General features: G+C 44.3%; 15 protein-coding genes and 5 long non-coding RNA genes across 32 annotated transcripts; 11 read left to right on the forward strand and 9 right to left on the reverse strand.

Moving 5' to 3' along the window:
• Positions 1–289: 289 nt before the first annotated feature.
• On the reverse strand, positions 290–869 carry LOC127338633 (uncharacterized). The gene has a single exon (XM_051364675.1). The coding sequence runs from the start codon at positions 797–799 to the stop codon at positions 488–490; it is 312 nt and encodes a 103-aa protein (XP_051220635.1). The 5' UTR covers positions 800–869; the 3' UTR covers positions 290–487.
• A 3670-nt stretch (positions 870–4539) lies between these two features.
• Positions 4540–5093, reverse strand: LOC127338632 (uncharacterized). The gene has a single exon (XM_051364674.1). It carries the CDS (start codon positions 5040–5042, stop codon positions 4731–4733), a length of 312 nt encoding a protein of 103 aa, XP_051220634.1. The 5' UTR covers positions 5043–5093; the 3' UTR covers positions 4540–4730.
• Positions 5094–33669: 28576 nt separating this feature from the next.
• On the forward strand, positions 33670–35034 carry LOC139837655 (uncharacterized). The gene is made up of 4 exons (XR_011754247.1): positions 33670–34026; positions 34142–34234; positions 34322–34487; positions 34918–35034. It is a non-coding gene; the product is annotated as an uncharacterized lncRNA (long non-coding RNA).
• A 46-nt stretch (positions 35035–35080) lies between these two features.
• On the forward strand, positions 35081–43304 carry LOC127344053 (uncharacterized). Of its 3 annotated transcripts, none has more exons than XR_007877706.2 (7): positions 35081–35152; positions 35929–36517; positions 37038–37297; positions 38892–39129; positions 39905–40133; positions 42256–42362; positions 42883–43304. It is a non-coding gene; the product is annotated as an uncharacterized lncRNA (long non-coding RNA). The 3 variants fall into 3 exon arrangements; XR_007877708.2 differs by having other exon boundaries at positions 38922–39129; positions 39889–40133; XR_007877705.2 differs by having other exon boundaries at positions 38922–39129.
• A 621-nt stretch (positions 43305–43925) lies between these two features.
• LOC127338631 (uncharacterized) lies at positions 43926–45517 on the reverse strand. The gene is made up of 4 exons (XM_051364673.2): positions 45332–45517; positions 45011–45246; positions 44772–44853; positions 43926–44671 (listed from the first exon to the last, which is right to left on the reverse strand). Exons 1-4 carry the CDS (start codon positions 45447–45449, stop codon positions 44004–44006), a joined length of 1104 nt encoding a protein of 367 aa, XP_051220633.2. The 5' UTR covers positions 45450–45517; the 3' UTR covers positions 43926–44003.
• A 48032-nt stretch (positions 45518–93549) lies between these two features.
• On the reverse strand, positions 93550–94761 carry LOC139838592 (uncharacterized). 2 transcript variants are annotated; one of them, XR_011756015.1, is made up of 5 exons: positions 94694–94761; positions 94505–94565; positions 94260–94335; positions 94088–94178; positions 93550–93878 (listed from the first exon to the last, which is right to left on the reverse strand). It is a non-coding gene; the product is annotated as an uncharacterized lncRNA (long non-coding RNA). The 2 variants fall into 2 exon arrangements; XR_011756014.1 differs by having other exon boundaries at positions 93550–94178.
• A 1980-nt stretch (positions 94762–96741) lies between these two features.
• On the reverse strand, positions 96742–99563 carry LOC127344051 (uncharacterized). The gene is made up of 2 exons (XM_051370274.2): positions 99457–99563; positions 96742–99294 (listed from the first exon to the last, which is right to left on the reverse strand). The coding sequence occupies exon 2, from the start codon at positions 97747–97749 to the stop codon at positions 97162–97164; it is 588 nt and encodes a 195-aa protein (XP_051226234.1). The 5' UTR covers positions 97750–99294; positions 99457–99563; the 3' UTR covers positions 96742–97161.
• A 176-nt stretch (positions 99564–99739) lies between these two features.
• Positions 99740–105010, reverse strand: LOC127344052 (G-type lectin S-receptor-like serine/threonine-protein kinase B120). The gene is made up of 9 exons (XM_051370275.2): positions 104807–105010; positions 104031–104699; positions 102619–103961; positions 102386–102484; positions 102106–102284; positions 100831–101041; positions 100500–100737; positions 100258–100408; positions 99740–100166 (listed from the first exon to the last, which is right to left on the reverse strand). The coding sequence occupies exons 3-9, from the start codon at positions 103931–103933 to the stop codon at positions 99867–99869; spliced, it is 2493 nt and encodes an 830-aa protein (XP_051226235.1). The 5' UTR covers positions 103934–103961; positions 104031–104699; positions 104807–105010; the 3' UTR covers positions 99740–99866.
• Positions 105011–105734: 724 nt separating this feature from the next.
• On the forward strand, positions 105735–106227 carry LOC127344050 (calcium-binding protein PBP1-like). The gene has a single exon (XM_071828473.1). The coding sequence runs from the start codon at positions 105811–105813 to the stop codon at positions 106141–106143; it is 333 nt and encodes a 110-aa protein (XP_071684574.1). The 5' UTR covers positions 105735–105810; the 3' UTR covers positions 106144–106227.
• A 79-nt stretch (positions 106228–106306) lies between these two features.
• LOC127344049 (frataxin, mitochondrial) lies at positions 106307–108310 on the reverse strand. The gene is made up of 5 exons (XM_051370273.2): positions 107968–108310; positions 107446–107518; positions 107281–107328; positions 107082–107176; positions 106307–106664 (listed from the first exon to the last, which is right to left on the reverse strand). Exons 1-5 carry the CDS (start codon positions 108225–108227, stop codon positions 106535–106537), a joined length of 606 nt encoding a protein of 201 aa, XP_051226233.1. The 5' UTR covers positions 108228–108310; the 3' UTR covers positions 106307–106534.
• A 29049-nt stretch (positions 108311–137359) lies between these two features.
• On the forward strand, positions 137360–141173 carry LOC127344048 (uncharacterized). 8 transcript variants are annotated; one of them, XR_007877700.2, is made up of 8 exons: positions 137380–137965; positions 138067–138463; positions 139175–139274; positions 139381–139445; positions 139838–139877; positions 139989–140061; positions 140489–140551; positions 140769–141173. It is a non-coding gene; the product is annotated as an uncharacterized lncRNA (long non-coding RNA). The 8 variants fall into 8 exon arrangements; XR_007877697.2 differs by having other exon boundaries at positions 137384–137965; positions 139989–140065; XR_011756016.1 differs by adding an exon at positions 138959–139091 and having other exon boundaries at positions 137360–137965; positions 139989–141173.
• Positions 141174–143101: 1928 nt separating this feature from the next.
• On the forward strand, positions 143102–147694 carry LOC127344047 (universal stress protein PHOS32). The gene is made up of 2 exons (XM_051370272.2): positions 143102–144044; positions 147268–147694. The coding sequence occupies exons 1-2, from the start codon at positions 143243–143245 to the stop codon at positions 147273–147275; spliced, it is 810 nt and encodes a 269-aa protein (XP_051226232.1). The 5' UTR covers positions 143102–143242; the 3' UTR covers positions 147276–147694.
• A 690-nt stretch (positions 147695–148384) lies between these two features.
• Positions 148385–155288, forward strand: LOC127344046 (uncharacterized). The gene is made up of 4 exons (XM_051370271.2): positions 148385–148840; positions 148916–149124; positions 153601–153708; positions 153846–155288. The coding sequence occupies exons 1-4, from the start codon at positions 148543–148545 to the stop codon at positions 154530–154532; spliced, it is 1302 nt and encodes a 433-aa protein (XP_051226231.1). The 5' UTR covers positions 148385–148542; the 3' UTR covers positions 154533–155288.
• Positions 155289–191214: 35926 nt separating this feature from the next.
• LOC127344045 (diacylglycerol kinase 1) lies at positions 191215–197493 on the forward strand. Of its 3 annotated transcripts, none has more exons than XM_051370268.2 (13): positions 191215–191528; positions 193308–193518; positions 193634–193756; positions 193874–194002; positions 194445–194530; positions 194620–194743; positions 195194–195242; positions 195395–195477; positions 195608–195675; positions 195842–195916; positions 196489–196576; positions 196665–196784; positions 197052–197493. In XM_051370268.2, the coding sequence occupies exons 2-13, from the start codon at positions 193321–193323 to the stop codon at positions 197379–197381; spliced, it is 1473 nt and encodes a 490-aa protein (XP_051226228.1). In that variant the 5' UTR covers positions 191215–191528; positions 193308–193320; the 3' UTR covers positions 197382–197493. The 3 variants fall into 3 exon arrangements, with proteins under 3 accessions (XP_051226228.1, XP_051226230.1, XP_051226229.1); XM_051370270.1 differs by lacking the exon at positions 191215–191528 and adding an exon at positions 192710–192813; XM_051370269.2 differs by lacking the exon at positions 191215–191528 and adding an exon at positions 192727–192837.
• Positions 197494–199436: 1943 nt separating this feature from the next.
• LOC127344044 (uncharacterized) lies at positions 199437–202340 on the reverse strand. The gene is made up of 2 exons (XM_051370267.2): positions 200049–202340; positions 199437–199663 (listed from the first exon to the last, which is right to left on the reverse strand). The coding sequence occupies exon 1, from the start codon at positions 202269–202271 to the stop codon at positions 200262–200264; it is 2010 nt and encodes a 669-aa protein (XP_051226227.1). The 5' UTR covers positions 202272–202340; the 3' UTR covers positions 199437–199663; positions 200049–200261.
• Positions 202341–207592: 5252 nt separating this feature from the next.
• On the forward strand, positions 207593–208040 carry LOC127338630 (lysM domain-containing protein ARB_03438-like). Its single transcript, XM_051364672.2, has 2 exons — positions 207593–207753; positions 207850–208040. Exons 1-2 carry the CDS (start codon positions 207648–207650, stop codon positions 208038–208040), a joined length of 297 nt encoding a protein of 98 aa, XP_051220632.1. The 5' UTR covers positions 207593–207647.
• A 29404-nt stretch (positions 208041–237444) lies between these two features.
• LOC127339941 (uncharacterized) lies at positions 237445–243282 on the forward strand. The gene is made up of 7 exons (XM_071827534.1): positions 237445–237897; positions 237977–238287; positions 238362–238917; positions 239127–239262; positions 239334–239618; positions 239709–240160; positions 243268–243282. The coding sequence occupies exons 1-7, from the start codon at positions 237445–237447 to the stop codon at positions 243280–243282; spliced, it is 2208 nt and encodes a 735-aa protein (XP_071683635.1).
• Positions 243283–249523: 6241 nt separating this feature from the next.
• LOC127338629 (lysM domain-containing protein ARB_03438-like) lies at positions 249524–249926 on the forward strand. The gene is made up of 2 exons (XM_051364671.1): positions 249524–249638; positions 249736–249926. The coding sequence occupies exons 1-2, from the start codon at positions 249533–249535 to the stop codon at positions 249924–249926; spliced, it is 297 nt and encodes a 98-aa protein (XP_051220631.1). The 5' UTR covers positions 249524–249532.
• Positions 249927–251871: 1945 nt separating this feature from the next.
• Positions 251872–253627, forward strand: LOC127344043 (uncharacterized). The gene is made up of 2 exons (XR_007877694.2): positions 251872–252558; positions 252756–253627. It is a non-coding gene; the product is annotated as an uncharacterized lncRNA (long non-coding RNA).
• A 13019-nt stretch (positions 253628–266646) lies between these two features.
• LOC127344042 (uncharacterized) lies at positions 266647–269287 on the reverse strand. The gene is made up of 4 exons (XM_051370265.2): positions 269140–269287; positions 268953–269036; positions 267589–268767; positions 266647–266824 (listed from the first exon to the last, which is right to left on the reverse strand). The coding sequence occupies exons 2-4, from the start codon at positions 268979–268981 to the stop codon at positions 266806–266808; spliced, it is 1227 nt and encodes a 408-aa protein (XP_051226225.1). The 5' UTR covers positions 268982–269036; positions 269140–269287; the 3' UTR covers positions 266647–266805.
• Between the last annotated feature and the right edge of the window lie 3902 nt (positions 269288–273189).

Here is a 273189-nt window from a genome sequence, read left to right on the forward strand (position 1 = left end):
AGGATCAAAGAAGTGCCAGCTCGAGTTGAATGTAGGATAAAAACACATTACATTATTGGTGCGCTTCATCTAGCACCTGGCTTTGGGATGGCCTAACTAAATTTCCCTAAGGGTAAGTTGGTCAGACGGTGCTCGGTGGCTTGATCCAGCAGCTGTTCGCGTGTTCGGCCGTCCAATCAGATGCTCCTAAAACAAACTTAGGTGAAACAATAGTAGTTTGGAGATCTCCACATTATCGCAGACGAACAAAGTAAGAAAAAACGGCAGAGAAGAACACTGGGTCAAGCAAACTAACTGAAACAACTTTCCAGCTAAAGGTAAAAGACAGACTCGATCGGATCGGACTACTCCAGACAGCACCTCTTTTGGCGAGGGAATTACAAATATATAGCGGAGGCATAATGAAAGAGATCGCCTCCTTATTTATAGCCGTATTCAGCAACGATCGATGCAGGCAGGTCAGGCTGCCTAGGTGCATCCTGTATGGTTAGGCAGAGGAAGCGTCGAGGCAGACCCACTGCCCGATGAAGACCTTGGCGCAGTTGATGTTTGGGTTGAAGCTGAGGAACTGGTCCTGGGTCAAGCCGGAGCCCTGTGCGATGTCGAAGCAGGTGTCGCCTTCCTGGAACCCGAGCACCTTGTTGCACGTCAGCGCCGGCACCGACTTCACGAACGTCCTCACCGCGTTACCTTCCATCATGTTGCCGCCCTGCACCTGCAAGGTGATCCTGGCGTCGGCGAGGGTCACCGCCACGAGAAGTGACGCGATCAGGAGAGCGGCGGCTGCGTGGTTGGCCATTGCAGATGCGATGCCGAGGCGAAAAGGAAAGATATGCAGCAGATAGGTGCAGTAGAAGCTTATGCTTAGGTGAGTGCGATGCTGATGAGAGCTACCGCTTAGCTCTCGCCTTTTTATAGCGTGGTGAAGACTGAAGAGTGTAAAATTCAGTCGATGAGATGGATGTGACGAAAAGAATCCGGCCAAGGCCTTGGAAACGGCGTGAGCTATGTACGGCGATATTGCTTATGTTGAGGATAGTAGTTACTATGGACATGGCGTTCAGAACATTTACTCCCAGGTAATCTGATCTGTGATTCCTATGAGACTAGTTTGGAATATTCTTTGTTGTGTTTTTTTTTCGGTTTGGCTCTACACCTATTTTGACTGAACAAAGGTTTTTACATTTCGCTTTCCTCCATACTTTCCGATTGTGCCACTATGACAGGACAGAAACATAAATTGCTCCCCAAAAAGTATGTCCTAGGAGGAAAAGAGAAGGCCTGTTACTGTATTTTGGATCTGATGGAAGCGTTTGAGCTGGGAATATGACGGCATATGACGCATGGATAAATGGGATCTAATTACTGTATCCAGTAGGTGCAGTTAAGTCCCCAGGCTGGTTAGGCTGGATATGCTTTGGATCCTGCAGTTTCAACACCATGAATTATGCATGAGCAAGAATCTCGCAGATTTAACATTTCACTAGGCCAAAGGTTTGCTCGGGGTCTCTCTCTCGGTAGCCTATGTCACTTCATATTTTATTGGCACTAAAAAGGGAAGAAGCGATGGCCACGCGAACGACAAGATATGTAGTCTTTGAAAACACCCCTCTCTGGAAAGATTGAGGGGGTCTTTGGAATAAATTTCCAATAAGGCGGCAACCAGGAAATGTACTACTTTTTTCTTCATTTGCAAATTTTAAATTTTAGACTTCTTTCATTGGGATATTATGTATTAAGAGCTGTGTCCATCTCATGATGTATTTGGTGACATGGTGCATTGTGCATGTATGGTGTATATTATGAACGAAGTTCATGTTGTCGATATATTGCTTGTGATGTGTAAATGTGCCGGAATGTGTAAATATGTCATAAAATATATAAATGTGTTGTGAAAAATGAAAATGTGATAAGTACAAGAAAAATGCACATTGCAAATGGTAACAACCACAAATATGTTACTGACGAAATAGCAACAGAAATGTTGTTTTACAGTTGCTCGCTAACCGCATGTCCATTTGAGTTGAGTTGCCTCAATGGAAAAAGTCCACGCATTTATTGTCGGTCCGCCTTTCTCAGCCAGCGATGAGATCCCTTCTCCGTTGAAGAAGAGGGGTTTTACCCATTTCCGTAGGGTCCTCTGGAATGAGTGGAATGATGCTTAGTAATATATACTTTGTGTAATTTTCCTTTAATTTAAGTATTAGGCCTAAACAGTTAATGCCACCACGTCTACATGATTCTAAGCTCATGCGGCCAAAATCTCCAGCCCCTTATTTGACCCTAATCCTAGAATTTAGATATTAAGGTAATATATGTATATATGTGTCCTTTGGGATTAATGTGTTGAATCAAACAACATCGGCCGAGTCTAGGTCATGTTACAGATCACACCCATTGATCGAAGTTATGGGCCATCGGTCTATGGAATTAGAGAACATGGTCCCGGAAAATTACCTGGGAGAACATAGGAAGGATGTCGGCACATATCTTTAAATTCACACTAAATTGGATAGTTGGTATTAGATGTGGATCGGTAGTTCAAGTAGTTGCAAATGCACTAATACATGAGGCTAGCATGATTCACAATATATATAGGACGCCAATGTAAAGAAAAAGCTGGTTTTTTTTTAATTCCGGATCCTAATTTCTAAATGATAAGGATGGAGATACTCTTAGTGTTGGAACTTGGAATTGATCTCGGCTAACAAACCAAGTGAAACAGAAAGGGATATGGTCTAACTGTGTCCCTCTCACAAAAGTGCTTTGATCGGAGGCTCCTAACACCCTTTTTTTTTTTTTGAAATCTTCCTAACACCCTTTTTCGTTCCAGTCTCTATCCCTAACACTTGGTATAAAGGAATAGATAGACCGTCAAGGGACTAAATAAGATGGCACCTATCCACCAAAACTACCATTCTTAATTTGTGATAAGGGGCTGGAACATCGGTGGCCATCTCACAGGGGCGGTGCCGGGGGTGTTCAGTGTTGTTCGTCTTCTTGGATACTATCCGACCATTAAATATCCCGTAGTCATTATCATGGTTTATCACCTAATGGTTTCTTCAAGCAACTATAAGTGCCCAATTCTATAGAGTTTACATGAGTTCTATGTCATAGCTAGATGATGTTTATGTTGATCCTAAAGAGAATGTTCCAACACTTCGGAGTGATAGACTAAGGCCACGTGTGTAATGGCAATCTTATTTTTATTATCCATAATATGATATAGACACAAAATAGGTACTAGTTAGTTAGCAAAACGAAAATACAATGCACAAAGCTAGTTTGAATGACTCCATTGGCGGTTCTCTATGGTTATATTTTTTTGTAAGGCACAACAAATTATGATGAAATTTACATGCAAATGGGGATTTTTTTGGTGGATTCTCTGTTCTGGGCATTAGAATAAAGTAATATGGAAAATGAAGGGGTCTATGAAAATTAAAATCTCCAATTGGTACATTCGAATAGGTGCAGTCATAACTAAGAATAATCTTGCAAATTGCAACTGTTCTGAAAGGAAAAAAGTTTTGGTGTTTCCTTCATGATCATACAATCGCAAGTTTGCTATTAATATATGGTTAAAGATCCAGTTGGCTTCTCATAATATGTACCATCTCACGTACTATCTAAAAAAATATTTCTCAGATCCCTACGAGGCAATCCTTGCTTGGGCAGGAGTCGTAGCCTTGATTTGGTCGCTATGGCAATGTAGCAATGACATGGTGTTTCGTACCAAAAGTGATTTCCCTTGCAGTATCGGCTGGTGTGTGGCTCCATTCATAGTCTATTTTTCATCAAGTAGAACATCACGAGATGATTATGGTGGTGTATACATATTTTGAGCAGGTTTACCCGACATGGATGGTGGTGTACTGGTGTAGTCTTTGCATTGGCCCTCCACCCCTTCTGCTTTAAATTATTAGTTGTTTGAGGCTATCCATTTGGTTGTGTGTGTGGGTGTGTGTGAGTGATTTTCACATTTCTTTTTTGTGGTGATGTGCAATTTAGTTTATTCAAAAAGTTTAGAACAAGTTGAGATGCTCACTTTCTTTGTGTTACAGTGTATTGTCATATGCAACTTAATATGTTGCACCTAAGTTTGTTCCATATTGCAGTGCTTGATTTTTTTGTTGCGTTGTGCAATTTCTTGTGTTTTGGCGAAGTTGTGAAGTTAACAAGGAGCAGGTGTTAGAGGACTCTTGTTATGTTTTTCTTGACAATTTTCATTCGTCTGTAAAGAGCACTTCATATTACATAGGATAAAATACGTTGCAATCTTGGTGGCTTCATATAGCATGTGGCTTTGGATGGTCTAACACAGTTTCGCCAAGGGTAAGTTGATCCGATGGTGCTCGGTGGCTTGATCCAATGGATGTTTGGCCGTTTGGTCATCAGGCGCTCCTGAATGCAAACTTACCTGTTGCAATGGTAATTTGGAGATAGCCACATTTTCCACAATAGTCAAACAAGTTTCAAGAAAAAAAAATGGCAGAGAAGAACACTGAATCAAGCACAACCAACTGAAACAACTTTCAAGCCAAAGCTGCTACAAAGACAGAGACGATCGGACTACTCCAGACAACACGCAAGCACCTCATTTTGCGAGGGAAGCACAAATAGGTAGTAGTGGAGGTATACGGCTGACCGTCTCCTTATTTATAATGTTATAAGTATTTAGCAAGGATCGATGCAGGCAGGCTGCAGCTAGCCCCACTGCATGGCTATCAGGCAGAGGAGGCGTGGAGGCAGACCCACTGGCCAACGAAAACCTTGAGGCAGTTGAGGTTTGGGTTGAAGCTGAGGAACTGAGCCTGGGTCAAGCCGGCACCCACCGCGACGTCGAAGCAGGTATCGCCCGCCTGGAACCCGCGCACCTTGTTGCACGTCAACGCCGGCACGGTCTTCACGAACGTCATAGCCGCGTCACCTTCCTTCATGCTGCCACCCTGCACCTGCAAGGTGATCCTGGCATCGGCGAGGGTCACCGCTAGGAGAAGTGACGCCATCAGGAGAGCGGCAGCTCCGTGGTTGGCCATTGCAGATACTACGACGACGCTAGATAGATGCAGTAGAAGCTTATGCTTAGGTGAGTGTGATGCTGATGAGAGTTACCACTTTAGTTCTCGCCTTTTTATAGCATCATGAAGAGTGTAAAATTCAGTCGATGAGATGGATGTGACGAAGAGAATCCTGCCATGGCCTTGGAAACGGCGTGCGCTATGTACGGGCGATATTACTTATGTTGGCGTTCAGAACATTTACATCCCCAGTAATCTATGATTCCTATGGGACTAGTTTGGAATATTCTTTGCTGTGTAATCTTTTGGTTTGGCTCTGCACCGGTTTTGACTGAACAAGGCTTTTACATTTCGCTTTCTCCATATTTTTCATATCGGTTGTGCCACCGTGACAGGACGGAAACAATAAATTGCTCGCCAAAGCCTGATATTTTGGATCAGATGGAGGCGTTTGAGATCAGCTTGGAATATGACGGCATGAATCTTCACACCCATGTGCCTTGGATCCTGCAGTTCGGATATCCTGAATTAAGCAAGAGAAAGAATCTAGCAAATTGACATTTATCTGGCAGAAGTGGTGTACTTCAATACAACCCCCTTTTCAAAGTTCACGATATTCGATGCAAATCAAATGTGAGAATTAGAAATATCCCAGCATACACAAGCAAAGGGCCAATTCCTAAAAAGATGGATGAAAGTTTCTAGCTGATCACACTCCAAGGTGTAACAAGTCTCTTGTATTCAGTTTGTCATTTTTGGATACTACTCAAAAATAATTAAGCATTACACCTAGCACACAGCCGTTTCGAGTATCAAGTCTGAAACAAAAATCACTTATAAAGAAAGACAAAAAGAGCCAACTAGACTAAGCTTTATTGGCTTCAATCCGTCTATTATGCAGTCACCCATGTTGGGAAATAAACTCGTTGACCGCATTCTCCAACCGTGTAGATGTTGGATAATTAGGTACAATTTTCATGATTAATTCCAGAATATAAAACATGATGACAGCAACTACTAACATGTGAAACTCGAACATACTAGATGCATTAATCAACATGAGTAGCAGCAGCACAAACGGTAAAGCATCCATCGCTAAACAGATCGAGATATGTCGCACGTACCGATCTGGTGGAGGTGGCGTTGAAGGTGTAGCAGATGATGTTGCAGCAGTAACGTTGTTGATGACAACGTTGTTGATGACGGGAACGACGGGTCGAAGTAGACGGCGTTGAAGACGAAGGAAGGCGACCGTGATGAAGAGCTTGAGCAGTAGCGCAGAGCGCTTCCCAAAAACCTAATTCGCCCTCTCACGTACAGAATCGCAAGGAGGAGCGGTTCCGGAGACCTTCTCTCCCATTCGCCGATGCACGTCGGCGCGCGGGATGGAGTGGGCTACGATGGCGGCGCAAGCAGAGAGAGGTAGCAAAACCCTAACTCGTGTATTAGATGTGTTTCTGCGGTAGCCGGGCAAGAGATTATATAGGCTCAGGAAACCCTAGGCAACGTGGGGCACGCCCACGTAGCGCGCACGTTTCGAGTCGGTTACAGATAGCCCATGGTCCGGGAGCGACCCGAACCGACTAACTGCGACGCGTCCGTCTAGGAATCTATTCGTTTTCCTGAACTGCAAAAAGAAAGGAAAGTCTCGGCTCGAGGCTCAATCCACACTCACCACGAGCGCGGCGCGCGTCGTGACGTGTCGAGTCGAGACGAGCGAGCGGGGAGGAGGAGGAGCGCGCGTGAACCACTCATATTCTTAATCACTTACTAGTGGTGGAACAACCCACCTTATAAGGTGGTCTAACTTCCTCCCAACTTTTCATGTGGGACTAAACTTCCCACCTCTTGCCACTCCCTAGTGGCCAATGTGAATGGGCCAAATATTTCAACAATCCCCCACCAGATCTCAAATCCCCATTTAGAGATTTACCAATACTCGTTGCTTGTTTATATACTAGTGTTTCGGCGGAGACTGTTAAGTTGAACTTCCGTCTAGAACCTTAAGCTACATCCATTCACACTTGAACAATGGACTAAGCCTTGAATTGCAAGTTTTGCGTGAACAGGGTTTCACTCAAAGTCATGACCAGTACATGGCTGCCAGTAGCCTACCCCGCGGGTGAAGCATATGCGTCATACTTCATGGTCTCTTCATGAGTTTACTAGAGATCACCCAAATCTCATAGATTGCGACGTTTAACAATCGAACTCATATAGGTGTGTTATTTCAAGAATGCTCTGTAGGACAGCATCTTTTCTAAAATAGCCAACATAAACACATTAAGGCTTGTTGCCAACCTGCCTTACAGCAATTGAGAGTTGTGCATCTTCACATAGAGAGGGTTACATAATACTCTCCTTAATTAAACCACTAGTTTGTTCTTCCCAGGTCCTAATTCACGGGATCTCCGATCATGATACGTCTCCAACGTATCGATAATTTCTTATGTTCCATGCCACATTATTGATGATATCTACATGTTTTATGCACACTTTATGTCATATTTGTGCATTTTCTGGAACAAACCTATTAACAAGATGCTGAAGTGCCAGTTGTTGTTTTCTGCTGTTTTTGGTTTCAGAAATCCTAGTAAGGGAATATTCTCGGAATTGGACGAAATCAACGCACAGGGTCCTATTTTGCCACGAAGCTTCCAGAAGACCGAAGAGGAGACGAAGTGGGGCCACGAGGTGGCCAAACCACAGGGCGGCGCGGCCCAAGCCCTGGCCGCGCCGAGCTATGGTGTGGGCCCCTCGTGACGCCCCTTGACCTGCCCTTCCGCCTACAAATAGCCTTCGTCGTGAAACCCCCAGTACCGAGAGCCACGATACGGAAAACCTTCCAGAGACGCCGCCGCCGCCAATCCCATCTCGGGGGATTCAGGAGATCGCCTCCGGCACCCTGCCGGAGAGGGGAATCATCTCCCGGAGGACTCTACGCCGCCATGGTCGCCTCCGGAGTGATGTGTGAGTGGTCATGCCCTCTTTATTTGTCAATTGCCCAACTGTAATTTGTTCACCCAACATGCTGTTTATCTTGTGGGAGAGACACCTCTAGTGAACTATGGACCCCGGTCCAATTCTCTTTACTGAAATACAATCTACTGCAATATTGTTCTACTGTTTTCTGCAAACAATCATCATCCACACTATACATCTAATCCTTTGTTACAGCAAGCCGGTGAGATTGACAACCTCGCTGTTTCGTTGGGGCAAAGTACTTGGTTTGTGTTGTGCAGGTTCCACGTTGGTACCGGAATCCCTGGTGTTGCGCCGCACTACATCTCGCCGCCATCAACCTTCAACGTGCTTCTTGGCTCCTACTGGTTCGATAAACCTTGGTTTCATACTGAGGGAAAACTTGCCGCTGTACGCATCACACCTTCCTCTTGGGGTTCCCAACGGACGCGTGCTGTACGCGTATCAGATCACAAAGGTTGGGTTACCACTATGGTGTAATATCAACGGGTCTTAAACCCATCTCCCTCGATGCACTTTCTATCACATTACGTGATAGTCCCTTTGTAAAGGGATCTGCCAGGTTTTTGTCTGTTTGAATATATGTAACAGTTATTACTCCGGAGTTTCGCAATTTCCTGACAGACTTCAAACGTATCTTGACGTGTCTTGATGACTTCGCATTATCCTTAGAATTGTTCACATTGACAATTACAGTTTGATTGTCACAATTCAAAAGGATTGCCGGTACAGGTTTTTCAACCACAGGCAAATCCATCAAGAGCTCACGCAACCATTCTGATTCAACAGTGGTTGTGTCCAAAGCAGTAAGTTCTGCTTCCATAGTTGACCTTGTCAATATGGTTTGCTTACAAGATCTCCATGACACTGCGCCACCTCCAAAGGTAAATACATACCCGCTAGTGGCGTAGAGATCAGCTACATCAGAGATCCAATTTGAATCACTATATCCTTCAAGCACAGCTGGGTGCACTGAATAGTGAATCCCATAACTCATTGTACCACATAGGTAGTGCATGACCCTATCAAGTGCATGCCAATGATCAGTACCCGGGTTTTACATGAACCTACTCAACTTGCTAACAGCAAAAGAGATGTCAGTCGCGCTCGCTAAGTACATGAGTGAGCCAACGATTTGAGAATATCTCAATTGATCTACGACAATCCTTCGGTTCTTGCGTAATGTCACACTAGGATCATAAGGTGTTGGACAAGACTTGCTATCAATATAGCCGAACCGGCTCAAGATCTTCTCAACATAATGGGATTGCGTTAGAGTAATCTCACTCTCGTTCTTAATAAGCTTGATGTTCAGAATCACATCAGCTTATCCCAGATCTTTCATATCAAAACACTTTGACAAGAAAGACTTGACCTCGTGTATTACTTTCATGTTTGTACCAAATATCAGAATATCATCTACATACAAACACAATATAACACCTTTGCCCCCACCATGGCGATAGTAAACGCACTTGTCAGCCTCATTGACAACAAAGCCTACAGAAGTTAAAGTTCTGTCAAACTTCTCATGCCATTGCTTAGGTGCTTGTTTTAGGCCATATAAAGATTTCAGCAGCTTGCACACCTTTCTTTCTTCACCTTTTACTACGAACCCATCAGTCTGATCCATATAGATTTCCTCTTCCAACTCTCCATTAAGAAAAGCTGTCTTTACGTCCATTTGATGAACGGTAAGACCATAAGAGGCAGCCATGGACAGTAGTACTCGAATGGTGGTAACTCTAGCGACATGTGAATAGGTGTCGAAGTAATCTTTGCTTTCTCTCTGATTGTAGCCTTTAGCTACAAGCCGTGCCTTGTACTTCTCAATAGTACCATCAGGTCTTAGCTTCTTCTTGAACACCCATTTGCAGCCCACAGGCTTGCATCCATGGGGTCGTTCTGATAGCTCCCAAGTTCCATTAGAAAGAATCGAGTCCATCTCATTATGGACAGCTTCTTTCCAGTCATCTGCATCTGGAGATGTATATGCCTCTGCAATGGACGTGGAAGTATCATCCACAAGGTACACAATGAGATCATCACCAAAGGATTTTTCAATCCTCCGTCTCTTGCTCCGTTTAGGAGCTTCATTGTCATCTTTTTCAGTAACATTCTCATGTGATTGTTCAAAATACTCATTAGATGAGCTAGACTCGGGAATTATCTCAGTAGAAAATATAGCAATACTATGCATATCTTTCATAGGAAACATATTCTCAAAAAATGTTGCATCACGAGATTCCATAATAGTATCCACATGCATATCAGGTACCTCAGATTGAACTACTAAAAATCTATAGCCTACACTCCGCGGAGCATAACCTAGAAAGATACAATCCACTATCTTTGGTCCGAGTTTGCGCTTCTAAGTGATTGGAATGTTGACTTTCGCCAAACATCCCCATGTGCGCAAATACGAAAGTGATGGTTTTCTTCCAGCCCACTCCTCGTAAGGGGTTTTATCTTTATTCTTGTTAGGAACTCTATTCAGGACATGACATGAAGTCAATAAAGCCTCCCCCCACCATGCCTTTGATAAACCAGCAGTGGCTAACATGGAATTCACCAAGTCAGTCAGCGTGCGATTTTTCCTCTCGGCAACCCCGTTTGATTGGGGCGAATAGGGAGGAGTCCTCTCATGAATAATGCCTTGTTCCTCACAGAATTCATCAAAGATTTTAGGAAAATATATACCACCACGATCCGACCTAAGACGCTTGATCTTTCTCTCTAGTTGATTTTCAACTTCGGCCTTATAAATTTTAAAGTAGTCTAAAGCTTCATCTTTAGTTCGCAACAAATAAACATAGCAAAATCTAGTAGCATCATCAATCAATGTCATGAAATACCTCTTTCCAGCTTTTGTCAACACACCATTCATCTCGCATAGATCAGAATGTATGAGTTCTAGAGGTGCCAAGTTTCTCTTCTCGGCCGCCTTGTGAGGCTTCCGAGGTTGCTTTGAGTGCACACAACTATGACACTTAGAACCTTTGGCAATGGTGAAATTTGGAATTAAACTCAAACTGGATAGCCGAGACATTAAATCAAAATTAATGTGACATAAACGAGAATGCCAAACACTGGTATCATCACTAACATTGCCACAAATATGGTTCACAGACTTATTACTGAAATCAGAAAGCGAAAAGCGAAACAAGCCTCCGCACTCATAGCCTTTACCAATAAATTGTCCAAACTTGGAAACAACTACTTTATTCGACTCTAAAACAACCTTAAACCCATCTCTGCATAGAAGGGAGACGCTAACGAGATTCTTGTTCATAGTAGGGACATGTTGCACGTTCCTCAGCTGCACGATCTTCCCCGAAGTGAACTTCAGATCTACCGTGCCAACACCACGAACAGAAGCATGTGACCCATTCCCCATCAAGACGGAGGAATCCCGGGCGACCTGGTAAGAAGTGAACATGGATATGTCAGCACACACATGAACATTAGCACATGTATCAATCGACCAACATGGAGATTGAAATACCGAAAGAACTGTAAAGAGATTACCGTACCAATCTGCATTGCTAGCGGTCACCGTGTTGACTTGCCTTGCCTTTTTTCTTGCGGTCTGCCCTCTCTGGACAGTCCTTAGAAAAGTGGCCAGCCTCTCCACAGATAAAGCAGCTCAGATCTGCTTTGTTTATCATCTTCTTCTTCTTGAAGGTTGTAGTCTTCAAAGGCTTATTGAAGGAGGGCTTGTTATTCCCTTTATTCTTGTTGTAGGGTTTCTTCTGCACCATGTTGGCGCTAGACTGACCCTCTCCTTTCTCAGTATTATCCTTAGCCCGAGCTTTCTCCTCGACATCAAGAGACACTACCAGATTTTCAACTGATATCTCATGTCCCTTGTGTTTAAGAGTTGTGGCAAAGTTCCTCCATGAAGGGGCAACTTAGCGATGATGCATCCAGCCACAAACTTGTCAGGTAAGGCACACTTAAGAAGTTCAAGCTCTTTCGCACTGCACTGTATCTCATGAGCTTGTTCGACTACAGAACGGTTGTTTACAATCCTGATGTCATGGAAGCTCTCCATGATGTACAGTTCACTACCTGCATCGGTTGCACCGTATTTAGCATTCAGTGCATCCCAGAGCTCTTTACCATCTGTTATGTGCATGTACACATCACATAGACGATCAGCAAGAATACTCAGAACGCATCCGACGAAGAGAGTATTGTTTTCCTTGAACTTGTTCTGATCTTGGTCAGATATAGTTCCTTCAGGTAAACCATTACTAACTTCGAACACTTTCAGATGAGTAAGCCAGAGCATGGCCTTAACCTGCCACCTCTTAAAGTGCACACCGATAAACTTATCCGGCCTCAGTGCATCAGCAAAACCAGCCATTGTGAACTCAGGAAATTGCCTACAATTAGCTTTTTGGATTGTTGGATAATTAGGCACAATTTCCATGATTAATTCCAGAATATAAAACATGATGACAGCAACTACTAACATGTGAAACTCTAACATACTAGATGCATTAATCAATGATACGTCCAAAACGTATCTACTTTCCCGAACACTTTTGCTATTGTTTTGCCTCTAATTTGTGTATTTTGGATGCAACTAACACGGACTAACGCTGTTTTCAGCAGAACTGTTCTGGTGTCTCGTTTTTGTGCAGAAATCCAACTTTCGGGAAAATCCTCGGAATTTATGCAGAAGGCCCTATTTTCCCAGAATACTGACGGAGCCAGAAGGACAATTAAGGTGGAGGCCCGAGGGCCCCACACCATAGGGCGGCGCGGCCCAGGGGGGGCCCGCGCGGCCCTGTGGTGTGGCCCCCTCGGCCGGCCTCCGACGCCCTCCTTCGGACTATTTATCGGCCTCGACCTAAAAACGCACGGGGAGAAGTCGAAGTCGCCAGAAACCCTCCAGAACGCCGCCACATCGCGAAACTCCGTCGCGGGAGCCAGAAGTCTCCGTTCTGGCACTCCGCCGGGACGGGGAATTGGAGGAGATCATCACCGCCATCACCGCCAACGCCTCTACATCAACCAGCCATGTTTCCCCCATCCATGTGTGAGTAATTCCCCCACTGTAGGCCGAAGGGGATGGTAGGGATTGGATGAGATTGGTCATGTAATAGCATAAGATTGTTAGGGCATAGTGCCTAGTGTCCGTAGTTGGTACTTTGATGATATTGTTGCAACTTGTTATGCTTAATGCTTGTCACTAGGGCCCGAGTGCCATGATCTCAGATCTGAACATGTTATTGTTTCATCATGATATTCATTGTTTATGGTCTTACCTATAAGTTGTATACACATGTCGCTGTCCGGAACCAATGGCCCCGAAGTGACAAGAATTGGGACAACCGGAGGGGATGGTAGCGATGTGAGGATCACATGTGTTCACGGAGTGTTAATGCTTTGCTCCGGTACTCTATTAAAAGGAGTACCTTAATATCCAGTAGTTTCCCTTGAGGCCCGGCTGCCACCGGCTGGTAGGACAAAAGATGTTGTGCAAGTTTCTCATTGCGAGCACGCACGACTATATATGGAACACATGCCGATGGATTGCTTTGTACTTGGACACCGTTTTATTATTATCTCGCAAATGCCCTGCTATGATTGTTACATGAGTTTCTCTCATCCATGCAACGCCCGTCATCCGTCCCCGTGCCTACGTATTTTAATCCTGCCGTTTACTAAAATCACTATCGCTGTCTTTGTTACTCGTCGCTGTTATTTCACTATCATCGCTTATAAAACTGTTACTCTTGATAAACTCTTGCGAGCAAGTCTGTTTCCAGTGCAGCTGAATTGACAACTCCGCCGTTAAGGCTTCCAAGTGTTCTTTGTCTCCCCTTGTGTCGAATCAATAAATTGGGTTTTACTTCCCTCGAAGACCGTTGCGATCCCCTATACTTGTGGGTCATCAAGACTATTTTCTCGGCGCCGTTGCCGGGAGCATAGCTTTATTTGGAAGTTCACTTGGATTAATATTGTTCGCTGCAAATTCTCCATCATGGGTAAACCTCGCGATACTAAGATCGCCATATTACCATCCACTACAAGAAAAGGTACAATTCTGAATACCTCTGCTGCTCTTGATTCACCATCTGTGATTGATAAACTTGTTTCACCGCCGCATGTTTCACATGCGGGTACTTCGTCGAATCTGAAAACTCTCATAATATTGATAATATTTCTGCTGTGCTTGATGATAGTGGTTCTTTGGGATCTTTTCTAGATGCTACAATTGCTAGGTCTAGACAAATTGAAAATACTGAAACTCCTAATGCTACTACACCTGTTGATTCACCTGAACTTGATTATTTTAGTGATGATCCTGATGAAGATTATGTGGAGCTTAATGATGATTTTATTGAAAAATGCAATGCTACTACTGATGCAAGAAAAATTAAAAAGTTGCTTGCAGAACATGCTGTTAGATATAAACTGTCTCCTGATCCTAAGTTTGCTACATCTCCTATAAACATTAAGGATAAAGATTATGATTTTTCTCTTGATCTATCTCATATAGCTATTGTTGAGAAAACACCCTTTTGTGGTACTGAAAAAGAAAGTGCTGTTGAACACATGACTGAGTTATCTACTCTAAGTAGCTTGTTTTCTGATGATGTCAAGATGCGTACTTACTTTGTTGCTAAAATCTTTCCATTCTCATTAAAGGATGACGCTAAAACTTGGTTTAATAATTTGGCACCTAATTCTATTAAAAGTCCAAAAGAATTGCTTGATATTTTCTTCCGCAAATACTTTCCTGCTAGTGCTCAACATATTGCTTTGCAGAGAATTTATAATTTTAACCAGGAAGATGGAGAGAAATTGCCTGAGGCTTGGGCGAGATTTTGCTCTCTTATTAGAGCTCGGCCTGATCATGATTTGGAAAAGCATGATTTACTTGATATATTTTATAGTGGACTAACCATTGAGTCTAGGGCATACCTGGATAGTTGTGCTGGTTGTGTTTTCAGAAAAAGAACTCCAGACGACGCTGAAGAATTATTGGCTAAAATAAGCCGGAATCATGATGATTGAACTACGCCTGAACCAACTCCAACGCCAATATTGAAGAAGAGGGGTTTAATTAAATTGAATGATGAAGATATGAGGGAAGCTGATACGTCCAAAACGTATCTACTTTCCCGAACACTTTTGCTATTGTTTTGCCTCTAATTTGTGTATTTTGGATACAACTAACACGGACTAACGATGTTTTCAGCAGAACTGCTCTGGTGTCTCGTTTTTGTGCAGAAATCCAACTTTCGGGAAAATCCTCGGAATTTATGCAGAAGGCCCTATTTTCTCAGGAAACTAACGGAGCCAGAAGGAGAAGTCAGGTGGAGGCCCGAGGGCCCCACACCATAGGGCGGCGCGGCCCAGGGGGGGCCCGCGCGGCCCTGTGGTGTGGCCCCCTCGGCCGGCCTCCGACGCCCTCCTTCGGACTACTTATCGGCCTCGACCTAAAAACACACAGAGAGAAGTCGAAGTCGCCAAAAAACCCTCCAGAACGCCGCCACATCGCGAAACTCCGTCGCGGGAGCCAGAAGTCTCCGTTCTGGCACTCCGCCGGGACGGGGAATTGGAGGAGATCATCGCCGCCATCACCGCCAACACCTCTACATCAACCAGCCATGTTTCCCCCATCCATGTGTGAGTAATTCCCCCGCTGTAGGCCAAAGGGGATGGTAGGGATTGGATGAGATTGGTCATGTAATAGCATAAGATTGTTAGGGCATAGTGCCTAGTGTCCGTAATTGGTACTTTGATGATATTGTTGCAACTTGTTATGCTTAATGCTTGTCACTAGGGCCCGAGTGCCATGATCTCAGATCTGAACATGTTATTGTTTCATCAAGATAATCATTGTTATGGTCTTACCTATAAGTTGTATACACATGTCGCTGTCCGGAACCGATGGCCCCGAAGTGACAGAAATCGGGACAACCGAAGGGAATGGTAGTGATGTGAGGATCACATGTGTTCACGGAGTGTTAATGCTTTGCTCCGGTACTCTATTAAAAGGAGTACCTTAATATCCAGTAGTTTCCCTTGAGGCCCGGCTGCCACCGGCTGGTAGGACAAAAGATGTTGTGCAAGTTTCTCATTGCGAGCACGCACGACTATATATGGAACACATGCCTATTGATTGCTTTGTACTTGGACACCGTTTTATTATTATCTGCAAATGCCCTGCTATGATTGTTACATGAGTTTCTCTCATCCATGCAACGCCCGTCATCCGTCCCCGTGCCTACAGTATTTTAATCCTGCTGTTTACTAAAATCACTACCGCTGTCTCTCGTTACTCGTTATTTCACTATCTGCATCGCTATAAAACTCACATTATCGATAAACTCTTGCGAGCAAGTTCTGTTTCCAGGTGCAGCTGAATTGACAACTCCGCTGTTAAGGCTTCCAAGTGTTCTTTGTCTCCCCTTGTGTCGAATCAATAAATTGGGTTTTACTTCCCTCGAAGACTGTTGCGATCCCCTATACTTGTGGGTCATCAAGACTATTTTCTGGCGCCGTTGCCGGGGAGCATAGCTTTATTTGGAAGTTCACTTGGATTAATATTGTTCGCTGCAAATTCTCCATCATGGGTAAACCTCGCGATACTAAGATCGCCATATTACCATCCACTACAAGAAAAGGTACAATTCTGAATACCTCTGCTGCTCTTGATTCACCATCTGTGATTGATAAACTTGTTTCACCGCCACATGCTTCGCATGCGGGTACGTCTGCTGAATCTGAAAACTCTCATAATATTGATAATGTTTCTGCTGTGCTTGATGATAGTGGTTCATTGGGATCCTTTCTAGATGCTACAATTGCTAGGTCTAGACAAATTGAAAATACTGAAACTCCTAATGCTACTACACCTGTTAATTCACCTGAACTTGATTATTTTAGTGATGATCCTGATGAAGATTATGTGGAGCTTAATGATGATTTTATTGAAAAATGCAATGCTACTACTGATGCAAGAAAAATTAAAAAGTTGCTTGCAGAACATGCTGTTAGATATAAAGCTGTCTCTCGATCCTAAATTTGCCACATCTCCTATAAACATTAGGGATAAAGATTATGATTTTTCTCTTGATCTATCTCATATAGCTATTGTTGAGAAAACACCCTTTTGTGGTACTGAAAAAGAAAGTGCTGTTGAACACATGACTGAGTTATCTACTCTAAGTAGCTTGTTTTCTGATGATGTCAAGATGCGTACTTACTTTGTTGCTAAAATCTTTCCATTTTCATTAAAGGATGACGCTAAAACTTGGTATAATAATTTGCCACCTAATTCTATTAAAAGTCCAAAAGAATTGCTTGATGTTTTCTTCCGCAAATACTTTCCTGCTAGTGCTCAACATATTGCTTTGCAGAGAATTTATAATTTTAACCAGGAAGATGGAGAGAAATTGCCTGAGGCTTGGGCGAGATTTTGCTCTCTTATTAGAGCTCGGCCTGAGCATGATCTGGAAAAGCATGATTTACTTGATATATTTTATAGCGGACTAACCATTGAGTCTAGGGCATACCTGGATAGTTGTGCTAGTTGTGTTTTCAGGAAAAGAACTCCAGACGATGCTGAAGAATTATTGGCTAAAATAAGCCGGAATCATGATGATTGGACTACGCCTGAACCAACTCCAACGCCAATATTGAAGAAGAGGGGTTTAATTAAATTGAATGATGAAGATATGAGGGAAGCCGAGAAGTCTCTCAAGGAGAAAGGTATTAAATCTGAAGATGTGAAGAATCTACCTCCTATAGAAGATATATGTGAGATAATTCCCCCTTCATCCATGATTGAGGTAAACTCCCTTCAACGCTTTACTAGGGAAGATATTCCGTATTCAAAACCTCCTGCACAATGCTTAGATGAGTTTGATAATTATATTATTAAGCAAGAAAATTTTAATATGAGAGTAGAGAATCATTTAATGGAAAATTCTCGAGCTATTAGTGAATTGCATGATATTGTGGAGAGAACCTCCAATGATGTTAAGATGCTTGTTAAACATTTCCATATGATTCAAACTCAAATTGATCAACTCACTAAAGTGCAAAATGACTTGTTAGGGAGTAATTCTAAAGAGAAACATGCTTATGAAGTAACAACTAGAGGTGGTGTCTCTACCCAGGATCCTCTATATCCTGAAGGGCATCCCAAAAGAATTGAACAAGATTCTCAACGCATTGAACCTAGTGCTCATTCTAAGAAGAAAAAGAAGAAGAAACATAAAAATGTTGTAGAATCCTCTGAACCTGCTAATGATCCTAATAGTATTTCTATTTCTGATGCTGAAACTGAAAGTGGTAATGAACATGATAATGATAATGATAATGATAAGAATGATACTCCTGATAAAGAAGAGGTTGAAGAAGAACCTGAAAAGCATGCTAAAAATAAAAAGTACACGAAAGAAGACTTTATTGCTGAGAAACATGGTAATGAAAGAGAACCTTGGGTGCAAAAGCAAATGCCTTTTCCTGCTAAGAAACTAAAATCAAAGGAAGAAGAACACTATAATAAATTTTGCGATTGGATGAAACCTTTATTCTTGCAAATCCCTTTGACTGATGCTATTAAATTGCCTCCTTATTCAAAGTATATGAAAGATATTGTTACTAACAAAAGGAAAATCCCCAATGAGGAAATTTCCACTATGCTTGCTAATTACTCTTTCAATGGAAAAATTCCAAAGAAGTTGGGCGACCCAGGTATACCTACTATTCTTTGTTCTATTAAGAATAATTATGTTAAAACTGCTCTATGTGACTTGGGAGCCGGTGTTAGTGTTATGCCTTTTTCTCTTTATAAGAGACTTTACTTAGATAAGTTGATACCTACTGATATATCTTTGCAAATGGCTGATAAATCTACTGCTATTCCTGTTGGTATATGTGAGAATGTTCCTGTTCAAATTACTACTAACTGCTTGATATTAACTGATTTTGTTGTGTTGGAAATGCCTGAAGATGATAATATGTCTATTATTCTTGGGAGACCCTTTCTTAACACCGCAGGGGCTGTTATTGATTGCAATAAAGGGAAGGTTACTTTCAATGTTGATGATAGGGAACATACCGTTTATTTCCCCAAGAGGATTGAGAAAGCGTGTGGAGTTAATACTATTTCTAATGTGAGAACTATCAAAGTGGGAACTATTGATTGTCCTATATATGAGCCTAAAGAAGAATATCAAACTCTTGTGATTGGATCCATATCAATACAATTCAAGGTAACATGATTGATTTGAGGTTTATTTCTTCTTATGCTTTGTAAAATTTATTTGGTGACAAGACTTGATCAACCTTGTTAACAAATACCTTTTACATGCATAGAGAGGGTAAACAACATCTCTTTCTTCCTCCACTTGCTCTAGTTGCTGTAGCATTTTTAATTTGCAAAGTTCCTTAGTTATTTGAAGATTTCAAAAATTTTCCTGGCCAGTAATAATAAAGTAAATATCCAGAAATATGCATTTTTCAAAGTTTTCAAAAATTCACAAAAATTATACCGTTGGTCCTATTTTTCGACGAGGCACCTGGGAGCACCAGAGGATGACATGTGGGGCACCAGAGGGCGCCAAACCACAGGCCGGCGCGGCCAAGGAGGTGGCCGCGCCACCATGTGGTGTGGGCCCCCCTTTGCCCCACTTTGTCATCTCTTTCTCCCAGCACCTTCTCTCTCCCAAAAAAACTCGTACCAAGTTCCTCTCTCTCGCATTTTTGCTCCAGAGCTCCAGATTTCTCGATCTCTTTGCTCAGCCCAGATTTCCTGCTGAAATTTGGCACATTTGCTCCTTGGTATGTGACTCCTCCACCCATCCAAGTAGAATTTTGTTTGGTTGAGTATATCTTGAATATTTTGCTGCTGTAGGTAACATGTTTAGTGAGCTTGCATGCTTGTTCTAAGTGGTAGAAACTAGTTTTGATGCATGATTAGTACTCTAGCAAGTTCCTATGGTAGTTTCCCTTAATTATATGTCACCAAATCAAATTTTTATATTGTTTGTTGAAATTTCAGAAAATGGAGTGGAATAGATATCACTTGAACTAGCAAGAATTGGAAGTCCAACAGGTTATGAGAGTCAATCGTGAAGAGGGAGTATACCCCTCTTACTACCCGTGCGCAGATTTCATGAGAAGCGCGGGAATACTTGAAGATGTTCAAAGTCTAATTTCTCGTGCAGGGCTGAGTGACTTTGTTGAAGGAGAGCCAAGACAATATGTTAAATTAACTATGTCTTTTGTGCAGGACTTCAAGTTCAATTGGTCGCGATCTAACCCCACGGTCCAGTATAAAATTTACAATAAAGCTGTTAACTTGCCATTTAGTGCTTTTTGTGCAGCAATTAGAGTACCGCAATGGGGGTCATGCGAGAAGATAAGGGGATCGCCGCAAGAACTCTTGGACCTCTTCAAGATGATTAGCGATGGAAGGAGTTTCTTAGGGGATAATGGTAAAATCACTAGTATTCAGTTCCCGGCTATCCGCTACTTTGCCTATTTTATTACCAAATGCGTCCTTGCTAAAAAGATTGGTGGTAAACTTTCTATCCCGGATTTGGCTTTTCTAGCTGCGGCACTGCAAAATAGTAAGACTTATAATTTGGGGGCATTGATAGCCTATAGACTTGCTACTAACCGTGAGAAAGGTGGAGTTTGTGGAGGTCTCATCGCCTCTCGTTTACTGGCTTTTCATAATGTAGAACCTCATCATTTTGATATTCCATTCTCCATAGAAAGACTTGACATAGCCTCTATGATTAAACATGAATTTGTTTCTGATTCCTCCAACTTGGGTAACCTGTATTACAAGATGGTATTTTATAAGAAAGTCTGGAGAATAACTAAGAAAACTGAGAAACTAGTAAGATTGCCTGCGCCTGTTTTGTCTAACCTTTATTCCAGGGGAGATTGGTCGGTCACAGAAGGTGCACTGGATGCACATATAGAGAGAGGAGGTCAACATGCAAGAGACGACACGGAGGTCGAGGAGCACCTCGACTCATTATCCGATGCAGCAAGTTCCTCGCATCAACATGGTGGATATGCGGAGCCTCCACGCTTTTCTTCTGCACAGGAGCTTTACTATGACTACTCCATGGACTACCCACCGGCGAGGAACAACGACCCTCGATGGGATTGAACTCCACTTAGGCCAAAAGCCTAAGCTTGGGGGGGGGGTATACCGGCATCACTCATTCTTTGCATATTATGGTTGCTGGATACTTGTACATACTTGTTTTGTTCGTTTGAGTGGTTTTCTAATGAGAAGAAGATAATATTTGGGGAAGTGCTGCCTGAAAACAGATTCTGGAACGTTACCGTAAAAATTCTCAAAAATAGCCAGAGCGTCATTTTGAGCTGCCAATTTTTGTGCAGGTTCCCCAGGTTGTTATCTAACTTTCATTAGTTGAACACTTTTCGATCTGAGCAACTTAAGATTTTTGTAAAAATCGATTTCTGTACTGCTGTCAGGTTTTGGCAGATTTCTGCCATCTCGCTTTTCTGTGTTTCTTTTAATTTGCTATTTCTTGTTCTTGCTTTGTTTCCTTCCCAAAACACAAAAAGACCAAAAATATTACTGTTGTTTCTCTTCACCATTTGTTTGCTTTGGTTTCTTGCATTTGTTTCGCTTTATTTGCTATTACTAGTTTGCTATAAGAAAACCCAAAAAGATTTTGCTTTGTTTGTTTGTTTCCTCTTGTTCTTATTTGCAATTTGAAAACACCAAAAATATTTGCTGTTCTTCTTTGGTTTGTAAAGTTATTTATGAGTTCAATGGTCTTCGGTGGCTGGAGCGTGGTTTTCATTTCATATTATCCAAGCTACACAAGTGAAAAGGCAATAATGACGATCTACGACAATCTGATTGTGGTGAGAGGCTGGTATGAACTCTATTTGTTTTCATTTTTGTACATATACTCATCCATATGAGCATGCTTAGTTGGTTCATGTGAAGTATATGTTATTTGAGAAAGTCTAGTAGTTTATGATCTCTCATGTTTAGCTCCAATCTATTAATATGAGTAGCATGTCATGGATGTTTGTTTGCATTGTTTTATTCATAAGTAAGTATGGCATTGTGGTATCCTCCTCTGAATAATTCATTTATATCGACTTGGCACATGCTCACGCATGCATATGACTGAACAAAAGTCAATTAAGCCTCGATGATCTATATTGCTTCAGAGTTCTTGTATCACTTTTATGCCTCCGTTAATTTATTTTGCCGCAAGCATGATTATGACGATTCGCTCTCTTGATTTGTCGCTCCTTAGTCTATTGCTAGCCTTCACTTGTACTGAGCGGGAACGCTGCTCGTGCTTCCAAACACCTGAAAACCAAGTTGTTCCAAAAGTGTCCACCATAAATACCTATGCATGGCATTTCAAACCATTCCAAGTAAATTCTCATGCGCTACCTTTAAAACCTTCAAAATGTTTCTCAATTTGTGTTTATGTTTCATAGCTCATGAGGAAGTATGTGGTGTTTAGCTTTCAACCTTGTCATTTACTTTTGACGTACTCTCATATGGACTAGTGGCACATCCGCTTATCCAATAATTTTGCAAAAAGAGCTGGCAATGGGATTCCCAGTCCCAAATTAATTAACTTAAATAGACACTCCTCCATGGTTTGTGATTGTTGGACGGCACCCGAAGGATTCGGTTAGCCATGGCTTGTGTAAGCAAAGGTTGGGGGGGTGTCATCATCATAATAAAACTAAAATAAAAAGGCACTCCTTCATGGTATGAGATTGTTGGCAGGCACCCGAGGATTCGGTTAGCCATGGTTTGTGTAAGAAAGGTTGGAAGGAGTGCCAAATAAATATGCAATAATTCATGGGAGCCGCTCTTGAAAGTCCGGTTGGCGAGGTAGTTAGTGTACCCATTACCATTCGTTGACAACAACAAACACCTCTCAAAATAATTTTGCTCCTGTCTTTATAAAAATGAAAAGCTCTAGCGCATGTTAATCCCTGCTTCCCTCTGCAAAGGGTCAATCTTTTACTTTTATGTTGTGTCTCCATTATTTCTTTGAGCACTATCTTGAGAGCACAACTGTCATTCTTAGTATAATATGCTTGTCTCAAAATATGATTGATTGTGGTATAACTTTGATGCATTTATCTTTTGACAATCACTACTTCTAGTCTTTCTATGAACTCCAGAGGTGCCCGGGCATTTATGTTTTGCCAATCAAATACAGGCAAGCGAGATACCACTTTATCATACTCCCTTATGAACATTGCAATCCTGCTCATATACATGATTCATGATGCTTATTATTAATTGTTGGTACCTCTCCATGATTGACATAGCTGTTAGATGATCTTATTTGCATGTATCTCATTATGAACTGCTTAAGTATTAGCCATAGCATGAGAATATATACATCATATGAGCAAATGTGTTCATGAAAGTTCTTTTATCGCTCAGTTGTTAACTGAATTGCTTGAGGACAAGCAATAAGCTAAGCTTGGGGGGAGTTGATACGTCCAAAACGTATCTACTTTCCCGAACACTTTTGCTATTGTTTTGCCTCTAATTTGTGTATTTTGGATACAACTAACACGGACTAACGCTGTTTTCAGCAGAATCGCTCTCGGTGTCTCGTTTTTGTGCAGAAATCCAACTTTCGGGAAAATCCTCGGAATTTATGCAGAAGGCCCTATTTTCTCAGGAAACTAACGGAGCCAGAAGGAGAAGTCAGGTGGAGGCCCGAGGGCCCCACACCATAGGGCGGCGCGGCCCAGGGGGGCCCGCACGGCCCTGTGGTGTGGCCCCCTCGGCCGGCCTCCGACGCCCTCCTTCGGACTACTTATCGGCCTCGACCTAAAAACGCACAGAGAGAAGTCGAAGTCGCCAAAAAACCCTCCAGAACGCCGCCACATCGCGAAACTCCGTCGCGGGAGCCAGAAGTCTCCGTTCTGGCACTCCGCCGGGACGGGGAATTGGAGGAGATCATCGCCGCCATCACCGCCAACACCTCTACATCAACCAGCCATGTTTCCCCCATCCATGTGTGAGTAATTCCCCCGCTGTAGGCCAAAGGGGATGGTAGGGATTGGATGAGATTGGTCATGTAATAGCATAAGATTGTTAGGGCATAGTGCCTAGTGTCCGTAATTGGTACTTTGATGATATTGTTGCAACTTGTTATGCTTAATGCTTGTCACTAGGGCCCGAGTGCCATGATCTCAGATCTGAACATGTTATTGTTTCATCAAGATAATCATTGTTATGGTCTTACCTATAAGTTGTATACACATGTCGCTGTCCGGAACCGATGGCCCCGAAGTGACAGAAATCGGGACAACCGGAGGGAATGGTAGTGATGTGAGGATCACATGTGTTCACTGAGTGTTAATGCTTTGCTCCGGTACTCTATTAAAAGGAGTACCTTAATATCCAGTAGTTTCCCTTGAGGCCCGGCTGCCACCGGCTGGTAGGACAAAAGATGTTGTGCAAGTTTCTCATTGCGAGCACGCACGACTATATATGGAACACATGCCTATTGATTGCTTTGTACTTGGACACCTTTTTATTATTATCTGCAAATGCCCTGCTATGATTGTTACATGAGTTTCTCTCATCCATGCAACGCCCGTCATCCGTCCCCGTGCCTACAGTATTTTAATCCTGCTGTTTACTAAAATCACTACTGCTGTCTCTGTTACTCTGCTGTTATTTCACCATCGCATCTGCTATAAAATCATTACCGATAAACTCTTGCGAGCAAGTCTGTTTCCAGGTGCAGCTGAATTGACAACTCCGCTGTTAAGGCTTCCAAGTGTTCTTTGTCTCCCCTTGTGTCGAATCAATAAATTGGGTTTTACTTCCCTCGAAGACTGTTGCGATCCCCTATACTTGTGGGTCATCAGAAGCCAAGAAGTCTCTCAAGGAGAAAGGTATTAAATCTGAAGATGTGAAGAATCTACCTCGTATAGAAGATATATGTGAGATAATTCCCCCTTCATCCATGATTGAGGTAAACTCCCTTCAACGCTTTACTAGGGAAGATATTCTGTATTCGAAACCTCCTGCACAATGCTTAGATGAGTTTGATAATTATATTGTTAAGCAAGAAAATTTTAATATGAGAGTAGAGAATCATCTAATGGAAAATTCTCAAGCTATTAGTGAATTGCATGATATTGTGGAGAGAACCTCCAATGATGTTAAGATGCTTGTTAAACATTTCCATATGATTCAAACTCAAATTGATCAACTCACTAAAGTGCAAAATGACTTGTTAGGGAATAATTCTAAAGAGAAACATGCTTATGAAGTAACAACTAGAGGTGGTGTCTCTACCCAGGATCCTCTATATCTTGAAGGGCATCCCAAAAGAATTGAACAAGATTCTCAACGCATTGAACCTAGTGCTCATTCTAGGAAGAAAAAGAAGAAGAAACATAAAAATGTTGTAGAATCCTCTGAACCTGTTAATGATCCTAATAGTATTTCTATTTCTGATGCTGAAACTGAAAGTGGTAATGAACATGATAACGATAAAGATAATGATAAGAATAATACTCCTGATAAAGAAGAGGTTGAAGAAGAACCTGAAAAGCATGCTAAAAATAAAAAGTACACTAAAGAAGACTTTATTGCTGAGAAACATGGTAATGAAAGAGAACCTTGGGTGCAAAAGCAAATGCCTTTTCCTGCTAAGAAACTAAAATCAAAGGAAGAAGAACACTATAATAAATTTTGCGATTGGATGAAACCTTTATTCTTGCAAATCCCTTTGACTGATGCTATTAAATTGCCTCCTTATTCAAAGTATATGAAAGATATTGTTACTAACAAAAGGAAAATCCCCAATGAGGAAATTTCCACTATGCTTGCTAATTACTCTTTCAATGGCAAAATTCCAAAGAAGTTGGGCGACCCAGGTATACCTACTATTCCTTGTTCTATTAAGAATAATTATGTTAAAACTGCTCTATGTGACTTGGGAGCCGGTGTTAGTGTTATGCCTTTTTCTCTTTATAAGAGACTTTACTTAGATAAGTTGATACCTACTGATATATCTTTGCAAATGGCTGATAAATCTACTGCTATTCTTGTTGGTATATGTGAGAATGTTCCTGTTCAAGTTACTACTAACTGCTTGATATTAACTGATTTTGTTGTGTTGGAAATGCCTGAAGATGATAATATGTCTATTATTCTTGGGAGACCCTTTCTTAACACCGCAGGGGCTGTTATTGATTGCAATAAAGGAAAGGTTACTTTCAATGTTGATGATAGGGAGCATACCGTTTATTTCCCCAAGAGGATTGAGAAAGCGTGTGGAGTTAATACTATTTCTAATGTGAGAACTATCAAAGTGGGAACTATTGATTATCCTATATATGAGCCTAAAGAAGAATATCAAACTCTCGTGATTAGATCCATATCAATACAATTCAAGGTAACATGATTGATTTGAGGTTTATTTCTTCTTATGCTATGTAAAATTTATTTGGTGGCAAGACTTGATCAACCTTGTTAACAAATACCTTTTACATGCATAGAGAGGGTAAACAACATCTCTTTCTTCCTCCACTTGTTCTAGTTGCTGTAGCATTTTTAATTCGCAAAGTTCCTTAGTTAATCGAAGATTTCAAAAAAATTTCCTGGCCAGTAATAATAAACTAAATACCCAGAAATGTGCGTTTTTCAAAGTTTTCAAAAATTCGCAAAAATTATACCATTGGTCCTATTTTTCGACGAGGCACCTGGGAGCACCAGAGGATGACCTGTGGGGCACCAGAGGGCGCCAAACCACAGGCCGGCGCGGCCAAGGAGGTGGCCGCGCCACCATGTGGTGTGGGCCCCCCTTTGCCCCACTTTGTCATCTCTTTCTCCCAGCACCTTCTCTCTCCCGAAAAAACTCGTACCAGGTTCCTCTCTCTCGCATTTTTGCTCCAGAGCTCCAGATTTCTCGATCTCTTTGCTCAGCCCAGATTTCTTGCTGAAATTTGGCACATTTGCTCCTCGAAAATGGAGTGGAATAGATATCATTTGAACCAGCAAGAATTGGAAGTCCAACAAGTTATGAGAGTCAATCGTGAAGAGGGAGTATACCCCTCTTACTACCCGTGCACGGATTTCATGAGAAGCGCGGGAATACTTGAAGATGTTCAAAGTCTAATTTCTCGTGCAGGGCTGAGTGACTTTGTTGAAGGAGAGCCAAGACAATATGTAAAATTAACTATGTCTTTTGTGCAGGACTTCAAGTTCAATTGGTCGCGATCTAACCCCTTACGGTCCAAAGATAAAATTTACAATAAAGCTGTCAACTTGCCATTTAGTGCTTTTTGTGCAGCAATTAGAGTACCGCAATGGGGGTCATGCGAGAAGATAAGGGGATCGCCACAAGAACTCTTGGACCTCTTCACGATGATTTGCGATGGAAGGAGTTTCTCAGGTGATAGTGGTAAAATCACTAGTATTCAGCTCCCGGCTATCCGCTACTTTGCCTATTTTATTACCAAATGCGTTCTTGCTAAAAAGATTGGTGGTAAACTTTCTATCCCGGATTTGGCTTTTCTAGCTGCGGCACTGCAAAATAGTAGGACTTATAATTTGGGGGCATTGATAGCTTATAGACTTGCTACTAACCGTGAGAAAGGTGGAATTTGTGGAGGTCTCATCGCCTCTCGTTTACTAGCTTTTCATAATGTAGAACCTCATCATTTTGATATTCCATTCCCCATAGAAAAACTTGACATAGCCTCTATGATTAAACATGAATTTGTTTCAGATTTCTCCAACTTGGGTAACCTGTTTTACAAGATGACATTTTATAAGAAAGTCTGGAGAATAACTAAGAAAACTGAGAAACTAGTAAGATTGCTCATACTGCTTTTGTCTAACCTTGATTCCAGGGGAGATTGGTCGGTCACGGAAGGTGCACTGGATGCACACATAGAGAGAGGAGGTCAACATGCAAGAGACGATACGGAGGTCGAGGAGCACCTCGACTCATCATCCGATGCAGCAAGTTCCTCGCATCAACATGGTGGATATGCGGAGCCTCCACGCTTTTCTTCTGCACAGGAACTTTACTATGACTACTCCATGAATTACCCACCGGCGAGTAACAACGATCCTCGTTGGGGTTGAACTCCACTTAGGCCAAAAGCCTAAGCTTGGGGGGAGGTATACTGGCATCACTCATTCTTTGCATATTATGGTTGCTGGATACTTGTACATACTTGCTTTGTTCGTTTGAGTGGTTTTCTAATGAGAGGAAGATGATATTTGGGGAAGTGCGGCCTGAAAACAGATTCTTGAACGTTACCGTAAAAATTCTCAAAAATAGCCAGAGCGTCATTTTGAGCTGCCAATTTTTGTGCAGGTTCCCCAGGTTGTTATCTAACTTTCATTAGCTGAACACTTTTCGATCTGAGCAACGTAAGATTTTTGTAAAAATCAATTTCTGTACTGCTGTCAGGTTTTGACAGATTTCTGCCATCTCGCTTTTCTGTGTTTCTTTTAGTTTGTTATTTCTTGTTTTCGCTTTGTTTCTTTCCCAAAACACAAAAAGACCAAAAATATTTCTGTTGTTTCTCTTCACCATTTGTTTGCTTTGGTTTCTTGCATTTGTTTCACTTTATTTGCTATTGCTAGTTTTCTATAAGAAAACCCAAAAAGATTTTGCTTTGTTTGTTTGTTTCCTCTTGTTCTTGTTTCTAATTCGAAAACACCAAAAAAATATTTTCTGTTCTTCTTTAGTTTGTAAAGTTCTTTATGAGTTCAATGGTCTTTGGTGGCTGGAGCGTGGTTTTCATTTCATATTATCCAAGCTGCACAAGTGAAAAGGCAATAATGACGATCTACGACAATCTGATTGTGGTGAGAGGCTGGTATGAACTCTATTTGTTTTCATTTTTGTACATATACTCATCCATGTGAGCATGCTTAGTTGGTTCATGTGAGGTATATGTTATTTGAGAAAGTCTAGTAGTTCATGATCTCTCATGTTTAGCTCCAATTTATTAATATGAGTAGCATGTCATGAATGTTTGCTTGCATTGTTTTATTCATAAGTAAGTATGGCATTGTGGTATCCTCCTCTGAATAATTCATTTATATCGACTTGGCACATGCTCACGCATGCATATGACTGAACAAAAAGTCAATTAAGCCTCGATGATCTATATTGCTTCAGAGTTCTTGTATCACTTTTATGCCTCCGTTAATTTATTTTGCCGCAAGCATGATTATGACAAGCATCGCTCTCTTGATTTGTCGCTCCCTAGTCTATTGCTAGCCTTCACTTGTACTGAGCGGGAACGCTGCTCGTGCTTCCAAACACCTGAAAACCAAGTTGTTCCAAAAGTGTCCACTATAAATACCTATGCATGGCATTTCAAACCATTCCAAGTAAATTCTCATGCGCTACCTTTAAAAACCTTCAAAATGCTTCTCAATTTGTGTTTATGTTTCATAGCTCATGAGGAAGTATGTGGTGTTTAGCTTTCAACCTTGTCATTTACTTTTGACGGACTCTCATATGGACTAGTGGCACATCCGCTTATCCAATAATTTTGCAAAAAGAGCTGGCAATGGGATTCCCAGTCCCGAATTAATTAACTTAAATAGACACTCCTCCATGGTTTGTGATTGTTGGACGGCACCCGAAGGATTCGGTTAGCCATGGCTTGTGTAAGCAAAGGTTGGGGGGAGTGTCATCATCATAATGAAAATAAAATAAAAAGGCACTCCTTCATGGTATGAGATTGTTGGCAGGCACCCGAGGATTCGGTTAGCCATGGTTTGTGAAAGAAAGGTTGGAAGGAGTGCCAAATAAATATGCAATAATTCATGGGAGCCGCTCTTGAAAGTCCGGTTGGCGAGGTAGTTGGTGTACCCATTACCATTCGTTGACAACAACAAACACCTCTCAAAATAATTTTACTCCTGTCTTTATAAAAATGAAAAGCTCTAGCGCATGTTAATCCCTGCTTCCCTCTGCAAAGGGTCAATCTTTTACTTTTATGTTGTGTCTCCATTATTTCTTTGAGCACTATCTTGAGAGCACAACTGTCATTCTTAGTATAATATGCTTGTCTCAAAATATGATTGATTGTGGTATAACTTTGATGCATTTATCTTTTGACAATCACTACTTCTAGTCTTTCTATGAACTCCAGAGGTGCCCGGGCATTTATGTTTTGCCAATCAAATACAAAAAGCGAGATACCACTTTATCATACTCTCTTATGAACATTGCAATCCTGCTTATATACATGATTCATGATGCTTATTATTAATTGTTGGTACCTCTCCATGATTGACATAGCTGTTAGATGATCTTATTTGCATGTATCTCATTATGAATTGCTTAAGTATTGGCCGTAGCATGAGAATATATACATCATATGAGCAAATGTGTTCGTGAAAGTTCTTTTATCGCTCAGTTGTTCACTGAAGTGCGTGAGGACAAGCAATAAGCTAAGCTTGGGGGAGTTGATACGTCCAAAACGTATCTACTTTCCCGAACACTTTTGCTATTGTTTTGCCTCTAATTTGTGTATTTTGGATGCAACTAACACGGACTAACGCTGTTTTCAGCAGAATCGTTACGGTGTCTCGTTTTTGTGCAGAAATCCAACTTTCGGGAAAATCCTCGGAATTTATGCGAAGGCCCTATTTTCCCAGAATAATGACGGAGCCGGAAGGACAATTAAGGTGGAGGCCCGAGGGCCCCACACCATAGGGCGGCGCGGCCCGGGGCCCGCGCGGCCCCGTGGTGTGGCCCCTCGGCCGGCCTCCGACGCCCTCCTTCGGACTATTTATCGGCCTCGACCTAAAAACGCACGGGGAGAAGTCGAAGTCGCCGTAAACCCTCCGTAACGCCGCCACATCGCGAAACTCCGTCGCGGGAGCCGAAGTCTCCGTTCGGCACTCCGCCGGGACGGGGAATTGGAGGAGATCATCACCGCCATCACCGCCAACGCCTCTACATCAACCAGCCATGTTTCCCCCATCCATGTGTGAGTAATTCCCCCGCTGTAGGCCGAAGGGGATGGTAGGGATTGGATGAGATTGGTCATGTAATAGCATAAGATTGTTAGGGCATAGTGCCTAGTGTCCGTAGTTGGTACTTTGATGATATTGTTGCAACTTGTTATGCTTAATGCTTGTCACTAGGGCCCGAGTGCCATGATCTCAGATCTGAACATGTTATTGTTTCATCATGATATTCATTGTTTATGGTCTTACCTATAAGTTGTATACACATGTCGCTGTCCGGAACCAATGGCCCCGAAGTGACAAGAATTGGGACAACCGGAGGGGATGGTAGCGATGTGAGGATCACATGTGTTCACGGAGTGTTAATGCTTTGCTCCGGTACTCTATTAAAAGGAGTACCTTAATATCCAGTAGTTTCCCTTGAGGCCCGGCTGCCACCGGCTGGTAGGACAAAAGATGTTGTGCAAGTTTCTCATTGCGAGCACGCACGACTATATATGGAACACATGCCTATTGATTGCTTTGTACTTGGACACCGTTTTATTATTATCTGCAAATGCCCTGCTATGATTGTTACATGAGTTTCTCTCATCCATGCAACGCCCGTCATCCGTCCCCGTGCCTACAGTATTTTAATCCTGCTGTTTACTAAAATCACTACTGCTGTCTTTGTTACTCAGCTGCTGTTATTTCACTACTGCTACTGCTATAAAACTGTTACTACTGATAAACTCTTGCGAGCAAGTCTGTTTCCAGGTGCAGCTGAATTGACAACTCCGCTATTAAGGCTTCCAAGTGTTCTTTGTCTCCCCTTGTGTCGAATCAATAAATTGGGTTTTACTTCCCTCGAAGACTGTTGCGATCCCCTATACTTGTGGGTCATCAATCAACATGAGTAGCAGCAGCACAAACGGTAAAGCATTCATCGCTAAACAGATTGAGATATGTCGCACGTACCAATCTGGTGGAGGTGGCGTTGGAGGTGTAGCAGATGATGTTGCAGCAGTAACGTTGTTGATGACAACGTTGTTGATGACGGGAACGACGGGTCGAAGTAGATGGCGTTGAAGACGACGGAAGGCGACCCGTGATGAAGAGCTTGAGCAGCCGCGCAGAGCGCTTACCAAAAACCTAATCCGCCCTCTCCCGTACAGGATCGCAAGGACGAGCGGTTCCGGAGACCTGCTCTCCTGTTCGCCGATGCACGTCGGCGCGCGGGATGGAGTGGGCTACGAAGGCTGCGCAAGCAGAGAGAGGTAGCAAAACCCTAACTCGTGTATTAGATGTGTTTCTGCGGTAGCCGAGCAAGAGATTATATAGGCCCAAGAAACCCTAGGCAACGTGGGGCACGCCCACGTAGCGCGCACGTTTCGAGTCGGTTACAGATAGCCCATGGTCCGGGAGCGACCCGAACCGACTAACTGCGACGCGTCCGTCTAGGACTCTATTCGTTTTAGAACTGCAAAAAGAAAGGAAAGTCTCGGCTCGAGGCTCAATCCACTCACCACGAGCGCAGCGCGCATCGTGACGTGTCGAGTCGAGTCGAGACGAGCGAGGAGGAGGAGGAGGAGGAGAGCGCGTGAACCAATCCTATTCTTACTCACTTACTAGTGGTGGAACAACCCACCTTATAAGGTGGTCTAACTTCCTCTCAACTTTTCATATGGGACTAAACTTCCCACCTCTTGCCACTCCCTAGTGGCCAATGTGAATGGGCCCAATATTTCAACAGTAGACACCTCCTTAAAGAGGTCTCGATCCTCCAATAGTTGAAGTGGCGACCATAAACGGAGCAAAGCCGTACATCGGTAGATAACCTGCACAAGAGAAGAATTCTTATCATTAAAAATATTATCATTTCTACATAGCCAAAGCGACCATATGTCAGCATGCAATCACGCCCACTCTGATTAGCGTTTTATACCTAGGATCCACCCTATTTAGCCAATTGCTAAAAATATTTGCAATGCTACAAGGTGGGTATAAGGTAGAACCCATCTGAATGATTGACCATATAGATCTATCAAACCAACAGTTGAAGAAACGATTTTTTTATTGTCTCATCTTCATGACAAAAAAAAAAACACATTTCTTACAGCCGTACCAGTTGCATTTTACAAGGTTGTCTTTAGTTAGAATCACACCCATCTGAATTCAGTTTGTCATGGAGTAACGAATATAAAAAGAACTTATGTTTTTGCTGATTACCGTTATTTTTTCCATATCCACCTAAAGTGAGGATGTGCAGTATCTATGCCAGCCCATATTGACTCGATGAATCCTTATTTGATCCTAAACGTAGAGTTTAGAACTTGAGGTAATATGTATGTGTACTTTAGGAATATGTTGAATCAAAACAACATAAATCACCGTCAATGCCGTGTTAAGGTCTCGTTACAGATCACACTAGTCGATTGGAATAGTGGGCGATCGGTCTATGGAATTTGAGTAACATGGTCATTTGGCAAATTACCTAGGCAAACATATATATATACTATATATAAAAGTTGAACCCATCTCCTGAAATCTCAGCGTTTTGGAGTTTTAGACACTGTTCACAGTTCCTTTTTATCCAATTAAACATTGACGCGTGGATCCTCGAAGCTGGGTTCAGTTAAAACTGCTAGCTAAACTGCCAAAGCGGTGCACGAGTTGCCCACGATCCTCTTTCTTTCCTCTGTCCTATCCTTTCCTTATTTCTCTCATCCTATCCCCCACGCCGGCTGCCTCTGGTCAATTTTCTCCTCCGGCCCACCCCATGGCCCGCTTCGGAGACACCGCTTCGGCGATTGGTTTCCACGGAGGTACTCTAGAAGAGACCGCCTGCTGTATGCTTCGTGCAGAGGAGCTGCAGGCGCCCGAGAATCTATGGAGCTGGCCGCCGGCCGCCGGGGTCAGAGGTAGGCGGCGGCAGGTCGGGTTGTGGGAGAGGGGCATAGCCTAGAAGACGCCCCGCCGCCAACCAGATGGACGAGCAGCAAACGGCGGCGAGGGACTGCACGCCGGCGAGCAGCAGAAGGCTAGCTTGCGGTTCGTTCTCCCATCCTTCCCATCCATCTCCTCTCTTCCTCCTGTACCACCGGTCATGTTCACCTCCTCTTCCCAGTATAATGAGGACGACCTGAATCCCAGCTGTTTTTTTTAGGTAAAGACGACCTGAATCCCACCTTGGTTTAGATGTGGTTAGCTTTGATCCCACGATTTGCAAACACTCGAAAGAGAGATCTGGATATAGCAGGTGAGATTATGATGCAATATGTATCCAATATTTGTTGTTGGATCTAGATGCGTGTATCTTCCTTGATACTTCTCCTATGAATTGCAGATTCGTTTTTCTTCAATTTACCTTTTATCCCGTGTCACCTCCTGCCTCCTACCAACAGCTAGAGACGTCCACCCTATAAAGAATTGAACCAGAATTGGACCATATAGAGCTATCACGAAAATTGGACTCAGATGCTCATGTAGTTTGGGGAATAAATGTTCTTGGAGTAAGACAATCTTCTGAACTCTGTTATTTGTTTGGCAAAACGTTGGTTCCAGATTTCAGTTGAAATGCTATTGCAAGGCAATCTTCTGGCTGCTAGCATACATATTTACCTTGTGCGGTGCACCACTTTATTATATCAGCTGATTACATAACGTAGCATTTGCAGATATTTGAGTTTCTGCTTTTGTAGTTGAGTTTAATCGGCTGGTTATTCTAGGTGTTCTCCATTATAGCCTAAGGTAACATCCAGTTGTGTGTAATATTTGATAGCTGAACATCTAGGGATTCTCACATATAGTATATTCACTTCCAAATAAAAAGATTTTACAAAAAATAACCTTTGGGAATGGTTCTTGCGATAATACCATACTGAATATGGAAAGGCCTGTATTTTAAAAGGCAATAGTTGTTTCTTGACTTTTTTGTTATAGGGTGATGATGGTGCGTGCTACTTTGTTCAGGGATGCTTGCAGAATGAAAGGACATGAGTGGGAGCATGATGAACATCAAGGAGAAAATATGAAGGATTCGAGGTGGGACTAGAGCCAAGAGATTCTTACACAACTTAAGCAAGCTGGAGCATATCCATTCCAAAGTATGGCTAAAGGCAGCCCACCTCACTCAAGACACCCCTTCATTGCCAAGAAACAAAGGGGGTCTCAATAGGTGTGAAACTCTTAGCATGTAATTCAGTTTTGTGTGTGCTTCTTAGCCTTATCAGGTGCAATTTAATCTGCTCGCTTTCAACCGAACGCATCTGAGATATGGATGATGTATGAGTGCCTATGCTATGCATCTACTTTTTAGATTTTATACAATTTGGTCATGAATAGCTTCCCTTTTGGGGTTTTGGAATAGTTTTTAAGACAAGGATGCTTTTGCGCATCTTTGTTAAGAAAAGAAAAGATTAATATGGATTTAGATTTCCACAATTGTTAGGTGCAGGTTCAACAATTGCAGCATGAAATGCCGAGGTGCAGAAGAAGATGCTTTTAGTATGATAGTTCCCCCATGTTTCTATACCAATATCTTCCAAATGCTCTGATCATGTTCCTTTTAGCGTTCATGTCACTTGCTTTTGTTAGACATATTTATTGGCGATCTGCATTGTCATGTAGTAAACTGATGGTGAATACTGCGTGTTCATTTTAAGCTTGGAGCCAACATTTAAGATAAATTTGCTTAGTATGATCAGAGTATTCGCTTTGGATTGACCTAACTTAATTGATTGTATGGTGTGACATTAGCTATTCGCATCACAGTTTGATAGTTTCTAATCACTATTTCATATGCAGTGTATGTTTTTAGATTTGGGTCCAGTTGAAAACGTTATCAGTGTTGTGCGGTCTGTTTTACATCAGTTACGTTACTTCTACATATTGAATCCATGTGAGCATTGGAGTTCTGGGTTATAATGATATTTTAGGTTTTTTTTATATCAGGCGAACTTTATAATTCAGGGGATGTTTGGATGGTGGCATGGTGCCCGCTTTTGCCTCTGTCAGCTCGCCCAGCAGATGGTGACGAAAGTGAACGGCTGACCAAAATTTTGGCGTGGATCCGGAAATTTGGTGTCAATCCAAACGCACGCCCATGCCCGCAGTCAACACCAATTTTTTGGCTTGGCTGTAGCCGGCTGCAACCCAAAAAGACTCTCAATCACAGGAGCTGGTTTGAATTCCTAATATACTTTGGCTTGTTGATATTGAACCGGAACTGCTGCAGCATGTCTATTACAAAGCAGATTTATGTTTCTTATACTTCAGTTTTTGTTTTTATTCCTTACTACCCCTGCCGCATATAATTCAAAATGTTTATGTTTATAAGTGCATCAGAAAATCCACCAAATTATCCAAATCCATACTGATTCATTTCTCTATCTTCTCCGTACTAGCAAATTAACTAAGTGTAATATGTTGTTCAGGTATAAATCAACACTGCATTTGGAGGGTTCAGTTTTAGTTTATAGTGTACCAAGTACTTGATCACCTCTAACAATGCTCAGCTATCACTATCCAAGCTTGGTTGCAGGTATGTTTACGCACTTGGTCGTAGTATTAACTATATGTGCATCCTAGATTCACCTGATTTAGAAAATAGCTTTCTAACACTTACCTATTTCTTTTTGCAGTACTTACTCTCAATGTTATGCCTATCAGTTATTAATGCATTTTAGTCAGCTAATTGACAAACTAGCCCTACATACACTTGAATTTTCTTTTTTGCAATATCTTCTCCACATCAAATAGGGAAAATGTCCTTCTTTTCAGCCCTTACCCTGTACCAAACATACCAATTGTTCTGCCTGTTTCTTTCATTATACATCTTGGATGCAGGCAACTCTATCAGTTTCATGTCATCTATTTTGCTTACTGATCTTATGTTATCTCATATGTGCTATTTGTGTTTTTTGATCCTCATAGCACCAAGCAATGCCATGCTTTATGTATGAACAACCAGTTATGTTACACCGTAACATTCTAGCATCTTCTTGGTCGATTGAAAGTCAGTGTTTTCTTGGTCGAGTTAAGGTATGGATAGTGTTGTCCAGGTTGAACAGTTATGTACTACATCACATCCCGCCCCGACAATGGAAGCCCTCATTGCCGACATCTCTGTCATATCATGTCCCCTTGAGATGGCTTGCGAGCTTTGACGTCCGGATTGGGACATGTGGATGCAGGGACGCTGCAAGTGGTTCACACGGCAGGGCAAGCGGCCAGGAGAGACGAAGATCGTCAGACCCAGTTCAGCTCAGCTGTGGAGTGAGACAGCGACGTCACCAAGCAGATGCGAGCCAAACTTAGAACGGTACTGTTAGCATGGTACACCATGTGTATAAATATATGTGTTATCTACCTTATATTGACAATACTATTTCACATCTAACAAATATAAGTCCGTTTTAACATCAACGCTAACTGTATGCATCAAAAAGGAACCACCACGGGCGCGGCGTGTCGCCGCGCCGCAAGCTTCCTAGTACTATATATAAAAGTTGAACCCATCTGCTGAAATCTCAGCGTTTTGGAGTTTTAGACACTGTCCACAGTTCCTTTTTATACAATTAAACATTGACGCATGGATCCTCGAAGCTGGGTTCAGTTAAAACTGCTAGCTAAACTGCCAAAGCGGTGCACGAGTTGCCCATGATCCTCTTTCTTTCCTCTGTCCTATCCTTTCCTTATTTCTCTCATCCTATCCCCCACGCCGGCTGCCTCTGGTCAATTTTCTCCTCCGGCCCACCCCATGGCCCGCTTCGGAGACACCGCTTCAGCGATTGGTTTCCACGGAGGTACTCTAGAAGAGACCGCCTGCTGTATGCTTCGTGCAGAGGAGCTGCAGGCGCCCGAGAATCTATGGAGCTGGCCGCCGGGGTCAGAGGTAGGCGGCGGCAGGTCGGGTTGTGGGAGAGGGGCATAGGCTAGAAGACGCCCCGCCGCCAACCAGATGGACGAGCAGCAAACGGCAGCGAGGGACTGCACGCCGGCGAGCAGCAGAAGGCTAGCTTGCGGTTCGTTCTCCCATCCTTCCCATCCATCTCCTCTCTTCCTCCTGTACCACCGGTCATGTTCACCTCCTCTTCCCAGTATAATGAGGACGACCTGAATCCCAGCTGTTTTTTTTAGGTAAAGACGACCTGAATCCCGCCTTGGTTTAGATGTGGTTAGCTTTGATCCCACGATTTGCAAACACTCGAAAGAGAGATCTGGATATAGCAGGTGAGATTATGATGCAATATGTATCCAATATTTGTTGTTGGATCTAGATGCGTGTATCTTCCTTGATACTTCTCCTATGAATTGCAGATTCGTTTTTCTTCAATTTACCTTTTATCCCGTGTCACCTCCTGCCTCCTACCAACAGCTAGAGACGTCCACCCTATAAAGAATTGAACCAGAATTGGACCATATAGAGCTATCACGAAAATTGGACTCAGATGCTCATGTAGTTTGGGGAATAAATGTTCTTGGAGTAAGACAATCTTCTGAACTCTGTTATTTGTTTGGCAAAACGTTGGTTCCAGATTTCAGTTGAAATGCTATTGCAAGGCAATCTTCTGGCTGCTAGCATACATATTTACCTTGTGCGGTGCACCACTTTATTATATCAGCTGATTACATAACGTAGCATTTGCAGATATTTGAGTTTCTGCTTTTGTAGTTGAGTTTAATCGGCTGGTTATTCTAGGTGTTCTCCATTATAGCCTAAGATAACATCCAGTTGTGTGTAATATTTGATAGCTGAACATCTAGGGATTCTCACATATAGTATATTCACTTCCAAATAAAAAGATTTTACAAAAAATAACCTTTGGGAATGGTTCTTGCGATAATACCATACTGAATATGGAAAGGCCTGTATTTTAAAAGGCAATAGTTGTTTCTTGACTTTTTTGTTATAGGGTGATGATGGTGCGTGCTACTTTGTTCAGGGGATGCTTGCAGAATGAAAGGACATGAGTGGGAGCATGATGAACATCAAGGAGAAAATATGAAGGATTCGAGGTGGGACTAGAGCCAAGAGATTCTTACACAACTTGCAGAAGCAAGCTGGAGCATATCCATTCCAGTATGGCTAAAGGCAGCCCACCTCACTCAAGACACCCCTTCATTGCCAAGAAACAAAGGGGGTCTCAATAGGTGTGAAACTCTTAGCATGTAATTCAGTTTTGTGTGTGCTTCTTAGCCTTACTGTGCAATTTAATCTGCTCTGCTTTCAACCGAACGCATCTGAGATATGGATGATGTATGAGTGCCTATGCTATGCATCTACTTTTTAGATTTTATACAATTTGGTCATGAATAGCTTCCCTTTTGGGGTTTTGGAATAGTTTTTAAGACAAGGATGCTTTTGCGCATCTTTGTTAAGAAAAGAAAAGATTAATATGGATTTAGATTTCCACAATCGTTAGGTGCAGGTTCAACAATTGCAGCATGAAATGCCGAGGTGCAGAAGAAGATGCTTTTAGTATGATAGTTCCCCCATGTTTCTATACCAATATCTTCCAAATGCTCTGATCATGTTCCTTTTAGCGTTCATGTCACTTGCTTTTGTTAGACATATTTATTGGCGATCTGCATTGTCATGTAGTAAACTGATGGTGAATACTGCGTGTTCATTTTAAGCTTGGAGCCAACATTTAAGATAAATTTGCTTAGTATGATCAGAGTATTCGCTTTGGATTGACCTAACTTAATTGATTGTATGGTGTGACATTAGCTATTCGCATCACAGTTTGATAGTTTCTAATCACTATTTCATATGCAGTGTATGTTTTTAGATTTGGGTCCAGTTGAAAACGTTATCAGTGTTGTGCGGTCTGTTTTACATCAGTTACGTTACTTCTACATATTGAATCCATGTGAGCATTGGAGTTCTGGGTTATAATGATATTTTAGGTTTTTTTTATATCAGGCGAACTTTATAATTCAGGGGATGTTTGGATGGTGGCATGGTGCCCGCTTTTGCCTCTGTCAGCTCGCCCAGCAGATGGTGACGAAAGTGAACGGCTGACCAAAATTTTGGCGTGGATCCGGAAATTTGGTGTCAATCCAAACGCACGCCCATGCCCGCAGTCAACACCAATTTTTTGGCTTGGCTGTAGCCGGCTGCAACCCAAAAAGACTCTCATTCACAGGAGCTGGTTTGAATTCCTAATATACTTTGGCTTGTTGATATTGAACCGGAACTGCTGCAGCATGTCTATTACAAAGCAGATTTATGTTTCTTATACTTCAGTTTTTGTTTTTATTCCTTACTACCCCTGCCGCATATAATTCAAAATGTTTATGTTTAAGGAAAAACGTTTGTACACGCACGGACGGGTACACGAGCTATCTCAAGCTCCAATTACTTTTTTGAAAACTCAAGCTCCAATTACTTGGTGATTCGCACAAGTAGCACACGTGGGTTGAAATTTTTTGTATCAGACCAAATATGATGTTTTGGAAGAGAATCTCTGAGAAGATAGCAGATAGGACGTGTCCTGCAATGTCTCTGTAGCTTAATGTCCTCTCTCCCCAAGCACTCTCGTGGTGGCCATGGCAAGCTCCGACCTGGGAGCGGCAGGTCCATTGCTTCGGCCATGACGCCGTGCAGCCCGCATGCCGTGTCTCCCGCCCCGGCCGTGCTTGCCTCCCCGCCTCGGCCACGCCCGTGACTCCTCGCCCCGGCCCCCCCATCGCCTCCCCGGCCGCGCCCGTGCCTCCCCGCGCTGGGTGCGCTAGTCGCCGCTTCGGCCTGGTCGCTCCTGTCCCGAGTTCGCGGGAGCCGCAGCGCAAGGCCGACGGCTTGCTGAGTTCGCGGGAGCTGGAGGCCGAGCGAGCGACGCGAGTTCTTCCATGCGGCTCACTAGCGGGCAGAGGAGGCCGTGACGAGGATGGCGGATAACGCGGTGGGACGGGAGGGCGCTGAGCGGCTGGAGCGGTCTGAATTCTTTGACGGAGGCGGGCATACGCGCCTAAGCTGTCGAGCTCGAGCTCGCCTTATGGAAGGGCAGGGACGAGCTCATCCCCAAGTTCACGAGCAGGTGGGAAATCGCGGGAGTTCGCGCGCGTGTCCAGCTCGGCCCCTCCTGCCGTCGTGGCCCTGGTCAACGAGATTGGCTCCGCACCCGCCATCTCCGACTCCCGGAACCTAAGGTCTCCGTCGACATGTCCGTCGCCTTCCCCGACCTCTCGCAGGCACGCTCAGGGGATAACCTAAGTATCCTGGCGAGCGCGCTGGGCCACAAGGACGCCTACCCCGGCACGCGCGTCCTGCTCACCGCCGCTGACACCGGCAATGTCGTCTCCAACTCTCCAAGGGCAGGCACTCCGTTTGTAGCAACATGAAGAAATCACCGCCCAAGCCGTCCCCAGCTCACAAGATCAAAATGTGATTTGCTACTAGTCCTACTGCTACCACTTATCTACTAGCATTGGCAGAAATAAAACCAAAGGGGTCCCAAAAGCAAACGAGTAACGATCTGCTGAATTCATCCCATGGATACTCTGTTGGTACGATGTATGTATTGCCAGTTCAGGTAACTGAGCATCTGAGCTCTGCTGCCATTGTCCGACAGAAGAAATTGTGTAGTGCAATCGCTGTTGGGTACTAGCTAGCTACCAGAGGAGAGGAAGGGGCATCCGCGAGCTGTCGAAGGGTTCCAGCGGTGGGGCGGAGCAATGCGTCGGAGGTTGGCCGAGGGAACAGCCGGAGGTGAGCGGAGGTCGCCGTCTCAGCCTTTTTCTCCAGGGCATCGTCGCGACCAGAGGAGAGCCGAGGGAGCTGGTGTATATCACCTCCACGGCTCTGTCTCCGCCAGAGGTGGGCGCAGCATCGGCGGCCAAACCAGACAGGCAAAGCTCGGCCCGAGAATATCTCGTTCAGCCGGACATCCATGCTGTTCATATGTGTCACACAGATATGGGAGAAGGACGAGCCCACTGAAAATTTGAAGAAGAGGACGCAACAGCTAAGGATGAAGATGATGGACGTAGCGCGTCGATTAAAAAAAAGGCCCATGCCAGGAAAGGACATAATGGATTTAAGTATAACGATGGGACATAACGTGAATGAGGGGCCAACCTGTGTGATTTTTGCACGAATCTCAAAAAGGTACATGTGGACAGGATAGCTTCCTTACCCATACGTGGGTGTACAAAATCCATTCTCTTATGTTTATAAGTGCATCAGAAAATCCACCAAATTATCCAAATCCATACTGATTCATTTCTCTATCTTCTCCGTACTAGCAAATTAACTAAGTGTAATATGTTGTTCAGGTATAAATCAACACTGCATTTGGAGGGTTCAGTTTTAGTTTATAGTGTACCAAGTACTTGATCACCTCTAACAATGCTCAGCTATCACTATCCAAGCTTGGTTGCAGGTATGTTTACGCACTTGGTCGTAGTATTAACTATATGTGCATCCTAGATTCACCTGATTTAGAAAATAGCTTTCTAACACTTACCTATTTCTTTTTGCAGTACTTACTCTCAATGTTATGCCTATCAGTTATTAATGCATTTTAGTCAGCTAATTGACAAACTAGCCCTACATACACTTGAATTTTCTTTTTTGCAATATCTTCTCCACATCAAATAGGGAAAATGTCCTTCTTTTCAGCCCTTACCCTGTACCAAACATACCAATTGTTCTGCCTGTTTCTTTCATTATACATCTTGGATGCAGGCAACTCTATCAGTTTCATGTCATCTATTTTGCTTACTGATCTTATGTTATCTCATATGTGCTATTTGTGTTTTTTGATCCTCATAGCACCAAGCAATGCCATGCTTTATGTATGAACAACCAGTTATGTTACACCGTAACATTCTAGCATCTTCTTGGTCGATTGAAAGTCAGTGTTTTCTTGGTCGAGTTAAGGTATGGATAGTGTTGTCCAGGTTGAACAGTTATGTACTACATCACATCCCGCCCCGACAATGGAAGCCCTCATTGCCGACATCTCTGTCATATCATGTCCCCTTGAGATGGCTTGCGAGCTTTGACGTCCGGATTGGGACATGTGGATGCAGGGACGCTGCAAGTGGTTCACACGGCAGGGCAAGCGGCCAGGAGAGACGAAGATCGTCAGACCCAGTTCAGCTCAGCTGTGGAGTGAGACAGCGACGTCACCAAGCAGATGCGAGCCAAACTTAGAACGGTACTGTTAGCATGGTACACCATGTGTATAAATATATGTGTTACCTACCTTATATTGACAATACTATTTCACATCTAACAAATATAAGTCCGTTTTAACATCAACGCTAACTGTATGCATCAAAAAGGAACCACCACGGGCGCGGCGTGTCGCCGCGCCGCAAGCTTCCTAGTAGGTATACTGCAAGCACATGTCTGTAATTTCACCCTACTTCGGATCATTGGCATTAAATGTGGATCAGCTGGTCAAGTAGTTGTCTATGCGCTGATACACGAAGCTAACGGGATTCAGAGGATATAACGCCAATGTAAAGAAAAGATGCTTATTAATCATAGATCCTAATTCTAAATGGTAGGGATGGAGATAATCTTAGTGTTGGAATTATTCTAGTCTAACTAACCTAGAGAAATGGAAGGGGATGTGGTATACCACATTCCCCTCATGAGGGAGCCTTGATCACAAACCCCTAATCAACCTTCTTTTGGACCCACTCCCCAGCCCTAGCACCATATATATAAAAGGATTGGATAGCCCGTTTGAACTATTTGATGCCGCGAGAGTAGTCATGATGTATTTGCTTTTTTTGTAAACACTTTCTTAATTAAAGGAATGGAATAGGGCAAGGCTTTTGCCCTCTTTTCAATAAAACATATAATGTCAAATTTCATTCAAACCAAAAATCTAAACTAATAACAAAAAAGCAGGTAGTCCACATATACTGTAATAGTATATACACCATTAATATATAGAATATTTGATTACTTATACAGTGCAGCGGCCGGATGTTTTATTTCACGTATTACTATTTTTACCGTCCCATGTATTACTATCATTTATAACATGGAAGCTACGGGCAGTTCATTACATGATGGTGCATGCTTCTGGGTTCTCATCGCTGAGTGTCTGCGGTGCCGGTGGGTAGTGCGGATACGGACGATACATTGCCGCTGGATGGCCAGCATATGGGTACTGATACTGCTGATACGCATAGTGCGGGTATGCGTAAGCATAGGGTGGGTGGTAGTAGTATTCGTAGAGGTCAGCCTCGGGCGCTACCGCAACAACCGCATCCTGCACAGGCAGTTTGAACTGGTGATCCTTCGTTTGGTTCTTCTCCTCTACAACTCCATCGATCGCGTCATTTGGCATATGCACTTGGGTTTTCTCCTTCTCAACTCCATCTCCATCCCCTTTATCTTGTATCTCAGTTTTGGTCTTCTCGTCGACATTTTGCACCTCCCCTCCACCTCCTCCCCCTGTTTTCGCCTCTTGTTTGGTCTCCTCTTTTACACCTTCATTTTTCTCCTTCAGATTGTCAGATGGTTCTTGTTGCTTTGCATTGGCATCCGCTGGTGTTTGGCCGCCCATCATCGCCGCTGCTGCTGGCGGCGGATCCAGGGGCTCTGCCCTGATGATGGCAGCTTTCTTTCCCGTGCACTTGTGGATGAATCCTACCAGGGTTGCTGGCTCAACTGCCCCTTTCACCATCAGCTCTGAAGATTTCATGTGTGGCACCGCTTCCTCCACTCCTGATTATCAGTTTGCAACCATATATATACGGAGTTCAAAAAACAAATGAGTGGTTTATCCACAATTCCACATACATTTATTAACATGCAGAGATAGTACCTTTTATGTTGAGGATCCTCCTTTTCATCTCCTCGCTGCAAGCTTCACAATGCATTTCTATCTTCATCACTACACCCATTTTCTGGTCCACAATCATATATAGTTCGTATAAAAAAGATGTTGCTTTAAACAAATATCAACATAGGTAGGTAGTAAGGTAAGAACAAAACGGTAATGAACTAATTAAGAATGATCTTAATATGAAATAGCAACAAGTACTAATGATTTAGTAAAAATACCATATCCAGCTCCGTTACATCGTTTTTCATGTCTGCCTTTGCGGCCTCTTTCTTCGTATCCTTATTTTTCACCGCTGATGGTGGCGGCAATTTGGCCGGCGATGGGCTGAGAAGCAGCGCCTTCTTCCTCGTCCTCCTCTCGACCCTGTCGACCACCATCATCGGGTCCTCCAGTGCCTTCTGGCCAGTCACGACGACCGTGTTGGTCGAGTTACTGACGATCACCTCCTCAAACCCTTTATTTCACGAACTAATTAGTTGAAAGATTTCGTAGCAGTTATACAGAGCTATTCGGATGCATATCCACTCCATAGCACGTACCCTCGGTGCGCAGCAGAGACCGTCGCATCTTCCTGGCGCAGCCCTCGCAGTGCACCGGCATGCTTACCACCACCTCGTTTGCCAGGTCACCGCCACCGCCACCCTTCACCGGCGCCATGCCGTCTACCTTCTCCACGACACCTTCCTTGCTCCTCCCATCGCCGGCCGCCGCCGTCTTCTTCGCCGTCCCCTGCCACGACGCAATAATAGCATAAGATTGACGACGGAACTCAAGAAATTCAGGACGGAAGAGAAGATAGAATTAGGACGAATTCTACAAGCTCTATACCTTGGCCATATGTGCTTGGTTCCTCGAGATAGAACTGGGCGTGGAGCGTCCGTGTGTGTGCGTGCACATTCAGCCGACGTCTTATGGAGCGTGCGCGTGTGTGCGTGGAGAAAGCGCGGGGCGCCACGTTGGGGCAGTGCACCTGCACCGAGCTATGGGATGCGCGGTGCGGTCGTTTGCATGCGGAAGTACTATGTGCTTCGCTGGAAACCAACACTCGATCGATGCAAGGTGGATATGCCTCCATGCAGATGCTGATGCACGAAAAACAATTATGGAGCAACACATTTAATGGAACCTGTGTCTATATACTATACGTATTCGGTGCCGCCCAACGCCCCCATGTCGAGCCTTTAGCTGGAATGGCGATAGATGTATAGTATCATTTTCATATACGAAGTAGCGTGACGCTCGTCGGTGGTTTTTTTTTTTTATGATCTATCTGGCCTCCTTGGGAGAAACTAATGGTATCTGCCCTCGTAGAAACTATTTCCAAATCTAGCGTTGAGTTTAGCCCTAGCGTCATGAAACCAAAATAGTGCATGCCGATGTTAAGGATGGTCGGCGCCAAAGCAGACAGCACCGAATCTAGGTTTGCACTAAACCCATTGGTGTCAAACCCATTGACCAATTTTCTGCCGGAATTCGCCGAAACGCACAACGTCGCTCCATCCTCGTTGGTGCCATGGCCAAATTTCAAAATGGTTTCACCCGCGGAGCTAATGAGTTAAATAATTTGGCCCAAGGGCCAGATTTGGACCCAAAAAAATACTCCATCGGTCATTGCTTAACATGAATCATCCTCTCTTCATTGTTCTCACCAATTTTAATCAATGCTAATCCCACGCAGATACCGAAACCTAACTGTTAGGACTATCAGGTGCACTTGTCTTATGATACACTGCCCATGTAATCTACAATAAGATAGTGAAATCTCAAATGCTTATATGATTTTCATAGCAGGTACGATGAGTTTAACTGCATATAGTGACACCAAAGGATGAGTAGCACCAAGGTGAGTTGTTCTACTCATTCTTATAGCATGATGAAAGATAGCAACAAGAAGGCCCTCTCCTTGGTTGACGGCTGCCCTCTCTTTCTTGCCAACTATAGTGGACCAAGAAGGTTCAAAACCTTCCAGTTTGAAACTGGATAAAAATATCAGCCTCTATTGGAAGTGGTCAACCAAGATTGGAATGGGATGGATACGTTGTGCCTTGTCAACTTCTCTTCCGCTAGCTAAAAAGGGCCGGTCAAACCTTCCATCGTTGCAGCAAATATCTATTTTCAAAGGCCAAAGTGGAGCTCCACATGGCTTTAGAGTTCATTCTACAGTTGTTAGATCTGGCTTAAGAAAATAGAGATCTTAGCAACGAGGAGACTAACAGGAGGATCGTCGGTATGGCGTCTTTTGAAATATCGAGGAAATGTCTTGCTTCGAGGTTTATGAGCTTAAAGGAGGGAAATGTAAATAGTATATACTTTTATGTACGTGTCAACGGGCAGAGAACAAAGACTCACATAGAGCGTCTCAAGCATAACAACGGATGGGTCATGGAGCATGATCAAAAGACAGCCATCATACATGATCACTTCAAGACACAAACTTCAATTGGGCGTCTATCCCAACTCCCCAATGCAACCTTTGCAAGCTCGATGCAAAAAAAAACATTCATGGAAGAGGAGGTTAATGCCGCGGTGGGAAAAAACCCTAAGTGACGAGGCATCAATGCCAGATGGGTACTCTGGGGATTTCCTAAAAGCTTGTTGGGGTACCATCAAGGTGAATATCATGGCGCTCATAAACCAATTTTTAAATCTCCACGCCGACAATTTTCATTTGTCTCCAAACATTGCTCTCATCCCAGAAAAAAGGCGACGAGGTTGTAACCACCTATTAGCCCCATCCATGCGATTGCAAAGCTCATCTACAAGATGATTGCCATGAACCTTGCCCCATATATGGACAAGCTTATCTCCAATGCTCAACGTGCATCGATCAAGAAATAGGAGCATACATGCTGAAATGCACTTTTGATCCCAACTGCATATGCTCCTTTTACCAAAAAAAATCAAAATTTATAGGGATTTTTTTGGCCGGTATATCTCCATGTTCTAGGTACTTGCTTAGAGCATCTCCAGCCGTTGGAGGCTCCCGGGGCACAATCCGGATGAAAATTCGTCCGGATTGGACCTATTTTTGGTATGGGGAGCAACAATTTTCCAACCGTCCAGAGGAATTTGCGCGGGCCAGAGCGCGGAATCTTCACTGACACGCGGGCTAGAGCGCGGAGTTTGCTCCATCCGGAGTCCCCGGCAGCACCCCGGGAAACCGAGGATGGCATGGGGAGTCCGGACGGATTTAGGCCTAAATCCGGATGAAAATGAGGAACTGGAGGCATGACTGGGTCGTTTTTCGCCGTCCGGATGAAAAAAAGGGGTCGTGAGGGGCTTCTCGGGGAGATGGCTGGGGATGCTCTTAATGTTTCGTAATTTTTTTTTATAATTTCCGTGTCGTGTGAAAAAAAAAAGATCATAAAATGTCTCACAAAAAACCTTACTTTAGTACCAAATTTTGTAATTTTCGCACAGGCCATATAAAAACTCGGTTTTTCCTATGACACTTTGTGAACACGTAGGATGTGGAGATGTACACGCAACATTTTTTCGCAATATTTTGATATTTTTTAATATGTTTAAAATGCATTTTTAAGAAAGGAAGCAATATGCACCTGAGAGCAACAATGCCATGTCTGCATACATGACAACTTATTGTATGTTTGAAACTTAGCAAGAAAGCTCCACAAATTGAAAACGCCATCTATTCAAGCTCCACATCAAGAAAGCTTTTGACTCCGTCCATTGGGGCTACTTGTTGAATGTTCTTCTACATGTGGGCTTCCCTAGCAAATTTCGGGATTGGATTTCAGCGCCTTTATCTTCGTCCCCGCCAGGAGTTCTTCTCAATGTTTTTGCCGTTGACCCCGTTAAACATGGGTGGGGGCTTTGCAAGGTGATCCCCTACTGCCGCTCTTATTCATTTTGGCCATTGGCCCTCTCCACCACATCCTTCGCAAAGCCACCGATCAAGGCCATCTTCATAGACTCCAGGGAAGAGCACCCACCATTTGCATTTCCTTCTATGCCGACGATGTCGCCATTTTCTTCACCCCCAACAAGGATGATATTAACACCTTGGCCACCACCTTGGAAGAAATTGGAGATGTCACCAGCCTCGTTGCCAATTGTGCAAAAAGTCAAGTGGCTCCTATCCGATGTGAGGATATAAATCTCAATGATATTTCCTGAAGCCTTGCAGTCTATCCTCACTAATCGGACTATACTACCCCGATATGGACTAATCGGGTTGCTCAACCCTGATTCCTTTCAATCGGGTTCTTTTTTCCCGACGGTGTATTATTTCTGCAAATTAGCGAAAATGAGTATTATTTCTAGAAATAAAGAAAAAAAATGTATTATTAAAAAAAATCGCTAAACTTTCAACTGAAATAATGTGTATTATGGGCTACACAAAAATACCAAATATGTGAATCTGAGTATAGCGATTCAAATCTCCAAAAAGAAATCATACTTTGTTATTTTTGTGTAGCTCAGAAAATAAAACATTTGTAGTTGACATTTTTACATCATCAACTCCTTTTAAAATTTTGTGACATCATTTTTTAGAACATATAAATATAATTTTCAATTTTTTTAATACAATGAGAGCACTAGTGCATAGGATCTAAAATGACTTTTCTAGACATAACTCTCTATTTCTCGCTATGATCAATTTCCAATTTTGAGGTGCGTTGCGGGAATAAATTATCCTATCTACCTAGGGTCCCACTCATGTCCTATGTGGCAGGTTGACAAATTCGAAGCAAATAAACAATATTCTAAGCAAGAATATTATGGTCAACAAGTTAATAAATAGAAGATAAAAAAAAATCAAGATATGAAGATCCAAGCAGAGAATCTCATCACGGTCCAGATAAAGATGCCCATCTAATAGAAAGCAATGTAGGTTAGTCCATCATAGATAACACATGATTACATATCCCAATCTATCATAGATTGCCTCAACTACCCTTCCACCTCCACCTTTACAAGGATAGCATTGGTTTGTAGGACCACTAGGATAAGAAAGGCCCACCATGGGGTGTATAAGACCATCTCCAGTTGCGTCCCCCAAAGCATCCTCAAACGGCGTCGGATCGAGTGTTTTGGGGGCGTGTTTTGTTCGTGACGCGTTTGGGAGACGTCGTTCCCCAACTGCGTCCCTCAAACGCCGCCCCCAAACTTTTTTAAACATTAAAATACTCTTTTTGCATTTTTATTTCAATAGAGAGAAGAAATATTCCACAAACTAATACATAATTCAGAACATGGTTTACACAAACTAAGATATAGTTTGGAACATGGTTTTCACAAACTAATACATAATTTGAATCATGGTTGACACAAATTTAAAACATTGCAAAATAACGAAACCTAACTAGTATTGGCATTGCAGATTTCGTATGTTCGCTGCCAAGAAAGAACACTCGCACGAACTCCCAGTCACCCAAACTAGAAAATCCAGCTAGTGACGAGGAAGAACAACCAGAAACCTTCGTGCCTATTTTCACTTCGAAGAAACAATACTCAGTCATCTTCCTCCTCGGCGTTGACGTCGTGGTAGTGCCGGCGACAACGCGTCTTGTCGAACACTTTGACGCTCATGTCGGCCTCGCCAAGGAAGGAGAACGTGAGCACGAAACCGGCTTCGAGGTGGTGGCAGCGCGCGAACTTCTCCCAGCCGGTGTGGAGGTACATCTTGCCGCGCGCGTTGAAGATCACGTCCACAATCCACCGGCAACAGGTGCAGCGAGGACGGCTCGTCGCCAGTGACGAAGTCGGTGAACTTGTCGGTGACGAAGAGTGGGTCACCCTTGAGGACGACGACGAACTCGAACAGCACTTGCCACTCCTCCTCCTGTAGGTCCGACGATGAAGACGACGGCGTCGCAGGCAACGGTGAGCGTGCAGCTCTGTCGCGGCCACGACCACGGTCGCGACCTCGGCCTCCGCCTCTACCAGACATGGCGTCGACTCTTGAGACGGTGGTGGCTAGGGTTTGAGAGAGAGGCGCTAGGGTTTGTGTGTGAGGGACGATGAGAGAGCGGCCCTTTTTATAGGCTGGGGAGGCGGGGGAGCGGTGGCGCTCATTAACACCGGCAAGCAGAGCTAAGCACGATGAGACGCTTCGTTGCGCCTCTGCGGGAACTGCACCGTCGGTTCACGTCAATAACTTCCATCGCGAGGTAGGCGACGGTTAGGTTAAAGTTGAATGTGCCGCTGACTGATACGTCTCCGACGTATCGATAATTTCTTATGTTCCATGCTTGTTTTATGACAATACCTACATGTTTTGTTCACACTTTATGATGATATTATGCATTTTCTAGAACTAACCTATTGACGAGATGCCGAAGTACCAGTTCCTGTTTTCTGCTGTTTTTGGTTTCAGAAATCCTAGTGAGGAAATATTCTCGAAATTGGACGAAATCAACGCCCAGCATCTTATAATTGCACGAAGCTTCCAGAACACCCGAGAGCCGCCAGAGGAGGGCCCTGTGGGCCCAAGACGACAGCCCGGCGCGGCCAGAGGGTGGGCCGCGCCCCCCTACTGTGTCGCCGCCTCGTCAACCTTCCGACTCCGCCTCTTCGCCTATTTAAAGGTCCCTGACCTAAATCTTTGATACGAAAAAGCCACGGTACGAGAAACCTTCCAGAGCCGCCGCCATCGCGAAGCCAAGATCTGGGGGACAGGACTCTCTGTTCCGGCACGCCGCCGGGATGGGGAAGTGCCCCCGGAAGGCTCCTCCATCGACACCACCGCCATCTTCATCAACGCTGCTGTCTCCCATGAGGAGGGAGTAGTTCTCCATCGAGGCTAAGGGCTCCGCTGTAGCTATGTGGTTCATCTCTCTCTTTATGTGATCTAGTTGAATATCATCTATGTGCTACTCTAGTGATGTTATTAAAGTACTCTATTCCTCCTCCATGGTGTAATGGTGACAGTGTGTGCATCGTGTAGTACTTGGCGTAGGTTATGATTGTAATCTCTTGTAGATTATGAAGTTAATTATTGCTATGATAGTATTGATGTGATCTATGCCTCCTTCATAGTGTGATGGTGACAGTGTGCATGCTATGTTAGTACTTGGTGTAGTTGTGTTGATCTATCATGCACTCTAAGGTTATTTAAACATGAATATCGAATATTGTGGAGCTTGTTAACTCCGGCATTGAGGGTTCGTGTAATCCTACACAATTAGTGGTGTTCATCATCCAACAAGAGAGTGTAGAGTATAGCATTTATCTATTCTGTTATGTGATCAATGTTGAGAGTGTCCACTAGTGAAAGTATAATCCCTAGGCCTTGTTTCCAAATACTGCTATCACTGCTTGTTTACTATTTTACTGCATCTCTACTGCCTGCAATATTCCCACCATCAACCACACGTCAGTTGTAGCATCAAGTATTTTCTGGTGCCGTTACTACTGCTCATATACATTCATACCACATGTATTTCACTATCTCTTCGCCGAACTAGTGAACCTATACATCTGACAAGTGTATTAGGTGTGTTGGGGACACAAGAGACTTCTTGTATCGTGATTGCAGGGTTGCATGAGAGGGATATCTTTGACCTCTTCCTCCCTGAGTTCGATAAACCTTGGGTGATCCACTTAAGGGAAACTTGCTGCTGTTCTACAAACCTCTGCTCTTGGAGGCCCAACACTGTCTACAAGAATAGAAGCACCCGTAGACATCAAGCACTTTTCTGGCGCCGTTGCCGGGGAGGAAAGGTAAAAGGTACTCACACTCCGGATCTCGGCTACTAAGCTATTTTCCGGCGCCGTTGTAAGTACTCGAAGCTATTTCCTTTAGATCCTTCAATTGCATCTTTTTGTTTCTTGTTTTACACTAGTTTGGCATAATGGAAAGCAACATGGAGCTTTTTATTCTTTTTCCTGAGTTAAGACATGGATGGTTTGATCCGAAAATTAAAAAACCCATGGAACATATTAGTATGAACACTTTGAATACCATTGTTGCTAATGATATGGAAAATTCTAAGCTTGGGGAAGCTGGTTTTGACGAGCATGATCTTTTTAGTCCCCCAAGCATTGAGGAAAAAAATTTCTTTGATGATACTTTGCCTCCTATTTATGATGATTATAATGATAGTAATCTTTTGGTGCCGCCTGTTATGGAGGATAAACTTGATTATGATTACAATATGCCTCCTATATTTGATGATGAGAATAATAATGATAGCTACTTTGTTGAATTCGCTCCCACTATTACTAATAAAATTGATTATGCTTATGTTGGGAGTAGTAATAATTTTATGCATGAGACTCATGATAAGAATGCTTTATGTGATAGTTATATTGTTGAATTTGCTCATGATACTACTGAAAGTTATTATGAGAGAGGGAAACATGGTTATATGCATCTTTACAATATTAAGTTTCCCCTCTTTATGTTGAGAATATTGAAGCTACACTTGTTCTATCTTCCTATGCTTGTTACTTTGCTCTTCATGAACTTGTTTATTTACAAGATTCCTATGCATAGGAAGCATGTTAGGCTTAAATGTGTTTTGAATTTGCCTCTTGATGCTCTCTTTTGCTTCAACTCTTATTTCTTGGGAGTGCATCATTAAAACTGCTGAGCCCATCTTAATGGCTATAAAGAAAGCACTTCTTGGGAGATAACCCATGTGTTTATTTTACTACAGTACTTTATTTTATATTTGAGTCTTGGGAGTTGTTACTACTGTAGCAACCTCTCCTTATCTTAGTTTTGTTGCATTGTTGTGCCAAGTAAAGTCTTTGATAGTAAGGTTGATACTAGATTTGGATTACTGCGCAGAAACAGATTTCTGTCTGTCACGAATTTGGGCAGGGTTCTCTGTAGGTAACTCAGAAAAATCTGCCAATTTACGTGCGTGATCCTCAGATATGTACGCAACTTTCATTCAATTTGAGCATTTTCATTTGAGCAAGTCTGGTGCCTCTTAAAAATTCGTCTTTACGGACTGTTCTGTTTTGACAGATTCTGCCTTTTCTTTCGCATTGCTTCGTTTGCTATGTTGGACGGATTTCTTTGTTCCATTAACTTCCAGTAGCTTTGGGCAATGTCCAGAAGTGTTAAGAATGATTGTGTCACCTCTGAACATGTGAATTTTGATTATGCACTAACCCTCTAATGAGTTGTTTTGAGTTTGGTGTGGAGGAAGTTTTCAAGGGTCAAGAGAGGAGGATGATACAATATGATCAAGGAGAGTGAAAGCTCTAAGCTTGGGGATGCCCCGGTGGTTCACCCCTGCATATTTCAAGAAGACTCAAGCATCTAAGCTTGGGGATGCCCAAGGCATCCCCTTCTTCATCGACAAATTATCAGGTTCCTCCCTTGAAACTATATTTTTATTCGGTCACATCTTATGTGCTTTACTTGGAGCATCTGTATGTTTCTGTTTTTGTTTTTGTTTGAATAAATGCTTGTGTGGGAGAGAGACACGCTCCGCTGGTTCATATGCACACATGTGTTCTTAGCTTTTAATTTTCATGGCGAAGGTTGAAACTGCTTCGTTAATTGTTATATGGTTGGAAACGGGAAATGCTACATGTAGTAATTGGTATGATGTCTTGAATAACTTGATGCTTGGCAATTGTTGTGCTCATATGGATCATGTTTAAGCTCTTGCATCATATACTTTGCACCTATTAGTGAAGAAATACATAGAGCTTGCTAAAATTTGGTTTGCATGATTGGTCTCTCTAAAGTCTAGATATTTTCTGGTAAAGGTGTTTGAACAACAAGAAAGACAGTGTAGAGTCTTATAATGCTTGCAATATGTTCTTATGTGATTTTTGCTGTACCGGTTCATACTTGTGTTTGCTTCAAATAACCTTGCTAGCCAAAGCCTTGTACTGAGAGGGAATGCTTCTCGTGCATCCAAAATCCTTGAGCCAAAAACTATGCCATTTGTGTCCACCATACCTACCTACTACATGGTATTTCTCTGCCATTCCAAGTAAATACTTCATGTGCTACCTGTAGGGATTCGTTGCATAGAAAACAAAAAATTTCCTACCGCGAACACGCAATCCAAGCCAAGATGCATTCTAGAAGACGGTAGCAACGAGGGGATTATCGAGTCTCACCCTTGAAGAGATTCAAAAGCCTACAAGATGAGGCTCTTGTTGCTGCGGTAGACGTTCACTTGCCGCTTGCAAAAGCGCGTAGAAGATCTTGATCACGGCGCCACGAACGGGCAGCACCTCCGTACTCGGTCACACGTTCGGTTGTTGATGAAGACGTCCTTCTCCCCGTTCCAGCGGGCAGCGGAAGTAGTAGATCCTCCTCGGAATCCCGGCAGCACGACGGCGTGGTGGCGGTGGTGGTGGAGAACTCCGGCAGGGCTTCGCCTATGCGCTGCGGGAGTTTGTATGTGGAGGAGGGGAGGCTAGGGTTTGGGGAGAGGGGGCTATGGGCGCCGGCTTCAAGGGGGCAGGGGTGGTGCGGCCCCTGCCCCCTCCCTCTCCTCCTCATTATATAGGTGGAACCCCAAGGGTTTGCCCAAAGTCTTCGAATAAGACCCCAACAGAAAAAACTGCCTTATGGACGAAACCTAGAGGGACAGGGACTCTCCTCTTCCCCCTTTTCTTGGCCGTCCAAGGAGGTGGAGTCTACCATGGACTCCACCCTCCCACTTGGTTGGCTGGTTAGGGTTTGTGGAGTCCCTCCGGGACTCCTCCTTCCATAGTGATTTATTCCGGATAATTCTAGAAACCACCTTCCATAAATTCACCGGATCATTTCCAAACTTGTAAATTGACTTCCTATATATGAATCTTATTCTCCGGACCATTCCGGAACTCCTCGTGATGTCCTGGATCCCATCCGAGACTCTGAACAAAACTTCGAACTCCATTCCATATTCCATATCTACTTAAACGACATCAAACCTTAAGTGTGTCTCCCTACGGTTCGCGAACTATGTAGACATGGTTGAGACTTCTCTCCGACCAATAACCAATAGCGGGATCTGGAGATCCATAATGGCTCCCACATATTCAACGATGACTTTAGTGATCGAATGAACCATTCACATACGATACCAATTCTCTTTGTCACGCGATATTTTACTTGTCCGAGGTTTGATCACCGGTATCTCTATACCTCGTTCAACCTCGTCTCATGACAAGTACTCTTTACTCGTACCGTGGTATGTGGTCTCTTATGAACCATTCATATGCTTGCAAGCTATTAGACAACATTCCACCGAGAGGGCCCAGAGTATATCTATCCGTCATCGGGATGGACAAATCCCACTGTTGATCCATATGCCTCAACTCATACTTTCCGGATACTTAATCCCACCTTTATAACCACCCATTTACGCAGTGGCATTTGATGTAATCAAAGTACCTTTCCGGTATAAGTGATTTACATGATCTCATGGTCATAAGGACTAGGTAACTATGTATCGAAAGCTTATAGCAAATAACTTAATGACGTGATCTTATGCTACGCTTAATTGGGTGTGTCCATTATATCATTCACATAATGACATAACCTTGTTATTAATAACATCCAATGTTCATGATCATGAAACGATGATCATCTATTAATCAACAAGCTAGTTATACAAGAGGCTTACTAGGGACTCCTTGTTGTTCACATAACACACATGTATCAATGTTTCGGTTAATACAATTATAGCATGGTATGTAAACATTATCATAAACTCAAAGATATTATAATAACCATTTTATTATTGCCTCTTGGGCATATCTCCAACAGTCTCCCACTTGCACTAGAGTCAATAATCTAGTTTACATTTGTAAAGATATAACACCTTGGCCTTCTGGTGTTTTACCATGTTTTGCTCACAGGAGAGGTTTTAGTCAACGGATCTGATATGCTCAGAAACGTATGTATTTTGTAATTCATTTGCGTCTCAACGCATCACTCATTTCCAAATGAGTCGGCATTAAATATGTTTAGTCTTCTGGTGGAACCTTAATTCCGCGGTCTGAAATATGTCACTAATATTGTTACACACAATATAGCTTCAAAGTTCTGACTCTGTCGGAACTACACCAAGTTCTCAAAGAACCTCTTGACTATAACATCCTTTGTCATTGTCAAAACAATGACATACTCTGCCTTCTTTTGTAGAATCCGTCATAATATTTAGAACTCTTCTAAATCTAGCATAGACAACTTCTAGCTCATTGTGCTACCTTTTAAACAACACTTAGTCTAATTTGAGATTGAAATTTTATTTTCATATGTGACAAAACAAATATCGGTGTAACACCTTACAGTGATTTGTTTGTCATTTCTCCATACAAAAAATATATATATATATCCTTGGTTCTTCTTAAGTACTCAAGAATTTTCTTACTGTTTTTCAATGATCATCACATGAATCATTCTGGTATATGCTCATAACATTTTTAAGAGCACATGACATCTGATTGTGTACATATTATTTTTGATCTATAATCACTCATGTGTTTTTACTCATTGAGTGTCAGATATACTCAAGTCTTGTTAAAACTTCACATGACAAGAACATTTTCTTAATATTTCTATATTGAACTATTTCAATATCCATTCTATGTACTTTGACTTAAACTTATTTTGTGTTTCAATCTATCTTCATAGATCTTGACACTAGATATGTTTCAGTCCATATCCTTTCATTGAAATTAATTTCTCAATGAAACCTTTTAATCAAGTATATAATTACATCATTTATAACCAACTATATGTCATCTACATAAAGTATTATAAATATGTCTTAGCGCTCCGACTTAATTTCTTGCAAATGCAAGCCTCTTCATCATCTCTGATGAAATCAAAAACTCTTTGACTATTTCATCTGGTGAAGATTCCAACTCCGTGATACTTACTTCATCCAATTGAAGTTCGTATACCTATCTAGTATTCCACGAACTAGCAAAACAATTGGTTGTATCTTGTATACACCTTTAATACACACTTCTGTTAAGTAATGTATTTTGCCATCCTACTAGCATATCTCATAAAAGAAATATGTAGCGATTACTAGAATAATCCACATAGACTATAAGCATTGCTACGGAAGATCTAATCTTATCGTAGTCAACTCTTTGAACTTTGTCGTAAACAACTTTTCGACAAGTCAATCTTCTTCAAGGATATTCCATCCAAGTCCATCAATTTTATAGATCCATTTACTTTCAAAAAGTATTCATCTATCTTGGATTTCATGGCGTATAGCCATTTTAACGGAGTCAGGGCTCATCATAACTTCTTTGTTTGTAGTTGGTTTATCATTGTTCAAAATCAATCCTTTGTCCACAAATCATTTATTTGATCACAAAGTAAACCATACCTACAAGGTTCAATATTTACTTCGATCTCCATGGCTAAAACACTTTGTAGTCATGGGAGCCATGATCGTCGTGGCCGCTTCCGAAACCAATTCCGATGCTGCGCTACTCTGATCATTATGCTCAGGTTCATAAACCTTATCAAATTATATTGTCCTCCCACTCAAATACTTCACTAGAAACAATTTCTCGGAAATAAGAAACATTGACAAACACTTTTGTCTTTGTCTCGTGGGAAGAATTCCCAATTAAATCTCTGGGATAACTGATACGTCTCCGACGTATCGATAATTTCTTATGTTCCATGCCACATTATTGATGTTATCTACATGTTTTATGCACACTTTATGTCATATTCGTGCATTTTCTGGAACTAACCTATTAACAAGATGCCGAAGTGCCAGTTGCTGTTTTCTGCTGTTTTTGGTTTCAGAAATCCTAGTAACGAAATATTCTCGGAATTGGATGAAATCAACGCCCAGGGTCCTATTTTGCCACGAAGCTTCCAGAAGTCCGAAGAAGAGACGAAGAGGGGCCACGAGGGGGCCACACCCTAGGGCAGCGCGGCCCCCCCCTTGGTCGCGCGGCCCTGTGGTGTGGGGCCCTCGTGCCGCCTCTTGACCTGCCCTTCCACCTACTTAAAGCCTCCGTGACGAAACCCCCAGTACCGAGAGCCACGATACGGAAAACCTTCCAGAGACGCCGCCGCCGCCGATCCCATCTCGGGGGATCCAGGAGATCGCCTCCGGCACCCTGCCGGAGAGGGGAATCATCTCCCGGAGGACTCTACGCCGCCATGGTCGCCTCCGGAGTGATGTGTGAGTAGTCTACCCCTGGACTATGGGTCCATAGCAGTAGCTAGATGGTTGTCTTCTCCCCATTGTGCTATCATTGTCGGATCTTGTGAGCTGCCTAACATGATCAAGATCATCTATCTGTAATTCTATATGTTGCGTTTGTTGGGATCCGATGAATAGAGAATACTTGTTATGTTGATTATCAAAGTTATGTCTATGTGTTGTTTATGATCTTGCATGCTCTCCGTTATTAGTAGATGCTCTGGCCAAGTTGATGCTAGTAACTCCAAGAGGGAGTATTTATGCTCGATAGTGGGTTCATGTCTCCGTGAATCTGGAGGGGTGACAAGAACCTCTAAGGTTATGGATGTGATGTTGCCACTAGGGATAAAACATTGGTGCTATGTTCAAGGATGTAGTCACTAGTTACATTACGCGCAATACTTAATGCAATTGTCTGTTGTTAGCAACTTAATACTGGAGGGGGTTCGGATGATAACCTGAAGGTGGACTTTTTAGGCATAGATGCAGTTGGATGGCGGTCTATGTACTTTGTCGTAATGCCCAATTAAATCTCACTATACTCATCATAATATGTATGTGCATGGTCATGTCCTCTTTATTTGTCAATTGCCCAACTGTAATTTGTTCACCCAACATGCTGTTTATCTTATGGGAGAGACACCTCTAGTGAACTGTGGACCCCGGTCCAATTCTCTTTACTGAAATACAATCTACTGCAATACTTGTTCTACTGTTTTCTGCAAACAATCATCTTCCACACAATACGGTTAATCCTTTGTTACAGCAAGCCGGTGAGATTGACAACCTCACTGTTTCGTTGGGGCAAAGTACTTTGGTTGTGTTGTGCAGGTTCCACGTTGGCGCCGGAATCCCCGGTGTTGCGCCGCACTACATCCCGCCGCCATCAACCTTCAACGTGCTTCTTGGCTCCTCCTGGTTCGATAAACCTTGGTTTCTTTCGAGGAAAACTTGCTGCTGTGCGCATCATACCTTCCTCTTGGGGTTCCCAACGAACGTGTGAGTTACACACCATCAAGCTCTTTTCTCGGGCGCTCGTTGTCGGGAGATCTAGACACGCTGCAAGGGGAGTCTCCACTTCTCAATCTCTTTACTTTGTTTTTGTCTTGCTTAGTTTTATTTACTACTTTGTTTGCTGCACTAAATCAAAATACAAAAAAATTAGTTGCTAGGTTTACTTTATTTGTTATCTTGTTTGCTATATCAAAAACACAAAAAAATTAGTTACTTGCATTTACTTTATCTAGTTTGCTTTATTTACTGTTGCTAAAATGGCCAACCCTGAAAATACTAAGTTGTGTGACTTCACAACCACAAATAATAACGATTTCTTATGCACACCTATTGCTCCACCTGCTACTACAGCAGAATTCTTTGAAATTAAACCTGCTTTACTGAATCTTGTTATGCGAGAGCAATTTTCTGGTGTTAGTTCTGATGATGCTGCTGCCCATCTTAATAATTTTGTTGAACTATGTGAAATGCAAAAATATAAAGATGTAGATGGTGACATTATAAAATTAAAATTGTTCCCTTTCTCATTAAGAGGAAGAGCTAAAGATTGGTTGCTATCTCTGCCTAAGAATAGTATTGATTCATGGACTAAATGCAAGGATGCTTTTATTTGTAGATACTATCCCCCTGCTAAAATTATATCTTTGAGGAGTAGCATAATGAATTTTAAACAATTAGATACTGAACATGTTGCTCAAGCTTGGGAAAGAATGAAATCTCTGGTTAAAAATTGCCCAACCCATGGACTGACTACTTGGATGATCATCCAAACCTTCTATGCAGGACTAAATTTTTCTTCACGGAATTTATTGGATTCAGCTGCTGGAGGTACCTTTATGTCCATCACTCTTGGTGAAGCAACAAAGCTTCTTGATAATATGATGATCAACTACTCTGAATGGCACACGGAAAGAGCTCCACAAGGTAAGAAGATAAATTCTGTTGAAGAAACCTCTTCCTTGAGTGATAAGATTGATGCTATTATGTCTATGCTTGTGAATGGTAGGCCTAATGTTAATTCTAATAATGTTCCGTTAGCGTCATTGGTTGCTCAAAAAGAATATGTTGATGTGAATTTCATTAAAAATAACAATCACAATGATTCTAGGCCATACCCTGCTAATGGTAACTCTTATGGTAGATATGTTTCACCTAATGAAGAAAAGATGCTAGAAATTGAAAGATCCACCAAGAGCTTTATGCAATCACAATATGAGCAAAATAAATTGTTTACTAAAACTATGAATGAGCAATCTACCTTGTTGAAGAATATAGGGAATCAACTTGAAAATCTGAATAACGAGATCTCGGGGTTGCAAACTAAACTTGCTAATGCTGAAAACCGAATCTCATATATGTCTGCATCACAATCTTCTTTAATTAATAAAATGGCTGCTAAACCTGAGGATTTAGATGACAAAATTACTACTACAGCAAATGCCATCCAAGTTAGAATTAATGAGAATATAAGATTAATGGCTGAACTGCGTGCTAGGTGGGATAGAGAAGAAAATGAAAAACTAGCTAAAGAGAAGAATGTAGCTAAAGTTTGGACTATTACCACCACTAGTAATGCTAATGCTACACATGTTGCTGCACCTCCTACTATTAATAATAAAAGAATTGGTGTTAGCAATGTTTCCACTTCTAATGCAAAGCGAGAAACCGCTCAAATCGCTAAAACTGCTGAAACTGCCTGTGATAAAGCTGCTGAAATTTTTTCCAACATTGGGGATGATGATTCCATTGCTTTAGATTATAATGGTTTGAATTTTGATGATTGCCACATCTCTGAAGTTATAAAGTTCTTACAAAAACTTGCTAAAAGTCCTAATGCTAGTGCTATAAATTTGGCTTTCACGCAACATATTACAAATGCTCTCATAAAAGCTAGAGAAGAGAAACTAGAGCGTGAAGCCTCTATTCCTAAAAAGCTAGAGGATGGTTGGGAGCCCATCATTAAGATGAAGGTTAAAGATTTTGATTGTAATGCTTTATGTGATCTTGGTGCAAGTATGTCTGTTATGTCTAAGAAAATTTATGATATGCTTGACTTGCCACCGCTGAAAAATTGTTATTTGGATGTTAATCTTGCTGATCATTCTACAAAGAAACCTTTGGGAAAAGTTGATAATGTTCGCATTACCGTTAACAATAACCTTGTCCCCGTTGATTTTGTTGTCTTGGATATTGAATGCAATGCATCTTGTCCCATTATATTGGGAAGACCTTTTCTTCGAACTGTTGGTGCTATCATTGATATGAAGGAAGGTAATATAAAATATCAATTTCCTCTCAAGAAAGGTATGGAACACTTCCCTAGAAAGAGAATGAAGTTACCTTTTGATTCTATTATGAGAACAAATTATGATGTTGACACTTCGTCTCTTGATAATACTTGATACACACTTTCTGCGCCTAGCTGAAAGGCGTTAAAGAAAAGCGCTTATGGGAGACAACCCATGTTTTTACCTACAGTACTTTGTTTTTATTTTGTGTCTTGGAAGTTGTTTACTACTGTAGCAACATCTCCTTATCTTAGTTTAGTGTTTTATTGTGCCAAGTAAAGCCGTTGATAGAAAAGTTCATACTAGATTTGGATTACTGCGCAGAAACAGATTTCTTTGCTGTCACGAATCTGGGCTGTTTTCCCCTGTAGGTAACTCAAAAAATTATGCCAATTTACGTGAGTGATCCTCAGATATGTACGCAACTTTCATTCAATTTGAGCATTTTCATTTGGGCATGTCTGGTGCCATTTTAAAATTCGTCAATACGAACTGTTCTGTTTTGACAGATTCTGCCTTTTATTTCGCATTGCCTCTTTTGCTATGTTGGATGAATTTCTTTGATCCATTAATGTCCAGTAGCATTATGCAATGTCCAGAAGTGTTAAGAATGATTGTGTCACCTCTGAATATGTTAATTTTTATTGTCGCTAACCCTCTAATGAGTTGTTCTAAGTTTGGTGTGGAGGAAGTTTTCAAGGATCAAGAGAGGAGTATGATGCAATATGATCAAGGAGAGTGAAAGCTCTAAGCTTGGGGATGCCCCGGTGGTTCACCCCTGCATATATCAAGAAGACTCAAGCGTCTAAGCTTGGGGATGCCCAAGGCATCCCCTTCTTCATCGACAACATTATCAGGTTCCTCCCCGGAAACTATATTTTTATTCCATCACATCTTATGTGCTTTTCTTGGAGCGTCGGTTTGTTTTTGTTTTTTGTTTTGTTTGAATAAAATGGATCCTAGCATTCACTTTATGGGAGAGAGACACGCTCCGCTGTAGCATATGGACAAGTATGTCCTTAGTTTCTACTCATAGTATTCATGGCGAAGTTTCTCCTTCGTTAAATTGTTATATGGTTGGAATTGGAAAATGATACATGTAGTAATTGCTATTAATGTCTTGGGTAATGTGATACTTGGCAATTGTTGTGCTCATGTTTAAGCTCTTGCATCATATGCTTTGCACCCATTAATGAAGAAATACATAGAGCATGCTAAAATTTGGTTTGCATATTTTGTTTCTCTAAGGTCTAGATAATTTCTAGTATTGAGTTTGAACAACAAGGAAGACGGTGTAGAGTCTTATAATGTTTTCAATATGTCTTTTATGTGAGTTTTGCTGCACCGGTTCATCCTTGTGTTTGTTTCAAATAAGCCTTGCTAGCCTAAACCTTGTATCGAGAGGGAATACTTCTCATGCATCCAAAATACTTGAGCCAACCACTATGCCATTTGTGTCCACCATACCTACCTACTACATGGTATTTTCCGCCATTCCAAAGTAAATTGCTTGAGTGCTACCTTTAAAATTCCATCATCACCTTTGCAATATATAGCTCATGGGACAAATAGCTTAAAAACTATTGTGGTATTGAATATGTAATTATGCACTTTATCTCTTATTAAGTTGCTTGTTGTGCGATAACCATGTTTACTGGGGACGCCATCAACTACTCTTTGTTGAATTTCATGTGAGTTGCTATGCATGTCCGTCTTGTCTGAAGTAAGAGAGATCTACCACCTTATGGTTAAGCATGCATATTGTTAGAGAAGAACATTGGGCCGCTAACTAAAGACATGATCCATGGTGGAAGTTTCAGTTTTGGACATATATCCTCAATCTCATATGAGAAAATTATTAATTGTTGTTACATGCTTATGCATAAAAGAGGAGTCCATTATCTGTTGTCTATGTTGTCCCGGTATGGATGTCTAAGTTGAGAATAATCAATAGCGAGAAATCCAATGCGAGCTTTCTCCTTAGACCTTTGTACAGGCGGCATAGAGGTACCCCTTTGTGACACTTGGTTAAAACATGTGCATTGTGATGATCCGGTAGTCCAAGCTAATTAGGACAAGGTGCGGGCACTATTAGTACACTATGCATGAGGCTTGCAACTTGTAAGATATAATTTACATGATACATATGCTTTATTACTACCGTTGACAAAATTGTTTCATGTTTTCAAAATCAAAGCTCTAGCACAAATATAGCAATCGATGCTTTTCCTCTATGGAGGACAATTCTTTTACTTTCAATGTTGAGTCAGTTCACCTATTTCTCTCCACCTCAAGAAGCAAACACTTGTGTGATCTGTGCATTGATTCCTACATACTTGCTTATTGCACTTATTATATTACTCTATGTTGACAGTATCCATGAGATATACATGTTATAAGTTGAAAGCAACCGCTGAAACTTAATCTTCCTTTGTGTTGCTTCAATGCTTTTACTTTGAATTATTGCTTTATGAGTTAACTCTTATGCAAGACTTATTGATGCTTGTCTTGAAGTGCTATTCATGAAAAGTCTTTGCTTTATGATTCACTTGTTTACTCATGTCATATACATTGTTTTGATCGCTGCATTCACTACATATGCTTTACAAATAGTATGATCAAGGTTATGATGGCATGTCACTCCAGAAATTATCTGTGTTATCGTTTTACCTGCTCGGGACGAGCAGAACTAAGCTTGGGGATGCTGATACGTCTCCGACGTATCGATAATTTCTTATGTTCCATGCCATATTATTGATGTTATCTACATGTTTTATGCATACTTTATGTCATATTCGTGCATTTTCTGGAACTAACCTATTAACAAGATGCCGAAGTGCCAGTTGCTGTTTTCTGCTGTTTTTGGTTTCAGAAATCCTAGTAACGAAATATTCTCGGAATTGGACGAAATCAACGCCCAGGGTCCTATTTTGCCACGAAGCTTCCAGAAGTCTGAAGAAGAGACGAAGAGGGGCCACGAGGGGGCCACACCCTAGGGCGGCGCGGCCCCCCCCCCTTGGCCGCGCGGCCCTGTGGTGTGGGGCCCTCGTGCCGCCTCTTGACCTGCCCTTCCGCCTACTTAAAGCCTCCGTGACGAAACCCCCAGTACCGAGAGCCACGATACGGAAAACCTTCCAGAGACGCCGCCGCCGCCGATCCCATCTCGGGGGATCCAGGAGATCGCCTCCGGCACCCTGCCGGAGAGGGGAATCATCTCCCGGAGGACTCTACGCCGCCATGGTCGCCTCCGGAGTGATGTGTGAGTAGTCTACCCCTGGACTATGGGTCCATAGCAGTAGCTAGATGGTTGTCTTCTCCCCATTGTGCTATCATTGTCGGATCTTGTGAGCTGCCTAACATGATCAAGATCATCTATCTGTAATTCTATATGTTGCGTTTGTTGGGATCCGATGAATAGAGAATACTTGTTATGTTGATTATCAAAGTTATGTCTATGTGTTGTTTATGATCTTGCATGCTCTCCGTTATTAGTAGATGCTCTGGCCAAGTTGATGCTAGTAACTCCAAGAGGGAGTATTTATGCTCGATAGTGGGTTCATGTATCCGTGAATCTGGAGGGGTGACAAGAACCTCTAAGGTTATGGATGTGCTGTTGCCACTAGGGATAAAACATTGGTGCTATGTTCAAGGATGTAGTCACTAGTTACATTACGTGCAATACTTAATGCAATTGTCTGTTGTTAGCAACTTAATACTGGAGGGGGTTCGGATGATAACCTGAAGGTGGACTTTTTAGGCATAGATGCAGTTGGATGGCGGTCTATGTACTTTGTCGTAATGCCCAATTAAATCTCACTATACTCATCATAATATGTATGTGCATGGTCATGCCCTCTTTATTTGTCAATTGCCCAACTGTAATTTGTTCACCCAACATGCTGTTTATCTTATGGGAGAGACACCTCTAGTGAACTGTGGACCCCGGTCCAATTCTCTTTACTGAAATACAATCTACTGCAATACTTGTTCTACTGTTTTCTGCAAACAATCATCTTCCACACAATATGGTTAATCCTTTGTTACAGCAAGCCGGTGAGATTGACAACCTCACTGTTTCGTTGGGGCAAAGTACTTTGGTTGTGTTGTGCAGGTTCCACGTTGGCGCCGGAATCCCTGGTGTTGCGCCGCACTACATCCCGCCGCCATCAACCTTCAACGTGCTTCTTGGCTCCTCCTGGTTCGATAAACCTTGGTTTCTTTCTGAGGGAAAACTTGCTGCTGTGCGCATCATACCTTCCTCTTGGGGTTCCCAACGAACGTGTGAGTTACACGCCATCAATAACCAACAAATACATTCATCCGATTTTGGTTGTAAACTCTTAGACCAAAAGTTAAAGAAAAGACTATTAGGGTTTATACCCATACCATAACTTGTATGGTGTCATTTCAACGGATCATGATGATGCTCTATTCAGTGTAAAAGCGGTAGTCACTAAAGCATAATCCACAAAAATATAATGGCGTCATAATATTTTATCTCATCGTTAATCCAACAAGGTTTGGATACATCTCTCGGATACTATATCATCATTATGATACTCCAAGAAATGTGAGTTGTAGAACAATTTCATGACTCTTTTAGATGTTCGCTAAAACTCGTAATTCAAATATTTTCACCATGATCCAATCATAGATATTTGACTTTTCTATTACGATGATTTCCGCTTCATGCTGAAATTTATTTGAATCCATTCAAATGTTTCAAACTTCTTCCTTATTGAATATATCCACATATATACTCAATTCATTGTTGAAAGTTTTTCACGAAGTAGAAGAATCTCCCGCACACAACTATGCCCAGTGAACCACATATATCATTATGTATGTTTTCACTAAGTTAGTTGCCCGTTCAACTCTCGGCCTATGAACGGTATTTCAGTCATTACTTTTTAGAAAAGATTTTTCAAGCGCCAAACGATTCAACAAATCAAATGACTCCAAAAATCCATTTGCATGGAGTTCCTTCATGCATTCCTTTCTAACATGACGACCTAAATGGCGGTTCCACAAATACGTGGAATTAAAATCATTTGCCTTATGGCATTTTAGCGTCAGTGTTATGTATGTGTGTTTCACCATTAAGATTTATAATAACTTATCCATCGTACATGGAGTAATATCATAATTTGAACAACTCATTGTTTTCATTTGACCAGAGCAAAATAACAATTATTAAGTTCTTTATTATAAATTCTAAGGGCTAGATAGAATGCTAACGACGAACATAATAACACTTTATTTTGTTCTAGACGTGCATTCCTATCATATTCCTTGTCAGTCACTTAGGCCATTGTATTCTTGTATTGCGTTGTTTTGTATGACACTTCATACCAACCAATATAGTACTAATACCCAAGAATTTTATTGTGTGACCTAACTAGGAATACAACCATAACATGTATATCATTTATATACACCTGAGCTAGACATTCTAGTCTTTTCTTTCTTTCTGCCAATAATCTTTTGTAGTTTCTCTTTTAGCTTTCCTCTTTATTCAGAAAAACACATCAACTTCAATAACTTCTCGGTTTGTTGGTCAAATACCAATAACCTTGAGGTTCTTACTTTGAAGTTGATCATCACATGTCAAGTGTTCCGGATTTCACTATTAGTAACCTTGTAATATGATGAACAATTTCACTCATAATTTTATCCATTGTATCATGATGACTTTCTGAGACCATGTCTGTACATGCTAGGCTCGTAAAGTTTTAACCTTAGTATTCGCATATGCAAATCTGGCTTGCACCCGTTGTATGCACACGTAGAATCTATAACACCCGATCATCACGTGATGCTTCGATACGACGAGTCTTAGCAACGGTGCATACTAAGGATGATAACTTCATGGATATGCGAATATTGTTAGTGTCCCAATAGTTGGAGGATTGGGACGCCTTGCGTCTTCAACCTTCGTACATTCCCATAAAACTTATGAGTTTATGTAGTCTCACCAAATTATATTCTATCATCTTGCAATAAGGTCTTAGATATCTCATATATCTCATACCTTGATTATTTCTGAAAACTAAATTTTCAGCTCCTTACTTTTCAAACAGATTTGAACTTCAAGTTTCACGGAGACAAGATAACTTTAGGTACTAATTGAAACCATAGCTCTTTGAATCAACAATGTGAGATTTACTAAAAGTTTGCAATAGGACTTAAACAATTCTTGATTCTTTAACAATACGGTACCAATCCGTAAAGTTTCTTGTCAGATTTTAACAGTATTTCTATCTCAATAACAAGACTAGCGCACGGTAGAAAACGGATGCCAATACTACAAAATTAATTCAAAATACTACTCAGACTATGTTTATGATAATTAGTTCATGTTTTAATCTAATTACTAATGAACTTCCACTTAATACAACATCCCTCATAGTTGTTAAGTGGTACACGATCCAAATCCACTACACCAAAACCGATCATCACGTGAGATGATGTAGCTTCAATGGTGAACATCAACATGTTGATCATATCATCCATATGACTCGTGTTCAACCTTTCGGTTTCCGTTGTTCCGAGGCCATGTCTGTACATGCTAGGCTCGTCAAGCAAACCCAAGTATACCGCGTGTGCAACATGGCTTACACCCGTTGTATGTGAACGTTGAGTCTATCACATCCGATCATCATGAGATGCTTCGAAACGATTTAATCGCATACAACGGTGCATACGAGGGGAGAACACTTTATTATCTTGATATTAATGTGAGGGATCATCTTATAATGCTACCGTCGCATTCTAAGCAAAATAAGATGCATAAAGGATTAACATCACATGCAATTCATATGTGATATGATATGGCCCTTTTGTCTTTGCACCTTTGATCTTCATCTCCAAAGCACGAACATGATCTCCATCATCAACGGGCATGATATCCATCATCGTCGGCGTAGTGTCAAGATCCATGGCGCCGTCTTCATGGTTGTTCACCTCATGTAGCAACTATTACAACTACTTTGAAATACTACTCAACATGAAATTTAAAGACAACCATAAGGCTCCTGCCGGTTGCCACAATACAATAATGATCATCTCATACATATTCATCATCACATTATGGCCATATCACATCACCAAACCCTGCAAAAACAAGTTAGACGTCTCTAATTTGGTTTGCATATTTTACGTGGTTTAGGGTTTTCGAGTAAGATCTAATCTACCTACGAACATGAACCACAACGGTGATACTAGTGTTGTCAATAGAAGAGTAAATTGAATCTTCACTATAGTAGGAGAGACAGACACCCGCAAAGCCTCTTATGCAATACAAGTTGCATGTCGAACGAGGAACAAGTCTCATGAACGCGGTCATGTAAAGTTAGTCCGAGCCGCTTCATCCCACTATGCCACAAAGATGCAAAGTACTCAAACTAAAGACAACAAGAGCATCAACGCCCACAAAACCATTGTGTTCTACTCGTGCAACCATCTATGCATAGACACGGCTCTGATACCACTGTAGGGATTCGTTGCATAGAAAACAAAAAATTTCCTACCACGAACACGCAATCCAAGCCAAGATGCAATCTAGAATACGGTAGCAACGAGGGGATTATCGAGTCTCACCCTTGAAGAGATTCCAAAGCCTACAAGATGAGGCTCTTGTTGCTGCAGTAGACGTTCACTTGCCGCTTGCAAAAGCGCGTAGAAGATCTTGATCACGGCGCCACGAACGGGCAGCACCTCCGTACTCGGTCACACGTTCGGTTGTTGATGAAGACGTCCTTCTCCCTGTTCCAGCGGGCAGCGGAAGTAGTAGATCCTCCCCGGAATCCCGGCAGCACGACGGCGTGGTGGCGGTGGTGGTGGAGAACTCCGGCAGGGCTTCGCCTATGCGCTGCGGGAGTTTGTATGTGGAGGAGGGGAGGCTAGGGTTTGGGGAGAGGGGGCTATGGGCGCCGGCCTCAAGGGGGCAGGGGTGGTGCGGCCAAGCCATGGGCTGCCCCCTCCCTCTCCTCCTCATTATATAGGTAGAACCCCAAGGGTTTGCCCAAAGTCTTCGAATAAGACCCCAACAGAAAAACCTGCCTTATGGACGAAACCTGGAGGGACAGGGACTCTCCCCTTCCCCCTTTTCTTGGCCGGCCAAGGAGGTGGAGTCTACCATGGACTCCACCCTCCCACTTGGTTGGCTGGTTAGGGTTTGTGGAGTCCCTCCGGGACTCCTCCTTCCATAGTGATTTATTCCGGATAATTCTAGAAACCACCTTCCATAAATTCACCGGATCATTTCCAAACTTGGAAATTGACTTCCTATATATGAATCTTATTCTCCGGACCATTCCGGAACTCCTCGTGATGTCCTGGATCCCATCCGAGATTCCGAACAAAACTTCGAACTCCATTCCATATTCCATATCTACTTAAACGACATCAAACCTTAAGTGTGTCACCCTACGGTTCGCGAACTATGTAGACATGGTTGAGACTTCTCTCTGACCAATAACCAATAGCGGGATCTGGAGATCCATAATGGCTCCCACATATTCAATGATGACTTTAGTGATCGAATGAACCATTCACATACGATACCAATTCCCTTTGTCACGCGATATTTTACTTGTCCGAGGTTTGATCATCGGTATCTCTATACCTCGTTCAACCTCGTCTCATGACAAGTACTCTTTACTCGTACCGTGGTATGTGGTCTCTTATGAACCATTCATATGCTTGCAAGCTATTAGACGACATTCCATCGAGAGGGCCCAGAGTATATCTATCCGTCATCGGGATGGACAAATCCCACTGTTGATCCATATGCCTCAACTCATACTTTCCGGATACTTAATCCCACCTTTATAACCACCCATTTACGCAGTGGTGTTTGATGTAATCAAAGTACCTTTCCGGTATAAGTGATTTACGTGATCTCATGGTCATAAGGACTAGGTAACTATGTATCGAAAGCTTATAGCAAATAACTTAATGACGTGATCTTATGCTACGCTTAATTGGGTGTGTCCATTATATCATTCACATAATGACATAACCTTGTTATTAATAACATCCAATGTTCATGATCATGAAATGATGATCATCTATTAATCAACAAGCTAGTTATACAAGAGGCTTACTAGGGACTCCTTGTTGTTCACATAACACACATGTATCAATGTTTCGGTTAATACAATTATAGCATGGTATGTAAACATTATCATAAACTCAAAGATATTATAATAACCATTTTATTATTGCCTCTTGGGCATATCTCCAACACTACCTTTAAACCTTCAAAATGCTTCTCAATTTGTGTCAATGTTTTATAGCTCATGAGGAAGTATGTGGTGTTTATCTTTCAACCTTGTCATTTACTCTTGACAGACTTTCATAATGGACTAGTGGCACATCCGCTTATCCAATAATTTTGCAAAAAGAGCTGGCAACGGGGTTCCCAGCCCCGATTAATCAAACTTCATTAATAATTCTCTTCACATGTTTTGCTCTGATTCATCAGTAAGCAACTGAATTTTGCAAAAAGACACTCCTCCATGGTATGAGATTGATGGAAGGCACCCGAGGATTCGGTTAGCCATGGCTTGTGTAAGCAAAGGTTGGGGGGAGTGTCACTCATGATAAAAACTAAAGTACATGTGTAAACAAAAGAGAAGAGGGATGATCTACCTTGCTGGTAGAGATAATGTCCTTCATGGGAGCCGCTCTTGAAAGTCTGGTTGGCGAGGTAGTTAGAGTGCCCACTACCATTCGTTGACAACAACAAACACCTCTCAAAACTTTACTTTTATGCTCTATATGATTTCAAAACTTAAAAAGCTCTAGCACATGATTTAATCTCTGCTTCCCTCTGCGAAGGGCCTTTCTTCTACTTTTATGTTGAGTCAGTTTACCCATTTCCTTCTATCTTAGAAGCAAACACTTGTGTTAACTGTGCATTGATTCTTACATGCTTGCTTATTGCACTTGTTATATTGCTTTGCATTGACAACTATCCATGAGATATACATGTTACAAGTTGAAAGCAACCGCTGAAACTTAATCTTCCTTTGTGTTGCTTCAATGCTTTTACTATGAATTTACTGCTTTTTGAGTTAACTCTTATGCAAGACTTATTGATGCTTGTCTTGAAAGTACTATTCATGAAAAGTATTTGCTATATGATTCAATTGTTTAAATCATTGTCTTTACCATTGTTTCGAATCGCTGCATTCATTACATGTGCTTACAATAGTATTGATCAAGATTATGATGGCATGTCACTTCAGAAATTATCTTTGTTATCGTTTACCTACTCGAGGACGAGTAGGAACTAAGCTTGGGGATGCTGATACGTCTCCGACGTATCGATAATTTCTTATGTTCCATGCTTGTTTTATGACAATACCTACATGTTTTGTTCACACTTTATGATGATATTATGCATTTTCTAGAACTAACCTATTGACGAGATGCCGAAGTACCAGTTCCTGTTTTCTGCTATTTTTGGTTTCAGAAATCCTAGTAAGGAAATATTCTCGGAATTGGACGAAATCAACGCCCAGCATCTTATAATTGCACGAAGCTTCCAGAACACCCGAGAGCCGCCAGAGGAGGGCCCTGTGGGCCCCAGACGATAGCCCGGCGCGGCCAGAGGGTGGGCCGTGCCCCCTACTGGGTCGCCACCTCGTCGACCTTCCGACTCCGCCTCTTCGCCTATTTAAAGGTCCCTGACCTAAATCTTCGATACGAAAAAGCCACGGTACGAGAAACCTTCCAGAGCCGCCGCCATAGCGAAGCCAAGATCTGGGGGACAGGACTCTCTGTTCCGGCACGCCACCGGGACGGGGAAGTGCCCCCGGAAGGCTCCTCCATCGACACCACCGCCATCTTCATCAACGTTGCTGTCTCCCATGAGGAGGGAGTAGTTCTCCATCGAGGCTAAGGGCTCCGCTGTAGTGATACGTCTCCGACGTATCGATAATTTCTTATGTTCCATGCCACATTATTGATGATATCTACATGTTTTATGCACACTTTATGTCATATTCGTGCATTTTCTGGAACTAACCTATTAACAAGATGCCGAAGTGCCGCTTGTCGTCATTGTTTTTGGTTTCAGAAATCCTAGTAACGAAATATTCTCGGAATTGGACGAAATCAACGCCCAGGGTCCTATTTTGCCACGAAGCTTCCAGAAGACCGAAGAGGAGACGAAGTGGGGCCACGAGGCGCCCAAACCCTAGGGCGGCGCGGCCTGCCCCTTGGCCGCACCGACCTGTGGTGTGGGGCCCTCGTGTGGCCCCCTGACCTGCCCTTCCGCCTACTTAAAGCCTCCGTCGCAAAACCCCCAGTACCGAGAGCCACGATACGGAAAACCTTCCAGAGACGCCGCCGCCACCAATCCCATCTCGGGGGATTCAGGAGATCGCCTCCGGCACCCTGCCGGAGAGGGGATTCATCTCCCGGAGGACTCTACGCCGCCATGGTCGCCTCCGGAGTGATGTGTGAGTAGTCTACCCCTGGACTATGGGTCCATAGCAGTAGCTAGATGGTTGTCTTCTCCCGATTGTGCTTCATTGTCGGATCTTGTGAGCTGCCTAACATGATCAAGATCATCTATCTATAATTCTATATGTTGCGTTTGTTGGGATCCGATGAATAGAGAATACTTGTTATGTTGATTATCAAAGTTATGTCTATGTGTTGTTTATGATCTTGCATGCTCTCCGTTACTAGTAGATGCTCTGGCCAAGTAGATGCTTGTAACTCCAAGAGGGAGTATTTATGCTCGATAGTGGGTTCATGTCTCCGTGAATCTGGGGAAGTGACAGAAATCTCTAAGATTATGGATGTGCTGTTGCCACTAGGGATAAAACATTGGTGCTATGTTCGAGGACGTAGTTACTGATTACATTACGCGCAATACTTAATGCAATTGTCTGTTGTTAGCAACTTAATACTGGAGGGGGTTCGGATGATAACCTGAAGGTGGACTTTTTAGGCATAGATGCATGCTGGATAGCGGTCTATGTACTTTATCGTAATGCCCAATTAAATCTCACAATACTCATCATAATATGTATGTGCATGGTCATGCCCTCTTTATTTGTCAATTGCCCAACTGTAATTTGTTCACCCAACATGCTGTTTATCTTATGGGAGAGACACCTCTAGTGAACTGTGGACCCCGGTCCAATTCTCTATACTGAAATACAATCTACTGCAATACTGTTCTACTGTTTTTCTGCAAACAATCATCATCCACACTATACATCTAATCCTTTGTTACAGCAAGCCGGTGAGATTGACAACCTCGTTGTTTCGTTGGGGCAAAGTACTTTGGTTGTGTTGTGCAGGTTCCACGTTGGCGCCGGAATCTCTGGTGTTGCGCCGCACTACATCCCGCCGCCATCAACCTTCAACGTGCTTCTTGGCTCCTACTGGTTCGATAAACCTTGGTTTAATACTGAGGGAAAACTTGCCGCTGTACGCATCACACCTTCCTCTTGGGGTTCCCAACGGACGCGTGCTGTACGCGTATCAAGCTCTTTTTCTGGCGCCGTTGCCGGGGAGATCAAGACACGCTGCAAGGGGAGTCTCCACTTCCCAATCTCTTTACTTTGTTTTTGTCTTGCTTAGTTTTATTTACTACTTTGTTTGCTGCACTAAATCAAAACACAAAAAAACTTAGTTGCTAGTTTTACTTTATTTGCTATCTTGTTTGCTATATCAAAAACACAAAAAAATTAGTTACTTGCATTTACTTTATCTAGTTTGCTTTATTTACTGTTGCTAAAATGGCCACTCCTGAAAATACTAAGTTGTGTGACTTCACAACCACAAATAATAATGATTTCTTATGCACACCTATTGCTCCACCTGCTACTACAGCAGAATTCTTTGAAATTAAACCTGCTTTACTAAATCTTGTTATGCGAGAGCAATTTTCTGGTGTTAGTTCTGATAATGCTGCTGCCCATCTTAATAATTTTGTTGAACTATGTGAAATGCAAAAATATAAAGATGTAGATGGTGACATTATAAAATTAAAATTATTCCCTTTCTCATTAAGAGGAAGAGCTAAAGATTGGTTGCTATCTCTGCCTAAGAATAGTATTGATTCATGGACTAAATGCAAGGATGCTTTTATTGGTAGATATTATCCCCCTGCTAAAATTATATCTTTGAGGAGTAGCATAATGAATTTTAAACAATTAGATACTGAACATGTTGCACAAGCATGGGAAAGAATGAAATCTCTGGTTAAAAATTGCCCAACCCATGGACTGACTACTTGGATGATCATCCAAACCTTCTATGCAGGACTAAATTTTTCTTCGCGGAATTTATTGGATTCAGCTGCTGGAGGTACCTTTATGTCCATCACTCTTGGTGAAGCAACAAAGCTTCTTGATAATATGATGATCAATTACTCTGAATGGCACACGGAAAGAGCTCCACAAGGTAAGAAGGTAAATTCTGTCGAAGAAACCTCTTCCTTGAGTGATAAGATTGATGCTATTATGTCTATGCTTGTGAATGATAGGATTAATGTTGATCCTAATAATGTTCCGTTAGCCTCATTGGTTGCTCAAAATTTTAGGCCATATCCTGCTAATGGTAACTCTTATGGTAGATATGTTTCACCTAATGAGGAAAAGATGTTAGAAATTGAAAGATCCACCAAGAGCTTTATGCAATCACAATATGAGCAAAATAAATTGTTTACTAAAACTATGAATGAACAATCTACCTTGTTGAAGAATATAGGAAATCAACTTGAAAATCTGAATATGGAGATTTCTGGGTTGCAAACTAAACTTGCAAATGCTGAAAACCGAATCTCATACATGTCTGCGTCACAATCTTCTTTAATTAATAAAATGGCTGCTAAACCTGAGGATATTGAAAATAAAATTGTTACTACAGCAAATGCCATCCAAGTTAGAATTAATGAGAATATAAGATTAATGGCCGAATTGCGTGCTAGGTGGGATAGAGAAGAAAATGAAAAACTAGCTAAAGAGAAAAATGTAGCTAAAGTTTGGACTATTACCACGACTAGTAATGCTAATGCTACACATGTTGCTGCACCTCCTACTATTAATAATAAAAGAATTGGTGTTAGCAATGTTTCCACTCCTAATGCAAAGCGCGAGAAACTGCCTGAAACTGCTAAAACTGCTGAAACTGCCTGTGATAAAGCTGCTAAATTTTTTTCCAACATTGGGGATGATGATCCCATTGCTTTAGATTATAATGGTTTGAATTTTGATGATTGCCACATCTCTGAAGTTATAAATTTCTTGCAAAAACTTGCTAAAAGTCCTAATGCTAGTGCTATAAATTTGGCTTTCACGCAACATATAACAAATGCTCTCATAAAAGCTAGAGAAGAGAAACTAGAGCGCGAAGCTTCTATTCCTAGAAAGCTAGAGGATGGTTGGGAGCCCATCATTAAGATGAAGGTTAAAGATTTTGATTGTAATGCTTTATGTGATCTTGGTGCAAGTATTTCTGTTATGCCTAAGAAAATTTATAATATGCTTGACTTGCCACCGCTGAAAAATTGTTATTTGGATGTTAATCTTGCTGATCATTCTACAAAGAAACCTTTGGGGAAAGTTGATAATGTTCGCATTACCGTTAACAATAACCTTGTCCCCGTTGATTTTGTTGTCTTGGATATTGAATGCAATGCATCTTGTCCCATTATATTGGGAAGACCTTTTCTTCGAACTGTTGGTGCTATCATTGATATGAAGGAAGGTAATATAAAATATCAATTTCCTCTCAAGAAAGGTATGGAACACTTCCCTAGAAAGAGAATGAAGTTACCTTTTGATTCTATTATTAGAACAAATTATGATGTTGACACTTCGTCTCTTGATAATACTTGATACACACTTTCTGCGCCTAGCTGAAAGGCGTTAAAGAAAAGCGCTTATGGGAGACAACCCATGGTTTTTACTATAGTACTTTGTTTTTATTTTGTGTCTTGGAAGTTGTTTACTACTGTAGCAACCTCTCCTTATCTTAGTTTAGTGTTTTGTTGTGCCAAGTAAAGTCGTTGATAGTAAAGTTCATACTAGATTTGGATTACTGCGCAGAAACAGATTTCTTTGCTGTCACGAATCTGGGCTGTTTTCTCTGTAGGTAACTCAGAAAATTATGCCAATTTACGTGAGTGATCCTCAGATATGTACTCAACTTTCATTCAATTTGAGAATTTTCATTTGAGCAAGTCTGGTGCCTCGATAAAATTCGTCAATATGAACTGTTCTGTTTTGACAGATTCTGCCTTTTATTTCGCATTGCCTCTTTTGCTATGTTGGATGAATTTCTTTGATCCATTAATGTCCAGTAGCTTTATGCAATGTTCAGAAGTGTTAAGAATGATTATGTCACCTCTGAACATGTTAATTTTTATTGTCCACTAACCCTCTAATGAGTTGTTCTAAGTTTGGTGTGGAGGAAGTTTTCAAGGATCAAGAGAGGAGTATGATGCAACATGATCAAGGAGAGTGAAAGCTCTAAGCTTGGGGATGCCCCGGTGGTTCACCCCTGCATATTCTAAGAAGACTCAAGCTGTTTAAGCTTGGGGATGCCCAAGGCATCCCCTTCTTCATCGACAACATTATCAGGTTCCTCCCCTGAAACTATATTTTTATTCCATCACATCTTATGTGCTTTGCTTGGAGCGTCGGTTTGTTTTTGTTTTTTGTTTTGTTTGAATAAAATGGATCCTAGCATTCATTGTATGGGAGAGAGACACGCTCCGCTGTAGCATATGGACAAGTATGTCCTTAGGCTTTACTCATAGTATTCATGGCGAAGTTTCTTCTTCGTTAAATTGTTATATGGTTGGAATTGGAAAATGATACATGTAGTAAATTGCTATAATGTCTTGGATAATGTGATACTTGGCAATTGTTGTGCTCATGTTTAAGCTCTTGCATCATATGCTTTGCACCCATTAATGAAGAAATACATAGAGCATGCTAAAATTTGGTTTGCATATTTGGTCTCTCTAAGGTCTAGATAATTTCTAGTATTGAGTTTGAACAACAAGGAAGACGGTGTAGATTCTTATAATGTTTACAATATGTCTTTTATGTGAGTTTTGTTGCACCGGTTCATCCTTGTGTTTGTTTCAAATAACCTTGCTAGCCTAAACCTTGTATCGAGAGGGAATACTTCTCATGCATCCAAAATCCTTGAGCCAACCACTATGCCATTTGTGTCCACCATACCTACCTACTACATGGTATTTCTCCGCCATTCCAAAGTAAATTGCTTGAGTGCTACCTTTAAAATTCCATCATTCACCTTTGCAATATATAGCTCATGGGACAAATAGCTTAAAAACTATTGTGGTATTGAATATGTACTTATGCACTTTATCTCTTATTAAGTTGCTTGTTGTGCGATAACCATGTTCACTGGGGACGTCATCAACTACTCTTTGTTGAATTTCATGTGAGTTGCTATGCATGTTCATCTTGTCTGAAGTAAGAGAGATCTACCACCTTATGGTTAAGCATGCATATTGTTAGAGAAGAACATTGGGCCGCTAACTAAAGCCATGATCCATGGTGGAAGTTTCAGTTTTGGACAATATCCTCAATCTCATATGAGAAAATTAATTGTTGCCACATGCTTATGCATAAAAGAGGAGTCCATTATCTGTTGTCTATGTTGTCCCGGTATGGATGTCTAAGTTGAGAATAATCAATAGCGAGAAATCCAATGCGAGCTTTCTCCTTAGACCTTTGTACAGGCGGCATAGAGGTACCACTTTGTGACACTTGGTCAAAACATGTGCATTGCGATGATCCGGTAGTCCAAGCTAATTAGGACAAGGTGCGGGCACTATTAGTATACTATGCATGAGGCTTGCAACTTGTAAGATATAATTTACATGATACATATGCTTTATTACTACCGTTGACAAAATTATTTCATGTTTTCAAAATCAAAGCTCTAGCACAAATATAGCAATCGATGCTTTTCCTCTATGGAGGACCATTCTTTTACTTTTATTGTTGAGTCAGTTCACCTATTTCTCTCCACCTCAAGAAGCAAACACTTGTGTGAACTGTGCATTGATTCCTACATACTTGCATATTGCACCTATTATATTACTCTATGTTGACAATATCCATGAGATATACATGTTATAAGTTGAAAGCAACCGCTGAAACTTAATCTTCCTTTGTGTTGCTTCAATACCTTTACTTTGAATTATTGCTTTATGAGTTAACACTTATGCATGACTTATTGATGCTTGTCTTGAAGTACTATTCATGAAAAGTCTTTGCTTTATGATTCACTTGTTTACTCATGTCATATACATTGTTTTGATCGCTGCATTCACTACATATGCTTTACAAATAGTATGATCAAGGTTATGATGGCATGTCACTCCAGAAATTATCTTTGTTATTGTTTTACCTGCTCGGGACGAGCAGAACTAAGCTTGGGGATGCTGACACGTCTCCGATGTATCGATAATTTCTTATGTTCCATGCCACATTATTGATGATATCTACATGTTTTATGCACACTTTATATCATATTCGTGCATTTTCTGGAACTAACCTATTAACAAGATGCCGAAGTGCCAGTTGCTGTTTTCTGCTGTTTTTGGTTTCAGAAATCCTAGTAACGAAATATTCTCAGAATTGGACGAAATCAACGCCCAGGGTCCTATTTTGCCACGAAGCTTCCAGAAGACCGAAGAGGAGACGAAGTGGGGCCACGAGGCGCCCAAACCCTAGGGCGGCGCGGCCTGCCCCTTGGCCGCGCCGACCTGTGGTGTGGGCCCTCGTGTGGCCCCCTGACCTGCCCTTCCGCCTACTTAAAGCCTCCGTCGCGAAACCCCCAGTACCGAGAGCCACGATACGGAAAACCTTCCAGAGACACCGCCGCCGCCAATCCCATCTTGGGGGATTCAGGAGATCGCCTCCGGCACCCTGCCGGAGAGGGGATTCATATCCCGGAGGACTCTACGCCGCCATGGTCGCCTCCGGAGTGATGTGTGAGTAGTCTACCCCTGGACTATGGGTCCATAGCAGTAGCTAGATGGTTGTCTTCTCCCCATTGTGCTTCATTGTCAGATCTTGTGAGCTGCCTAACATGATCAAGATCATCTATCTGTAATTCTATATGTTGCGTTTGTTGGGATCCGATGAATAGAGAATACTTGTTATGTTGATTATCAAAGTTATGTCTATGTGTTGTTTATGATCTTGCATGCTCTCCGTTACTAGTAGATGCTCTGGCCAAGTAGATGCTTGTAACTCCAAGAGGGAGTATTTATGCTCGATAGTGGGTTCATGTCTCCGTGAATCTGGGGAAGTGACAGAAATCTCTAAGATTATGGATGTGCTGTTGCCACTAGGGATAAAACATTGGTGCTATGTTCGAGGACGTAGTTACTGATTACATTACGCGCAATACTTAATGCAATTGTCTGTTGTTAGCAACTTAATACTGGAGGGGGTTCGGATGATAACCTGAAGGTGGACTTTTTAGGCATAGATGCATGCTGGATAGCGGTCTATGTACTTTGTCGTAATGCCCAATTAAATCTCACAATACTCATCATAATATGTATGTGCATGGTCATGCCCTCTTTATTTGTCAATTGCCCAACTGTAATTTGTTCACCCAACATGCTGTTTATCTTATGGGAGAGACACCTCTAGTGAACTGTGGACCCCGGTCCAATTCTCTATACTGAAATACACCCATCGCACATCGTTTCATCGTTTTTCTCGCAAACAATCATCATCCACACTATACATCTAATCCTTTGTTACAAAGAAGCCGGTGAGATTGACAACCTCGTTGTTTCGTTGGGGCAAAGTACTTTGGTTGTGTTGTGCAGGTTCCACGTTGGCGCCGGAATCTCTGGTGTTGCGCCGCACTACATCCCGCCGCCATCAACCTTCAACGTGCTTCTTGGCTCCTACTGGTTCGATAAACCTTGGTTTCATACTGAGGGAAAACTTGCCGCTGTACGCATCACACCTTCCTCTTGGGGTTCCCAACGGACGCGTGCTGTACGCGTATCATGTAGCTATGTGGTTCATCTCTCTCTTTATGTGATCTAGTTGAATATCATCTATGTGCTACTCTAGTGATGTTATTAAAGTACTCTATTCCTCCTCCACGGTGTAATGGTGACAGTGTGTGCATCGTGTAGTACTTGGCGTAGGTTATGATTGTAATCTCTTGTAGATTATGAAGTTAATTATTGCTATGATAGTATTGATGTGATCTATGCCTCCATAGTGTGATGGTGACAGTGTGCATGCTATGTTAGTACTTGGTGTAGTTGTGTTGATCTATCATGCACTCTAAGGTTATTTAAACATGAATATTGAATATTGTGGAGCTTGTTAACTCCGGCATTGAGGGTTCGTGTAATCCTACACAATTAGTGGTGTTCATCATCCAACAAGAGAGTGTAGAGTATAGCATTTATCTATTCTGTTATGTGATCAATGTTGAGAGTGTCCACTAGTGAAAGTATAATCCCTAGGCCTTGTTTCCAAATACTGCTATCACTGCTTGTTTACTGTTTTACTGCATCTCTACTGCCTGTAATATTCCCACCATCAACCACACGCCAGTTGTAGCATCAAGTATTTTCTGGCGCCGTTACTACTGCTCATATACATTCATACCACATGTATTTCACTATCTCTTCGCCGAACTAGTGCACCTATACATCTGACAAGTGTATTAGGTGTGTTGGGGACACAAGAGACTTCTTGTATCGTGATTGCAGGGTTGCATGAGAGGGATATCTTTGACCTCTTCCTCCCTGAGTTCGATAAACCTTGGGTGATCCACTTAAGGGAAACTTGCTACTGTGCTACAAACCTCTGCTCTTGGAGGCCCAACACTATCTACAAGAATAGAAGCACCCGTAGACATCACTGACACATCGGGCACGCGTCGCCTCACCTCGTTTTTCGTTGTGTCTGGCATCCCCCGAGCATCCCCTGTGTAGCGGGGACGGGCTCGGGACGCCAAACACCGTATTGGATCGCGCCGGAAAAAAAAAGAGGCTTTGAAGCACGTGGCTGGGAACATTTTTTTCTGACGCACCCTAAATCTCTTTGGGTGACGCTTTGGAGGACGCGGCTGGTGACATGGGCATACCCTTCGGGTACCCATTATTAGTATACCCGGCTCGGCCCAATATGGAGAAGACTCAATATGGAGAAGGCCCAACAAGGCAACCCGAAGAAGTAGTCGACTAGGACTCTTGTAAAACCCTAGGCTGGTTGCATATATAAAGCTAGCCAGGGCACCCGATAGAGAGAGGACAACAAATAGATAGCATAGCTCCGCCTACGGCAGCACCCTGTAAACACATTTATGATCATATACTGGATTGCTAGCAGCACGTAGGGATCCTCCACCGAGGGGACCCGAAGCTGGGTACGTCGTGTGTCTAATCTCGTCCCCGGAATCTCCATCGTCGCTCTCTCCCGAAACCCAAGTCTACAATACGTAGGCATTGCCGAGGTGATCCCTCGTCAATTGGCACCGTCTGTGGGAATCGCGGCGACTGGATTTTGTTATCCGGGCGGGATCCATCGTCTTCGACAGACTGCATCTGGTCAATTATCGGCTTCAACACGCCCGATCTACAGCAAAAAGTGGTGCGGCAGTGTTCCGATCTACAATAGTGAAACTTTGGCGACAGTCTCTCGGGTTAAGTGTTTTGGACAGTTAATCTAATTCGGTGCTTCTTGCGGTGACCTTGTTCTGGACAAGCATACGTGCAAAGAGCCGGGCTTTTGGACAACAGCAGAAAATTCTATCACCACTGATGAAGCGAGTTCGACAACCATCAGCACGAGTTTCAAAAATTGGTCGTGCACTATTCTACGGCAGGAGCTGCTCCTCTTGCTACTTTACATGGATATACCAGAATTAAGAATTGGATGGTTAAGGGGGGCACCACTCATTGTGATGGCTGGCTAGGTAACAATCAGTGCATTCAATAGCTCAATGCTCCTGTCGGGTTTCAAGAAGCGTGTTCTTCAAAATCTGAAGATCCGATCGTTGTGCACTTCCAGAAAAGAAAAGCTAAGTACTTCTGTAACCGTCTCTTACACGTATTTGAGATTTGCATCATTTGTTTTGTGATTCAATAACTATTCATTTAGTGATAGCAGACAACACATCATCTTATCCGTAGCAAGAAAAATCACGGTATAGAAAATATAGATAGATCTTTGCTTCGACTTTTTTTTTATTTTTATTTTTGCTAGTAATTTCAAATTCATATGCAAATGATGAAACTCGTGGACTTTCGTGTACTCCCGAAACTTTTCTTCACATCCGAAACTTTTTGCTAGTAATTTCATATACAGCTCGGACAACAGTTCAAACAAAGGAAAAGCAACAAGGCCGATCTTGGATTCTTCGGTTCATTGGATTTATCTTCTTCAGTTAAATGAGTTTATCCTCTTCGATGAATTTATCTCCTTCGGCTCCGTGGAGTTAATTTCTTCGGCTTACTGGATTTATGTTCTTCGGGTTATCATTGGTTTCCTCTAAAATATAATACTACCTGCCGGATTTCTGGGTCAATGGATTTATAATCAATGATTATTACTAGATTTATTTCTTCGGGTCGGTGAATTTATTCGGATTCATCTATATGGTTATTACTGGTTTACTCTTATACAATATTACCCGATGCGTTTCTGGGTCAATGGATTCATCTTCGATGATTATTACTGGAACTATTTTCTTCGGGTCAATGGATTCATCCTACATAATATCAACGGATTCATCTTCTATGGTTATTACTGGATTCTTCGGGTCAATGGATTCATCATTTATGATATCGGCGGATTCATATGCTTCATATTTAATGGTGTAATCTCCAATATGGATTCATCTCAAATACTTCATCTTGGCTTCAGCTTCATCGACGTCATGCCTAACGTTCGGGGGCTCGACAACAATTTCATCTCGGGTCACGACTGCGACACAACAATCGTGACATCACCTCAGCAGTGCTCGGGGGCTCGGCTATCTCTCCATCAACAATTTGGTGGTATCCACTTTTGCTATTTGGTGGTTTCTACTTTGGCTAGATTTCTTATCTACACTCGAAGACTTCATCATGCATCGACTTCGTCGTGTCCAAAAAGCTAAGTGTTCTTTTATTTTGCACAAAGTTGATTATCGTTTACTTTCGTCGCACCCAACACTTGGGGGCTACGCGGCATATATTCACTTTACATATCATCGAATCTGAGCATCTGACACCGCATGCGAAAAAGAGAGTCAAGGGAAAGATAGAAAAAGTTTGTTTATTTGTGCAGGAGAAAGCAAAATTCAAGGTATATAAGAGAGAATCCGACGAAATTGTCTACAGGGAGAACTCGATGAAATTGTCTTCAAGAAAGAACAGGTCCCGAAGAATTTTCTTCAAGGAGGTCCCGAAGAATTGTCCTCAAGGAGGACCCGAAGAAATTTTCTTCAAGAAAGAACTCGACGAAATTTTCATAAAAAAAAAGGATGGACAAATCTTCGGTTCCATTGACTCGTCATATTGTTCCGAGCAAGAGCATCGGTGATGTACCCGACAATATAGAAGAACCAATATATTCGGCTGTCTCATCAAGCCCGAGAGAAAAATAGAAAAGCCCGCAAAATGGGTCATTGCATCAGCCGAACAAGGCACTTGACAAAATATTCTCAGAGCGCCAAAGTCGCGAACAATCTCTGAATGCCGCAAAACTCTGCGAAGGTAAGACCCCAGATCCGTTCTGTGTGGCGTGGCATCGCCAAAGACTGCGCTCTGCTACTTTTATCCGTATCAACAGATACGAAGAAAAATCCTAACGGACGCGTTAGGTACCCGATAAAATATGACTGGGACTCGACAGAATGGTAAGACCTTAAGCGGCACCTGTCGAGTTAACACCAGTATCCCGAGATCATGTCCAGGGACGTGATCTTGAAGTAGGTTTTTGCGGATTGCCACTAGAGCAGTTAACTAGTACCTGATCCGTCAGATGAACTAGCCCCAATTACCATTATCCCTGTACAATATAGATATGGATGTCAAATAAAAATAGCAACGGCCTGGAGTCGATAAAAAGAGGGGCTGCGCCAAGTTGTTTATCGAGTAGTACAACTTGAGCCTATGCCTAGGTGCAAGCACCTGCTCATAGGCTCGGGGGCTACTCTTATCGAGAATATTGTTCACCCTCCCGATAAGAAAGAGGAAAAATTGTGGAGTCAATTACAAGCAAGTTGAGCCTACACCCAAGTGCAAACACTTGGCTGTAGCCTCGGGGGCTACTCCCATCGGGAGCGCTGGTCGCGCACCCGATAGAAAATTAACTTCTACAGCATCTATGACAATCAAGGTTTGTAGACTCAACTCGATTCTACGACTCGAGTGGAGCCTACTCCCATCGGGAGCACATGGATTTCATCAAGTTCTCCGGAAATATAATTAAGTTCTTCATCGAGTAGTACAACTTGAGTCTATGCTCAAGTCCAAGCACTTGCCCATAAACTCGGGGGCTACTCCCATCGGGAGCGCTGCCGCGCACCCGATAATTTCAAGAATCGTCGACATCATCTACGCTACACATGATCTACGACATGGACATCGCCTTGTATTTCTTCGACTTCGGAGATGGTTATGCTTGGAGTTTCTACGCAAGTCTTCGACTTCCCTATAAACTCGGGGGCTACTGACATGGGCATACCCTTCGGGTACCCATTATTAGTATACCGGCTCGGCCCAATATGGAGAAGACTCAATATGGAGAAGGCCCAACAAGGCAACCCGAAGAAGTAGTCGACTAGGACTCTTGTAAAACCCTAGGCTGGTTGCATATATAAAGCTAGCCAGGGCACCCGATAGAGAGAGGACAACAGATAGACAGCATAGCTCCGCCTACGGCAGCACCCTGTAAACACATTTATGATCATATACTGGATTGCTAGCAGCACGTAGGGATCCTCCACCGAGGGGACCCGAAGCTGGGTACGTCGTGTGCCTAATCTCGTCCCCGGAATCTCCATCGTCGCTCTCTCCCGAAACCCAAGTCTACAATACATAGGCATTGCCGAGGTGATCCCTCGTCAGCTGGAGATGCTCTAAGAGCATCCTAGCCGGCGTCCCTCAAACCGCTCTTCGAAGGGATTTGGGAAAGCCATACAAAATGACATACCCAACCGCGTGTCCCAAAAAGTCTTTTTGGTCCGACGTGTCTCAATAGGTTGTCCGGCATCCCCATATCGTCTCCGATCTACAGGGAACGTGGTTCGACGCACCAGACACGAGCCACGTTGGATATCGACAGTTGGGTTTCACACGCCAGTGACATAGCCTCATTCCAACCGCCACAATCACATCTCCTCTTGCTCGGGCGCTTCCACCCTGCGAAATCTCCACCACCGCCGATGCGAAATCCGACATCGGTTATCGACCAGTGCCTCGCTACCCTGACCGCACCTCCCATGTCGCCTCTCCCCTGCTTTGTGGTTCGCCTCTCCCCCGCTTTGTGCTTCGTTTGCTCCATGGAGAAGGTATGGCGACCTCATGCGACAGCCTTACTCGCAAGGTGTTGGGCCGCATGCCTGTGACGACACTTTCCCTCTCTCCGCCAGGTTCAAGTCATTGATCTCCTTTATTTTTTGAATTATAGAACATGGGTAGCGACGATGAGATGATGCTGAATCTGCTAATGGAGGAGGAAGCCAATGCTAAGATCGGTGAAGAGGAACACTTCATTACTCTTAAACAATTACAATTTACAAGCGGAAAAGAGCGATGTGCCTGGAGACAGCTGGTTATATTTCAAGCCTACCCGGTACTCCCTCGATTTAAAAGTAAATGTCTCAACTTTTTTCAGATATGTACGTACTATAGCTAAGAATATATTTAGATGCATTCATATCTATACCTAATAATAAATGAGCTAAGATTTCTGCCAAAAAGTTTCGTCAATGCTTTTTTGGACCATTTTGCCCTCCCACCAAATCCCATAATACACACAATGCCACCGTTAAGCCAAAAACCGGTTCAAATTTTCTCATCCGTCGCGGGCACGCACGCCGGCCACCACGACGGCTGCCGAACAGAACCGCGCTTGCCTACCAGAGGACTGCGAACGAGTGAAAAGCCGCCGCCGCCCTCCCGTCCTCCTCCTCCTCCGGCCGTCTGCCGCCCTTCCGTTCTCCTCCTACGGCCCGGATCCTCGTGACCGGAGGTACCCTCCTCTCTGCCTCGAGGTCAACCGGGTGTGGCCTCCTCATCCCTTGCCTCGCGAGCGGCAGACGGCGCCGTTTGGAGCGGTGGCGGCGTGCTCACGGCCGTCTGGGTACCATGCAGTTGCAGGAAAGAGGACGGGCCGTCGCGAGTTCAGTGGCTGCTGCGTGTGCAGAGCGCAGGACGGACGTCACAAGCCGCAAGGCAATCAATACAGTATATGCTGGAACGACAACACGCCGGGTTAATTGCTACACGTTGAGCCCGGAGGAGGAGATGTTGCGACCACGTTCGTTTTCCAAGCCGCAGCCGCGAGCCTCCATTGCGATCACGACAGAGCGTTTACAGATGGAGGGGGCGTTTTTTTTTTGAACCATGGAGGGGGCGTATATCTAATCGTACAGATCGGTAGAGCTGGGGATTCATCGGTGGGTGCTGCTGTATGCCGAGCTGGTCGGCGCGGAAGCCGGTTGCCGCACACCCCGCGCCCGGATTACTAAACTGGGCCGCAGCCCAACATCAGGTAAGCTGGTTTTTTCTTTTTCGTTTCTTTTTTTTCTGTTGTTTGTTTTCTTTTTTAAAAGAATCTTTTTTAAAAATCTGAACATTTGTAAAAATTTTAAAAAAATCAAATTAAAAATAAATCACTTTTTAAAAAATCTGAACATTTTCAGATTTGAACATTTTTTAATTTGAACAAAAAATGTATTTTTTTTCTATGAACAATTTCCGAATTTGAACATTTCTAAATTTGAACAAAATTTATATTTGAACAATTTTCGAATTTGAACGATTTTCATATTAGAACAATTTTCAAATTTGAACAAAATTCAAATTTGAACAAATTTTGAATATGAACGATTTTCATATTTGAACAAATTTTGAATTTAAACAGTTTTCATATTTGAACAGTTTTCGAATTTTCGTAATTCTCAAATTTGACGTTTTTCGAATAAAAACTTTTCTAATTTGAACAAAAGAAAAAATAAATAGAAAGAAAAAGAAAATAAAACAGAAAACGGAAAAAGAAAAAAGGAAAAAAGGAAAAGAAAAAAAAGAGAAAACGAAAGCGAAAAAGTTAAATGGGCCAGGCCCAATACCCGACCAGGGGTGTGCGGCAACCCGCATCGGCACCGACCTGGTCGGTGTATAGGACTGGCCTTCATCGGTCCGTCGTGTTGCGAACTATTCTCGATTCTGTTTGGGCCACGTTGCTGTGTTGGTGGACATGGTCTGCATCCATGGGCCGCAAGTCTCCTCAAGTCCGTTCCATCAAAGGCTGCATCAGCGCTCAATAGTCTCACCTCGGGGCCAGTCCTATACACCGACCAGGTCGGTGCCGATGCGGGTTGCCGCACACCCTGGTCGGGTATTGGGCCTGGCCCATTTAACGTTTTTCGCTTTCTTTTTTCTTTTTTTTTCTTTTTCCGTTTTCTGTTTTATTTTCTTTTCTTTCTGTTTATTCTTTCTTTTGTTCAAATTAGAAAAGTCTATATTCGAAAATTGTTTAAATTCGAAAAACATCAAATTTGAGAATTACTAAAATTTGAAAACTGTTCAAATATGAAAACGGTATAAATTCAAAAATTGTTCAAATATGAAAATCGTTCATACTCGAAATTTGTTCAAATTTGAAATTTGTTCAAATTTGAAATTTGTTCAAATTTGAAATTTGTTCAAATTTGAAATTTGTTCTAATATGAAAGTCATTCAGATTCGAAAATTGTTCAAATATAAATTTTGTTCAAATTAAAAAATGTTCAAATTTGGAAATTGTTCATAGAAAAAAATACATTTTTGTTCAAATTAAAAAATGTTCAAATCTGAAAATGTTCAGATTTTTAAAAAGAGATTTATTTTTAATTTGATTTTTTTAAAATTTTACAAATGTTCAGATTTTTAAAAAAGAACAACAAAAAAAAAAGAAACGAAAAAGAAAAACCGCCTTACCTGATGTTGGGCTGCGGCCCAGTTAGTAAAATCTGGGAGCGCGGGGTGTGCGGCGACGGCTTCCGCGCCGATCAGCTCGGCATACAGCAGCTCCCCACCTCGGTACACGATAACAAGTTCGACCGGTTTAAATACTTCCAGTTTTCTGGAACCAACAAGCCACCTCACTAAAATCTGATTAGGAAGGAATTCCTGGTTGGTGACCGTGACCCTCGAGCGAGCAAAGGAAGGCAATAGATGAAAAAAAAAGGAAAGGAACGTGAGGAAATCTCGGAAAAATAGCTGGAGCCTGGTGGGGGTGGGACCGACGGAAGCGGAAGCGGAGTACCTCAGGAACAAGAGGAGCGTGAGCGGCGGCGCTTCAGATGAAGAAATCTTATTTGCTGTGTTGGTGGGCATGATCTGCATCCATGGGCCGCAAGTCTCTTCTTCCTTGTTTTTTCCCCTTTTTCCACAAAAAGCAGACAGCTCATTTGGCTTGTTAATTTCCAATGAGCATCCCCATTTAAAGTGACGGCTGTTTTGCCCCTCAGAAATAAGAGGAATGAAAAAGATGTTTGGGGAAAAACAAAAGAGCAAACATTTTCGACAGCTTTTTTTGAAATACACCAAACTTGAAAAAAAAAACTTAGATAATCTCCTATGGTCTGAAGCAAACGGACACAAAAATGTCCGTTTTATCTACGCGGATAAAAGATAGATCTGCCTCTGGCATAGTGACCAGTATATTTTTGCGGACGCATTCTTGAACTAAACTTAGAGAGGCTTTACGTCGAGGCGAACACTCGTGCATACATGTGTCAGTCACATGGCCTGCTCTTATTTCCTTAAATTAATGCATGGTCTATGTGCTGGCTGTGATAGCCATATAAAAGGTATATTCCTATATCTCTCTCCTTACTAATTTAATGCATGATCCATACTGGTATGTCTTTTGCAGCAGAAAAATGGCACTACTAGTGGGGCAGGGGCTTGCGGGCAAGTTGAAAAAAAGTTATATTTTTGGCAGAACGTCAGCCCTCCGGACGAATAGATGCGCGCGCCTCCCGGCATCGGCGAGCCTCCGGCTAGGCCCCTGCTGCGAGCAACCCCTCTGCGCGCCCACATCTGCGCAAGAATCGGTAGAGAAAAGTGGAACCCGGTAGCTTCATCCCGCGCAGCAGCCACGCCCACCTCCGCGCAAGAATCAGCAGAGAAAAGTGAAACCGGCACCGCCGGACCTGGCGAAGGGATTCGAGCTGAAGTGGCAGGGAATCAGGCGCGTCGTGTGCTCTACTAGCGGCGCTTGGGGAAAGAACTGAGGACTTCCTCTTCCTCTGTCCCTCCCGGCCAATCTGTGCAGCTCTATCTCCACAGTCCTAGCCGGGCCCGCCCTGGCCGCACCCCTCCGTCCGCCGTCGACAAGGCCTCCGTGCTCCAAGAGCGTCTCTCCACCATCCAAGGCTCGCTCGGGAACGCACAATCCAAGGCCACGCCCGAGGCCGGCGCAAGGATGAGGCTAACGCGCATCGCGAGCCTGTGCTTCCTGCTATGCTGGTCAAAATAAGGCCACCGCTGGGCCTTTTTGTTTAAAATATTGCAACTCACGCACAGACAATTTGTGTCAATAGTCCCACCTCGCCAGCATATACAGATTTCCACCGGTTTATATGCCTTAATTTTCTAGTTATGACAAGCTGACTTGGAACACAAAAACATCAGCAAATATGGAGAGCGAGAATTGAAAGCTGCCTGGACTAAAGGGAGGAAATTAAACGAAGGAAAGGATCCCGTCCGGAGAATTTGCGAAAGGAGGAAATTAAAGAAAAGCGGATTAAAGGTGGAAATTGCAAGCTGATGGGATCCCGGCGCGACCGTGGTGGCAGGAGAAGAGTGGACGAGGAGTCCTCGGAGGAGGCGGCTTTGTGCGGCCGGCTTCTGTCGGAGTATATTGGCGGGCGTGCGGGATCGATCCTAGAGTCTGGTCGCGTGCGTGCTGGTGCGCGTTTGGCGGCGTATTTAGGGAAAGCTGAGAGATAGAGGAGTCGAGATGATTTCGGGATGGGGGAGCGCTCTTGGCCTTGGGCTGTGCCTTGCCAGCTGGATTTCTGGTCCTACTATTTTAGGGTTATTTTTTTTAAATTAGTAAAATGCCCGTGCATTGCCACGGGCGATAATACATGTGAGAAAATTCAACAGATGTTTAAAATACAAACTTCATTTCGACCACCTATGTCATCGTTTTCATAATACATCATTATGGAATAAGATGGGGTAGGCAAGCGAAAGGAAACATATGCATGAGATTTCTCGAGGCCTTAACGGTTTTCCAAATTTACGCTTGAGAAAGAGGAAGCTCCCACACATGACTCGACTAAAATTACAGCTATTTTTTTTCTAAATGTGAAATGCCATGTAGTAGTTAGATTAGTTTCAAACAATATTTTTACAACATACCAAGCAAAATATATGAATATCTCATGTCGACTACTTCATGAAGTTTAACCTCCATAACACATGATGATTTGCACAATTACATATTTTTTATTAACAAAAAAATACCAGTAGGTAAAATACAATTTTTAAAAAAATACTTAAAATAATAATTTTAAGAACCATTAAAATCAGAGACCACATATGTACAAACTAAGTACAAAACTTCTTGCTTTCTGTTATCACCTTGTAGTCGTACTTGGAAGGGTTGTAGATCATGCACTTGACAACAACTCTCAGAAACTGCAAACCCTCTAGAGAAATTATTCTTCAGTGCTTGCATGCAAATTCATGGTTGCACAAGATTCAGGATATCGGACTAAAACTAAAAATTATAAATCTTGCATGGAAATCGGACTACTGAATTATTTGTATCATGCAAAATTCAAATAGAGCTCAGATTGTCAAGAGTTTTTAATGCCACGCTACACAGACTTAATAGGGGAAAGAGTGCCAGCTGCGTGAGCCAAGATATGTGGGGCATTTGAGACAGACTGATCAATATTGTTGAGGTTTTAGAATGAAGGTTTGCAGCTGAATATAATCCTGGTATATACCGATGTGGCTAGAAAACTTATAGTACTACTTATAATCACGGCATCATATAATTTACAGTAAACATGAAAGTTATATCTTAACTGAAAGTTATATGAAACCTTTTTATTTGCAGCAGCATGGTACAACTGACTTACTTCCTAAACAAGGTGTATTTTATATAGAAGAGTAGAGATATGTCCCCCTAGGAAGCACTGTAATACTTGTTAAGATCAATTCTTGTTAATGAATAACTTGTATCCTTCTATATAAGCACATAGGAGTAATTAAAAAGTTATAATCCTATCGCGTATGGCAGATCTGCTACATGTAGGTGCATAATTTCTACTAAACAAACAAACATTGAAATCTAGGGAAGATGGCATAAACCAACAAACCTGATTCTCTTGTGCACAGACCCTGAAAAAATGTAAACATCGTTGGAAAGTGCACTTATGCTACTATAGGATATATAGGAATGAGTAGATGGTTGAGAAACTACAGTATCTTTCAACCTCTTGAAACTTTCATGATCCACCTATTTTAACGGTTTAAGCTCACGCAAGATTTTCGTGGAAACTACAGAGGTACCGGTCTATAAATGCACATCAAAGAGTGATTTGCCCGTCATAAGAGTTATTACATAATAACCACTTAGGCAGATAAAATAGATGTATGTAAAATATATTGCCATCTTGCAGCAGAAGATTGACATGTTGACGAGACTGGAGGTGGTTTCCAAATGTTTACGAGACTGGAGGCGGTTTCCAAATGTTGATCAAATTAAAGTGCACAACAGAAGCCTCACAGCAGCATTCAGATTCAACTTATAGCCACCACAGATTTTACATAGCTATCCCATGTAGTCCTCTTTTTTTAATCCGATGCGCCCTCCTGACAACATTTTTTACCAGTGGTATATACAGAGTGAGGAACATGATTCTTAAAGTGGCATGCGTAGCATGGATAAATATCATTAAGTGTGAGGATCCGAAAATAAAGAGTGAACCCTAAGATAACACAATGATAAATTTAGGGAATGTAATGGAAGCTCACAGTTATGGTGTACAGATTAGTGAACGTGATTTGCGTCTCCATTATTTATTAGAATCTGAAGAAAAATACAACATTATCCACTGCAAGAACACGCAAATGAACACCAATTGATTTACAGGATACAAATAAATATATAGAAAAGGAGGCACCATTGGAATTCCTTTTTTGCGGGCTTTTTTTTTGCGCATCATTGGAATTCCCACTGACCAAAAAATAAGAGATAAATTTTAAAAAATCATGATTAATTGAAGTATTATTATCCGATCTCGACACAGCTGCACTTTTGAAAAAAGCAACATCATTATGAACCTCTTGGTTTTGCCAGGGTTTTGTCTCCAGCTCCTTATGGAGGCATATGAAAGTACCTCTCCGCCATTGTATTACGTCCAGCATACCTGATCTGATGACGACTGTTTTTCCCCTATAATTCCGAACAGTTATAAGTACACATATGAGAGAGAACAACATGATAAAGTGAATCTGTGCAGCGATTGTACCGGAAGGTGTGAAACTAAATAAAGTAATCAAGAAAAGAATATTTCAGCAAGGAACAAAAAAGTTTGCAGTTTCTGAAATTGTAGATGCAGTAGAGAAAATTAGTTGTATGGATGAAATAACTAAGGGCTTAACTGTGACTAACAACATGCAAACAACAAAACTTGGCCAGGCCCACAACATGTATCTGATTTTCCTTGAACTATAGTACTTTCATCAGTTATTTCTGAAAAAAAAAAATCAAGATTGTAAAATAAGTTGCAACACGAAGGAACCAAAACTTGATGATGATGCAGAGTATAGCCACCTCACGATGGTTAGTAAACAGGTGCTGCCATGTTGTCAAACAAAAGCTTTCCATCCTCTTGGTATAAGAATGATCCCTATTTATGCAATATCACAAACATGTAAGGTGCATAAAAAACTGAAGGCATTCTTATTATGTACCATATAACCAATAAAAACAACTGTACCCTGCATTCTTAGATTTCAAGAGACCTATAAAAAATTACCACCAGCTAATGAAAATTTCAGGAAAATGCTAATCTTGACCTTCAGCACACATGCGCACAGCTTGACAGATACTCTTAAATGTTTGTCCAATTGACCGGCCCTGGAACAGAATACATATTCACACTCGCTGTGTTAGATAATGATTTTTCAGAAACTGTAGCAATTACACAAACATGGTATATCATAACAACAAGGGATGTAATTAACATGTAATCAGAGGGTGGTTACCTTGATATTCATGTGATGTTAAATTTCATCACTTCGTAGATATCATCGCATGCCTTCTTCAACAACCTGAACCTCACATAAGTCATCTTTCAATATGAATCAGTCAATTACTTTGTATGGCGTGCATAGAATGGGAAAAAGTCATCTACCAATTAATCAACCGGTACATGTATATATATGCCAATCTATTAGTGCACAATGCATGCCATTACCAGTCTACATCATCTACATGTTCATCAAGGAGTCATGTTGGCATTTGGCAGGTGTCTCTCGTAATACGAATGAATCTAGCAGACTTAGGAGTAGTACCTTCATGGTCACGTGGGAGCCCTCCACCTAGGCAGCGGCCTCTTGTAATTCTTCTCTGCATCAATGATGGCCGAACGAACCCGAGCGACTACGGCCGCAGCTCACGGAGGATTAGTTCTGCAAGGAACTGCAGGAGGGGCTGACGGGTTGCATCTCGAACTCGACGAACTGATCGGGGAGGAACAACTGCTTGATCTGGCCGGGGAAGTGCAGGGGTGGAGATCCGGTGGCGCGGTCACCGGGAAGTGGACAGGAGGTAGACGGCCACCATCGTGGAGCGACGCACCCCCTCTGCTCCCCGTTCGCCCTCTCCATCTCCATCTCCACGGCCGGCCCTCCGTCCATCTCGACCAGAGGTACTTGGACACCCATCGTGGATCGGTGCACCCCCTCTACTCTGGCTCGTCGCCTCCTCTTGTCAGTCATGCGCGTTTCTCCGCTTTCCCCAGGCGCGGCGGTGGTGTGGATCCGTGGAGGTCGTGGGCCTGGTTGGTGTGCTTTGTCCAGTGGATGGTGGAGGTCGGGGAGATGCGCCGGCGGCACCTGACAGGGTTGACGATGCGATGTCCGCTAGCATACATCCGCTCCCGCTGCCATCTAGCAGGCCGCCCGTCGGTCATCCACCTCCACACACGGCGATATCTACGACGCAGCTGCTTCTCCGAGGCCGGACACCATCGCCAACTCATCCACACCGTTCTCTATGCTAGCCTGCTACGCTGGGTGCGCCGAAACCCTAGGGTAGGGAGGCAATATCGGGAGAGGAGGCGGCGGTTTCGAGGATCCCTGCAGCATCGGGGCCAGAGACGGGAATCATGCACAGGAAAACCGGAGGAGCGGATGTCTTGAAAAAATAGTTTTGGTGGGAGGGTAAAAAGGTCTTATTGAAAATATGCTTGACGAAAGCTGTGACCGGAGGAAACAGAACAACTTCGTCCTTTTAATATAGTAGAGATTTTTCCTAAAACCAGAAACTAAAATTTACCCACACTAAATTCTGGTCCTACTATTTTAGGGTTATTTATTTTTAAATTATTTTTCCTTAAAACCAGAAACTAAAATTTACCCTCACTAAATTCTGATTAGGAACGAAAATAACTTGCCCATGCACATTCGTTTGGTTCGTTGAATTATCCTTTACGCGTGCACTTCATGTCAGTTCGCTGTAGGCATGCCTCAAATCGTGCTATCACCAGTGGAGGGGCTGTGACTTCTGCAGCGAATTCCAAACGACGGTGAGAGGCCGCCGCTATCTTAGGCCATGGGCTTGGCCCAGCTACGCTCAAGTATGGTCATCTCGACTTGGTTTGTCCAACATGCGAGGTTCTTCTTCAGCACCGGTGCGGTGGCGCCCGCTGTCTCCGATGCCCCAAGTGGTTTCGCCCCGCCCCCTCCCCTCCCGCGGCCTTTGAAACGAATGCACCTAGCGGCAGAGCACAAGGAATCGATCGTGTTTCGCAGACCAACGCGATTTATTTTGGGGTGCAATTTTTAAAAACCAAGGACATATGTGTACATATTCGTGATCCGCTTAGGGCTTTCTATAAAATTGTGCCACACATCTTTTTAATACAGTTGGTCCTTCGAAGCCTTTTATCGTTTAAAAAGTCATTACCAGTCTACGGTATTACAAGTCGGTGCAGCGAGAGGGTCGCAAGTTAATCTTGAAATAACATATTTCATCGTTGATTCACTAGAGTGTTCGAGACTTTTTTTCCTCCCGGTGCAACGCACGGGCACTTTTGCTAGTCTAGATAAAACTAAAATAATTAATTTTAGATGGAGGTAGCATTTACATACGCCGGAACACAAAGAATGTGGGATGCACTCGCTCCAAATCCATCGCAACCGATGCTAGAGCTGAATTAGCATGAGACTAAGAGCATATCTACTGGTTCTTCCCGTATGGGCTCCCGACGTAGCTGTTTTAGTGCTCATACGGGAGCATCGGCGGTAAAATAAAACTAGGAGCTGGCGGCTCCAGTTGCGGCTCCTATATTTAAAAACTTTAAATTTTCAAAATGTAACACAATTTACAGAAATAGTAGATTCATAGCTAATTCGGTCATACTTGCCTAATATTTGTACAAATTTAAAAATATAGACATTAAAAAAAAACCTAAAAACTAGTAACCGCCGCCGTTGCCACCACGCCCTAGCTACGTCGGCGCCGAGTCGTCCTCCTCGTCGCTGGGCTCCTCCTTCGGCTGCGGGAGGTAGCTACAGCCCTGGCCGACGTCCCCACGCCTCCTGCGCGGCCTGCTGGACTGGCCAGTGTCGTCGTCGTCCAAGTTGACGACGAGGCCGAGGCGACGGTGGTGCTCCTCCTCCGTGCGGCGGTGATTGGCCGCGCTCCAGGCCTCGGCGAACTCGTCCGTCGCCTGGAACGATTCGAGTTGGGCGAGGCGCAGCCTCAGGAACTCCTCGGGGTCGTCCTCCGCCTTGACGATGGACGCCGCCACCTTGTACTCTGGTGGTGGCATCCACTCTCGCTGGTGCGGCGGAGAAGGTTGGCGTCGCTCGCGGATAACGATGTCACCGCCGCCATGGCGGCGCCTGCGAGCAGTAGGAGCCTCCTCCGGTTCGTCCTTCACCGTTGCCAAGAAGTGTGGCGCCGGCGTGTTGTACGGCGAGTACCTCGCCGAGGAGCACGAAGAGGAGGAGCGCGATGACGAGGAGGACTGGCGCCGCGCCACCCACTGGTCGTTGCCTCGCGAGGGCGCTAGCTGCAACTGCCGTGGCGGCATTTGCAACGGGGGTCGTTCCCGTCAGCGATGTAGCTGAGGACCCACGCGAGGGTCCTCCCGGTCGCCCTCCACCACCGCCGATGTCCACTAGCGTTGTTGTTCGCCGGTGGATCGCCGTTGCCATCATAGGAAGCGAGGCGGTCCTCGCACTGGCGCTCGAAGAAGGCGGTCCAGGCGTGGTCATTATCGGGGGACCAGCGCGGGTCGTTGCGCTCCTCCGACATCAACTGGCCCCAAAAATGGTCGTAGATGGCGATGGCGCGCGCCGACCCTGTCGGCACCGGCGGGACCGGCAGGCTGCCGTGGCTGAGTACCCATCCCCCAGACAGCGCATGTCCGGCGGGACGAGGTAGCGCGCATTCCAGAGGGCGCGCGCCTCGATGACTTGAAGCCAATGGCAGCCGAAGCCGTCTTGTTCTTGGTGGTCCATGGCGAGGGCGCTGGTGCTGGAGGAGTTTTGGAGGAGATGCGAGGGCGCCAGTGCTGGAGAAGTTTTGGATGGCAGTTTTGGATGGCACTGGCGAGAATGTGCAGCGAGGGAGCGGTGCGAAGGGTTTATATGGCGCCGCGGGGGCGTTGGCAAGCATTAACGTCACTGTTGAAGGCGAGCATGCACTGAAGACGAGCAGCATTAACGCCGACGCGGAAGGCGAGCAGGCGAGGAAGATGACTTCGCCAAAATTAATGGGGCGCGTCCACATCCAGGAGGCGTTTCCCACGCCTTCTTCCCACGTCGTTCACGCCAACACGCGGCGCGCCGCTGCCCCCACTAGCCTCCCTTTCTAGTGGGTTCGATCTGGGGACGCTGGATTGATAGTTAGACCGCACCAGTTAAAAACTATTTGGGGACCGCAGCTGGGCGCGATTTTTAGCGCCGAAGAGCTTATAGGGAACTTTTGGGGGAGACGAGTGGAGATGCTCTAAGGAACTCGAGCCCAGTATGAGATATTATGAGATGCATTTCCCACACTCCATACATATTTCCGTCACGTACTCCCTTCACGTACTCCCTTCCCTTCTACGAAAGTTGTCTGAAATTTATCTAAATTCAAAGGTATCTAGGCACTATATATATAGTATCAGGATACATCTAGATTTTGACAAATCTTAGATAAGTTTTAGGACGAGGGAGTATAATAAATCAGCGTCATTCCAAACAGTTACAGGCCCCGGGTAATCTGATACTCCGTATGTGATTCCTATGAGACTGGTGTGGAGTATTCTGTGCTGTATTATTTTCTTGGTTCGGCTATACACCAATTTCGACTTAACATTTACGTTTCAGTTGCTCCACAAATATACTTTATTAACAATAAATTGCTGGCAAAAAAATGTCCTAGGAGAAAAGAAGGGCCTGGTATTTTGGATCGGGTGCAGGAGTTTGAGCTGGGAATGTCCTGCGCAAGCCTGTAAAGAAATGCGACAGAACTGATAGAGAAAACAGTATGTGGATCAAATGCGATTATTATGGTATCTATGATTGTATCTAGTAGGTGCAGTTCAGTCCCCGAGCAAGTTAGACTGGATGCCTGGATCCTGCAGTTTCTGCATAATGACTAAGGTATGAGGAAGAATCTCGCGAATTTGACATCATAATATCTGACAAAAGTGTATAGAGAAATAAAAGCGACAACAAGGAAGAATTTTCCAGGGTTGAGCGACATAAGAAAATGCTGAAACTACACAGGAAGTTGGTGAGAAGGATACCTCACTATGCTGACACTTTTTTTGGGCAGGGATCACTATGCTGATACTGTTGAATTTCTACCCACGAGGCGACACCATCATATGATCCGAAGTGACAAGCGATTAACATCTACTTCAGTCAGATATCCGCACCAACAATTTGCAGGTGGACTATGGGTGCAGATTATAAAGCAGTTCTGGAACCCAGAACTTTAAGGTGTCAGGTGCCAATCATAGCTTGCCGTGAACATTCAGTCTAAAGATCTTGGTAATCAATATCTTGACATCAAGAACTTTTCAGAAGTTCTTCAAAAGTGCCCTTGAATTTGGGTTTATGTGATATAGTACTATCTTGCAGGATAACATGATACTCATAGGACTATCTTGTCTGAACATCTATTCAGAAGTGGCCACATCTAATGCAGATAGTACTACCTACCATTCAGAACAGTAATTGACAAATCATTCAGGGAGTAGGTTCCTTCAGGGACATCAGCTTCAATGGGAAGCAACATGGAGAGAAAACCAGGTTGTTTTGGATCAGGTAAGGTGGCATTTTCGTTCGTAATCATAGAGATGACTTCAGCCATGGAGGGTCGATCAGCAGCAGCCTCCTGAACACACAACAGGCCGACATGAATGCATCGTAGTACCATATTCTCAGGGCATGCACCGCGCAATGATTTGTCAATGAGCTCATACCATCTGCCTTCTTTCCACAGCTCCCATGCCTGCAAAGTTCAGTTGTAGACATCATACTTAAAAATAAGTTCATATTTAACAGTTATAGAATAATTTAAGCTTGTTAGAACTTGGACCCACATGACCAAGGAGGTTAAGAGAGTTGCCATATCCGTGAGATCCTGCATTCCTTAGTCCACTGACGATCTCCAGAAGCAATACCCCGTAGCTAAAAACATCTGACTTGACAGAGAAAATACCTGCCATAGCATACTCAGGAGCCATGTAGCCACTGAATAAACAATAATCTAATAAATCCAGTGTCTACTTTCCAATATGGAGATTCTTCACTTTATATGTCACATACAAATTGAAGTACTTACTATGTTCCAACAACTCTTTTTGTGTTGGCTAATGCTCCTTTGGGATCAAATATTCGCGCCATTCCAAAGTCTGAGATCTTAGGGTTCATATCAGCGTCCAATAGAACGTTGCTGGGCTTCAGGTCTCTATGAATAATTCTCAGACGAGAATGCTTGTGGAGATAAATGAGACCTTGTGCAATCCCTTCAATTATGTTAAGACGCATTGCCCAGACTAAAAAAGCCCTTCTTGATTGTTCTTGCGAAAATAAACAACTTGATCGGTTCAGGAAGGCATGCAGGGAAAAAACTAGCTACGGAGTAGGGATATCTGTATTAAAAGTGAACATACCAAATAGGAAGAAATCTAAGCTTTTGTTTGGCATGTACTCATAGATTAGTACCATTTCTTCCTCGTCAATGCAGCAACCTAAGAGCCCAACTAAATTTCTATGTTGAAGCTTGGCTATCAATAAGATTTCGTTCTTAAACTCAGGTAGTCCTTGCCCTGAATTCGCTGCTAATCTCTTAACAGCAACATCCTGCCCATTTGGTAAGTTTCCCTGGAGCATTCAGCATTATGTCAAATTTTCAACATAGTAAGACATTAGATAATACAACTATACATGTGTTAGAAATAGATTCACCTCCAAAAAAAAAGTCTGATTTGTTGTATATTTGAATTTGCCGATCGAACAACACAACTTGTTTGCCACGCATGAATAACAAGTGGAGGATGTTGTAACTACGAACATTTTACAGGGCCACTAGACAAACTATATCCAAAATATATCTATGTTTTTAGCATATATATAGCTGTATAACTATGTGGGCACTGTAGAATACGACATACCTTAATAATCTATCTATTGCGTCATGTATCCCTTCTCTAGCCCATACTATCTCTACTTTGCCATTTTTGTATTGAATATTAGAATATATTTCTTATTTATTGCAATCATAAGTCTTAAAACACAAAAGTTATACATGCTGACTACACACTTCAGACAAAACTATTATAATTAGTGCCCTTTTTGTCTTGAGATGTTATCAAGTATATTAAAAAAATACTAGTAAGTGGTATGTAAGCACATACAAACGAATTACTAAAATTAAATTAAAAATATTAGTAAATATATAAGGCTCCCTAATTTTCTGTGTAAATTTTTTCAGGTTTTCCTTTTGCTTTCCGCAGGAATTAGATTAGTAGAAATGTTCTAGGTGTAAAGTACTGTTGGCATAGCCCAAAATGCTAGCATGAAAACCCAGCAGCAAAGCATAATGCAGCGCCATACACGGATACACCAATGCATCTTAGCTTACTGACACATGCATTGATCTCTTTTATTTTAGCTGGCGGTTCGCACGTGGTGTTATAGGCTTGTGAAATCTAGTAGATTCGAGTTCATATTTTAGCATGCGCAATGTGGCCTACTGCTCCGTTCTAGAATAAATAAACTACTCAGGTTGCAGGGATTCACTCATGCTTTCACCGTCTGATTCATTCAATCAATGGGCAAACTTTCTCAGACTTTAGGGGGGGGACACTGTGGATGCAGCGGGTAAATCCAGATCCAAAAACTGGTGTAATACATAGTGGTATAGAAAACTAAAGAACACCATTAACCTTGTACACAGGGCCAAACCCCCCTTCTCCAAGCTTGTTTTCAGTAGAGAAGTTGTCTGTGGCATTTCTTATTTGTGAAAAGGAAAGCGTCGTAAAGTGAGAGCCTGTGTCTTCACTCTCCCAAAGTTTTATTACATCTGAAGCCATGACGAGGGAGTGATCATGCTGTTTTCCTTTCCCTGGTTCACAAAAAGAGACTTCTGATGCTTTTATTTGCTGCTGACTAAGACATGCCATGCTATTTAACTATGAATCATCTTTAAGAACTCAGAATGCATACCTTTATCTTTCCATCTCCTAATCCAAATGAAAGAAGCAAGACAAAATATTAGGAACGCAACTGAAGGAAGTATATATGCTAACAAAATCAATTTGTGACCTGAAAAAGAACAGAGATTGTCACTTGACTTAATAATGCTCACAGAAATGTTTTCCATACCTTCAAATTAACCAAATTATCACATATTATCTTCCCAGTGGCACTAATACTTTACCATGTCATATGTTTCTTACCTGAGCGACCGCTAGATTCTAATTCTGATGCAGCTAAGCGAAGATGAAGAGTTCCTACTCCATTCCCATCATTTCCAGACTGCAAGTTTGTTAGATTGCCACGACATAAGCTGCAACCATCCGATGGTGAATGAGTATATGCCATACAAGAGCAATCATTCATGCATGCAGATTCACAATCACCATTTTCTACAACCAATAGCTTCTGTCTGCAGTCAGGAAGTTGCATACCAGGCATATCAATAAATCCATCACCATTACACTGCAGTGGGGTTTTCCTACTGCACCCTTTTCTGGCATTCGATTTGTCTTGTAGTGCAAAGCCTTGTGGACATTGACACAGGGATAGTGATACCGATTCCTTTGCTGATACCGATACTGATAGCATACTGTTATTGCATACACCATAAACTCCACATAAATTAGACACATCACAACTTGCTGGCTGTCTCCATAACAATGTCCAGGATTTGGCGTCTGGATCAAACTGCGTTAAGCTCAATGCCCCAGTTCGATCCAAAACAATCTTAGTCATTGTGTCACTAGGATTCGGAGTGTACATGCATGTAAGGTTGTCACATTGGAAAAAAACAGGGATGGTTTCAATAGATTTCAGATCGGGAATGAGAGAATTGGTGTCACCAGTCCAGCGTGCACTGGTCCAAAAATTATTTCCATTCCACCGAATAATGAGTCGTGATGCATTAGCTACTCCTGGTCCAAAAGTGTGGTCCCCCGCTACTCCCGGTCCAAAAGTGTAGTCCCCCGTTGCTGGATCATCATAGTTCTTCCATGATGTCAGAAAATTTCCAACGCTAATATTCATTCCAGGGAGCCATGTATCAGTAGGAGAGGCAAAGCTCTCCCATACGATGTTTGAATGGTTGGTCCTCAGCACAAAGTTGCCAGAATCCAGAATTGCAGCCTCCAAGTCTCCCATTCCCATCCCAGAAGCAACTATGAACGAGTTCCCTTTGCCATCTACAAGTGTCAGATTACCGCCATTATCAAACTTAAGTATGCCCGACTTATCCTGTAGTGGATTATTCCTGTTAGCAACCCATACAACCGTTCCATTTGGAACACTATTGTACCATATACCGATATATCGGTTGCTTGAAGCTCCAGGGCTAAAGAATCCGAGCACAAAGTGGTTCTTATCAGAAACCAGGTTCTGCCCATCAGAAATCGATTCATTCATGCTGATGCTGTCGGTTCTTGCCATGGTTGCTGATAAACAACTTATTGCTAATACAGATGGAATTAGCAGAACAACAACTGCGCACTTCCTCGAGAAGCTTATTCCTACAAACATGGCTTTCTCCAAGCATAAACTGGGAAAACTGCAAACAAAATAGTTGAGAGAGAGAGAGAGAGAGAGACATTAAAAGGAGATGAGCATATCCGCATACCTCTCTGAGTTTGTCGAAATTGTGAATCATGGGAGGAGCATGTTCGGCAGAGACTTGTTGTAAACTTGTAATCGCTGCAAGATGATATGAATTTTTTTTCCAGCAGATATCTCCACAAATCATGAGCACCAGGGGTTGCCAGCTTTGAAGTTTCCATTGAACGAATTTTCCAATTTGCCAGTCAAGCAGGGAAGATGGTTGCAGTCAATGCTGGGATGTGACTATTATGTGTGTAGCACTAGCAGCTAATCATAGTACCACACACTGATTACAAATAATTAGAGGCAACTCTTCCACGGTTCCACCTGAGCTTTGACTGGAGACCGACTGGTTGACTTGGACAATGATATGACATTTAAAGCCTACAAAGCTCCAAGATATTTTTTCTGCTATAAGCGTGAACCAGCTGCGTTTGTGCAAGAAAGATGACAATCTTCGCTGACCTTACATGACTGTGCAACTGCGCACGGTGCATCTGATGGCATGCTGCATGACTAATGAATGGTTGGTAAATAACATGCTAAATTGCAGTTGTGGCCTACAGGATTCCAGCGTTTGAAAGGTAATAGAAGAGGGACTGAGGGGGAGGCCTCGCTCCTTTCTCTTCCACCGACTCCATTTTTTCCACGATTCGTCCCTTCAATCCCTTCCATAGTCAAGATAATCGCCCTACCAGTTCGAACAGCACACCAAGCAAAACTAAGACAATGTAAAAATTAATAGGCAAAAAAGCTGAACCGCGACTCTAACTAATTGCTAAAAACAAAATGGCGCACCAGTTCGAACAGTACACAAGACGAAGCTCCCGGAGTTAGGTGAGGGAACTGGGCATCCCGGTACAAATGACGCCGGTAAAGCGCGCTGTGCTAGGGTCTAGCAAGAGTGAATCGCCTCGCCGCTTCCGCCACCGCCGCCGCCGCCGCCGGCAGCCACTCGTGGCGGAGACGGTGCCGGCGAGGATTCGGTTCGGCGGAAACCCATCTAGCCCGCCCGCTGGGCGCATGGGCTGGTTCGGCCTTTCTGTTTTTCTTTTAGCATATGGGCCGGTTGGACCTGCTAAGCTCGTCCACAGGATGTCTAACTTCACGGATGGGTCGAGCCAAATCCACGAAACCACGTATCAGGCCATAAATAAGTAGGCCGTCGACGACAATTCAGTAGAAAAACAGGCCACACAAGGCGTTGTGCAGGAGAAAAAATTGTTGGATATTGGAAAATTCTTGACGATTATTAACACGACGATGTCAAAAAAATGCCGTCGCGTTCTTTCTACTAGTAGTACCCCGGAAGGTGATCCTGTCGGACAGACAAATAAATACGCCGCCTTCCTCGAGGTCACTTGTGTTGATTGTTATCCGACAAGTTGACCTAAACGCACCGTTCATCCACGAACTTTCGATCACCCAGTTCTATCGATTTTCTTAATGACTCCCAGAGAAAACGTACTGCGAAAGGAGGCATATATGACACCTGCAAGTAACCGGTGCTGGAGAATCCTCCCAACATCTCTTGCTGGCTACTTCGCAGAAACCAAGCAAAACCCGCCGGACGCAGCAACCTCCCAAAGATAGCTAGCAACGACGCCTGCAATTACCTGTACTTTGGTTGGCATGCATGGGGAGACTGCTTCCGAGAACCTCATGGACTCCTTCATCTCCCCTCACCATCGCCTCCTTATTTAAGCACCCATATGTTCTCCATTCACCATTCACCACTGTTCAATACAAGCAAAAAAACCGAGCAAACATCTTCGATTCCCCATTCTTGGATCGAGTTCAATATGGGCGCCGACAAGGGATCCTCCATGCAATTTGACGACTTTCTGCCATCGATGGCGAGGAAGCTCGGCACGGAGGGGCTGATCGAGGAGCTCTGCAAAGGGTTCCAGCTGCTCATGGACCCCCAGACCGGCAAGATCACCTTCCAGAGCTTGAAGAGGAACGCAGCCAGGCTGGGCCTCGGCGAGCTCCGGGATGACGAGCTCCAGGAGATGATGAGGGAGGGGGACCTAGACGGTGATGGTGTCCTGGATCAGATGGAGTTCTGCATCCTCATGGTCAGATTGAGCCCTGAGCTGATGGAGGAAGAGTTGTATAGGATGTTTGAATGTTGATGCAGTTTGATACTTGTTAATACTTTGCATACAATAGAGTATAGTGATCGCAATCAATACATAGATCCAGTGTTTGTGCACTCCGCTGCTGATGAAGTCGTAAAAATATGGTTGATCGTACTAATTATGCAAGTACCAACATACAATACCTGGACGGCACACATACAAAAGCACATTCTTCAGGCAAACAGTTGATCAAAACATGACAGTATCAGATGTTTATGTCCACTAGCGACAAAGGCCAGACACTTATTATGGAAAATTTTGCAGTACAACAATTTTTTGGTTTACTCCGCATGATCACCATGTCAAAACGTGTCATCTCATTCATACTTCGCCCAAAGGCTGAATGCCCCATCAAAACTTAGATGCGCGGCATTTTCCTTTCCGTTCATGAGAGATCTACTGGAGTGCCACAGAGTTCACCAATCTCCTCCTCCAGAAGCCGCATGAGATTTACTCCAGTTCGCCTGTAAACCCAACTGTTTGATGCTGCATCCCAGTCAAACCTAGCAGGCCCACTGCAGACATGATATAGTGTTATGGAAAGTCCTTTCATATAAGAACCGACACTTCACAGATCAAGATTAATGAGCATATGGGTCATGGACAGCTAAATTTAAATATATGCATTAATATATCTAAGCAGAATCTTTTATGAGTGGGATCTCGTGAAGAAATCAAGTGCCAAGAAAACTAATAGGCATGTTAAAAAACACAAAGCCATATAGGATAAGTATCAAAAGAATAGAATGTAAATATACTCTTCTTAAATTTAAAAGGTAGTAATACCAATAAACTATCCTTCACAATTATCGGTGTCATATAATAGCAAGCCTAACTTCAACACAAGGAATGTTTATCGTGATAGTATGCTCACATCCGGGTACTAAGTACACACAATCAACTGACCAGCAAATAAGATAACACAACCTTACCTTACAGGTGACGATAGCCAGATTTGTCTGTTTGGTGTTTGCTTGTTTACAACATAGGTCCCCAAATCTCCTAGCCTCAGTGTTAGAACTTGATTCTAAATTTTCAGGGAAATAACAAAACAATATCAGTGATCCAATGCACAAAAAGATGCAAAATAGTGAAACTATCATGATTACATGGCATTTCACTATAACTAACCCCATAATCTATGTCGAAGCCATCCATCTGCTGAGAATCACCATATACCTGAAACATGCCACTAAGAAAATTGTTAACGAAAGATTGAAGCTGAACTGCTACATTTCTTAGCAAAGCTTCCAATGAAGTACTAAGGTATGATGAATTTATCGACAAATCCATTACCTCAAGTTTTTCAAGTAAATCATGTATCGTATCATCTGCTAATTTATGGAACTTATCCTCTTGCATTATCAACCTGTTCCATGTAAACAAAGGAACAGCAACTTATCCAATGCGGCATACAAAGCAATATGAATCACTAAGAAAAGCAGATCATGCTGCTCTAAATTTAACAGTCATTTTTTAGCCAAACTTTTCACATAGCACTATCTTCATGCGCATTTACTTACTCCAGCCAGAGCAGTCGCTTCTAAAATACGCAACATAGCTAAGCACTTGCAACTTATAATGAAAAATAAGTAGTGTCTAGATCCTTCGAGGGTCAGTTTGGGGGTTCGCAGCAGAGCATACCGGGAATGGTCACAAAATCACAAGAAAAATTGTGCAATAAATCTGCCTTGACTATAAGATTAATGGTTTTCCCCATTTTCCAACGCGCGAAATTATACTAGAAAGCAGAAACTATACAGGAAGCAAATACTGAAGATACGAACGCAAAAGGAGCTCAAAGGACGAGAAGCAAACTTTTGGTCCACCGCGGATGGGACGGGCGCATCTCCGCCGGCTTGCTGCGTCGGACGCGTCGACGAGAAGGCCCTAGAGGAGAAGAGCCGCAGCGCCCACGGCGATCCACCTGACAGCTTCGTCGCGGCGGCGGCGGCGGCGGCTGTGTGGGAGGCAGAAGTGGAGGTCTCCGGGAGGAGTGAGGCCGAGAGGAGTACGGGGGCGCGAGAGCGGACTCGCCTTGCCGCCGTGAGGGCGAAGAGGAGCTTCCGCGACGCCATCGCCGCCGGCGCACCGTCGAACGAGAAGATCCGTCAGCGTGTTGTGGACCGACCCAGCCGGCCCGGTCGAAGATGGCGCCGGATTAGACGCCACACAGCACATTTCGGCCGGAAATCCTATACACCGACCAGGTCGGTGCCTACCAGGCACCGCACACCCTGGTCGGCTATTGGGCCTGGCCCATTTTCACCTTTTTTCTTTTTTTTCGTTTTCTGTTTTTTCTTTTTTATTTTTTCCGTTTTCTTTTTAGTTTTCTTTCTTTTATGTTTATTTTTATTTTTGTTCAAAATCGAAAAAGTTCAAATTTGAAAATAGTTCAAATTCGAAAAAGTTTAAATTTTGTAAAGTGTTCAAAACGAAAATTGTTCAAAGATAAAAATTGTTCATATCCGAAAAATGTTCAATTTTAAAATATGTTCATTTTCGAAAAATGTTCAAATTTTGGGAAAAATCGAATTTCTGACAAAAAATGTTCATTCTAAAAAAATGTTCAAAATTTGTTCCAATTTGAAAATTGTTCGAATCTAAAAATTGTTCAAATTTTAAAAGTATTTAAATTTCAGAAAAAACTAAAATAAATTTTTTTAAATCGGGTCTAAAAAGAATCAGCCGAAAAAAAGAAAAAGAAATGAAAAAAAGAAAACTGTATTACCTGATGTTGTTGGGCCCCGCGGACCATCTGTCCACTTTAGGCATGCGCGGGGTGTGCGGTGCCCTGCATGTGCCGACCAGGTCGGTGTTAAGCAGCCCCCCATTTGGGCTGGATCTCTAAATCGACACTTGGGTTCGGCCGAAAATATTGGGGCTGTATTAGCAACTCCGAGAGCCCACGAGGGCCGTCGAACAAGAAAAAGCTTGAGTACTCGGTGTTGGTGGCTTGTCTAGAAAAAAACTTGTATCGGTGGTCGGTACTCGGCAAACCCTATTTGATGCCTTAAGCATCGGTTAGCATGGCGACACTAAGGAAGAGAGCGGGATGGGCCACGGTGTGTTAGGGGAAAGGATGATCACCGGAGAAGAAAAGTTGACCTCGCAGAAGACGAGGAAGACACACCTGGCCACAACGTCCCCGGTGGAGGCTAGGCGAGGCCTCACCAGAGACTAAGAACAACACGGCTGGCCATGGCGTCACCAGCGGAGGTGAGGCCGAGAACTTAGGGTAAGTGGTGCGAGATCTTAGGATTTCGTGGGTGCGAGAGATCATCGGCAATGGACTTAGGGTTCCGAGGGTGCGGAGGTTTGACGGATTGGGGGAGATGCGTGGCACGAGAGCGGAGCTAGCCGTGGGCGGCGGCAGTAGGCGGTCCGAGCGACGTAGTTGGTGGGTTCTGGAGGAGGTAGAGAAGAAGGATCGGGGAGGAAGAACAAGAAGAAGCTTGCTGGACCCTAGCCCACCAATCTATCCATGCATGCATCCTTGACGGTAAGACTTTGGTTGGATGGAGTTGGGCATATGTAATGGAAGTTTGAGGGAGTGAGCTTAATAAATCTCTTGTTTGTTTGATGGTTTTGGGAAAGCGAAGTAGTTCTGCTTTTCTACTGCCATTACTTTCTACTTTTAATGTATGGAGTAGCATGAATTAGTTAAAGTTGTAGTAATAAATGTTTGTATTCATTTTCTGATTTATTTTTATAATTTAAACTAAATGAGAACAAAGAGAGTATTTGACGAGAGAGAGAGCATGGTTGAAGAGAGACCAACTTACATACAGCATATTCGTTTCTGGGAGAACTCCCTCACCTTTACGCCCATTATTATTTCTGATTTGATCAGGAGGGAAACTTTGGCTTTGTTCCAATACTCCCCCGTCTCAATTTATATTAGGTATAATTTCGTGTAAAATTTAAGCTTTGTAAAGTTTGATCAATTATATAACAAAATATACCAACTTTATAATATGAAATCAATAATATTAGAATCACGCTGAAATATATTTTCATATTATATACATTTTATGTTATAAATAATACACCCACCCTCAATAAAAGGTTGTCAGATATTTGTCTAAATTTAGATGTATTTATACGGTAAATAGTGTCTAGATTAGATAAACTTGCGATATCCTGATGTCCTTTTATGGACGGAGGTGCTAATAATTTTTACTATATAGTCAGCCTTATTTTACAAAGTTTTACTTTGACTAAACTTTGTATGCAATATATTTTTGGACAGAGGAAGTATTATGCATAATTGAGGAGTGATGTTTTGGCTCTTAGGTGCAGATGCTCCATTTGTTATGAAATGCATCTTTCATACATTTTAAAATGTTGAAAAATTTCAAGCAAAAAATTTGTGTGTACATATTCACATGCTACATGTGCATAAAGTATTTCCATGAAAAATCGACTTGTCGTTTGGGCTATGAAAAAAAGTACATTTTGGTGTTAAAACTAAGCCTTTTTGTCATACATGTTTTGTATTTTTTACATCGACCACAAAATATTGATTTTTCGCGAACATGTACATAAATTGTCGTGAAGTACATGTATTTTTTGTAATTATTTGACAATCAAAAATATAATTTTTAGGTGCAGGGAGCGTATGCATCCGAGAGTCAAATTAAATTTCTAGATACATGCGGTTCACTGCATGTTGTTTGATTATCAATTACTCCATTTGTTCCGATTTAGTCTATATTCTAGAAAAATCAAATAAACTAATACTACATTTATTAGTAATACTTCAACCAACCATGCTACATTGAAAGTAATGACGTCTAATAGAAAAAGCAGGACTGCTCTGTTTTATATGTAATTGTTGATTACAAAGCTAAAATGTAGACTAATTTAGAAAAGAAAAAAAATAGGCCTAAAATATAGAGTATTTCAGAGCGGGGAGTATGCACATACGTGAAAGAGCATTTTGTTTCCTAAATTGGTTTTGATGTTTGTTAACAATACTTGGATACTAACCGTTTGCTTGAGATTAACTAGCTATTTTTAAAACGAGCAAATGGTGTGGAGTATCGACGGTTTCGTGAAGCAAAGAGAAGGGAAGCCCAACGTTTTTCATTTCGGTTTGTAGCTAGGCTTTCCGTTTTTGTTAGAGGGGGATAACGAGAGGTTTGGCGCGGTGGTTTCTGATCTACACTTCTTATAAACCACTCATGGCCATACATAAAAGTTCATAAGGGTTTATCTTATCATTGGGCTCGTGGAGCTACCCTTGGGAGTTCTGGTGCAGCCTAGCCGGAGTGGTCCGGCCTCGTGGCCGAGTGCCCGGTATCCTCCCAGATGGCTCGCCCGGAATTTTCCGGCTTGGCCTGGACTAGTCCGGCGGGCTGGAGTGGTCTAGCCTGGCCCAACAGGTCCAGCTAGCGGGAAAACTGGTTGCGCCCCCTTCTCAACGACTAGATTGTCCCTCCCATATAAAAAGGGGTCTTCTTCCTTGGTGACTTGACGACCTAGCTACCTCTCTTATCCATTACTACACCTCATAAATCTTCTATATGTCCCTCTCCCTCTACCCAAACATCTTGATTCTTTGAGGAGTGAAGGAGAAATCCTAGATCTAGTATCCTAATGAAATGGTTTGTTACCGCTACTCAAATCCTTTTGTGAATCTTTGTGGGGCGTTCCGGGGCTACTTCTTTGTGTAAAGCTTCGAGGGCATTATTTGGGAGCCTCCAATTTAGTTATAGATGTGTGCCCTATACTTGATGTAAAGGTTCCAGTTGTTACCTTCAAGGCTACCGCTTAGTGGAGCATGAGTTAATCTTTGTGGTTTGCTCGCCAGAGGATAGGATGAGAACGTTGTTGATGTGGGGTGACCTTCGGACACCTCCACACCAAGACCAACAAGTCCCCCAAGTGGACCGATGACGCGAGCCCGAGTCAAAGCGCTACATGATAAGGTGAACTCACTCCTCACTACCCTTGATCTTGATACCCCATTGGATGGACTGCTACCTCAGGCCGATATGCTTTGTGTTATCAGATATGAACCTCGAGAGAAGGACGTCGCAGCAGACCCGAAGATGGACAAGGAAGGAGGAGGAGAAGAGTGGCCGCTGAAGGACGCCCCTCAGGGCCGGCACTGCCGGCCTCCAGGCACCGGCACTGCCGGCCTGCTCACCCCGGCACTGCCGGCCTCAAGCCCCCGGCACTACCGGCCTGCTCACCCCGGCACTGCCGGCCACCAGACCCCGGTACTGCCGGCCCTTCCAGCTGAAGACGCGACCAGCGGCACTGCCGGCCTCGAACCAGCGGCACTGCCGGCCCCACCGGCACTGCCGACCAATCATCACCGGCACTGCTGGCCAAGCCCCTGTTGACTTCATCTCAACCGTTGATTTCGCATCTATGGACCAGGATAATTTATGTAGTGCCGATTTTACCCCTGTACGAATCTGGACCTATAAGTACCTCACCCCTTCCTCCAGATTAGGGTTAGACTTGTTTTGAACTCAAACCTACCTTTGAGCTTAGTCTCCCTTGGGTATCATCCCTCTGTAATCAAGGCACCTTGGTTGTTGACTTTGATCTTGTTGAGTGAGATTCTAGTACAAGTTACTCTCTCTCCCTCACCAAGCTCTTCCTCTCCAACCCCAATCTCTCTCCGGGAATTCTGCCACGTGCCTCTTCCTCGGAGATTCTATTGGCGTGGTCCATCGAGCCACGGAGGTAAGCATCGGGTGTATCGGGTTGGTGTGCGTGCGTGAGTCTCGGAGTTCCTCATGTTCGTCGTGTTCTTCGTGTTCTTCGCGCTCTCCCACCTCTTCCCTTGGATTTCGGGGTCAAGCTGCGAGATCGGGCCACACACGGGGTCTTAGACCTCATCATATGGTATCAGCAGCTCTTGGTTACCGTAGATCTGACCCTCCACCCACCCGATTTCGTTTCTAGAAAATTTCCAAAAAAAAAAAAATAGCCCCAAATTGCCTCTTGACCGATCTGTGATTTGGTTGCGTTTTGAGTGGTTTTGATCCATGGATTTCGTGCCCCTCTGGTTGATCTACGTTTTCCCCACTTTCTAGACCTCAATTCCATCGATTTCTGACGTTTTGGTCGAATTTGGGCCGCTTTTCGCGAAGAACAGCTCGAGCTGTTCGTCAGGGACCGGACTCGCCCCCATCAGGCCGAGATCGCCACCCAGTGCCGGCATCGCTGCCGCATCCAGGCCGGCATCGCCGCTGTGCCGGCACTGCCGCCCGATTCAGGCCGGCACTGCCGCCAGGGACCAGCCAAGCTCGCCCAGCCACATTTCGACCACGTCTTCACCTTTGTGTTTGCTTGTTCTGGTTTGAGTGCCTTGTGTGTAAATCTAACCCGCAGCTACGACGCAAGCGACGACACTCTCGGCACCCCGACTTGCAAACGTACTCTTGATCCTTCCACCATATTGCAAGTTGCGTGATCATCACCGCCTACGACACATCTAGGTATAACTTGCAACTCCTCGTTCCTTTTGCGATCCAACCCTCCCGAGCATTGCTTGTTTAGTGTTGCGAGACATTGCACGTGGCCCCGCATTGTGAGGTGTGTGTGTCGTGTTGAGTAAAGCATCCAAGCAAACACTCGTGTGGCAAGATAGCAAAAGCGAGGCTAACGCTAACATAGTGTGTGAAAAAGCCCCAAGAACACAAAAAAAGTGCGAGTAGCACCATACATCCATACATCCATACACCCATACATACAAAAGTGTCCAAGTGCCACCAAAGATACAAACGAGTGCAAGTGCCACCATATACAAAAGAGAAAAAGCTTTTAAGCAAAAGAGAGATACGAGAAGAGAGGCCGCGTGTAAATCTTGGTGTCTCCTCGTTGCAACCAAAGCTTTGGCTCTCCTTGTGTTAGTGTGACACCGGGCACCACCTTGTTGGTTGGTTTTTGTGCTTTTCCGCCCACTCCTTGGTTGCACTAACCCCGTTTATCTCGTGTGTGCGTTCCACCTCTTTCGTGTTTTCGTGATCACCATTTGGACACTTAATTTTTGGACCTCACCCACTTTTAACAACATACTCGATCTTGGATTTGTCTTTTGGCTTTCCACAACACTCGCCTAACACCATATTTGCTAGCTTTTGCGTGTGGTTTTGCGTGTGTCCCCGATACACTTGATCTTGCTTTCGGCTTGGTTGATTGCCTCAATACTATCTTACCTTGGTAAGAGTGCGAGGTAGTCTCCTTCCACTAACATACACAACATAGTTCTTGTCTTTCCATCATGGATAGGAACGGAGATACCTCAAGGGATGATGAAGTCCTTCGCAACACCGAGAGGTTGGTGACTCAACACAACCTATGGACGCATCGACAAGAGTTCAAGGAGCAACTAGCCCTCTTCGAGACGCGCATCGATGAGCAATACGATGAGGTGGCTCACAACTTCTCTGCCGTGAACCAAGACTTGGCTCTTCTTCGTGAAGCTACGGACAACTTGAATGGCCAAATGGCGGCTAATGATGCAAACATGAAGCGGCGCATGGATAGCCTCGAGCGCGCCATCACCAACTTGGGTCGCCATCGCCGACACCGCTCTACTTCCTCTTCATCAAGCTCGCCACAAGATTACTACTCTCATGGTGGCCTTTCGTCCTCAAGCTCTTCCTCAAGGCATGAAGACCATCATCGACCTCATCGCCCACATGCTCGTCATGAAGACTCTCGCTCCAACTCTAGGCGTGGAGAAATACATCGCCATGCTCGTCCACATGAGCGTCCTCCACAAGACCAAGTCCTTCAACAAGATCGTCACCAAGCGGATCGCCATGCCCACCATGGGCGTGACGACCAACCCCAAGACCAAGGTCCTCAAGATCAACCTCGGCGAGATCTCCGCCGCCACCCTCGCCATGACCAACGTGGACGAGGAGAGCCACACCATGATCAAGATGAGAGACCCAACATTGAGCATCGTCCACAACCGCGACAAGATCTTCAACCACATCCTCACCGTGAACCAAGTGAAGCAAGCGTTCATCTTCAACGCCAACCCAATGCTATGGTTGGCCGTAGAAGACCTCCTATTCCTCCTCAAGCCGCAAGAGATGAAGGCACCCCTCCTCGTCGAAGAAACTTAGAGGATGAAGAGAACATGTTTGGAAGACTCAAGTTCACCATGCCAAAGTTCAAGGGAGAAGAAGATGCCGAGGCCTACCTCTCATGGGCACTCAAGGTTGACAAGATATTCCGCATCCACAACTACTCCGGTGCCAAGAAGGTGGCTATGGCGTCTCTTGAGTTCGAGGACTACGCCAACACTTGGTGGGAGCAAGTCCTCACTCTTCGAGAAGAGAAGGGTGAACCTCCAATTGACACTTGGGAAGAAATGAAGAAAGAGATGCATGCTCGCTTTGTCCCCACGCACTACATGACCGACCTCTTCAACAAGCTCCAAAAGTTGAAGCAAGGCACCAAGACCGTTGAGGAGTTCTACAAGGAGATGGAGCTCACTATGATGCGAGCCAACATCCAAGAGTCCGAAGACCAAACCATTGCTCGTTTCTTCAATGGCCTCAATTACCCCATCAAGAGGATCGTCGAGTTCCAACCATACTCCAACATGGTTGAGTTGGTCCACCAAGCATCCAAGGCCGAGCGCCAAGTGATTGAGGACATCAAGTACTCCAAGGCCAAGACCTATTTCTCCTCCAAGCTCGCTACATCAACTCCTCCTACTACATCAACTCCTCATGCTACAAGTGCCAAGGCCGACGTGTCATCTACAACATCCAAGAAACCGACTATCCAAAGTCGCATGAAGCAAACGGTCTCCTCCACCGCCTCCTCTAAAGCATCCACGGGACCCTCTAGTGTCACTTGCTTCAAGTGTGGCACCCAAGGTCACAAATCGTTTGAGTGCAAGAACACCAAGGTTATGATCACTATGGAGAATGGTGACATCGAGACGCTAGATGAAGATGAATACGAGGCCCTTGTGCAAGCCGCCGTGGAAAGTGAAGAAGCTTATGAGCAAGAAAGTGGAGAAGATCCTCTCTTATGTGAGTGATACGTCTCCAACGTATCTATAATTTCCGATGTTCCATGCTTGTTTTATGACAATACCAACATGTTTTGTTCACACTTTATATCATTTTCATGCATTTTCCGGAACTAACCTATTAACAAGATGCCACAGTGCCAGTTCCTGTTTTCTCGCTTGTTTTGGTTCCGTAAAGGCTGTTCGGGCAATATTCTCGGAATTGGACGAAATCAACGCCAAACCTCCTATTTTTCCCTAAGCGTCCGTAACACCGAAGAAGAGTCGGAGAGGGGCCAGGGGGCCACCACACCACATGGCGGCGCGGGCCAGGCCTAGGCCGCGCCGGCCTAGGGTGTGGCGCCCCCAGGTGCCCCCCCTGCGCCGCCTCTTCGCCTATAAAACCCCTTTCGACCTAAAAACGCAGTACCAATTGACGAAACTCCAGAAAGACTCCAGGGGCGCCGCCGCCATCGCGAAACTCCAATTCGGGGGACAGAACTCTGTTTCGGCACCCTGCCGGGACGGGGAATTGCCCCCGGAGCCATCTCCACCACCGTCTTCACCGCCATCTTCACCGCCATCGCTGCCTCCATGATGAGGAGGGAGTAATCCACCCCCGAGGCTGAGGGCTTCGCTGTAGCTATGTGGTTCATCTCTCTCCCATGTACCTCAATACAATAATCTCATGAGCTGCTTTACATGATTGAGATTCATATGAGTTTTGTATCACAATTCATCTATGTGCTACTCTAGTGATGTTATTAAAGTATTCTATTCCTCCTGCATGGTGTAAAGTGGACAGGGTGTGCATCATGTAGTTCTTGGCTTAGTTTATGATCGTGATCTCTTATGGATTGTGAAGTTAACTATTACTATGATGGTATTGATGTGATCTATTTGGTTATGTTGATCTATCTTACACTATAAGGTTACTAAAATATGAACATTAATTGTGGAGCTTGTTAACTCCGGCATTGAGGGTTCGTGTAATCCTACGCAATGTGTTCATCATCCAACAAAAGTGTAGAGTATGCATTTATCTATTCTGTTATGTGATCAATGTTGAGAGTGTCCACTAGTGAAAGTGTAATCCCTAGGCCTTGTTCCTAAATACTGCTATCGCTGCTTGTTTACTGTTTTACTGTGATACTACTGCTGCAATACTACCACCATCAACTACACGCCAGCAAGCTATTTTCTGGCACCGTTGCTACTGCTACTATTTATTCATACCACCTGTATTTCACTATCTCTTCGCCGAACTAGTGCACCTATTAGGTGTGTTGGGGACACAAGAGACTTCTTGCTTTGTGGTTGCAGGGTTGCATGAGAGGCATATCTTTGACCTCTTCCTCCCTGAGTTCGATAAACCTTGGGTGATCCACTTAAGGGAAAACTTGCTGCTGTTCTACAAACCTCTGCTCTTGGAGGCCCAACACTGTCTACAGGAAAGGAGGGGGAACGTAGACATCAAGCTATTTTCTGGCGCCGTTGCCGGGGAGGAAAGGTAAAAGGCACTCATACTTCGGTTCCAGGTAAAGTACTTTTCTGGCGCCATTGTGTTTGTGCTCGAAGCTATTTCCTTTAGATCCTGCAATTGCATCTTTTTGTTTCTTGTTTACACTAGTAAAGCATAATGGAAAACATCTGTGAGCTCTTTGTACTATTTCCTGAGTCAAGACATGAATGGTTTAATGCGAAAATTAAAAAACCCATGGAACATGTTAGCATGAATACTTTGAACACCATTGTTGCTAATGATATGGAAAATTCTAAGCTTGGGGAAGCTGGTTTTGATGAGCATGATCTTTTTAGTCCACCAAGCATTGAGGAGAAAATTTTCTTTGATGATACTTTGCCCCCTATATATGATGATTATAATGATAGTGGTCTTTTGGTGCCACCTACTATGGAGAGTAAATTTTGTTGTGATTATACTATACCTCCTACACTTGATGAGAATAATAATAATAGCTACTTTGTTGAATTTGCTCCCACTACAACTAATAAAATTGATTATGCCTATGTGGAGAGTAATAATTTTATGCATGAGACTCATGATAAGAATGCTTTATGTGATAGTTATATTGTTGAGTTTGCTAATGTTGCTACTGAAAGTTATTATGAGAGAGGAAAATATGGTTGTAGAAATTTTCATGTTACTAAAACACCTCTCTATGTGCTGAAATTTTTGAAGCTACACTTGTTTTATCTTCCTATGCTTGTTACTTTGCTCTTCATGAACTTGTTTATTTACAAGATTCCTTTGCATAGGAAGCATGTTAGACTTAAATGTGTTTTGGATTTGCCTCTTGATGCTCTCTTTTGCTTCAAATACAATTTCTTGCGAGTGCATCATTAAAACTGCTGAGCCCATCTTAATGGCTATAAAGAAAGAACTTCTTGGGAGATAACCCATGTGTTATTTGCTACAGTACTTTGTTTTTATTTTGTGTCTTGGAAGTTGTTTACTACTGTAGCAACCTCTCCTTATCTTAGTTTTGTATTTTGTTGTGCCAAGTAAAGCCGTTGATAGAAAAGTAAGTACTAGATTTGGATTACTGCGCAGTTCCAGATTTCTTTGCTGTCACGAATCTGGGTCCACCTCCCTGTAGGTAGCTCAGAAAATTAAGCCAATTTACGTGCATGATCCTCAGATATGTACGCAACTTTCATTCAATTTGAGCATTTTCATTTGAGCAAGTCTGGTGCCATTTTAAAATTCGTCAATACGAACTGTTCTGTTTTGACAGATTCTGCCTTTTATTTCGCATTGCCTCTTTTGCTATGTTGGATGAATTTCTTTGATCCACTAATGTCCAGTAGTATTATGCAATGTCCAGAAGTGTTAAGAATGATTGTGTCACCTCTGAATATGTCAATTTATATTGTGCACTAACCCTCTAATGAGTTGTTTCGAGTTTGGTGTGGAGGAAGTTTTCAAGGATCAAGAGAGGAGTATGATGCAACATGATCAAGGAGAGTGAAAGCTCTAAGCTTGGGGATGCCCCGGTGGTTCACCCCTGCATATATCAAGAAGACTCAAGCGTCTAAGCTTGGGGATGCCTTGGCATCCCCTTCTTCATCGACAACATTATCAGGTTCCTCCCCTGAAACTATATTTTTATTCCATCACATCTTATGTGCTTTTTCTTGGAGCGTCGGTTTGTTTTTGTTTTTTGTTTTGTTTGAATAAAATGGATCCTAGCATTCACTTTATGGGAGAGAGACACGCTCCGCTGTAGCATATGGACAAGTATGTCCTTGGGTTCTTAGCTCATAATATTCATGGCGAAGTTTCTTCTTCGTTAAATTGTTATATGGTTGGAATTGGAAAATGATACATGTAGTAATTGCTATAATGTCTTGGGTAATGTGATACTTGGCAATTGTGTGCTCATGTTTAAGCTCTTGCATCATATGCTTTGCACCCATTAATGAAGAAATACATAGAGCATGCTAAAATTTGGTTTGCATATTTGGTTTCTCTAAAGGTCTAGATAATTTCTAGTATTGAGTTTGAACAACAAGGAAGACGGTGTAGAGTCTTATAATGTTTTCAATATGTCTTTTATGTGAGTTTTGCTGCACCGTTCATCCTTGTGTTTGTTTCAAATAAGCCTTGCTAGCCTAAACCTTGTATCGAGAGGGAATACTTCTCATGCATCCAAATCCTGAGCCAAACAACACTATGCCATTTGTGTCCACCATACCTACCTACTACATGGTATTTTCCGCCATTCCAAAGTAAATTGCTTGAGTGCTACCTTTAAAATTCCATCATTCACCTTTGCAATATATAGCTCATGGGACAAATAGCTTAAAGACTATTGTGGTATTGAATATGTACTTATGCACTTTATCTCTTATTAAGTTGCTTGTTGAGCGATAACCATGTTCACTGGGGACGCCATCAACTACTCTTTGTTGAATTTCATGTGAGTTGCTATGCATGTTCGTCTTGTCTGAAGTAAGAGCGATCTACCACCTTATGGTTAAGCATGCATATTGTTAGAGAAGAACATTGGGCCGCTAACTAAAGCCATGATCCATGGTGGAAGTTTCAGTTTTGGACATATATCCTCAATCTCAAATGAGAAAATTATTAATTGTTGTTACATGCTTATGCATAAAAGAGGAGTCCATTATCTGTTGTCTATGTTGTCCCGGTATGGATGTCTAAGTTGAGAATAATCAATAGCGAGAAATCCAATGCGAGCTTTCTCCTTAGACCTTTGTACAGGCGGCATAGAGGTACCCCTTTGTGACACTTGGTTAAAACATGTGCATTGTGATGATCCGGTAGTCCAAGCTAATTAGGACAAGGTGCGGGCACTATTAGTATACTATGCATGAGGCTTGCAACTTGTAAGATATAATTTACATGATACATATGCTTTATTACTACCGTTGACAAAATTGTTTCATGTTTTCAAAATAAAAGCTCTAGCACAAATATAGCAATCGATGCTTTCCTCTTTGAAGGACCATTCTTTTACTTTTATTGTTGAGTCAGTTCACCTATCTTTCTCCACCTCAAGAAGCAAACATTTGTGTGAACTGTGCATTGATTCTTATATACTTGCTTATTGCATTTGTTATATTGCTTTGCATTGACAACTATCCATGAGATATACATGTTACAAGTTGAAAGCAACCGCTGAAACTTAATCTTCCATTGTGTTGCTTCAATGTCTCTACTATGAATTTATTGCTTTATGAGTAACTCTTATGCAAGACTTATTGATGCTTGTCTCGAAAGTACTATTCATGAAAAGTCTTTGCTATATGATTCACTTGTTTACTCATTGCATTTACATTGTTTCGAATCGCTGCATTCATCTCATATGCTTTACAATGGTATGATTAAGATTATGTTGGTAGCATGTCACCTCAGAAATTATCTTTTATCGTTTACCTACTCGAGGACGAGTAGGAACTAAGCTTGGGGATGCTGATACGTCTCCAACGTATCTATAATTTCCGATGTTCCATGCTTGTTTTATGACAATACCAACATGTTTTGTTCACACTTTATATCATTTTCATGCATTTTCCTGAACTAACCTATTAACAAGATGCCACAAAGCAGTTCCTCGTTTTCTGCTGTTTTTGGTTCCAGGAAGGCTGTTCGGGCAATATTCTCGGAATTGGACGAAATCAACGCCAAACCTCCTATTTTTCCCCGGAAGCGTCCAGAACACCGAAGAAGAGTCGGAGAGGGGCTGTGGGGCCACCACACCACATGGCGGCGCGGGCCGGGCCTAGGCCGCGCCGGCCTAGGGTGTGGCGCCCTGTGTGCCCCCTGCGCCGCCTCTTCGCCTATAAAACCCCTTTCGACCTAAAAACGCAGTACCAATTGACGAAACTCCAGAAAGACTCCAGGGCGCCGCCGCCATCGCGAAACTCCAATTCGGGGACAGAACTGTTTCGGCACCTCGCCGGACGGGGAATTGCCCCCGGAGCCATCTCCACCACCGTCTTCACCGCCATCTTCACCGCCATCGCTGCCTCCATGATGAGGAGGGAGTAATCCACCCCCGAGGCTGAGGGCTTCGCTGTAGCTATGTGGTTCATCTCTCTCCCATGTACCTCAATACAATAATCTCATGAGCTGCTTTACATGATTGAGATTCATATGAGTTTTGTATCACAATTCATCTATGTGCTACTCTAGTGATGTTATTAAAGTATTCTATTCCTCCTGCATGGTGTAAAGTGGACAGGGTGTGCATCATGTAGTTCTTGGCTTAGTTTATGATCGTGATCTCTTATGGATTGTGAAGTTAACTATTACTATGATGGTATTGATGTGATCTATTTGGTTATGTTGATCTATCTTACACTATAAGGTTACTAAAATATGAACATTAATTGTGGAGCTTGTTAACTCCGGCATTGAGGGTTCGTGTAATCCTACGCAATGTGTTCATCATCCAACAAAAGTGTAGAGTATGCATTTATCTATTCTGTTATGTGATCAATGTTGAGAGTGTCCACTAGTGAAAGTGTAATCCCTAGGCCTTGTTCCTAAATACTGCTATCGCTGCTTGTTTACTGTTTTACTGTGATACTACTGCTGCAATACTACCACCATCAACTACACGCCAGCAAGCTATTTTCTGGCACCGTTGCTACTGCTACTATTTATTCATACCACATGTATTTCACTATCTCTTCGCCGAACTAGTGCACCTATTAGGTGTGTTGGGGACACAAGAGACTTCTTGCTTTGTGGTTGCAGGGTTGCATGAGAGGCATATCTTTGACCTCTTCCTCCCTGAGTTCGATAAACCTTGGGTGATCCACTTAAGGGAAAACTTGCTGCTGTTCTACAAACCTCTGCTCTTGGAGGCCCAACACTGTCTACAGGAAAGGAGGGGGAACGTAGACATCAGTGAGCATGACCCAAGTCCCTCACTTGTGGTCACAAGGGTGCTAACAACTCAACCGCAAGCTATGGAAGACCAACGGTGCAACATATTCCAAACCCGTGCCGGAATTGGTGGCAAATCGATCAAGGTCATCATCGACGGTGGAAGTTGCCATAACCTTGCAAGCACCGATTTGTGTGAGAAGCTCAACCTCACTCTCCGCAAGCATCCTCACCCTTACCATATCCAATGGTTGAGTGACAAGGGCAACGTCAAGATACAACATACCGTCACCGTCACTTTCAAGATTGGACCTTATGAGGATACTATTGAGTGTGACGTGGTACCCATGACGGTGTGCCACATGTTGCTTGGCCGCCCTTGGCAATATGACAAGAAGGCTATACATGATGGACTCTCCAACACATACACCTTCAAGGTCAACGACAAGAAGTTCGAGTTGCGCCCGATGACTCCTAGCCAAATCATCGCGGATAATGCGAAGGCTTTAGCGAGGGCACAACTCCGCACCCACCATAGTGAGATGAGAGGACAGGGAGCGACCCACCACAAAGAGAGTGAGCGCCACAAGCCATATATGAGTGAGTCCAAGAGTGTCCTTCTAGCCACAAAGAGTGAGTGGAGAGAGCTCCAAGAGAACCCATCCACCATATTGCACTATGTGCTCATATGCAAGGGACCATCATCGGCGACTAACGACTTAACCAACATTCCTTCGTCTTTGTTGTCTCTTTTGAAGGAGTTTCAAGACGTCTTCCCCGACGAGATCCCTCATGGACTACCACCACTTCGAGGCATCGAACACCGCATCGACCTCATACCCGGCGCTCCGCTCCCAAACCGTGCCGCCTACCGCACCAACCCCGAAGAGACAAAGGAGATCCAACGCCAAATTCAAGATCTCCTCGCCAAAGGGTATGTCCGCGAAAGCCTTAGCCCTTGTGCGGTTCCCGTGATTCTTGTGCCTAAACCGGATGAGACGCAACGGATGTGTATGGATTGTCGCCCCATCAATGCCATTACCGTCCGTTACCGCCATCCCATTCTGCGTTTAGATGACATGCTTGATGAACTTAGTGGTGCCACGATTTTCTCTAAAGTCGATTTGCGTAGTGGTTACCATCAAATCCGCATGGCCATTGGCGATGAATGGAAAACGGCATTCAAGACCAAACTCGGTCTCTATGAATGGCTCGTTATGCCTTTCGGTCTCTCCAATGCTCCATCTACTTTCATGCGCCTCATGAATCACATCTTGCGTCCTCTCATTGGCAAGAGCGTGGTTGTCTATTTCGATGATATTCTCATTTATAGCAAAAACCTCGAGGACCATGTGCAACATGTGAGAGAGGTCTTGTGCATCTTGCGTCATGAAAAGCTTTATGCTAACCTCCCCAAGTGCACCTTTGCTCAAAACAAATTGGTTTTCCTTGGCTTTGTGGTTTCCGCTAATGGTATTGAAGTTGATTCTTCCAAGGTGGAGGCCATCCATAATTGGCCTACTCCTACAAATGTTGGTCAAGTCCGAAGTTTTCATGGACTTGCCGGTTTCTACCGCCGCTTTGTGAAAGATTTTAGCACCATTGCTTGCCCTTTGAATGAGCTTACCAAGAAGAATGTTCCGTTTGTTTGGGGCAAGGCCCAACAAAATGCTTTTGATGAGTTGAAGAAACGCCTTACCGAAGCTCCCCTTCTTGTTCTTCCAAATTTTGCAAAAACTTTTGAGATTGAGTGTGATGCAAGTGGGCTTGGTATTGGTGGTGTTCTTATGCAAGAGGGCAAACCCGTGGCATATTATAGTGAGAAGTTAGATGGCGCACGCCTCAACTATCCTATATATGACAAGGAGCTCTACGCTTTGGTTCGTGTTCTTGAAGTTTGGCAACACTATCTTTGGCCTAAAGAGTTTATCATTCATTCCGATCATGAGTCCTTGAAGTACTTGAAAAGCCAACACAACTTGAACAAACGACATGCAAAATGGGTCGAGTTCATTGAGTCCTTTCCATATGTGATCAAATACAAGAAGGGCAAGGACAATGTTGTGGCGGATGCTCTTTCCCGCAAAAACACCCTTTTGCTTACTCGTTTGGATTTTCATGTCTTGGGACTCGAAGAGATCAAAGAACTCTATCCTTCCGATTCTTTCTTTGCTCCCATATTTGAGAAGTGCTCCGTTGAGCGAGGAGTGGATGATTTCTATTTGCATGATGGCTATTTGTTCAAAGCTAACAAGATTTGCATTCCCGAGTCCTCGCTTCGAAAATTGCTTTTGCAAGAGTCACATGGAGGTGGTCTTATGTGACACTTTGGTCGAGAGAAGACATACGCCATGCTCTCAACCCACTACTATTGGCCAAGAATGTACCGCGACGTGGAACGCCTTTGCCGCCGGTGCACCACTTGCTTACAAGCTAAGTCTACCTCCAACCCTTATGGTCTTTACACTCCATTGCCTATTCCATATGCACCATGGACCGATATTAGCATGGATTTTGTTCTAGGATTGCCTCGCACTAAGCATGGTCATGATTCTATATTCGTCGTAGTGGATAGATTTTCTAAGATGGCTCATTTCATACCTTGCCATAAGAGCGACGATGTTTCACACATTGCTTCATTGTTTTTCAGGGAAATTGTTCGCCTACATGGAGTACCGCAAAGCATTGTGTCGGATCGAGACGTCAAGTTCATGAGTTATCTTTGGAAGTCGCTCATGGCAAAGTTTGGAGTGAAGCTCTTATTCTCATCATCCTCGCACCCGCAAACGGACGGCCAAACGGAAGTGGTCAATCGAAGCCTCTCCACCCTCCTACGCATCCTCGTGAAGAAGAACTTGAAGTCATGGGAGGAGTGCCTTCCACACGCGGAGTTCGCCTACAACCGCGCCAAGCACTCGACAACATCAAGGAGTCCCTTCATGGTCGTCTACGGGTTTGAGCCGCTCACGGCACTCGACATACTCCCGCTCCCCCTTCATGAGCGGATCAACATGGACTTCGACAAGCGCACCGCCGCCGTGAAGAAACTTCATGAAGAAACAAGAGCTACCATTCAAGAACATGTGCTTCGTCAAGCTACCCGCCTCAACGCCAAGAAGAAGGAACGCATATTTCAAGAAGGCGACCTCGTTTGGATCCACTTCCGGAAGGAAAGGTTCCCTCATGAACGCAACTCCAAGCTCAAGCCAAGAGGAGATGGCCCCTTCAAGGTCCTCAAACGCATCAACAACAACGCTTACGTCATCGACATTCCCACCTCCAAGTACTTGGTGAGCAACACGTTCAACGTTGCGGACTTATCGCCATAACATGAAGATGAGGAGGCACAAGAGTCGAGGACGACTCTTTCCCAAGGGGGGGAGATGATGTGGGGTGGCCTTCGGACACCTCCACACCAAGACCAACAAGTCCCCCAAGTGGACCGATGACGCGAGCCCGAGTCAAAGCGCTACATGATAAGGTGAACTCACTCCTCACTACCCTTGATCTTGATACCCCATTGGATGGACTGCTACCTCAGGCCGATATGCTTTGTGTTATCAGATATGAACCTCGAGAGAAGGACGTCGCAGCAGACCCGAAGATGGACAAGGAAGGAGGAGGAGAAGAGTGGCCGCCGAAGGACGCCCCTCAGGGCCGGCACTGTGATGACCCACAAGTATAGGGGGTGTATCGTAGTATCTTCGATAAGTAAGAATGTCGATCCCAACGAGGAGCAGAAGGTGTTGACAAGCAGTTTCGGTGAAGGATTCACTGTAAATGCTCACAGACAAGTATTCAGGGGGGTTTGATGTAACAGTTGAATAAAGTACGAGTATGTAAAGTGCGAGAGTAATAATTGCAGCGAGTGGCCCAATCCTTTTTAGCACAAAGGACAAGCCGGTTTGTTTACTTATAATGACCAAACGTTCTCGAGGACACACGGGATTTTAGTCTAGTGCTTTCGCTACATACGGCTAAATAATCTTCATTGTTGTGATAAGTGTTGTGTGGGTGAACCTATGCTAATGTACCGCCCTTCCTAGGACTAATACATACTTGTGATTATACCCCTTGCAAGCATCCGCAACTACAAGAAAGTAATTAAGAATTAAATCTAACCACAGCCTTAAACTCTGAGATCCTGCGATCCCTCCTGCATCGATATACCAACGGGGGTTTAGGTTTCTGTCACTCCGGCAACCCCGCAATTGGCAAACGAGTACAAGATGCATTCCCCTAGGCCCATAAATGGTGAAGTGTCATGTAGTCGACGTTCACATGACACCACTAGAAGAATAACACCACAACTTAAATATCACACCATTGAATATTACTCAACCATAGTTCACTACTAACATTTAGACTTCACCCATGTCCTCAAGAACTAAACGAACTACTCACAAGACATCATACGGAACATGATCAGAGGTGATATGATGATGAATAACAATCTGAACATAAACTTGGTTCAATGGTTTCACTCAATAGCATCAACAACAAGTAGAAATCGATACCGGGAGAGTTTCCCCTATCAAACAATCAAGATCAAACCCAAATTGCTACGGCGGTGGCGGTGTCCAGCGGTGGAGACGGCGGTGATGATGGTGGAGATGATGATGATGGTGATGGAGATGATGTCCAGCTCGATGACGGTGACGATGGCGTCGATTTCCCTCCCGGAGGGAATTTCCCCGGCGGATTCCTGCCCGCCGGAGAGCTCTTTTCTCTCTCGGTGTTCTCCGCCCCGCAGAGGCGGTTGTAACTCTTCGCGAGGTACCCTCTATGGCTTAGGTCTTCGGGACGAAGGGTTTGGCGAAGAAAAGGAGGCGAAAAGGGTCGTGGGCCCCTGCACCATAGGCCGGCGCGGCCAGGGCCTGGCCGCGCCGCCCTAGGGTGTGGGCCCACCCCGGCTGCTCCCGGCTCCTCCTTCCGGCTTCCTTCGTCATCTTGAAAAATAGGATTTTTGGTATAATTTCCTTCCAGAGTTGATCTTCCGAAATATTGCGTTCGACGGTGCTTTTTCCAAACAGAATCCCGGCTCCGTGTTCGATCCTCCAATAATGATGAAACATGCAAAATAGATGAAATAACATAAGTATTGTGTCCCAATATGAAATATATCAATGAATAACAGCAAATTATGATATAAAATAGTGATGCAAATTGGACGTATCAACTCCCCCCAAGCTTAGACTTCGCTTGTCCCCAAGCGAAACTGAGCTCGATAGACATGACCACATGTTTATGGAGTGAAAAGTCGATAAATAAAATACGGATAAGAAGCATCATATTCATTCACACAGGACATTATAGTAAACAACCTCTTATAACTCATATTGAAACAAGTATAAGGTAATCACAAGTAAAGGTGCATGAGAAATCATGATTGGTGATGGCAAACTTCGTTCTTGGTCGAGAGAACAATTAATGATTATATTTATCTCATTGAGCGGCGCTCTCATGTTAGAGTTTATAAGGCACAACTTGCATACTCAATCGTAATGGTCTACTCATAATCATTGATAACTTGCAAAGTTATATTCATTCAAATAAAACTTGTACTAAACAAAGAAGAATAAAAGACATGATGTAGCAAATCACAATATAATGGTTTGATCACAACTACTCAAATGCTTGCTTGAGATGGAGGGAAATAGGTTTACTGACTCAACATAAAGTAAAAGACAGGCCCTTCGCAGAGGGAAGCAGGGATTAAATCATGTGCTAGAGCTTTTTCAATTTTTGCAATCATATAAAGAGAATAAAAGTAACATTTTGAGAGGTGTTTGTTGTTGTCAACGACTGGTAGCGGGTACTCTAACCCCTTGCCGTACAACCTCCTAAGAGCGGCTCCCATATTATTTTCATTTTGTGTGGCACTCCTTCCAACCTTTCTTTCACAAACCATGGCTAACCGAATCCTCGGGTGCCTCGCCAACAATCTCATACCATGAAGGAGTGCCTTTTTATTTTAGCTTTATTATGATGATGACACTCCCCCCAACCTTTGCTTACACAAGCCATGGCTAACCGAATCCTTCGGTGCCGTCCATCAATCACATACCCTGGAGGAGTGTCTCTTTAGTTTAATCAACTTGGGACTGGGAATCCCATTGCCAGCTCTTTTTGCAAAATTATTGGATAAGCGGGTGAAGCCACTAGTCCATTGGTGGAAGTTGCCCAACAAGATTGAAAGATAAAACACCACATACTTCCTCATGAGCTATGAAACATTAACACAAATAAGAGATACTAAGTTTTGAATTGTTTAAAGGTAGCACATGAAGTATTTACTTGGAATGGCGTAAAATACCATGTAGTAGGTAGGTATGGTGGACACAAATGGCATAGGTTTGGGTTAAGGTTTGGATGCACGAGAAGTATTCCCTCTCAAGAGGTCTTTGGCTAGCAAGGTTAATTAGCAAGCATAAGAGTCGAGGGAAACAAACAAATATACATGTGATAGAAACAATCATGCATCTTCCTTGTAAGTACAAACAATTTTAACTAGAATAATAAGCTATGAGCTAACAAGAAAGACAATGAAACATCTACATGTATTTCTCTTTTCTATTTAAACCTCAAAGTGTTGTTGCTATTGACCAATGCTAAGTTTGCCAAAACCAAATAGATTTATTCAATGCTCCCAAAGTGATACCAATACTAACAACAAGGTGAATCATATAGTAGAGATTGCAAACTAAAATAAGATGTGCAATATGTAAATGATAAGACTTCTCATTAATATTCCATAACGATAACTCACACCAAGGGATACATAGATAACCAACTAAAGGAGAGATACTTCCAAACGCAACCCATCTTATATGATAACTTCCCTACTCATGATATGATACTACTTGACAATAAAAGTAAAAGGTAGTGATAATGTGATACCGCGGCACTCCCCAAGCTTGGAACAAAACCAAGGGGATGCCAATACCGATGATGAATTACTCCTTTGGCGATGATGGTGATGAACTCCTCCCGAGCTTCTTAATAAGCTCCTTCGCCTTCAGTTTCTCAGCTTGACAATTCGCACTAAGATTCGAAGAGATTCATTGTTATCCGGTTGGCGATGACGACCTTGTGACGCGAATCGAGTGGTATTCAATCATTCTTCTGAGACGGCAATTCTCCTCCCGGAGTATCTCCACTTCTCTTCGTAGAGCCCGATATTGATCACAAAACTCATCGGTAATCCGTATGACTTCTTCCATCATGGGGAAAGAGTCGAGGCTAAGAGCGGGTGGTAAAGGTCCCCGCAGGTTATGAGAAAAAGAACGTCGAGTGTCAACAGATCCCACCAAGATTTGCTTGCTTCCTCCGCTTGCTGCTCTTGTCTTGATGGCACCTCCTTCTCTTCCTCCAAAAGCCCCTTGCCCTTGTTGTTGGAGGCCATGGTGCTTCTAAACCGAAAACAGATCCTGGCAGAAACAGCTCGAACAAAACACGTCGAGAAAACGATATACGGACCTCCAGGGTCCGGGGATTATATAGCAAAAATTTTCTCGTCAAAAGGAAAGCACCAGATCGAACTGTAGTCGAAAGGGGCGACGAGGCGGCCAAACCATAGGCCGGCGCGGCCCAGGTCAGGCCGCGCCGCCCTATGGTGGCACCCCTCGTGCGTCCTTTCCACTCCGTTTCGAACTCGTAATTTCTCATATTTTCCAAAAACAGCAAAAATATAGTTCGGAAAGTAAATTGCGTACTTTTCATTACCGCATGCAAGTTACCTATTCGAAGTCGAGTTCGCGGATCGTCAATTTGCCCTTTGATGTAGGCCTCCGGTGTTTCCACTTGAATAATATCAACATCAACATTATAAGAATCACCCGAGATATAATGCTTGAGTCTTTGTCCATTCACTCACTTGCGTAGCATTGCCTTGGAGAGAGCTAATTTTGATTGCTCCCGAACGATACACCTCCTCGACAACATATGGTCCTTCCCATTTCGAGAGTAATTTCCCCCGCAAAGAATCGAGACGAGACCGATACAATAGGACTTTATCCCCAATATTAAATTCTCTTTTGATAATCCTCCTATCATGCCATTTTTTAACTTTCTCTTTAAAGAGTTTAGCATTTTCATATGCTTCACTTCTCCATTCATCTAGAGAACTCAATTGCAACAACCTCTTATCACCGGCAAGTTTAGGATCTTTATTTAATTCTCTAACAGCCCAATAAGCTTTGTGCTCTAGTTCTAGAGGTAAATGACAAGCTTTCCCATAAACCATTTTATAAGGTGACATTCCCATGGGATTTTTATAAGCAGTTCTATAAGCCCAAAGTGCATCCTTCAATTTACTAGCCCAATTCTTTCTAGTTTTATTAACGGTCTTTCCCAAAATAGATTTAATCTCTCTATTTGATAATTCTACTTGACCACTAGTTTGAGGATGATAAGCAGAAGCAATTCTATGATTAATACCATACTTAGCAAGAGTTTTTCTAAAACCTCCATGAATAAAATGAGAACCTCCATCAGTCATAATATATCTAGGTACTCCAAATCTAGGAAAAATAATATCTAAGAGCATTCTTAAAGAGGTCTCACCATCAGCACTTTTTGTAGGTATAGCTTCCACCCATTTAGTAACATAATCAACAGCAACAAGTATATGAGTGTTACCTTCTGAAGACGGAAAAGGTCCCATGAAGTCAAATCCCCAACAATCAAACGGTTCAATAACAAGAGTATAATTCATAGGCATTTCATTGCGTCTGGAGATATTACCAACCCTTTGGCATTCATCACAAGATAAAATAAACTTTCTCGCATCTTTGAAGAGAGTTGGCCAATAAAAACCTGATTGTAAAACCTTTTACGCGGTTCTTTCTCCAGCGTGATGTCCTCCATAAGCACTACCATGATATTTACTCAATATTTCTTGTTGTTCATACTCAGGAACACATCTTCGCATAATACCATCCACTCCTTCTTTATATAAGTGTGGGTCATCCCAGAAATAATGCCTCAAGTCATAAAAGAATTTCCTCCTTTGCTGAGCTGAAAAGGTTGGAGGCAAGTACTTGGAAACAATAAAGTTAGCATAATCAAGATACCAAGGACTGTCTCGCGAGCTCACCTTTATTACAGCCAATTGTTCATTTGGAAAACTATCATTAACAGGAACAGGATCATAAGCAATATTTTCCAATCTAGACAAATTATCAGCAACAGGATTATCAGCACCTTTCCTATCTACAATATGTAGATCAAATTCTTGCAAAAGAAGTACCCATCTAATAAGCCTCGGCTTAGCATCTTTCTTTGTCATTAGGTATCTAATTGCAAAGATGATCAGTATGAATAGTAACTTTTGAATCAACAATATAAGATCTAAATTTATCACAAGCAAAGACTACAGCTAATAATTCCTTTTCAGTTGTAGCATAATTTCTTTGAGCAGCATCAAGAGTTTTACTAGCATAATGAATAACATTCAGTTTTTTATCTACTCATTGTCCAAGAACAGCGCCTACAAAGAAAATCACTAGCATCACACATAATTTCAAATGGTAAGTTCCAATCAGGAGGTTCAACTATAGGAGCAGTTGTTAAGGCTTTCTTAAGAGTTTCAAAAGCTTCCTTACAATCGTCATCAAAAACAAATGGTACATCTTTTTGAAGAAGATTAGTAAGAGGCTTTGAAATCTTGGAGAAATCTTTAATAAATCTCCTATAAAACCCAAAGATGACCAAGAACACTACGAATACCTTTAACATCCCTCGGATAGGGCATCTTCTCAATTGCTTCAACTTTAGCTCTATCAACTTCAATACCTCTCTTAAATTTTATGTCCCAATACAATTCCTTCATTAACCATAAAGTGGCATTTCTCCCAATTAAGAACAAGGTTAGTTTCTTCACATCTCTGCAAAACTTTATCAAGGTTTCGCAAGCAACTATCAAAAGAATTCCCATAGACGGAAAAATCATCCATGAATACCTCTACAATACTTTCACAAAAACCATGAAAAATAGCAGACATGCATCTTTGAAAAGTAGCAGGAGCATTACATAAACCAAAAGGCATACGTCTATAAGCATAAGTTCCATAGGGACAAGTAAAAGTGGTTTTCTCTTGATCTTTAGCTTTAACAGCAATTTGTGAAAACCCATAATAACCATCAAGAAAGCAAAAATGAGTATTTTTAGACAATCTTTCTAGCATTTGATCAATAAATGGTAAAGGGTAATGATCTTTCTTAGTAACTTTATTAACTTTTCGAAAATCAATGCACATTCTATACCCTACAACTACTCTTTGAGGAATGAGCTCATCATTATCATTAGGCACAACAGTCATACCTCCTTTCTTGGGAACGCAATGCACAGGACTAACCCATCTACTATCAGCAATAGGATATATAATACCAGCTTCAAGAAGTCGTAATACCTCATTCCTTACCACTTCCTTCATCTTCGGAATTAGACGACGCTGAGGTTCAACAACAGGCTTTGCATCATCTTCCATATTAATAGCATGTTGGCATATAGACGGAGAAATCCCCTTCAAATCATCAAGAGTGTAGCCAATAGCGCCTCGATGCTTCTTCAATATTTCCAATAACCTTTCTTCCTCAATCTCTGAAAGCTTAGAACTAATAATAACAGGATATATTTTCTTATCATCAATATGAGCATATTTAAGATTATCAGGTAAAGGCTTTAAATCAAAAACAGGATCTTCCTTTGGTGGCGGTGTTGTACCCAAATCTTCCACCGTAAATCATGCTTGAGAATAGGTTGGCGAAGAAAAATTTCCTCAAGCTCATCTCTTTCTTTCCTAAAAATTTCGCTCTCGCTATCCTCCAAATGTTGCTGCAAAGGATTATTAGGAACAAGAACAATAGATGCACATTGCTCCATTTTAAAATCATTACTAGGCAAATCAGCTTTATAAGGAGTTTTAGTAAATTTAGAGAAGTTAAACTCATAAGATTCACCAGCGAATTTAGTCAAAATTTTCTCTTTCTTGCAATCTATAATAGCTCCACAAGTATTTAGAAAAGGTCTACCAAAAATAATAGGACAATAATCACTAGCAGCAGAATCCAAGTACCAAAAAGTCAGCAGGATATTTAATCTTACCGCATAAAACTTCCACATCTCGAACAATACCAATTGGAGAAATAGTTTCTCTATTAGCCAGCTGAATAACCACATCAATATCTTCAAGTTCACAAGAATCAATTTCGTGCATAATCTCCGTGTAAAGCTCATACGGAATAGCACTAACACTTGCACCAATATCACATAATCCATAATAACAATGATCACCAATTTTAACAAGATATCATAGGAACACTAGCTTGTTTGGGTTTATTAGGATGTGAAACAATATTAGAAGCATCTTCACAGAAAATACTATGACCATGCTCCACAGTTGCAGTCACAAGAGCTTTAATTATTGCAACAAAGAGTTCAACTTTTATTTGTTCTTCGTGTTCTACAGGTTTCTTTTCACTTTTATGAACCGCACTATTTATAACAGTACTCTTTCATTTTAGCAGTGGAAAGGAGTTTTTTCAATATAAGCTTCAGGAATAACACGATCAGCAGTTTCAACTACAACGCATTTATTAATAGATGAATCAATTTTATCTTTATACGGTTCATGATACTTATCAAAATTCTTCTTTGGCAATTCATAATGAGAGGCAAAAGCTTTATAAAGATTTACAGCAACTTGAGAATCAAGACCATATATAGCACTCATATTACGAAATTTATCAGTATCCATAAAAGCTTCAATGCATTTATAATCATAAATTATACCTGATTCTCTATCCTTGTCGTTCTCCCAACCTTCAGTATTTTCTTGGATCCGATCAAGAAGGTCCCTTTTAAACTCTTCTTTGTTGCGTGTAAATGATCCAGAACAAGAAGTATCCAGCAAGGTCTTGTCTTGAAAAGAAAGTCTTGCATAGAAATTATCAATAATAACATTACCAGGAAGCTCATGAATGGGGCATTTGAGCATTAAAGACTTCAATCTCCCCCAAGCTTGGGCAATACTCTCTCCATCATGAGGCCAAAAATTATATATGCGATTCCGATCCTTATGAATTTCACTTACCAATAGCGCTTCACTCCCCGGCAACGGCGCCAGAAAATAGTCTTGATGACCCACAAGTATAGGGGGTGTATCGTAGTATCTTCGATAAGTAAGAATGTCGATCCCAACGAGGAGCAGAAGGTGTTGACAAGAAGTTTCGATGAAGGATTCACTGTAAATGCTCACAGACAAGTATTCAGGGGGGTTTGATGTAACAGTTGAATAAAGTACGAGTATGTAAAGTGCGAGAGTAATAATTGCAGCGAGTGGCCCAATCCTTTTTAGCACAAAGGACAAGCCGGTTTGTTTACTTATAATGACCAAACGTTCTCGAGGACACACGGGATTTTAGTCTAGTGCTTTCGCTACATACGGCTAAATAATCTTCATTGTTGTGATAAGTGTTGTGTGGGTGAACCTATGCTAATGTACCGCCCTTCGTAGGACTAATACATACTTGTGATTATACCCCTTGCAAGCATCCGCAACTACAAGAAAGTAATTAAGAATTAAATCTAACCACAGCCTTAAACTCTGAGATCCTGCGATCCCTCCTGCATCGATATACCAACGGGGGTTTAGGTTTCTGTCACTCCGGCAACCCCGCAATTGGCAAACGAGTACAAGATGCATTCCCCTAGGCCCATAAATGGTGAAGTGTCATGTAGTCGACGTTCACATGACACCACTAGAAGAATAACACCACAACTTAAATATCACACCATTGAATATTACTCAACCATAGTTCACTACTAACATTTAGACTTCACCCATGTCCTCAAGAACTAAACGAACTACTCACAAGACATCATACGGAACATGATCAGAGGTGATATGATGATGAATAACAATCTGAACATAAACTTGGTTCAATGGTTTCAATCAATAGCATCAACAACAAGTAGAAATCGATACCGGGAGAGTTTCCCCTATCAAACAATCAAGATCAAACCCAAATTGCTACGGCGGTGGCGGTGTCCAGCGGTGGAGACGGCGGTGATGATGGTGGAGATGATGATGATGGTGATGGAGATGATGTCCAGCTCGATGACGGTGACGATGGCGTCGATTTCCCCCTCCCGGAGGGAATTTCCCCGGCGGATTCTCGCCGCCGGAGAGCTCTTTTCTCTCTGGTGTTCTCCGCCCCGCAGAGGCGGGCTGTAACTCTTCGCGAGGTACCCTCTCGTGGCTTAGGTCTTCGGGACGAAGGGTTTGGCGAAGAAAAGGAGGCGAAAAGGGTCGTGGGCCCCTGGACCATAGGCCGGCGCGCCAGGGCTCGGGCCGCGCCGCCCTAGGGTGTGGGCCCACCCCGGCTGCTCCTGGCTCCTCCTTCCGGCTTCCTTCGTCATCTTGAAAAATAGGATTTTTGGTATAATTTCCTTCCAGTAGTTGATCTTCCGAAATATTGCGTTCGACGGTGCTTTTTCCAGCGTAATCCCGGCTCCGTGTTCGATCCTCCAATAATGATGAAACATGCAAAATAGATGAAATAACATAAGTATTGTGTCCCAATATGAAATATATCAATGAATAACAGCAAATTATGATATAAAATAGTGATGCAAATTGGACGTATCACACTGCCGGCCTCCAGGCACCGTGATCGCTGCCTCAAGCCCCAAAGATCGCCGGCTCGCTCACTCGACCGCTGCCACTGCACTGCATCGCCGGCCCTTCCAGCTGAAGACGCGACCAGCGGCACTGCCAGCCCCACCGGCACTGCCGGCCAATCATCACCGGCACTGCCGGCCAAGCCCCTGTTGACTTCATCTCAACCGTTGATTTCGCATCTATGGACCAGGATAATTTATGTAGTGCCGATTTTACCCCTGTACGAATCTGGACCTATAAGTACCTCACCCTTCCTCCGCATTAGGGTTAGACTTGTTTTGAACTCAAACCTACCTTTGAGCTTAGTCTCCCTTGGGTATCATCCCTCTGTAATCAAGGCACCTTGGTTGTTGACTTTGATCTTGTTGAGTGAGATTCTAGTACAAGTTACTCTCTCTCCCTCACCAAGCTCTTCCTCTCCAACCCCAATCTCTCTCCGGGAATTCTGCCACGTGCCTCTTCCTTGGAGATTCTATTGGCGTGGTCCATCGAGCCACGGAGGTAAGCATCGGGTGTATCGGGTTGGTGTGCGTGCGTGAGTCTCGGAGTTCCTCGTGTTCGTCGTGTTCTTCGTGTTCTTCGCGCTCTCCCACCTCTTCCCTTGGATTTCGGGGTCAAGCTGCGAGATCGGGCCACACACGGGGTCTTAGACCTCATCAGTTGTGGCGTTGGCTGGCCTTTGTAGCAGTACACCCCTTCAACATAGATGCACTTCCCCTCAACAGGAGGAACGACTGGCATCAACCCTTGTGTCTCCACATGTTTCACTCTCGTTACCTCTATATATTGACTACACTTTACTACTTGTATTGTTATATCTGGTTATGGTTATTTGGTTGCATCTTGTCATGTAGGTAAATTTACTTAGTTATATATCTTAAAAAATTAACTTCTATATCAAACTTAAACTGAAAAGGAATTAAAATCTAATTACACCTATTTATCTTCTATAGGTGTCCATATGATCCTTTCAATATTCACCTGGTATGCAAGCACTAGCATGTTGCCATGATCCCCGGTTTTTCTAACACGCCGAAGAATAATAGCTTTGAGGAAGCCGCTCGGAATTGAGAACAAGCAAGTGCGTGTACCTTTGGCCTATGCCAGGGTGCTCCACGATAGCCTGTGGCGCGCAAGGACTCCCGAGCCGTTCGATCGAGGGGCGAGCTCCGCGTCGATCTCAGCTGTCCGTTTCTCATGACCTGAGACACCTTCCCCGAACGAAACCCTAGATGCCACGGCTGCGCGATTGCCTCGCTTCCGCCTCCCTTTCCCTGCTTGCCGCCGCCGCCCTCGCCCACACACTCCGCCATGTCGGACCTTGAGCCGCTCCACCTCTCCCTACTCCTACCTCCCTGCGGTGCCAACCCATGGGCCTCGCCCCTTCACGGTACTCGGTTTCCGGTCGGCCATAGTATGGCGCAAATCACTTCCTCGTCTTCCGAGACCGGTCGCCCTTTCCCCTCCTGCTTGGTGAAGATTGTCGGATGGAGGAGGTGGGACTGCGCCGGCGTCCGTGCATATAGATCAGGGTGTCACGGGATGGGAGGAGGTGAAGCGGTCGTTGGCGGAGGGGAGGAGCTCGCCGACTATCAACGGCCGGCTAGGGGAAAGAGCACCAGAGGAGAAGGAACATGAGGATACCGTTTCTGTTCTCCTCTTGTCGAGCGGCAGATTAGGCCATAGGAGGAAGCATGAGGGCCACAACTGCATATACGGAAGCTTGGAGAGGAGGGAGGCGGAGCATCAGAGGCAAGAACGTTCAATCTTGCGCATTGAGCTACTGTACTGTCTCTCCCTATCTCGAGCAAATGCAATTTGATCTTTATTTTTTTTATCTGGTTTTGTTTCAGGTTCAGAAACGAAGAGAAGAACCATATGTTATGGTGGATCTATAGGAATATTTGACGAATGGAAATATGACTTCTTTTCTCTGGTTCTTATTGTGTTCCTAAAACTTATTAGGATGCATGGTCCAGGGTGACTCCGTTGCATCTGTTTTTTTTTCTTTGTGTGAACTGACTTGAATCCTTGCCCAGTTATGACTCTGATATTTGGAAACCATTGAGCCGTTGCTAGGACCAAAATGGATGATTGGCGAGGAGGACCAGCTGAAAAGAATTGCTACATAAGTTGCTTTATCATGGGGCTATCATCTTCTCATAAACTGCACTACTATGGAGAAAGAAAGCTGAACTTTATTTTCATATGGTGTAAGTCAACTAGCTGCATGGACACATAACTGGGAAGGTTCATCCACTATCTCAGCTTTTGCAACCAACATATTTGCAAACGTTAGCTTTATCCTTTTCTGGCCATATTCATATGAAAAGATTGTTTATCAATTTAGTAGTTTGACTTGTAAAATGCCCTTCTAGCTTACAGTCCAATGAGAGAAAATGGTCTGACATCTTTTATTCAACGCCTTCATTTGGTTAAATTTTCTTGATTCATGCATATATGTTGGTTCAGCTAATTTTCTGGATTACTTGCTTACATGGTGTTTCTTCTCCACATAGTTGTTGGCTGCGAAGAATTGAACTACTATCATGGCATTATATTTTTCCATGTCCACCCTTTGAACTGTTTTATAGTTAAGCAATGTCATGCATGGTGTATCACATTGTGTCGCTAGGCCACATCTCCCACAAACAGATATTTGATAATCATGCTACAAAGGATTACAATGAAGTTTTACTAGCTTCTTAACGAGTTCTCTTGATTTGTGTATGGATGAACAAATAGGTGATGCCTGCATATGGTCAGTGTAGTTGCCACAATGCATACCAATCAAGTAGCATGAATTATTTTTGGGTTGCCGGTCAAGTAGTGGCTGTATTCCAAATCAATTAGCTTGAATTAGAAATGGAAATTGAAGGTAAAAGTAGCTAATTGTGACATTGTTCGGTAATTTTATAATTCAGTAAGTTTTTAATTGAGTTTTTGTATTATTTGGGACAGGTATGATCACAGGTGCAGCTGTCTCAACTATGTAATACAATCTCAAGCTGAAACATCCGTCTTTGGATATGCCAATGCTCGATTATGACCAGTTCTCCTGGTAATCCTTTTCCTATGTGCTCCATTCATTCCTAAACTGCTACTTTTGTATTTTGGTTATCTAATTCTCATGAATGAGCTCCGTTTGCTTCTAAATCAAACCGTAGGCACATCAAGTAAAGCTTTTTAGAAGCCTGTTGAGACATGGAAGAAAGAGACCATAGTCAAAAGGGTAATGTTTCACAATTACTCGTCATCTTTATAAACAGTGAGTCAGTGATTATGTATCTCCTTACTGTTGTGACCAAATCCATATATTATTGCAAATCAGTAAGAGTGCTAGAAGAAACAATTGATGTAGCATCAGATTAGTACTGATTACTTGTACTTACAAAGAAAACTCATTTACAAAGTGAAATATATCATATTTTAAGAAAATTTCTTACGCTTACAAGGACAAGTCATTTCCATTTACTTGTTTCAGAAACGACATAGCAATTGCTTCCCAGAATATGTCTTAATGTTTTATTAGTTAGTATTGGTTACTTACTATCTTAGGCTTAGGGTGACCTGTTACTCTAAATCTATCACCTAAAATTCTGTTTTTTCGTTCATCGATTCTAGGCTTTGGTCACCTGAATAATTGGCCTCGATAGCCATGTAGGTAAGATACTGCTCATGATTTTGTTCTTTTGGAAACTTCACTGTTGTGTTTTTTTTCCTATAGCACAATGCGATGATTATCTTACTGCTATTATGTTCTGCAATCTGGCAGGGTGGAACTGTGTCCGCTGTGACCATTAAATTATGGAGTATTACTTGGTTTTGTGCCCTCTGATGATTAGAATGTTGGTAATTATATCGAAGCAGTTTTTCTGTTGGCTCGCTGATATTCCATATATTATTCTGTTAGGGGCTTGATTTACTAATATAAGTATTCTATGCATAATAAGAGATTGTAGCACCCATTCTTTGTGGATGAGCAATTTATGTTTTTTTTTTCAGTTTATGATGATCATTATTATTTATCATTAACTTCTAAAATTTCTGTATATTTTCTATGTAGGCAATATAGAAGTTATAGCTCTGTGGTTGGTTGGTTGCTTGGTTTTCTCACCTGTTTTTTTACTTCCCAATTATCTAATTGTCGATAGAGAAGACTTACACTTATACACCTATGCTTATCTCTTGATTTTGCAAGAAATGAAAGAATTTTTTATTTCCTTATCTGAGTGCAAATTTCTCACTGAGAATCTTGTTTTTTTTTTGGCTCAGCATATGATTTATGCGCAGCAGTAGTGTGTTTCTATACATAATGAGTATTGCCTTTGATCACAGGTATCTGGCCTCTTTTCATCTCCAAAAGTTTTTGTATCCAGATCTATTAAAACTTTTAACTTCCATTTGTTCTTCGTTAAACATTTAATGGAGAAGAGTTCAGATACCCAACTAGATGCACATGCATATTTTTGATTGCGGAAGAACATGCATCTATCTTTACTGGGATGTACATATTTCACTTTTAGTCAGAAGATCCCTCTGATTTGTGCTGTAGGTATCCTACCCAATGGAATTACTGCTCGGCTTAGAATTCTTGCTCCTCGGATTCTAGGCTGATCTGGTAAAGCATAGAGAGAAGGATGCTAATATGCAAAATCTTGTGCAATATGTAGTGCCCTGAAGTATATGTCAACCGCAAGATATCGTGCCCTGAAGTATATGTCAGTATGATTTTGGTACCACGGCGATCGTTTGCAAGTCCAACTTAGTTATATGTTCAGGCTGCTCCTGAATTTCCTTGATGTAAGCATCTTTTGTCTATGTAAACATGTAAAGCATGTGTGGCGCTTAGTTCAGGTTTGATCCACCTTAACATTAGATTGTCTTTCATGTAAGATTGTCACCGTTTGGTATTTTGTTGGACACAAAACTGAATACGAGTGTATGTGTTGTTCAGTAACTTTTAGTATGTTTTGGGCAACCAATAGATTATTGAGAGTTTTGTGTCGAAGCGGATCAGATCAGAATTTGAACATGTACATTAATAGCCTTTTCCATGTCTAAAGCAAACATTAAATACGCCACATTGCATAAGTAAGTATTAGATAGGGATGAGATTGCTCCACACAGCACCGGTGAGGAGGCGCCCCATGGGGCGCCCCAACCACTAGTGAACGATCAAACCGGTACTGGAGAAGCCGGTAGGCACCGATTTTGAGTTTTATCAAAGCACGGAATGTTGGACAGCAGAGCAAACGGAGGATAACTGATGTGACGTTCAGGATCGAGTCACCGGTGGTTATCTTCCGAGTAGCGGTGGCAGCCAGTCAACGGCCCCATCCCAATGCAATCTAGTTCAATGAACGCGTACATGGATGCAGGTTCTGAACTGGCAGGCATCACCCAAAATAGATGGAAAATGTCTCCTTATTTTTTATGAGATCAAAAAAGTCTCTAGTCATCGACCACAATCAGCATATGCTTCATCCAGCTAACACCCGGAAACCATAAATGTAACTCGAGCTAGCTGTTTTTTCTAAATAAAAACCGAGAACGACATTTTAAGATTTTATAAAATTAGAAAATTAAATATATATGTAGACAATGTTGTGTTATACCAACCTCACAAGTTTTAACTTGAAATACTTTATATTCAGAGGGCTTTCAATTACTTAAAATAAAGTATTTCAAGATCTACATCTATATTTCAAGCCTAAAATAATTGAAAGCCCACAAGATCTACCTTTTATATCAAGCCTCAAAACCAAGGATTAAATATGACGTCTATACCAGTAACAATGCAAAATTTCAAAATCTCAAAATATGTCGGATGCTTTTTTTGTGCAGCCCAAACTATAAGGTAACTCGAGTTCAAATTTTGCTCACAAATTATTCAAGAAATCTCAAAATATGTCAGATTTGTTTCAGTTTTCTGAAACCTTCAAATGCCGTTTTCGAATATTGAAAGACCCAAAAGAAAGAAAGCCCACAAGCTCTGATCCATTCTTTTTTTGGCCGGGAGACACATTAAGGTGTGATCTGCTAAAAAACAATTAAGGTGTGATATGTAATAACTTGTGAGCAAATAAAACTGCCACTTGCAATCTTCTGAATGATGTTTTTCTAAAATAAAGCAATTTTTTGCCTCATTCATTAATTAAGAAGAGGATATGTGCTCATTTTCTAGGAAAAAATTCGGCGAAAAATCGGGTGAAAACCTATACAAGAAAAGGGCCAGGCCACGCAAATAACACACCTAAACACACTCACGAGGCCAAAACAACAGGACCGCACCCATTCTAGCCAACACAAGAGACCACAAAGCGACACGAACGAACACTCCAAACACGACATACATCGGATATAGGGTAGGCATCAACCAAGGTGGTGAGAAAAACACAACCCTCTTTGGTAACGACAACTCTAAGCACCGTTGCCAACATTCCTGACTTAGCAACCCTATCGCCAATATAAACTATATGCCGGACTCAGACGAGAGAGACTGCATCACCAACAACACCACTTTTATCAATGTCAAATACTAGACTTAACGGAGAAGCCACAACCGAGATATCGTGCGAGTCAGGTCTTACTTCCTCGACGGAAGGAGGCATGGGGAGGGCCGCAGGCGCAGCCTCCAGGCTCCTTCCAAGTAGGATGGAGTTTAAGGCTTTGAGGTGGTTTAGGGCAAGAAGCAAATGGTTTATGATGGTCAATGGTATTGGTAGGCCAACGTGACGGGCACCAAATGGAAGATTAGGAGGAGGTCGAGAAGGATTAAGAAGCGGTAACGTGTACGAATGCGACAAGTCAGCCATCCCATTTCCTCCCACAGCTCAAGACAAGTTGGCCAAGGAGGAGAAAAGGCGAAGACGCTCCCTGGATTCCCCCTTCTCCATTTCAAACCCAAACCCAGCATCACAATCACCTCGCATCGGATCAAATCAAAGCCACCACCGCAAAATCCCCAAACCAAACGCGAGAAGAACACCGAGCAAAAACCCTAGCTCGCGAGACTTCCCCCACCCCATGGCGGCGGCCAACTCCTCCTCCCCGTCGGCCGGCGGCGGCGGCGAGGTGCCCTCCCCGGCGCTGTCGCCGGTGCGGCTCGCGGCGGCGCAGGCGGCCGCGATCCAGCCCTCCTCGCCGCGCTACTTCTTCTCCTCCCTCGCCGCCGCGGGCGCCACCGCCTCCTCGCAGCGCCGCATCGGCATCGCCGTCGACCTCTCCGACGAGTCCGCCTACGCCGTGCGCTGGGCCGTGCAGAACTACCTGCGCCCGGGCGACGCCGTCGTGCTCCTGCACGTGCGCCCCACCTCCGTGCTCTACGGCGCCGACTGGGGCTCCATCCCCGTCTCCGTCGCCACCGACGCCGACGCCGACGCCGACGCCGACGCCGAGGAGCCCCCCCACTCCGCCGAGGAGCTGCAGAGGAAGCGGGAGGAGGACTTCGACGCCTTCACCTCCACCAAGTCCGAGGACCTCGCGCAGCCGCTCGTGGGCGCGCAGATCCCCTTCAAGATCCACGTCGTCAAGGACCACGACATGAAGGAGCGCCTCTGCCTCGAGGCCGAGCGCCTGGGACTCTGCGCCATGATCATGGGCAGCCGCGGGTTCGGCGCCTCGCGCAAGGGAGGGAAGGGCAGGCTCGGGAGCGTCAGCGATTACTGCGTGCATCACTGTGTCTGCCCCGTCGTGGTCGTTCGCTACCCGGACGATCCTGCTGCAGCTATCGCCGGGGAAGCAGCAGCAGCGGCAGCAATACCAGATGAGCTGCACACTGTGCCCGAGGATGAGCCTGTGTATCATGATGCGCCTGACGCACACAAAGGTCTGACCTCTTCCTTTGCTCAACTCCACAGTTTTTTTTTATTCCATATGCGGATTGATTGATTGATTAGTTTATTCATGATGTGTTTGATGAAGTGATTAACTACAGAAATATACCTTGCGTAGAACATAGCTAGTATCAGCACGCCTTAATTGGTAATTAATTCAACAACATATTTCATTCACTCAGTGAGTAGAACTGCCATCTTTTGTTCAAAATTGTAATGGTGGTGGCAAGCTTGATGTCATAGGCTTATTGACTTAGGTTTAGTCATGTTTTTACTAGCACCTGTTGTATGTTCTGAATCAATTAACTTGCATAACTGCTCCGAGCTCTTGGCTATCTTTTGTTCAAAATTGTAATGGTGGTGACAAGCTTGATGCCATAAGCTTATTGACTCAGGTTTGGTCATGTTTTTACCAGCACCTGTTGTATGTGCTGAATCAATTAACTTGCACAACTGCTCTGAGCTCTTGTAGGAAAAGCTAAATGTTATTGTTGCTGATATTCTCGTTACTACTAAAGGTTATTATCCAGTGCTCTTAGAGTTGCAGATGGAAAAATATACTTTATTGAAATTTGAGAAGGATACGCCGGTATATGGAAGTATGAATCAAATTTCTCAGTTGCCCAAAGAACAAATAGAAGTGAACTGAATTCCCCTGCCATTGTGCACTTCAGCCATATTTATTCATGCTTTCTATAGTTGTTTCTTACTTCATCCGTTTGAGAATACATTTTATTTTAGAATCTCTGTTTGTAAGCATTTTTTTGGTTGGAATATCAATGTTGAAAGAATTACCAACATTGAAAACATGAAATTGTAAAGGATTGTATTTCTTTACATTTTACACGGTGAAGGAATATTAGGGTAATGAAGATTGTTGCTCAATTTTTCGTTTGTAGTTGTCTAGAGTTAGAACATGAGGTAAATGGCCATTAAATAAAACAAGAATGTAATTAAAGAACTTGTAACGCCAATAATTATACTATATAGTTATATATGTCCGCTTCTCATATGTGTTAGCCTAGCTGAATTTAAAACAATTACCAATGCATGGCTAATTAAATTTAGCAGTACCTCTTATGGAAACGTAACACTTTTGGTACCTGATTAATCTGCGCCATTGAAAAGGGAGTGGTATTCTTTGTGTATGCTATTAGTTGCATTTCTTCTTGTCTATAATTTAAATACTCTAGGAGTTTCTAGCCTCTCAAAGCAGATGTGCAGGCTCCTTTTACATATTTTAAAGCATGATAAAATTATTCTAACGTTTCCTAGCAGTGCTAATTTCAAAATAGTTATGCTGTATTTTACCTAAATTAATGCTTAATATTAAGGAGATTTTTCGTCCTGGGACATTAATAGCTTCCTATATTGTTTAGTCATGTTTGAAAGTTGCACGAGGATACCTTGCAATTTATGCAGAAGAATGTGTGTAATTAATCTCATTTGAAAGGTTTAATCGGCCTCACTTTAAAAAACTATTGTCAGCTTATCACCTGCATGGAATGCATTTTCATGTAAAATATGTTCCTGTTTGGATGGTTTCTTTTAGGGACACAACTCATGCTTTCGCATTCAGAACGATATTTTTCCTGTGTAAATATCTCTTTACTTCCTCCTGATCTACTTGTTTCCAGTTCTGATGCAATGTTGAGTTGACCTATTTATTTCTTAGTACTCCACCCATTTGAAAGTATTATTTGAATGGATTAAGAAGTTCATAAAGTCCAGAGAAGGACAATGGAAAATGATCCTGCTATTTCTATCTTTGCTTAGATACCTAGGAGATAGGAGAAATAGTAGTTAGTGATAATGTTACGTAATAGAGAAGATGTAATAAATAAAGAAAAAACAAGTTTCATCAACAAATGCAAATGCATGCTTATTTTGAAGCAAGATTGATAATCTATGAGCCTTTATAAAATGAAATGGAGGCTAATATTAGTGCAGTTCCTAGGAGATAGGAGAATGAATAGTTAGTGATAGTGTTACTTGTAAATGCAACAGAGAAGTTGTAATAAATAAAGGCAAAGAAGGTTCATCAACAAATGCAAATGCATGCTTATATATTGTGAAGCAAGATTGATAATCTATGACGTAGCCAATGCTAAGAGCTCCCGCACTGTGCAGGGTCTGTGGAAGGTGATCTATGAACCTTCATAAAATGAAATGGAGGGGGTATCAGTGCAGTTCCCTCTCCTTTTCACTTATGTCACAAAGGGAAATAGGATCACCCTTATCTTTTATTGCCTTTTGGGAATTTTTTTCTTTTTCATGTCACTTTCCCCTTGCTTCATTGCATATCAATTTTCTCTAACTACTGTTCTCAGTTTTTTCGGCTTCACACCACACTTTCATCGTTTGCAGATTATTGAATTAAACATTGTAGTTCAATTCCTTCGTTTCTCATGTCTAGGGGACCTCATGGTTAGCCATGTTTCTATGTGGTATCTGTAGGATATCCAGTTCAGGCTTTATAAATGTGTTGGTTTTCAATATACACATTCGGTTGTTGGAATAAATGACATGGTACCAGGAGTCCGTTTAGTTCGGGACCATGCTTTTTGGCCATTAGAGTTTGCAGTAGGTACCAAAAGTTGACCTATCATTATGGGCTAGCAAGCGGAACAACCTCTGACATTTGCAGGGTGTTTAACATCTAGCACGCCGCACTTGGTTGTAGCAAATGTGGTAGTGTAGTAAATCAATAAGGCCCTATATAAGGAAATTCTTTCTATAAACAGCAAGATTTCTAGGATGTGCCAAGTACTAAATTTACTAGAACTTGCCTAAGGTCTTAAGAAGTGAGTTTTGGCAACATACTGGGGAGGGTAAAAGATTGGCATTTGGAAGATGATCTGGTCCTTGTGATCTTATCTTAGATTCCGTCTAGACCTTTTCTTCAGACAATAGAGAATCTACTGGAGCAAATCAAGCTTACTCATTTAGTCATTTTTCATGCCACAGCCATTTTAATTTGTTCTCCTTTTGCTGTTTCTTTTGTTTGACACTCGTACTATTGAAGAGCTTTGAGCTCCCCTGTAGGCAAAATGTACCTATTTCGCACACATATTTCAGTTCCTACCTGAAAAGATGTTTCATTTGAAACTCTTACTCAACTTGATCACTTGCTACCAACTTCTTGGAGAAGTTGATCACCTGTCATTATTCGTTGCTATTGTTGGATCTTACTCATCACCTTTTGCCCCACTGCAGAAAATTGAGGCAATGGCATACAACATGGAGCGCAAGGAAAACATGAGGCTTGTACCTAGGCGATCCCTGTGTATCTGAGCGCCGCAACTTCTGTATCCTGAGTCATGTGTGCATATCATAAACTGGCTTGACCAGCAGGCTTTGCATTTCGGGTTAGTGCCAGGCTCCCTGGTCGCGGGAGTCTTTGTTGGTTTGTGTTGTCGACTGCATGTAGACTGAATTATTCCTGTGTGCGCAAGCTGTATGTTTATGGGCTCACCAGTCTCCCTTGTTTTGTAAGTTCAGTCTTCCCGATGTGGTACTTGTTGTATTCTTCCCTAGTTTTCTGCATGGATGGACACTGTCTAGCTCGCCGCTCATGTTTGTAATATTTGTAAGACAGGCAGGTTTGTGTCCGAATAAATACAATGTTGACATACTTCCATCATTTGGTGCGACAATTACAGGGGCACAGAGTGGGCACTGGCACCTTTGAGATATACTAGTGCAGTAGGCCAAAAGAAACATGTTAAAGGCTGTGAAAATTCTGAAAACATTTCATCACATATGCACTGTATAAAATATACACTTATAGTTCAAACATAAATCTAATTCAAGGTTGATAAACAAGAAAGGAAATAATAAATGAAAATCAAACATGTTAAGGACGTCAGAGTTCTTTTTCGCTTCTGAGTTAAGTATCGATTTGAGTTTTTCTAAATGACAAATGCTTGCTAATTTCTCAAAAACAAATCAAATTCTCATCATTAAATAATAATTGTAGTTCAATAGATGGACTCAAAGCCCTTTTAAAAGAGAAAGACCATGGATCAAGAAGTTACTACCTCCGTTCTAATTAAGTGTCACGGTTTTGTCTAGATTTTGATTGTCTAGATTTAGATGTATCTATACGTTTTAGCTTCGTATCTAAATGAAGTTTTGTTGATTGCTAAAATTTTGGTAGCTCCCGTTACTTTGAGTGTCATAGTTTCGTTGCTAAAATTTTGGTTGCCAATGAAATCTTGCCAACTCTTTCCACACTCTCTTTACAAATATTAGTACTCCAGTACAGTACGTAGTAGTACTACTTCTTCAATAATTAGTGAGTACAAATTAACACGAGCACATCTTGAAATGCTAGCGGGAGCGCATCAAATTCGTCCGAAAATAGCACGCTTATAGAAGGCGTAGGCGATAAACATTTTCATTTTGGCGCGCGTCTCCTCCTCTCCCCGAAAAGGCGGAAAAGCGCCCAAATCAGCGAGTGGGGAGGCGGCGCAGATCGGCAAAGCAGCCATGGACGAGGGGCTGTTCTCCGTGGACAAGTTCACCGGCGGCAGCCAGGTCTACTTCCTGACGCACCTCCACCAGGACCACACCCGCGGCCTCGGCGCGGCGGGCGGGTGGCGCCACGGCCCGCTCTACTGCTCCCCGGTCACGGCGCGCCTCCTCCCCACCCGCTTCCCGGGGGTCGACGCCTCCCTCCTCCGCCCCATCGCCTCCGGCGACTCCGCCTCCCTCACCATCTCCTCCCCCACCTCCGGCCGCATCTTCTCCCTCCACGTCACCGCCATCCCCGCCCTCCACTGCCCCGGTAGGTACCCATTCCTCCCAAATCATTGCTACTTTGCTCGCCTCCACTCGCTAAATTCTGCTGATGTATATGTAGGTTCGCTCATGTACCTCATCCGCGGCGATCTCGGATGCATGCTTTTCACCGGCGATTACCGGTGGGAGTTGGGGTGCGAGGAGGCGCGGTACGCGAAGAAGGCGCTGCTCCAGGCGCTTGCCGGGGATAGCGTGGACGTGCTCTACATGGACAACACCTACTGCCACCCGTCGCTCAACTTCCCTCCGCGTCGCGTCGTCGCTGAGCAGGTCTGCTGTGCTTCCATCGATTGTGCCAATTTCCGCTCTGTGTATGCAGGGTTGTCAGTTCAGCCATCCCTGGTCCATGCGACGAAGGTGATTTATGCAGCATGGGCGCAATGGTGGCAGTTTGAAATGTTCTTGATTGCAGTGCAGTCTTACTTTCTAAGACAAGTAACTCACTAGCAAAATCAAATGCCTTTCTTGCCGAGCTTCGTGCCGTTCCATCGTGCGGCCCACCCTGGGCCTTGGACCCTGCGTGGAGACTTTAACATGATCTACCGTGACGAGGATAAGAACAATGGTAACCTGAATCGGAGGATGATGGGACGGTTTAGGCGCTTCCTGAATGACTGCGAGCTCAAGGAGATCTATCTTCATGGGCGACGGTACACGTGGTTGAACGAGCGACAGACCCCACTTGACGAGGGTGGGGTCACGGCGGCATGGGAGGAGCTCCACAACAGCTGCTCCTTGCGCTGTTTAGCGACGGTTCTGGCGGACCACTGCCCCCTTCTCCTCGACTGCACCACACAGTCCACGGGACGGAAGCGGTTCCAATTCGAACGCTTCTGGCTGAAACTCGATGGTTTCAGTGAGGTGGTGCAATCCGCGTGGGAGGTGATTGATGGGGACCCTGACCCCTTCCGCTGGCTCCGCTAAGCTGAAGCGCACGGTGCACAGCCTCATGAGCTGGAGCGGCAAGAAGATTGGGTGTGTCAAACTGCAGCTGATGACAGCGCGGGAAGTGGTGTTGAGGCTGGATGTGGCCATGGAATCACGTCCGCTATCGCCTGACGAGCATCGTTTACGGGCCTTCCTGAAGCAAGCTTACCTGGGGCTCGCCTCCCTCGAGCGCACGATGGCCAGGCAGCGGGCCAAGATAGCTTGGCTCAGGGAGGGTGATGCTAATACAACCTTCTTCCACCAACACGCGGCTTATCGCCGGCAGAAGAACGTCATTCACAATCTCCAGGTTGAGGGCGCGGTCGTCTCTGACCATGCGACCATGGTCGAAGCTTCCTTCACACACTTTGTGGGGCTTCTTGGCACTACGGTGGATCGACAGTACTCGCTGGACCTGGACTTCCTGGGCACGCACTCAGAGGACCTATCCGAGCTTGAGGTTGCGTTCACAGAGGGTGAGATCTCGAAGGTGGTCCGCCGCTTGCCTCATGGCAAGGAGCCGGGGCCCGATGGCTTTACGGCTGAGTTCCTCCAGACCTGCTAGGGGACGGTGAAGGCGGACTTCATGGCCGCGTTTGATAAGTTGTTCACGATGTGCGGGCGTGGGTTCTAGGGCCTAAACCAGGCCCTTCTAATCCTGCTGCCTAAGCGCCCGGATGCGGCTGCTTTGGGCGATTATCGACCAATTAGCATGATCCACATCTTCGCCAAGCTCGTGGCGAAGACGTTAGCTACTTGCTTGGCCCCTCGGATGGAGTCGCTGGTGGATCGTAACCAATGCGCGTTCATTCGCAAGTGGTGCATTCACGACAACTTCATGTTGGTTCAGCAGATGGCGAGATTCCTGCACAGGATGAAGGAGCCACAGGTGATGCTCAAGCTCGATGTGGAGGTCCTTCGAAAGATGGGATTTGGGCCTAAGTTCTGCGAGCTGGTGGCCATCCTTCTGTCCAAGGCTAGTACCAGGGTGATGCTCAATGGCGAGCTAGGTCCCCCCATTTGGCATAGGAGGGGCCTGAGACAGGGAGACCCCCTGTCGCCGTCGTTGTTCGTGCTGATCATGAACACGCTCAACCGAGCATTGGCTAAGGCGATCGAGTTGGGGATCCTGCGGCGCCTGGCACGGCGGGAGCTGGCCACAACGGTCTCGCTTTACGCGGACGATGTGGTCATCTTCTACCATCCGGATGAGACAGAGTTGCGCGCTATCCGCGGTATTCTGGAGCTCTTTGGGCACGCGTCAGGCCTGCACACCAACTTCGCCAAATGCTCGGTCTCTGCGATTGCCTGCACGGAGGATGTGGCCAATGACGCCGCCGGGGTGATGGAGTGCCAGTTGGCACCCTTCCCTGTCAAATACCTCGGCATCCCACTCTCCATCCGTCGGCTACCGGGTGAGGCGTTCCAGCCCGTGGTGGACCGTCTGGCTGACAAGTTACCTACCTGGAAAGCATCTATGATGCCCAGGGCAGGGCGCTTGGCGCTGGTTCGATCGGTGCTGGCAGCTATTCCGATGCATCAGCTCACGGTGCTAAGCTTCAACAAGAAGGCGCTGAAACAGGTTAACAAGATCCTACGAAGCTTCCTTTGGGCCGGTAGGGCAGAGGCCAATGGCGGTCACTGCCGTGTCAACTGGTTGAGGGTGTGCCGCCCGCTGCGGTTTGGGGGGTTAGGGATCCTGGATCTCGCCCGCGTAGCCATCAACCTTCGGGTTCGTTGGCTATGGAGGATGCGGACTGACCCCCAACGACCATGGCGCGGGCTCGACATGCAGTTCTCGAAGATCGAGCTGGACGCCTTCGCTGCCTCCACTTCTATGGTGGTGGGCAACGGCGAGTCCACTCTCTTCTGGGAGGACTGGTGTCTGGATGGGAAGTCCATCAGGGAGGTAGCGCTGGAGGTTTATGCACTCATTCCCAAGCGCCTCAGGAAGCGGCGCACGGTGCAACAGGCGCCGGTGGAGCGCAGCTGGATGTCAGACATCGAGGGCGCACAGAGCGGCTTGGCCCTATGGCAGTATGTTCAGCTATGGATTAGGCTCAGGGACATGGTGCTCTCCCCCGATCAAGACAGGTTGGTTTGGCGTTGGACGACGGATGGCCAGTATTCCTCCAGCTCCTGCTATGATGCCCTCTTCCAGGTGGCGGTGCTATCAGGCTCCTGGAAGTTCAACTGGAAATCCTGGGCGCCACCAAGGGTGAAGTTTTTCATCTGGCTTGTTTGCCTGGACAGGTGTTGGAGGAGTGAGCATTTGGCGCATCGGGGATTGCCCCACGCGACAAGATGCCTGCTGTGCGACCAGTCAATGGAGACTATGGTGCACATCCTGACCGGTTGTTCCTTCTCTAGGACAATTTGGTTCGAGGTCCTATCGTGGATTCGATCCACCGCGGGGCCTTCGATGGTTGAGGGTGACTTGTGGTTGCTGGTGGTGCGGACCTCTCCACCCCAGTTGCGCAAAGGAACTTCGTCACTCATCATGCTCACGGCATGGTGGATTTGGAAGCATAGGAACGCTGCGGTCTTCGACAATGCGCGTCCCTCGGTGGCCTCCTTAGTCCTTGACATCAAGGCCGAGGCGCGACAATGGGCGGATGCGGTCGCCCGGGGGCTTCACCAACTCCTCCCCTAGATTAGGTCTCTTTGGGTTGAGTTGTACGGTGTGGCGTTGGTCCCTCTTCTGGACATTGTACATACAAACCTTTTATCTATCAATGCATCGAAACACAAGGTTTTTGCGTTTTCGCGAAAAAAATCAAATGCCTTGATCCCTATGGGAAACAATCCAATGCCACCGTTTCAGTGTCCATTCTTAGTTGTCAATTTCAACTGTTACATCCCTAGTTTTGTTCTGCCGCTTATACATCAATAGATTTTATGCTTCGCATGAAGCAACTGATAAAACTTGAACAAAAGCTGGTGAACAGCCTATTCATGCTACCTGAATCAAAATGTCAAAGTGAAAGGTGAAAACCAGCTTCATACATTGTTTTCTATATATAGCTGCAACCTCCAAGGGCCCAGAAACTAACTGAGCGTGGAATTTGGTTGGAAAACTTCAATTTCCCTCTGCATCGTGTCGTCGCTGAGCAGGTCTGATTAGCTTCCATCGATTGTGCCAATTTCTGCACTGTATATGCAGCGTTGTCAGTTCAGCCAATGGTGGCAGTCTGAAATGTTCTTGAGTGCAGTGCAGTCTTACTTTCTAAGATGAGTAGTTCAATAGCAAAATCAAATGCCTTGATCCCTAGTGAAGTCTCCAGAATGAGCAGATGTATTTCTATATGCAATTTTCGGTGTCCATTCTTAGTTGTCAATTTCAACTGTTACATCCCTAGTTTATTTCTGCTGCTTATACATCAATAGATTATGTGCTTCACATGAAGCAACTCATATAACTTCAATAAAATCTGGTGAACAGCCTGTTGATGATACTTGAATCAAAATTAGTGAAATGTAAAAACCAGCTCCGTACATCGTTTTCTATAGCTGCGACTTGCAAGGGCCCAGAAACTAACCGAGCGTGGAATTTAGTTGGAAAGCTATTGTACATCCTCATGTTCAGCATTAGCTGTCCTGCCTTTCCTACTTCCTGTTCTACTTATGATGGGGTGGATGTTCTGATAGAGAGTAGAGTTCTAGTGCTAACTAATTTACCTGCAATAAGATGCCATTCACAACCTGTAAGCAAGTTGCCTATGCATAAGTTTCTGCCCTGAATTTACTGCCTGACCATTGGGTTATCCATCATGCTGCGTTGGGTGTTCCGTATTAATATTATCTTAGTGTTGGGTGCAGATAGTTAATATTATTCAGGCTCATCCTGATCATGAAGTTATTATTGGCGTTAACAATCTTGGAAAAGAAGACCTATTGCTTCATATATCCAGAGCCTTACAAACGAAGGTGCGAAGGGTCTTTTCCTTGACATACTCAACGTTCTACTCGTCTACCCAATCTGATAGTACTTTATTTACTCTTATAAACACCGCACAGTGATCTTATGGAGGCTAAACTATTCCCCCCTTCACTTCCCTCAACAGATTTGGGTCTGGCCCCAGCGCCTACTGACAGTACACCTTCTAGGCATCGATGACAATCGAGAGATCTTCACCACTGACACCAGCTTGACCAGGATGCGTGCTGTTCCAAGATACAGTTTGACCATTGCGACCCTTGAAGCTTTGAACACGGTATGTCCAACCATAGGAATCATGCCTTCGGGCATCCCTTGGCTATGGAGAAGCAGTGAAGGAAAGGCCAAGGCCAGTGGCAAATCACCAGCAAAGTCCATCACATGCGGAGTGCAAGGGTCAGGCATAGGAACAATAGAAACGGATTATGATCCCTTGTCACCACCGAAGCTATTTGAGAAGCACTCTTATGCCCTGCCATACTCCGACCACGCCTGTTTCGCAGAGCTAGAGGATCTTATGCAGACGTTGCGTCCGTCAGCGGTCGTAGGAATCGTGCGCACGCCATCCTGTTACGCGAATCCTCGCCATCATTTCAGCCATTTTTTTGGGGATGAGGTGTGCTCTGACAAGGCACCCGTGGAGAACAGCGGACATAATGGAAGCTTGGCACCTAAGAGGAGACCAAGTGGTTCGAGGAGAAGGATGATCAAGATTTCCAGAGCAACGTTTTACAGAAGCAGAGTTACAAGGAAAAGGAAGGATTTCTGTGGTGCAAGGATTACAGAACCTGAAGAGCCAATCTGTGTGCTTTGAGTTATCTCAACGAGTAAAGTTTTTCTGGTCCTGTGAAGATTAACTACCTGGAGGCAGAACCTGTCGGTGTCTCCTTTGAGCTATCTCCGCAAGTAAATTATTTGTTGTTCCTGTAAAGATTAACAACTTGGACTGGGAACCTGTTAGTGCCCCCTTTGAGTTATCTCCCCAAGTAAAATATATTTGCTCCTGCAAAGTTTGGAAGTAGTGCGGTTGGAAGTGTTCCGATAAAACTAAACCGGCTTGCTTGTCTGGATGTTACCTCTGTCTTCTGTTTTCTCAGGATTCTTTCGTGCTGGCAAGATCCATTTCAGACTTGGTTATGCTGTATAGTCAAAACTTCTCAGAACTCTGTTGTGTTGACAAGACCCCGAGAAGAACAACGATAATCAAGATTTCCGCTTCAACAGTGTGCAGAAGCACAGTTATAATGAAAAGGAAGGGTACCTCTGATGCAAGGCTCGAAGAACCTGAAGAGCCTATCAGTGTCCCTTGAGCTATCTCCACGAGTAAAGTTTAGGTGGTCCTGTGAAGATTAACAACTTGGATGAAGAACCTGTTAGTTCGTCTTCAGTGATCCCCTCAAGTAAATTATTTTTCTCCTGTATAGTTTTGAAGTAGTGGGGACCATCTGTTTTCTCAGAACTCTGTTGTGTTGGCACTTGGCAATATGCATTGCAGACTCGGTTACGCTGCATATTGTTTCTTTTTTGTTGTGGTGCTGTTACAGTAGTTGGAGTGCTAAAATTTCGTCTACTGGAGTAGTTTAGCTGTTACTGTCTTCCTGATGCAAGCCACTGTGCAGCATGAACCCCTGCACCTTCTTGATTACTTGGAGCAGTAAAAGTTTCTAGACATCCAACAGCAGTTACCCCAACTTTCAGGCGGTACCATCTGACGAGAAAGCTTAGGTGGATACTTGCAAAAGTTCAGGAGGATCAGGTAGTTGATCCGTTGCATCCGTGTGTTAGAGAAACCCCCCTGCTTTGGACGCTAACTGCCGCACCACCGATGACACTGTTGGACAGACGCACAGTGGCAGGAAGCGATACGCCGACGGCGCCACACTGTCGGCATGAGCTTTCGGCACCGACTTTCAGCTAACATGATCGGTACTTTGGACATTCCGAAAGAATTAATAAAGCTCCTTTGCAAACCAGGTCAGCAGGCAGGGGGCGCAAAAAGGTAGGAAGATGTTTCGATCACAGCGGGGATAAGGAATCCCGTCTTGCTTGCTTGCAGAAATGTGTTGGTTAATGGTTATGCGCTGATGCTTTTCTGACGTCGAAAGCACTAAAAGCATGCTCTGCGATTAGACATGGGTCATTCGCTCATCCTTCCGTAGGTTCTTTTCGTGGAGCAAATCGGCATCATCACGTCGCATGTTTCTTGGTAGTTTCTTAATGCTCACACGTAATTAAGTTGTCGAATGTCAATGAAGCAATATACAAAGTTTGATTTTATTTTTTTGTAGCAAACTGTGAGCACATAATTGGAACGTGGATATACAACTCGGCTCCCACGAGTATATGCAACTGTATATGAAAAACAATTTTATGAAACTGAAAAAATATATAAAAAATATACATGTACTCCCTTGGTTCACGAATAAATGTACTTCTATCAGTTGTCAAATCTGTTGCTCGTAAAGCACTCAACTTTGTTTTTCTTATTGGAAAAACATTTGCAAGCAAATTTTCATGATCACATACCATAGTAACTGAAAACAAACACATAAGATTTGAGCATTCGCAAAAAAAAAAACACATAAGATTTCAAAAAATATTACTTCCTTCGTTTGAAAATGAGTGTCCCATTTTTTCTAAATACTGATGTATCTATATAAAAGTGAGACACCTATTTTTAGACAGAGGGAATATTTATTTTTGAATGGATGTGGTATTTTATTCTTTGTTTATTTCGAATTTACTTTTCACACGGGGACTTGTGACCTGGGACCGGGAGCAAAACTCCGTGCACCTTGGAATGTTTTTCTTCCTTTTTTGACAACACACTACCAAAAACAGAATATAAGACATCGCCCGACAAAACAAAACCACGTACTAGCAGACTTCGTCAATCTCAAGACTCGTTGGATGAAGTTTTTTGGACGCAATCTATCAGAGGTACTCATAGAGGTAGAGTGTGCGTGCAGCGTTTATAGGGGTGAGTGTATGTGCTTATTTATGAATGTCGTCCTCTGTATTGTGTTTCGAAAAAAAATGTTTGCCACGTAGAGCAACGTAGTAGCAGGACGAGGATTCATCCTGGCCACGTCACGTGGTGGAACTGCCTGCCAGCAACGGCCAAGACCTGCTAGCTAGGCTGCCAAGATTCTGATGCCCATCGAGATAGGCGACATCCATGTCCCGTAGTTCTGACCTGTCTGTCCGGCCCGATCAGCGAAGCCGCGCACGAGGCGTCGACCAGTCCAGCACCGCGTCCGTGCCGGCGCGCCGGACCCCTGGAACGACCCCGAGAGACCGCTGCTTGCGCCGGTTGCTTTCACGGCTGATTCCATTCCCTCCCCGCGCACGGGATCCTTTCCCAGCCAAAAGGAGAGTGGCATATTTTTTTACAGCATCAGGTGAGGATAATGGACCATTTTTTTTTAGCTCGGATTACATGGAGACCTTTTTTGAACATCTCAGAATTTGAATTCAAATATTTCAAAAACTTGAAAAATACCTGGACGTACTAGATAATATTGAAATCTACCAGCGTGTAAATCTTCAGAAAGAAATATGTTGTATTTCAGATTCAGCAAAAATGAAAAATATTGATTTCATCGTTGGTGAACAGTAATGAACAGTACAATGCTACCTTGATTTTATCAGTTTGTGAGATCTTGTAATTTAATGAGGGCCGAACATGGTGTATTCCTAGAATACAACATTTTCTATGTCGATGTATTTTTTTTCTTTTTGAAAAAACTTTGAAATCAAAAATTTTGAAGTTTCAAAAAGACAAACGGAAATACTTTTGTACACCCACACATGGGTGTGGATATTTCCGTCACCGTCCATTTATTTCTCGAGATTCGTGCCTACCATGGTAGATGGAAAGATTCCTTTCTGAAAGATCAGAGATGGTAAACCTAGAGGGGGGTGAATAGGTTTCTACAAATTTTAATTCTTTCTTTGCAATATTAGGCTTTGCGGAATATAAAGATGAGCCTAATGCAAACTAGGTGAAACAACCTATATGAGGATACAAGCAACTCAAGCTCGAAGGCTCTCACAGGCAGTTATATCACAAGTAAGGAGTTCGGTTAGAGATAACCGATAGCACGCGGAGACGAGGATGTATTCCCGTGTTCCCTTCCTTTGCAAGAAGGTACGTCACGTTTGGAGGAGTGAAGGTCCCACGAAGGATTCCCCGCGCCACGAAGGCTCACCCTATTCTCCGGAGCCTATCTCACGAAGGAATAGCTCACTCACTTGTGGTAGACTTTGAGGTAGCCTCCAAACCTTCACAATCTTGTCAGGAGCAAATCCACAGCCCGGATGCTTCCGGACCACTCTTGCCCACCTAGGGTTTTCAAGGAACCCTAGAGAGCAAGCTTCTTGATGAATACAAGGGGAAATGAGATTTGGCTTGGTAGAACAGTAGATCGGGTCCTCCTCTATCATTTCCCCGGAGGGATTTGAGTTTGGATGGAGGAGGAGAGAGATCTGAGGCTTTTGGTGTTTCTAGCAATGGAGTATGAGAAAGAGAGCTCAAGAACAGTTTGTAATGTAGTGCCTAACTTTTCAGAGGTAGAAGAAGAGCTATTTATAGTGTCACTTGAAATATGGTCGTTGCCCACTTGACACATCAGCAGATTCTTCGAGGAACCCGGTCGATCGGATTTGGCGCCGAGCAGGCCGGCGCACGGGCCGGTCCGATCGGCTCTGTGACCGGACCGGCCGGTTTCAACCGGAGCTGGGACCGGGTCTTGACCGGAGCCACTTCTTTGGGTACCGAATCTTGCCCGGTTGGCACAAGCGCGTAGGCCGGTTGGTCGCCGGGGCGGCCGGTCTGTAGTCCGATCCGACCGGGCCAGCGACCGGATCGGCCGGTCCAAACCGAGCTAGCAACCGGACAGAGACCGGGCCATCGCCCCGACCTTACTGGTTCCCATCCGGTTGGCACCGGTCCTGGGGCCGGTTTGCACCGGGCTGGCCGGTGCCAGGGCCGGTCTGACCGGGCCTGGGACCGGCCATGGTCTGGAAACCCCATGTTGATTTTTCGTCGAAGTGGCCGGTCTCCCATTGCCTTCTTGTTCCATTGATACACCATTATACCTCTTTGGCTAATACCTGGGAATCATCTTGTAGACATGTATTAGTCCAAATACTCTAGCACGGTGTCATAGTTACCAAAATAATGGATAAGGGTAAAATACCCTTACAATCTCCCCCTTTTTGGTATACGATGACAAACGAGCTAGAGTCACATATAGATATTATGATAAGCTCTAACCCTTGATTCCATATAAGATATTACGACAGCTCCCCCATAATGTGTGCACTTGGAGAATTTGCGTTTGAATGCAAAGTGCACCATTTGTGGAACATGAGAAGCTCCCTCAATATCTTTAGGAAACAAGCATGGTATGGACATGTATATCAACATATATAAGCATAAAGCATGATCATCCTAATAGAGTGATTAAGCATACAAATACTCGTCCATACACGAATTATTCAAAGTAGCAAATGGTTCTTGAGAAAGCAAAGCAAATAAGCACAAGCCATATAAGAATCAAATAAAGCAACACCCATGGCTTGTGACAACCAAAGAACCCCATGGTCCTAGACTCTACTCTCTTCTCCCCCTTTGGCATCGGAACACCAAAAAGGCGAAGAAAAGAGGAGAGATGCTAGCGCACCCATCAGTAGAACTCGTGCCCCGCGGATGGAGAGCTGCCATCACCATCCTCATCATCATCCTCTTCATCATCATCCTCGCCATTGCCATCCTCATCACCTTCATCCTCTTCATCATCATCATCATTCCTATGTCCAGAGTGGGCAGTGTACGGAGGAAGACCACTGTGAGCATACATGGAGAGATCGAAGTTCTGGATCATCTCATCGGTAATGTGAGGCATCTCCCACTGAGGTGCAACCACATGCTCCATCTCAGGTCCAGAAGGAGGAACAGGGGCATTCCTTGTAGCCACGAACTCGTTCTGTCGCTTCCTGGTCTCCTGGTTCAAAGCAAGACTTTGATGTGCAACATCATTGGTATTCTTGCACATTTGCCACAAGCTGGAGAAGAAACGAGAGGCGCCGTGCTGTGGGCGCCTAGAGTGGATGGAGCTAGCATGGTCATGTCTTTCCTTGGACCTACGCTCAGAAGGCATCATGGAAGGAACGTCCGGTCTATCTCCTTGGATAGGAACCTTGAAAGCCTCCATCTTGACCCGTTCACCTTCCGTATTGTGAGGTGCTTGCACAACCTTGTTGATGAGCAGCTGAATGTACTGAGCATAGTTTGGCGTCATCCTCTCGCGAACCGAGCGCCTCAGCTCACAGTAGATGAGATCACAGCCATCAATGGTCTTCTGGCGGTCAGGGTGACAGTAGTACATCAAGTTCAGATGATAGGCACGGCATTCACTTGTATCTCCAGACTTGCTGATGAGATTCTCACGGAATATCTTGGCAAGTAGAAGGTAGGAGTAGTACATGCTAGAGATAGTGGGAGGGCCAGCGGTGGGTTCCGAAGGATAGCAGAAAACAATGTCCTCTTTATGGAACCGTTTCTGAGAGTATATCTAGAAGCCACGAGCACGACCACCACCAAAACCCAAGGCTTCACAGAACTCAAGATAGGTGCAAGAATACTTTTCCTTTCCTGTCATCCAAGTCATAGTGCGAGCATCGTCATCATGGAAGAACACAGTGCAGTGAAATTTCCTCACAAGGATTGGACAATAGCTCTCATTAGGAGGTGTCAAGCACATGAGATCAAACAGCCCCATCCGCCTCAAGGTGGCAACCACAAAGCGATACTTGGTGGCTTCATGCAATGTAAGAACATCCTTGATGCCCTTGGGCATCACAAAAGTACCATTCTTCATGCACTCTTGAGATTCGTAGTAGTCTTCCCACAAGTGCTGCTGAGTGACGGTCCAGAAGAATTTATCACCTCCAAGGTAAGTGGGTTCCGGGAAGCGATAGGGATTCTTATCTCGAATTCTTCTCCAGGCAGAAACAGTGACTGTGCCAACATTGAAATGTGGCACTATCTCATTCTCAGTAAGATCCTCTTCTTGTGCTTGCTGTTTATGTTTCCTCTTATTGGCAACCTTCTTGATTCTTCCCCCAGCTGAGCTGCCTGGACCGGTGTACTGAGGTGCTTTAGGAGGCACACGGGAGCTAGTACGGCGTGGTGGAGGCCCCGTAGGCCTTCCTCTCTTGGTAGCAGTGCCACGGTCCTCACCACTCCAATCATCTGTGAAGCAGCAAAATAGAGCGAGGATAGCAGTGGGGTAAGTGTACATGTCATCAGTAAATATGGAGGCCATAAAGCATAGTATATATTCAAGTGTTTTGACGAAGTTGTGCGAAAACTAGGCGAGCCGGCGCACAGGCCGGTCCAACCGGACGACAGACCGGACGAGCCGGTTGCCAATCCGGTCGACCGAGCCGCACGCCGGACCGGCCGGTTGAGAGGCCGGTTGACCGGGCCTATGACCGGGTCTATCGAATTGTGAGGTGTTGCCCAGAATTTCTACCACAAAATCATGCAAAAACTCATAAACTTGAACATAGACTATAGCAATAGAGTGGAATATGTGCATAGTGTTGTGAGACACTCTAATGGCATGAGGACTTACAGACCCTAACCCTAACCCTAACGTTTCTCAACTTTCCTCAGCATTTGGCAATGGGAGAGGGAAAGCAAGAGGGAGAGGGAATGGGAGAAAGATTTACCCGAAGACATCGTCCTCTTTGCCCAAGTGAATCAAGAAGAACACGTGAAGAGGGCTTGAGGGCCAAATCCCCAAGATCTCCCCAAAAAGCTTGAAAGGGACCAAATCCTTTGGTGAAGAGACTTGAGAGATCCCGATCTACGAGTGGGTGAAGTTTGGGGAGAACCTCGTGGTGGGAAGGGCCTAGGATGTGGTGGAGATGGTGGAGGCGGCGGCCATGGAGGTTTTGGAGGTGGGGGATAATGAGGAAGAAGACCCCAAGGGGTATCCTCCTACAAAACATAACCAGCCGCGCGGCCGGTTTGGCGCCCGGTCGACCGGGCCTGGCGCCGGCTGGCCCGGCGCGGAGGCCGGTCCAACCGGGCCAGAGACCGGCCAGGGACATTCTGCCCAGTTTTGTCTTGTTTTGCCTCGTTTTGCCCCTATTCTTTGTGTAAATGTGTATGAATGCTCAGATGATGACATGTACATATAGATAGATAGATGATGATGAGATGAGCATAGACATGGGGTTGGAAACATAAAGTTCTCTAGGCATACCCATTTGAGTGAAAATCCAAACAAGATATAAATCGCGACAATGGGCATGATTCGAAGTATATCAAGAACCATAAAACATTTTGAAATAGTTTTTGCAATAAGATCATTTAGCCTTATATAGTCAAATCAAGTTGTAATTGAGGCTCAATGAGGGGCGGGGGATTACTCTCCCTATGTGAAAGCGCAAATTTCATGAGACCTCGAAGAGACATGCTTGGGTCCATATAATGACATTGGGTCTATTTATGTTGCACACATAGGTATGCATCATACCAAGACATGGTAAGATGACTATCCCCATATGTGTTGTGCCTCTAAGCTAGATAGTTAGATAAATGCAAGAATATAGTGCAAGAAGTTAATCAATCCAAGTTTTTAGGATCAAGAATACCAAGTTCTCCTCTCAAGTTTACAAACCGGGCTTCATCCAAAGGCTTAGTGAAAATATCCGCCAATTGGTAGGTTGTCCCCACATGAGTGAGATCAATATCCTTATTGGCAACATGGTCACGTAGGAAGTGATGGCGAATGTCAATATGTTTGGTGCGACAATGTTGAACCGGGTTATTGGCGATCTTAATTGCACTTTCATTGTCACAAAGAAGAGGCACCATACCAAGAGACACACCATAGTCTTTCAAGGTTTGCTTCATCCATAACAATTGAGTGCAACAAGATGCCGCGGATATGTATTCGGCTTCGGCGGTGGATAAAGCGGTGGAGTTTTGTTTCTTGGATGACCAACTCACCAATGACCGGCCAATAAATTGGCAAGCCCCGGAGGTAGACTTCTGGTCAACCTTATCACCGGCCCAATCGGAATCCGAATAGCCAATGAGTTCAAAGGTTGACCCCTTTGGATACCATAGCCCGAGAGTAGGAGTGAGAACAAGGTATCTTAGAATCCATTTGACCGCCATTAAATGGCTCTCCTTAGGAGCGGATTGAAAACGAGCACACATCCCTACACTTAGCATGATATCCGGCCTAGAGGCACAAAGGTAGAGCAAGGATCCTATCATGGAGCGGTATACCTTTATATCCACATCCTTCTCACCGTCACATGAGCCAAGTTGCCCCTTTACGGGCATGGGTGTCTTCATTGGGCTTGCATTGGTCATGTTGAATTTCTTGAGCATGTCCTTCACATACTTTTCTTGAGAGATGAAGGTGCCTTTTGCAAGTTGCCTCACTTGGAAGCCTAGGAAGAACTTCAACTCTCCCATCATGGACATCTCAAATTTCCTAGTCATCAATAGCTCAAAAGCTTTGTTATGATTGGGGTTAGTTCCACCAAATATAATATCATCAACATATATTTGACATATAAACAAGCCACCCCCTTTAACCCGTTTGGTGAAAAGGGTGGAATCGACCGTACTCATGCAAAACCCATCATGTAGTAAGAAATCCCTAAGGAACTCATACCAAGCACGTGGAGCTTGCTTGAGACCGTAGAGTGCCTTATGGAGTAAATACACGTGGTTGGGTCGGCTTGAGTCTTCGAAACCCGGGGGTTGAGCTACATATGCGGTTTCTTTTAGAGGACCATTCAAAAATGCACTTTTCACATCCATTTGATATAGTTTGAAATTGTGGGAAGATGCAAATGCAAGCAAAAGACGAATAGCTTCAAGACGGGCTACCGGCGCAAAGGTATCCTCAAAATCCATACCTTCTATTTGGGCAAACCCTTGCGCCACTAACCTTGCTTTATTTCTAATGACAATGCCATTCTCATCTTGCTTGTTCTTGAATACCCATTTGGTCCCAATAACATTGATGCGATGATCCTTGGGTCTCTCAACTAGAGACCTTACTTCATTACCAGTGAAACACTCCAATTCTTCTTGCATGGCAATAACCCAATCCGGATCAACCAAGGCTTCATGTACCTTGAGTGGCTCAAAACTAGACACAAAAGCATGATGTTGACAATAAGTGATAAGTAATGCATGGTGTCTACGAGTTACCACTCCTCTTGAGATGCTTCCAAGGACTTGATCTACTTTCATGTCACTTGCCCTTGTAGCCGCCTTGATCTTCCGAATGGTTCCTTCATGATCAATGAATTCATCTCTTGCTAGTACTAGATCATGAGGGACAACTTGAGCTTGAACATGAGTTGAGGATGTTTCTTGATCATCATCATGGTCTTGCTCAGTGGGTTGAGGGCTTTCTTCTTGTTCTTCAGAAAGTGACTCAGCTTGAGTAGAGGATAAATCTTGAGTTGCACTTGATGGCTCAACTTGAGTTGAGCTAGGCTCAACTTGAGGTGAGCTTGATACTTCTATTCCATCATCTTGATCATCATTATGAATTTCCATGGGCTGAATGTGTCCAATGCCCATATGCTTGATGGCACTAGATGGATCATCATCATTACCTGCAACACATGGAACAACTTGCTCCACTTGGGAGCCATTATCCTCCAAGAACACCACATCACAAGATACTTCAATAGTCCCAGTGGACCGGTTGTAGTATCTATAGGCGTGAGAGTTCTCCGCATATCCAACAAATATGCCCTCAATGGTTCTAGTTTCAAATTTACCGAGCTTCCCTTTGTTGTTCTTAACAAGACATTTGCATCCAAAGACACAAATGTACATGACATTAGGCTTGTTACCTGTGAGAAGCTCGTATGGAGTTTTGTTATGGAGGGGGCGGAGGAAGAGCCGGTTGGAGTAGTGGACGGCCGTAGAGATGGCTTCTCCCCAAAAGTTGTGGGGTGAGTTGAATTCACTCAACATGGTTCTTACCATCTCAATGATAGTCCGGTTCTTCCTTTCAACAACACCATTTTGTTGAGGGGTGTATGGCGCCGAAAACTCATGCTTGATGCCCTCATCATCAACGAACTCTTGCATGGTGTAGTTCTTGAACTCGGTGCCATTGTCGGTTCTAATCGGCTTGATCTCGGATTCATACGTACGTTGAGCTTTCTTGGCGAAGGTGATGAACTCTCTATGGGTCTCATCCTTAGACTTAAGGAGAAATACCCAAGAGTATCTTGAGTAATCATCAACAATGACAAGTCCATACTTACTCCCACCAAGAGTATCATAATGTGATGGCCCAAAGAGATCCAAATGAAGGAGCTCCAAAGGCCTAGATGTGGTGACGATACTCTTGATAGGATGTTTCTTCTTGAGTTGTTTTCCGGCTACACATGCACTGCATACACGATCTTTCTCAAAAGAAATGCCGGTTAGTCCAACAATGTGCTCACCCTTTAGGAGTTGTTTAAGATTTCTCATGTTGACATGACCAAGGCGGCGATGCCACAACCAACCTTCGTCATGTTTAGCCGCCATTAGACATGTGGAGAGAGATGGGCTCTCTTTCGAGAGGTCAACCACGTAAAGGTTGTTCTCCACATATCCAACAAGGACCAATTTGAGATTGTCACTCCTAAAGACTTTCACATAATACTTAGTAAAATATGAATTATAAACGGCATCGGCAAGATGATATATAGAAAGTAAGTTATAGCCAAGGGATTCAACAAGCATGACCGTCTCAAGGCACAAGTCCTTAGAGATTGCCACCTTGCCATACCCAAGTACATTTCCCTTTGAGTTGTCACCAAAGGTGATGCTTGACTTCTTGTTGATATCCTCAATGAATTGATCAAGCACACCTCTTCCTCCGGTCATATGATTGGTCCGGCAAAATCAAACACCCATTTTGGACCACCGGAGGAATACCCCTACAAAATCAAGTAGAGAATTTAGGAACCCATCGATTAATGGGTTCCTTTGCAATGGCAACAATATCTTTTGGTACCCAAATTGAGTACTCTCTATAAGCATAGCCATTACGAGGGCCAACATAGTTAGAATAGACATCACCATAATAATCAATAAATAAAGCATAGTGATTGTTTGGCCCCTGTGTGGTCACCACTAGTGGCTTTGCCCTTTGGGGCTTTGCCATCATAAGTGACCTTCTTGTTCTTTTCTTGAGCGGGCTTCTCCTTCTTGTAGTTGTTCTTCTTGTAGGGCTTGGGAACATACCCAAGTCCATGCTTTTGATTGTTTGACCTTTGCTTACTCAAGAGGTCATCCAATCCCATCTTATTCTTTGTCGTGGTGAACTTGGCAAGTTCCTTCTTCAACCTAACATTTTCCTCAAGAATAGTTGCTTGCTCACAAGCCGATTCATTAGGTTGATAGTTGAGACCATATTTGGTTACCAAAGATTCAAGATATGTATTGGTCTCAACATGCAAAGATAGTTCCTCTTGTAAACGAACATGTTCCGTAACAAGCTTAGCATGCTCACTAGTGAAAGAGGTGGAGGAACTAGCAACATCTTTATCAACAATGGGATCATTCATTGATTCAAGAGCCTTCGTGTAGGTTTCTTGGAGAAGATCATGGTTCTCTCCAAGTTTCTTGAGCTCATCCTTAACAAGCTTGTTAGCTCTTTCAAGGTGGTCAAGATCCCTAGTGAGAGAAGCATGAGCAACTTCAAGCTCCTCCTTTGAGGCATTACGCTCTTGGGTCAATGATTGAGTCCTTTCAATAGTTTCATGATCCTTAACTTTATCTAGTTCATAAGTTTCAATTTGTTGCTTAAGACCTTGAGATATGCACCTTTCGGTTTTTAGCTCTTCTCTTAGGAGATTGAATCTCCTTTCCTTATCATTCAAATGATATTCTAATTCCTCAATGGACTCATCCTTTTCTTTGAGGGAGTCCATCAAGAAATCAAATTTGACAAGAGCTTCACCACGAAGGGTGCATCTAACATTGTAAAGTTCCTTAAGCACAGTTAATTCTTCTTGTTTTTCAGCTTCATCATCAAGAACACTAGATAAAGAAGGTGGGGGTTCCATTACCTTGGTTTCTCTTGCCATAAGACAAGAGCCAACGATTGTAGATGAGGGAGAGTCATCAGAGTCATCATCTTGAGTTATTCTTGCCATGAAGGAAGAACCAACATCATTCTCCTTGGAGTAATCCTTGTAGTAGTCATATGTGAAGAGTGACCCGGGCTTAGAGAAAGCCAAGCCGGCCACTCCGGCCTCCTTCTCCTCATCTTCTTCTTCTTCTTCTTCTTCTTCTTCTTCTTCTTCTTCATCGGACAAGTACTCGGCCCCAACAAAGGCTCTTCCCTTGTTCTTCTTGTATCGATCGTTGATTGGGTTTGGCTTCAATCTTGGCTTGACCCCTTTGATGAACTTTGGCTTGTCTACCCTTTTCTCATAAGGGCACTCATTTGCAAAGTGGCTATCTTCATCACAGTTGTAGCAAGTTCTCTTCTTCTTCTTGTCATTGAGGAACATTGGCAACTTTCCCTTGTACTTCTTGGCAAAGAAGGCAAAGTCGGTAGTGATGTCACTAGTTGAAGTCATCTCCTCATCTTCTTCAATTTCATAGTCTTCTTCTCTTCCATGGTCAGCTCTAGCTTTGAGAGAAAGGTTGTGTGACGCTTCATCAACACGGTTCATTGCCATGAGCCTTTTTCCTGCCTTGGCCATGTTCTCATTGACGGCCACATAGGAGACTAGATCATCGGAGTTCAGATCAGCACTCTTGGTCATGATTTGCAAGTTGAGTGCAAGGTTGGTGTCTTCTTGCTTGACATCAATCATAGCAATGACCTTGGACTTTATGAATGCTTCATTCATCTCGAAGCCGTCATTGTACTTCTCAACTCCAAGTCCCTTGACCCTTACTCTAAGAGCACCAAGCCTTGCATAGGCATCGGCCATGTATTCTCCTTCTCGAATCATGAACTGGTGGGCCTCTTGCTTTGCGGTCTCATAAAGAGCTGATTGGATCAAATCGGTTCCTTCTTAGAGTACTATGATTCGATCCCACAACTCTTTAGCGGAGCCAATGTCATTGACTTGATCAAGAAGCTTGCGGTTGATGCCACTTCTAATCTTGTCACGTGCGGAGGCATTGAGTTGACGGTTGTAGAACCGAATGGGATCTTGTGGCTCCCGGTATCCATGGACAATGATCTCCCATAGCTCCACACTGCAGCTGCGAATATGAGATTCCATAGCAGATTTCCAAAAAGGAAAGTGAGTTCCATCAAAATGGGGAACGGTCCCACTATGGTTTTATATGAGGCATGGGTGAAGTGTTTTTGGGATAGTCATGGTTGACTTGATGGAAACTCTCTTGAGAGGCCGAAGCCCCACTAGGATTCCCATTAGTCAAGTTCTTAAGCATGGCAGTCATCTGTGCCATTTGGCTTTGTAGGTCATCCTCCTTTTTCTTCTTCTCGGCATCATATGCCAAGAATCTAGATTTCATTTCTCTAACCGAAAGGTTAGAGTCTTCATCTAGACCCTCGAATAGTTTTTCCATCTCACTCTTAAGGCGGTGAAGCCCTTAATAAGAGTCCAGGCTCTGATACCAATTGAAAGATCAGAGATGGTAAACCTAGAGGGGGGTGAATAGGTTTCTACAGATTTTAATTCTTTCTTTGCAATATTAGGCTTTGCGGAATATAAAGATGAGCCTAATGCAAACTAGGTGAAACAACCTATATGAGGATACAAGCAACTCAAGCTCGAAGGCTCTCACAGGCAGTTATATCACAAGTAAGGAGTTCGGTTAGAGATAACCGATAGCACGCGGAGACGAGGATGTATTCCCGTGTTCCCTTCCTTTGCAAGAAGGTACGTCACGTTTGGAGGAGTGGAGGTCCCACGAAGGATTCCCCGCGCCACGAAGGCTCACCCTATTCTCCGGAGCCTATCTCACGAAGGAATAGCTCACTCACTTGTGGTAGACTTTGAGGTAGCCTCCAAACCTTCACAATCTTGTCACGAGCAAATCCACAGCCCGGATGCTTCCGGACCACTCTTGCCCACCTAGGGTTTCCAAGGAACCCTAGAGAGCAAGCTTCTTGATGAATACAAGGGGAAATGAGATTTGGCTTGGTAGAACAGTAGATCAGGTCCTCCTCTATCGTTTCCCCGGAGGGATTTGAGTTTGGATGGAGGAGGAGAGAGATCTGAGGCTTTTGGTGTTTCTAGCAATGGAGTATGAGAGAGAGAGCTCAAGAACAGTTTGCAATGTAGCGCCTAACTTTTCAGAGGTAGAAGAAAGACTATTTATAGTGTCACTTGAAATATGGCCGTTGCCCACTTGACACATCAGCAGATTCTTCGAGGAACCCGGTCGACCGGATTTGGCGCCGAGCAGGCCGGCGGACTGGCCGGTCCGACCGGCTCTGTGACCGGATCGGCCGGTTTCAACCGGAGCTGGGACCGGGTCTTGACCGGAGCCACTTCTTTGGGTACTGGATCTTGCCCGGTTGGCACAAGCGCGTAGGCCGGTTGGTCGCCGGGGCGGCCGGTCTGTAGTCCGGTCCGACCGGGCCAGCGACCGGATCGGCCGGTCCGAACCGAGCTAGCAAGCGGACAGAGACCGGGCCATCGCCCCGACCTTACTGGTTCCCATCCGGTTGGCACCGGTCCTGGGGCCGGTCTGCGCCGGGCTGGCCGGTGCCAGGGCCGGTCTGACCGGGCCTGGGACCGGCCATGGTATGGAAACCCCATGTTGATTTTTTGTCGAAGTGGGGGGTCTCCCATTGCCTTCTTGTTCCATTGATACACCATTATACCTCTTTGGCTAATACCTGGGAATCATCTTGTAGACATGTATTAGTCCAAATACTCTAGCACGGTGTCATAGTTACCAAAATAATGGATAAGGGTAAAATACCCTTACACTTTCTCACAAAATCCACTCTCAAAATAAAATCAGGTTACATGTAGACCAGGTTACACTTGGTGTTTCCGCTCAGGTGAAGCGTTATTTCTGAGGATTGCCTTGGTGTTAGACTGGTAGTCCTATTATCCAACAAATTTGCTCTCGGCCCCTCACTATCACGCGAAGTTGGACCTACCTCGATGCACCTTCGCTTGGGTTATGAGGGGTGATGAAGTCATTAGGATTTGGGAACCGGCAGGAGCAAAATAGTAGTCCTTTTGCGAACAACTGGATCCTTTTTTGGCATGTTCCATAATGATGCGTCAACTTTCTTCTGTCTAACACCTTGCTACTACATGCTTTGAAGTTTTGTCATCTGTTTCTCAAGTATCTCTCACTGCTTTGCTTGGAATTCTTCTTTCCTAAGCAGCGTGTTGCACTTCGCCTTGAGAGCCTTGCCATCAATGGAAATGGTAAGTAATCGAGCGAAATGGTTGATGAGTAACCAAAACTGTCGAGGGTGCTCCTCGGCAATGCCCTCCGATAGGGGCTTAGGGTTGATGGAATCCTGCAAGCTGACACGAGACATCGGTTCACAGACAAGCGGGGAGAGCGATTTACCCAGGTTCGGGGCCCTCGATGAGGTAAAACCCTTACGTCCTGCCTGTCTGTTCTTAATTATGATGATAATGGGTTACAATGGGGTGCCGAATAGTTTGGCTGTGATCTCGTCGAGATGGCTAAGTGCAAAGGTGTCCTAGCTCTGAGTTTTTGGTGGCTAAGGTTGCTAAGATTGATTGTCCCTCGGCAGCCCCTCTCCTGGCCTTTATATAGGAGGCCAGGTCTCAAGAGGTCCAACCGAGTACGACTAGGTTTACAGTAATTTTAGATCCAATCTTTCCTTGTTCGGCTGCTTCTTTGCCTTGCTTGCCAAGGAATCTTCTGGTGTGCCATCCGGTTGGGCCGCCTTGCCTCCAAGTGCTTTCATGGGCCTTCAACTAGGAAATACAGGATAGGGCAACATCGGTTACCCGAAGGGTAATGCCCACGTCAGTAGCCCCCGAGTGTCTAGCCGAAGATAGTTCGGGTAGAGACTAAAGCATGCCTTCACCGAATGTTCTTCTCCTTAATTGTTCTTGTTCTTCCTGAATCTGCATCATCTTCTTCTGTCGGGTGCGCGTCAGCGCTCCCGATGGGAGTAGCCCCCGAGTCTAGGTACGGATGCTTGCAATCCGTGCGTAGACTCAAGTTGTACCACTCGAACATTTTGCTCTGCCGAAGTTTTTTCGTAAGTCTTCGTAGTTCATCCGATATATTTTCCTCATGCAAGGGATAATGAGTAACATGCCCAACTTTTGCTGGTTAACTGCCGATGGCAAAACGATGTTACCCTACACAGAATCAAGTCCCCGGGCATGATCCTGGAGTGCAAAAAAAAGTTTCTGTCGGGTGCGTATCCAGCGCTCCCGATGGGAGTAGCCCCCGAGTCTAGGCACGGGTGCTTGCAACCGAGTGCAGACTCGAGTCAAGCAATTATCTCTTCCTTCAAGGCTTATTTCTTTGAGTCTTCATTCTATCGGGTGCGCGTCCAGCGCTCCCGATGGGAGTAGCCCCCGAGTCTAGGTGCGGATACTTGCAATCCGTGCGTAGACTCAAGTTCACCATCCGATACCTTTTTATTCCTTCGACTGCCTTTGACAGCATCCATGATGTCATTGATGACGTGCTACTGTCGTGGCCTGATTGACAAGACTTGACCTAATGGGCCCGCCCTAGTTCTGCGCGGGTAGTTTCTAGGAATTGACCAATGCATGCGCAACGACCGAGGCGTCTCCTCGATTTTCGCGCGAACGTGGGAATAATGGGCCGCCGGTTCCGTTCCTTCTTTAAGCGCCACGTGTACAGCCAGATCTGCTCCACCTCCCACGATGTTTGTGGAGTTATGGCCATGATCCCGCCTCAATATTTACGACATAAATAGGGGGCCTTCTTGTTTTTACTTTTTACGCCTCCCACTGCTCATCTTCTTCGCCCGTCCTTTCCCGCTTCCTCTGTTCTTCCCTCAAAAGCTTCAGACGCCATGGGCAAGAAGAAGGGTGCCAGCGCCTCCGACTCAACCAAGGTCAGCCGTGACTGGAGCGCCTTCGCCATTTCCAACCGAGATGTGAACAAGCTGCGAGCCCTTGGCCTCATCTCCTCATCTGAGGATGACATCCGTCTACCAGGTGCCGTTTCTCGCCCAAGGCCTCCGAAGGGCTTCACTGTTATGTTCACTGCTTTCTTATTCCGCGGACTCTCTCTTCCTGCCCACGAGTTTCTACGTTCCCTTCTTTTCTTCTACGGGATTCAGCTCTGGCAGCTGACCCCTAATTCGATTCTCCATCTCTCTATCTTTATCACTGTTTGTGAAGCCTTCCTTGGCATTGACCCCCACTGGGGTCTTTGGAGGAAGATCTTCTATGTAAAGCGTCACAACGACAGCAATGGTCTTCCCGTCGTAGGCGGCGTCGGCTTTGTTGTTAGGAAGGAAGTCGATTATCTTGACTACCCGATGAAGGAATCCGTCCAAGGCTGGCGCAACAAATGGTTTTATCTGCGAGACCCTTTGGTGCCTGGACGGCGCTCAAATCTCCCTCCTTTTGAAGATAAACTGATAGCTAAGCCAAAGAAGTCCTGGCAAAACGCCCTTTCTCCCGAAGAGAGAGCGACAGCCGACAAGCTATTCGACCAAGTAGTCATCCTGAAGAATACGGGAGGCTTGACGATGTGCGGCACTGAGGTAGTCTCAGTGTTCTTACAACGTCGAGTGCAACCGTTAATGTCTCGACCCCATCAACTGTGGCTTTACACGGGCAAGGACGATAGGTCTAGAGTCAGCTCTGCCAACCTTTCGGCCGAAGACCTCCGAGATGAAGTCCGCCGCTTGACGTGCCTTAGTATGAAGGACAACATCGTCCTGACATCGGCTCATCCTCCTTATGATTTTGACCATCTTCCGACCGAGGTAATCCTGTTGTTTTTCGCTTGCTGTTGTTACTCCTTTTTCCGTTGTGTTTCACAAATTTCTTTTCTTCGACAGGCCCCCGCCGTTGCTCAATGCGATCCTCCTACACCCGAAAGCGGTGTGGAACTAGAGGATGATGATGATGATTTCGAGGGGACCGAGGACGCCCAGCATGCCCTCGAGGACAGCGATGTCCAAGAGGAAGAAGCTGCCGAGGATGATGCCTTCATCAGGAGCAGGCGCCGTAAGCAGATACACGACGATTTCATTACAACGGCTGAATCAAGTCCTAGCGGAGAAGATAATGATGCCGATGGAACTGCTTCGCCTCCTCCTGCTAAGAAGAGTTCAACAAGTTTCTTCGCAGGCGAAGATGATCTGGACCTGTGAGCATCTATACTCTTTTCCTGATTTATTTCCTATCGTTTTGTATGCTAACCGTGTACTGCACTTAAGTAGCTCTGATGATGATGATGATGATGAAGTTCCTCTCGTGAAGAGGGCCAAATTAACCTCTGGGAGAGCGGCATCAGCTAAGGAATTGAATCCCTCTCCCGCCAAGTCGACACCTCCCTCGCGAACGGTTGTAGAGAAGATTCCAGTGTCGAAAGTTATTCCTCCTGGCGATGCTCCCACTTCGTCGGCTGGTCGCGATCATGTAAGTATTCAATCTGCCCTGCTTCGCCGAGTTTCTGTCGACTGAGTCTTCTTGATTTTTCTTGCTGCAGCCAATTTACGTCACAGTCGATGCTGTGGCGGATTTCGCTGAGCAGTTCACCCGACTTGAGGCTGAAAACTCCCAACTTCGAAAGACTATCAGATCTTCGGCTGATCAGGTGCTTGAAGCCAACATGCTTTCCACCGACGCCAAGAATGAAAACGCCTTGCTGAAGGAGGAGGTGAAGAAGTTGAAGCGGCAGATGAAGGATGAGCAAGATGCCAGGCGTGCGGCAGCGGTTGCAGCCGACAAGAAGGAAGGCGTCCTCCACGAATCCATCAAGGATTTATTAGGTAAAATCCATGGCACGCAGTTTCTTTCTTGGTGTTTCTTCACTGGTTATTGATCTGACTTTTTTTTCAGAGGCCGCCGACATAACTGTCACTCGACGTCATCAGCTTTGGGAGGACTCTACAGCCGATGCCTTGTCGCTTGCCGCTGAGTCTAATGTCCAAGTCCTTGGACTTCTGCAAAAGACCAAAGGAGCGCTGTCGAGGCTATACTCGATGATCTTCCCAAAGATGAAGCAGGACAAGACTCTCGACGAGATGGCGGATGCTTTCCTTGTTGATCCTTCCGAGCCTGTGGAGGTATTGAAACGCCGTAACCGCTTATTTGGGGCGGTTCTTACTTTCCAACTGCTCATGGGCCATGGGATGGGGTCTGAATCAGAGAAATTGTCTAAGGCTTTGCCTGTGGACGATGATAATCGCCCAGTCGACCTTGAACCCTTCAAACGCTCGGCGGTGGTATGTGCCAATCAACTCTTGAAGTTGGTGGATGAAGCACAAGCCAAGCCTATCCCTGAAGCTGCCCCTGGCTCGTCGTCGGCGATCCCTTGAACTCTTGCTTGATTGATTGTAAATAAGACCAATCACAATTTGATTTAGTCCTTTGTTGTTTCGGCTCTGTTTGTCAATTCAAACAATCTTTTGTATGTAACATATATGCCAGGCGCTCCCGATGGGAGTTTTTATGTTAATGCTGGTCTGAACTGGGGACTGTACTGCAGATTCCTTCATCTTCTTCCCGTGCCGAGCTTTTTCCAAACCCTTCGAGTAATGATGAATCGGACCTTGTTCGCCGCTTACGTGACCAAGTGTCTTGTCTAAATAAAGACATCACTTCTCTTCGCGCGATGGCAGCCTTGGTGAAGAAAAAGGGGGAGATAGCGACTGCTATCGAACAGTATGCTCTCGATGGTCTTCATGTTGCTACCGAAAGTTTGGGCTGTAAGTATTAGCCCATCTTCTGATTCCTGACATAGCTTGAATGTTCTTTTAACTGATATTCGTTCCTTTCCAGTCGTAGCTTCCGATGCAACTGAGGAGAACAAGAAGATCCATGAAAAGGTCGAGGCGATGACTGACGTTGCGCACCCAAAACACGATTTATGGCTGCATCGTCCGAAGGCTGTTGTCATGGCGAAGTTTGAGTACCGGGTGGAGAAGGCGCATTATTACTTTGATAAGTTCCACGCTCATCTCACGATGGTTTGGAAGACCTTGTTCCCTCTGGACCAAGCACCCGAAACTTTATCTGTCCTGTTTACCCGATTCAAGTCTCCCGAAAGGATTCACCAGTTGGTGCGGAAAGAACTCCTGGCTGGTGCTGAGCTTGCCTTCGCTTCGATATTGGCGTGCCATCCGTCTTTAGACTTGAGGGCCGTGGCAAATACTGAGAGGAGTTTAGGCCAATATTATGATGTTGCTAGGGGTCCTGCTTATACCATTGTTTCTCGGATGGAGTCATGCCTTGAGAAGGATCTGAAGGCCCACTGGGACCAGGGAGCCCGATCATGAATGTAATAACCTTATACCTGCATAAGATTGTTTTGTACAAATTTACTGCGTACGTTGCACGCTATGTTAGTTTGATTGATATTTTATTGTCGTGGGCGGCTGAGTGATCAGTTCAACCTGCTCTCTCGACGACTTCGTTGAATTATGCAATGTTATTGCGAAGCCGATATGTAAGTTTTTGTAAGAGCGAGACCCATCGACTTAGTCGAGGGAATTAGACGCTTGGCTTCGTCACGCGGTGCACCGGTTTGAGCCTTATTTTGTGATAATGTAACCATCGACTGCATCACTCGTGTATTTTCTCGAGGCTTGGATTGGTTGTTTTTGTGCATCATTAATCTTAGCTCCCGTTGAGAGTATTTAATTAATGACACTGTGTAAGCGTATTTTTTAGGCCAGCGCTCCCGATGGGAGTAAGAGCCAATGGTACGGCCCCATACGGTATGTTCGGGTGATAAGGCCTGGAGCAAGAAAAAAGGTAGAAAACCTGATTAGAACTTTTATTCATAGTGCAAAAGCAACCTTAAGGGTTGTCGAGTAATTAAAAACAATCGTATCCTATGTATAGAATCGTCGCAAATGTGCGATGTTCCATGGATTCTCAACGTCTTTTCCTGTGTTATCACCAGAATTTGACCAAGTCAGAGGTGGGCCACGATCAAGATGGGCTTGAAGATTATATACGGAAGAAATACGTGGATCGGCCTTATATGCAAAGTTGGGATAGTTTGCCCGTGTATCTGTAACATATTAGGATACGTGTCGGTTAGTTAGAGTTTTACCCGTGCACGGTTAGGTGCACGCCTAAATTAGAAAATCCCCTGGACTATAAATATGTATCTAGGGTTTATGGAATAAACAACAACCAACGTTCAACCAACCAAATCAATCTCAGCGCATCGCCAACTCCTTCGTCTCGAGGGTTTCTACCGGTAAGCAACATGCTGCCTAGATCGCATCTTGCGATCTAGGCAGCACAAGCTTCATGTTGTTCATGTGTTGCTCGTACTGAAGCCTTTTTGATGGCGAGCAACGTAGTTATCATAGATGTGTTAGGGTTAGCATAGTTCTTCGCGTAACATGCTGTCGTAGTGCAACCCTTGCATATCTAGCCGCCCTTACACCTATCTTAGGTGTAGGGGCGGCACCCCGCTTGATCATTATTTTAGTAGATCTAATCCGTTACGATTGCTCCTTGTTCATCAAGGATTAGTTTAATATCTGCAATAGTTAGGCCTTACAAAGGGCGGGAGGATCCAGCGGCACGTAGGGTGTCGTTTGCTAGTCCTAGACAGGATGTTCCGGGGATCAACCTCGTGTTGGTTTTTAGGCCTTGTCTAGGATCGGCTTACGATCACCGTGCGTGGCCGCGAGGCCCAATCCTGAGTAGGATGATCCGATTATGCGGTGAAAACCCTAAATCGTCGTAGATCTCATTAGCTTTATCTTGATCAAGCAGGACCACCATATATTCGTGCACCTCGTACGAATCATGGGTGGATCGGCTCCTTGAGCCGATTCACAGGACAACCTGAGAGCCGATCGAGGCTCGTATTTAATGTTTACGTGTATGCCATGCAGGAAACTAAGCGAGGCATCTCCATCACCTTCCTGACCAGGTATAGGTCAGGTGGCACGCCCTTGCGATTAGCATCGGACGTGTGACCAGAAGGCTTTGCGGGCCGTCGCTCGGAGGGACCTCGGCCAGCCGCAGCCCTAGGTTGTTCCCGGCTCTACGGTGTTGCCCGTCGCTGCCCGCCGGTGGGTTTTGACAGCAACACATTCTGGCACGCCCGGTGGGACAAGCTTCTACATCAACCACGTCGCCATCTACATCTGAGATGGCGGACGGCACTCCAGTCACGTACGAGGATCTGACCGACGAGCTCAAGAAGAAGTATGACGAGGTCAAAGCCATCCTCGAAGCCGACCTCATCGGCTCTTTTCACAGAACCCGTGCACATGGCATCCGGTGGAAGGAGTTCTCACCGGAAGGCGCGCTCGATGGAGTGGACCTGTCCGTCCCGTCAGAAGAACGTACCAGGTCCCTGCGCCAGGAGATTAGCTGCATGGTGACTCACTCGCTGCATCGCCATTCTGAGAGCCTGGTGAATACTTTGGAGCATGTTGCTTTTCGGATGATCCAGGAGGTCATGAAGCATCAGCACTTTCTATTAGGACCAGCTCTCGGGACCTACCAAGGAGAAGTGCCACTTCAGCCCCGTCCACCGTCGTCATTCGCGTTGGCGACTCCAGAAGTGCCTAATCCACCGTCATGCGCCGCTGAAGACACTTACCCCAGGAGGTGCCAGCCAAGATACTTGTTCAACATCAACATGGTAGAACTGGGGCACCGCCCTGATGAAGGTGGAGACGAGGGCAGCTGCTCTCATAGCGAAGATAAGGAAGGAGCCGCTCCCCGCGACCGGCCCCGACACTGCCAAAAGGTCCTGGTAATGATCAAGATGGAAGCCGATTCTAGCGATCGGCCCGTATTATCCATACCACCTGCTCTCCCAGTATGTGGCGTCGACCTCACAGGTGACGGAAAGCTAGGGTATGGGTTTACATCGGCTGATGAGCTAGAGGAAGTCGACATTGGTCCTGGGGATAAGCCGCGACCGACTTTTATCAGCAAGAAGTTAGATCCACAGCTCAGGGGGCAGATGATAGCTCTGTTGAAGGAATACCCAGATTGCTTTGCATGGGATTACACGGAGATGCCTGGTTTGGACAGGAGTATCATCGAACATCGGCTCCCCCTCAAGAAAGGATTTCGGCCATTCCAACAACGAGCACGTCAAATGAGGGCCAAAATTCTGGAAGAAGTCAAGAAAGAAATCGAGAAAATGTTGGCCGCCGGGTTCATCAGGCCATGCAGGTATGCTGAGTGGATCTCCAGTATCGTTCCTGTAGAGAAGAAGGACGGCCGATGGCGGGTGGCCATCGATTTTCGAGATCTCAACAGAGCCACTCCAAAGGACGAATATCCGATGCCTGTGGCAGAAACGTTGATAAATGCCGCTGCTGGCCACAAGGTGTTGAGCTTCATGGATGGCAACGCCGGTTATAACCAGATCTTCATGGCTCCGGAAGATATACACAAGACCGCATTCAGAGTACCAGGGGCAGTAGGCTTGTTTGAATATGTGGTCATGACCTTTGGGTTGAAGAATGCTGGTGCAACGTACCAACGAGCCATGAATTATATATTTCATGATCTGATCGGCAAGCTGGTGGAGATCTATATCGACGACGTGGTAGTCAAATCAGTCTCCATGGAGGGACACTTGGACGATCTACGGCGCGTCCTAGACCGAACTCGGAAATTCGGACTGAGAATGAATCCGAAGAAGTGCGCCTTTGGCGTGACGGCTGGTCAATTCCTAGGTTTTCTGGTTCATGAACGAGGAATTGAGATCGGCCTGAAAAGTCAGGAGGCGGTGCGTACCATGCAGCCGCCAACCACGAAGAAGGAGCTCCAACGCCTCATCGGCAAGATCAATTTTGTCCGACGATTCATCTCTAATCTGTCAGGACGAATCGAGCCGTTCATGGCGCTGGTGAAGACTAAATCTGATGACGAGTTTCACTGGGGGGCAGAACAGCAACATGCGTTTGATGAGATTAAGCGGTATCTGACGACGCCGCCTGTGCTAGTTCCGCCCCAGCAAGACAGACCGTTCTACATCTACTTGTCAGTAGCTGACACATCCATCGCTTCGGTGGTGGTGCAACTCTACGAGGGCGTTGAAAAGGTCGTTTTCTACCTCAGCAGAAGGATGCTGGACGCGGAGGCAAGATACCCTGAGGTCGAAAAACTTTGCCTCTGCCTGTTCTTTACTTGCACCAAGCTTCATCACATCCTTTTGACGGCAGAGATCATCGTCATATGCAAGTCAGATGTTGTCAAGCACATGTTGTCGGCCCCCGTTTTAAAAGGCCGACTTGGTAAGTGGATGTTTGCGTTGTCAGAATTCGATCTCCGGTATCAGCCTGCGAAAGCAGTCAAGGGACAAGCGTTGGCCGATCTTATCGCTGAACGGATCAGTACCAATATAGCAGCACTATCTATACGTGCATGGGCTATGTTCTTTGATGGATCGGTTTGTGACGATGGTTGTGGCATCGGCATTCTGCTCGTGTCTCCTCGGGGGGCAGAATACTCCTTCTCCATCAGATTATCTACCCCTTGCACCAACAACGTAGCAGAATATGAGGCAATACGTAAGGGAATGGAGTTGCTACTGGAAGCTGGAGCTGAAGCAGTAGAGCTTTTTGGAGACTCAAAGTTGGTGATTAACCAGCTCACGGATGAATATAAGTGCGAAAGTGAATCACTTTTCCCATATTGGGTGGAATGCCGTGAGTTGATGACACAGTTTCGGTACATCAACTTTAATTGGGTCCCAAGATCCCAAAATACCGAGGCCAACAATCTCGCGCAAATGGCGTCAGGCTATATAGATATATCTGATGGGTCGGAGGTTCATGTACAATTCCTGGAACAGGATGATTGGAGAGCCGAAATCTTCAATTATTTAAAAGATTCGGCTCGGGGGGCACCTAAACGGATAAGGTACAAAGCCATGAAGTATGTCCTCATAGGAGACGATATGTTCTACAGGACGTTGGAAGGGTTACTACTTAAGTGCACAGGGCCAACCGAGTCTAATCGGCTCTTACATGAGGTGCATGAAGGCGCTGTGGAACTCATCAGTCGGCTCATAAGATGAAGTGGTTAATCAGGCGATCAGGGTTTTATTGGCCCACCATGCTTGAAGATTGCTTCAATTATTACAAGGGGTGCCAAGCGTGCCAGATGTTCGGGAAGATTCAGATAGTACCAGCATCAGCAATGAACCCTATCATCAAGCCTTGGCCGTTTCGGGGGTGGGGCATGGATATGATCGGCAAAATCCATCCGGCGTCGAGTAAAAAACATGAATGGATTTTGGTTATCACAGATTACTTCACCAAGTGGGTGGAAGCCGTCCCTATGAAAAAGGTGAAATCAGAAGATGTGATCAAATTTGTGAAAGAACACGTCATTCATAGGTTCGGGATTCCCCAAACTATCACGACCGATGGAGGTTCGGTCTTTATTTCTAAAGAATTCAGGAAGTTCTGCGATGACATGGGGATTAAACTGATCCGATCATCCCCGTACTATGCTCAAGCTAATGGGCAGGCTGAAGCGTCCAATCAGAGTCTAATCAAGCTGATCAAGAGGAAAATTGACGAGAACCCTAGGGATTGGCATGAGAAGTTGTCAGAAGCATTATGGGTCTACCGCATGTCGTGCCATGGAGCTATAAAGACTTCGCCGTACCAGCTTGTTTATGGACAGGAAGCCGTATTGCCTTGGGAAATTACGGCTGGATCAAGACGTGTCACGTTTCAGAATGATCTGACAACTGAAGAATATGCAGCCTTGATGAGTGACACTATTGAGGACGCAACGGAGCTTAGGCTTTGGTCATTGGAGAAGATTAAGGAGAACAAAGCCAGGGTGGCTCGTGCCTACAATAAAAAGGTTAGACCAAAGGAGTTTCAAGTTGGTGATCTAGTATGGGAAGCTGTGTTGCCGTTAGGAACCAGGGACAAGGCATATGGCAAATGGTCTCCTAATTGGCATGGTCCGTACAAAGTTGTCCAAGCCTTGAAGGGTAATGCATACATGTTGGAAGAGTTGGACGGCGAGAAATTCCCAGTAGCTGTCAATGGTCAACACCTCAAGAAATATTTCCCAAGCATGTGGGATGACGGGCAGTGAGATGTGAGGGCCGATTTGTCATCGGCCAGTAAAAAAAAATCACAGCCGATGCACAGGCATCGACTTGAGAAGACGTATGGAGATAACAGTATGCAAATACAGCCGATGCACGGGCATCGACTTCAGAGTAACAAAGCCGATACGCTGATATCGACTCTAGAGGAATAAGTCCAAACTAGCAAGTTAACAGAATCGGTTCAGACCAGAAATCATGATGTGCGAGACGAATCTCTTAGGGGTTGCGGAGGAGTTCATTCTGATGGTTTGGACGAGAATTAGGCTTATTGAGGCCTGTTGGACTGCGTGTTTAGGCAACAGCTTGGCCTCGGGTCGTGATACGAGCCGATGTTCTGCTATCGGCTCTCTGTACGGCAGCCCCATTCGACGATCGGCAAGGTGGACAAGGAAGCGAAATTAATTAAGGGATTTTTCTTCATTAATAGGGGTATTCCTTACAAAGAAAGAGCCGATTGCTCAAGGAAGAAGAGGGCAAAAGCCAACTACTACTACTGATCCCTAATCTAGGGGCCGTTGCTGCCCTCGTCGTCGCTGCCTCCGGCGCAGCTGCTGAGAGGCTCCTCATCGGAGCTTCCGTAGCCTTCTACGGGATCCTCATCTTCCTCATCGTCGTCATCACTGTCGTCGTCCCACCAGGTGCGGAGGCGCTTCGTTGGTGGGTAACCTTCAAGGGAGTCGTCGTCGTCCTCCTCCTCCGCCTCTTCCTCGGAAGAGGTGAAATCGTCCCAGGAGAAGCGGTCGTCTTCGCTCTCCGCCTCCTCTTCCCCTTCGACGAGGAAGTGAAGGTCGCCCTCTCCGTCGGTCAGGGATTTGTCATCCTCAGGCCAGATGGAGGAATCGTGTTCTTCCTTGTCCCACGTCGTCGGGGCAAGAATGTCGTGCACCGCCAACGAGCCCCACTCCGGCGTCGGCTCGCGGGAGGAGGAGGAGTCAGAGAAGACCGACGAGGTGGAAGAGGAAGAAGAGGAAGACATGGCTATGGGAGATTGGGGTTTTTTGGGTGCCGATGGCCAGAACAGAGCAAGATGATGAAGTGGTAAACTGCTTAGAGCGGTTAAATAAAGGGGCTATAGTAGAAATTCAATGCCACAGCAGTTTCCAAGGAGGCGGTGCCCAAAGACAACGGTCAGATCGCGCGGAATAGTTGAGAAGACAGGGCATCATGATGAAAAATGCTGCGACGGTTCTGCTCTGCCATGACATGACCCGACGAAGAAAAAACGGAGTGATTTTGGAATTATCAATTCCAAAACCAGGGGGGCATGTGTTATCACCAGAATTTGACCAAGTCAGAGGTGGGCCACGATCAAGATGGGCTTGAAGATTATATACGGAAGAAATACGTGGATCGGCCTTATATGCAAAGTTGGGCTAGTTTGCCCGTGTATCTGTAACATATTAGGATACGTGTTGGTTAGTTAGAGTTTTACCCGTGCACGGTTAGGTGCACGCCTAAATTAGAAAGTCCCCTGGACTATAAATATGTATCTAGGGTTTATGGAATAAACAACAACCAACGTTCAACCAACCAAATCAATCTCGGCGCATCGCCAACTCCTTCGTCTCGAGGGTTTCTACCGGTAAGCAACATGCTGCCTAGATCGCATCTTGCGATCTAGGCAGCACAAGCTTCATGTTGTTCATGTGTTGCTCGTACTGAAGCCTTTTTGATGGCGAGCAACGTAGTTATCATAGATGTGTTAGGGTTAGCATAGTTCTTCGCGTAACATGCTGTCGTAGTGCAACCCTTGCATATCTAGCCGCCCTTACACCTATCTTAGGTGTAGGGGCGGCACCCCGCTTGATCATTATTTTAGTAGATCTGATCCGTTACGATTGCTCCTTGTTCATCAAGGATTAGTTTAATATCTGCAATAGTTAGGCCTTACAAAGGGCGGGAGGATCCAGCGGCACGTAGGGTGTCGTTTGCTAGTCCTAGACAGGATGTTCCGGGGATCAACCTCGTGTTGGTTTTTAGGCCTTGTCTAGGATCGGCTTACGATCACCGTGCGTGGCCGCGAGGCCCAATCCTGAGTAGGATGATCCGATTATGCGGTGAAAACCCTAAATCGTCGTAGATCTCATTAGCTTTATCTTGATCAAGCAGGACCACCATATATTCGTGCACCTCGTACGAATCATGGGTGGATCGGCTCCTTGAGCCGATTCACAGGACAACCTGAGAGCCGATCGAGGCTCGTATTTAATGTTTACGTGTATGCCATGCAGGAAACTAAGCGAGGCATCTCCATCACCTTCCTGACCAGGTATAGGTCAGGTGGCACGCCCTTGCGATTAGCATCGGACGTGTGACCAGAAGGCTTTGCGGGCCGTCGCTCGGAGGGACCTCGGCCAGCCGCAGCCCTAGGTTGTTCCCGGCTCTACGGTGTTGCCCGTCGCTGCCCGCCGGTGGGTTTTGACAGCAACATCCTGAAGCTGGGTTTTTGAGCCGATAGGCTCCTCCTGGTATCACTTCAGTGACGATATATGGTCCTTCCCAAGGGGATTCAAGTTTCAAGGGTCTCTCTTGCTTCAGCCGAAGTACCATATCCCCGACATTAAAGCTTCGACTGCGTATACGTCGGCTGTGATAATTTCTCAACGCCTGCTGGTATACCGTCGTTCTTGCCAAGGCAATGTCTCGTGCCTCGTCGAGGAGGTCCACAGCGTCCTGTAGCGTGATATTGGAAGAGGATTCCGTGTATGCTGTCACCCGAGGTGCTTCAAACCGCCCGTCGGCTGGCAGGACTGCCTCGGCTCCATGCACCAAGAAGAATGGGGTGTACTGAGTCGACCTGTTAGGTTTGGTACGCAAACTCCAGAGTACGGATGGTAACTCTTCGACCCAGGCTCCAGCTGCACCTGTAAGGCTTTTCTTGAGGCCATCCCCTATGAGACCGTTGATCCTTTCCACCTGGCCATTGGTCTGTGGGTGGGCCACTGATGCAAACTTTAGTTTGATTCCTCCATCATCGCAAAATTTTCGAAACTCTTTGGAGTCAAAGTTGGTTCCGTTGTCTGTGACGATACTGTGAGGCATACCAAATCGACAGGTTATTCCTTTGAAGAATTGAACTGCCGTTTTAGCTTTTTGGTTTCGTACATGTACTGCCTCGATCCACTTGGTGAATTTGTCGACTGCGACCAGTAAGTACGTGTGTCCTTCGGGTGACGACCTTGGCAATGGTCCAACTTGGTCGAGTCCCCATTGAGCAAAGGGCCATGCCAGCGGTATTGTCATCAGATCTGTCGCAGGGGCGTGCGGTTTTGGTGAAAACCGTTGGCAGGGGTCACACTTCATGACCAGGTCTCGAGCGTCTGATGCCGCTGTTGGCCAGTAAAATCCTGCCCTGAAGGCCTTCGCCACGAGGGCCCTGCTTCCTGCGTGATGTCCGTAGGTTCCTTCATGTATCTCGCGCAACAGTTCTCTTCCATCGTCAATGGCGATACATCTTTAGAAAATACCAGAAATGCTGCGCTTGTAAAGTTCACCGTTTACTATGGTGAAGGCTTTCGATCGTCTAACGATTCGTCTTGCTTCCACTGGATCTTCTGGTAACTCCTGCTTCGTTAGATACGTTAGGAACGGCTTGGTCCATAGTGGCTCGAGGAGGAGGACTTGTTCAGCAGGAGGAGTTGGGGATTCTTCGGCAGCTCGCTGCAAGCTCGCCTCCAATTCGTCAGCCGACGGTTTTGGAGGTGCCGACGTCTTCTCTTTTATTGATCGCTGAGTGATCACCTCGTAAAACACTCCGTCTGGAATGGGGGAGCACATGGACCTGATGTTTGCCAAAGTGTCGGCTTCCTCGTTGCTGGCTCTGCCGATATGTTTGAGCTCACATCCTTCAAATTTTGCTTCCATATTTTGATACAGTTGCCGATAGGCGATCATGTTGTCGCTGACCGCGTCGCACAGGTTCATTGACTGCTGCACCACCAAGTTTGAGTCTCCGTAGATTTCTAGACGAGTTGCCCCACACGCCTTTGCCATCTTCATTCCGTGCAGCAGCGCTTCGTATTCTGCTTCATTGTTCGTCGGCAGGGGAAAGTTCATACGTAGTATATACTTCATCTTATCTCCCTGCGGTGATATCAACACCACTCCTGCTCCTGCACCTGTACTCCGTTTCGACCCGTTGAAGTACATTACCCATGACCCCGACATGTCGGGTGCTGCTGGTGTCTGTGATTGGATCCAATTTGCCACGAAATCTGGGAGGATTTGGGATTTTATCGCCGTTCGATTGACGTAAGTTATGTCGTGTGGTGCTATCTCGATAGCCCATTGGGACACTCGACCTGTGGCCTCCGGATTAGTCATTACGCTTTTCAGTGGCGCTTCGCTCACGGCGATAATCGGGTGCTCTGTGAAGTAGTGTCGCAACTTGCGAGCTGACCTCCACACTGCGTATGTCAGCTTCTGATGATGGGGGTACCTCTGTCTTGCGGGTGTGAGCACTTCACTGAGGTAGTAAACGGGCCTTTGCACGCCATGAACTCTCCCTGCTTCTTCTCGTTCGACGACCAAGACGCTGCTAAAGACTTGGGCTGTTGCAGCTATATACATGAGCAGTGTTTCCTTCTCACGGGGGGTTGCAAGGACTGGAGATGTCGACAAGATTTTCTTCAGATTGTCGAAGGATTCCTGCGCCTCCTTTGTCCACTCGAACTTTTCTGATTTTTTCATCAAATTGTAGAAGGGCAAAGCTTTTTCCCCTAGCTTGGCGATGAACCTGCTGAGCGCTGCTAATCGTCCTGCCAATTGCTGCACTTGGTGCAGATTTTTCGGCGGCTCCATATCGAGAATAGCTTTGATCTTCAAAGGGTTGGCTTCAATCCCCCTGGCTGAGATGAAGTACCCGAGTACTTGTCCCCCTGGCACTCCAAAGAAACATTTTTTGGGATTCAACTTGATTTTATACTTGTCTAAGTTGTCGAAGGTTTCTCGCAAGTCATCAACGAGAGTAGCAGCGTGCTTTGTCTTCACCACGATATCGTCGATGTAGACTTCGATGTTCCTCCCGATCTTCTCTCCAAGGCAAGCCTGCATGCAACGTTGATAAGTTGCTCCTGCGTTTTTCAACCTGAAGGTCATGACGTTGTAACAGAAAATGCCGTGTGGGGTGATGAACGCGGTTAGCTCCTGGTCTTCTTTCTTCAGCTTGATCTGATTATATCCGGAGTACGCATCAAGGAAGGAGAGGCGATCGCATCCGGCTGTGGAGTCGACTATCTGATCAATACGAGGCAGTGGGAAGTGGTCTTTCGGACAGTGTTTGTTGAGGCCGGTGTAATCGATACACATACGCAGAGCGGTGGTGTCCTTTTTGGGCACCATGACAGGGTTGGCCACCCACTCAGATTCCTTGAGCTCTCGGATGAATCCTGCTTTACGGAGTCGATTGACTTCCTCGCCGATTGCTCTCCTCTTTGGTTCGGAAAATCGGCGCATTTACTGCTGCACTGGTTTGGCTGTCGGGTCAACATTAAGGGCGTGCTCAGCGAGTTCCCTGGGGATACCTGGCATGTCGGATGGTTCCCATGCAAATATCTCCCAGCGCTCACGGAGGAACTCGATGAGCGCGCCTTCCTATGCAACCGTAAGGTCAGCCGACGTATTGACCGTTTTCTTCGGGTCAGTGGGATGCACCTGCAGCTTTTTGGCTTCCTTTGTAGCATCAAACTCATCGGATCTTACGTTTCGATTGTCGGCAGGGGGTTGCGTATGATCTGTAGCAGCGTCGATTGCATTGAGTTCTTCCTTGGCACCGAACTTCGAGGCGATCTTCTGGAACTCCCTATCGCAGGTGTCTGATCGAGCGAAGCTCCCATGAACGGTTATTGGGGTCCCGTTGTTGTCTGGCATCTTTAGTTTTAGGTACGCATAATGAGGTATGGCCATGAATTTGGCAAACGCGGGCCTGCCGAGGATGACGTGATATTGAGACTCCCAGTCAACTACCTCGAACTCGATCTTCTCTTTCCTGAAATTGTTGGGCGTACCAAAGACTACATCCAATGATGTTTTGCCGAGAGAATAAGCGGGTCGAGTCGGCATAATGCCATGGAACCCTGTGTCAGACTCTCTTAGCATATCGACTGTTAAACCCATTGCTCTCATTGTGCTGGTGAATAGTAGGTTCAAGCCGCTTCCTCCATCCATGAATACTTTGCTCATATTGTACCCTCCAATCTGCACCTCAAGGACAAGGGCTGCGTGACCTGGTCTAGGGACGGCTTTCGGGTGGTCTGTCCTGTCGAAGGAGATGCTTTGCTCCGACCAGTCGATGAATTCAGGTGTATCAACCATAGCAACTTCCGCATACTTTACTTCACGCGAGAATTTCTTGACTTCCCTTTTTGAAAAGCTGGTTTTATGGATCATGTTGACCTGCCCGCACGGCTCTGGGAACGCTTCGGCTGGTACATACTTGTCTCTTTCCATTGATTCGTACGGCTCCGGTACATACGGTTCTGGCGGATAGCTGTAAGACCTTGCCCTCTTCTCCATTATGTGAACTCTTGATATGGCTTCGGCTCTAAGATCATCGCAGAACTGTCGAATCTCCAGGAAGTGTCGGCAGTTCCTTAGCAGGTGACTGGATTTCTCTCGACCATCCTTCGGATCAATGTAAGAGTGGAGGTAGCATGGTGCTTCGAGTTGCTCCGTAGCCGATAAATACGGCGAACGGGTGCGGCCATGGATCGGTTGCATGTCCTGCTGCCCTCGTTCGGACTGGCGGGGGTGAGCCGCTGTACGTTCTTCCTCTCCACGGTTCGAGTCCCTTCGTCTCTTCCTTCGTCCCGTTGTGAGGTCGAAACTTCCTCGGATACCTCCTTGCGCGTTTCTGGGCGGGATTTCCAAGGTTGTTGCTGGATCGTTACCTGTCGAGGCTGAGGCCCTCGAGCCAGATGTTCCTGCCCTAGGGAGGCGAAGAAAGCCTCCAGAGTCGATGATGAAGTGAACGCCTCCGAAAGTTGTGGTCATGCCGTCGCGCGTCTCTGTAGAGACCGAGTGCGGCGGCTCGAGATGTGATACGAACTCAAAGGATCCGCAGCGGATCGGGTCTTTTGGATCTGGTGGCGTTGGTGACTCGAGTACGAACGCCGCAGATGTGACTGGTATTGCCGATGACCTGTCCTGTGCCGACATGGTTCCCACAGACGGCGCCAATTGTCGAGGGTGCTCCTCGGCAATGCCCTCCGATAGGGGCTTAGGGTTGATGGAATCCTGCAAGCTGACACGAGATATCGGTTCACAGACAAGCGGGGAGAGCGATTTACCCAGGTTCGGGGCCCTCGATGAGGTAAAACCCTACGTCCTGCCTGTCTGTTCTTGATTATGATGATAATGGGTTACAATGGGGTGCCGAATAGTTCGGCTGAGATCTCGTCGAGATGGCTAAGTGCTAAGGTGTCCTAGCTCTGAGTTTTTGGTGGCTAAGGTTGCTAAGATTGATTGTCCCTCGGCAGCCCCTCTCCTGGCCTTTATATAGGAGGCCAGGTCTCAAGAGGTCCAACCGAGTACGACTAGGTTTACAGTAATTTTAGATCCAATCTTTCCTTGTTCGGCTGCTTCTTTGCCTTGCTTGCCAAGGAATCTTCTGGTGTGCCATCCGGTTGGGCCGCCTTGCCTCCAAGTGCTTTCATGGGCCTTCAACTAGGAAATACAGGATAGGGCAACATCGGTTACCTGAAGGGTAATGCCCACGTCAAAAACCAACAAACAAAAATGGAAATGATGAGTAGGTCATGCCTATCCACCTCTTCCTAGGGCTCATGGGTGACGACCTCCATTTCTTGGAGGGATGGTCTGGCCCCTTCTAGTTTCGGCAGGCAACGCCGTCCTTGGAAGGATGGCCTGGCCCATTCTAACTAGGCAAGCAACACCATAGATGATGCCCTGCTGGTATTGTCAGTGGGGATCAGTTCCTCGCCATTGGCAGCGAGCTTAGGTGGTATGACAGTACCATCAGTTGTTTGCTCATCGATGGTAACATAGACCCCCCTCCCCCGCTGAATTTCATGGATGCTAAGACAAAAACGGTTTCCACTAGAATACTCGTCTGTAGAATCATGTTCGGGTTCCATCTTCGGAAGCGCTTCCACCAATCCTGAGAGTGGACACATTTCTTCTAATGTAGTCTGAGTAGTCCACCTCACAAATCACGCGGAGGATCAACTCGTTTTTGCCGCTGGCTTCGACATGGTCAGAGATGGAACCAACATAGCTAACAAAGTTGCGATGTTCTGAGCCCAAAGCTTCAACAAGGAAGACAGACTCAGATTGATCTTCCACCTCAAGGGTGGTTAGGGTGGGTTTTTTTTGCAGATTTGGAACTCAGCCGCCTTCGCGGAAAGAGTAGATCCAGATCTGGCTTGCGCTATTATCTCCACCGCATGGGCGGGTAAGGTGTTATTGGAGTTGTGGTTAGCCTCCTCGCCCGTCCAGTCGGTGAATATGTGCAAGTCGCCGAACGGGACCACCATGTAGGCGGGTAGGGTTGAGGCAACCGGAACACAAGTCTTGCCAACTAGCGGGAGGGGGATGTTCCCTTACACATCTGATCAAGGAGGTGTCACTGATGGCATCATCAGCTTCTGCCCGACAGTGGGTGTCAAATGTCATGGTAGTATCGACACGTACGCCATAGATGGCACCTTACAACATAGGGAGAAGTATGGACTAAGCCAAGTGGATGATCGGAGTGGTTATACACACGAGCTACCCATGTTCAAGATCCACACCAGAGGCAGATCTCTATTCCTGCTATAAATCACTATAAGGTGATAAATGTGTATGTTACATTGATGTTGATACGTTTAATCGTTCCCTAAACGCTACCGAGAGGCGGCTTATATAGTACGTCGGCCCTAGAGTTTACATGGAAGGTTCTAAAGAATACAAAGTCCATGACTGACGCGGCAAGCATGCCGTGTCTTCTACTCCAAGCCTTCGTGTTGGACTTTACTGGGGCGTCGTCTTGGACTCTTAGTTGCACTCCATCTTGGAATCCAAGCCGGTAGTGCCTCCTCCATCTAGATCTTTGGTGGATGGGTCTCTTGCTAGGCCTTAAGGTCACACCTCATGTGGGCCACCCTTATCCACCACTATGTATGGCCATGTTGTAGCTATATCCACAATGGATGGCCGACTTGAGCAACATGGACCAGCTAGACGTGATTGGTTGCTGAACAGGCAAATGGTCATCCGAGAACGCGACGCGTGATCTCGCATATCTATGTTATTTCGGGTATATCTTATGAAAATAGTGTCATTTCGCTCTTTGGTTTAATACCGTGGCGTGTGAACTCCATGGTTACCTAATTAGTTGTAACCTACTCCGTCCCAAACGGGCCAGAGCTCATCATCCAACTAAAACGAACACATATGCCGTGTGAAATAGATCCGCTCGAGATGAACTTTTGGCATGCCATTGTTCCTGTTTGTTGCGAGTACTACTAGTTTGTTCGTAACGCTGAGACGGAAGCTCTGGAATCTCAGTGGGGCTTGTGTGACACACGAGTTGTTTAGTAGAGGAATGGGGAGCGCACACTTGGAAATGTTGAATACCTACCACAAACACGTATGAGCAAGCCGCGCAGAGAATATAGGACCCTGGTGACGTGGAGCAACGTAGCAGGACGTACGGGGATCATCCTGGTCACGTGGCTGAACAGAGACCTGCTAGGCTGCCAAGATTCTGATGCCCATCGAGATAGAGAGGCGACATCCATGTCCCGTTGCTCTGACCCGTCCCGATCCGCACGCGGAAAACGTACATGGTGCACGAGGAGTCGCCGGGGACGCGGATGCGTGTGTCCGCGCCGGACCGCAGTCGCGCAGGCAGAAACACGGCGGCGTCCCTCCCCCTGGAAGGATTCCGAGAAAACTGGGCGGCCGAGCGAGACCGCTGCCTGCCTGCCTTGGCGGCGAGATTCCCTTCCCTCCTCCACACGGGATCCTTCCCAGCCTCCGCGGCTTCTTCCCCATGCCATTGCCATCCAAGCTCAGACTAATCCACCTGAGGTCAGGCCGAGATGAGATTCCAACAACCCAACGGAAGCATGGCACGACAACACGCGTGCGACCGACCGACCCTGCCACCGTGTGAGCTTCACAGAGGCTATTCCCCTCCTGCCCGGAAATAGAAACAGGCCTGCCTCGGGACCGCACGTGGCCCTACACCGCCGCTTTATAACACGCGTCCATCCGCACGCCCCGCCTGGCCCAACCCCACCCTGCCATTTCAATTCCACCCTCCTCCTCATCCTCCGGCGGCCTCCCCCCCTCGGGCTCGCTCGCCGCACGGGCACGGCGGCGCACAGCTGCCGCTCCCGTTCGCTCGCAGGGAGGCAGGGAGGGAGAGTCAGGCGGCAGGGGAGGGAAGGAATCATATTCCTCCTCATCCCGCACGTTCGTGTGTCTCGCCTTCGAGCACATCAATCCAGGCCGCCACGCCACGAAGCGCTGTTTCGGCCGGCGCCGTCCACTGCTCTGCAACAACAACAAACTTCGCCCAGGCCCCAGGTGCGTGATCCTCCCTCACCTCCCTTCATTAACCTGCCGTGATGATCTCGGATTCTCGGCCCGTCCTCTTCTGCTTGTTTCGGCGGAACAATGGGTCGCGCGGAAATTCCGGCCGCTTTCCTGGGGATTCGTCCACGTAAAAACGTCTCTTCTTCTTTATTTTTGGTATGGTCTTGATTCTTCCAATCTTCCATGCCTCGGCAAAATGCGGCGATTCTGATCTGGCGGAGCACATAATGCGTTTTGCTTCTCCCGTTCGCGATTACCCGTTCTCTTCCGTCTGTATGCTGTTCCTGGTTTCAGTTAAACAAAATCGAAGCTCTTGCTACGGTAGTAATAATACAGTAACACTTTTGGAGAGCCCCCGTTTGTCAGCGAAATCGAGTTTGCCGCTCCACTGTTTCCTCTGGAATTTTACTTTATCCAACTGAGGCGCGCACAGATGCTCCATTGATGACGTTCGGACGAAAATTCTAAATCTTCCAGATTGAGTTTGGATAAAACTAATAATAGTACACACGTCCCCTGTTTCGAATATTGTTTGTCTCTCTCTCTGAGTATAGCTGTCAGGACGGGCTCTTTGATCAATCGCTGCCTGCCACTAGCGTCGGCTCTTCAGTTCTTGACCAGGTTGAGACTCTTTGATTTGTTCCTACGTACCATTCAAACTAGCTATTCAGCACCTCTCTGTTTGTTTAGGTTTGAAGTCGCTACCTGAAACCAGCGTCAGCTACACAGTTTTCCAGCTAGGCATTATACGACCTGATCTATCTGGGCTCACTGATGCCTCGATTCTTCCAGATCGTCATCAGTTTTAGGGTGACTTGATTTTGGTGCCGCAATTAACAATGACATTAATTGGTAATTAATGCTGGAATGATTCCTTGCAAGGATGACAGTGACCTCAAATCTCTCTCCTTAATTGGAGCGGATGTCCTTGTCATATACAGTACAGTAACTAATGTAAGCAGCTGAATCTATACTACAGATTTTGCCCAGTCTTCGGTGGCATGCATGCTGGCATAATTTTGACCTGGGGAAACCATAACTGGTTTGTTAGTACTATGCCAATTGGTATGTGTTCAGTATCCAGCAACATACTAGCATAATTTTTTTTCCTCGAACATGCAAATGTCAAATGGCGCGCGCCTAACTTACAACTAACTGTACTGAAAGTAGAACAAAGCAAAAAGAAAAACTTTGAGGATAAGGGCATGTCGATGGCGAGCATGGTATAATCAAAGGCAGCTGCGAGGACTGACCCCATCATGAATGACCACACTTGGTTAGCATCCCAGCTCACCATCCTGTGAGTTTCTTATCCAGCTTGTGTAGAATAAGTTGGTAATCTGTGCAGCAGGGTCTCCATATGAACAGGGGAATGTCAAATAAGGAATTGGGAACAACTTGATTGGAAAAGCCAACGTTTGTTTGACAACTGTAATCTCCTCATCACTCCATCGTTAAAACAACCCTACACAAAGTTTCACTTTCATCTGATGATCTAAACATTAATTAACTTTAATAAAGCAAAACTCATTTACTCTATTCTGATTAAACACTACAACATGGCCAATGAATATTGATGTTTTTGACTTGCATATTGAAATAAAGTGGTTATGAATCTGCTATGACCAGTTCATAAATTCCAGCTAAATTTAACAAGGAACTCTGCTCTACAAGCCATACTAGTGTCAAATCAACATAAGTGAAGCTAGTATTAAATTTTAATGCAGACCTTGCATGGTCTTACATAACTTTGATGCATGAACGTTGCAGGTAGCAAGCTCAAATGGATAATAGTTTCGAGAAAAATAACATGCTGAAAGAATTCTACATTCCGACCTATATTTTTATGCCAGAGTCCTCAGTGGAGCAAGTTCCTCAAATACCCAGCTGTCCAGTGATTGTTTTTATTAACACAAAAAGTGGTGGGCAACTGGGACATGATTTAATTGTCTCGTATCGTAAGCTTCTCAATCATGCTCAGGTACATACTTTCAAGGTCACCATATATATACTTGTTCACTATTCAGCACCCCTGCATTTTTACTGCAGATCTAAATATATGGATTTAGGGGTAGTTCTAAATTTCTGAATTGCAGGTATTTGATCTACTTGACGAAGCTCCAGACAAAGTCTTGCACAGACTCTATAGCAACTTGGAAAGACTCAAGCGTGATGGAGATACTTTTGCTGCTGAAATCCATAGAAGATTGAGGCTAATAGTGAGTGCAACTAGGCATCATTCTCCAGATATCTTGATAATGTTCTACCATTATTTTGTCCCATTCATTATTTAATTCGGCTGAATATACATATTATTGTCATGGCAATTTAATTAGGTTGCTGGAGGTGATGGAACAGCAGGTTGGTTGCTTGGAGTTGTATCTGATCTCAAGCTAGTTCATCCACCTCCCGTTGCTACAGTTCCCCTAGGAACTGGAAATAACCTGCCATATTCATTTGGATGGGTATGTATCTCAGAAGTAGTTTATCAATACAATCTTGTTCCAGTTAGATCTTCCTATACTAGCACAGTGTGTTATACTTGCGTGAGCCATTTTTCTTAGACCTGCTTTCACTTGACCATATGACCTAAAATGTTGGATTCAAATAGTTTTTTTTGTGCATAAAAAACGTATATCTTTGGTAAAAAAGCATACTATCTTTGGTAAAAAACATACATGTCTCATCGTCTTGAACGTAAGTAAATGCCGATATTAGTGCCGTATATCTGTTGGATTTTCTGTTCAGAAGTTCGATACTGCTGTTTCTTCTGGTTGGGGTTAAGATATTCCTCGACCCTCGTGAACTTGTCTGTTGTGATGCCATGTATATGTCCCAGTTTCTATATAATACAATACTTTATATTATGGGCTGTGAACTCAATAGTAGCACATAATCGTTGTGCAGGGTAAGAGAAATCCTGGCACGGATTGCGAGTCTGTCATATCGTTCCTACAGTTAGTAAAAGAAGCAAGAGAGATAAACATTGATAGGTGGGTTTCTTTTGTACAGTTATCATGATCCTTCTGTATTGATCTTCATATGGATGTTATTTTATATTGTTATTACTGCAATGTTCCAGCTGGCATACTGTCATGAGAATGAAATGCCCAAAACGTTCTCCTTGCGATCCAATTGCTCCTTCTGATTTGCCACATTCTCTGCATGCATTTCACCGTGTGCCAAAGACAGATCCACAAGATATGGTAAGTATTGTTGAAGTGGACTAATTTTATGTATAATTCACCTATTTAGCTTATTGTGTTAACTTAGTCACTGTTTTTTTGTAAATGCTTTTGCTTTTCTGTGATGCTGTCATGCACTTCTGGAAAGAGCTCTATCAGCACCTTGGTTATACATATTTGTCATGAGAACATGGCATTATTTAGACAAATATCCAAGGACTACAGCATTCCCGAAAGTATACTTTCTTGTTTGTGGTCTTCTGCTTTTCTGTATTTAGTTGTCTAGGTTTTCATAAATGGGTCTTATTTATAATTTTTCTTACACTAATGTTAAAAACACGAGTTTATTTGATTTGCGCTGTCCGTTTCTCCATCTATAGATTGAATTGCAAATGTCAAAAGGTGAATATGATCTTTTTGAATCATGTGATTCCCATAGTATCTGACTAACCATAGTTTAATTTGTCCCAGGAATATTCTTACACATATCGTGGGGGGTTTTGGAATTATTTCAGTATGGGTGAGTTACTTTTTCAGTGTACTTTATATGTTGGTAATATTTATTTTAATTGATTCTTGTTATGCTACGAAATTGAGCGGAAAGAAAAGAACAGAACTTTTTTGCTTGGCTAAACAGCCAAAGGCTGAAAGACTCTTTGATTCTTGTCACAGGAATGGATGCCCAAGTGTCTTATGCATTTCATTCTGAGAGGAAATTGCATCCAGAGAAATTCAAGAACCAGTTGTCTAATCAGGTTAACTAAGCATCTGTGCATTTCCTCTTATCTAATATATTATTTCCCAGCTTGGTTTTAATTGGTTTTAATCTGTCTCTTAAGATAGTATAGAAACCAATCTAATCTCCTTTTTTTATCTTTAGTACAGAAAACATATTTAAAACTGGCATGCACACAAGGATGGTTCTGTGCCAAGTTAAGTCATCCTATGTCAAGGTAATTCCTTTCTGGCACTAAGTTGGGTCTGGAATTTTTTTGTTTAAACAAAAATGTTCGTCGCAAACACAATATTATTATTTTTACATCAGAAAAAGTAGTCCAGGTTTGTGATAACATTGCATTCGGCTCACGTAATTCTTGAATGCCTTTCACTGAACAACAGGAATATTGCTCAACTCGCAAAAGTAAAGATAATGAAGAAATCTGGAAAATGGGAAAACTTGGAAATTCCACAGAGGTAATTCTAATGGTGTCTCCCTTTTAGGATACTGAAAGTGGCCATGTGTCTGGAGATTATGTTCTTTTTTGAACTAGGAGTATGTTCTCATCATTGAGCACAGATGGAACTTTGACGTTTCAGTTATAACACGAAGGTTTCTGTAAAAAAGTTAAACACGGCAACCTATAAGCTTAAAGGCAGTAAGATTTCAAAAATAAGATCTATTCTTGTAGGAGGATCTGACTTACAAACCTCATCTCCCCTAATATATGTTTCTAAATACTTCTCCTGTTGACTTTGAACCTTTGGCAATGTTATTTTTCTAAGTATTTAGTTTGATTATGTTAAAGTACATTTTTAAGCTATTTTTGTTACCATGCACTTCCATAACATCTAACATACATAGCATGTACAATATGGGTTGTCAAAGTTTAGCTTGAAATATTTGCGCAAAGCCAAAAACAGGGCCAAGTAATTTGGAGATGTAGTATGTTTTAAGTTGATTTCTCTAAGCAATATGATGTGAGAATTCATCTTCAAAATTTGGCTCTACTTCATAATGTTCTTAACAAGTTTTTACACAAATGCAGTATCCGGTCCATTGTTTGTCTGAATTTACCCAGCTTCTCTGGTGGACTGAATCCCTGGGGAACACCAAGTAAGAGGAAGCAAAGAAAAGTGAGTGACATGCTGTTAACATCACTTCTAGCACCAAAAAATATCTGGTGCTATTGTTCTTAATTTAAACATTTCTCTCTTAATGCAGAGAGATTTGGTAATGCCTCCACTTGTGGATGATGGACTTCTGGAGATCGTGGGTTTCAAAGATGCTTGGCATGGTCTTGTGTTGTTATCTCCAAAAGGTCATGGCACTCGTCTCGGTCAGGTAAATATTAGTATTACTTGGATAGCTATTTACTACTACTCCGTTCTAAGATGTAAGGTGCTACACGTCTCGAGTTTGACCAACAACTATACCAATAAAATGAGACTTATGTGAAACAGTCGAATGATAAATAGATCACCTTGTTAGTAGATGGATGTAAGTTACAGACTCTATGCCGAAATTTATTGGACAAAATGTAAACTAGCTTTAACATATTTTGCACTCAGTTTAAACTTTCAAGGACACTGAAACTCTATTCCTTCCCAGGCCCATGGTGTTCGATTCAAATTTCACCGGGGTGCAGCTGAACATGCTTACATGAGACTTGATGGGGAGCCCTGGAAGCAACCTCTTCCACAGGATAACGGCAAGGTCGTGGTGGAGATATCCCATGCCGGACAGGTCAAGATGCTTGCCACCAAAGACTGTATAGCTAAAGGCATCCACGAGTCCCCGGCTATGTCAGCAGTCCATACAGATTCAAGCTCCAGTGATGACTCAGACGATGACTTCACAGAGGAGAGGAGAAACTTCGGTGCTGCCTTGTCGTTCCACTACCTGAGTGATGTGAAAAAAACAGTAGAACTTGCATCCTAGAATGGGCCTTGTACAGTTTGTCTTGTAGAAGATAGATTGTTGCACAAATTTTGTGGAACAGTGGACGTTGCCCTGTAAAATCCGTTTGCTGGCAAAGTTGTTTGTGTATGAAGAGTTGGTGTGCCGTGCAGCCTAGTGGGTTACCGACTATATTGCACCATAAGCATTTGCAAACGCAGTTTCACTCTCAGTAAAAGGCGGCAACACATAGACTAAGAAACAACAGTGATTGATCATAAACAACAGATAAACCGGAATCAGTCATGCCAGTAAGCCCACATGGTCAACCATCCCACATAGCATTGCTAGTATAATTATATGAACTTGCAAGGGCCACCTTGGAACGCAAGATTCTAAAAAAAAGGTAATATGAGAAATGTAGGACTGAGATGCCGCGATAATATTGCATCGTACAATTCGCAAACAGAGCTCTTTGGATGCTCCTCGTGAATTTTGTCAGATTTTGAACAGAGAAGTAACACAAAAGGATGTGATCTAAGCTCTTGCTAGTATTCCTAAAGAATTAGGTAGTAAAAGAACAATCAACAGGTATTTTGGTTTTCTCATTCATTTGATCCACAGGGCAGAAGCTCAGCGGAGAAAGGTTTATAAGTTTATCTTGATTTCCTCATACCAGCTACCAGCTTTGCTTGCATCCTCGACCACAAACTCTAAATTGCAATCCATAGCTAAGTACTAAATTTAATTCATCATCCATCTGGGCATACAGAACTTTAGCAGTTCTGCACATATTTAGTTGAGCAACTTATTATCGGCAATCGGACACGCCAGCCATCCTCGTCTTACACATTGATTATATTTGCACCACATTGGTAGTTGCATCATTGACGTTTATCTTAATGTTCTCGAAAATGGTTGTCTGATATACTGTAAGAGTGTAAGGAGATGGTAGATTCACCTCACCTATATGGTTAGGACTTCGATAATTTGATTGATAGTATCTCAACTTTGGTCTGGACATTGTTCACATTAATTTGTTATCTAAATCCCTAGGATTTGATGACTAATTTGGTGTGAACTCTACTGTTTTGTAAGCCTTACAGAATATATTAATCCCGGTTGTGGGTTGCAACTTCTTGTTTCTTCAGATAAACAGTCCAAACAGAGTGATCTCTTACATCCTCTATATTCTCTAGATATATTTTCACTTCATTTCTGTTTTGCTTATCAGGACAATGATCTCTTACCCACCAATAAACTTTCCAGGGAGGTTTTTGTTGATCTGAATTACGTAATTTGTTTGGCAATGATTGTAAAATCAATCCACTGGTTGGCGGGCTGCTTTTTCTTTATTTGAAAGGTTTCGGGCTAATATTTTCAACATAGAGGCCACTGAACTTGTAAATGAGCTAGAACTAATCAGCATGCAACAAACAGAACCAAATCTTGTAGAATATATACAGTAGCTTTTTCTTAGTTTTGCAGTGCACCTGTTTCTCGGTAGAACAGTAGAGATATAACCGGTAGGTGCGCAATCAACATATGATTTGTGATCCATTTAACTGCATGATGCAGAGCAGTAAATGTATGAACTATACTGGTTGCATTTTGATAAGTTCAAACCCTCCAAGCCAACAACAGAACAGGAGGTTCACTCTGTGAATGTAATACTGCATCACGCCCAATGTTTTCACCTGCAGATATAGAAAGAACAGCATAAGAATCTGACACGAAACTTGATGATAAAACATGTGATAGACCCTGATCTCGCAGGATTAAGTGACATGCATAACCATACACCAGTCAAAAGAAGCTAAAGAGCTTACCAAGATGCAGATTCTTGATGATGAAGTTGGTACGGTACAATAGCCTGTTGAGAGTAAAATTAGATCCAGCTGACATTATATTTCAACTTGCAGTATTCTTTGGCATGCGAATGTTCACTGAGGGAAACCTAGGAAGAAACATGATTCAGCGAGGAGAATTTAGTCCATAATTAAATTAGACAAAAATAGTAGACAATACTCAGAATACTCAAGAAAGCAAAGTTAATAGGCCCTGGAGGGAAAGGCCATTTTAACATACCATTGCTAATGAAGACAAACCAAAATGTTTTAATAAACATGAAGAAGTACATTAAAATAATTCAACTCGCCAGTCTCAAACTGCTGAAGCTCAGAAGTGTTTCAAAAAAAAAAAAACTATGTTGGGCCTGTATTATTTAATCTTTACTAGACAGATATAACTATGAACACCCATTTCTTCACTTATTTTCCTCCACATTGTTCTCTTGCTTTCCTTGGTCTTCACACTTCAAAGACCTGACCAAGATAACGATCGGCAGTGAGATTTTTACAAGCCAAGACTACTCAAATATGAAACACTTCGAGTAGCTAAGCATATTGCAGAGTAAAATGGAAAGTTTTGATATCTAACATAGTAACATAAATCTAAGCGCTAACAGGATAATATGATGGGTACAAGTAATTAAACACCAAATATTTGGGACAATTATTTTTGAAAGACGGCTCAAAGTATAGAACGAGGAAAAGGGTAACACTTTTAGCGTGCTAGGAAAGAAAAGGTTTCATGAACCTAATAAGTATATCTCTATTATGCAATCCCACAGTTAACAAGTAGCAAGATATATGGGGGAAATTTACATCCTCACGGCTTATATGTTCATAATATGAATTGAATCCTCACCTATCCCATCTTCAAGGATCATTGTTGCTTGATGCACACACATAAAGCGTGCCACCCTATTCCACCTTGCAGTGAATGAGGAATAAGCTCCATAGAGACTCGGGAAAATTTAGAAAGCACTAAGGCATCAGATTCATCATTGAGTCAAGGCATATGCACAACTTTCTCTTTCTTTTTCAGTCATAAGAAATATGCACAGTGTAAACCACACCCTTAGTGCTGGTCTTCAACTGAAGTCTTGTTTAGAACTTCTCTTGAGTACAAATCGTTGAGTACATATTGTGCTTCCTTCAGCAGACCCTCGTGGGCAAGGCCTTCGATGAGTGTAATGTAGGTCGACTCATTAGGCATGCAACCATTAGACACCATATAAGCTAAAAAATCAATAGCTTGATCTGTTTCGCATCTTTTACAGAGGGCGGATAGTATCTTGTTATACATCAGAGCTTTTGGTCTCATCCCCATATCTTGCACGGCATGCAATATCTGAATGGCTTCTTCAATTCTGTCTTCTCTTGAGAGGACATCAACGACTGAAGAGTAGGTTATTGTGTCAAGGGATACTCCCTTACTGACCAAACCATGCAATAGCTCCAGGGCTTCTTCTGAGTTGCAATCCTTGGTAATCCCATCGAGTAAAGTATTAAATGTAATCAGGTTAGGGGTGCAACCATGCTCCATCATTTGATAGACAAGTTCGATTGCTTCCTCGATAAACCCTTTTTGACAGAAGAAACTCACAAGTACATTGAAAGTGACCACATTTAGAGGGCAGTCCTTTTGAATCATCTCAGCCAAGAGCTCTGCAGCATCATCCAACCGCTCGGCATGGCACAAGCCTGTCAACAAGGTAGTGTATGTAATCGTGTTGGGCTCGCAAGGCAGGTTATTAAAAAACTCAAAAGCACTATCAAGACGCCCTTGCACGCAGAAGCCATTGACAAGAGCGTTGTATGTGACAATACCCACTGAACATCCATATTCTGGCATTTGTTCGATAAGCGTCATAGCTTGCTCGATCAATCCTTTTTGGCACAAGATACAGATGAATGTATTGAACGTGACCTCATTCGGGGGACAGTTATTCCGGGCCATCTCGTCCAACAGCTCCTTGGCATGCTCCCATCGGCCAGCACGACACAAGCCCTTCAGCACAGTCGTATAGCTAATGGTGTCTGGACTGCACCCATACAAGCCCATGGTGTTCAAGAACTCAAAGGCATCATCCACACGGCCTTGCTTGCAGATAGCGTTGATGACAATGTTGCACAAGGTAGTGTTGGGTGTGCATCCATGCTGTGACATCTGCTGAAGAACCTCGATTGCCCTCTCTACCCTGCCCCCGCGGCAGAAGAACCTGACTAGCATGTCAAAGGTAACCTCATTGGGCACGCAGTTCTTCTCCACCATCTCAGCGAAGAGCAGCTTGACGTCATCCCACCGCCTCGCGGCACACAGGCCCTTGAGCACAGTGGTGTAGCTGACGGTGTCGGGCTGGAACCCGTAAGCCGAGAGGCGGTTCAGGATCTCCATGGCCTCGTCGACGCGGCCCTCCCTGCACATGCCGTTGATGATGACGTTGTAGGTGACGATGTTGGGCGTGCAGCCCTTGGCGCGCATCTCGTCGAGCACGTTCATGGCCTCCCCGAAGCCGCTGCTCCTGCAGACGGCCTCGAGGAGGACGGTGTAGGTGACGACGCTGGGCTCGCAGCCGCGGCGGAGCATATCGTCGAGCATGGCGAGCGCGTCGCCGACCCTGCCGCGGTCGCAGAGGCCGCGGATGAGGGGCGTGTACGTGTAGGCGTCGGGCGGGACGCCTGCGGGCATGGAGGCGATGAGGCCGCGCGCGGAGTCGAGGCGGCCGTGGCGGCAGTAGCCCGCGACGAGGGTGTTGTAGGCGAAGACGTCGACGGCGGCGCCCGAGGCCTCGGCGGTGCGCAGGACGCGCGCGGCGTCGGAGGTGCGGCCGCGGCGGCAGAGGTTGCGGATGAGCTTGGTGCAGAGGTAGACGTCGGGGGCCTCTCCGCGGGAGGTGGAGTGCTCGACGAGGCGCGCGGCCTCGGCGAGGTCGTCGCGGGCGATGAGGCGGCGGAGGCGGGAGCTGGCGGGGTTGGGGGCGGCGCTGGGGGCCTCGGGCCTGGTGGAGGCGGCGGCGACGTGGGAGTGGTGGAGATGGTGCGGCTTGGAGAGGGCGTGCGGAAAGGAGGGGAGCAGCGTGGCCATGGCTGAGCCTGAGCGGTGGTGGCGTCGCGCTCGCTCTCGCGGTGGCGGACGTGTGGTGCAGCGGGCATCGCTTCGGCTACAGTTCCGGGTGGAGATTGGGCCCGCAGAACTGGATGAGATCACAGATCAGATTTTCAGATCATTTCATCACGAGATAGTTTACCACTTGCTTAAAAAATTGAAAATCGTTGCAATTTTGATCTCCATTTTTTCCCAGCTATGTTGTACTACCCCTGATCTACGAAACATGTCTTAAAATTGTTAAAATTTAGATGTATCATTTTTGCGGGAAAGATCTGAATCTGTTCAATGAGTTTATAAGAAATATAAAGCATTCCAAACATAATAAAAATTACATCGAGGTTAAAGCGAGCCGCTGATGCATTCGTTGCTTCCTTACCGGAGCCGGACTGATAATGATGGCAGTCGAGAAGTCTTCATATATGTGACACCACTAGTAGAAAATAGATCTTTTGTTTGGAGCTGCCCAGAGCATTAGTGCCGGTTGCATTTGGATCCAGAACTAATGTGGACATTAGTTTGGTTCCAAACAGCTAGGACGTCGCACGGTTTTAGTTCTTGTTTGAGACACCAACCCGGACTAAAAAGATTACGGTAGGCCCTGCCGTTGCGAGCCTCTTTAGTTTCAGTTGGTGTCCCCAACCGAGACTAAAGGTTTAGGTTTACCCTTTAGTCTCGACTGGAGACACCAACCCAGACTAAAAGTTTCTGGTTTTTTTGGCTCCACGCCTCCACCCCCGAATGGATCGCCTTTTTAGCTTTGTAAAATACAAAAGAAAATAGTATAAAATTAAAAAGTAAAAAATTAAAAATCCTTTTAGATGTAGGTAGGTTATGTGATCTAGTTTCAAAGGGCAAAACTTTCCGTTTTCAGCCAGGTGGTATGTTCTGGCAAATGTGTTACAAAATTGTAATGGTATCTGGCAAAGACACAATCGAGCGGTGTGTTTCACCAAATGCCAGAAAATAACAGTGTCATGTAGCAAATTTTCCCTAACAACAAACATGAAACTCATTTTTGCAAAAAAAAATTGAATTTTCTGTAAGATGGCAATACCTTTTGCATAAGAAATAAAAAAATTAATATATGAAAATGTATCTACGGGAAAAAGTTAAATCCGATTTCACTAGGTTGTCCCCGGTTTGCCAATTTTTAGATTCTCAAACTACCAAAGGGAAATATAAAAAATCAGATTTTAGATTTTGCAAAAAAAATATTATTTATTTATTTAAGAGTATTATCACATCATTAAATTTTTTTTTAAATAAATTATTTGGAATTCAAACAATAAAAAAGTGTGACATCGTGACCAACAAGTTAATAGGATTGATATGATAGTAATATTAATAGTGTGGGCGTAAAGCACTTGGAAGCGGGACGAAAGGAACTCGGAAGTTAAGCGTGATAGTGTTGGAGCAGTTTGAGGATGGGTGACCGATCAAGAAGTTTGACCACAAGTGTAGTTAGAGACTAAACTAGTCAAATAACTGAAATGCTATAAAATTTTGAAAAAATAGGAAAAAACGAGGGAGTGGAAAACTTTTAGAAAAAAATGAATACAAAAAATAGACGTCATGGCCTTTAGGCCCCAAAACTGAAATCATCGGCATTGAACCCTTGAATTGATCTGAATCTTCTAACACCAAACCTATAACAGATCCACCACTTTAAGGGAGAGGCGACCAGCCTTACTCAACGCCACTGGAAAGATCGCCGGCGACGAGGTGGACGAGGAGGCATGTATACCATGTTCTTGTCCTACGCAACTCCGCCATAGCCCCCGTAATGACGATCTCGGTTGATCAAACTCTAACTTTACGGACCCTTGTACAACACCGAGCACATATCCCCACCATGCCTCGAGAGCGGCTAGCATAGGAGGTGAGGAACCTTCGATTTCTGGTCGTAGAGGGATGGCAATGGGTACCCATTATCCGTGTACCCGTCGGGTAAAAACCTAATAGAATTACGGGTATGGAACAAAATATTACCAATGGGTTTGTAAATGGGAAAATATCATACCCATCGGGTAGAGAGGGTACGGGTATGGGATTGTACAACTCATACCCGTGTATCCATTTACCCATATAAATTTGACAAGTCGACAACCGTAATGTTCTGAACTACTTAATTTTCCCCTAGCCATGCATTAACATTGCTTGGTTGAACCTCACGCTTTCTGATATGACAATCGCTGGTAGGTTAGCGAGGATTAGACCCCTATTTAGGATCGCTTTATCTCATTTCATTTTTTCTGAACAATTTGATACGTTGTAAGCATGGGTATGTTTTACCCGCGGGTATCCATTTACCCTGCCGGTGGTATGGGAAAAACTTGCATCTGTTAACGGGTATCGGTACTGGTGACGGGTAAGATTTAAAGCGACATGTACGTGTATGGGATGGCTCTACCCGTACCCATACCCTGCGGGTGGCATCCTTAGACAACAAGAATGAGGCAGATGGTAGTGGCTGCTAGAGTTTCCACTCTACCCGTCGCCTCTTTTTCTTTTACGATTTTTTTAGAATATATCTTAACCTTGTTTATCATCTAGATACGTCTAATTTTTTATAAATACAAACAAACGAAAAGGTTGCGCTGCATAAAATTACTCCAAACTAGCTTCATATGGTGGCAAAGAAGAGAGGTTGTGTAGGATCATGGTACATATGATGGCAAATAAGAAAGCTTGTGAAGGGAGAAAAGATTGCTCATCCGACCCAAACTGCTTTCTCTATTCAAGCTCTTAAATTGAATTATTGTGGTACTTACGAAAATGCAGAACCAAAGGAGGTTATTTGGAACAAGCCACAACTGAATGCATACAAACTGGACGCATGTTATTTCCCGAATGGATCAGGAGTTGCGGGCACGATTATCCGAAATGATAAGGGTGAAGCCATTGCGGGATCAAGTACTCTGATGCATAAGCGAGCCATGTTTTTCTTATTTCGTTGGCTGATCTTTGTATCAACCCTTTGTGATCCATGAGTTGTAAACCTTGATATTTGATACTCGTGTTGCTATTAATAAGTGAAAAGCCGTGTGCATTGTTTCGATGCAGAGGCTGGGGCTATGCTCCCATTTCTAAAAAAAGCACTCTGATGCAAAACCTTGATGTGCAACTTCAGCTGAAGCTGCTGCACAACTCCATGGCCTTTAACTAGTTGAGAGGATTGGTTGCTCTCCTGTGATGTGATTATAGAATCAGATTCCATGGAGCTTATCCAAGCTTTCAACGGAGACATGCAAATCTGAAGCTCCTATAGCCCCTATACTGCTACCTTAACAGATTGCTTCGTCCCGTTGCTAGAATATTTTGCCAGGTTACTATTGAACATTGTTTTCGTGAGAGCATTGCTCTCAACGGGACGGCGCATTTCGGATGTCTAAATTATCCATGTCCATCCGTTTTCATCGCCTGGCGGACGCGAAAATGACCGTTTTTTGTCCGCACGTCCGTTTGTGCCTGGGGGTGGCTCCAGCGACCAGACACATTTTTTCTACTTGTTTTTTTCCTCTTCTCCATTTATAAACATAGTTCCAAACATTACACAAACTAATACATATTGGGAACATAGTTTACACAAACTAATACATAGTTTGAACCATGGTTGACACAAAATAGAACATTGTAAAATGAGAAAACCTAACTAGTGTTGGTTCTGTATGTTCGCTACCAAGAAAGAACACTCTCGTGCACACCCAATCACCTAAACTGGAAAATCCAGCTGGTAATTATAGTGATGTTGGTCCTTTCGAGGAAGAATATCTAGAAACCGTCACTAGTGGCTTCAATTGGCTCGTGGCCATATTCGCTGCAAAGAAAGAACATTCTAACATTTTGAACTATCGGTGTCCGAACCGAACTCGCCGGTGTGGTAGTGTCTGCGGCAGGATGTGTCGTCGAACACCTTGACGATCATCTCGCCATCCCCCTCGTAGAGGAAGGTGAGCTGGCAGCCGAGCTCGAGCACGAGGTCGCGGGCTAACTTGTCCCACCCGGTGTGCAAGTACATCTTGCCCTGCCCGTCGAACAAAATGTCGATAGGCCACTGGAAAAAGTTGCAGCTGGCCTCCCGTAGCTGCAACTGGGCCGGCTCAACGCCATCGACGAACTCGACGAACTTGTCCGGGAGTCGCTTGATGCCGAGCGGGTCGTCGATGCGGAGGAGCAACTCGAAGCAGCGCTCCTCCTGCGAAGACAAGGACGGCGCAGGCGACAACGACCGTCGGGCCGTAGCTGCTCCACCTCGGCGGCCCCGGCCCTAGGGATGCCCAGGCCCGCGGCCTCGACCGCCTCGCCGGCCACCAGGACCCGCCATGGACTTCCTCACGGGGCTGGCTGCGTCGCAGGAAAAGCTAGGTGGCGCTACGGTGGAGCTTGTGGCGGCTATGGTTTGTGTGGAGGAGTGGATGAGGAAAAAGAGCGAGCGCCCTCTTTATATAGGCCGGAGGCAGGCGATGGCCGCGGGATGTGTGGCATCGCCATTACTGCGTTGGCGGAGGTGGGCGGCGACCGCTCGGCAGGCGAGGCATCGCCATTATCGTGGCACAGACTACCGAAGCGATGCAGCGGCGCCAGTCGCTGGCGCGCCTGAGAAGACACATCGAGCCAGGGTCACTACCAGGTGGGCCCGATGAAACGTCCGCCAGACTCGAGCGGACACTTTGCGCGTCCGCGCAGCGTCCGCAAAGACTCATCCAAGGCGCATATTTGGGTCAGGTTTGCGTCGCCGCGGACGGTCCAGTTACTTTGTGCCGCCCCACTGGAGCAGAGACCCGATGCATTTTTCGACCCCGCAGACGCAAACGGTCGCTTAGCGTCCGTTTGCGTCGCCCGTTGCAGATGCCTCTGAGGCAAATAGTGTCTCTCATAAGTTAGCTAGAGTTTATTTTGATACAAATATTTCTATTTTTTGGGACTGCGATCCCCTAGTTTTATTATGCCGGATGCAATGAAGATGTATCTAAACAAAGTGAAATAAAATCCGCAGCAAAGTCCTGCTGCTTCCTCAAAAAAAAAAAAAAAATCCAAACTAGCTTCATAGGAACCATAATCCCTTCCTCTGTTTTCACCTGATCCTGGACCAATTCTCAAGACGACTGGCCGGCTTGCAAATGGTTTCAGCGACAGGTCCATGCTATCCACACTCTGGACGCAGTTTCCAAGGCCCACGCACTGTCCTCTTTGTTGCATGCGGCTTTGCACCCGCCACGCTATAAAAATGCGAAGGCCAGGCGGTAATTCTCGTCGCCACCAACCAAAGCAGAGCCTCATCAGCTTCAGTGCTTCACTGCAACTATCTGCTTCTTATTCTTCCTTCGCGTCGACCGATCGGCAGCATCTGCAATGGCGAACCACGCAGCCGCCGCCCTCCTGATCGCGTCCCTCCTCGCGGCAGTCGTCCTCGCCGAAGCCAGGGTCACCGTGCAGGTGCAGCACGACATTGTAGGAGGTATGTAGTTCCACGCCGACGAACTCCGCCCAATCTGCAAGGAATATTAGTACTCTGGCCCTAATTGGAACGTGCGTGGCTGTGGTCGAGTTGCAGGTTACGCGGTGAAGGCGGTGCCGGCGCTGAAGTGCAACGAGGTGCACCAGGTGCAGACGGACGACACCTGCTCCTCCGTGGCGGCGAGCGCCGGACTATCCGACGCGCAGTTCCTCGGCTTCAACCCCAACATCAACTGCCTCAAAGTCTTCCTTGGCCAATGGGTCTGCCTCGACGCGTCCTCCGCATAAGCTAGCAGCCGTGTGTCTACGCCGCCGCCCCCCAGCCGTGCAATGTTTGCTGCCATGAAATGAATAAGGAGTAAAGAGGTGTTACTAGGTTAGGTAGCCAGATTGCCGGCAAAAAAAGTGCCGGCAATTCTACCAAAAGTGTTGGTAATGGTTTTTGAAGCCAGAAAAAAATATTGGATTTCATTCCGTTGAGATAGATCTTTGCCATCACTTTCAGAAAAATACCGTCATTTGTATTTTAGGCACTTGGAGAAATACCACTAATAACTATTTTAGTCACTTATTAATATGATGGTGAACAATTTTACCGGCACTTTCAGGAGATGTCGTGGAATCCTTTGCCGCCACTTTTCAGTAGATGCCGCTGAATCTTTTTTCCGGAACTTTCGTGGAGATGCCGTCCAAATTTATTGCTGGCACTTTCAGAAATGCCTCCAAATACTTTTTTAGACCTTTAGTTCTAGTGTAGCTGATTATTAAAGTTGGTGGAGCGCGAGCAAACATTCATGGTTTACAATCCAGGCATTTAACTTACATGATCGACATGGTTCACAATTCAGGCATCTAAATTACATGCCAACATGGTTCACAATCCAGGCAACATGACCAATAAGATTGACAATCCAGAAAACCATTAGATAAAACACATAACAAGGTTCATCTAACTTGTCTGACCAACATGGTTCATCAAATAGCAGACTTGAAAGGTTAAGGTCACACATCATCCCGACTTCCATCTACATTGGCTTTTGACTTGAAGGTGAAGGTTCTCCTCCTCTTAGTTGTCTGACTGGCAAGGTTTTCAATTTTCCTGATTTTTTCCCGATTCACCGCTTGTTCCTCCAATGTCAGCACCATACCATCAGATCTAGAATGAATGCGCAATTTTTTCCATCCTACTCATAATTTTTGCGTGAGTCATGTCCACATCTTCGGTACTGACCTGCAGGAATGCTTTGTGTCACAACTAGTGTAGCTATATAGAAAACCTGGTTGTTTCATGGGGTCATGGTAAGTGAAGCTAAATGACAGTATTGATCTTGACAAATGAAGCTAAATGTTAGTAGTGATCATGGCAAGATTTGCTAGATGGCAGTACTTATCATGTGCAGTACAAGTGATAATTGATATTCTCTACAACAAGTGAAGATTAAGTTATAGGAGAACTGAAACTTACATTTTTTCCTTGGCCTTGTACTAAGTGTGCCTCAACATGATCTAGTAGTGTCATTCTTCCCTTTGCTTGTGGTAACTTAGTTGATATCTTTAATACCATGTTGATCATAACCTCAATGTAATATTCTGAATAGTTCCAAGAGCTACTACTGATTCACTTGTTGTTGAATTTAATGCAACATCCATCCCTTCTGTCACCTTGACTATTCCTTTGTTCTTCCTCTTCTCCGCCTCATTGATTTCATCTTGTTCTCTTGTGCCTTCTCCAGTTTAATAGATTTAATGATCTTGTTCACACTTGCTATCTGTAGATAACATATTTTTATTATTTTATTATATAAGCCTGAATTATTGCATTAACCGTTTAGTTAGTACAATTACAGGAGTAATTTTTAACTTTGCCTCTAGATGATTGTAAGTTGTCTTTGATTGATTTCCTTCTACTTGATGGCTAAATATTTCTTCCTGGCTATACATTTTTTCCTGGCTATATACAGCTTCCTGGCTACACACTACTTCTTCGGTATAATTGTTTCCTCTCTAGGTTGTGTTCTCATGCTTTTAGGTTGTACCTTTAATTACCAATCATATCACAAAATTACTATCACCATTTTAAATATACCAATGTTAGTAGCATATACCTTTGGTACATAACCATCAGGGTTCTTTCTCACTCTTTTGTTGCTTGATTTTACTATCTCTTCTATCTTCATGGGTTCTGGTGGCCTACATTTAGACATTCAAAGCACACAGTTAACAACGCCATCTAGGAGCCAAGTGAATATGAAACTGTTGATAGTATACCTTGGCTTGACAACCTGCAACTTCTGAGCTATGATTAGGTTTTTGGCTTCTATTCACATGTGTCTCTTCACTTGATCTAGTTGATGGGTTCGTTGCATGGAAAACAAAAAAAATCTACCGTGAACAAGAACAAAACCAAGATCCAATCTAGGAAAAGCCAAGATCTAATCTATGAAGATCGAAGCAACGAGATGCATGTGAGACTAACCCTCGAAGATTTCCAAAGCCTACGAGATTAGATCTCGTTGTTGATGTAGTCGATCATCCTGTGCTGCAATCCGGCAATACTTCCGTACTCGGTCGTGCGTATGGTGTCGATGAAGCCCGTCCTCTCCCCGTTCCAGCGGGCAGCGGAGGTGTGGTAGATCTCCTCGGAATCCCAGCAGCACGACGGCGTGGTGGTGGTGGGGGAGAAAAGCTGCAGGGCTTCGCCAAGCCGGTACAACATTGTGGTGGAGGAGAGAGGGGCGACCAGGGTTAGGGGAACCTTGTGGTGCGCCCCCTGCCCCTCCCCTCTTTATATAGGGGGGAGGGTCGGTTTGGGTGGCCCCCCACGCCCCAAACCCATCTAGGGCCGGCGGCCAAAGGGGGGAGGGGGATTTCTTCCCCCCAAGTTGATCCCCCTAGGGTTTTGGGGAAACCCTAGTGGGCTGGCCGACTTGGGCCTTGAGGGGCATGTGCCCCTGGCCCATTAGGCTAGGGTGCATCCCCTCGGCCCATGCTAGGCCTCCTAGGGTCGTGGGCCCACTGGTGGGACCCCCGGAACCTTCTAGAATCTTCTCGGTCTTCCGCCGGAAAAATCCCGAACTTTTCCGAAACCTAGAAATCAACTTCCCTTATATGAATCTTATTCTCCGGACCATTCCGGACCTCCTCTTGATGATCTGGATCCCATCCGAGACTCCGAACAAACTTCGGTCTCCATCTCATATTCCGAATCTACTTATGCGACATCGAACCTTAAGCGCGTCACCCTACGGTTCGTGAACTATGCAGACATGGTCAAGACTCTTCTCCGAGCAATAACCAATAGCGGGATCTGGAGATCCATAATGGCTCCCACATATTCAATGATAACTTAGTGATCGATTGAACCATTTACATACGATACCGATTCCCTTTGTCACGCAATACTTTACTTGTTCGAGGTTCGATCATCGGTATCTCCATACCTTGTTCAACCTCATTACCGACAAGTACTCTTTACTCGTACCGTGGTACGTCATCTATTATGATATAATCACATGCTTGCAAGCTAATCAGACGATGTTCCACCGAGAGGGCCCAGAGTATATCTATCCGTCATTGAGATGGACAAATCCCACTGTTGATCCATATGCCTCAACCTTACACTTTCCGAACACTTAATCTCATCTTTATAACCACCCATTTACGCAATGGCATTTGATGTAATCAAAGCATCCTTCCGGTGTAAGTGATTTACATTGATCTCATGGTCGAAGGACTTAGGTAACTATGTATCGAAAGCTAATAGCAAGTTGAACTTAATGACTTGATCTTATGCTACGCTTATATGGGTGTATGTCCATTATATCATTCACCCAATGACATAACCTTGTTATTAACAACATCCAATGTTCATGATCACGAAACCATGATCATCTGTTAATCAACAAGCTAGTTATACAAGAGGCTTACTAGGGACTCTTTGTTGTTTACATACCACACATGTATCAATGTTTCGGTTAATACAATTATAGCATGAGATGTAATAATTTATCATGAACACTATGATATAACAATAACTAATTTATTATTGCCTCTTGGGCATATCTCCAACAGTCTCCCACTTGCACTAGAGTCAATAATCTAGTTTACATTTGTAAAGATATAACACCTTGGCCTTTTGGTGCTTATCATGTTTTGCTCACGGGAGAGGTTTTAGTCAACGGATCTGACACGCTCAGAAACGTATGTATTTTGCAATTCATTTGCGTCTCAACACATCACTCATTTTCCAAATGAGTCGGCATTAAACTTATATGTTCGGTCTTATGGTGGAACCTTAATTCCGCGGTCTGAAAGAAGTCACTAATATTGTTACACACAATATAGCTTCAAAGTTCTGACACTATCGGAACTACACCAAGTTCTCAAAGAACTCCTCAACTTAACATCCTCAGTCATTGTCAAAACAAAGACATACTCTGCCTTTTAAATCTAGCATAGACTTCTTCTATCTCATTGTGCTACCTTTAAACAACACTTAGCCTAATTGAGATTGAAATTTTATTTTTTATATGAGACCAAACTAATATCGGTGCAACACCTTACAGCGATTTGTTTGTCATTACCCCATACAAAACTATATATATCCTTGGTTCTTCTAAAGCACTCAGGGATATTCTTATTGTTTGTCTAATGATCACTGCATGAATCATTCTGGTATATGCTCGTAACACTTTAGAGCATAGGACATCTGATTTTGTACATATTATTCGTGATCCAAAATCACTCATGTGTTTTTACTCATCGAGTGTCAAATACACTCAAGTCTTGCTAAACCTTCACATGAAAAGAACACCTTCTTAATTTTTATATTGAACTACTTCAATATTCATTCTATGTACTTTGACTTAAACTTATTGTGTGTTTCAATCTATCTTCATGGATCTTGACACTAAATATGTTTCAGTCCATTGATACGTCTCCGACGTATCGATAATTTCTTATGTTCCATGCTACATTATTGATGATATCTACATGTTTTATGCACACTTTATGTCATATTCGTGCATTTTCTAGAACTAACCTATTAACAAGATGCCGAAGTGCCAGTTGCTGTTTTCTGCTATTTTTGGTTTCAGAAATCCTAGTAAGAAAATATTCTCGGAATTGGACGAAATCAACGCCCAGGGTCCTATTTTGCCCGGAAGCATCCAGAACACCCGAGAGTCGTCAGAGGGGGGCCACAGGCCCACCAGACCATAGGCCCTGGCCGCACCGCCTTATGGTGTCGTCGCCTCGTTGACCTTCTGATGCCGCCTCTTCGCCTATAAGAAGCCCCTCGACCTAAAACCTCGATACGAAAAAGCCACGGTACGAGAAACCTTCCAGAGCCGCCGCCATCGCGAAGCCAAGATCTGGGGGACAGGAGTCTCTGTTCCGGCACGCCGCCGGGACGGGGAAGTGCCCCGGAAGGCTCCTCCATCGACACCACCGCCATCTCCATCAACGCTGCTGTCTCCCATGAGGAGGGAGTAGTTCTCCATCGAGGCTCGGGGCTGTACCGGTAGCTATGTGGTTCATCTCTCTCCCATGTACTTCAATACAATAATCTCATGAGCTGCCTTACATGATTGATATTCATATGATGATGCTTGTAATCTAGATGTCGTTATGCTAGTCAAGTGGATTTTACTTATGTGATCTCCGGAGACTCCTTGTCCCACGTGTGTAAAGGTGACAGTGTGTGCACCGTGTGGGTCTCTTAGGCTATATTTCACAGAATACTTATTCACTGTTATGAATGGCATAGTGAAGTGCTTATTTATATCTCTTTATGATTGCAATGTGTTTTGTATCACAATTCAACTATGTGCTACTCTAGTGATGTTATTAAAGTAGTTTTATTCCTCCTGCACGGTGTAATGGTGACAGTGTGTGCATCCGTGTTAGTACTTGGCGTAGGCTATGATTGTGATCTCTTGTAGATTACGAAGTTAACTATTGCTATGATGGTATTGATGTGATCTATGCCTCCTTTCGTAGCGTGAAGGTGACAGTGTGCATGCTACGTTAGTACTTGGTTTAGTTGTGTTGATCTGTCATGCACTCTAAGGTTATTTAAATATGAACATCGAATATTGTGGAGCTTGTTAACTCCGGCATTGAGGGTTCGTGTAATCCTACACAGTTAGTGGTGTTCATCATCCAACAAGAGGGTGTAGAGTCTAGCATCTATCTATTTATTCTGTTATGTGATCAATGTTGAGAGTGTCCACTAGTGAAAGTATAATCCCTAGGCCTTGTTTCCAATACTGCTATCGCTGCTTGTTTACTATTTTACTGCGTTTCTACTGCCTGCAATATTACCACCATCACTACACGCTAGCAAGCACTTTTCTGGTACCGTTGCTACTGCTCATATTTATTCATACCACCTGTATTTCACTATCTCTTCGCCGAACTAGTGCACCTATTTGGTGTGTTGGGGACATAAGAGACTTCTTGCTTTGTGGTTGCAGGGTTGCATGAGAGGGATATCTTTGACCTCTTCCTCCCTGAGATCGATAAACCTTGGGTGATCCACTTAAGGGAAACTTGCTGCTGTTCTACAAACCTCTGCTCTTGGAGGCCCAACACTGTCTACAAGAATAGAAGCACCCGTAGACATCAAGCTATTTTCTAGCGCCGTTGCCGGGGAGGAAAGGTAAAAGGCACTCATACTCCGGTTCCAGGTAACAGTACTTTTCTGGCGCCATTGTATTTGTGCTCGAAGCTATTTCCTTTAGATCCTGCAATTGCATCTTTTTGTTTCTTGTTAACACTAGTTAGGCATAATGGAAAACAACAAAAACATGAGAGGGATATCTTTGACCTCTTCCTCCCTGAGATCGATAAACCTTGGGTGATCCACTTAAGGGAAACTTGCTGCTGTTCTACAAACCTCTGCTCTTGGAGGCCCAACACTGTCTACAAGAATAGAAGCTCCCGTAGACATCAAGCACTTTTCTGGCGCCGTTGCCGGGGAGGAAAGGTAAACGGCACACACACACAGGACCCCGGCAACTAGCCACTTTTCTGGCGCCGTTGCCAGGGAGGAAAGGTAAAAGGCACTCATACTTCGGTTCCAGGTAACAGCCATTGTGTTTGTTCTCGAAGCTATTTCCTTTAGATCCTGCAATTGCATCTTTTTGTTTCTTGTTTACACTAGTTAGGCATAATGGAAAACAATAAAAATATGAGAGATCTTTATGAACTTTATCTTGAATTAGGACATAATGTGTTTGAAGAGAGAATTAAAAAACCCATGGAACTTTATATGCATGCTAATGGGAATGTTATTACTATGAACGCTTTGAACACCATTGTTGCTAATGCTATGGAAAATTCTAAGCTTGGGGAAGCTGGCTTTGATGAGCATGATCTTTTTAGTCCCCCAAGCATTGAGGAGAAAATTTTATTTTATGATTACAATATGCCTCCTATATATGATGATAGCCACTTTGTTGAATTTGCTCCCACTACAACTAATAAAATTGATTATGCTTATGTGGAGAGTAATAATTTTATGCATGAGACTCATGATAAGAATGCTTCATGTGATAGTTATATTGTTGAGTTTTCTCATGTTGCTACTGAAAGTTATTATGAGAGAGGAAAGTATGGTTGTAGAAATTTTCATGTTACTAAAATGCCTCTCTATGTGCTGAAATTTTTGAAACTACACTTGTTCTATCTTCCTATGCTTGTTACTTTGCTCTTCATGAACTTGTTTATTTACAAGATTCCTATGCATAGGAAGTGGGTTAGACTTAAATGTGTTTTGAATTTGCCTCTTGATGCTCTCTCTTTTTGCTTCAAATACTATTTTTTTGCGAGTGCATCATTAAAACTGCTGAGCCCATCTTTATGGCTATAAAGAAAGAACTTCTTGGGAGATAACCCATGTGTTTATTTTGCTACAATACTTTGTTTTATATTTGTGTCTTGGAAGTTGTTTACTACTGTAGAAACCTCTCCTTATCTTAGTTTTGTGTTTTGTTGTGCCAAGTAAAGTCGTTGATGGTAAGGTTCATACTAGATTTGGATTACTGCGCAGAAACAGTTTTCTTTGCTGTCACGAATCTGGGCAAAATTCTCTGTAGGTAACTCAGAAAATTATGCCAATTTACGTGAGTTATCCTCAGATATGTACGCAACTTTCATTCAATTGAGCATTTTCATTTGAGCAAGTCTGGTGCCTCAATAAAATTCGTCTTTACGGACTGTTCTGTTTTGACAGATTCTGTCTTTTATTTCGCATTGCCTCTTTCGCTATGTGGGTTGGATTTCTTTGTTTCATTAACTTCCAGTAGCTTTGGGCAATGTCCAGAAGTGTTAAGAATGATTGTGTCACCTCTGAACATGTGAATTTTTGATTATGCACTAACCCTCTAATGAGTTTGTTTCGAGTTTGGTGTGGAGGAAGTTTTCAAGGGTCAAGAGAGGAGGATGATATACTATGATCAAGAAGAGTGAAAAGTCTAAGCTTGGGGATGCCCCGGTGGTTCATCCTTGCATATTTCAAGAAGACTCAAGCATCTAAGCTTGGGGATGCCCAAGGCATCCCCTTCTTCATCGACAAATTATCAGGTTCCTTCTCTTGAAACTATATTTTTATTCGGTCACATCTTATGTACTTTACTTGGAGCGTCTGTGTGTTTCTATTTTTGTTTTTGTTTGAATAAATGATTGTGTGGGAGAGAGACACGCTCCGCTGGTTCGTATGAACACATGTGTTCTTAGCTTTTAGTATTCATGGCGAAGGTTGAAATTGCTTCGTTAATTATTATATGGTTGGAATTGGAAAATGCTACATGTTGTAATTGCTAAAATGTCTTGAGTAATGTGATACTTGGCAATTGTTGTGCTCATGTTTAAGCTCTTACATCATATACATTGCACCTATTAATGAAGAAATACATAGAGCATGCTAAAATTTGGTTTGCATAATTGGTCTCTCTAAGGTCTAGATAATTTCTAGTATTGAGTTTGAACAACAAGGAAGACGGTGTAGAGTCTTATAATGTTTACAATATGTCTTTTATGTGAGTTTTGCTGCACCGGTTCATCCTTGTGTTTGTTTCAAATAACCTTGCTAGCCTAAACCTTGTATCGAGAGGGAATACTTCTCATGCATCCAAAACCCTTGAGCCAAACACCATGCCATTTGTGTCCACCATACCTACCTACTACATGGTATTTTTCCGCCATTCCAAAGTAAATTGCTTGAGTGCTACCTTTAAACAATTCAAAATTTATCCCCTCTGATTTGTGTCAATGTTTTATAGCTCATGAGGAAGTATGTGGTGTTTATCTTTCAATCTTGTTGGGCAACTTTCACCAATGGACTAGTGGCTTCATCCGCTTATCCAATAATTTTGCAAAAAGAGCTGGCAATGGGATTCCCAGTCCCAAATTAATTAACAAAAATAGACACTCCTCCATGGTATGTGATTGTTGGACGGCACCCGAAGGATTCGGTTAGCCATGGTTTGTGTAAGCAAAGGTGGGGAGGAGTGTCATCATAATAAAACTAAAATAAAAAGGCACTCCTTCATGGTATGAGATTGTTGGCAGGCACCCGAGGATTCGGTTAGCCATGGTTTGTGAAAGAAAGGTTGGAAGGAGTGCCACCCAAAAATAAAATAAAATGGGAGCCGCTCTTTGAAGGTTTGTCTGGCAAGGGGGTTAGAGTACCCGCTACCATTCGTTGACAACAACATACACCTCTCAAAACTTTATTTTTATGCTCTCTTTATGTTTTCAAAATCAAAGCTCTAGCACAAATATAGCAATCGATGCTTTCCTCTTTGAAGGACCATTCTTTTACTTTTATTGTTGAGTCGGTTCACCTATTTCTCTCCACCTCAAGAAGCAAACACTTGTGTGAACTGTGCATTGATTCCTACATACTTGCATATTGCATTTGTTATATTACTCTATGTTGACAATATCCATGAGATATGCATGTTACAAGTTGAAAGCAACCGCTGAAACTTAATCTTCCTTTGAGTTGCTTCAATACCTTTACTTTGAATTATTGCTTTATGAGTTAACTCTTATGCAAGACTTATTGATGCTTGTCTTCAAGTACTATTCATGAAAAGTCTTTGCTATATGATTCAGTTGTTTACTCATGTCATTTACATTGTTTTGATTGCTGCATTCACGACATATGCTTACAAATAGTATGATCAAGGTTATGATGGCATGTCACTCCCGAAATTATCTTTGTTATCGTTTACCTGCTCGGGACGAGCAGAAACTAAGCTTGGGGATGCTGATACGTCTCCGACGTATCGATAATTTCTTATGTTCCATGCCATATTATTGATGATATCTACATGTTTTATGCATACTTTATGTCATATTTATGCGTTTTCGGGAACTAACCTATTGACGAGATGCCGAAGGGCCAGTTGCTGTTTTCTGCTGTTTTTGGTTTCAGAAATCCTAGTAAGAAAATATTCTCGGAATTGGACGAAATCAACGCCCAGCATCTTAGAATCCTCGGAAGCATCCAGAACACCCGAGAGCCGCCAGAGAGGGGACACTGGGCCCCCAGATGATAGGCCGGCGCGGCCCAGGCCCTGGCCGCACCGCCTTATGGTGTCGTCACCTCGTTGACCTTCTGACGCCGCCTCTTCGCCTATTTAAGCCCCCTCGACCTAAAACCTCGATCCGGAAAAGCCACGGTACGAGAAACCATCCAGAGCCGCCGCCATCGCGAAGCCACGATCTGGGGGACAGGAGTCTCTGTTCCGGCACGCCGCCGGGATGGGGAAGTGCCCCCGGAAGGCTTCTCCATCGACACCGCTGCCATCTCCACCGCCATCTTCATCAACGCTGCTGTCTCCCATGAGGAGGGAGTAGTTCTCCATCGAGGCTCGGGGCTGTACCGGTAGCTATGTGGTTCATCTCTCTCCTATGTACTTCAATACAATAATCTCATGAGCTGCCTTACATGATTGAGATTCATATGATTATGCTTGTAATCTAGATGTCATTATGCTAGTCAAGTGAATTTTACTTATGTGATCTCCGGAGACTCCTTGTCCCACGTGTGTAAAGGTGACAGTGTGTGCACCGTGTGGGTCTCTTAGGCTATATTTCACAGAATACTTATGCACTGTTATGAATGGCATAGTGAAGTGCTTATTTATATCTCTTTATGATTGCAATGTGTTTTGTATCACAATTCAACTATGTGCTACTCTAGTGATGTTATTAAAGTAGTTTTATTCCTCCTGCACGGTGTAATGGTGACAGTGTGTGCATCCGTGTTAGTACTTGGCGTAGGCTACGATTGTGATCTCTTATAGATTATGAAGTTAACTATTGCTATGATGGTATTGATGTGATCTATGCCTCCTTTCGTAGCATGAAGGTGACAGTGTGCATGCTACGTTAGTACTTGGTTTAGTTGTGTTGATCTGTCATGCACTCTAAGGTTATTTAAATATGAACATTGATTTGTGGAGCTTGTTAACTCCGGCATTGAGGGTTCGTGTAATCCTACGCAATGGTGTTCATCATCCAACAAGAGAGTGTAGAGTATGCATTTATCTATTCTGTTATGTGATCAAAGTTGAGAGTGTCCACTAGTGAAAGTATGATCCCTAGGCCTTGTTCCTAAATACTGCTATCGCTGCTTGTTTACTGTTTTACTGTGTTTCTACTGCCTGCAATATTACCACCATCACTACACGCCAGCAATCACTTTTCTGGTGCCGTTGCTACTGCTCATACTTATATATACCACCTGTATTTCACTATCTCTTCGCCGAACTAGTGCACCTATTAGGTGTGTTGGGGACACAAGAGACTTCTTGCTTTGTGGTTGCAGGGTTGCATGAGAGGGATATCTTTGACCTCTTCCTCCCTGAGATCGATAAACCTTGGGTGATCCACTTAAGGGAAACTTGCTGCTGTTCTACAAACCTCTGCTCTTGGAGGCCCAACACTGTCTACAAGAATAGAAGCTCCCGTAGACATCAAGAATAAAAATATGAGAGATCTTTATGAACTTTATCTTGAATTAGAACATGATGTGTTTGAAGAGAGAATTAAAAAACACATGGAACTTTATATGCATGCTAATGGGAATGTTATTAATATGAATGCTTTGAACACTATTGTTGCTAATGCTATGGAAAATTCTAAGCTTGGGGAAGCTGGTTTTGATGAGCATGATCTTTTTAGTCCCCCAAGCATTGAGGAGAAAATTTACTTTGATGATACTTTGCCTCCTATTTATGATGATTATAATGATAGTAGTCTTTTGGTGCCGCCTGTTATGGAGGATAAATTTGATTATGATTACAATATGCCTCCTATATTTGATGATGAGAATAATAATGATAGCTACTTTGTTGAATTTGCTCCCACTACAACTAATAAAATTGATTATGCTTATGTGGAGAGTAATAATTTTATGCATGAGACTCATGATAAGAATGCTTTATGTGATAGTTATATTATTGAGTTTGCTCATGTTGCTACTGAAAGTTATTATGAGAGAGGAAAATATGGTTGTAGAAATTTTCATGTTACTAAAACACCTCTCTATGTGCTGAAATTTTTGAAGCTACACTTGTTTTATCTTTCTATGCTTGTTGCATTATGCTTCTTGAACTTGTTTATTTACAAGATTCCTATGCATAGGAAGCATGTTAGACTTAAATGTGTTTTGAATTTGCTTCTTGATGCTCTCTTTTGCTTCAAATAATATTTCTTGCGAGTGCATCATTAAAACTGCTGAGCCCATCTTAATGGCTATAAAGAAAGAACTTCTTGGGAGATAACCCATGTGTTTATTTTGCTACAGTACTTTTATTTTGTATTTGAGTTTTGGAAGTTGTTACTACTGTAGCAACCTCTCCTTATCTTAGTTTTGTGTTTTGTTGTGCCAAGTAAAGTCTTTGATAGCAAGGTTGATACTAGATTTGGATTACTGCGCAGAAACAGATTTTTTTGCTGTCACGAATCTGGGAAAAATTCTCTGTAGGTAACTCAGAAAATTATGCCAATTTACGTGAGTGATCCTCAGATATGTACGCAACTTTCATTCAATTTGAGAATTTTCATTTGAGCAAGTCTGGTGCCTCAATAAAATTCGTCTTTACGGACTGTTCTGTTTTGACAGATTCTGCCTTTTATTTCGCATTGCCTCTTTTGCTATGTGGGATGGATTTCTTTGTTCCATTAACTTTCAGAAGCTTTGGGCAATGTCCAGAAGTGTTAAAAATTATTGTGTCACCTCTGAACATGTGAATTTTTGATTATGCACTAACCCTCTAATGAGTTGTTTCGAGTTTGGTGTGGAGGAAGTTTTCAAGGGTCAAGAGAGGAGGATGATACAATGTGATCAAAAAGAGTGAAAGCTCTAAGCTTGGGGATGCCCCGGTGCTTCACCCCTGCATATTTCAAGAAGACTCAAGTGTCTAAGCTTGGGGATGACCAAAGCATCCCCTTCTTCATCGACAACATTATTAGGTTCCTCCCCTGAAACTATATTTTTATTCCATCACATCTTATGTACTTTACTTGGAGCGTCTGTGCGCTTTTGTTTTTGTTTTTGTTCGAATAAATGCTTGTGTGGGAGAGAGACACGCTCCGCTGGTTCATATGAACACATGTGTTCTTAGCTTTTAATTTTCATGGCGAAGGTTGAAACTGCTTCGTTAATTATTATATGGTTGGAAACGGAAAATGCTACATGTAGTAATTGGTAGAATGTCTTGGATAATTTGATACTTGGCAATCGTTGTGCTCATGTTTAAGCTCTTGCATCATATACTTTGCACCTATTAGTGAAGAATACATAGAGCTTGCTAAAATTTGGTTTGCATAATTGGTCTCTCTAAGGTCTAGATAATTTCTAGTAAGGTGTTTGAACAACAAGGAAGACAATGTATAGTCTTATAATGCTTGTAATATGTCTTTTATGTAAGTTTTGTTGTACTAGTTCATACTTGTGTTTGCTTCAAACAACCTTGCTAGCCCAAAGCCTTGTACTGAGAGGGAATACTTCTCGTGCATCCAAAATCCTTGAGCCAAACAACACTATGCCATTTGTGTCCACCATACCTACCTACTGCATGGTATTTCTCCGCCATTCCAAAGTAAATTGCTTGAGTGCTACCTTTAAACAATTCAAAATTTATCACCTCTGATTTGTGTCAATGTTTTATAGCTCATGAGGAAGTATGTGGTGTTTATCTTTCAATCTTGTTGGGCAACTTTCACCAATGGACTAGTGGCTTCATCCGCTTATCCAATAATTTTGCAAAAAGAGCTGGCAATGGGATTCCCAGTCCCAAATTAATTAACAAAAATAGACACTCCTCCATGGTATGTGATTGTTGGACGGCACCCAAAGGATTCGGTTAGCCATGGCTTGTGTGAGCAAAGGTTGGGAGGAGTGTCATCATAATAAAACTAAAATAAAAAGGCACTCCTTCATGGTATGAGATTGTTGGCAGGCACCCGAGGATTCGGTTAGCCATGGTTTGTGAAAGAAAGGTTGGAAGGAGTGCCACACAAAAATAAAATAAAATGGGAGCTGCTATTTGAAGGTTTGTCTGGCAAGGGGGTTAGAGTGCCCACTACCATTCGTTGACAACAACAAACACCTCTCAAAATTTTACTTTTATGATCTCTATATATTTTCAAAATAAAAGCTCTAGCACAAATATAGCAATCGATGCTTTCCTCTTTGAAGGACCTTTCTTTTATTTTTATGTTGAGTCAGTTCACCTATTTCTCTCCACCTCAAGAAGCAAACACTTGTGTGAACTGTGCATTGATTCCTACATACTTGCATATTGCATTTGTTATATTACTCTATGTTGACAATATCCATGAGATATGCATGTTACAAGTTGAAAGCAACCGCTGAAACTTAATCTTCCTTTGAGTTGCTTCAATACCTTTACTTTGAATTATTGCTTTATGAGTTAACTCTTATGCAAGACTTATTGATGCTTGTCCTGAAGTACTATTCATGAAAAGTCTTTGCTATATGATTCAGTTGTTTACTCATGTCATTTATATTGTTTTGATCGCTGCATTCACTACATATGCTTTACAAATAATATGATCAAGGTTATGATGGCATGTCACTCCAGAAATTATCTTTGTTTATCGTTTACCTGCTCGGGACGAGCAGGAACTAAGCTTGGGGATGCTGATACGTCTCCGACGTATCGATAATTTCTTATGTTCCATGCCACATTATTGATGATATCTACATGTTTTATGCACACTTTATGTCATATTCGTGCATTTTCTGGAACTAACCTATTAACAAGATGCCGAAGTGCCGATTCTTGTTTTGCTGTTTTTGGTTTCAGAAATCCTAGTAAGGAAATATTCTCGGAATTGGACGAAATCAACGCCCAGGGTCCTATTTTGCCCGGAAGCATCCAGAACACCCGAGAGTCGTCAGAGGGGGGCCACAGGCCCACCAGACCATAGGCCCTGGCCGCGCCGCCTTATGGTGTCGTCGCCTCGTTGACCTTCTGACGCCGCCTCTTCGCCTATAAGAAGCCCCTCGACCTAAAACCTCGATACGAAAAAGCCACGGTACGAGAAACCTTCCAGAGCCGCCGCCATCGTGAAGCCAAGATCTGGGGGACAGGAGTCTCTGTTCCGGCACGCCGCCAGGACGGGGAAGTGCCCCCGGAAGGCTCCTCCATCGACACCACCGCCATCTCCATCAACGCAGCTGTCTCCCATGAGGAGGGAGTAGTTCTCCATCGAGGCTCGGGGCTGTACCGGTAGCTATGTGGTTCATCTCTCTCCCATGTACCTCAATACAATAATCTCATGAGCTGCCTTACATGATTGAGATTCATATGATGATGCTTGTAATCTAGATGTCGTTATGCTAGTCAAGTGGATTTTACTTATGTGATCTCCGGAGACTCCTTGTCCCACGTGTGTAAAGGTGACAGTGTGTGCACCGTGTGGGTCTCTTAGGCTATATTTCACAGAATACTTATTCACTGTTATGAATGGCATAGTGAAGTGCTTATTTATATCTCTTTATGATTGCAATGTGTTTTGTATCACAATTCAACTATGTGCTACTCTAGTGATGTTATTAAAGTAGTTTTATTCCTCCTGCACGGTGTAATGGTGACAGTGTGTGCATCCGTGTTAGTACTTGGCGTAGGCTATGATTGTGATCTCTTGTAGATTACGAAGTTAACTATTGCTATGATGGTATTGATGTGATCTATGCCTCCTTTCGTAGCGTGAAGGTGACAGTGTGCATGCTACGTTAGTACTTGGTTTAGTTGTGTTGATCTGTCATGCACTCTAAGGTTATTTAAATATGAACATCGAATATTGTGGAGCTTGTTAACTCCGGCATTGAGGGTTCGTGTAATCCTACACAGTTAGTGGTGTTCATCATCCAACAAGAGGGTGTAGAGTCTAGCATCTATCTATTTATTCTGTTATGTGATCAATGTTGAGAGTGTCCACTAGTGAAAGTATAATCCCTAGGCCTTGTTTCCAATACTGCTATCGCTGCTTGTTTACTGTTTTACTGCGTTTCTACTGCCTGCAATATTACCACCATCACTACACGCCAGCAAGCACTTTTCTGGTACCGTTGCTACTGCTCATATTTATTCATACCACCTGTATTTCACTATCTCTTCGCCGAACTAGTGCACCTATTTGGTGTGTTGGAGACACAAGATACTTCTTGCTTTGTGGTTGCAGGGTTGCATGAGAGGGATATCTTTGACCTCTTCCTCCCTGAGATCGATAAACCTTGGGTGATCCACTTAAGGGAAACTTGCTGCTGTTCTACAAACCTCTGCTCTTGGAGGCCCAACACTGTCTACAAGAATAGAAGCACCCGTAGACATCATCCATATCCTTTCATTGAAGTTAATTCTCAATGAAAACTTTTAATCACATCAAGTATATAATTACATAATTTATAATCTATGATATGTCAGCCACATATAATATTATAACTATGTCTCAGCACTTCCACTTAATTTCTTGCAAATGCAAGCATCTTCATCGTTTCTGATGAAATCAAAAACTCTTTGACTATTTCATCCGGTGAAGATTTCAACTCAGCGATACTCACTTCATCCAATTGAAGTTTGTATACCTATCTAGTATTCTACGAACCAGCAAAACTCTTGGTTGTATCTAGTATAGATTCTTAATACACACTTCTGGAAGGTATGTATTTCTGCCGTCCTACTAGCATATCTCATAAAAGAAATATGTAGTGGCTACTAGAATAATCCATATAGACTATAAGCATTGCTACGGAAGATCTAATCTTATCGTAGTCAACTCTTTGAACTTTGTCGTAAAACAACTTTTCGACAAGTTAAGCTTCTTCAAGGATATTCCTATCCAAGTCCATCAATTTTATAGATCTATTTACTTTCCACCTATCTTGGATTTCATGGCGCATAGCCATTTTTAACGGAGTCAGGGCCCATCATAACTTCTTTGTATGTAGTTGGTTCATTATTGTTCAAAATCAATCCTTTGTCTATAAATCATTTATTTGATCACAAAGTAAACCATACCTACAAGGTTCAATGGGTACTTCGATCTCCATGACTATAACATTTTGTAGACATGGGAGCCATGATCATCGTGGCCGCTTCCGAAATCATTTTCGATGCTGCGCTACTCTGATCATCATGCTCAGGTTCATAAACCTTATCAAGTTCCATTGTCCTCCCACTCAAAAAATTCGCTAGAAACAATTTCTTGGAAATAAGTAAGAAACATCGACAAACAATTTTGTCTTTGACTTCATAGTGGAAAGAATTCCCAATCAATTCTCTGGGATAACTAACAAAGACATTCATCCGATTTTGGTTGTAAACTCATTTACTTTATGCTATGCATACCAAAATTTAAGAAATGACTGTTAGGGTTTATACACATGCCATAACTCATATGGTGTCATTTCAACGGATTATGATGATGCTCTATTCAGTGTAAAAGCGGTAGTCTCTAAAGCATAATCCACAAAAATATAATGGCATCATTTTATATTATCTCATCATTAACCCAACAAGGTTTGGATACGTCTCTTGGAAACTCCATCATCACTATGATACTCCAAAAAATGTGAGTTGTAGAACAATTTCATAACTCTCTTAGATGTTCGCTAAAACTCGTAATTCAAATATTTCCACCATGATCCAATCATATATATTTGACTTTTCTATTACGATGATTTCCACTTCATGCTGAAATTTATTTGAAATCATTCAAATGTTTCAAACTTCTTCCTTATCGAATATATCCACATATATATACTCAATTCATTGTTGGAAGTTTTCATGAAGTAGAAGAATCTCCCGCACACAACTATGCCCAGTGAACCACATACATCATCATGTATGTTTCCACTAAGTTAGTTGCCCATTCAACTCTTGGCCTATGAACGGTATTTCAGTCATTCTCTTTAGAGAAGATTTGCAAGTGTCAAACGATTCAAAAATCAAATGACTCCAAAAATCCATCTGCATGGAGTTTCTTCATGCGTTTCTTTCTAACATGACCTAAATGGCGATTCCACAAATAAGTGGAATTCAAATCATTTGCCTTATTGAATTTTAGCATCAGTGTTATGCATGTGTGTTTCACCATAAAGATTTATAATAACTTATCCATCGTACATGGAATATTGTCAAAGTTTGAACAACTCATTGTTTTCATTTGACCAGAACAAAACAACAATTTTGAAGTTCTTTATTATAAATCTGAAGGGCTAGATAGAATGCCAACGACGAACATAATAACACTTTATTTTTGTTCCAGACGTGCATTCCTATCATATTCTTTGTCAATCACTTAGGCCATTGTATTCTTGTATTGCGTTATTTTGTATGACACATCATACCAACCAATATGGTACAACTACCCAAGAACTTCATTGTGTGACTAATCAAAGAATACATTCATAACATGTATATCCTATATATACACCTGAGCTAGACTTTCTAGTCTTTTCTTTCTTTCTGCCAAAATCTTTTGTAGTTTCTCTTTTAGCTCTCCTCATTCTTAGAAAACATTTCACCTTCAATAACTTCTAGGTCCATTGGTCAAATACCAATAACCTTGAGGTTTTTACTTTGAAGTTGATCATCATATGACAAATGTTCCAGATTTCACTATTAGTAACTTTGTAATGTGATGAACAATTTCACTCATAATTTTATCCATAAAATCATGACGACTTTCCGAGACCATGTCTGTACATGCTAGGCTCGTAAAGTTTAACCTTAGTATTCGCATGTGCAAATCTGGCTTGCACCCGTTGTATGCACACATAGAATCTATAACACCCGATCATCACGTGATGTTTCAAAACGATGAGTCTTAGCAACGGTGCTTACTAAGGACGACCACTTCATGGATATGGGAATATCATTAGTGTCCAATTAGTTGGAGGATTGGGACGCCTGGAGTCTTCAACCTTCGTACATTCCCATAAAACCTATGAGTTTATGTAGTCTCACTAGAATATATTCCATCATCTTGCAATAAGGTCTTAGATATCACATATATCTCATACCTTGCTTTATTTCTGAAAACAAAATTTCCAGCTCCTTACTTTTCAAACAGATTTGAACTTCAAGTTTCACGGAGACAAGATGACTTTAGGTACTAATTGAAACCATTTTCTCTTTGAATCAACAAAGTAAGATTTACTAAAAGTTTGCAATGGAACTTAATTATTTCTTGATTCTTTAACAATACGGTACCAGTCCGTAAAGTTTCTTGTCAGACTTAACAGTATTTATATCTCAGTTACAAGACTAGCGCATGGTAGATAACGGATACCAATTCTACAAATTTAATTCAAAATACTATTCAGACTATGTTCATGATAATTAGTTCATGTTTTAATCTAATTACTAATGAACTCCCACTTAATACAACATCCCTCATAGTTGTTTAGCGGCACGCGATCCATATCCACTACACCAAAACCGATCATCACGTTAGATGATGTAGCTTCAATGGTGAACATCAACATGTTGATCATATCATCCATATGACTCGTGTTCAACCTTTCGGTTTCCTGTGTTCCGAGGCCATATCTGTACATGCTAGTCGCCAAGCAAACCCAAGTATTTCAGCGCGTGCAACATGGCTTACACCCGTTGTATGTGAACGTAGAATCTATCACATCCGATCATCACGAGATGCTTCAAAACGACGAACTGCAGCAACAGTGCATACGAGGGGAGAACACTTCATTATCTTGATATTAATGTGAGGGATCATCTTATAATGCTACCGTCGCGATCTAAGCAAGATAAGATGCATAAAGGATTAACATCACATGCAATTCATAATATGTGATATGATATGGCCTTTCTTCTTGTGCTTTTGATCTCCATCTCCAAAGCACATGAGCATGAACTCCATCATCACCAGCATTGCACCAAGGTCCATGGCGCCGCTTCATGGTTGTCCATCACTTATAGCTACTATAACAACTACTTGAAATAAAGCTATTACATGATGAATAGACACGCAGGTCTTAACAAATTTAAAGACAACCATTAGGCTCCTGCCGGTTGCCATTCAGGGTGGGCATTCGGTTTTAACCGAAATTTCGGTTCGGTTTTTACGGTTTTTGAACAAATTCGGTTTTCAAAAATGGTAACCGAAATTGGCATGAAATTTTAGGAAACCGAAGATTCGGTTAACCGACAAATTCGGTTCGGTTTTCGGTTAAAACCGAATGCACCTACTCACTTGAACAAATAGTAGGCATCACCGAAGAAAGCAAATAGTGATTGACATATCAACACAAAAAGCATCAACTGCGCAAGAAATCGACAAATGAGCACCAATCGTGGAGGAATGCTATTTGGTAGGCTGCGGCACTCGTGGTACAAGTGCATCACTCGTGAGCGATTAAAAGGGGTAGCTAAGACTTCGAGCGACGTGTTCTATTATGCATGCTTCACGCTATATTCAGAAAAAACTAGTACATCAAAGACCAAAGTCATACATTGAATGAACAATTTTTGGAACATCAAACACGATTGGGTTTCTATGGAATGATCGGTTTATGCACAAATTGATGGTAGGTTACTCAATTCGGTCTATTCGGTCTTGTTCGGTTGGTGGGGCTAAAAACCGAATTCTACCAAATTTAATTCGGTTAGTATAAATGGAAACCGAAAAAATAGCGGTTAATGGAAAAAACCGAGATTTTGGTTAGTTCGGTTTCGGCTTCGGTTCGGTTTTCGGTTCCACGGTTTTTATGCCCACCCTGAGTTGCCATAATACAATAATGAACATCTCATACATCAAATATAATCATCATCACATCATGGCCATATCACATCACCAAACCCTGCAAAAACAAGTTAGACGCCTCTAATTTGGTTTGCATATTTTACGTGGTTTAGGGTTTTCGAGTAAGATCCAATCTACCTACGAACATGAACCACAACGGTGATACTAGTATTGTCAATAGAAAGAGTAAATTGGATCTTCACTATGGTGGGAGAGTCAGACACCCACAAAGCCACTTATGCAATACAAGTTGCATGTCAAGCGTGGAGCAAGTCTCATGAGACGCGGTCATGTAAAGTTAGCCCGGGCCGCTTCATCCCACCATCCCGCAAGATGCAAAGTACACTAACCAAAAACAACAAGAGCATCAACGCCCACAAAAACATTGTGTTCTACTCGTGCAACAGATCTATGCATAGACACGGCTCTGATACCACTGATGGGTTCGTTGCATGGAAAACAAAAAATTTCTACCGTGAACAAGAACAAAACCAAGATCCAATCTAGGAAAAGCCAAGATCTAATCTATGAAGATCGAAGCAACGAGATGCATGTGAGACTAACCCTCGAAGATTACCAAAGCCTACAAGATTAGATCTCGTTGTTGATGTAGTCGATCATCCTGTGCTGCAATCCGGCAGCACTTCCGTACTCGGTCGTGCGTACGGTGTTGATGAAGCCCGTCCTCTCCCCATTCCAGCGGGCAGCGGAGGTGTGGTAGATCTCCTCGGAATCCCAGCAGCACGACGGCGTGGTGGTGGTGGTGGAGGAGAAAAGCTGCAGGGCTTAGCCAAGCCGGTACAACATTGTGGTGGAGGAGAGAGGGGCGGCCAGGGTTAGGGGAACCTTGTGGTGCGCCCCCTGCCCCCTCCCCTCTTTATATAGGGGGGAGGGTCGGTTTGGGTGGCCCCCACGCCCCAAACCCATCTAGGGCCGGCGGCCAAAGGGGGGAGGGGGATTTCTTCCCCCCAAGTTGATCCCCCTAGGGTTTTGGGGAAACCCTAGTGGGCTGGCCGACTTGGGCCTTGAGGGGCATGTGCCCCTGGCCCATTAGGCTAGGGTGCATTTCCTCGGCCCATGCTAGGCCTCCTAGGGTCTCGGGCCCACTGGTGGGACCCCCGGAACCTTCTAGAATCTTCTCGGTCTTCCGCCGGAAAAATCTCGAACTTTTCCGAAACCTAGAAATCAACTTTCCTTATATGAATCTTATTCTCCGGACAATTCCGGACCTCCTCGTGATGTCATGGATCCCATCCGAGACTCCGAACAAACTTCGGTCTCCATCTCATATTTCGAATCTACTTATGCGACATCAAACCTTAACGTGTCACCCTACGGTTCGTGAACTATGCAGACATGGTCGAGACTCTTCTCCGAGCAATAACCAATAGCGGGATCTGGAGATCCATAATGGCTCCCACATATTCAACGATAACTTAGTGATCGATTGAACCATTTACATACGATACCGATTCCCTTTGTCACGCGATACTTTACTTGTCCGAGGTTTGATCATCGGTATCTCCATACCTTGTTCAACCTCGTTACCGACAAGTACTCTTTACTCGTACCGTGGTACGTCATCTCTTGTGATCTAATCACATGCTTGCAAACTAATCAGACGACGTTCCACTGAGAGGGCCCAGAGTATATCTATCCGTCATCGGGATGGACAAATCCCACTGTTGATCCATATGCCTCAACCTTACACTTTCCGAACACTTAATCCCATTTTTATAACCACCCATTTACGCAATGGCATTTGATGTAATCAAAGCATCCTTCTGGTGTAAGTGATTTACATGATCTCATGGTCGAAGGACTTAGGTAACTATGTATCGAAAGCTAATAGCAAGTTGAACTTAATGACTTGATCTTATGCTACGCTTATTTGGGTGTATGTCCATTATATCATTCACCCAATGACATAACCTTGTTATTAACAACATCCAATGTTCATGATCACGAAACCATGATCATCTGTTAATCAACAAGCTAGTTATACAGGAGGCTTACTAGGGACTCCTTGTTGTTTACATACCACACATGTATCAATGTTTCGGTTAATACAATTATAGCATGGAATGTAAACATTTATCATGAACACTATGACATAACAATAACTAATTTATTATTGCCTCTTGGGCATATCTCCAACACTAGTTTCCTATATTTTATAAAACTTATCAAATCCTTAGCAGCACCATCTGGATAGTAGGATTATAATAAAGAACATTAAACAAGAAGGTATAATGTACATTTGCTTTGGAACATGAAACCTCATTGCTAGTGTCTTTCTCTACATTTGGTTTGGTAACTTACATTATACCAATCATATCACACATTTAGATATCACCAGACTTGTGAAAAGATATTGTTGACCCTCTACTCCCAAAAGAACAAGTTGTAGTGTACCTAGATTGTAGAAAGACCTTTCATTCCCCGTTCACTTGTCTAATGTTGTTGGTTGTCTTGTACTTTCTGGCTAGCTTGGTTCACTAGAATTAGTTTACTCAATTGCCCTTCTATGATAACATTCGTTTGCGCTAATTTCTCAACCATAAGCTTGAGGTCTTTGCTCTCTTTCCTACTCTCTTCAAGAGCTGCTAGTGCTTGAGCGAGATTTTCTGATCCTTTTCCACCAACTACCATGCCTAGACCATGCCTTGTTGATTTATTTGCTTTGGGAAACAATGTTGAATACAATTGCAGGTCATTGGGATTAGGTTCCGCTCCCCAAGTAGTGCAGGATTGGCACGCAAGTTTTTATTAATTTCATCGTGCAAAGAAAACATTAGCAACTATGGATTAGTTCATTTTAGTTATGTATTTTTCGTTATTCTCCTGGGGAAGTATGTGTCACAGCATGTGAAGCTAGATGGAAGCAGTGCTCATGGCAGGTGAAACTTACAAAAAAAATTCCAGCAAAATCATTTACTGCCAGTCCTTTGCTATTAGTGTGATTTATTCTGTACAGCTCAGCCTCCCAAATTTTTTTACCTTCTTGGATCTCCTGTAAAACACATGGATTAATTCTGTTTCAGTCTGGATTATCAGTAATATTTCAAATGGTAAGAGTGTACACAAAATAAAATACAGAAAATTTTAGTCTAAATTGATCAGCTTGAATTATTAATGTTTGTTCTTGGACAACGGTGAAGCTTCTTAACCCAGTTGTATGTGTACCATTTGGTTGGCCTTTCCTTGAATTTTTATTCATCTTACATAATTTCTGCAATTCCAAATCGAAAGTTTGACAGTTCAGAGTAGCACATACAATGGGAAGTTTAGAAATCATGCAGTTTTAAACAGTAAAGTTTGACAGTTTGATGGTGTAATCATGTACCTTTGATTTCTTTTGCTTTTAACGCTTTACAAACCAATCCCATTGAGCTAAATGAATTCTTTTGCCATACCCTTGTTCAATGTTCTCTTCTCCTGATAATTTAGACTTGTAATGTTTCTTCTTCGAGTCGCACTTGAAATCTCTCCATTTTTTACCTGCAGATTTAAAACCCAGTACCTATGTCTTTCTTCAATATTAAAGAAAACTTAAAAAATAAGTAGCAATAGTTAGACAACAAAACCTTCCTAGTTTTATGTAGTCTAGAAATAAATCTAAGGCAGTATAAATACCTTAACAGTTTTCCACGGCTTCATTTTGTCACATCTGGGAACCTTGCTCTAGATTGTTGCTACCATTGAAGTTTCTTTTCATTTAACTAAACTTGCAATAAAATTAGTGAAATGACATGTGTTTGGACCACAATGTTGTCCATTTTTATGGAATTCTACATCTATTTTACAGCTAGGATTAACATGCTTCCAGACCCCTTCAACTTTGTTGGTCCTCTACGGGATTTCTCTTCTTCTATGCCTAAAACAAAAATTATTATAACAGATTAGATATACTATCTTTCTTTACATGACAAAACATAAAATTGAAAGTTGAAGAGAATCTTGCTTGGAAGGTGTTAATTTTGATTGATCCATCTTCATATTCATCACCATCATTAGTTGCATCACTACCATAGTCTTCACCACCATTTACTCTCTACTCATCATCAGCACCATCTTCTTATTCCTCCTCATCCTCCTCATCACTGTCATCTTCACAATCATCATCCTTTTCATCTTCCTCTATTTGTTCATATATTGTTTCATTCTCAACAATCTGAGCAAAAGACATTTAGAAGTAATAGGTTGATAAATATCTTGGAATACAAGAAAAGTGGTTGTGTTCAAAGGAGTTGAAATGTGTAGAATTGATACTTACTTGCTCATTCCCTAAATTCTCTATGTAAAAACCAGATGCTTTTGCTATGCATGGATCTTTCAAAGATATCTCCACCATTACTTTTAGTTGTGGTAGCTTGCCCTACTTCGATCATCTTTTTCTTGAAATCTCGAGTACACAAATTATTTTTCATGCACTTATAGTTAGTAATTTGTTTAGTACAAGTCATGCAAACAAAACAAAAGTAAGAACATGTCAAACATCACTATCATACCTAAACTAACTATCTATTCTAGGCTCCATGTCGAAGTAATCCCTAATTACTGGATAGAGAACAGAGTACCATTCATCATCTACATCATCTTTCACATAGTATATCTGCTTATCTTGACTTGCAAATATAAATGGTTTTTATCATCCCATTTCTAACTACTTCAGGTTTACTTATGTTATCCCAAATTTGGCAATGTCTTTAATTCCATCAGGTTTTGCCCATTCACATTTGAACAAGACAACACTTCCTTCGTTGGAATAATTTAACTCATCAATCTCAATTATTCTACCATAATATTCTACTTGTCCTTTCAATTGATTTTTATCTTTTGAACTAGAATAACTGGAAGTCATATCTGAATTTTATACTCCATCACATTGAGTACTTTTTCCTGATACATACTCCTTTGTGTGGAATACACAACCATTAATGTTGTAGCTATTGTACTTATTCACCATCATGTAAGGCTTGTGCTAGCAACACAATTTCTTTAGGCAATTTAATGCCTTTAAGAAGCAAAGATTGCACATGGTCAATGAACCAACTATGGAATGTTATGTGATGTGCATCTTCCATTTGTCTTTTACTTTTCCTCTTTTTGCTAGCACCTAACGCTTTGATATGCTTCTCTGTGTAAGAATGGACGTGTTTGTAATTGAAGAGTACATACTTTTGTGCTTGTGTCCAAGATAGGAAATCTAGTTCAGAAGTAGTGCAAGCTGATAATGGTCTTCCAAAAATCGTCAAGTACTTGCTGCCATTAGTTTTTGCACTACTAGTTATAATGTCATCATGTCTTGGTGCTCTGTAGAACTTGGTGTTACAATCATCCACATATCTAGAACAAAATATTAAACACTCATCAAACAAATATCCTTCTGCAATAGATCCTTCCGGGTGGCTTCTATTGTGTACCCATTTTTCATGTTGCCAATGAACATTTCCGTGGACCACATGTTCCTGAATTGAACAGGTCCAGCAAATCTCACTTCAGTTGGGATCTGTATAACTAGGTGCTCCATGATATCGAAGAATGTTGGAGGAGAAATCTTCTCAAGTTGACATATAATATCTCTGGCATATGTTCTTCAACCATTTCTATCGCTTTATTGCTGACGATCTTGGAAGTAATGACCTTGGAACATTGGCCAGCTTAACCAAAGGCATAGCAACATCTCAGGTTGTGTCTTCATTACAACCAAAGGTAAGATTTCTTCAAACAAAATATGGCAGTCATGTGTTTTCAACCCAACAAACTTGTTTTCCTCTAACCTTACCTTGTTGAACATAGATGAAGCATGGTTGTCTGGAAGTCTAACATTTTTAACTAGTCCACATAACAACTTCTTTTTTTATGAGTCCATGTAGTACAAGGCATCTGGCAATTCAGGTTTCTCTTGTGTTTCATCAATGTGTAAGTTCTCTAATCTTCATTCTCTTCATATCCATCCTAGCCTTTGCATTATCTTTTGACCTCTTAACCACATCTAGCAAAGTGTTGACTATGTTGTCAAACACATTCTTCTCAATGTGCATTGAATCCAAATTGTGCCTGACAAACAAAAAATATGGTATAATATAAATTACCACACTACTTTCAGATGTTCTCCTTACAATGCACTCTATGGTCATGAACCCAGTTATGCTATGTTTTGTACTTCAGTTCGAGAAAGTGCTAGCCCTTGTGTGGAGTGCCAATGCTTAGCTTTTGTACCCCTTTTGTTTTGTTGGCCGCGTTTTCTCAAACTTTTCTAGCTCAGTTGGCCTTCTAATATTTGGTTGGTTTCGCCTACGGTGCACCCTTTCTCCCGGAGAAATAGGAGTCAATTTCCCATGTTTTTTTACTTTTAGGCTACGGTTTCGTTCTCAAGGAGTCGGGGAGCGGTACCTGTCGTTGCCTAATCGACGGTACCCCGGAGGAGGGATCCTCACGAGGGGGAGAAGAAGTAGGGGCCATAGGGCGGAGTGCTCTCGGGACGGTGGTACGCGAGTTACCCAGCTTCGGAACACCTGCTCGATGACAGGGCCTACTGCTGCTTGTCTGGAATTATCTGGGCGCTTTCGCGTTGTTACAATGAGTTGTGGTTGTGTCTCTAGGGCTCCCGGGATCCGGCTTATAAAGGCGCACGGATCTAGGGTTTACATGGAGAGTCCTAGCCGGAATACAAGTTGCCTAACTACGGTACAAAGCCTTGCCGTGTACGTCAAGGATCCGCCTTCCTTCTAGGTCACGCTGGATCCGGATACTTCATGGGCCTTCACGGATCCGGCCTCCTTCGTAGGTCGGTTAGGATCCGGCTCCTCGTTCCTGGGCTGGACTTCATCCTTCACGATCTACAGCAACTGGGCCGCCCGATGGGCCACATGCCTCACCACCAACTATGGGCCACCCGGGCTTGCCGGATCTAGGCCACGCCGTTGATATACCCATAAAGTATACCCACAACAGTAGCCCCCGAAGTTCTCCGAGATTCATCATTCCTTCGACTTCTTTCAGCTCGGAAACGAAGAGAATCTTGAAGAGCTTCAAAACTTCTTACTTGATTCCGGGTTCACTCCTCCGGAAATCCTTCATCTTCAGATCATGCACAACAACGGAAAGTCCACCTTTCCCGCGCACAACTTCCCCATTTCCCGCGCTAAATTTTCGCAGATGCGAATCTTTAGCCGGAAATTTCGGGAGTGCATGGTTAAGTTACCTCCACGTCGTTTTACCGCACTTGACCTAAAACACGTGTCATCCATCCAACGGTGCGACCGTTCCGTTTCCACCGTCGGATCCGGATCCCGAATCTCCACGCGCGGCCTATAAATACCCTGCGGCCCGGTAAAAATTCATTCTTTCACCTCTCCTCACCACTTCGTCTTCCTCCTCGCGCCGCGCCGCCCGACGGATCTCGATTCCGGCGATCTTCGCCACGGTGAGCTTCACGCGCCGCCAAACCAAGACCCCGCTCGCGCCAAGATTCCTGCGGTTGAACGGGAATTTCCCTCCGCCGCCGATTCGTGGTCTCGCGGGTCGGTTTTCTTCAAGTGCGGCGACCCCATCTTCACCGGAGCTCCGTCGAGCCACCGCGCCATTAGCGGTAAGTGCGCCGGCCTCGTAGAAGATAGACTTAGACTTAGTGTAGAAGATAGACTTAGGTGATCCGGGTACTCAAACATTTTGTATGGGTGCAGCCGGAAGCATGCCACTCGATTCTTCGCATTGTACTGGTAGCTCTCCGAGTAGCCCGGATCCCAATCAAATAGAACCAATATGCCCGGATCCCATATCATTCCTGCCACCATATGTTTCCGACATTAGACTAGCTCAACCTTTTTCCGCATCTTCCAGCACCGCTCCAGGCCGGATCCCTTCCCTTCAAGAGCTCCAAGAAGAACTCGAAGGACAAGCTCGGATGGCAGCAAAAGTGCAGGAGGCGGAAAACAAGAGGGCGTCCAAAGCCCGGATCCGCGAAGGAGAGCGGGGTCAGTGGTGGCCTTGCGCAACTACCGATGTGGAGCTTAGAGAGCTCCAGAACGAGGGCATGATCTCCACACATTGGAGTTTCACGCGCGACTCCGACGTCCCCAAGCCTGAAGCCGGAGAAATCGTCATGACCAAAGCTTGGGTGGAACGTGGACTTTCACTTCCCTGTTCGGAATTCTTCCTCTCCGTCCTCAACACTTATGGGCTCCAGCCCCACAACATCTGCCCAAACTCTTACCTTCTCCTGTCCAACTTCGTGACTCTCTGCGAAGGACACCTTGGGATCCGGCCAGACGTCAAGTTATGGCAGTTCTTTTTCCGGGTGAAGAAAGAAACCAAGGACAAAGCAATGGTGAACTGCGGAAGCATGACATTTATGCTCCGCCCTAGTCGCATGTATCCTCCCCATGACTCGCACGAATCTGTCCGGTACTGGAACGCCGGATGGTTCTATGAGAAAAACGCCTCAGTTCCGGACGTCCACAAAGGCCTGCCCCAGTTCATCAACGAACCTCCGGAAGAGCTTGCAAGCTGGAGCTTCGTCCCTTCGCTCGCCCAGACCCCGATTTTGGAAAAGGCTGCGCGGAGAATCTCCTGGCTAGTCCACGACGGGCTGACCGGAGCCCAGCTCACACTTAGCTGGTTCTCCCGGAGAATCCAGCCTCTACGCTACAACGCACGCTTGATGTGCGCTTATACCGGGGCGGATGATCTTCTCCGAGTTACCCGCCACGATCTTCCGGCCGACTCTCTGAAGAGGAGGTTCAAGACGTTGGTGAAGATTCCGAGAGGCCAACAGGTCCCGGAATTGATCAAGGACATATACACAAACGACCAGTGTCCTCCGGTAAGCTTTGTTCTTTTCGTTGCTCCAAACTTTGCAAGTTTTTTGATGTTAATTCTAACTCTTGTTCACTTCCTTCCAGCTCAACACTTTGGCGGAGGAAAGCTTCCGCACCATTCTTCGTGTTCCCGTTAGCGGCGACGCGGCGGAGGAGGCTCCGGACGACGACGAGGAGGAAGAGGAGCAAGCACCCCGCAAGGCGGCCCCTCGACCTACAAAGCGTCCCCGCGCCAAGGTTTCCGGCACTGAAGCCGGGACTAGCGGCGAGGCCTCCGCCAAGAAGCCCAAGACGTTAAAACCACCTCCGCTAGACTCGAGGAAAGCGGAGCGTGCGCGCCTAAGGATGCTTTCAACAGCTGGCCAGCGCACGCGCCCCATCATCCCCGGCGCCCCGTAAGTTTCCGAACATGATGCAACTTTATCTTGGCGAAATTATCTCTCGTCTAAACCCTTTCACTTGTTTGCAGGAATCCGAGTGCCGCTGCCACGCGGACCACCAGCCAAGAACCCATCACGAAATATATGAAAAAATCTCCGGCTGTTGGTCCTTCTACTCCAGTTCCACCAAGTGCCTCCCACCCAACTCCTCAACCGTCACCCCCTCAGGCTGATCCATCTCCCCCTCCTGCCGCAAATACTCCACCGGAAATAATTCCGGTTAGCAGCGGGCATGCGGGCGGAGAAGATCCTAAGGCCAAGGGCCCTGCCCAAGAAAACGCGGAAGTACAAGGCCAAGGAGAGGCTGAAGTCACTTCTTTCGAGAAGGCTGGAGAGGGCGCTGGCGACATGGTCGTTTTTCCGAAGAAATTTGGAGATCCGGCTGACACCACTTCCACCCCCAAGGCGTATGCTACCAAGTTTTTCAACAAGCTGTCCGAGGCGGAGAAGTGGGAACTTGAACAGGACCTGCTCAACGCCATGCTGAACAACGCCTGGGGGAAACCTGACTCCAGGACATCGGAAATCCAAGACTTCAAGAAGAACGTCGGTCAGTTCTTTGACCAGCTCATCTGCAAGCAAAAGGTACTCCCCAGTAGCCCCCAAGCATGTAGGCGGAAACTCAAAAAATAGTTAACGCTTATATGCTTTAAGAAACATTACTTCCGGGAAGGTTACAAAATTGGATCAGTAGCCCCCAAGCACTATGGCGGAAAAGTCCCGGCAATAATGCTTTGGAGAAAACCACTTTTTACAGGCGGAATTTTTACTCCTGCTCTGTCTATGTTTTACAGGAACAGCAGGCACTGCACTATGAGCTGCACAAGAACATTGCGCTTCAGCGCCGCGTTACTCTGAATCAGGCGGAAAATATCCGGACTCTGAAGGATGAGAATGCGGAACTGACCAAGCAACTGGCGGACGCCCAAGGTTGGTTTCCGCCCTCTTCGTCATTAGTCATATTCCGACTTAGAACTTGTTGTTAACTTATGTTATTATAGGCGCATCCTCTTCCCTTGCTACAGCCTCATCTGAACTTGAGAACCTGCGCTCCTCGTACCAAGATTTGGAAACGAAATTAAAGGAGGCAGAACTAAAGAGGGAGCAGGCCGAGAAGCAGCTGGCGGAGAAAAACTCCGAACACATCAGGGAAAAGGGCGAGATGTTGCTGAAGAAAAATGCTGACAGCGAGACCATCAAGAGGCAGCAAAAAGAGCTCAATGGACTCCGGAAATATATGGAGACCGCGGAGCATCACTGGGACTTGCTGAACGAGAACATTTTGGGTAGGCTACTGAAACCTTGCCCAAATGCTTGCTCCGACTTTTTACTTTGTGCTCAGATTGCATGCTTATATCCTGATTATCTTTATGCAGAGCCACTTGGTTATCCGGAGCAGCGCCGCAATTTGTTCCCCCGGGATGACCTTCTTCAACTCGCAGGCGATGATTGCAAAGATCTCATCTCCGCCTCCCGCAAGATATGCTACAACTTATCCATCAAGAGGAGTCGCACATGCAACGTTCGCAAGCTTGTTGGGAAGATGGATGTTCTGCCGGAGCTGGTGACGGATCTGCAAGCATCATCAGCCCGAGGCGCAGCTGCAATGGCCTTGACCATGTGCCTAGCACATAATCCGGGTTTTGATCTTGATCAAGTGACCACGGGCGTTCCTCCGGATGCGGATGTCAGCGCGCTGCTGGATGCAGTGAGCGGCTACGACACCCGTATCGCGCGCAGGATCCGGCATGATGAATTCTACGACAAGGTTGTTCTTCCCGCCGACGAGCCCTTGGAAGAGGAACTCCAGAAAGAGCTCGCCGCGAAGGCGCGACCTGCGGAATCCGGAACCCAATACACCTGGACCAGCTCCAAAGACGCTCCCCAAGAGGAACCCAAGACCAGCGCTGCTACTTCTGAAGAGAAAGAAAGTGATGAAGACGTGTCTTCTCCGGCCGAAGACCCCGAGAAGAAAGACTCAGAAGGCAAGACTTCTCCGGCCAAGGGGGAGTGAAAACTTTTATTCCTGCGGGAGAAACAATGCATCATTTTGGCCCCAGCAAGGGTTTGTAATATAACTTTAAATTCTTAAGTATCTAGGGACGAAACAATTATGCATGGGCGGGAAACTTATCCTGCTATCCTTTTGAATTATTTGCATGTTTCGTTTTATGTCGGAAAGCAAGTGCTGACTTCATTGTTTTCCGGCTTACTCGCTTGACCTTCCGCGAGCCGGAAAACCTTAGCCGGAAATGCTCGCCGCGCATTTAAGCCCAATGGCAGTCCGTCCATAACCGCGGAAACAAGCCCCCAGGCATAGGTGCCGGAAATCGCTACTAGGAATCCACGAGTTCGCAACAGATAACAACTTAATCAGAAAACTTAAGCTTACGTCTTAAAAGACGGTTTTGGAAATCACAACTTTCATACACGCCTAGGCGGAAATATCCAGCTCTGCGGTTTTAGTCGGAAAAAAAAAACATACACGATCTAAAATGAACAAGTAAAGGAGGTAAAAGACTCAAAGAGTGAACCATAAGCTTTATTTCATTGATCATGTATAACTATTACAGAGTTTATAACTCGGAAAATATATGCTAAGTGTAGAAAGGACGTAGCTGTGCGATGTTCCAAGGGCGATCTGTTTCATCGTAAATGTCATCCGGATCCTCACGCTTGCGTTTCCGGTGCCAGTTAGCAGGTCTATCCCTCAGCTCGCGGAAATCAACAAGGTAGTACGACCCGTTATGGAGCACTTTGCTAACGACGAAGGGTCCTTCCCATGGAGATTGCAGCTTATGGTCTTTCACCTGTCGAAGGCGGAGGACCAGGTCTCCTGCCATGAAGGAGCGATTCCGAACTCGACGACTGTGATAGCGTCGGAGCTTCTGCTGGTAGATGGCGGAGCACTGATCAGCTAGGTTCCGAGCTTCCTCGATCAGGTCCACAGATAGCTGTCTGGCCTCGTCAGCTGTTTCTTCATTGTAGGCGGAAACTCGCGGTGAATCGTGGATGATGTCGGAGGGAAGCACGGCTTCGGATCCGTATACCAGGAAAAATGGGGTGAACCCTGTTGATCTCTTAGGGGTAGTTCGTAAACTCCACAAAACAGCTTCCAACTCGTCAGCCCAAGCTCCAGCTGCTCGTCGCAGTGGTTCTTCAAGGCGCGGCTTAATTCCTGATAATATTAGACCGTTAGCCCTTTCAACCTGACCGTTAGATTGTGGATGAGCCATAGATGCAAGGTCCAGTCGAATCCCCATTGTGTCACAATAATCCCTCAACTCTCCTTGAGCGAAGTTTGTGCCATTATCTGTGATTATGCTGTGTGGGATGCCGAATCTCATCACGAGGCTGCAGACGAATTTTAGTGCCGTAGCACCATCGGCTTTTCTCACTGGCTTTGCCTCGATCCACTTGCTGAATTTGTCAACAGCGACCAGGAGGTACTCAAAACCGCCAGGAGATGATCTTTTTAACTTACCAACCATATCAAGCCCCCAGACCGCAAATGGCCAGGTGATAGGTATGGTCTTCAGCTCTTGGGCTGGAGCGTTTGGTTGAGTAGCGTAGTACTGACAACCTCGGCAGGTTTTTACCAGCTTGTCAGCATCTTCTTTAGCTGTGAGCCAGTAGAATCCTAGCCGAAAAGCTTTGGCAACGAGGGATCTGGGAGCGGCGTGATGCCCGCAATCCCCTGCATGGATCTCTCTGAGGATTTCAATGCCATCTTGATTGGAGACGCATTTGAGAAACACCCCCGCTGCACTTCGTTTGTAGAGCTGTCCATCAACAATTGTGTAGGTTCTCGCTCGTCTGATGATCTGTCGTGCGAGGACCTCGTCCTCTGGCAACTTCTGATCGATGAGGTAGTCCAGGAAAGGCTGCGTCCAAGCCGGAATGATAGCCATCACCTCCCTAGCCGGAGATACTGCCACCTCTGGATTTTCCGGGTTAGCGCCCTTAATCGAGGGTATCCGGAGATGCTCCAGGAAAATGCCGGGCGGAATTTGCTTCCTGCCGGATCCGAGCTTGGATAGCATGTCTGCCGCTGTGTTATCGTCTCTCCTGACGTACTTGACTTCATATCCGAGGAAGCACTTGGCGATCTCATCAACTTCGTCTCTGTAAGCCGCCATGACGGAGTTTCTGGCGTTCCAGGTTCCGGCTACTTGCTGTGCCACCAGGTCGGAATCTCCACAGCATATGATGTGCTTGATCCCAATTTCCTTAGCGATGCGCAGACCGTGTAGTAGAGCCTCATATTCCGCCATGTTATTTGTAGCTTCGAAGTGGATCTGCAGAACGTACTGCAGTTCTTCTCCGGTAGGGGACTTCAGGGTGACTCCGGCTCCTGAGCCTTGATGCTGCTTGGATCCATCGAAGTGCATGACCCATGTCTCTGGTTCCGGCTCCAGACTTGCATCCGGAGCTTCTGTCCAATCTGCAACGAAATCTGCCAAGACTTGGGATTTAACCGCAGTCCTGGGCTTGTAAGCGATGTCGAAGGCGGATAGTTCAATGCCCCATTTAGCCGTACGTCCTGTTGCGTCAGCGTTGTTGAGAATTGTTGATAGCGGAGCCTTGCTCACGACTGTTACTGGATGTTCTTGGAAGTAATGCCTCAGCTTCCGGCTGCCCAGGAATACTCCATAGGCTAGCTTCTGAAAGTGAGGGTATCTTTGTTTTGACTCTGTCAGCACCTCGCTAATGTAGTAGACAGGTCTTTGGACGTCATATTCATGACCTTCTTCCTTTCGCTCCACCACGATGACGAGGCTGATGACTTTGTTGGTAGCTGCCAGATAAAGGAGCATTGGCTCTGACTTCGCTGGAGCTGCCAAGATAGGTGGGGAGGTGAGTATTTCCTTCAACCCTCGAAGAGCTGCGTCGCTGCGTCGTCCCTGCATTTAATTTGTCTGTTTTCTTCAACAGCTTGTACGGAGGTAGCGCCTTCTCGCCAAGACGGCTAACAAACTCATCGATTGCTGCGACGCAACCAGTTAGTCGTTGCACATCTTTGAGACAAGTTGGCCGTTTGATGCACAGGATTGCCTTGATCTTTTCCGGGTTAACCTCAATGCCTCTGTGAGAGACTATGAAGCCAAGGAGTTTTCCGGCTGGCACGCCAAAAACGCACTTCAGCGGATTCAACATCATCTTGTACCTGCGGAGGTTGTCGAAGGTTTTACGTGAGGTCGCTGATCAAGTCGGATCCTTTCCGGGTCATGACCGCGATGTCGTCGACGTAAGCGTGCACGTTCCGGCCGATTTGGTCCTTCAGGCATCGCTGCATCGTTCGTTGGTAGGTGGCACCTGCATTTTTCAAACCGAAAGGCATGGTGACATAGCAGTAAGTGCTAAACGGGGTAATGAATGAAGTCGCCTTTTGGTCGGATTCCTTCATCCGGATCTGATGATACCCGGAATACGCATCAAGAAAACACAGAAGTTCCGCCCCCGCCGTCGAATCAATGACCTGGTCAATGCGCGGCAAGGGGAACGGATCCTTCGGGCAATGCTTGTTCAAGCCAGAGTAATCGATGCACATTCTTAGTATTTCAGTGTCTTTTTTGGGTACAAGGACGGGATTCGCGACCCAATCGGTGTGGATAACTTCTATTACAAAACCTGCTTCTAGTAACTTTGCTAGTTCCATTCCTATGGCGCGGCGCTTCTTGTATCCAAAGCGTCGCATAGCTTGCTTCACCGGTTTGGCCCCCGGATTTATGTTGAGGTAGTGCTCGGCGAGTTCCCTAGGTACTCCGGACATGTCAGAAGGTTGCCATGCGAAGATATCCATGTTAGCGCGGAGGAACTCGACGAGCGCGTCTTCCTATTTGGGGTCCATGTTGGCTCCGACCGAAACCTGCTTGGAAGAGTCGCCTGGGATGAGGTCGTGCTTCTTGGTTTCTATCGCGGCCTTGAAGGAGGTTTTCTGCTCGGAGATCTGCTTTTTGGTGGTCTGCATCTCAGTCGGATCCACCGCGGCTCTGTAGCCTTTCAGCTCTTCTCCAGATATCACGTACTGCGAAGGCGGCTTCGCCTAACTCGCACTCATGAGCCTTTTTGTAGTCTCCGGATACGGTAATCATACCTTTAGGACCCGGAATCTTGAGCTTGTTGTAGATGTAGCACGCTCTTGCGTGGAACTTGTGGTAGGTGGGCCTGCCGAAGATGACGTGATAGGAACTCTTGAAAGGCACAACTTCAAACGTGATCTTCTCTTGGCGGTAGTTATGAACATCGCCAAAAGCCACGGGAAGTGTTATGCTGCCGAGGGAATTCGCCTTCTTACCCGGAACCACGCCATGAAACTCAGTGTTGCTGTGTTTGAGCTGTTCCTTGGTGAGGTTCATCCGCTCTAGAGTCTCCAGGTACATGATGTTCAGACTGGCTCCACCATCCATGAGGCACTTGGAGAAGTCATACCCGTCTATGCGGGGACTTACAACCAAGGCGTAGCATTCTTTTGGCACAACGGCAGGGTGATCCTCCCTGTCAAATGTGCACGGGACTTCCGACCACCTGACATACTGCGGCACAGCCGGAACTGTGGCGTTCAGGATCCGGGTAGCTGACTTGGTAGCGCGGACTGTTGGGGTTCCGAGGAAAGTGTGGTAAGCCCCCACGCTCTTTTTATCGAATGGGTTGGATTTTCCTGCGGATCCTGCCTTGGGATCCGGCGAGTTATCATCCTCATCCATCGCCTCGGAACTATCATCTTCTTTGTCCTTGCTCTTGCCCTTGCCACCTTTGCCGCGTGGGCGGTGCTTCCGGGCGCGCTTGTATCCTGCCTCCGGGTCGTTTTTTAGATCATTGACCCACTTGCAGTTGCGGTTGGTGTGAGTGGACTTCCCCGTAGCCGGATCCAGATGGGCCAGGCAGGGCATGTCTCTGTATTCCTCATAGGTTTGCGGGGCGCGGGATCCGCCAGCTGTGACCTCGGAGGTATGCTGCTGACCCCTGCCGGCTCCGCCTCCGCGTCCGCGTCCTCTGCCGCCTCCTGAACCTCCGCGTTGAAACGCCATGGCGATCATCTCGGATCCGCCACTCTTCTGGTCATCAGGGTTCTTGCGCTTATGACTGCTGCTGCTACCGTTGTCACGGTTCTTCTTTTGCTGATGCAGGGGGATTGCTGTGGCTGCGAGATCACCGCCTGCGTCGTCATCGGCGGCAGTGTGATCGCTGGCGATGGTGATCATGTCGTCCAACGTCAGTTGATTTGCATTGACCATGCAAGTTAGCTTGTGCCGTAGCAATCCTCCTCGCTGCAAGCCCCCAATGAAGGCGTGCATTGCTGTGCGGTTGTCGACGTTCTCGCACTCGTTTCTGCATGCCAACCATCGGGTGAGGAAATTCCTCGATGTTTCGCCCTTCTTCTGGATGCATGCCTGTAGGTCGCTTGTTGTGGTAGGTCTCTTGTAGGTGCCCCTGAAGTGTTTCTCAAAAGCGTTCTTCAGGTCGAACCAGCAAAAGATGAAATTCTTCTCGAGGTCGCTTAGCCAGATCCGGGCTGGACCTACAAGGTACAACTGAAGCATGCGGCAGGCGATGTTAGGGGTTCCTCCGGCGAAGGTTACAGCATTGTAGTAATCCTCAATCCAGGTATCCGGCCTTTCGGTGCCATCATAATGCTTCAGGTTTCCGGGTAGCTTGAGGTTCATCCTTGGCTTTGGTTCCTCTCGAATCATCCTGCCAAAGCACTTCGGACCAATGTAGTCGGTTCTGTATTCGTTGAGGCGATCCCGTGCGTCGCGTGAGCCATGGCGAGGAGACTTTGAGCGAGAGCGAGATCTTCGACCGTTGCCTCCGCCTCCACCTCCGCCTCCACCGCTAGGTGGTGGTGAGGGAGACCTGCGAGGTGGGCGGTGCGATTTCTTGCTTCCGCCTTCAGACTCTCCTCGGCCTTCCTGGTGCTGGCTCCGGCTCCTGTGGCTGCCTTCGCCCTGGCGTTGGCTGCCCTGGTCGTTCCGGTGCGGTTCCGGGTCACGGCTCCGGCGAGGCTCTGGGTCATGGCTCCGACGAGGTTCTGGACCGCGGTCCTCATTCCGACTCCTCCTGGGCTCGGGCTCATGAACATTGTTCTGGTTCCGACGAGGTTCCGGCGAGCGCTCCCTGTTTCTGTTTCTTGGCAGCACGTTGTCGCGGATAACAATCCCACCATGCCCTGGGGGCCTGGTGTTTCCGGCTGGACTACGGTGGCGAGGGGGTCGCGGGTAACCGTTGGGTGGAGGAGAGGGGTTGCGGTATTTGTCTCGTCCAGAGTACATCGCATCCTTTCCCTTTCTTGGATCTGACGGTGGCGTCTTTGATGGTACGGAGATCGGATTTGGGTGTTCCCTGGCTTTCCTTCTGCGCTCCGAGGATCCGGTGTGTGATTCGTCATCGGGTCGCCGATCGGCGCGGGCGTCCTTCTGCGCGGTAGATATACAGTTATCCGGATTGGATTCCAACCTGCGCGAAGTATCCGCCTTGCTTTGCTGCTGCATTGCTGAAGCGACGAGTGTGCGAAGATAGTTGATATCGACCTCTTCGTCCTTCTTCTGCAGTAGTTCCGCAGCTTTTAGCATGTTGTCCTTTGGGGTTTCCAGCGGCTGGTGCTCTGCGGGCGTGTTGAAGGGTATCCTGCGAGGCGGAATTGCTTCTCTAACAATTCGATCGGCCTCCGCCTGCGCATAGATCATCTTTACTTCCCACTCAGCCCTCATGCTCTTGACTTGCTCGAGTGTGGCAGCGATCTCGCGGTCCTGTCTGTCGAAGTTTTCCGCCAATCCTGCAGCTTCTGCCCTCTCTTCCCTTAACGCGGCTTCGGTGTCGGCGAGCTTCTTGGCTGTGGCCAGCATTTCCTTTCTAGTAGCCTCTAGGGCCTCCAGATCTGCGGCGCCGCCCGGGGTTATAGGTGTGTTAAGGACTGCTCGCGCGACCATCTCTTCTGCTGACAGGATTTCCTCCGAGGAAGGATCCCTGTGGGGTCGCACCCGAGACATTGGAGATCCTTGGTGGGATGGTTGAGGGTCAGATTGGCTGGTTGGTTCTTCAGATCCAGTTTGTCCCTGCGCTGCTATCGTTGCGAGGACCTGCTTAGGCTGGGCGGAGTCGACTTCAGGCTGATCACTGTATCCGTATTCCCTTATCTTGCGAACAAAGTCATCAGACTCCATGGAGGGGGTATCTCCCGAAATTGGGCTCAGATTACCCAAAATCGACTCTTCAACCGGAGTTTCGCTCTCTCCGACAAGCTCAGCCTGATCCGGATCCGCGTTGTGTTCCGGTGCCTCTACCTGCTCAGGACCAGCTCCGTCTTCTTGAGGGGCGGTTCCGGCGGTATGGGCCAAGAAGTGTACGAAGTGGCACCTCTGCTTCTCTAACACCTGGGAGACCCAGGCGGATCTGCATTGGTCTTCCACCGTTGTTTCCTGCTCAGGGGCGGATTGGGTGGGCTTTGAAATTTCCAGATCTAAGGCGGAGTCTTCCTTGGGAAGCTCCTGCATCTCAGATCGGATCTTCGCGACAGCGTCCAGCTCTGCGGCGGTCGCGTCTGCGTTACTTACCAGTGGGTTTCCGTCGGAATCGACGGTTTCCCCGATGAAGATGTGTATGCCGCCAATTGGGACGATGGAGAGCTTGACGGGGTTTGTCCTAGCCGGAATCCAGCACTCATCCGGAGGGACGATCGGCAGATTCCCGGCGTAAAGGACGCGCCCCACAGCGATGGTGTCGTCGTAGCTTCCCATGGCGGAACCCTCCCGGTTCCGGCCTCCAGACGCCACAGGCCCCACGGTGGGCGCCAACTGTCGTTGCCTAATCGACGGTACCCCGGAGGAGGGATCCTCACGAGGGGGAGAAGAAGTAGGGGCCATAGGGCGGAGTGCTCTCGGGACGGTGGTACGCGAGTTACCCAGCTTCGGAACACCTGCTCGATGACAGGGCCTACTGCTGCTTGTCTGGAATTATCTGGGCGCTTTCGCGTTGTTACAATGAGTTGTGGTTGTGTCTCTAGGGCTCCCGGGATCCGGCTTATAAAGGCGCACGGATCTAGGGTTTACATGGAGAGTCCTAGCCGGAATACAAGTTGCCTAACTACGGTACAAAGCCTTGCCGTGTACGTCAAGGATCCGCCTTCCTTCTAGGTCACGCTGGATCCGGATACTTCATGGGCCTTCACGGATCCGGCCTCCTTCGTAGGTCGGTTAGGATCCGGCTCCTCGTTCCTGGGCTGGACTTCATCCTTCACGATCTACAGCAACTGGGCCGCCCGATGGGCCACATGCCTCACCACCAACTATGGGCCACCCGGGCTTGCCGGATCTAGGCCACGCCGTTGATATACCCATAAAGTATACCCACAACAGTACCTGTTAATCTAAAAATGATCAATGTTTACCCATGTTGTCACAAGCATGTTGGAACAAGAAGATGATGGTCACCCCAGCCACTCCCTTGTTGGCCGTAGTTACTCATGGGAGCTCTCCAAATTTTTTAGTCTCGCCACATAGACTAACAGAAGTCTTTCTGAACATTGCTCCTTGCCAAACATGATTAACCGAGAGGTCTTATGGACAGAAAGAAGGCACATTTTCTACGGCATGAGTATCCTATCAACTATACTATTCATATGAGTATTTTATCAATTATATCAACTTTGGGTCAAGGTGTTACATGGTGGTATCAGAGCCAACATACTAACACCCCATGAGCCCTGACGAGGAAGAGGAAGAGTATAACTAAGGACAAGTGAAAAGATCCTCTGTGTATATTTTTTGTCTCTTTTTAGAAGAAAAAAGACGTGCTAAAAGTAAAATTCTTGCTCAGTCAAATTACACGGTATAAAACCAAACAGACGGAAAGGGGAAAGGTCGCGCTGCGTAGAATTACTCCAAACTAGCTTCATAGGAACCATAAGCCCTTGCTCTGTTTTCACCTGGTCATGGACCAATTCTCAGAAACGACTGGCCGGCTTACAAATGGTTTCAGCGACACGTCCATTCTATCCACACTCTGGACGCAGTTTCCAAGGCCTTGTTACTGATTCCTCTTGTTGCATGCGTCTTATCGACTTTGCACCCGCCACTGACACGCTATAAAAAGGCGAAAGCCAGACGGTAATTCTCGTCGCCACCAACCAAAAGCAAAGACTCATAAGCTTCACTGCAACTATCTGCTCACTCTTCCTTCGCGTCGATCGGCAGCATCTGCAATGGCGAACCACGCAGCTGCCACTCTCCTGATCGCGTCCCTCCTCGCGGCGGTCATCCTCGCCGACGCCAGGGTCGCCGTGCAGGTGCAGCGCGACATTGTAGGAGGTACGTAGTTCCACGCCGACGATCTCCACACCCTAATAATTGGAATCTTAGTACTCTGACCCTAATTGGAACGTGCGTGGCTGCGGTCGAGTTGCAGGTTACGCGGTGAAGGCGGTGCCGGCGCTGAAGTGCAACGAGGTGCACCAGGTGCAGACGGACGACACCTGCTCCTCCGTCGCGGCGAGCGCCGGGCTGACCGACGCTCAGTTCCTCGGCTTCAACCCCAACATCAACTGCCTCAAGGTCTTCCTTGGCCAGTGGGTCTGCCTCGACGCTTCCTCTGCTTAAGCTAGCAGCCGTGTGCGTATGCACGCGCCCATGCGATGTTGCTGTGCTGCCATGAATAAGGAGGTGTTCTCCGCCAAAGCTTACCGTCCTTGGCTTTGGCCGTGTTGTGCCATTACGTGTTGAGTTGAGCTACCTGTGCTACTCTTTCTATGGTTTCCAATCTCTTGTTGCTAGACTGTTCTCGCGGTTTGAGATTAATACAAAGTTAACGTCAGCTTGCCTCCATAGATTTCAAGAGGTTCTTCCTTGGGCTTCGTCTTGTTTACAAGTCATTTAAATAAATAAAGACAAAATCTATCCAAAACTCCAGCTGCTGCAAGACGATATTTAATTTGAAATGCCACTTACAAAATTTAGAAAAATCTTAAAATTTACAAGCATGCAGAGGACTAAAAGATGATCTGAGGTAAAATTTCCAGCATTTTACTAGCTTCAGGGATTCTTCAATAATTTAGACAACAAACAGTAGTGCGCATCTCTAATAACCAAATGGGCTAGGCATGGAATTTTATTTTGACTCCTTAAAACTTGCAGAGACTAAACTCAGACAACCCTAACAAGCTATACCAAAAAGTTAAAAGAAGAAAAATAACCGAGTTGCCTTCCGAAACCGTTTTCTTTGTAGCTACATAGTTAGGCTTCAGCTCGTATATTAGGACCAATGCTTGATTTTAATTGCTTACTCCTTGGAAATTGTTCCATCATAAAGTACCAAGTCACATGGTATGCTTAAATCAATCTAAGTAATAACCAAAGTGAAACATGACATAGAGCAACACAAAAAATAGTTACAATGTCTAACTTTCTTCCTATGCACTGGCATTTTATATACAAATAGATCGGGAGGTGGACCAATGCATATAAACATTATCAGAGCAAGTACAATAAGATACAATCAGCTGGCTATAAAAGATAAAATATTATAAGTTTGCTTAGTTGAAGGAGAGAGAAGAGAAGTGGGCTCTTATCTAATACTCAGTTCTAACACGTGCTCCTAGAAACTATGTGTGACTAAAAGGTGGACCATGTATTGTAAAAATACTACAGTTTTATAGCTTACTATTGTACATGCTACTATAGATAATAGATAATGTGGCAAATTGTTATAGCCGGCTGCACTATTGCTCTTGCTCCCATGTGCTTGCAAAGTTTTACAGTAGTTGTTTGTAAATAAATATGACAATTATTACCTCCTCTTTCAGTAGTTGCAAGCATTGAAAGCAAAGATCCACTAGAGGGATACAATTTGGCAAATTTTGGCATATAAAGAGGAAACTAAATGTATCACGAACAATCATAAGCATGCTTGCCTCTTTCAAAATAGTTGCTCTTTTACTTTCAACTTCCATTTCATGGTTGCAACAAGAGTTTTCATAAGTATAAGATAATTGCAAACCACATATAAGTATCTCTCGACATAAGAATATTTAATCTCAATGGTGTGGTTAGCAGAGATCAAGAATACTCCATACCGGTTTACAGGGTATTACGCCTTTCGAGAAAAAACTTAAACTAATAATTTGGTCAACAAAATGTAGGATATATATTACAAAAATTATACTGTTGCTTTTAAATACGAATCCAATGGTATAATTTTTATGGCATATATCTCATATTTTATTAATCAAATTTGTATTCAAAGTTCTTTCTTGAAATGCGTAATACTCTTGTAAACCGGTATGGAGGTAGTAATATACGACTCTCATAAATGAGAGCATCATCATGAGCAGTCATTTTATTATTTTGTTTCTCCCATAAATTGGTAACAATTGTTAAACATGTAGGACAATCATCTAGAGCATTATCATATCGGAAGAAGCCTGGTGATCAGATGGGTACGTGAGCACGTGCCTAGAAATCGACACGTGTCTAACAACGTTAGATTTCCGTTTGCTGCTAACACGCTTCGACCGACTGGGTGTGTCCTGTCTTATCTCTTCTTCCCTGTACATTTCCAACAAACCATCTTCTTCCCCACTCGCCCCATCCAACCCGAGTGGCGCGCCTCCCCCGAGCGGCCCGCCTCCCACGACCATCCGAGCACTCGACTTCCGCCCTCGCTCGTCGCCGGCGATGGCATCGTGTAGCTGTGGCACGGCTGCGCCAGGAGATCTCCGTAGAAGGGTTAGCGCGCACGGGCGTGATCCCCAATAGCCAAGAACCATGCTGCGGAGCAGTTCTTCCTGCCGCTCGTTGGCAGGGATGCTAGATACGGGGCGAGTAGATACGGGGCGCCCTCGCGCATGCCTCGATGCTAGACCCGTCCAACACATGCATCCTCAATTTCTAATCGATCCCAAGTCCTTCCCTCCTTTGATTTGTGCAGTTTTCTCCAGGAAAAAGTAATACCGATTTGCCTCTACTATTCTGTTTGGTCTTTTTGGTAGTTGATTTATATGGAAGTCTTTCCTAATTTACCGAAATTAGCGCCTTCACTGAACCACCCCGCGTGAGATGTGGACGTTCCAGGTGTTCTGAGGGATTTGTAGAGGTGTTCCAGGCCCTTGGAGGTGCGCGGGAGACGGAGGCCAGCTCAGACCGAAGCTCGTCGCGCAGCAGCACCTCAACCGGCCCTTCGAGGTTTCACCTTGCTGCCGCTGCCATCCATCCATCCATTAACCGCACAAGCTAGGTTCGGTCCGATTCCCTCTTGTATACCATTGCTCCGTGTTCGTTCGGCGCCATTGCTCGGTTTGATTGATTCAATTTTGATTCGATTGATCTTGTATTCCCGATTAATCTCCGGTTGTTTAGTATTCCGTTGAGGTGTAAACAGAGAGATCGTTTTTTAATTCACTTTGCCCTTTCTTGTTTTTTCCGATCTGGAAGACTGAAACTCGAGGAAGAAAAATTCCGGCGGGGAACATCTCGCGGCTCGAAGAGCTTTTGTGACTCTGCTGTCCGTATATCTTGTTTGACTGGAATGGAGACAGAGGCGGCGAATATTCGATCGAGCGGACGTTATGGCGCCCGGACTCAATCCCGCCCGGCCGATACAGGAGGAGATTCGCGCGCAGCGTTTTTGCCAAAAGACCCATCTACCTTTTTTAATTCGGAAGTAATCCTAGGGAGATGCCTGTATAAAAGGCCCAAATCGGGATGAACCCTAAAAATCTTCCTCCAAATCTCCCCAGCCGCCGCTTTCTTGCTCCCCTCCGCCGCCGGCCGGACTGCTGCCCATCCTCCTCGTGGCCGGCAAGGTCGCCGCCGCCGGCGACGGGGCTGATTCTTCGTCGCCGCCGCCGGCGACGGGGCTGATTCTTCGTCGCCGCCGCCTGGCGCCGGGCCGGCACGGCACCGCACGCCGCACGCCGTCGGCCGCCGTTGCTGCTGCTGCGGTTGCCGCCGTTGACGAGTCGCCTCCGCCGCCCCCGAGGGACAGGCCGAGCGTCTGGCCGGCGTCTTGGACCTCCTCCTGCGCCCCGAGATCCGTTTTTACATTTTCTTTCTCTTGTTAGGATCTTGTTAGGATCCGTTGAATTGATTGGATCTAGTGGTTGTTAGGATCTTGCTTTAACAAATGGATCCAACACTTGTTTGTCATGGATCCACCACTTGGTTTGTCATGGATATTTCTTTCATGGATCTAGATATTCATGCTAAATCTGGTTTCTTATGAAGATCCATGTACTCCGTAGAACTTTATAGAGATCTGTGGTCGAAATAAATGTATCCAATGGTTTCTTATGATTTTTCATGAATTTTTTGTTGTGGAAAAAAGTTACTTATACAGGGATATATGGATACACACGCATTTTGTGAAGATCCTCTTTCACTGTCCAAATTTGGAAGATCTTCAGATGACAACAGTGGATCCACATAAGAAATTTGTGAAGAAATTTTTAAACAACAAGGACTGCCAGATATGAATCTGGCAAAACCTAGGATTTTTTTGCAAAAACGAATCACCAATCTTGATGCAATGGACGGTGAGAGATAGAGTCTGGGCGTCATAAGGTCCTGCACAAATCCACGTTCCAGAGGCGGCGGTGATCCACAACTACCGCGCTCGGGTCTCCGACTTCGCCACCACCAAGGACGGCTCCAACAAGGCCAACACACCCGCGTCCTCGGCACCACCGGTTTGCCTGCGAGTATGCGTCGATGGGGAAGCTGACGACCAAGTCGGACGTGTACAGCTACGGGGTGGTGCTCCTCGAGGTGCTGACCGGCCGGTTGATTAGCTTTAACGCATGCATGAGTTGATAGAAAGATTCCGCAGTGGTTGCTGGTACTAGCGACAACACAAAAATCACAAACGGCAGCTGTGTAGTGGCCGTTAGTCAGAAGCGGAATCCAACGGTGGTAGACTAGATCCAACGGTGATGAATGCATGCTCACGTACCCACCTGATCACCAAATCCACTCTCTTATCATATAGCATACGCATTGTCATCAAAGTTATTATTTTGAACAACAACTCGCTGCATAAGGGGTAGGTAAGAGCATCTCCACCGGCAGCCCCCAAATAGGCGCCGGCACCTCCGTTTGGGGGACGCCGACACAACATTGTAATATCCCAGGAAATGAGGTTACAAAAATAGAGGAAACAGATGTGTGCATTGCATTCATGCATAGAAAATCTGGGGAATTTTCGCGCTTTAAAGTAAAATAGTCACAGTAACTGAAGTTTCACTTGATCTTGGTGGAATTGACGTAGCTCATCAAGTCAAGCGCTATAAACCTCAATGTGACTTTGTTAAAACCTTGTTTTGGGTATAGATAATTTGATCTAAGGGGTTAGATCAAATGGAACTAATAATCAACACAACAACACTTTATTTAATGATCAATTGCTTGATCTTATAAAAAATATAATATGGTAATCCTTGTCATAACACATGAACACCAATTCAATTGCTAAACAAGTAACAATAAAATGGAGAAACCATTCTTGACTTATATTTTCCATGTCTTAAACTAATCCTTGATCCTACCATGAACCTCATGGTATTCATTCTATTTCAATCTTGGAAACAAGACAAGGAGATCAACTCTAGAAGTATATATTCTTCTCTATTACATATTATTATACATCAAACCTAGGGAGGTGAGAGTTCTATGTTATTTAGAAGAGAAGCAATGACAAACTTTGAGCTAAACCTTGGATATGCATCCATGTATTCAAATCATCATCCTTAAGAGAAACCCCAGGGTATTATTCAAGACAAACCCTAGAGGGAGATAACCATTTATGTTAAACATAGATATTGATGATCACATCAACCTCTATGGAGCCTAACCTTAGGTTAGCATTGAAGTTCTTCCCAAATGAGAGAGACCATTCATACCAATTTAACAATAAAGAACAACCATTGAACTAAAGTATTAGGAGATAAACCATTTCATCTTGGAGTGATAAAATAACCAAATATAAAATGGAATACTATCAGATCCATGAATTGAAATACAATATAATCTATTGAGACAACCATAGTAGGTCCATCCAAGAAAGTATAATAGAAGTACTACACCCTAGATGATCAAGTTAATATTTGATCTTAGAAGTGAGAAAACCATTCCATGAGAGATAACTTAGGAAGCCAAACATTGATCATTATAAATTGAGTGATGATCATAAACCCTAATTATTTGAGGTAAGATATTAAGAACAAGTTGATCATGCTCAAACCATGATCATGCTCTTGAGGTATGTGAGGATAAGTTAAATCCTAATAGGTTTAGTAGATGTTATTCACCACATGAAATCATAGGGAGGTAACTAGTAAGCAACCATAGGCTTATATCCCAACCTTAACTTGTGAATCACTTGGTGTTCATAAGTAGAATCCTACCACATCTACATCCCACTTATTCTTCACTTAAGAAACATAATAAAACCTTAGAGTTAAATTTTATACTTTATGTGGTGAGAAACCATTCATCCATATAACCAAAGTTAACTATAGAAAAGAATCATAACTACTTTAGTTACTTTAATAATAGATTAAGGATATAAAAGAAGTCTGTAGGAATAAGACAGAATCAATTCTCAGATCCTTAACCACTAAATGAGAACCATAATAATTAAAATAAGTAACCATCTTATTTTGGTTAAAGAAGATTAAACCCTAGCTAGCAAACACAATATGGTGTTATCTCAATTCTACAACCCAGAATTATATCTCAAACCTAGTTGTGAATCACTTGGGTGATTACAATTATAAAATAAGACCATATTTGATAATTAAACCATGTATGGTGATCAACCACTTATCACTATAACTAAGACCAAACCATGATAAGAGTAGAATCACTCTAGGTATTTCAAGGTGTCATTAAATATAATTCTAGAGCTAACCTTGAAATAGGGTTATATTAAACCTTACAAGGTCTTAATAAATGAGTGTTCACATAAAATAATAGGCAAGTGACAACATTCTCAAATAAGAGGTCAAGTCCTTAGAGATATTTTAGCACATGAAATCATGCCACTAAATCACTTTCTTATTCGAAATCCATAAATCAGTATTACTTTGAGATTATTTCTTGCAAGATGAAACCAAATAAAACTCTATATATTAGTAAGTAAGAAAATTATCACTGGAAAACAATTTGAATATTTACAAAGATAATATTCAAATTCATGTCCATATGGGTAATTAAATTCAAGTTCCAATAATAATAACTAAACCAATGTTATAATACCATAATAACATTCTAATACACCACTATAGTATCTGCAATACATTGGACTATTCCTTGTATGACTCAAATAAGCAAGACCTGCAAAATACAAAAGAATTCAAATTTGATTCAAAACAGAATTATAAAACAGAAAATAAGAAAGAAAAAGAAAATAGAAAGAAATAAAGAAAAGGCGAGAAAAACTCACCTGGACCTTACCTGGCCGCAGCAGCCCACCATCACAGCCCAACAGCAGCCCAAGCCCAACCCAGCAGCCGGAGCCAGCACAGCCCAGTACCTCTTCGTGAAATATCTGCGAGGGAGGAGTCGTCCTCATCTCCTTCCTCCGCATGGGCGCCAGCACGAAGCCGTGCTTGGCTTTCCCTCGGCGTTGGCGACCTCCCCTTGCTCGGCGTCGTGAAGAGGCGCATTTCATCGCCATATAAAAGCTCCACGACGAGCCCTAGCCTCGATTTCTTCCTCTTTTGCCCAATTTCTTCTCGGAGGGAAACCCTAGCTCGCCCGGTCACTTCCTATCGCGGTTGATTGGAGCCTCCTCAAGCCTCGACGCGACCACCATCAGCACCGCCGTGGTCGACTTGCTCTTCCTGCAAGAGGAATCGGACCGCCGTGCTCGGAATCGCCGTCAACGAGCTCGTCTTCCCCGACACCGACACCGATGAATTCCGGCGATGCCGACCACCATTGACCTCGCCGTCAAGCTCGGCGTGCTCCTGGTGAGCCATTGACCCTCCTAGCATGCATAGCCCGCTTGATTGTGTTCCCTAGCTTCGCCGCATCACTCACCCGCGAGCTCTGCTGCTCGGTCCCGCCGCCGGCCAAGCTCCAACGACCATCTGGTGGCGGCGCTACCACCACTAGCATCCCCTCGTTGTCCTCGTTCCAACGCAACTGCGCACAATCTCGCGGGACACCGGTAACGCCGGCGACCATCGACAGCTGGCCGTCAGCCAACCCTTCCCCTGCCACCTCGACGCCACGGTGGCGCCTGACGTGGACCACTGGCCCACTAGCCAGTGGCTGTGGGTACATTAGCCGGGTAGGTTTAGTAATTTCATTTAAATTTAATTCCAGAAAATTGCTGCAACTTCAAATAATTCTAGTAAATTCATATAAGCTCAGAAAATTAAATATAAGATATCAAAATTCTCACAAAAGTGAACTCTATCCAATAAAAATATAAAATGAAATTTTTTATTTTTAATAAAAATTCAATTATTTAATACTTGTTATTTAAGCCTTTTATTTTAATTCTTAATGCTATAAAATTCAATAATTAGAAAAACTTTCCAAATTAAATAAAAACTAGTCAATAAATAAAGAAAACATTAAAACTAATATTCTTTATTTATTAATTTGATAAATCCTTAATAGAGGGATTAAAACCTGATTAATAATTACCTTAATTATTAATTCATTAAAAATAATAAAAAGTCCCAATCCAATATTATTTCTATTTCAAAGTTATTAATAACTTCAACTTTATAATGAAGTTATTAATCATAGAACTATATGGTAATTAGGAAACCCTAAATGATAATACAACCTTAGTATTTCATGTGATTCCAAAAAACCCTAATTCATTCAGGAACCTAGGTCCACTATTTCATGTGAAACTTAATTTGTTTCTAAACCTAAACCCTAGGTTAGAACATGTGATCATGATACTTTCCTAGTTTCGTAGCAACTAAACAAATGCCATGTCTTCATAAAATAATAGAGAACCATCTCTAATACATTGGTATTACATGTGTTCATGCCTAGATGATCAAATAGGACCAACCCTAATTCCTATCCTTAGAGGCAACAACCTTAATTATCCATATTTAGCATCACACCCTTGTGATGAACCATAATAGCAACCATGCCCAATAATTGTGCATCATACACCATACACACTAAACCCTACTAGTGTTAGATACTTACGAACCAACTTATTTAGGAACCAATTGTTCATTACCTAGCGAAACCACTAGTAAACCCTAGACCACCTCAACTCTAATTGATATACTTCTTGTTAATTAAGTAATATGTTCTTCAAAAGTTATTCTTTTGAAGTAAATAAAGAATCATCATCAACCCTGCTTATAAGAACCTATAAACCCTAGCTAGCAATCATCAGCAAGATAAATCAACCTTGATAGCAACCATGTATAATTAATTGCTTAGGATGCCTAGGCTTAACTCAACCTTACAAAACCTAGGTGTCGATGAATCCAACATTGTTGGGATCCATCTAATCCTTACTCCAGAAACCAATTGGAACCATAGAAAACCATAGAACCCCACAGACCTAATTATCATACTTATTCTTTATTAAAGCACATGTTCTTCAAAAGTTATTCCTTTGAATTATATAATAAGTAATCATCAACCATGCACTATAGGACTTAAAATTAACAACTGCTCTTTACTTATTATACAACTACTATTCCTTGGTATGTATGATTGTTACTATGTATTCTAACACTTACTTATGATTCTAAGACAACAAAAACCTAATAAGAACCTTGTTTGTGAATCACTCTAAAAGTGCAACACACCCTGAACTAATTATTACCACTCACTAATCCTAAATCATCGGGGTTAGGTCACACTTAGAGCGATTGCATCTCATACTTATGCATTATTGCATCCTTGCCAATCTTTTAAACATCGTCCTTACCGGACAATGATGCTATTTCAGAATTTGGAGTTATTGCGTATCGAAGACCTTGCCTGCATAATCTTGCAGTCAAGAAAGGCAAGTTCATCACTTGCTCATGTAATTTGAGTATTTTTACCAAATTACTTGCAAAGTACTATGTTTATCACTATTGCATAAAAAGCAAAACCACTATTTTCATAACTATGAATATGACTAAGTGGTGGGCAATGGAACCATGGATTGTGTTGATATGGTGGAGGTTCCATTGCAAGGGTTTATATCCATCTAGGATTAAACAATAAATGTCGTCCAGTGATTCTTGTGCCATAAAAAACCGTGTTAACCATAAGATCTGGAGTGGGACGGAATAGTCAATCGTATTTCCACCTCTTGTACATCAACGGACGCGCTTTACCGTAGACACTTGTATTCCAAGGGGGCAAGCGGTAGGCTGGGGAAGCCATAAGTTCCTCACGGCATTGTCCGTAGACACTTGTCGCCCGAGGAGCAGGCGGTAGGCTGGGGAAGCCATAAGTTCCCCACGGTATTGCGCTCTATGAGGGGTTGCATCTAACGGCGAAGGAGTTTGGTTCGATCCCAGACTGTCATCGTGGTCGGGGGCCATCCTTAATTGGTATAAGTACACCGACGAGGACCCAGGGTCGGGGATGCAATAAAGGGTGGGTGTGCGAGGTAGCAGAGGAATATGATTGGCTATGACCTTATACCGGGCATCACACCAAAGGAAGTGTGGACAAGAACTAGACTCGGTTGGCACCAAGGTTAAGATCTCTTATGGGTAAAGCAACACACCTCTGCAGAGTGTAATGAATCCTGACCCGTCACTCCCTGTTCCGGGTTTTGGAACTGCGAACGCTGTCGGAAAGGAACTCCATGAAGTTCTAGTAAACCGGTGAAGGCTGACAGACATAGTTCTTCTGAATAAAAGTAACCTTTTCAAGAAATGATTATGAAAACCTGCATTGGTATTAGACTTTCTGGTCTAATGCTGTAGCTAGTGCATTAAACACCTCTTTCCTATAATGAACTTGTTGAGTACGCTCGTACTCATCCCACTCTTAAATTCCTTGCTTAGATATGGAGGCATCGAAGGAGGATCTACAGTGCAACTCGAAGACCGAGGAATCAACAATTACTTCAAGGGACAGGAACCTGACAGAAGAGTCAAACACCACATCCAACAAGGATAAAACCTAGCTTAGCAATAGAAAGGAACTAGTTTCCTAAACCTAGCTCCTATTTAGCTAGAATCTATTCATAGCCTCTATAGCTAGTTAAACACTCTACAAATAGAGTTCGTGATAAGACTAGACTATGAGTCGTTCTTCTAGAGTTATTTGCAATTTTACCTCATTGTAAAGTAGGAGGCTGTGATGATATTATGTAACAGAGTCTGTGTGTAATTCTATAGACATGCATTGGACCCGCATATGTTTCTGTTCTACCACTCTGAGCGATATAATACTAGTGGAACAATGTTTCATTGGTGTTATATCAGACTTGCATACTACACCATGCAGTGGTATGCCGGGTGACCACAAACATCCTCCATTTGGGGGAGCTACTCCCACACCGGCGCCCCTCATACGACAGCCCCAATAGATAATTTGAATTTGAAAACTCAAACACAAGCATAGAAATTCGAATAAGTTTATGAATATGAAGTTTGGTCCAACACACGGCCACCAAATTCGAATAGGTTTTGGAATAAGAAGTTTGGGCCAACACATGGCCACCAGATCGCCGTCTCCGGCGCAAAAAAAGGGCTTCCAAGCCAGATGATCACATGAAGGAGGTCACGGACGGCTCAACCTCGACGACTTCCTCATCGGCGGTCGGCGGTAGCTCCATCGCTGCAACAGGATCCACGATCGCCGGGGGAGGCATGAACGTGGACGGTGCCGGGGGAGACATGAACATGGACAGTGCCTGGGTAGACATGAACGTGGACGGTGCTGGGGGAGACGCCGACGCAGCTCGCGCCGCCATCACCTCTTGGCCGATGCGCTCGCGGTACATCTCGTGCCACGCCCGCGCCAACGGGTCCATCTTGTCCATGTCGGCCATCAAGATCTTCGATTCTTGAGACATTTTGGCCAACGATAGATGCGTCGCTTCGTTGGTGGCCTTCATGGCAGCGGCGTGAGCTTCCATCTTCGTCGCCTCCAACTTCTCCCTCTCCAACGCGATCTTCATGTCTTGCTTGTCGAGGATTGCCTTCCACACGACGGCGGCCCTATCCGACACTTCCTTGTTCTCAACCGAGAATGAATTGATCATCTTCTCGAGGGAGGCGTCCACGGCTACCAATAATGGCGCCGCATTCCTCTCGGCCTTGGCCCTCTTGTTGCCAATGGGGCGCCCGATGGAGACGCCGGCTGGATCGACTGGCCCATCTTCCCCGTCCTTCAATAGAGTGTGGAGGTCGTCCCATTTGTTGCAACCTTGGAGCTTGTTGTAGCAATGCATGAAGGGGAAGTCTTTGTCCTCGTGTTGGTGCTTGTACATTTCGAGAGCATTGAGCATCTAGCAATATATGATGCATAATAAGATGGTTCATCAATTCATATGTAACAACATGGATCATCATTTCATATGTAACAATAAGGAGATCATCAATTCATATGTAAGAATAAGGATTCATCAATTCATATGTAACAACATGGATTATCAATTCATATGTAACAATAAGGATCATCAATTCATATGTAAGAAGATAGGCGTAGATCATACCCAATCCACCATCATCTTGCCGCTCTCCTTCCGGTTCTTAATCTTCTCATAGTAGCCATGGAACTTGCTACACGATCCCTTGATCAAGTTCCAACGGTGAGAGAGGGCGCCCTCGTTCCGGTTCATCTCTATGGTGGCGTAATCACCATAGTTCTTCTTCTCGTTGAAGCAATCAAGAATGCGTTTGTAGTACTTGCCCCTGGTTTGGTTTGCGCCGGTGATGGGGCAAAAGCTCACTTGCTTCCACGCCTCGATGAGGAATTCATCCTCCAAGGACCTCCACCTCGGACCCCTGCGCGTCCTCCTCATGCTCGCGCCGGTCTCGGCGTCGATCAGCTCCTCCTGGACTTCCTCCTCACCTTCGTCCTCGTCGGTCTCTTCTTTGTAGTCATCGATCGGGGGTTCATAGGCATGGCCGCGTATGATACCGTTCAGGATCTCCTCCTCGTCGGCAATCTACGCATAAAGTTACAAACTTTCAGTCACCGTCGGTGTCGACGATGCACACAACACATAAAAAGTAAGGAAACGCACCTCGTCCTGGCCCATGGACACGCCGGACGCGCTGCCGGACACCTGGTGGGTGTGCCTACCGTCGTCGGGGAAGAGGTGGCGGGGAAGGCCAGTGCCGTCCGTCACGTGGCCCTCGGTGCGGCGCAGGTCAGGAGAATCGTTCAGGTTGGGGATGCGGAAGGCGCCGCTGCCCCGAGCCGTTGAATCCGCGAGAACGGCGCGTTTTTTGTCGACGGCCATGTCACTATCCCCGAACTCGGGGGAGTAGCGGGTGCGGCCGTCCATCTGCGACAGCCGCATCTGCGAGATCGACGGCGCGTCCGCGGTGTACCCCTCGTAGTAACTCAACGACGATGGGGAGCTCGAGATGTTGTTGAGGCCGCCGCCCCAGCTCAGGCACGCTTCCGTAGATGCCGCCGCTTTCTTTGCGTCGAGGGCGGCGATGCGGCGCCTCCTGCGGTCGGCCGTGATGAGGGAGCGGTGTTCCATCTCTTTGTCCCAATCCTCCTGTGACATGGTCGCCGGCTTCTCCTTCGGCGCGACGGTGCGCGTCTTCGGCGGCGCCTTCGTCGGCGGCTTCGCTGCCACCGTAGTCTTTCTCTTCGGTGCCATGGTGCGGCGGCGAGGGTTTTTCGGGTTGGAGGCTGGATGGGAGATGGAGCGGCTGGCGGGAGAAATGAGCGGCGTAGGGGACGGGGTTTTGGGGAGAAGATGTATATTTTGTCGGCGTGTGGCTGACAGGCGGCTCCCACGCCCAGAATTTTCAGCCTCGCGAGACGCCGGCGCGCCCAATTCGCACCCTTAGCGAAGGACCGACACGGGGTTGTCGGCGCTTCTATTGGGCTCGAAAAAGCATCGACGCCGTTTGGAACGCGCCGGTGCAAGCTTATTTTCATTTCTGGCCCCTAAATTGCTATTGGGAGCGCCGGTGGAGATGCTGTAAAGAAGATACGGTCCACGTGCTCAGTCTGGCCACATAACGCATAGGTCCCATCAGAGGGTCCCTGTCTCTTTTGAAGTTGATCATCGGTTGGAAAGTGCCCTTTTGCTAATTGCCAAAGAAATATCTTCATCTTCAGCGGGATGGGCAGCCCCCATAGATCAGTTGCATGGGCCACCTCCCTGGTTAAGCTTTAGGTGAAGAGAGTAAGCCGAGAAGACGCCCGACGGTTGACCAGGACACAACTGTCGCTCTTCAAGGAGGGTGCAACCCATCGCGTCCCCTGAACCATCTCCAAAACCGCGGCGGATCGAGCGTTCGTGGGAGTATTTTGTTCGTGTCGCGTTTGGGGGACGTCGCTCCTCAGTCGCGCCCCAAACGCCGTCCCTAAACATTAAGGGTTTTTTAAAACACAACTATTTATTAAATATGACATACAAATAAATATGTTTGCGGAGATTCTTTTCAAATTAAAATACAATAAACAGTAAAACAACAAATAAATAGGGCTAGATTAATGTGTGGCATTTTCTTTGATCATCCACAAATGCTGAACAAGATCAGCTTTAAGTTGATCGTGAACATTGTTATCACGGATCTCTGCATGCATGGCTAGGAAATCACCAAAATCTGCAGGCAACTCATGATCAACCTCCGCAAGAGGGCATTGACACTCATACGGACCAACATGTGACCTAGCCTGATTCTTGCGGTCATCCTCGATGATCATGTTGTGCATGATCACACAAGCCTGCATCATCCCACATTTGGTCGTGAGACCAGCTTAGAGCAGGGTACCGAAAAATTGCAAATTGAGCTTGAAGCACACCAAATGTCTGCTCGACATCCTTCCTGCAAGCCTCCTGTCGTGTAGCAAAGTGGGAATTCTTCTGACCTGATGGATTCGAGATTGTTTTGACAAAAGTGGCTCATTCTGGACACATAACATCGGCTAAATAATAGCCTTTGGTATATTGCTGACCATTGATCTCATAGTTGCATGGTGGAGCATGCTCTTCCACTAGTCTGCTGAACACCGGAGACTGCTGCAACACGTTGATGTCATTGTGTCATTCGGCCATGCCAAAGAAAGAATGCCAAATCCAGAGGTCATAATCTACCACAGCTTCAAGCACCACACTGCAATATCCATGACGTCCTCTGTATATACCTTGCCAACCAAACGGTCGGTTCTTCCACGCCGGCCCAGTGCATGCAATCGATCCTTCCAAGCATTTCAGGAAATCCTCTAGCAGCATTTTGTGCCATGATCCTTGCAATCTCTTCCTCAGTTGGCCCTCTCAAATAGTATTTGCCAAACTTTCTCACCACAACTCGGCAAAACTTGTACATGCACTCAATGACAGTAGACTCACTCATGCAAAGGTAGTCGTCCTGTGTATCGGTAGGTGCTCCGTATGCAAGCATCCTCATGGGTCATGGCGGCGTGCACTTCTCAAGTGCAAAATGTTCATTGCCTTGATCAGAGCCTTTAAGCCTTTTAGAAGCAAGCATTTCCGCAGCTTCTATTTTTCCTAAAGCTAATGAACCGAATGGAAGAGACTCACTTTGAATAAATAATAACGAGAACCTGACATCGCCTACAGCGTCGTGCTTGAGCTTGAAGTAGGGGTCGAACTCTCGAATGCCGTGGAGGATATTCACGAACAGACCCTTGCTCATCCTATACCGGCAACGAAAATTGTTGGCATGTGTTGCGTTATCTGCGAAGTAGTCGTTGTGCAGCATGGTATGCCCCTCCATCCTCTGCGGGGCTTCGACTTCTTTCTCCCCGGCCTTGATCCTCCACGGCGCGGCCTCTTCCTTTTCTCTGCCTCAGCGTTAAGCACATCTTGGAGGGCCCCGATGATCAGCAAATGCTCCCGGAGGTCGTCGTCGAAGGCTTGCTCGTCCTCCAGCAGTAGGGCAATCATCTCGTCGTCGCTATCCATGTCTGAAGCAAGATCAATGGTTAAAATTGCGCCGCAGCAGATGACGCAACGAACAGCGCCCAATCGCGCGTACCTAGCAAGTCGTCAAGCACCTTGTGTGCGCGGAGGTGGGGCGGATTTGGCACCGCTCTCTGGGACGCGCAGGCGAGGCAGCGGCAGCGGGACAACCGGCGAGAGTGCCAGCCGCGACGACGGTGCCGACTCTCAAAAGAGATTAGTCGTCGAAGCGGCCGACAAATCCAGCGGCGACGGAGGGGTGGGAGGCGCGAGAGGGAAGGAGCGAAGAGAAAAAAGACGAGAACCAACGGTTAATGGAAATAGTCACCGATATGTGGAAGCCTGCCTCTCTTTTCGGTGCGTCCGGCGTCCCCGGTGTGTCCCCTGTGGGACGGGGACGGCCTCAGGGCGCCGGACAAAAACGGCTTTGGAGGACGCCATTGGAGATGCTCTCAAGCTCAGCATTTCAACTGGATCCACATGTATCTCCTCTCCAAACTGCGGCGGAATCTGATTTGCCAGGCAGCACTTTGATGTGCCTGCACAACAAGAGCTTGAGGCTCACTTTGATGTGCCTGCACAACAAGAGCTTGAGGCTCTAGTGAAATTTGGGAAAGCCTAGGATAGCGCACTGCTAAAGGGCCCTCTCCAATCCACCAATCTGTCCAAAATCGAATGCGGTTCCGTCCCCCAACTTGAAGTGCTCTCCCAGTTTGAAATACTCCTTAATCTTATGAATGATGTGCCAAAAGGGCGAACCCCTTGCTGGAGTCAAGGAGAAAATGTCAGCAGCTCTAGGATATTTAGCCCTAATGATTCTGAGCCAAAGACAATTCTCCGGCAGCTTCATTAGCTTTGTATTCATGATGCCTAAGCCACCCTAATAAAGAATACTGATGCATGTTCTTCCATTTAGCAGATCCTAGGCTGTGGTATCAAACAATTGCGCTCCAGCTAGATTATAGATTATCAGTGCCTATACAAAAGTTTGTGTCAAACAAGTACATCTTCAAGATTATCTACCCTGGCAGTCGATGTGGAGTAGACAAACTGTGGACTGAAAGTAGCGCCTTCTGACTATCACATTAGAGCTACAGATATCGCTAACTTAAACTGATTAAGCAATAGTGAACACCAAAGACCGATTCTGCAAATAGCGTGGAAAACAGTCAACAGCAGCCAAGACTACGACATAGGGTGGATCACCAGAGATAACTACTAAACAGGCATGCATACAGTCGAGTTCATGAAACGAAAAGTGGTCACATATGGTCATGATATATAGGACTTATATTTATCATAAGAGTACCTGGTCCGGTTACATGGTATCATAATTATCCAGTACAAGTGACAGTGAACACAATTATAAGTAACTGGTACTTAGAAAACACAGCTCTCTGCCCTTCCTTGATGGCGCCCAAACTTTCACTAACCATCCGAAAGCTTCCTGTTTCAGAGAAATCAGAGGAAGGATTAGGATTGGGATAACTGAGCATCAGAATATATTTGCCATGCTACTTTCAGAGTAAAAATATCAGATGGATTAGCAAGTGGCTGGTAGAATGGTAGACAAATGTTATGTGTGCTCAGAAATCAAAATGAAAATTTTGATCCAGCAATATAACTTTCGCAAACAAAAGATATAGCCTTAATTTTTTCAAAATGCTACAGCAGTACATATTAAATGGCTTTCATATTGTAATTTGTATTCCAGTAAAATAAAGCTTTGATCATGCAAGAAGTGCCACACAAACTCAAATTAATTTGTATTCCAATATATATTATAATTCACGATTAACTTGTGTTTGAGAAATAAATTGATATCCACGAGGCACCATTCAGAAAATAAGTATTAAGTATTTCATACATAGATTCAGGCTCAAGAGTTCAAAGGCAGACAACAGAAAGTTACACCATGATTATATTGTATAGGAAGCCAAAATTCCACACATGGGTTTGCGATAATATTTCAAGACAAGAAATATACAGTGGGTGACACCATAATAATACTAAGAGTGCATCTATGGGCACAATTTGTAGTTTGCACTAGTAGTTCAGAAGACAGTGATACAACAGTATAAGAGGGGTCCATGCTAAAAGCAATAAGCAAGTAAATTTTCAGCACCACTACAAATTGCTTTTATGAGACCATATAAAGCATAGACCAAGTTCAGGAAGCATGTTGTCTGGTGCTAACATCAAAAGGCAAACCTGGCAGGGTCGTCCTTGATGGCAGGGAATGTGGGAGGCCAAATCATCATGAAAGGATGGATAGAACTAGCCCATGTATCAAGCCTCGTGTTCTTATACACTTTACACATTGTCCTGCACTTAATATCCAAGTAGAATATGCAGTGGCACATCTGTAAGAATACAAACTGGCCATTGTCTCCCACTTGCGTTATCAGCACATTATAAGCGCGCTCATTCTCAAGAATATGACCTGCTTTCCCCAAAGTATCAAGCATCTCACGTAAACAAATGGTATCAACCAGGAACCAATTGTCCCCCTTGTGGAGCCAGACGGCTAGTTGCAACTTCTCGACGTGGATGAGATATACACTGGAAGCATCATCTGCCCGTGAGAACATACTCAAAAAGTTCCGATACTTCACTCCTGGTGGGAGCTGAATTGTGGAGAAACTTGAGGTCGTCAAATCCCAGACTATAATGTTGTCACCACTGGCGGTCGGCACATAAATTTTGTTGTCGACGAGCAGAGCATTTGAGCCAAAATGCTCACCATGGAGGCATGAGGCCGAGGTATGCATGCGCCAGGCTCCATCTTGCAACATATATACTTGCGCCGTAGACTTTCCTGCTAGCATATACAAGTAGGACAATCCGCTCCCTTCTTCTTTGGAGAACACTGCAATGAATTTGTAGTAATTATGGTCCAGGGCGGGGGGTAGTGGCCGGATGATTTGGATGACTTTCTCAGCACATAGTGGGCGGTGCACGCCATGTGTCCTTTTTGCTCCGCTGCGGCGCTTGGTGAAGATGCTGCCGTTCCGGCAATGCAAGATCATGTGGGCGCGGAAGTTGTACCTCTCTAAGCGGCGAATGACAGCGGTGAGCTCTGGGGGTTGAGGCAGCATCGGGACAAAGCGTGGAGCATGTAGCTGCCCATTCAAAACCGACCGCTCGGTTATGTAGTAGCCAAGGAGGCGGGGTGGGTGGAGCTTGCGGAAATGGCTTAAGAACTTGGGGTCGGAGGCAAGCCCGAGCCAGCGCTTGCAGACAAGGGCTGCACGGACGAGGGTGGTGGGGAAGCCAACACGGACGATGATCTCCCTGAGGAGGTTGTCGTCATCGAGAACCTTGGCTACGGTGGCCGCCTGCGCCAGGGAATGCCCTAGTGCGTCGACATCCACACGTGGTCTCTTCTCCCTGGAAAACGGCAACAAATGTAAATGTACATCACTGCGGTGGAGTAATTGCAAAACAGCGAACCATCCATAATCCAGCACAACAATAGACGAACAAATTGTGCGAAATGGAATGTGGGGGGAAGAACAGAAAGAGATGGACAGACTTGACAAATCTGAGCAAAGAGATGGGAAATTAGATCTTACAGTTGGGTAGTCTCCTCGGCGGCATCCATCGTCTAATTCCCCTCCTGATCTGAGCTCTCGCTGAGCACTGCCGCGGTGCCGCCACTACAAGTAAATGCAGATATTACTTAAGGAGAAAATCTTGCTAGGGTTTCCCACGAGGGATGGAATACGAAGGTGGGAGAGAACCGGAAGGAGAAGAGCTTACATCAGACAAATCAGAGGAGGTGGAGGAGAAGCCGTCGATCGCCGCCGCCGTGGCGGCTCAGGACCTCAGGTGCCGGCGCCGCTCCTTCCTTCCGGTTGAGCGGCGTGGTGTCGAGCCGAGACGTGCTAAGGTGTGTCGCCTACTCGGCTTCCAGACAATGAATGCCCAGGCCCGCCCAGCCCAACTGAACATCTGCTGAGGCCCAACACAATTGACATAGCAGTAAGAAAACACCCTGGCCCGTGAAGGATTCTGGCCGTGAAAACAAACTATTTTTGACATGAGAACGAAGAAACTATTAACTGGTGAATTCGCTCAAAAAAAAAAACTGGTTAATGGTGATGACTGATGAATTGAGTGGAGTATTTGGTCGTTATAAAAGGATTGGAGCCAATAAACATGAAGCATTACTTAGCGATCCTCCACCGTGAGGACATGAACCTGGGTATATGTCGTGTACCTACTCTCGCTCCTGAAATCTGCATCGTCGTCTTTCCCCGAAACCCGAAGTCCATATCCATGGCATTTCTGAGGTTAACCCTCGTCACTAAGCACATCTATCATATGTGAATATGGAACAAGTACTAGTGCAATGTAAGAGATTGGAAGCACGAACGTCGGCGAGGAAACAATGAGCCCATGGTGTTGTTGAGGTTGCCGGACCCGCAGATATCTCCAACAAAATAATAAGCCGGCGATGAAGAATTCTAATAATATTGAGCAGTCGCGCTCAGATGCTCCCCAAAAACCTTACCGCGCGTCTCTCGGTGTAGGATCTTGACAGAAAGGGTTCCGGAGGCTTGCTCTCCTGAACGTCCGTCCACGTAGTCATCAGGATGAGGAAGACAAGAGGATGACATAACAAAAGGAACTTGGTCGCGATAGAGAGGCATAAGGAAGTGGAGAACTCTAAATCTGGTATGTCTCTTGTCTCCTAGTATAGCCTATGAGGGGAGCCGCGGACCGAAACCGTCACGCGTTAGAAGATAAGGACACGCGTCGATCATGCATACACATGTCTATGTACCAAATTTAGTTGGTGCACTGATACGTCTCCAACGTATCTATAATTTTTTATGTTCCATGCTACTTTTATGATGATACACACATGTTTTATACACACTTTATGTCATTATTATGCATTTTCCGGAACTAACCTATTGACAAGATGCCGAAGTGCCAGTTCCTGTTTTCTGCTGTTTTTGGTTTCAGAAATCCTAGTAAGGAAATATTCTCGGAATTGGACGAAATCAATGCCCACGATCTTATATTTCCACGAAGCTTCCAGAACACCAAAGATGGACCAGAGGGGAGGCCCAGGGCCCCCACACGTGGTGGCGGCGCGGCCAGAGGGGGGCGCGCCCCCCTGGTGTGTGGAGCCCCCAGACCCCTTCCGACTCCGTTTCTTCGCTTATATAAGTCGTCGTGACCTAAATCTTCGACACGAATAAGCCACGGTACGAGAAAAGTTCCAGAGCCTTCGCCATCGCGAAGCCAAGATTCGGGGGACAGAAGTCTCTGTTCCGGCACGCCGCCGGGACGGGGAAGTGCCCCTGGAAGGCATCTTCATCGACACCACTGCCATCACCACCGCCATCTTCATCACCGCTGCTGTTCCCATGATGAGGAGGGAGTAGTTCTCCCCCGAGGCTGAGGGTTCTACCGTAGCTATGTGGTTCATCTCTCTCTTTGTGATCTAGTTGAATATCATCTATGTGCTACTCTAGTGATGTTATTAAAGTAGTCTATTCCTCCTCCATGATGTAATGTTGACAGTGTGTGCATCATGTAGTACTTGGTATAAGCTATGATTGTGATCTCTTGTAGATTATGAAGTTAACTATTACTATGATAGTATTGATGCGATCTATTCCCCCTTTCATAGCCTGACGGTGACGGTGTGCATGCTATGTTAGTACTCGGTATAATTGCAATGGTCTATCATGCACTCTAAGGTTACTTAAATATGAACTCCGGATGTTGTGGAGCTTGTTAACTCCGGCATTGAGGTGCTCTTGTAGCCCTACACAATGAATGGTGTTTGTCATCCAACAAGAGAGTGTAGAGTGGTTTTATTATGTGATCAATGCTGAGAGTGTCCACTAGTGAAAGTATGATCCCTAGGCCTTGTTTCCAAATACTGCAATCATCGCTTATTTACTGTTCTACTGCATCTTTACTTCCTGCAATATTACTACCATCAACTGCACGCCAGCAAACTATTTTCTGGTGCCGTTACTACTGCTCATATTCGTTCATACCACTTGTATTTCACTATCTCTTCGCCGAACTAGTGCACCTATACATCTGACAAGTGTATTGGGTGTGTTGGGGACACAAGAGACTTCTTGTATCGTGATTGCAGGGTTGCTTGAGAGGGATATCTTTGACCTCTTCCTCCCTGAGTTTGATAAACCTTGGGTGATCCACTTAAGGGAATACTTGCTGCTGTTCTACAAACCTCTGCTCTTGGAGGCCCAACACTGTCTACAGGAAAAGAAGCGTGAGTAGACATCAAGCTATTTTCTGGCGCCGTTGCCGGGGAACGAAAAGCTACACCACAGAGATTTCCTCCCACGTCAACCATGCGCCAGTTGTAGACAGTCATGCACCAAGAAAAAACTTAGTCTGCAGGCGGCGGCGGAGGAGTGCGCATGAACTCCTTCTCTTTTCACATGCTTAGTGGAGCCAGAACATATGTTCTTATAAGATGCTCCAACTCTCTTCCAACTATCGACGTGGGACTAAATTTTGTCTAGCACGACTCTCAAACTTCCAGAATAGATGCGCCTTGTGATTCTAGGATTTGTAGGCTATATGGACTGCTTACTTGGGTAGCAACCCATATAACTCTAACAGTTCTTTCTCCCAATCTCGTTGCTCTTCCTTGTCTCGATTCTCTTCTAGAACTATCCATCGATCTATGATCCATGTTCACATTCTAGAGTACATATTTTCCTATGGTTGTTCTATCAAAATAAAATCATGAGCAGGGACAATCTTCTTAGAAGAGGAATCCCTAAACCTCTAGAATGTAGTTTATGTAAAGAAATAGAATTTGTTGAGCACTTGTTCTTTGCTTGCATAATATCTACACTGCTTTGGACTGATGTGTTTGAGGTCTTTGATGTGATGATCACTGATTTCTTGAGCTTAGCTTCTAAGTGGTTGTGTAATACAAGATGTATGCAAATTAATACTGTTTCATCTGTTAGTCTTTGGAGTATATTTTGGAACAATAGGAACTCAATTGTGTTTAACATAAAAAACTAGTTTAATATGTAACAGGTTTGGCAGCTAGCTCTAACTTATCCGAGGAACTCGAAGGTCCATTCAAGGATCAAGACTGGATTCTGGTGGATCGGTTCATAACACTACTGCTGAGAAAACTCAAGACGTCATTGGAGCTGAAGCCGGACTGATTTGCCAATCTTTTGTGTGGATCACAATCTAGTACACTTCGGCCATTAGTGCTCCACATGGAGTGAGGGTTCTGCCTTGTACCTCAAAGATCACGATGAAGCAGTGCACATGGTGATTCGGTGATCTCCTTCAGCTGGAGAAGGTGGCAGCTCCCTATGTTGAGAGCCAATGCTTGGCGTGTGTACCCATTTTATTTTGTTGGCCGTGTTTGCTAAAACTCTTCTATATTAATTGGCCTCCCGGTGTTTGGGTCGTTTCGCCTACAGCGTACCCTTTCTCTCGGGAGAAACTGAAGTTCAATTTTCCCCTGTTTTTAGTTTTAAGCTAAGGAACTTGTAAAAACGTTATGGTTTCGTTTCAATGAAAAAAAAGGAGTCGGCGTGCGATCATTGTTAGTCTAAAAATGATCCATGTTTACCCATGTGGTCACAAGCATGCTGAAAAAAAGATGATGGTCCACTAGACCACTATAACATCCCAACCACACTCCCTTGGCGGTAATTATTCACGGAAGCTCTCTAAGATTTTTAGTCTCGCCACATAGACTAACGCAAGTCTTTCTCAATATTGCTCCTTGCCAAACATGATTAACCGAGAGGTTCTATGGACATGATTTCCAAAAAGAAA

Source organism: Lolium perenne, chromosome 3 (assembly GCF_019359855.2).
Source record: "Lolium perenne isolate Kyuss_39 chromosome 3, Kyuss_2.0, whole genome shotgun sequence".
Taxonomy (NCBI): Eukaryota; Viridiplantae; Streptophyta; class Magnoliopsida; order Poales; family Poaceae; genus Lolium; species Lolium perenne.

Excerpts from the sequence above, each read along its gene's own strand:
- LOC127338633 (XM_051364675.1), bottom strand. The coding sequence starts at position 799 with ATGGCCAACCACGCAGCCGCCGCTCTCCTGATCGCGTCACTTCTCGTG.
- LOC127338632 (XM_051364674.1), bottom strand. The coding sequence starts at position 5,042 with ATGGCCAACCACGGAGCTGCCGCTCTCCTGATGGCGTCACTTCTCCTA.
- LOC127338631 (XM_051364673.2), bottom strand. The coding sequence starts at position 45,449 with ATGGCGCCGGTGAAGGGTGGCGGTGGCGGTGACCTGGCAAACGAGGTG. Across the intron at positions 45,247-45,331 it reads GTCTCTGCTGCGCACCGAGG|GGTTTGAGGAGGTGATCGTC; the intron begins GTACGTGCTATG and ends CGTGAAATAAAG. Across the intron at positions 44,854-45,010 it reads ATGTAACGGAGCTGGATATG|AAAATGGGTGTAGTGATGAA; the intron begins GTATTTTTACTA and ends ATTGTGGACCAG.
- LOC127344051 (XM_051370274.2), bottom strand. The coding sequence starts at position 97,749 with ATGCCGCCACGGCAGTTGCAGCTAGCGCCCTCGCGAGGCAACGACCAG.
- LOC127344052 (XM_051370275.2), bottom strand. The coding sequence starts at position 103,933 with ATGTTTGTAGGAATAAGCTTCTCGAGGAAGTGCGCAGTTGTTGTTCTG. Across the intron at positions 100,738-100,830 it reads CTTAGATTTCTTCCTATTTG|AACAATCAAGAAGGGCTTTT; the intron begins GTATGTTCACTT and ends TATTTTCGCAAG. Across the intron at positions 100,409-100,499 it reads AAAAGAGTTGTTGGAACATA|TGGCTACATGGCTCCTGAGT; the intron begins GTAAGTACTTCA and ends TTGTTTATTCAG.
- LOC127344050 (XM_071828473.1), top strand. The coding sequence starts at position 105,811 with ATGGGCGCCGACAAGGGATCCTCCATGCAATTTGACGACTTTCTGCCA.
- LOC127344049 (XM_051370273.2), bottom strand. The coding sequence starts at position 108,227 with ATGGCGTCGCGGAAGCTCCTCTTCGCCCTCACGGCGGCAAGGCGAGTC. Across the intron at positions 107,519-107,967 it reads CCATCCGCGGTGGACCAAAA|GTTGATAATGCAAGAGGATA; the intron begins GTTTGCTTCTCG and ends TACATGGAACAG. Across the intron at positions 107,329-107,445 it reads ATTTACTTGAAAAACTTGAG|GTATATGGTGATTCTCAGCA; the intron begins GTAATGGATTTG and ends GGCATGTTTCAG.
- LOC127344047 (XM_051370272.2), top strand. The coding sequence starts at position 143,243 with ATGGCGGCGGCCAACTCCTCCTCCCCGTCGGCCGGCGGCGGCGGCGAG.
- LOC127344046 (XM_051370271.2), top strand. The coding sequence starts at position 148,543 with ATGGACGAGGGGCTGTTCTCCGTGGACAAGTTCACCGGCGGCAGCCAG. Across the intron at positions 148,841-148,915 it reads CCCCGCCCTCCACTGCCCCG|GTTCGCTCATGTACCTCATC; the intron begins GTAGGTACCCAT and ends ATGTATATGTAG. Across the intron at positions 153,709-153,845 it reads CCAGAGCCTTACAAACGAAG|ATTTGGGTCTGGCCCCAGCG; the intron begins GTGCGAAGGGTC and ends TTCCCTCAACAG.
- LOC127344045 (XM_051370268.2), top strand. The coding sequence starts at position 193,321 with ATGGATAATAGTTTCGAGAAAAATAACATGCTGAAAGAATTCTACATT. Across the intron at positions 194,531-194,619 it reads AGAGAGATAAACATTGATAG|CTGGCATACTGTCATGAGAA; the intron begins GTGGGTTTCTTT and ends GCAATGTTCCAG. Across the intron at positions 196,785-197,051 it reads ATGGCACTCGTCTCGGTCAG|GCCCATGGTGTTCGATTCAA; the intron begins GTAAATATTAGT and ends ATTCCTTCCCAG.
- LOC127344044 (XM_051370267.2), bottom strand. The coding sequence starts at position 202,271 with ATGGCCACGCTGCTCCCCTCCTTTCCGCACGCCCTCTCCAAGCCGCAC.
- LOC127338630 (XM_051364672.2), top strand. The coding sequence starts at position 207,648 with ATGGCGAACCACGCAGCCGCCGCCCTCCTGATCGCGTCCCTCCTCGCG. Across the intron at positions 207,754-207,849 it reads GCAGCACGACATTGTAGGAG|GTTACGCGGTGAAGGCGGTG; the intron begins GTATGTAGTTCC and ends GTCGAGTTGCAG.
- LOC127339941 (XM_071827534.1), top strand. The coding sequence starts at position 237,445 with ATGTATCCTCCCCATGACTCGCACGAATCTGTCCGGTACTGGAACGCC. Across the intron at positions 238,288-238,361 it reads CCCATCATCCCCGGCGCCCC|GAATCCGAGTGCCGCTGCCA; the intron begins GTAAGTTTCCGA and ends ACTTGTTTGCAG. Across the intron at positions 238,918-239,126 it reads AGCTCATCTGCAAGCAAAAG|GAACAGCAGGCACTGCACTA; the intron begins GTACTCCCCAGT and ends TATGTTTTACAG.
- LOC127338629 (XM_051364671.1), top strand. The coding sequence starts at position 249,533 with ATGGCGAACCACGCAGCTGCCACTCTCCTGATCGCGTCCCTCCTCGCG. Across the intron at positions 249,639-249,735 it reads GCAGCGCGACATTGTAGGAG|GTTACGCGGTGAAGGCGGTG; the intron begins GTACGTAGTTCC and ends GTCGAGTTGCAG.
- LOC127344042 (XM_051370265.2), bottom strand. The coding sequence starts at position 268,981 with ATGGATGCCGCCGAGGAGACTACCCAACT. Across the intron at positions 268,768-268,952 it reads GCCGAGGAGACTACCCAACT|GGAGAAGAGACCACGTGTGG; the intron begins GTAAGATCTAAT and ends GCCGTTTTCCAG.